Source organism: Phalacrocorax aristotelis, chromosome 3 (assembly GCF_949628215.1).
Source record: "Phalacrocorax aristotelis chromosome 3, bGulAri2.1, whole genome shotgun sequence".
NCBI classification, from domain to species: Eukaryota; Metazoa; Chordata; class Aves; order Suliformes; family Phalacrocoracidae; genus Phalacrocorax; species Phalacrocorax aristotelis.
In genome coordinates, this window is record NC_134278.1 from 26061529 (window position 1) to 26278197 (window position 216669).

The 216669-nt window shown below is 38.3% G+C and overlaps 2 protein-coding genes across 9 annotated transcripts; one reads left to right on the plus strand and one right to left on the minus strand.

The window, feature by feature from the left end:
- The first annotated feature begins 46262 nt into the window (after positions 1 to 46262).
- MCPH1 (microcephalin 1) lies at positions 46263 to 192841 on the plus strand. Of its 5 annotated transcripts, none has more exons than XM_075086940.1 (15): positions 46263 to 46391; positions 48617 to 48708; positions 51095 to 51213; positions 56777 to 56861; positions 57475 to 57595; positions 57920 to 58057; positions 59301 to 59396; positions 61619 to 62635; positions 68923 to 69038; positions 83769 to 83806; positions 86992 to 87154; positions 100472 to 100549; positions 183928 to 184165; positions 186453 to 186534; positions 192823 to 192841. In XM_075086940.1, exons 1-14 carry the CDS (start codon positions 46373 to 46375, stop codon positions 186506 to 186508), a joined length of 2376 nt encoding a protein of 791 aa, XP_074943041.1. In that variant the 5' UTR covers positions 46263 to 46372; the 3' UTR covers positions 186509 to 186534; positions 192823 to 192841. The 5 variants fall into 5 exon arrangements, with proteins under 5 accessions (XP_074943041.1, XP_074943040.1, XP_074943039.1 ...); XM_075086939.1 differs by lacking the exon at positions 192823 to 192841 and adding an exon at positions 187208 to 187257; XM_075086938.1 differs by lacking the exon at positions 192823 to 192841 and having other exon boundaries at positions 186453 to 186734.
- ANGPT2 (angiopoietin 2) lies at positions 103638 to 151834 on the minus strand. 4 transcript variants are annotated; one of them, XM_075086945.1, is made up of 9 exons: positions 151163 to 151801; positions 125666 to 125821; positions 123666 to 123787; positions 121732 to 121964; positions 119287 to 119414; positions 111078 to 111179; positions 110408 to 110574; positions 106365 to 106495; positions 103638 to 104931 (listed from the first exon to the last, which is right to left on the minus strand). In XM_075086945.1, exons 1-9 carry the CDS (start codon positions 151445 to 151447, stop codon positions 104771 to 104773), a joined length of 1485 nt encoding a protein of 494 aa, XP_074943046.1. In that variant the 5' UTR covers positions 151448 to 151801; the 3' UTR covers positions 103638 to 104770. The 4 variants fall into 4 exon arrangements, with proteins under 4 accessions (XP_074943046.1, XP_074943044.1, XP_074943048.1 ...); XM_075086943.1 differs by having other exon boundaries at positions 119287 to 119417; XM_075086947.1 differs by lacking the exon at positions 125666 to 125821 and having other exon boundaries at positions 119287 to 119417; positions 151163 to 151834.
- Positions 192842 to 216669: the final 23828 nt, after the last annotated feature.

The following is a 216669-nucleotide window of genomic DNA, read 5'->3' on the forward strand; positions in this document are numbered from 1 at the left end:
GCAATAGACAAACAGAGCTGCTGACACTTAATGTCATTTCTGTATTTCCTGAATTTATTAACATTACGTAAAATGCAGCATCAACCATTCAATGCATAAAATTTTTAAATTTTGGACAGTCAGGAGAAAAAATTAATAAAGGATACAAAGCTTCTGGATGTATGCATATGTACATAGTCTTTTAAACTATCGTTTGCACAGCAGCCATCATTAATTTTAGAAGACATTCAGCCATATTCTCCCACAAAGCTTTGAGACTGTAAGAGTAAGCTCACAGGTACATGAGAATGACAAATGTATTCCTCTGCCTCACAGGTATTATTTATATTCACCAGTGCAGTGCCCATCATTTTTATGTAATGCAATGCATTGTAATGACTTCTAAGTAAATAAATGCTTTAAAATAAAATAAATCAGAGAACTTCAAGCAAGAGCTTGTTGGAATTTTTCAGTGAAACTTTTATTGCTTGGGAGAGCCCATTTATCAAAGATTTTTGTGTGATTAGCATGAATGACACTTACTGGGAAAGGCTTCTGATATCTAATATGGACATGCTAGAAATACAGATAGAAATGCAGGCAACTTAAGCACTTGCAATTGCAGGAGGTCTTTCTATGTACCAGACTCTTAGAAGCCCTTCTTTCTCATGATACTTTCTTTCTGTGGGTGGTACATTTCTTATATCTGCAATTAACTAGTTAGTCCAGGGAGAAAGAAAGGCTATCACACATATACTAGAGCAGTGATTGCGCACACTTTCAGTAAAAAAATTTCTGAATAGATATACCCAATATATGCTTGTTTATTTATACATTATATAAATTTACTCCTGTACTAATATATTACATACATTATAAAACACACACAAAAATAGACATTTAAAAGGATAAGATAAAGATAAAGTAAACATTATTTTGAAATTTATTTTATTATATTTATTAGTGGTACAAAAAATATTTTCTTCCACTGAGGTATGCACACACCCTACTTTGGAGATCACTGAGCCAGAGTACCCACCTTGAAGACATGATTCCAACTCCCTCATCTGAATCAAAAAAAGCAGGGACTTGGTTTCCCACAGAAACTTCCTTCAGGGATTCTTGACTTTGCTAAGACAGTTAAGATGGTAGTACTACATTCCTTTTGTCCAAATTCTTCTCTCACACCACTAGAAGGAACATGCATTGTCATTCCCCAGGGCTCAGTTTTGGGGCCAGTTCTGTTTAATATCTTTATCAATGATCTGGATGAGGGGCTCGAGTGCACCCTCAATAACTTTGCAGATGACACCAAGTTGGGCAGAAATGTTGATCTGCTTAGGGATAGGAAGGCTCTGCAGAGGAACCTGGACAGGCTGGATCGATGGGCCAAGGTCAATTGTATGAGGTTGAACAAGGCCAAGTGCCGGGTCCTGCACTTGCGTCACAACAACCCCATGCAACACTACAGGCTTGGGGAAGGGTGGCTGGAGAGCTGCCCAGTGGAACAGGACCTGCAGGTTGACAGCCTGCTGAACATGAGCCAGCAGTGTGCCCAAGTGGCCAAGAAGGCCAACAGCACCCTGGCTTGTATCAGAAATAGTGTGGCCAGCAAGGGTAGGGAAGTGATCGTGTCCCTGTACTCTGCACTGGTGAGGCTGCATGTGGAATCCTGTGTTCAGTTTTGTGCCTCTCACTGCAAGAAGGACATTGAGTTGCTGTAGCGTGTCCAGAGAAGGGCAATGAAACTGGTGAAGGGTCTGGAGAGCAGGTCTTATGAGGAGAGGTTCAGGCAACTGGAGAAGAGGAGGCTGAGGCCTTACTGCTCTCTACAACTCCCTGAAAGGAGGTTGTAGTGAGGTGGGTGTTGGTCTCTTCTCCCTAGTTACTAGTGATATGACAAGACGAAATGGCCTCAAGTTGTGCCAGGATAGGTTTAGATTGAATATTAGGAAAAATTTCTTCACTGACAGGGTTGTCAAGCATTGGAAGAGGCTGCTGAGGGACGTAGTTGTGTCATCATCCCTGGAGGTATTTAAAAGACATGTAGATGTGGTGCTTAGGGACATGATTCAGTCAGTGGTGGACTCAACAGTGTTACATTTATGGTTAGACTTTATCTTAAATGTCTTTTCCAACCTAAACAATTCTATGATTCTATAGTCTTCTAATTTCAGCTCACATTTTTGAAGAGCTGAGTAGATGGTGATTAACAATTCTCTCTCTTTTCTGTGATAATAGTTTATCACTATAGTGAAAGTATAGACATCGCATAGTAGAAGTTACATAAATGTGTACACATTTCAAAAAGCAAGTAGCTGCTTCACCAAGTTTTCAGTTTTTGTTCGAAAATGTCTCCCATGAGATCCTGTCAAGCAGATGCCTGACAAGCTGAAATTTGCTCTCTTTAGGTGATTGTACTCTTTGTCTTGTTTACTTTTCTCAGAATTTTGAATTCCATGATCTTAAGGTTACTGCAGCCAAGGCTGCCCTTGACCTTCACATACTTGGCCAGTTCTTAATTATGTGAGTATAATAAGTCCAGCAGAACATCTCACTAGTCAGTTGACCCCCTTCATCAGGAGGAACTCAACTTCTTGTCAACACACCCCAGAAATCTCCCAGATTGTTTGCACCCAGCTGTATGTCCTCCCAGCAGATAGCAGAGTAGCTGAAGTCCCCATGTGTACAAGGGCACGTGAAAGTGTTGTGTCTAAAGAAATTTTCATCTTCTTGTATTCCTAATCAAGTGGTATGTAACAGATACATAGCACAGTGTCACCCATGTTGGTCTGTCCCCTGATGTAAAAAAATCAGACAAAAAGCCATTGCAGCACTTAATCCTGTGAGCTGTCTCACCACGTTTCTCTATCCCAGTGATATCACTTCTTTACAGATATGCAAGAACTTGGAATTCCTCTTGACATCTCCCACACTCCATCCATTTGTGTAGAGGCACTTGATACAGCCTTCCACTCATGCTGCACTTAGTGGCAGAATGCAAGATCCTCCTCCTTCATGTTTTTCTCTGGACACATCCTCATCTTCCCCTTGGCCTTCACTTCTTTTCAGGTTATAGTAACTCTAGTTACGTATTTAGTCATGGACCAGAAGGGGAAAATGTTCTTTAGACTAAAGCAGTAAAGAGAATTAAAATAGCGCATTCGTGCTTTCATGCAGTAAAGAAAGCATATGGGCCCTGATGCAGCAACAATTACATAAGCACACATACTCCTGTAAAGAGTTTGACTGTATGGTGCAGAATATCTAAAGATACTTAAAACATTGGAAAATCCATAGTACGGAATAAAATCTCTGCTTTGGAGAGGGATTTGTAAACTGTGCTATCATCGTTCATGTCACCACACACAAAGATATGTATCTATCCTTGGAAAAGTCCAAGGTTTTGAGTAAGGCGATAGCTGATGAGGGATTTATCCCTTTCAAAGTATTAAATTCAGAAAATATGTACAGTTCAGGATTAAGCCTCTAAATTGTGAGAAGTACTTGGATCAATGCTTGATATACCAGGTGCTACAAATGCTCTTTCAATTCGTTGTTTATTTGTGACATGTCTCCTGGCATGATATTATTTCCTGCCCGTCTTTGAAAGCTGTTACTGCACTTGTATTCTGTGTGGAAGAACTAGAGTAACTGTGCTTTTAGAGTAGACCTCAGGAGAGGATATGCACCAAATGTGTGACTCAATCCCACCTCATCTATCAAAACAGGTTCTAAATGAGCATAAAGGTCAGACAGGGGTTATTTTTTTGACTTCTTTGTGCAGGGGTTGTTTTCATTCTGTGCACTTTTAAAGGTAAATTGCTGAGTCTTCTGTGTATCTGGTGTGTCTCCGTGTAACCTTCTTTTTTATTTACATCAACGGGGGAAAAAAAAAAGGCTGCTTTGTTTTACAGACCTCAGTTTAAAATGCTAGACCAGTTCTCACTTATCTCACTCCTGTCCAGATCAGCGAGTCAGACACAGGACTCATGCATTATAATTCTAAAGCCAGATTCCTGTTTGGTATGAAACCATTAACGCTGCAGAGAAAAAATGTGACCTAAGGACCTCAACCTTTCTGTTCCATAAAGTCAAAATACCCTTCTCCAAGCACCTGTCCCAGCTGCCCTCATAGGAATAGAAGAGCATGGAAGAGGCGAGGGTAGGCTCTGGCAGATTTTTGGCTGCCATGACATTTGGCAGAAGCCAGAATAAATCACTCAATCGCTGATCAGGAGAAATTAAGTTAGCTTAGGAAAAGTACAGCAGAAAACAGAAAGGCCATTCCATCTTCAGCTGAACAAAGTACAAATTCACAATATCCTTCCCCTTTTTCTCAGCATTACAAACAAAAGTAGGATTTTTTTTTTTTTCCAATATAGCATATGGGGAGGGATTGTCTTCCACAAGCTCACTGCACTTGGCTGTGCGCACCATGGGAGAAAAAGGTTTGTCAACACGGGTTAGTGCTCAAATAATTCTCCAGTTTCAGTTTCATCTCTTCAAGTCTATTTTCTTTCTTTCCCGGGTTTTCCTCAGGCATGTGTTTCTCTGTTTATGTACAGTGACTTCTGTCCTCTTCCCTACTCTGCCTACATAACAGCATTTTTCCTCTTATGTTTTGTGCTTTGACCTCTCAAGCTCCTCGCCTCCTCCAAATGTGTTGTTTCTGCATCAAGAGAGAGGAGCACAACCACTGGGAAAAAAAGGCAGTTAGTTCTTCAAAGAACTAGACTGCAGCCTCAGTCCCAAACCTGGGTACATATTTCTGGATATGAAAGAAAAGCAGATGAAAGGCTGGTGAGGTTTTTTGGGCTGTTATTAAGGCAGAAAACTCAGAGGAAAAAGAGAGGAGCTACTAAGGAAGTACCAGGCATAGCCTGAACCAGTCTTGGAAATGTGTTCCTGAGAAAAGCAGCTTTTGGGACTAAGAATTCAAGGGCAGAGCTGAAATCTGAGACTTATTTCTTTCTGTGTTCAAAGAAAAATTATTTTGTATTTTTTTAATGTAGATGTAAATAAACAAGACTGCATTATCAGTGTCTCCTCACGTAAACATCCTGCCAGCCCCAACGTTTGGCTAACTGCTTAGGTCAAAAAATGGTAACTATGTATTTATGTAGAGTGAATAATACATTAATCCCTTGCTCTCCAAGTGTGATATTGTGTTCTTTAGAATGTCATTCATTAATCTATATGGCACAAACAGTGGGAGCAGGTCAATAAGGTTAAAGATAATTAAGAATTGATTAGCATCTGAGAAGCCAAATGAAAAGACACATTTTCCCCCAATGACTGGAATGGCTGAATTAATTGATAAACCCAAGAATCTTTCTTTGAGTTCAAATTCTGATGCTCCTCACAATTACTGAGATTTATTTCTTTCTATAAATTAATGTTGGCATGTGTCAGTTGCATTGCACAGTGCCTTAGGTCCCTTAGCCTTTGTAGTGCTAAGGGCCTTCTCTTTCCATTTCCATTGCCTGCTTTTTGCTTGCAGCTCTGCAAACTTTCAACCAAGTTGCTGGGCACCTCCTAGGGGAGGACACTTGCCTGAGAACTCCCATGACTTCTCTTCCTAGTTGGCTACTGGGGATTCTTCCCTTCCCCTTTCTCTTTCTCTCTCCTTCCCCCCACCCCCTTTTGTTTTCATTTTTCCCCAGAAGTAACTTTTGCTGTTAAGTTTGCTATATGCCTTTGACGCAGACCCGGCTAATCTTTGTGCATGTGAACCTGTGAGAAAAAAACCCCAAACATTAACTTCAGAAAAAGAAACAAAAATAATCTTTTATTTACCTGTTATAAAGCATTTAATTGAGGAGAAATTTTCAGGAGAAACATAAATATATGTTTTTACAGTGTCTTAAAGTTTTTTAATCCATTCCAACACTAGCTCTAGGCACATACACTTTTTTTTGTGGAGTATTAATTTTTGATATAAAGTATTCCTTGAACATGAGTCCTGAAGACCTCTAACCAGCAGCAAGTACTTTCCACAACTAGTTCTAGCTTCCTAGAGTGACTTTGCAAAATAACTGTTCATGTCACATTTGTTTCCAAATGTTGTCTTTGTAAGTACAGTGTCAATGACTGGCCTAAGGATTTTTGAAAGAAGATTAATAAGCCAGTCCTTTGTGTTAAGTGTGTCTGTCACCCCGCTCAAGAGTAGATCCCATCACAATCCATTGCATTTTTTCTAAATAACTTGTATGAATATCTATCCCACATCTGGCATGAGTCATGTAATCTATGTAATTCTTTGCATCATATAACAAACATGATGGGGTGCACCAAACACTGTAACCAGCCAGTCAAAAGAGGTGATTACCCTGCTGCATTCAGCATTGGTGGGGCCTCACCTTAAGTACTGGGTGCAGTTCTGGGCCGCACGATTTAAGAAGGTCCCTGAATGCACCCAGAGGAGGGCAACAAGGCTGGTGAGAGGGCTGAAAGGAATGTCCTATGAGGAGCAACTAAGGACTTCGGGCTTGTCTAGTTTGGAGAAAAGGAGTGAGCTAATTGCTCTCTACAGCTTCCTAAGGAGGGGGAGTGGAGATGGAGGTGCTGAGCTCTTCTCCCTGGTACACAGTGACAGGGTACATGGGAATGGTTCAAAGCTCCACCAAGGGGAGGTTTAGACTGGACGTTAGGAAGCATTTCTTTACCAAGAGAGTGGTCAGACACTGGAACAGGCTTCCTAGAGAGGTGGTCGATGCCCCAAGCATGTCAGTGTTTAATAGACATTTCAACAATGCCCTTAATAACATGCTTTACCTTGGTCAGCCCTGAAGTGGTCAGGCAGTTGGACTAGATGTTTATCGTAAGTCCCTTCCAACTGAAATAATCTGTTCTGTTCTGTTCTATTCTAAAGATTGCTACCAATAGTAATTATGTACTTCATTTGCACTTCAGATGTTTCCACTGGCTTTTCTTTTAAGGTCTAAACACATACTTTCATAAATCTTCCATACACCACAGATGATGATGTGGTTGTAACATCCATCTGATACCTCTTTCTTCTGTTACTCCACTTTGCCCACAAAGTTCTGCTGGGATTTCTTTTAACATTCTAAGCTACTGATTAGTTTCAAGATGCACTTTCTCTTTTGAAAAGCAGGGGAAAAAATAACTTGCCAGAGAAACATTTCATTTTTTCTGCTTCCACCACAAATGCTGAATTTCTTTCAATATGGCCCGAAGCCCAGGACAGGCAATATTCTGTAATGTACCAGTGACAGGATTAAGATCCAGTATTTTGTGATCCATCAGTGTGGAAATGGGAGCTGTATACCATCGGCAGGGCAGACCATTGGAAAGGAAATGGAATGTGTGCAGTACTTTCTATCAGTCAAGTCATTGCTGAAATATCAGACCTTGCACTTGTCATATTATGTGTGAAAAAGCAATTTATATTTAATTATTACATTTCTACAATGTGTTAGTGATCGTTTCACTCTTCCTTAGATGTCTGCACAGTTATATTTCTGATATTAGAGGATTTGTGTTACTGCTGGAGAAAGATGAAAGTGACACTAATAATATTTCTTAAATAGAAAAAATATTTGCATTGTCTTTTTCGGTAAAGTCTAAGAAATACAGAGAATCCCTGACAGATGATAGAGAGATTATTTTTTCATTTGTTTGGCATGCATAAATTTAAGGCCAAAATTGCTAGATCATCAGGTTACTCATAACTGGTCATTTCATTTCACATTGTTTTTCTAAGGCACATCTTCTGAAAATAGATCAAATCTGTAATTGAAGCTTTTTACCAGTAATGGAAAACTCGATGGTTACACGTTTTCATCACTGAAATTTTGTGCCTTAGCTTTCACATGAATTTCTGTGGATTCAACTTCAAGCCACTAGTTCATGCTTTGCTCTCTCCTGCTAGATTAAATAGCCTTAGCACCTGGTGTTTTCTCCCTGCAAATGTACTTATATTCTGCAACCATCTCATAGTTTCATCTTTTTGATAAAACTGGATGGATCTGATTTGTCCCTCAGTGAAAGGCATTTTCTACAACCATCAAATAATTCTGTATTCTCTTCTATATTGATGAATTTTCAACAACTTTTTCTATACATTACTTTTAGACCTAGATGCAATCTCCTTGGGTTACTCTCACCAGCACAGTGATAGCAATGCACCAGGAGTTTATGTTTAGTTGCTAGTCTACTATGCTTCCTAGATGCTTTTTAGTAACTGCTTTTCATTATACAGTCTGTCATACCTGTAGGTTTTACCTCTATTCTTGGTTTCTAGAAATACAACTTTGCATTTTGCATTACTAAATTGTAGCTGCTTAAAGCGATGCCAAACTTAGCAAGGAGACATTGTTCTGCGTGATTCCTTTTCCTTGTCGTTACTTATCTCTCCACTAACTGTATGGTCGTGTGTAATAACTTTTAACTAGCTCACTGATGAAAATGTTGAATAGCATCAGGCTTTGAGCCAGATCCTACAGGACTGCCTGAAAAACACTCCCAGTCAAAGGAAAATTTTCAGTGACAACAGTTCTTGAAGGTATTTCAGGAAGGTAACATCTTATACAGCATCTTAACCAGATTTCCCTTGCATCCATGTTCTCAGCCTTCCTTGTCTGACAGTCTTTTAGCTTGATCACAGGGATGGTCCAGCCCCACTTCAGAGACTCTCTTGAATTTCCAGGATGAATCTGACTTGGCTTGCTTAATAAGTTCACACATTTTCAAAAAGTGTTTCAAGCTCACTGGAGTATGCAAGATTTGAGTATTAAAAGTTTCCAAATAACAATGGTTTCTGACATTGTCGCACCCTACTTTATCTCTCTCATTCCACTCCATGAAATATTTAAACAAAATAAATAAATAAATAAATAAAAGCTTCGCCATAACCTGGGTGGCTTTGCTGCAGGGTACAATGTATAATACAGACCAGAGAGGGCAGTGCACATCCTTTGGGGTGACTCCAAGGTCAGCCTAAGATTGTAAGATTCAGTATATACTATCCATGGTATCTTTTAATCTATTTACCATGTACTTTATTGATATTGTATGACACTCATTTATTAATCACAGTATAATGCAGTGCATCAAGTGCTTTCCAAGTCTATATCTTGTGTATATAATTCCATTCATCAGTCTTATCAAAGGAGGAAATCACTTTTGTTTGATGAGATCTGTTTTCCATAAAATCAAAATTCCTGACATTAATTGTATTCGTATCTTAAGTTTTTGGAGAAATCCTTTATCAGCATTTCTGGGTTTCTACACAATTTTGCTTGGTTTTGATAGCAACCTAGTTATTCAGATGTCTAAACCATTTATTTTTTAAAGATATTACCTGAGCTGATCGCATATTTATTCTTCTGAAATTTCCCTACTCTCCTAGTGTTTCTTATATGAATATAAATCATACTAGGTTTGCCAACTAACCAGTTTAAGACTCCTGACTATGAGCCATGCCAAAGTAAAGCTCTTTATCACTCTTAGATGATTTAGAAAGTAATGGAAATTCAATACATTCTGTCTGATCTTCATCTGAGCATTCAGTACACCACCGTTTGGGAAGATATTAGTTAAAATGAAAAATAGTGAAAATGCATAGAAATACAGGAGCTGAGATGAGAACTGGCTAAAGACAGTATGACAACACATTGGTTGACAAAAGAATTGTGATGGAAAGAGATTGCCTGTAGACTTCCTCAAGGATTGGTTTTGGAGTTTGATCTCATATACTAGTTTAATTAATGATCTTGGCAGAAACAGTAGGAATGTGGTAATGAAATTTGCTGATGACAAAATTTGGGAAGTATTATCAATACAAAGAAGTTGGATGACCTCAAGGACTGCAGTAATAGAATAGTATTACTTTTAATAATGAAAAGTGCCAGGTCATGCATTTAGGGACTAATAACAAGAATTTCTTCCAGAAGCTGGGAGCTAATCAGTTGGAAATGACAACAAAGGAGAATGATCTGGGTCAGCCAGGGTATGACAATAGGGTAAGTCTGTGAAAAGGGCAGGTAACCCAAGGATGTATCTGGTAAAGTATTTCCACTAGGAAAAGGTGAGTATTAGTGCCATTTACAGTGCACTGGTGAGACCCTCCACCGGAATTCTTTTAAACAGCTAAAACCAAGATGCTTATACAAAATATTTTTATTTGACTGAAGCAGCATTTCTTGACAAAATCCTTGCTTCAGATTCAGAATTTTTCACATGAAGCTTCTGCACGACTGGGCTTTCGGTTTAAAAGGAGGGAGGAAACTAACATGGTGTCAGGCTTTCTGACATCATCATATTTCAAAGAAAGGTTGCCATGCAGTTTTGAACTGTCATTACATATCCAATAAAGAGTGATGAGACACTGATGAAATGTTGCAACACAACATGGGCATTTTGCTTTATGTGATAAAACTCCACAGGTAGCAATCACAACCCTATTCACATTGTTCCAGAGGGAGGAAAAAAACCCTCCTACATGCCTTTACAGCTGAGCTGGCAGGTAGCTTTATCACTTTCTCACAGCTGTATATTGGGTTTTTTAGCCATGGGATTTACTCCATCATTGGCCTAGAATACGTGGGGGTTTTTGTGTGTGATTGTGCATGGGAGGATGGATTGAGCAGTATATCTTTAGAAAGAACAAAATAAAGTACTAGCAAGGGCTGTATGGTCCGATTTCTGACACCCATTCAAATGCTTCACAACTCCAGCTGAAGTTTTTAATTTTCTGCTTTCAGAAATAATGTTTCAGATGCAGTAATTCTAACGCTTATCACTGAGTTCCTGGCTCTCCACGCCTAACATGAGCCAAAGAGAAATAGATACGCCAGATATATGCCTTTGTCTGCTCCCTAAAACATCTTTCCCTGTAAATTCATGAAGTACAGGGAAATGAAGGGCAAATGAAAGCAATAGCTAATGCAATTTTTGTGTAAATGGTCACAACAGATATTTGATTCACGATAGTGAAAGGGTCTCACAGGAAAAGGGGCGAGGAAAGAGAGACGCTGGTAATTCTGAACTAAAATATCTTTGCAATATTTAAAACTCCACAGAGTGATTTTAGTTAGCAGCTACAGATGTAAATCAGTGATGAGAAGTGATCCAAAAGAGGAAGCAATACTTTCACAAGAGGTTTAAGAAAACTGTTCACAAAATTCTTTGACATTGATAGGATAGTTGAGGAATATGCATTGCAAGAGAAACATCAGTTAACAAACTGATGTATTCACTGAGTATTCAGGTTGTATTCAGCCTGCCTTCAGCTTGCATTCACCAAGCAGCTTATAGAGGAAGCATAGCTTTGATTCATCCAACAGGTTAACTTAGCCACTGCTGTCCACACAGTTCTTAGAGGCTTTTTTTCAACTTCATTGCCTGGATAATTTTTTCAAAGCATGCAACTATAAGTGGTCCAACCATTCTGCCTCTCTTTATCCATGTGCAAAGGGGAAGCCATCAGAGATGGCTTTCTGGGTGAGAAGAGGGTTCTACTGTGCCTGCATCTGCCTTCTCCCCCTGCCTTGGACCATGGCACCTAAGTGAGCACAGCGGATAGATATTGGAGATACTGTCAACTAAACCTAAAGAATTCAGTTTGGGAGAGATATATTCTTTAGCTTATTCATAAGGCAGAAACTTGCCTTTCTGGAACCCCAGAGAAGTACCTTGCTAAGAAGCGCTGCTACCACACCTTCACTTGGGTTTCACACTAGGAAGAAAGGTGTGTGACCGAAACTCCCATTTGTTAGTAGAATGAGGCCAGTAGAGGGTATGTTGCAACCTTTTTGCTGATTCCTTGGGAGCCATCCCAGCTGATGTTGGGAATGTATCAGTAAGTGTCATTGCAAGCTCCAGAGGAAAAGTCTTGACCAAAACACCCATATCGGTACCTTAACCTTCTGTATGTCCAATCAGTCCCACAGAGTGTTAAGAAAGTGATTTGTCTTGAATACTGGGTATCAGAACTAATCACACTATTAGCACTCGCTTTCTTATTCAATTATTCTCCCGTCTTGCTTAAACTGTCTGCTACAAATTTGCAAATTAACTTGTCTGACCAGCAAAAGAAAAATGAGAAACACCTTTGGAAAAGTTTAAAACAACTCTCATTGGCATCTGCAATAGTATGCTATTCAAAAAGCTGCTGGCTAGGAAGGGAAAAGGATAGGTGCCAACATAAGGTGACAAGGGAGACCAGCAGCAAGAAAGAAAGACTTGCTGTTTGCAGACTTGACTGGTTGATTTGACCAGAAAAATAACTACCGATCTCCTAACCTTTAAGGAGACAGAATTGTAGCATCATGCATCACAAACACTACTTTCGAAATCAATATCTCAGAGGCAATAACACGTGACTATTGGAACTTCCATGATTTTGAAGTAGTCTTGCATTCTCCTTTTATCTATGATACTTTTCACGACAATTACTTTGATCTTTCCCCTCTAATTAGTGAGTAGGCAAGTGGACAGACTGTCCTGATCATAACTCTGTTATCATGGTCATTAAAATTATGTATAGTGTCAGAAGTTCAGGTTTATAGTTTTGCCCTATCACACACAAGAGGGGAACTTACGCGTGGTTTACTATGTTGAGCATGTGAATAAAATGATAAACATGCCACAAATTTAGTGTGGATATTTACATCTATATGGTGGTTCTTCTGATGCAGGTTATGACCACTGCAGAAGATTATGGTTTCAGTGTTTTGCTCTGCCAAATTCCAGAAAGCAACTATTTTATTGGTGGCAAGTTATTTACTGAAGTTAATGTCAGTTCCTCTTTGTGGCCAGACTGAAAATAATATTTATACAGACAAGAAAAAGAAGACATTTGGTACATAAGATAGAGCAGTATTTGCCATCAGAGTATTGTGAGCATGAAGAAAACTTCAACAAAATTGATTAACTTTTATTGAGTGGTAATTAAAATAATTTTTTTGCATGCTTTCTGAGATAGTTAAGCAGGGAATCTTGTTTTCCTGGAGTCATTCGGGCATAGAGTAAGCAAAGCTCCAAGGAGATGAAACATCTCATTTTGGCAGATGTTTTAGCAAACAGCATTCCTGATGAAACTTCTGGAGGACTTTTTCAGTCTAACACAGTGACTAACTTACTTCATGTGTTTACGTTTTTATTTTCTTAAATATTTCTGCCATCACACAAACCCCAGGCTTAGCTGTATTTAACAAGTTTGATGTCTGTAGACAATAATATTTTGAGGTTGGTGTCAGGCCATTATTTTTTCAATATTTTTGCTGTATCATCACAAAGTTAAAGGTCCACCACAGCTGGAATTTCCTGTAATATCATGTCCCAAATAAATAGTGTTGATGTACCCACATTTTGAACATATCAGAGATTTTCAAGATTTTCATGACTTTTAATATTGAAAAATTGTTCAGGTTGAGTACAGGACCAAAACTACATGCTTTCTTGATGTTCTGTCCCAATTTTAGGAAACAAACTTCTTTCATCTTCATCTTGTTGTGCAAAAAGTATTATGAATTACCTAAGAGAGCTGCTTTTATCTAAACCTTTTGGAAGTGCTTGTACATATAAGCAGACCTTTCCTATTATAGCTTGAAAAAAGAAAAAATATGTACTTGACTACAAAGCGCGTCTGTGCTTTGCATTCTGAGCAGAGTACAAAGCTCAGTATACCTATGTGTTATAAAATCAAAATCAAGTCACGATGAAGTTGGGTGATAGGATCAGCAATGTTTTCTTCTCTTTTTTTAATATTCTTGCACAGTTCCAAGCACAATGGTTTTCCGGTCCAACTGTGGGGTCCCCAAATGCTACCATAATAAATAAAAGAGCAAAACTGTTATTCTTCCCATTGATCATTCCTCTCTAATGCTGCCCTCAAATATTATTTTAACTTTATGCTTTCTGTAAAGAATGCTTGATATTTAGTGTGTTCCATTTAGTAAAAAACAAACAAACAAACAATGAATCTATTCTATTATTTCTGTAGAACAATCTGTACAACATACAGGCAAACTAGGACTCATGGGAAGTAAGCATTGTGGCACATGCTGCTTCTTGTTATCTACCACCATATGTCTGATATACATTTGTGTTACAAAATATATTGCTCTGATAAGCTCCATAGTCATTTAATTATAGTATTTTCTTCAGTGCAAACTGAGACAGGTAAATATTGTATGGAAATAGTCCTGCACATCATTTTTTTGCACCTTTTTCCCCCCAATTTATACCCAATTTTCTTTTATGCAGGTGTGGCACTGTTTTCAGGGAAGAATATTTGGCATGAATCTCAGCAAGTGAGCTTATACAGCGAGTTCATGAATTTTTAAACAATGTAAACAACAATGACTGTATTAAATGGGCTTTTTATGTTCCAAGTCATTCGATATGAATGTGGAATAACCATTGTGGAAAAATTCAGATTCTTATGGTGTAGCTCTATGTTAGATAAGCAAAAGAATTCTTTTTAAAAAACACTCTTCACTACTTTGTTTCTTTTGCCTTGCTCTCTTGAACTTTTTTCCCCCTCATATTATGTAGGTTTGCCTGACTTAAGTCAAATGATTACTGTAAAGACTCGTAGATGCTTTTAATGACTCATCTGTATTACCAGCTTTGTGGATGGCATTCTTCTTTCTGGTAGAGACTGATCAAAAGCCTCAGTGGGGCATTATGAAGTACTGCTCTTCTCCTATGAATGCCTCTCTTCTTGATATTCCTCACAAAAATTACTATTTTTTATCATACATTATCCTCCTATCTGCACATAGGAATGGTAGTCATAAACTGTGTTTCAGATAGTATACAAACCTAGAACAAAAAGACAGTTCCTGCCTGGCAGAGAAGGACTTCAGGACATGGTTTAGGAGGCAAGGTAGTGTTGGGTTGACATTTGGACTTGATGATCCTAGAGGTCTTTTCCAGCTGTAATGATTCTATGATTCTATGATTTCAGCTATCATGAGTCTTGATCATTTGCAGGACAACTCACTAGATTTTCAGTAATTTCAGTAGTAATGACATGTCTATATTCAGTAAAACTGCCATTGTCTAACAGAATGAGTCAAAAAGAGTTATTTGTCTGTACTTCTGTACATCCGAGTTACTCTCAGATTACTCTTATTACCCAGTCATCTCTTATACATACTCAAATAACTCTCAAACATAGATAATTGTTCTTGACACAAGAGAGCTTATTCAGTCTTGTTTAAGCTCAGACATAATTGCTTAATACCTATTTGGAAGTCCCCAAAAGCATACCAGTCTGTCTTTACTGGCTGGCTGTCTCTGCTTGCCTGATTTCCTAGCTGTCCCATTCAAGTCACTAATACACGTGCAGAGTCCCTTTTCCACAGAGATATGCACTTCTTTTCTCTCGCGGGCCATTGCTAACAAGGTTTAGCACTCAGCAACCCAACATCTACCCGTGCTATGGGAAGTCCGAAAAATTAGTTGCAGTCAGCAATACAACTAATTTCATCTGCTGGGATGGTAGGTTGTACACAATTTGTATAATGACTAGATGTTAGAGGACTCACCTAATAGAAAATAGAGGAGCCTCAGCTCGTCCCAGGAGATGTGGGATTAACCATCTGGCTTTCAGCCATTGTAAGGTGGAAGATCTGCCATCTGCCTTCAAAACTGATCTGCTGAAAACAGAAAATAGTCAGAAGATGGGCCAGGCTAGGCCCACCTCTAATGGCTACACAATTTATGGAACAAAGGCATTTAAAGCTCTGAATATGGTCTGGAGCCATGACTCAGACGTCTCTTTTTTAATAACAAGTATTCTCGCTGCTACAACCAGACTTACCCTGTTGGGTCTTCGTCTGGTCCTGTGATACTTTTCACCATGTAAGGGTTCAAGATGCAAGAGAAGGCATGGGAGGTCCATTTATTCATATTGGAAAAGAAATTAAGTGAATAAATTTTAAGTGATGTAATACATGAACATGAAAAACTACTGATGAAACCATAACTATAGCTACCTTTTTCATACATAATTGTCAAATCACAAATATGATGCAAAGTCATAATTTAATCACGGCAGTAATAACATTACCTTTGGTAATCAATTAAGACTATGAATTTTACATTGCTGATATAAAATCATTAATATATCTTGTCATTCCAGTGCATCAGCAAGTAGTCCACTTTGCTATAGAGTCATCTTACTGCACCAGCTAAGACGGACCTTGCTCCAGGGCTGTATTGTTCATACAGGGTTCTTGCTCCCACTGGAGAGACTGGTTCCAGGCAGGTACTGAGCACTCTGCCTCCCTCTTAGGTATGTAAAATTCTAGAGTTTTAGCTTGAAATACAGAAAAATGGTGGTATTTAGAAATTAAATTCTGTTTCATATACATTCACATTTCTTTTACAACTGCCTTTTCTGAACTTTTGGGTAAGCAAACTTTCATCTATATATATATGCCCACAGACAGCCATTTCTGCATCCATAAAATCCATGTATTTTAGTTTGGTGCCAAAACAATTATTGTGGATACTGGTTATATGCTTCAGAGTGAATCAGAAACAGTAAGATAGGGTTTGGCTGACCAGTCATAGCTGGCACATGGTTCTAGTCCTAAACAGACTGATACGATCACATGCTCTTTGACCACTCTGAAATGTGAAGAATTATGCTAAAAACCATTGTCATGTACAATGGATAAGTCATGAACAGGTGAACTGTACCTTGTTTGCCCTCCCAGCACTCCCAATAATAAATAATCCAGAATTCATTTTCTGCCACAGAATCTTGTCTAGAATATTATCATGCAGAAAACCCTGAAGTATTTTTAGAAAAAGGATGACTTTGGATTTCATTTCTCCCATACCTGACTTCCTGAGGCCCCATGAAAGTACGAGGAGAGATGGCCAATGGCCAATTGTATCACAAAGCTCTTCCTACCCAAAAGTACTTTATAAACATGAATTAATCACTTCAGACACCATCCAAGTGTAGCAGTATACAGGCCAAATTTGGCGAAAACATTTAAGTGTTTGTATATTGTCTACCTACAGTACTGCAATTAACCTCAGTATATTCTTATATATGGATACTTACATGAATTTGCATATGAAGCACTTGCTTATCCTGCCTTCATTCATTTTATGTATTTATTCAATGTAACTCATTCATCATTCACTGAACACTCAGTTTCAATACATAAAAGCTTTCTTCCACTGACACAATATGTATCTGTATTTTCTTGCCACAACTGCCTTCAATCTCTCCCATCCACATGCCCCTTGAAGCTAGTCTCTGTCTCTGATCTTCCTCATGCCCGTCTCTGATCTTCCTTAAGTAACGGAAGTTCTGATTCCTTCCTGCCCAAGGGCTATGGGGCAGGCAATGAACATGGGATTGACAAATGTTGGAGGCAGGGAGGAGTGGCAAGAAGCAAATCAAAAACATGCAAAGGATTCAGAATATAATGGAAAGAAAGAGAGTGCATCAGGTGAACCAAGGACAGTGAATCAAGGACAATCAGTTTATTTTCTGACTCTACAATTTTTCAGATATAAAAAGTTATGTATTAGTTGCTTTCAGAGTAGATCTCAGACTATTTTCAAAATACATATACATATGCATTCCTTTCTTCAGGGCAGGAAGCATATTTGCTTCACATTCTGTGAAGCTCAAAGACATCCCCAGTGCTGAGAAAACAAAAGTACCTATTGACACAATTGTGTCCAGTTGATCTCTAGGCTTGGTCTCACTGACTGCAGTAGCAGCCTTTATTGAAGAACTGCTAAGAATTCTAAATGTAATGAACATGGAGGGAACAGGGGAAAACAAACAGAACAGGCACAAGCAGCAGACACTGCTTTAGCACTCTCCTGAGCACTCAGAAAGACAGCTAATAACCTTGCCAGTACACCTCAAGCCTAGACCTGAAAGCATCCATAGCTTGTGTATTATGTCGGTGCAGATACTGGTGACAAATTTGTGAACCTGTTCAGGGATATGTCTCCTAATATGGTCTCCTCAAACTTTCATGGTTAAAATGTCTCATAATACTAAAGTCATAATATGTTACATGTTATATCTATTTGTAATGTCAAAGTTAGACAGTAAAACAAAATTATATTTTTCTGTTTTAAAGTATTTCTTCAGTAGCAAGCCACAGATCTGCAACAGTAACTGGCACTGTGACCTTTTTTTTTAGATCCATTTGCAGAAAATTAAATATGTGTTTTATACCCACTTTTATGCTTATCATAACAGCAGCTACATCAAAAAGTTAGCAGAGCTCTGGTCCAAGCTTTCATATATTATTGTCCAGGTGACTGAACCAAGTCCCATAGAAATGTTTTCAAATAAATATAAACATTCATTAAAATAGTTACTCACAGGACAGGGTTTCTTTTGCCAGGAATATTACCTGCAGTCTCTTTCTGGAAGCAACATCTTCACTTTAAGTGGTTTCTGTAGTGTTTGCAAACTCTTTAGACATGCAGTCCATGGAGAATACAACTGAAACTGCATGTTGTCTTACACTACACCAGTTTGTAGCATTGCCTACAAACAAAAGTAAAAGCCAGGCCAGTTATGGCTTGAACAGCACCAGTGTCACACTGATAACTGACTACCTTCTTCGTTCTTGTATTTTTCTAACATCTCAAGCATAGGCTCTGCTTCCCTTTCAAGTTCCAGCCCATTTCTGACCTCACAGCTCTCATTCTGTTTGGAAATGAGAGCTCTCACCTCCATTTGTTCCATGAGGTCAGTCTCCACTGTCCACTTACTCAATTTTCAAACAACATTTTCAATTTGTCCCATGCCAAATTCATGTAGAAATTTTACTAAGCACTTGCAAAAATTTTCTTTCTTTCATGTCACTTGCTGAAACTTTAATTTACTGCTGAAATCACTGTCAATCACGCTAATGAATATCTCATTGTGTCTTTATGCTTACCCATCTTAAGCATCCTTTCTCCTGCAGAGACTGTAACGGCTTAGGAATCATAGAATAATAGAATCATTAAGGTTGGAAAAGACCTCTAGGATCATCAAGTCCAACTGTCAACCCAACACCACCATGTCCCAAAGTGCCACGTCTACACATTTTTTTAACACCTCCGGGGATGGTGACTCCACCACCCCTCTGGGCAGCCTCTTCCAATGCCTGACCACTCTTTCAGTGAAGAAATTTTTCCTAATATCCAATATAAACCTCCCCTGACGCACCTAGAAGCTGTTTCTTCTCATTCTATTGTTAGTTACCTGGGAGAAGAGACCAACACCCACCTCACTACAACCTCCTTTCAGGGAGTTGTAGAGAGCAATAAGGCCTCCACTCAGCCTCCTCTTCTCCAGGCTAAACAACCCCAGCTCCCTCAGCCTCTCCTCATAAGACCTGCTCTCCAGACCCTTCACCAGCTTTATTGCCATTCTCTGGACACGCTACAGCAACTCAATGTTCCTCTTGTAGTGAGAGGCACAAAACTGAACACAGTATTCAAGGTGCGGCCTCACCAGTGCAGAGTACAGGGACACGATCACTTCCCTACCCTTGCTGGCCACACTATTCCTGATACAAGCCAGGACGCTGTTGGTCTTCTTGGCCACCTGAGCACACTGCTGGCTCATGTTCAGCAGGCTGTCAACCAACACCCGCAGGTCCTGTTCCACTGGGCAGCTTTCTAGCCACTCTTCCCCAAGCTTGTAGTGTTGCATGGGGTTGTTGTGACGCAAGTGCAGGACCCGGCACTTGGCCTTGTTCAACCTCATACAACTGACCTTGGCCCATCGATCCAGCCTGTCCAGGTTCCTCTGCAGACCCTTCCTATCCTCAAGCATTTCTGCCCAACTTGGTGTCATCTGCAAAGTTACTGAGGGTGCACTCGAGCCCCTCATCCAGATCATTGATAGATATTAAACAGAACTGGCCCCAACACTGAGCCCTGGGGAAACACCACTTGTGACTGGCCACCAACTGGATTTATCTCCATTCACCACAACTGGGTCCAGCCATCCAGCCAGTTTTTTACCCAACAAAGAGTACACTTGTCCAAGCCATGAGCAGCTGGTTTCTCCAGGAGAATGCTGTGGGAAATGGTGGCAAAGGCTTTACTAAAGTCTAGGTAGACAGCATCCACAGCCTTTTTCTCATCCACCAAGCAGGTCACCTTGTCATAGAAGGAGATCAGGTTGGTCAAGCAGGACCTGCTAGAGTCTAAATATGAAGACTAAGCGGTGCTTAACATTTGCATAAGATATGTAATATAGATAATATTGATTACATAATGTATATACTTACTATAATGAATATCTAATATCTATAGATGTCCATTTTTTTTTAAATCCATGTGTCATAGCTGAGCCCTAAATATATATACAAACATGCAAAGGCTGTTAAGAAGATACAATACCTGTTCATTCAAGTGAATTTTGGGCTGTCAAGAGTTTTTTAAAGTCTGGCCCTTGTTAATGTATAGATTAGGAAACCTACCCTCAAATCAGCAAGTATGGACAGAGGGTGGGGCAGTCTATACAGGAGTCACAATACTTTAACCAAGGAATGTTACTTCTCTAGGCTTGTTGTATACAGTAGAGGGAGGACATTTTCTCTAGAAGGCACCTCAAAGCAAACTAAACTAGGCTGCTACTCTGAAATATTTCATAAACGGACCTCTACCAAATGCTGAGGAATCCTAGAGAAATTAGCGTCCTGTGTCTGAAGTTAGTCATTGTAAATACCCCCCAATGTCCTGCTTTTTACTATGTCTTTATTTAAAAGTAGATCAAATAATTGGACTGTCATAAAAACCTGGCAAAGGTACTTGTGCAGATAAGGAAGGCTTCTTTGATGTAAATTTGAATTTTGAACTTTAGGAGATGCATAATGATATTAAACTAAATCAGAAAGAATCCCTGTAGTTAGGAAGACAAAGATAAAAGCAGGGTATGGATTTATTCTGTCTCCATTTCTCTCCCTAGTTGGAATTAGTTTAGTTGGAATCCTAAACTAATGAGTAAAGGAAAAAACAATGTTAATATTTAAATATTAACATTTTCTTGCTTTTAAAAAGTAGAGTAATTTTTTCTTACCTTTATTTACCATTTAATTATTCAGTTTGTGTAGGGACCATTTAGACCCTCGTTCTAGGACACTTATGAAGACAAGAAATACACATTTAAAATTTGCTTGGGTACAAATTGCAGGATTGGATTCTTTGTAAGTCAGAACTTAAAGCAGAAAAAAAAATCTGCTAGAATGTAAGACAAGTTAGCCAAATGTCTAATGAAATGTGTTTACACAGCCTTATAACGAAAATATAGATATTATGTATGTGGATCCTAAGAATGTCACATCACCAGTCTAGAACATTTTATATCACCCTGAAGGTCCTTTAGACAACAGTTTGAAGCCAATTTTTTGCTTACTCTGGGTTTTTTTCCCCCCTACTTACATGCCTTGAATATGTACAAGGTTAACTTTGAAAGAGGTGATGCATTCCCTCTGTGCTTTCCATATTGGGAAAGACATTTTGGATATGTATCTGTTTTATCTTTATTTGGAAGGATTTCACAAATAGATTGTTTTATACTTCATGATCAAAAGAGAAAAAGACCTGGATAAGCCATGATCAAAAGAAATTTAAAAACAATCCCATAATAATTCGAGCATAAATGAATAAAGAAATGCGAGTCAGATAAGGCTGAACAGAAAGATAGCAAATAAAAATCATAAATAAATAACAATAAACTTATGACTCTGCATAAGACCTTTCATGCAGCACAAAAGGTCTGCAAAGGCAAAATCAGTAGTAAATAGTGGTTTTGCTCTTTCTACGTAAAATAAAATTTTCTGTTTAGAATTGAGATCTTTATTAAAGATATTTTGCTTCTGCAACTTTTCATGGACTATTGCATACCTATTATAGCCTGATATGCAGAATTACTTTTACAAAGGAAAACCAGAACAACTAGTATCCATGTGATAGGAATGTCCTTTAATTAAAAAAAAAAAAAGGCAAAACAAAAATGTTGAAATGCCAGTATCCTTAGTGCAATATTTGGTACGAAAACATTGAAGTGAAAATATTGGTAAGTGTTTAAGCTCAGCAAATGATTCAGTATTGAATACTGTTTCAAAGGCTGTGGCTTTGTCTTTAGAAGTATTACAGTGCAGTAGATTTCAAGCCTGTAAAGATTTAGGGATACCTTTTTAGTGAGTAATTGTACTGAATTAATGGAATTTTCAAGATAGAAAAGTTTATTTTGCTTATTATGCATGCCCTAAGGCATCTACAAGGCTGTAAATATTCAGTAATTGATCACTGGGGCAGACCAATAATTAAGTCTGTCAACATAGGTAACAAACTCATTGTCCAGTATTTACTTATTATTTTAAATAATCTCTAATATGCCCTAGACAATCATCATATTATGACATGGAATTCACTCAACATCAAATAGGAGATGACTTACTCATATAGGAGGTGAATTTAAAAGCTTTGTGAGAAAAATCTCTATGGACTCTTTCTAAGATCAATGAAGAAAATAAAGTTCTCAAGTGAAAAAACAGAGCTGTTTAATTAGGGTCCAATTCTGAACCATACATAGAGGGAGCCTTTCAGTTAGCTATAAAGAAAGCCTAAGGAAAGATAGATGTTATGAACACCCCTCCTCTGTCAGTACAAAATTGGAACTGTGGCTGCTGAATGGTTATTACAGCTTAGGGTGAAAAACCTTAAATTAATTATCACTAGGTCTGAAAAAGAGAGGGAAAAAAACCCCTAGGGTTATGTCCAAATGGATTAAAGTAGAATGGACAATAAATGGTTACTCACACCTTCCATTCCTGAACTTCAAAATAATGACTAGGGAATGCATTTTCTGGGATATGCCAAGTGATTTACAAATTTATCATTCTTCTCCAATATTAGTATTACCACTGAGCCCTGAGGCCACTGTCAGACTGTTCAACAGATAATGTTCAACATCTTCAACAGTTTAAGCACAAGAAAACAAGTAACATTAGAGTGGAGAACAGAAGCCTAAAGTCATATACATGTATGCTAAATTACTTATCTACATCTGGCAATTTCTTCCATTTTTATAGATAAGATTGGTGGGACTGAGTGTTATGCAGGTTGGCTGACATTTCCCACTATAGTATTCTGCACTTAGGTGCATATAATCTTGTAAAATTTTATCAGTTTCAACTGAAACTTTTTAATTCAGAGGCCAAACTCTTTGGGAAAAATCTTTGTCCAGCTGATTCAGTTCCTCCTCTGTAAATATAGAGTAAGTTATATTGTAAACTCAAGGAAAAAGTATTCTGAGGGCTCTATTTGCCCTATAAACATCTGGTACTCAAATGCTTTGACTTTGGCATATTTCTAAAATGTGCCTTATCTAACTTCAGGCAAATATATCCGAAATTGTCCAGGCTGGAAAACTCAGGATGTTGCCATTTACATATGCCTTGTAAAAACTTTCGATCTTAACATCTTTGCCTTGGTGTAGATGCTTTCTTTGCTGGGTGGGCCTGCTTCAACCGGTGCAGAGTAATTCCTCCTACACAGCTGCTAGTTTGGATGGCTGTGGGCCATAAGGAGTCCAGGAGCAAATTCTGTACATCTGTACATAGAGCAGGAGTGCGCTCCTCTGCGTTCACTGAGCACTGAGGAACATTGGACATTCAAAACTGGAAAAGAAACAAGCTTAGCCTAAACAGGTATGAAAGAGTGAATTAGGGCCAAAAAAAAATCCACCCGAGGGAAGGCCGTACAAAATTGGAATTAGGTGTGCTGTGGGTAACTACAACCACACAACAGTAGAAACTAGAAAGTGAAACCACAACTGGGTTGGCAAAGACACAGCAAGACAGAGAGAAAAACAAGAGCCAGGGGAACAGGATGCGGGTAGGTACAAGGAAAGAACCAGAGGGGTTAGTGAGCAAAATTAGCTGGCAAGGCACTGGGGCTGAGATTGGGAAGGGAACGGGAAAGGGCATGTGGGAGGTGGTGGGACAGACCTCGGGAAGAGCTGAGGTACTGGTTGGAACCAGGACAAGGCACGTACCATGCTGTGGCGGCAGGAATGCAGGCACAGGAACAGGAAGACTAGTTAAGAAGCAAAGAAAGACAGATCTGGGACTAACCAAAGGAACTGGGGAAAAGATAGGGTCTGACTGGACCACAAGATTAAAAATGGGGTAGAGAGTACAGCAGAAGTCTGGAGTGAGGTGAGCAGTTGCCCCGCTGCATCCTGTCACCACGGAAAAGGCGGAAGAAGAGTTCTGGGTAAAGCCTACGTGGTCAGTTGAACAGTCTTCTAGTTATTCAATAAATTACTTAATAAAGAAGTCATTTGATCACCAGGTAATGTAGTCAAGTGGCCAGAGAAGTAATGCCTGTTCTTTATGTGCTTATTTCAAAGCTCTAAGCATAATATCTCAGATTCTCAATTTTTAAAAAAATGCTGGACCCCAGTGTCAAGATAGGGGTCTATAAGATTAAAATTCACTTTATTCTCCACATATGGCAGTGACAAATCACCAGTATGGCTAGAAAAACTCAATGTACTACCTAATCACAAATTACTATAAACCATTACTGTGGGGTCACTACGGAAAAGATGATATAAGTTTGAGTTTTATCAGTTTATGGACATGATTATTTGACATGGTTGTTGGTTAAAACAGGAAGCCGCCTTAGTAACAGCTTGAAAAATTCTATCTTCTGCTTTTAGTAAAATTATACAGAGCTACACTTTTCCTTTGGAAAATAATACACTTCTCAAGCACGTACAGCAATACAGTAGCATTTTCTCATTTTTCTGCTTTATACTGGGGATGTATTTATCTTTCAGTATGACAAATAACAAATTCTGTACAACTCTGCACATTAAACGATGTCAGAGCATAAAAGTGTCAATGCTGCTTCATATTACAAGAATATAAATAGCTAAAATGTATGATACTTCAAAGTATTTTCAGGACCTTTGAATTTTATTATTGATATGTTAATAAGTGGTAAAGCATGACAAAGATAAGGCATTTTTCAGTGCTATAAAATTTATACAGACTGAATTATTTTCAGATATATGTGAGTGAGAGGAAGAGGCAATGCCTCACAGATCAAACACATTACCATAATTTCCTACATGACCTAAGATACCTACACTGACACAGTAACTTTCATTCAGTTGTTCAAAACATTTCAGCTTTCTGACAAAACAGCTGAGAAATGCATTCCAAATTTCTCTTTAAGATTTCCCTTCTAACCCTCCAAAAGACTTTCTTGTCTTTCTACTGTGTAAAAACACAGGCTCTGTGTATTACTACGACAATAACACGAACTTCCGTCCCTTTCTACTGCCTTCCATTAGTCTGTATATCCCTGCCTATAGGTTTTCATCTTGGCTGTTAATGTTGCCACTAAATATCATACCTAGTAAAATCCGAGAAACCTCCCAAGTCATAACATAAATTTCATATAACCTATAATCAGGAGCACATAGTAAATGATCAGAACACAGGAAAAAAAATCTGTTCTCTCATCTTACAATGGCCTGGCACTTTAGGAGATACTTGGAATTACATAATTTTAAATTGCAGTTGTGATTGTCAGGTTGATGGCATCTTTTTGAATTTGCTATTTCACTTAAATATAGCTTAAGTTTTGGGCTTCATTCAGATATTGTTACTGTTGAAAGATTTTCCCCCTCTTTATGGCTGTCGTTGCAACAAGGATTGCTTTTAAAAAAGTCACATAATTAGTTTGCTAAAACCTATTAGAGTGAACCTTTTAAAAAATGTTTCAAAAGTATTTTTAAAAGGAACACCACAAAGTATTATGCTTATGTTACAATATATATATGTGGGGATAATTACCCTGCTAAGCACTCAGTTTACAATAAGAAAAGGCTGTAATGTTTTGCAAAACAATTGTTCTTCCCTTGTTAAACTACAACCTTAATTGTAACTCAGCAAATGTTTCTAGGCACCTGTAACAAGCATTATGAACAGGACAATTCTGATTACAGTTTTTTTCTTGAGATTATATCTTCCTTCTCTAGTTCACCTGTCTTGCAGCCCTGACAAATTCCAAAGCAGAGGAGCACCATCTAGTTGTTTCTATACCAAAGCTGCTGCCCTTTTCTTTAAAAGTATGCACTGGTTTTGGCAGTATTCTTTTCAGACATTGTTATTAACAATAAGATGTTAAACTATCATAATTGCTTTAGGTATATTTAAGTATGAACTCCCTTTGTACTGTTTAATATTTATATCTACATGAATTCAAGAAGATATTCAAACAAGGAAGAACTTGTGTGGCTTTATTGTGTGTGTTTGCAAGTAGGATTTGGTGGCTAGACAGAGGACACCTCAGCATCATGCACTGGCAGGAATGATCTCAGGAATTCCTTTGTCCTGTTCTCAGAAATGTGAGCGAGACCTGCTAGCACAGTCAGCCTCTGTCAAAGTCCTCAGCAAAGGGGAAAGTAGCAGATGTATGACATACAGCTTGCTAATGTGGGGTACCCCTCCATGGCTCTTCAGCCTTTCCTAAAGCAAACACCTATCGCTCAGGTGGGTTTAGCTTTTCTACTTTTAAATTTAAGTGGAATTTTTTTTGCAGTGTTCGGAGCAAAACAATCAAGATTTTTAGTCCTAATTTTAGCAGCATCCTCTTTATTGAATACAACATAGGTATTTTATGCAGACTGCAGAAAAGTGCAGAGTCGGGATCTTTGCTCTAATCAGCTCAGCCACAGACGAATACTGCAGATTATCCACTAAAAAATTAAAACGGGGAATTTCACCTGTGAATTCTATAGTCTGTCAGCATGCTTCCATGCAGTATATGAATTAGTACCAGAAGAAAAGAAGTACTTGGCAAAAACATAATACCTAAAGAGACCTATGTAAGTCTGCCTATAAAAGAGTCTGGCAGGAGAACTAAGAAGGTCATTGTATCATTTTTACAGTTTATATCTTCACCCTGGAAAACTTCCTAAGGCTGCACATCTGAAGGCACCTGGAGACCTACACTATATTCTAGACATTAATTTAAGAAATCCAAAAAGACTGTAATACACAGAAGAAAAACTATCTTCTCATAGGCATATTTCTTTGCCCTTGGCTGTTAAAAAAACCCCACCATCTCCAAGTTACAAACTAAACAGGCTCGGTCATTGGACTGGGATGAATAAAATCAGCTACCTGTTCTCAGAAACCACAGAATACAAGTAAACCAAAGGTGGAGAATTGTGCAAAGGTCTACAGAGTTAATGAGGGAGTTGCTATGGGACAGCAAGGAGAAGCACAAAGCACATTTATATATGTCTTCAGTGTTATGGTAGAGCTTGTAAAGAACTATTAACTGACTGAAGGAGAAAAAGAGACTAAAGAGCTTGAGAAACAACACTCTAAGTCATTCAAGGTAAAAGTTTGTTTTAACCTCTTACATAATTCACTTTATAAAAGTTGGTACTCCTGGAAACAGAGGGATGCTACAAATTCAGTTCTTTGAAAGAACCATTAGAAGCAGCTTTCCATGACTCCTAATGAGGTCAGGGCTTAATATGAAATGAGCTAAAGCATTCTAATATTGGAAAAGAACATTTAAAGTTAAAATGCCAAAATGAATTTTCATGAATTCGTGCTAATGGTAGGAATGTTGCCCTTCTTCAGCTTTGCTTCTCTAGGAACCACTAAGCTAGAGAGAACTGCATAGACTGAAAGAATAAAAATCCTTTAAAACAGCAAATGCCACCTCATTTTCTATTCAGATCTTGGAACCTGCTGACCTTTCATAATTTGGATCCTGAAAATCACCCTGACCTGTCAGATAAATGCAAATAAAAATAAATAAACAAAACCAGTAATAATAAACACAAATATAGAAGAGCTGGCAATTTCACATTTAGGAAAGTTAAAATACTCAGTGTATTTTATAGAACTGTATTAGGATGATTGTGCCAACACCTACTATGCTTCTTAAGTCAAAGCCTGGTAACCCTGAACTTTTTTTTTAAAAAGAGCCACAAAAATAAACAGAGGAAATACTTCAATATCTATATCAGTCAGCTACCCCCACTGGAAGTGGAACAGTGTGTCAGAATATTAAAACAAAGTCACTGGCAAATCTCCAAGATAACAGCTGTACCATACCCAGCAAAGTCATACATCATAACAAACAATCTCTGTAGGAACAGAGACCATCTAAATAAAACAAAAAATGGTTCTAATTCTTTTCTTCTTGGGAAGATCTAGCCAACACTATGCTAAGTTGCTCCTGATGATCAGCGCAGCCTGGTGCCCCAGATCACTATGTGCTTTCTGTATCCATGCAGCAAGTCCTTTGAACACCTGACTTAAACCCTAAGGAGTGGGGTACCCTTGTACAAGAAAACTCTTCCACAGATACCTGTAAGATGTAGCAAGGCCTTCCTATTGCTTTGTCAACCCCTTTTTGGCTATACTACACAAATTAGTTGATTCACCTCACTGTCTCAGATGCTGCTGCCTTTCACCAACCACACTGATCACATTGTGTCAGTATGTGAAAAAAAGAGGTCATTTGTGAGACTGGGGAAAGTCTAGAAGAAGTCTGAGCCCCAAGAGAGCTCTCTCTAGAGAGAAGGAAAATCCAGCATGGTAATGTCCCATTTTATCCCACTCCCAGTCTTTATTCACAGTGAAAGGTAAGAATTGTCCCAGGCATCTCCAATGGGGCGTTAATTCCACATCTGTTGCTGAGCTGAGGAACGGGTATCAACCTTGTGGCAGGTAAGTAGAAGACTACTGTACAGACATCTCAAACACTCAGAAATGCCACATATACTACAAAACCATTCTGTGGGCAGCAGATTCATACCGTGGGACCAGGGTTATATTTGTTCTGAAGAGGAGCTATCACTCCAGAAGAACTATGCGAGAGCAGACAGAGCCTAGCATTGAGCTGGGCCTAGGGCTCCAATTTTCTACCCAAGCTATGGGTACACTTACCACAAGTGTCTTACTTTTTGTTCACATGACATGGACTGCTGCAAGCTGCTCTTTACTCTTGGGTCCACAGAAGCAGCCCAGGAAAGGAGAATGAATACTCTAGAACTGACCTCCTCCCTCCCACACCTTCCTCTTCCAATGTCCCAGTGTGCTGCTGGCCAAGAACCAAGAGGCAGGAATCTGCAGAGGAACTGGCATTGCTGCAGCTGCTGTTCCTGGACCAAAATTAAGTTTCTGGGCTTTTTTTTTTTTTTTTTTTCCGTTTGTTTTTCAAGAGGGAAAAGGCAGGACAATGACAAGGTCAAAAGAGCAGCAAGGGAGGTGCTATGACAGTGTGTCAAAGGAAAGTACGCTCAGCATTCTGGCAATGGGGGATAGTCAGCTCTACTCTGTCAGAGAGTAGCACTAAAATTTGTGGTTGATTTTGGGTTTGGGTGGACATTTTTTATGGTCTGTACAAATTCTCTGTTAGCTTGGCTTACTGCTACAATGTTTGTTTAAGGAAAGATTCAGTTCAAACATAGAGTAGCTGCTACAGTATGCAGAGACTGACCTCTTTCAGGTGAGAGAGAGAGAGAGGTGGTGTTGCTGGTGGGCAGGAAGCATCAAGGACATCATTGGTGGTGCCAGACAATATTAGCCCATGCAATTTAACACTTCATTTCTGGTACTGAGGAAAGTCCTTTTTTTCTCTCCTTTGTGTAATAGGAATTTAGATGAGAACTCATGCAGTCAGTAAGTCGTGGTTTGCTTCGTGAATGCAGTTGGCCAATTTGGTAAGTGTACTATATAGCTGACGATGCTAGTAACGTATTTTTTCCCCCTGAAGATTTTTCTTTTTTTTAATGTTTGTGAACAAGTGTAGTAGCCAACAGTCACTGCCAAAGACTTGCTTCAGTACTAGCAATCTTACCTGGACCTCAGCCATGTTCCTTCCCTGCTACTCTCTAATTTTTCTGAAACCATCTTTCTCTCTCTGCTTCCTCTTTCTCTGTTGCAAATACTTTTGATGGGACAGGGAAGCACTCTCTCCTTAAAGAATATGTACAACTCCATCCTGTTTATTCCACGTTCAAACTGACCTCCTGGTCAAAACAGCAGAGCTGCACCATTTTATCACAATAAATTACAGCCTCTTGAAACAATGAAACTTCAGCTGAAATGTTTCTGCTGAGTATAACAGGACATAAAGGCACCTAGAAGAAAAGCAGCAAACAAACATTAACTAATTCTTACAGCATTCCTATGCTACAGGGAAGTAGGAATGATTAAATCAGACTGAGAAAACAGATGCATCTCCTGGTATCTTGAAAATATATCATTGCAGGTTTCTCACATTAAAAAGTAAAAATGTTTACATAAAATCCCCCCACACTACCTTGCTGGTTCCTGTTTTTATTCAGAAATGAAACCCTTTGGTCATTATCTATGAATCACTTTGGTTACCCTTGAATTTAGTAAATAATGTCGTTATCTCTGTCGGTCAGATAGCCTACTTTCAGAGCAGGAGAGCAAGAGCAATGTTGCTATGATGTAAAATAAAGCTATCGCAAAAATTGCTAGCTGTGTTTCCTTTTTAGTTTCTAGGTGACTTCTGGAACTCAGTGAGATTGAAAAGTTATGTAAGAATAGTTTTAAAAACTGAAGAAACTGATTTCCCTGTAGCATTTCAGATTAACAATGGTCCTGATTTTCTCTTTGTAACCAGAAGCACTGATCAGCTTTGATACATGTAAAGATCATCTTCTGGTGTGTTTTTTTCTTGTGATGTGATGGATATAATCTAATTTTCTAAAACTCAATATGCTTGCTTTACTAGCAGAATTTTTTTTCTTGATTCTTGCTTCCCCCCACCAACTATGTACATTTCCTGTCTTCATCCATCAAACCTAACTTTAGCAGCAGTATCCTGGCTTCACAGTCTGGGTGTAGCGATCGTGATCCTGATGTTATGATCACAGGCAGGTCTTGGCCAAGTACATGATTTTCATTTTTCTCTCTGAAGCCAGGTATGAATAAAGTCCTGAATTATTTTCTCATACAACATAGGGTCAGAGTCTGGAAAAAGCAAGGATCACCACTGAACAATGCAAAGAAGAGAGGCCATGTATAACACATCTGTCAAAAAAGAGGCTGTAGTTCATAATATGCTGCCTTTAACAATGAAGCACGTTTAAGGAGTTTCTCATCCTCAAGAGCTCTTTCTGGCCCCTCCTACTTGCTGTGAATCAGATCACTAAAATGAAGTAACATGTTTCAAAAAAATGGATCTTGGAGGAGAATACATTACCTTTAACCTGAACACAGCCAACAATGCATCATGAACCTCTAACAGCTTACTGTCACTAAGAGGGGGCATCAAACAACAATGGTATTACCATGTGTGTATGGAAGGGATAATTTCTTAAGCCTGTTTCTCCTTCAGAGATATTTTATCATTGATGTACTGCATGAAAATTCTGTGCCCAACTACTTAGGATCTCCGCATTTAAAAGAAGAGGAGCCAAATGTTATCCTTGGAGGTGTCGTGAAATTCAAAATGCCCCTGACATTTACCATACTGAGAATTACAATGAGCCTAATTTATAGTAGACTTGTTAAACTGTGGGAAAGCATACATCATCCCAGTAATATTTTCTCCATGCTTCTAAGAAGACAGACACATACTGGATCCGAAGTTCTCCCCTTATAGGGACAGAAAAAGACATAGACCTCACTCACCCTATTGTTTCTCCTGAGCTTTGCTGCTCCTGAAGTTTCTCTCTGTAAGAACACTTTGTCTCTTCCTAAGCCTCAAGAGACATTCAAATCCTTTTTATAACCCAATATATTGACAGTAAAAACTCCTTGTTCCAACAGGAAGGCAAAGCAGATGAATCCCACATCACTGAGTATATTTCTAGAGCGTGAAACCTTTTACAATCCCATTTGAGACTTTATATACTACTTTTTATTCGAGCAAGTATAGTGATGCAACTTTTTTCCTAGTAACATATTGACTTCTTTTCTGTCTGACACAATCCTGCTGCTCTCTGCAAGTCTTACATGAGAGTGCAATTAACTATTTATTTGTCCCAGTGTTCTGCCGTTTTTGAGAATGTTAGGTTTAGGCCTAATTTTTTGAAACCAATTAACAGTTATAAATGCTTGATCTAATCTTCTCTACATATCTTGTTTTGGAGGAAGGCAGATGATATTTTCTAAGACTATCAGCAACTTACCAAGATAAATGAAGTTAACATAGGCCACGAACATACAATGAATTTGTCATACCACTGTAACAATTCATGTACACACCTTGCCTCTCGTGAACATTTTCTCACTAGTCAGTGAGAAAGGGTAATCTATCACTCACTTGCTTCTAGGTAAGAGCAATTTTTCGGCAGTTATCAGACAAGCTGTTGTGCTGTAAATTAACAGATGAATTCCATAGTGACTCCTCTATAGGCCTGTACCTTAACAACAAAATGTTCTATACAGTAGGCACACTGAAACTTAGACACCCAAAATTATCATAAAAAGTCTAATCACAGCTCTGGAGCCCACTTCTCATGCCCAAACAGCTTTTACTACAAGCCATATCCTCATGAGTCTCAGGCCTTCATTTCTAGCCAACAAAAAATGATGTGAAAACTTCAACTACACGAACAGAAAACAGTTTCAGAAATGTTACATAGTGCTGCATGAAAGAGTAACTTCCTAACTTTACCAACAGGCATACGAAAATGTAACATACATGTGTGGCAAAGTAACATGATGCAGCAAGAACAGGGCAATCTTTTAGTTCTCATGGTGTCTAGCTTTGTGTTACACAATGTATCAGAACAGCATTATGAGAAAGAATACAGAAACTAACATAGCTAGACAACCACCTCAAAATAATCTCATTCTTGGACTTAGTCCAAAACAATCTTTGCTCTAAAGCTTTGTGATGCCTTATAAAAGTCAAATAAGAGTCCTGTTATCAGCCAGCAGCTTTCAGTATCTTCCAGTCTGTGGATCTCTACAGCTTTTCCAGTAGATCTATATGTCACTTTCAATTTTCACATCCATTTTATTATTGCATAGCAAATACTGATCATAGGCAACTCCCTAACAAGTGATCTATGTATCTGTAGCTCACAGGGTAGAAACACTGTCATAATAAATATAATTCATGTAAGTGTTCTGCAAGCATTATATAATGACACTGATCACTATTAACCGGAGAGCACCCTTTTACCTTGTTTCCTTATATTTTGAACAATCTGACAAAGTTGCTTGCTCTTCTGATAGGTTTTGTTTTATTCTGATGATCCAAACATATTCTGTCTCTTCCTTGCTGAAAAATAAATTTGAATCTAACTTCAAAAAGCTGAAAAGCAAATGGGTTAATCTTTACTGCTCCCAAGTCTCCCATCTGCCATTTACCTTCCTCCTTATAATCCATTTCTGAATTTTATTCCATTTAATATTAGATGGGCCATATTCATTACTGGCTTCACTAGAATTGCATAAAAGATTAGTTTGATCCCTAATGACTAAAAACATATGATGAGCAACAGAAACAACCAAAGTGGGTTTGCCCTACTTGAACAAAAGTGGATGTTTATCTAACATTTGTCATTTGTTCTTTTGCTGCTTGTCTATAGCCTGCTTGCACATGTAACAGTACTGAGAGTTATACTTAGTTCTGTTGTGCTTCTTCCATCCAATTACTGTGATAACAGAGTAACTAAGCAGAGCTAGAGGCATGCAAAAAACTTTTCACAGATCTTATTCTAGATACTTTTAAAGCATGTTTGAAGAGGAGGGGGGAAATGGACAAGCAGAATTAAAAAAAAAAAAAACCCACACAAAAAAAAACCAACCCCCCAAAACTTTCAAGATCAATAATTTTATTAGGATATACAGCACAAAAAGGCATTAGATAATGAGAACTCCAGCTGATGCTATTAATAGTTTTTATAAAGGTGTTCTAAAAACTAAGTGCTCCATAACATCCTGGAAGACAGCATTCCCAATGTTGATAGAATCATAGACTAAATTGGAACGGACCCATATGGATCATCAAGCCCAACTCCCTGCTTCTCATGGGACTACCTAAAACTGAACCATATGACTAAGAGCATTGTCCAGACACTCCTTGAACTGACAGGCTTGGTGCTGTGACCACTTCCCTCGGAAGCCTGTTCCAGTGCCCAAAAACCCTCTCAGTGAAGAACCTTTCCTAATGTCTAGTCTGAACCTCCCTGATGGACCTTCATTCCATTTCCTCGTGCCCTGTCACTGGTCACTAAAGAGAGATCTGCACCTCCCCATCTGCCGCCCACCTTGAGGAAGTTGTAGACTGCAATGAGGTGACCCCTCATCCTTCTCTTTGCCAAGCTGAACAAACCAAGTGACCTCAGCCGCTCCTTGTAAGTCTTGCCCTCGACACCCTTCACCATCTTGGTCTCCCTCTTCTGGACACACTCTAATAATTTTATGTACTTCTTATATTGAGGCACCCAAAACTGCACATTGTACTCGAGGTGGGGACACACTGTGGTGTAGGGCAGGACAATCACCAACATCGACCGCTAGCTATGCTGTGCTTGATACACCCCAGGACACAGTCGGCACTTTTGGCTGCCAGGGCACACTGTTGACTCATATTCAACTTGCCATCAACCCAAATCCCCAGATCTCTCTCCATGGGGCTGCACTCTAGCCTCTCATCCCCCAGTTTGTATGTATAACCAGGATTACCCCATCCCAGAGGCAGAATCTGGCACTTGCTCTTGTTGGGGTCTCCACCCCTGGAGGTATTTAAAAGAAGGGTAGATGTGGTGCTTGAGGATATGGTTTAGTGGTGGACTTGGCAGCGATAGGTTAGTGGTTGGACTCGATGATCTTAAGGGTCTTTTCCATCTTTAACAATTCTGTGATTCTATGATTCATACGGCTGGTGATTGCCCCACTCTCTAGCCTATCCAGATCATTCTGTAATGACTCTCTACCCTCGAGGGAATCCACAGCTCCTTCTAGCTTAGTATCATAAGAAAACTTACTTAATGTACATTCAATTCCTGCATCCAGATCAATTATAAAAACATTAAAGAGCACTGGCCCTGGGGAACCTCACTGGTGACTGGCCACCTGACCTGTCAGCCAATTGCTCACCCAACATGTTATGGACTTGTCTAGGTGTGTGCTGGACAGTTTATCCAGAAGGATACTGTGAGGGACAGCATCAAAAACTTTGCTAAAATCCAAAACCACCTCATCAAACTTCTCTTGATCAACTAGATGGGTGACCTTGTCATAAAAGGAAATTAAGTTGGTTAAGAAGGACTTTCCCCTTGTGAACCTGTGCTGGCTACGAGCAATGACTGCATTGTGTCTCAAGTGTTTTCAATAACCCCCAGAATAACTTTCTCCATAGTTTTATCAGGCACTGAAGTGAGACTGGCAAGTCTGTAATTACCAGGTTCTTCTTTATTTCCCTTTTCGAAAACTGGGACAACATTTGCCAACTTCCAGTCGACTGGGACCTCTCCAGACTCCCAAAAGCATTGAAAAATAATAGAGTTCCTGCAATGACATCGGCCAGCTCTTTCAGTACCCTGGGATGAACCCCATTGAGCCCCATAGATTTATGCGCATCCAGCTGGAGCAGCAAGTCTCAAACAAGTTCAGGGTTGGCTGGGAGTTTATCATCCCCCCCCAGTCACAGTCTTTCAACACAGGGCTCTGGGGGTCTCAGGGCTCATCATCGGTGTCGAAGACAGAGGCAAAGAAGGCATTAAACATCTCCATGTCCCTGTTTGTGAGGTAATGGACCCCATCAAGCAACAGACCAATGTTCTCTCTGATTCTCCTTTTGCTATAATATATTTTAAGAAGCCCTTTTTGTGGCCTTTTACAGTGCTGGACAGCTTGAACTCTAATCAAGCTTTGGCAACACAAATTTTCTTCCTACAGAGTCAAACAGCATCTCTGCAGTCCTCCCATGTCACCTGTCCTTGCTTCCAATCTCCGTACACTTTTCTTTTCTGCCTAAGTTCTAGAACTGAACTTAGAAAGTTCAAGCAGGATCTTCCCTGCTCAGACAAGCTGGCCTTCTGCACCACACCTTGGAATTGCCTGCTCCTGCACTCTTAAGAGATGGCTCTTAAAAAGTGGCCAGCATTCATAGACCCCAGTATCTTCAAAAGCAGATTCCTGGGTGACCTTACTAATCAACTCTTTCAGCAGCCCGAAGTCTGTTCTCCCCATATCCAGGGTCAAAGTTTTGCAGGCAGTTTTTCTCCTATCACCAATGATTTGAAACTTAGCTACTTCATGGTCACTGTGACCAAGACAGCCACCAATCACCACTTCACCCACAACGGCCTCTCTCTTTACAAACAAATCTAGGGCACCTTTCCTAGTCAGCTCCCGTAGTACCTGCACTAAGAAGTTACCTTCAATATGCTTCAGAAGTTTCCTGGACCTGTTTGTGTCTGCTGTATGATATTCCCATTTGATGTCTGGGAAGTTAAAATCACCCATAAGGACAAGGGCAGTTGATCTAGACATACCCCTTAATTCCTTGTAGAATAATTCATCAGTGTCATCATCCTGGCTGAGTGGTCGATACTAGGCTCCCATGAAAACATCCACTTTATTTGCTTTTACCTTCATTCTTACCCAGAGGATCTCAACTGTGTTGTCACCAACTGTAAGTTGCCATACAATGCAAGCCCTCCCTTATAAACAGTGTCAGCCCCCTGCCTCACCTGCCCTGCCCATCCCTCCTAAAGAGCCTATAACCATCCATCATGGCACCCCAGTCACAGGACTCATCCCACCAGGATGATGTCATAGCACTGGGACTGGGCCAAACCTTCTAGCTCCTCTTGCTTATTCCTCATGCTACCCACATTAGTAAAAAGACATTTCAAATACACTCCAGTGTACTGAGCACTTAGTGGGCCTCGCTAGCATATGCTCCCTCAAACATTGGTGTTCTGTCCCCAGGCTTATCTCTGGCAAGCCCGGTTTTATCCCTTTCCCCCTTCAAATCTAGTTTAAAGACCTTTCAATGAGCCCTGTTAACTCCTGTGCAAAGATTCTTTTCCCCATTATCAATAATGGATAATAATCTGAAGGCCATACCAGGGTAGGGAGATTTCTTGTCACATCTTTAACCTGGGCCCCAGAGTGGCAGCAGACCTGTTTTCCTCTAAAAGATCAGGTTGCAGGTGGTTTTGTTCCACCTTTGAACACTGGCCTGATCCACAACACAAAGTGAAAGATATCTTGGACTACTGTGAGGGTGCAGTTCCACAGCAGCTTACACTGGTCCAAGTCAGATGTGCTTCAGCCCCTCCCTCAGTCATGTGGCCCTGTCCCCTGCTTTGGAAATGCACTGTTGCTCAGAAGTCAGGGAGGTGATCTAGCTGAAAGTTCATAGAATTAAAGAATAAATCTGGTTGGAAGGGATCCTGGGAATTCGTCTAGTCAGGTGCAACACTGAACTGAGACAACGTTTGCCAGGGCCTTTTTGCACTCGGCTCTCGAAAACCTCCAAGAACTGATATTCCACAACCTCTCTGGGCAACCTGCTCCATTGCTTGGCCACCCAGCTCCCTCAGTCCCTCCTCAAAGGACACAAGCTCCAGCTGTCCTGATGGCCCTTCACTGAACTTGCTCCAGTTTACCCATGTCTTCCTTGTACAGGAAGAACCCAAACAGGACTGTATTACTTCCAGAGGTCCTTCCTGCCCAGGTGTAGGACTCTGGAAATATCCTTACTGAATTTAATGAGGTTCCCATCGACCCATTCAGGTCGCTCTGAATGCCAGTCTTACACTCAGGAATACTGACCCCACCCCCCAGCTGGAGTCATTCACAGACCTGATGGATTCCTTCCTTACATCATCAAGGCTCTCACAAATTGGAACTTAAGAACCATAAAAACATGTATTCTGTGTCAGAGTTTACCTAACCCAGTAACCTGTCTCAGATAGAGTCTCGATCTATTTATGGCTTCAGGATTTCCTGAACTAGGCACAGTTGTGATATATGTAGCAGCCCCCAGTGTATTTTCCTTCCAGCCTCCATCTGAATTCTGTGACCACTTTTGTCATCCACAACACTTGGCTGCCAGGAGTTCTACCTTTTAAGTTCCTCTAGTGTGGAAAAACCACACTTTTTCTTGTTTGTTCTGAATCTGCCTTTTGCTAATTTCTTTTGCTGCCCCCACTTCTTTATTGGGAACAGCGACTGAACAGCCACTCCCCAATTGCCCGCTCCAGGCCACTCATTATTGTATTCTATTATATTCCTCCCCCGCCCCCCCAGCTGACTGTTTCCCAGTCCATTTCAAGGCCCATTTAATCATACAGATTCTATTCTATACCTTTGATCATGACAGTCACACTTCTCTGAACCTGAACTCTGCTATACCCTACTTAATTTGGGAGACAAGATCTGCTGACAGGATGTGGGTAAACTATAGTTGCATGTGCAGTAACATTCCTAGGTTTGCTGTCTATTGCTGAAGAGGCAGAACCAGAAGGCTCCTTTCCTGTATGTACCACTACATCCATAAGACATGTCAGAAGCTCTAGTTGGCAAGTAAAGCACTTCAGAGGCCTTCAAATGAGCTTTGGTCATTCACGTCAGGGAGATACAAGAAGTTCACTCTTACAATTGTTTTCTTTGCTATGTGCACTGCTTCAGGAGCTCTCAGCTGCAGCAAATGTGCATCAGCACGTTTCCTGCCTCAGTTCACAGCCTGAGCTCCAAACTTAGCCTACCATCGCTTTTCCTGAGACTCACATAAACTGTGTGCTCACAGCAGGAGATGGAAACCTCTTAAATTGCTCTCACATGTATCAATAAGACATGCCTGAACACTCGCAGCAGGACAGTGTTTTTAAACGGCATCTTTTGGGCTGCTTTTGGATACCCTTTCTTAATGCTGTTTTCCATAGTCCGGATCTGCATCTCCACAAATAATTGTATGAAAAGCAAGCAGCCTGTGGTCAATAGTCCAGTTCTGCATTGCTTGGGAAAATCACAAACCTTCAGCACAGAAATTTAGTAAACTGGCTTTCCTACCCCTTCACAGCTCCATTCACAGCCTGAACTGCAGGCAGTGAAAACCATTCAGAGGGCAGATGCATAAGCCTTCCGTACCAGCATGAACAACACAGACACCTGCTTATTTGCATGTTGTTGAGTCATGCTCTCAATTACAAGATGAGCTGTTATTTTTCAGCATGGTGCTGTGTTTTCCTTCAGTGATAGGCCTTTGGGGTCACAGCATGTCAAAGACATTGTCTTACTGGGTGAGTTAAAACTTACAAGGGCAGGTATCTATCCTATTATCAGTGTTTCACAAACTGAGAATAAAGCTAGTGCTGTGTCAGCAGATTAGCTGTGGATCTGAAAGGGGTGATTTCTTAAAGTACAGGTTAGAAAGAGAAAATAAAATTGGTGTCACTACCTCAGTTCAAAGAAAAAAAAAATTAACTGCATTTTCCTCTCCTGAAGAAGGCCTCATAGTTAGTACATGTCATTTTCTTGATCATGAATATCAGCATTAGAAAATGAGCAGTCATCTCAATTATGAGAACATTCAACAATTTTGTAAGACTACATGATCCATAATCTTGCACTTTCTCAGTGACTGTCATGGTTTTAGCTGGGATAGAGTTAATTTTCTTCACTGTAGCTGGTGTAGTGCTGTGTTTTGGACTTAGTATGAGAATAATCTTGATAACACAGATGTTTTAGTTATTGCTAAGTAGTGCTTGTACTAGTCAAGGACTTTTCCAGCGTCTCATGCTCTGCCAGGGGCACAGCCAAGAGAGCTGATCCAAACTGACCAAAGGGATATTCCATATCATAGAACATCATGCCTGGTATATTAACTGGGGGAGTTGGCTAGCAGAAGCAGCAATCGCGGCTCGGGGATGGGCAGCGTTTGTCAGCAGGTGGTGAACAGTTGCAACACTTGTTGTTTGGGTTTTTTCTCTCCTCCCAAGGTTCCACATCTCTTTCTCTCATTATTTTCCTTTTCATTATATTATTATTACTATTACTGTTTTATTTTAATTATTAAACTGTTCTTATCTCAACTCACGAGTTTTCTTACTTTGGCCCTTCCGATTCTCTCCATCCCACAGGGGTGGGCGGAGTGAGCGAGCGTCTGTGTGGTGCTTAGTGGCTGACTGGGGCTAAACCACAGCAGTGACAAGAAACAAATGTCCCTCGTAATTTTTTCCACATTCCATCAAACACAAATAAGGAGTGAGACTATCAGTAAAGGTTTTTGACAATGATAAATACACATCCATCTGACAAGTTAATGCAACTTTTTTTACCAATATTGCTCACAAAGATCCTTTGGCTATTTAAAAAAACCCTATATTTTTTGTGTGCTTGTTTTACTAATATATACTAAAACTCCACATAATATATACTGAAAGAAACAGGGAAAATATGAGAGAATAATTTCCCCCTGCCTAGACTGAATTACTCTGCAAAAGAGAAAAGCCATCATTGTTCTGTGGAACAGAGTGGAAAGCTAAAACATGCCTTTTTAAGCATCAGTTAAAAGAGAAAAACAGGAAAACAAACAAGCCACCGTTGGCAGTCTCAGGGGGCACTCTGCTTGTGAGGAAGCAATGAGACTAGAATGCCTCTGAGACTACTGAGGCATGACTTGTATATCTTATTTACAGCAGTTCAACACAAACTACTGCCAGCATGTGCGTCAAATTACTATGTGGTACGAAAAATGTCAGCGTCAGAGATTCCTTTCGCTAGTATGGCCCCGATTTTGAGCTATATTACCACCACTTTCAGCTGGTTTCCTGGCCTGAAATTCTACTGTGTGTCATCAAAATTCAGTTCTAAGCAGCTGGAAGTGTCCACTCCTGGGCTCAAAGATGTCTTCCCAGTGCTAACTGGTCAGGAACAATTTTGCTGACTTTTATAGCCACTAGGCCAGGAGAAAGGAAAAGGCATTTAGTGGCAACGTACAGCATAGGGAAGGGATAAAAAATGTCAACTGCATAAATTGGGATTCCTGAGATCATGCTACAAAATACCTCTTTTTCAGAAGAATATTGTTTTCTAGACAAAGGTAACAAAGATCAAATCTATGTTGCTTTAATAAACCATTTGATGTATGTTATTACTGTGTATGAAGAAGAAGGGGGTGTGTTCAAGAAGTCCCAAGTGGGGAAGGTTAGATAGGGATAAGACAGGTTACAGCAGAGGGACAACTAAAGAAGATTCTAATGGAGATCCTGAATGAGCAGTGAAGACTCAGTCGTAGCTCCAGTTAAGTCTTAGACCCAGTTAAGATCCCATCTTACTATTTTAATTATGAGCTTGGAAATAAAGAAAGTGTGTGCTAATCAAATTTGCAGACAGCCTGAACACAGGCTTTATTAAAACAGAGGCAGACCAATATATAGAAAGAATTGGATGAGCTTGCATATTAGAATGCAATGAACTTAGAAACTAAAAAACAAGCAGCTACAATGTCAGAGCTCATCAGCTGGAAATATTAGTCTATTGCAGAATAATTATGTGGCCCTGAGAAAAGGCACATACAATGCTAGGGTGGATTATGCGAAGTATATCCAGAAGTCCAGTATTAACATCATGGTACAGGACAGCTGAAACACTGTACAATTTTGTATGCTACTTAAGAAAGCAACATTCAAACTCAAACAGGTGCAGACAAGAACTGTTAGGGTTACTGACAAAATGAGGAGTCTACTTTGTCAGAGGAGGCTACGATAGTTGATGTGGACAATCAGAGATGCTTTCTGGGGCTTCCTCATGAAAGCAACATGCAAGTTTGTACCTCTTCCAAGCATTTCTTCCCATCTCTGCATCTGTAATGGTCAAGTAGCACTGTAGAGAAGATAACTCCAAATATGTTTTGGTATACAAGCATTCAGGTCTTAAATACACAGATTGTCTGACTGGCATTTATGACTTAAGGGGATGTAACGCACCCCAACCTTTTAAGTTTATCTTGGACTTGTCACTCACACTTGGAAATCTAAGAATTAAGAAAAATACAAAGGGTTAAAACTGTTGTCTGTCCAAAATGGAATCAGGCCATAAAGCCAATCAACCAACAAAACAAACAAACACCTCCCAACAATAAAGACACAAAACCAGACTATACTTAATAATAACAAACCTTCTTAATTGTCCTAGGTATCTTTCACATGCTTAATGTCGAGTCTTAGTAATTCATAGCCCACCATCTGAACTCTGTTTCTGAGAAACTAACCTTGTCTCTGTGCTACAGCCATACAAAACACCATCCCAAAGATCCCTTGCAATTTATATCAATCAGTTAAGGACTGGCTGAGAGGGAATCGTTTGAATTATCAGAGAAATACTTGAGAATACAGCCTCTTTTATATTTTAGTTAATTTTGGAAAACTACCGCATTGTAACTTTTCTTCAGTTTTTCAAGATTGATTGGATGCCTGGGAAATGTTCAGGTGTTGATAGGACTATTACTTCTTTGTGACTGTTACTTCTTTTTGATTGGTAAGTCAAGTGAAATGTAACTTTCACTGGTGCTTCCTTTTTCAATATAACCTGTAAAATCCTTTCTTCCCAGCGCAGCATTCTATAACCTAGGACATACTAGTAAGTACTGACTGTACAGAAACCATGTCAATCTTACAGTTTATGCTATATTCCTGGCTTTATAGACACCGTGAAATTGTGTATCATCACACCAAACAAGCCTATTAAGAGGGTACTTATGTTGTTTACTTCCACCCCCATTTGTTGTAATTTTCTGGAGTTCATTATGTCACGAAAGCTAAAACAGCCTAATGTTTTCAAACTGCTAAAATAGCAGCTGCAAAAATATACTGCTGCTTGCTGTAAGTATTACAGGATGGTAAATGGTAAGGAGGAACTGACAAGACAATTCTGGCTCAAGAACAGACAGCTATTAAATATAAGTGGAACTCTGAAGTTTTGTCACTATCCAAGAATGAAGTTCTTGTAAAGCTTGAAGTAACTGTGAGGTCAAAATTTCAACAGTTTAAGACAAAAATGTAAATTCATGAGACACTTTTGGCATTGTATGTATCCGTCTGTGTAATAAAAAAGGTGGATATCCCAAGTCCAGTGTTTCCGCGAGTAGTCCCAGTCTGCTCTGATAATGAGCTGTACCAGCTTCTTGTAGCCACTACTCTTCATTGTCTCTACCAGCGTAGAATCAGAGCGTGCACGTATAATTGTACATTTCAGCATAGTTCCCTTTAGTCTATAAAACCTGCTACTACTTTTCAGCTATAGGCTCAAACACAGCCTGTGCTTTCTTTTACTGAAGGTCTTCAGTCTTGTATCCTAGATTAAGTATAATGCCTGAACACATATGTACAGATTGATGGATTTTAATTATGCTGAAAATTCCCTCTCTCCAGATTTTACTTTTGTTAGAACCACTGGCTGTAGGATCCTGTTGTTTGTGTCAGCCTTGATCATGTGGACTGAGTTGAATTATCCCACTGACACAGCTGGAAACTATTCACAAAAACATGTAGTTTTCATGGATATGGTGAGGATAGTACCACCGTTTTCTTACGGTGGTACTATCACAGCCGTCCCACATTAGACAGTTTTCTATCCCATACGAATCCAACAGGACACAATCGGTGTGTCCAATTTGGAACTAATATTATTTACACATGCTTAACAGAATTAGAACTGCTTGCTAATTTCCTGAACACCCCGGTTTCATTATGTGTGTTTCCAAACTCCAACTGAAAGCTCACAGCTACATATTCTACCCATAATTACTAATTTAGAAATGGTTCTGAATCTAAGGAAGCACCATTTCAGTGACAAGACTCCCATTAACTTCAGTGGGGCCAGAGTTTCAGAGATTAAATGCTGCCTCTTCAGTGTTACCATTTCTATATCCACATACATGACAGAGCTCTCACCAAGCAGGTTATCTCCAACTGCATTGAGAATTGAATCTCTCTGACAGTGTAGATTTAAATTTCCCCTACCTCTGCTTCTGGAATTGCCTTCAGACCAACGGTGTCCACAGACACAGCATTAAGATTAGACTCCCTTTTCCTTGAGCCACAGTTGAGAACCTTTGTAAAAATACTTCATTATTGCCTAGGAAAGAGCCATGTAACATACTGACAGAAGGACAAAGGATAACAATACATACAAACATATATGCATAGATTGATTGGTCACTTTATTCACACAGTGAATACATAGGTGAAAGGAAGTCTGTCACAGGTTCAGAAGACAGAGCACCGAAGAGCTCAACACATGCCATAGATCTAGGGTCATATTAATGCCCTGGAAATCAAATAAATTGTAACACTTTGCTTCTGTGGCTTGCCAGCACTCTGAACACACTTCCACAGCCTGATGAGGTGCAATGTGGAAACATCTCTTACAAGAAGACCCCATCTGCTAATTTCATTTGGTGCCCACTAGTTCTCCTTGGGAACGCACCACTCCACGTTCACCTTGTCCACACGCTCATGATTTCAGAGACCTGTAGCACATCTGCCTTCCACCATTCCTTTTCCAGGCTGCCAATCTTTGCCTACAGAGCTACTTCTCATACGGAAATCATGCAGTATCCTTGTTTTGCATCTCTATTGTTTTTCTATTTCTGCTGCATTATTTTTCAGATGAAGAAACAAGGATTGCACATTAAAGGTTTCAGAACAGCACTGATTTATAGAACCAGAGAGCAATGCTTGTGCTTCTGAGCTGTGTGAATTGCATAATAAAGCTGTGCAGCATAATTTTCCTTTAAAAAGATGTGCTCCTTCTTCCTCATTGTGAATCTCCTTATACTCACCAGTTCCATTATTTTCTTATAAATTTGATCAGCTTTTCCTGGGGAAGACACCAGATTTTCCCTCTCATACTTCCCTCTAGTATCACATTTGCTAGATTCCATCCTTCTAGCACCAGAGCCACTTCACGTAAGGGTGAGTTTACTATAGTTAATACTACAGTTGCCCTCAAGTAATTTTGGATGGTTCAGTAAATACCGCTTGGCTGTGCCCCGTTTGCTGACCTCAATGTTGTTGGCTTTCTCTATTGTTTTTTTTTCACTTCAGACACCACAGTTTGAGCCACCAGAGTTCAAAGGATGCTGGTTCTCTAATTCACTTTCCTACAAAGAAAAATTCTTCAGAGAAGCCTCCTGAGGACTCCTCACTGTGAACGTAGACACAGAAAATTCACTTATTGTTTTTCAAAACAGTTTTCAGCAGCATTCATACAATCATAGAATCGTTTGGGTTGGAAGGGACCTTTAGAGGTCAGCTAGTCCAACCCCCCAGCAGTGAGCCGGGACATCTTCAACTAGATCAGGTTGCTCAGAGCCCCGTCCAACCTGGTCTTGAATGTCTCTAAAGATGAGGCCTCCACAACCTCTCTGGGCAACCTGTTCCAGTGTTTCACCACCCTCACTGAAAAAATTTTTTCCTTATATCCAGTCTAAATCTACCCTCCTTTAGTTTAAAACCATTACCCACTGTCCTGTCACAACAGGCCTTGCTAAAGAGGTTGCCCCCATGTTTCCTATAGTGCCCCTTTAAGTACTGGAAGGCTGCAATAAGGTCTCCCCACAGCCTTCTCTTCTCCAGGCTGAACAGCCCCAGCTCTCTCAGCCTGTCCTCGCAGGAGAGGTGCTCCAGCCCTCGGATCATTTTTGTGGCCTTCCTCTGGGCCCACTCCAACAGGTCCATGTCCTCCTTGTACTGAGGGCCCCAGAGCTGGACGCAGCGCTGCAGGTGGGGTCTCACCAGAGCGGAGCGGAGGGGCAGCATCACCTCCCTGGACCTGCTGGCCACACTTCTTTTGATGTAGCCCAGAATACGGTTGGCCTTCTGGGCTGCAAGCGCACATTGCTGGCTCATGTCCCGCTTTTCACCCACCAGTACCCCCAAAGTCCTTCTTCTCAGGGCTGCTCTCGATCCCTTCGTCCCGCATCCCTTCATCCATTCGGCTGCCCCGAGGCTCCCCCAGCATCATGCCCGGCTGGAGCCGGCTGGACAGAGCACACCTATTTCTGAAAAGGACTTCAGGAATTCCTTTGCATCCCCCACTCCCGCAGCCACCACAGGGCCGCCGCCCCTCACGCTCCCAGGCAGGCCCTGCCCGCAGGCTCCCTCACCCGCCGCGGCCGCCCCGCCGCCGCAGGGCAGGGCAGGGCAGGGCAGGGCAGGGCAGGGCAGGGCAGGGCAGGACCGCTCCCGCCTCACCGCCGAGGCCGGCCGGGCGCCCCTCCCGGCACCTCCCTCGGCGGCGGGGCCGCATGGCGCAGGCGCGGCGGGGCCGGGCGCCGCACGCAGCGCGCAGGCCCGGCGGTGCGTGCGTGGAGGCGGGTTTGAACGGTGGCGGGTAGCGGAGACTCTCGGTCTTGCGCCGCGCCGCTAATGGAGCCCATCCTGAAAGGTACCGGCTTGTCCACTAGGCCGCGGCTGGGCCGGCGGCCGGTCCGTACTGCGCTTCCCCCGGAGCGGCTGGGGGAACTCGCCGGGCTGGAGCGGGGCCGTTTTAAAGCGCTGGCCTGGTACCTCCTTCCTCGCCCGGGATCTGTCCCGGGGGCCGAGTCCGGGATAGGGGCCCAGCCCTCGGGGTGGCTCAGTCTTCCTCACAACGCAGGAGGGAGAGGGCTTTGCTGCGGAGCTGCTGTGGCTAATCGCGAATCCTCCCGGAACCGGCGGCGGGGCCGGTTCTGCTGGGACCGGCCGGAGGCCCGGCGGGGCTGGGAGCGAGGAGGGCCTCTCGGGCAGGGGAGGGAGCGGGTGCCCCTTGGGGTGGCTGCCGGTACGGCACCGACCGGCGCTGCCGCCCCCTCCTCCCCCCCCCTTCCCCCACCGCCGCCCCCCCCCCTTCCCCCCCCCGCCCCTTCCCCCACCGCCGCCCATCGGTGTCTGCCTCCCTCTTCCTGTCCCGGTCAGCCGAGGCGTGATCCTGTCTGGTTTCTGCTACGCCTTTCTAAGCATCTGCCTCGCTCAGTTGCCCTCTGATGTTTGTTTTCCCCACGGTCACGGCCTCTCTGTGATGCTGTAGCACAAGCTGCCCTTTACAAGAACCGATCTCTACTCAGCTCTTCTGGTTCGAAAAAGCTCCAAACCCCTCCTCATTTTCCTTTCCATCTGCTGTACAAGAACTACAAAGTGCCTTTTGTTGGAGTACACTTGATTAGATAAAATTGGCTAATTATTGTAAAATATACCTTTGGTTCTCCTGCAGGTGCATGCAGCTTTGAAGTAATGTTCCTTTAAGTTCCTAGTTTGACCTTTGCTGAAATGCTAGGAGAATGAAAACTAGGAAGGTTCTCAAATATTTGATGTAAGAGGAAGGTATTGTTTCTTCAAATGTGACTGCAATATTTTTCACAAAAGAGCAATCGAGAGAAAAAAGCACCTCTGGCAAAGCTGCCCTGGTCCAATAGTAGAACAAGCACAATAAAAAGTGCATTGGAGTAGACTTGTCTTAAGTTCCTGTGTATATCTGAAGTTATAGTACTGACTGTAAGATTTTTCCCTGTGGTTTGGCTAAGGAAGTGCTTTATGTTCCATGTTTCTCTTATGTGTTAAAAGTATTTCTAGCAATTATAAAAGTATGTTAGTCTTTATAAAAGCTCATCTACTGTTGGAGCGTTATTCTGGTTTTCGTTGAGAAAGAAGACAGATGACACTACATAACAGTCAGAAGGACATATGTAGTAACTAAGAGCGTTAAGCAACATTTGCCGAGGATGACCCTTTTAAATGAGCACTTTCAATTTTATTCTTGAGTTCTGAGAGTTGTCTGGCATGCAGTTTGCATAAAGTTGGTTTTGGTGAACTGGCATTCCTCCAGTTTTGCGGAACTTTCCTGATTCATTGTTCAAAATGGGAAATTGGCATGGCCAATGGAGCTGTAGGTTACTTTAGTGCCTGTCCTAAGTAAAATTAACAAAGGTATTGTTATGAGTTTCACTTGCTTATCCCTCCATGTCAATACATCTTGGTTGGTTTGTTTGTTTAAAGACCACCTCAACCAAGGCTGACCTCATTCCTTTAAGAGATTTTTAACCTGGTTGATAAAGGAAGCTACTTAAATGCAATATACCTAAAGTTCGATAAAGCAGCTGACGTGAAAGTGGTTAGCCCCTGTGATATGTACTTAAGTTGGGGTGATTCAGTATAAATAAGGTGGAATTTTAAGTCTATTGGAAATTGTTAAATAATACTTCTGCAGAGTTTTCTGGGGCTTGGGGGAAGGAATAATTCCATTATATTTATTTTGTTATGTTCTGTAATTTGTGTTACATCAACTTGTCGTAAAATTTTTGATTACCCTGAAGATTAGCAGTGATTAATCATAAGGGTAAGCAGTCACATGGAGATACTGCATTGCTTGTTAAGCTGGTAGTGTGTTTTAAATAGACAAAGTGAAAAGCTGTGTAACTAAGTGTTAGACTTCTAAGTTTGTTGCATTACAACTAACTTAAGGGACATAAGTACTCTAAAAAGAATATTCTGCTACTAACATCTGATACTCAGATTAATAAAAGTTATACATGCTATTGAATGCAATATGTATAAAGGTAAAATTTTGTTGCAAAGGCAGTTTTACCACAGTATATACTTCCTTAGCTGTTTGTTGTTTTCTCTCTCCTGGTCCAGGTATATGCTCATTTGTCGAAGTTTGGTCATCTAAAAGAACAGAAAATTACTCGAAAACCTTTGAGCAGCAACTTCTTGATATGGGAGCAAAAGTAAGGAAATTATTTTGAAATAAATAGAATAGGAAAACTCTTAATTACAAACCAGCTTGCTTGTTCTGCTTGTCATGTATATTTCTTTGTAATATGAGTTTTTAAAGTACAGAAAGGAGGATAATCACAGACCTGAGAATAGACGAGCATGATGTAAAAGACTTATTAGTGACAGATGGGAAATGCATTTAAAGCCTCCCTACAGCTATAAACCTCTTTGTATATTAATATGATAGCATGCATTTGTTGTGAAATATTGGGCTTGCCCCATACTGTGGGCAAACCAAATCTAAGTGTTGAAAACCTGTGGTTTACAAATATCTACCTGATGTTGTGTTGTTTTGTTTAACTTGTAGTCAGCTTCTCTGGTGTTACTACAGTATTTTCTAACCCAAGTACCATGACATTTTATTCTTCCATTCACTCACCTACAAATGTGGTTCAACTCCAGAAAGCACTAGTAAAACTATATCTAAGAGTCTTTGTATATGTCTCAGTGATTTTTTTTCCACATCAAGTATAGTTGACTTGTAGGTGCAAAATATGTATAATTGCCAGCTGTAAAATTTCAATCAAAGACCAAAGTCAAACTGGCATCTTCCCTTCTTGCACATTGTCACTGGTTAATGGAGATTTTTGCAGCCCGCATTGTGCTCTAAATGCTAACGCTTCCATGAGCTCCCTGTGCTTTTTAAGTGGGCGTGTGTAGGTGTATCTTACTGTAATTTAAGTTTTGCTAATCTCCCTAAAGCCTCTTTCTGTATGAATTTAGCTGAGATAGTGTGACAGAACAGTAGAATAACTGTTTTTATTATAAAAGCAAATACAACTCTCAATAAATAATTTGAGTAAGAAATATTTTTTTCTTTTGTGCTGTCTTTCAGATCTATGGAATTCTGATGGTGTTACATTTTTATCACAAAATATGGCAAAATGTAAGGCTTCAGAATTCCTCAAGTTGATCAAAAAGTAGCTGGATATGGTGAAAGGTATAGGCAGAGGATACAGATGAGCCTATTTAGCAGATCCTTAGGAGTGAACAGGGGTGGTCGTGTCCCTTCACTATTCCAGGGGCTTCCTTCCTTTTTAGCGGGAAGGATAGTACATGATAGTAAACTGACTTGGCTCACTCTGTCAGGAAAGAAAACTCTAAATTATTTTTCTTACTAGGTTGTTGATTCAGACATCTCAGGCTAGGGTCAGGTGAGTAGCAGAGGACGTCCTAGAGAAGGGAGGACACAGAAGAGGAAAGAGGGAGGTGAAAGGTGGTGCTCCTCCATAATTTGGAGGCAAAACTATATCAAGACTCTGTCTCCGTGAGACACGGGCTGTGAGCTGGATACTAGCATAAGCGAGTAAGCAATTGTATCTGGAGTCATAACTTATTCTGAAAGAGAGTTATTGGTCCTGTGTACCTAGGTACTTAAATATCATAGGTTTTTGTCTTCTGGGAAACAATAAATCAGCTTGCCACCAGAAATTTTTGGAAAAGCTGGATAGTTTTCTTAAAGCCAAATATAGATCCAATGTGTTGGGAGCCAAATACAGTGATGCAATTGAGAGCACAACAACAGGCCTATTTTTATTTGACTGTGCAGAGAAGAAGCTGCTGTAAAATATGACTTATACTGATCTCACCATGTCAATAATCACAACAACTGATCAAACAGTTTTATGTGTAAGATGTTTAGTCTCCACAAAAGGAAGCTTTGGTTGTGAAGAATGGAGCATCTAGAACTAAAAAAGTTATCCCTTAACAATAGAGGCTGATAACTGAAGATTTGATCAGTTGTAGAACACAATGAAAATGTCAGGTATGATAATAGCTGTACTGACTTAGGTTTTCTGTATTTCTCACTTTTTAAAGTGTTCCCATATAATTTTTTTCTTTGTAGTAGCTTCAGCCTTCCCTCAAAACTAAAAGTGATTTTCCTTGATAAGAATTAGTTTAAAGGATGAGGTTAGCTGTACTGTTTAAGTCTGAGTTCTTTGCTAAATAAATATGTAATTTGGCATTTCTTTGGATAGTGGCAACTACTTTCTGTACTGGCTGTTGCATAAGAAATTATGTTGGGCTACATAAATAAAAATGTAATATTAGTGATACAGCTAGAGTAGGGAGATGAAAATGGTAATCTGGAGAAAAGTTTGAAAACAAAAGGCAACTTGAGCCCTCTAGCATGCATTGCATTGGCTTGACTAATGAGACTTGAGTTTTGATTGCTTGAGGCTTCTTGCGAAGATGAGAAAGATCAAGAGTCCTTGACATAATGTTTAGAATAAGTTTTTACGCTAATGGTTTATACATTAGAACAACTACGCTAGCTAGTTTCATTAGCATTTTCTGATTATCAGACTTAAAGATGAGCTCTCTGTACTTCTGCAGGTTTCAAAAACTTTAAACAAGCATGTGACCCATGTAGTCTTCAAAGACGGACGTTTGGCTACATGGAGGAAAGCACAGAAGATGGGTGTAAAAATGGTTTCTGTGCTCTGGGTGGAGAAGTGAGTATTTGTGAATATAATGAATGTGACCCATTCCAGAGATAATTGATTCTAGTATTGTTTTATTTAAAAACGTAAGTACAGTACATGTTTGAAATAGTGACAGTACTTGAAATAGTGATAAATCTATGAGTAAATGATTAATTTGCTATGACATTATTCCTTGTTACTTGCATAAAAAGGAAAATGTTAACTCTTGAAAAATGAATGTATTGAAGTAGTTCCATGGTATATTTGGTAACCACGCAGTGTTCTACTCCTTTGCTCTCAGATGACATGCATAGGCAGTGGAGACCAGATGTTTATGTTGAATAGCATTCTTCAATTTTCATATGAAAAAGCATATTTTGTCATTGTATTCTTTCTCTGCTTAACTCCTGTAGACAGAACATCTAGAAAGGAAGAAAAAGATCCATACATAGTCTGGCTTTTAAAAACACTTGGCAGGTTCAAAACAGCACTGCTTGCAGATTCTCAGCTACCATAAGAAAGTTAAAATAAAAAAATTACATTTCAGCTGTGCAGCCAGTCCATGAGAATTTACTAGTCCATAGCTGCTTCTCTGAGTTTATAAAGTGGTTGTGAGGCCTTAGATTTCAGATGAAGTTTAAAAACACAGTTTACAGTAACTATGTGTTAATGAGAAATGTGTGTTATACTCAAACACTCCAATCGGTAAATGCTATGATGAAACCAGAATATAAGTCAAGTAAAGAGGCCATTTCCTAAACCAATTGTAATATGCATGGAGAGATAAAAGTCTAAGTGCAAAAGCTTAAAAAAAAAAAAAAAAAAAGGGGGGCGGGGGTGGGGGGGTGGAACTGAGCTCTGCAGCCGCTTCAATGTAGGCCAGTACAAACAAGGTTTGTTGTTTGTTGTTTTTTTTTTTAAGAATATCAGATATAGAAGTTACAGCTGCACAACCCAGCCAGCTTTAACACTGAGGAAGAAATACCTCAAGTTCTCAAAAATGAGTGCTGCAAAATTTTATTTATGTGAATATATCTTTCTGTGACCTAGTGTTATCTGAGTACATGAGAATAATGGTCATTTCAGTAGGAATCTTTGGTTATAAAATTAAATATGCTTTTCAGATGGCTAAGTGTATAAATACAGAATTTGAAACCTTAGTCACAGGAACTATAAACTATTTGAGGTTTTGAATCTACTATAAAAAAAAAGATCCCAGAAAAGTCTAGGAGAGTAGCATCTGAAATGGAAGAAGAATCAGAGCGCCTAACAGGGGAGAGTCTAGGATGTGTCATACAGAAATGATGTCTCCGTAATAGCGTTTCCACCCCGAGAGTCTCCTGTGCAATACTGGAAGGTATTGAACACTGTAGAATGCTCAGACCTAGAGACAGGTGGATATGTGACGGGACAGCATGGAGCTTTGAGATCCAGGTGTAAAAGCCTCAAGAAACTTTAACTGTTTCTGGACAGCAGCAACAAAGGAAGAGACAGGAGAAAGGATCTGGAGGGAAAACTTAAGCTGTTTGGTAGGAAAGAGAAGGCTAGCATCTTCCTGGTATTTTTTGAAGTGTTACTAGTATCATGCTCGTGACAAGGCAAGGTCTTGTTATATGGCTTAGAAGTTGAGGCTCGTCATCTGAAACAGCGAGATGTTGCAGAGAGTTTTGTACAAATTAGAGAGCTGGGCAATCACCAACTGTATGAAGTTTAACAAGGGCAAGTGCCAGATTTTGCACCTGGGGCATGGCAACCTTGTATGTATGTACAGGCTGAGGAATGAGAAGCTAGAGAGCAGCCACATGGAGAGGGACCTGGGAGTTCTGGTCGATGGCAAGCTGAACATGAGCCAACAGTGTGCCCTGGCATCCAAGAGGGCCAACCGTGTCCTGGGGTGCATCAAGCCCTGCATTGCAGCCGGTCGAGGGAGGTGATTGTCCCGCTCTGCTCTGCTGCGGCCTCACCTCGAGTGCTGTGTGCAGTTTTGGGCACCACAACACATTAAGGATATAAAGCTACTAGAGAGTGTCCAGAGGAGGGCCGCGAAGTTGGTGAAGGGTTAGAGGGGAAGCCATACAAGGAGTGGCTAAAGTCTCTTGGTTTATTCAGCACGGAGAAGAGGAGACTGAGGGGAGACCTCATCACTGTCTACAGCTTCCTCACAAGGGCAGGAGGGGGGGGCAGGTGCTGGTCTCTTCTCTCTGGTGACCAGTGGCAGCACCTGAGGGAATGGCAGGAAGATGTGCCAGGGGAGGTTTAGGTTGGATATTAGGAAAAGGTTCTTCCCCCAGAGGGTGGTGGAGCCCTGGAACAGGCTCCCCAGGGAGGCAGTCATGGCACTGAGCCAACGACCTTCAAGAAACACTAGGACAACAGCCTTAGAGACATGGTGTGAATTTGGGGTTGTCCTGTGCAGGGACAGGAGTTGGACTAGATGATCCTTGTGGTTCCCTTCCAACTCAGGACATTCTATGATTTTATGTATTTTATTGTGGGAGGGAAGGGGATACCCAAGCTGTGACTTACGATTAAACTTTTCTGTAATCTTTTTCTTCTGCCTTTTAGTTTAGAGTTAATGCCGAAAGGTACACAAGAACATACAACTTAGATCGATGCATATTCTGGCAGAATTTGTAGGAATATCGTATCCTTGAGTTAAGTAGGGGTCAGGAGCAGTAGAAGCTTACATAAGAGATGGTAATGAATAGTCTCACTAGTCATAGGCTTATTTAAATGAAGGATAGACAATAAAAAATTTAAATAAGTCTGTGCTAGCATACATGCTCAAACTTTTTGTAATAAGATGCGGGAACTGAAGTGGCTGACTTTAAATTATATGCCTAATATATCAATATCTCAAACGTTTGGTAGGCAGAAGAGCATAAAACCTCATGTAGTAGGATGACAGCATTATATTACGGAATGGTGCGAGAAGATGGCAATGAGCATGACTGAAGTTAGAAAATATTTTTCTCACAAGGTGTGATTGAAGAGGCAAGAATTTTTCAGCCTCGAAAAGAAGTGGAAATGGAGGGGAAGAGACTCCTGTGAACACAAAGGTTCATATGGAGAGACTGAATAAGGAATGCGTGTATGTTTTCCTTTCCAGTAGAAGAATTAGAAAGTAATCTGTCTAGAGGCAAGAAAACAGTAAATGATCGTTTTCAGCAAAATACGGTTAGGCTGTAGACCTTGTTGCAGAATCATAGTCAGCAAAGATTTACATGGATGTAAAAAAATGCTGAAGCAATTATCAAAAACCAAATACAGTACTGTATCTGAACATCTCTAGACCAGAAATCTAGGGAACATAGAAAAGTAAACTGGGAATGTTTGGCTGTGTTTTCATGTTTTTACAAGCTCTTGGGAATCTTGATGTTAGAAACAGGATGCTGCAGTATATGGTATTTAATCTGGATGCTACTTTTTGATGTTTAAGGTCTGAAAACACCAGACAAGGAAGCAAATAATAAGTAATTACTCCAGCATTTCCTGATTCTTCTGCTTTTTGCCAAATACTTGCCCACTTAACAGCTAGTGAACCCCTACTTTCAAACTTATGTATGTATACTAGTGTTATCTTCCCCTGAGCAGTGCTTGAGCCTCTCAGAGGAACACGTCCTATGATTTGAGAAGTATTATAATACTCACTTTTCTCCATAAAACCAGCAAAAATATTTAGAATACAAGGGTTTGTGCAATATTTAGTGAACATTGCCTTGTTGAACTCTTACTGGATTTCCAGCGCGCTCTCCAATGATTTGCCTCAAGCTTGTGTTGGAAGATTCTACTTTATAGTATGAGCATCCATTTACTCTAAAATGGATGTTGTTCTACATTTTAACAGGAAATAATTTGATTAGGAAGAAGATTCTTTAAAATAAGATGACAATTGAAATTAAAAAAAATTCATATCTCCAGAGAAAATGTATTTTTAAGTAAAAAAAAGTATTTTGTTTCCTTTTTTTTGTTGTTTTCTAAGTATGGTATATATGTCTAACTTCAAAAATAGTGCACAAAATTATGGACTGGCTATAAGATTCATGCAAATAAATTGTAAGTTTAATGCAAAAATGAGTGACAGTTTTGGGATCATGGGAAAAAAAAAAATTAGTGCTGCTTCAACTCAAATACCTCAATCAGCAGTCTAAAAAAATTCAAACCCCAACAACAAAAAGAACCCTCATAAGATAGAACTGCTACAATCTGTGTCCAAATCAAAACATTGAATGCTTCCAAATCAAACCTATAATTGGGAAACTCTGCCTGTGCATTTTTACTACAGTAACTCACTCATGTCACAAATAAGATAGGTAAATCATTTACATTGAGATTTGTCTGCAAAATTAAAAAATCTTTTAAGATATTTAATGGTCAAATTTTCTTCTGTTTATCTTCTCTGAATCAATGAAATATCTGAATTAATGTAGATTATAATATAGTCTACATCTATGCTGATTATTATCTAAAATTTATTAATAGCCACTGAAGTCCAGCATGTTGAATATCATCTGTATTTAATGCTCCAGACAACTCTAAACTCAGTCAGTTTGACAAATATGTGTAGTGGTTTGGCTCATCTTCATTCAAAACTGAGTAACTAAGCATTAGAATTATAATTTACAGATACTAACTTTATAGCAGTTAGATCACTAGGTGTCACTAGAATCACAGTTTTGAATGACTTGTGGGGGAATCCTAGTGTAGTCTATTAAGGTTTCATACTCTTTTGCTTAATCGATTTTATTATTTACTGTTTGAGAATAAAATTGTATTTACCTCTTTTGATCTTGTCTCAGTATCATTTTTAGTGTTCACAAATACAGTAGATTGTATCATATTCCAGGATAACACTACTCCTACTGGTCTCAAGTCAGTCTTTGAATACAAAAAGACAGGAGAAACTAGGGGTATGGTATCAGCTGGAGTTTTGGTTTTGTAATTAAAAAAGAAGTTTGCATATATATAGCTTGCTTCTCGGTAAGGGGCTGTTTTTAGCATTGCATGTACAAAGAGGAGGCAGAAAACCGGCTAATGGGTAAAATGTAAAAGCCAGGATCAGATGAAGTCTCCTTTGTCATTTGCCTAAATAGAAAAATTTCCTGCCTCCCCTGCCATGACATTCTGTAGACTGTAGTTGGGAGTTTACTGTCATCACAGTGACCAAGTTAAGGTTAAGTTTGCTTGCTAGTGAACAATGAAAGCCTACAGTCCTTACAAAGGTCGGGGCAAGATTTGAGGTTTGTGAGGATCTGGCCAGAAAGACTTAATACAGTGGTTTTTTTAATGTGCAGAAAATAACATATGAGTAGGAATCTTTGAGTTTCAGAACAGCAATTTAAAGGGCATCATTAGGACAAAAAATTGTATCATGTCCTATATTTGATGTGTAATAGGTTTATTTTTTTTAACATTACAGTACTTACACTAAAAATACACACTTAGAAAGGGTTGGTGTTTCCTTATTACTGGGCTCAGACAACTCTTCTTGCAGTAAAGGTTCTCATTCTTAAAAAAACAAAACAACAAAAAAAACCAAAACTAAAAACAAAACCCCAAACGTACCCCAAACCTGCTCTAATTTATTATACAGGTGTCGAGAAACTGGAGTACATGTTGATGAATCCTTATTTCCTGCAGTAGACGTTAATGAAGAATTCCCATTACTGATCAAAAAAGTGAGTATGTGGGGTTTTTTTTCTTTTTTAAATAGCCCCAGAGTAGTAAACCTTAAAGTTTGAACTTGACTTCCTGACCTCAGGCATTTGAACTGTTTATTTTCAGAACATTCTGTAAACTTTACCTATCCATCTGAGTAGGTATTTAAAGGTAGGCTATGGCTGTGATGACGTGACATGTTACCTGAAGAAAGGAAAATGAAAGTAGAATTCTTATATTGGTGAATAAAGAAATGAAGATTTAAATTATAATGACATGATTAATCAAAAAAATATGACTGTAATGTGGCTTATGTTTCACTGATCTTGGTATTTAAAAATAATATTTCAAGCCTTAGCTTTGCTACAAGCAAAAAAAGAAAAAATGGTCACTTCGTCTCCTTTTTGCTAAAATCTAACCTAAAGTATCTGATACGTTCTTTCTTATTTAATATTAAAGTTCACTTCAGAAAACGTTAACTTCTAAAATTATCTGTGACTCAAGGAGGTGATAATGAGTAGCATAGATTTAAACACTGATAATAAATACTGTGATAAAGTGGTAGGCAAACAAGAAGTGTAGTTACTTCTGGCAGTTTTATACCATATAATTAATAGTTTTGGTGTCTTGTAGCACAAATGTATGCAACCAAAAGACTTTGTTGAAAAAACTCCAGGAAATGATAGAAAGCTGCAGAGAAGACTGGAGCAGATGACTAAAGAATTAGCTGTACAAAAAACAGCGATTAACGCTGGTAAGAACTACTTTGGAATCAGATTCAGATATCATAAGATATTTCTTTAAAGCACTTGATGGGTTTGTGGTTTTGGGTTTGTGGTTTTTTTTGTTGTTGTTTGTTTTGGTTTTTTTTTCTTTTATGCATCTCACCATGAGAAATAACATTGACTTACTTTTTACAGAGTGCTTTGCAAGTTTGTGGTATTAAGGCATCTGTAGTGATGTTAGGTATAAGGAACCTAAGATTTTCAAGTGTTTTGGAAAAAAAAAAAAAAGAAACTTCACCTGAAGCTGTTATAGCATGTAAATGTTAATGTACAAATGCAATTTCTTTGTGTAGAAACTGATGTACCAGTTTTACTATTTGAAGACAATGGTTCGCTTGTATACAGCCCTATTAATAAGGTAAAACATCAGTGCAGTGCAATGGAAAGAGTAAAGGAGATGAAGGAAAAAAGAGAAAATATGTCTCCTGCTGGTAAGAAGTTACATTTTACCTATCCATGAACATGCACAAATGGCTACCATCTTTATTGCTGAGTTTCTGGCACACTTGTCTTTCTCTGGCCTTCAGAATTTTTTTTCATACCTTACTTGATTGCATGTCCTCCCTTCTTCCCAAGTTTTCAGTAGATGTGAATGTTTTAGCTTTTAGATTCTTTCTGTCAAAGGGCACAAGAAGTCATGAAAGACAATGATTGCAAAAAGGAATTTCTTAATCACTAGACTGCTCAAGAGGCTAATGTTTAAGCTAGACTTTCTATACTTGTAAACTGCTATTATCACAACTTGGTTAAACTTTACAGCAAGACTCCAAATCTTATTTCCTGTTAAATTTTAATGTGAATGCTGTACTTGACAAAGAATGTAATGTTATTACTCCCAGGCCAACAGTTTAAAAAGGAGTCCAAAATTTCTAAGGCATCTGTCCAGGTACTAAAGAAGAGGATTTTAAAAAATAAATTAATTTAAATGACCTAAATGAATAAATCTAGTTGACTTCAAAATGCACGTCCTGGTGAATTAAACCTTGATTGTGGTTTTCAAATAATTTTTTAGTGTTTGCATTACCTTACTGTGAAACTATTGAGGTCTAAGTCATTAGGTTTTGTCAGTTATTATAAAAACTGTTGAAATGTGGAACATCTGGGGGGGCAGGAATCTGTAGTATTTGAAGTTTTAAGACATCTATGTCAACTAGACTCTCAGTTTATAATTTCAAAAAAATAATTGTGGGAGGAAAATAAAGAACTAATGATACATGGATGAAAATTAAATCTAATTTATTTTAGCATGGTTTGTATTTGTTTTCTCTTTGAATTTTAAGGTAATACCTTCAAATGTTTTGAAAAGCATTTCTGCTGTATCAAGGCTTTGCTGCTAATTGCAGAATTTTAAGATTCTTTGGTAAAATGCCTCAACTGGCTTAGAAATGTCTATATTTTCTAAATGGTTTGCCATCATTCTTTAGTTTCAGAAAAATGTGCTGAGTTACTTACAAAAAAATTGCTTAAAATTGTAGAATATCTATTAGATTTTTTTGTTAGTATGTACATTTGAGATACTGTTGAGTAGTCTGTAATTATTTACATGGTTATAGTTAGTTGGCAAAGCAGTGAGTTGTCTCTTATCATTGAGCCGTTTTGAAACAAGAATAGGTGGTGTGGAAACCTCTATGTTTGCAAATAAGGCTAACTAGTTTATTTTTCACAAATTCCTAGCTTATCAAATGTCTCAAATACCTCCAAATAGTTCAGCAGAAGACTGCCTGCTGTCTACTTCTGTCTTAAGTAATTCAGAAGATGCATTGTTATCAGGTAACTAACACAACTTTATATATTACAAAAATTAAAAACAATGCATAGCCTATATATCTTATTTTGTAAAGTACAGTATACTGAAATAGGAACTGTATATATTTGCTCTATCACTTATATTTAAAGCTGAATTATTTTAGTTTTTCTTAAGTGGCAAAGTATGCAGTAGTAAGAATTCAAGGAAAATGGAGCATGAGGAATCACACTGGGTAAATGCTCTGCCTTACAGCTGTCTTGCTTGCCTCACTTCCTCTCTTTTCCTCACACCATTCCCTGTAAATGACTTCTTGTGCTGGCATGGTGTCATTCTTCTTTGCTCTTACAGTGATCTTGTGTAGAATACAGAGTGCACTCTAAACAGCATGATGTGGGAAGTAAAAGAGGGAAATGAATGAGAGAGAAATCTAAGGGAACTGAAATGTCTTCCAAATTTTCAGTCAAAAACCTTGAATTTAAAAGGAAACCTAATATGTTTTCCAGCCTGAGTATTCAGGGATCAAAGAAATAACAGGAGTAAAAATAAATCAGCTTTTAAAATGTTTTATGATTGCAGACAAATTCAAGTAATTTCTTATCAAGCTTCTTATTCTCATAAAGTTAGGGGTTTATTCCTGTGTTTTGGCATAGTAGCAGGACATAAGGGAGAAGATTATTGTGAAGGCTGTTGAGCTACGTTGGTGGGCATCTTAACAGCATTAATCATATATGCAATGGGTATGTACTTCAGACCTCATGTCTTCTGTCAGTCACATGAGCAAAAATCAGAAGTCATGCTGGTGATAGGTCTCAGCAGAAAAGTAAGGATAGAGTCTTTAGCATTCATGAGGACCACTTGAGTGATCTGTGTACTCTCCAATCTAGTCCGACAGTAAGCTATACCTGATGCTGTTTTCAGGTGCTGAATTTTTTTGACATCATACAGGAATTCTGTCGTGCTGGCTTGCATGAGAACAGGGGCAGGATCTTGTAACCAGAGGCAGCTTGGTATGTCCTCATGCACTGCTAGGGAGAAGTAATAGCTTAATACTGGAAGTAGCATAGCTGTGCCAACAAATTATTTTGGTAAATTAGTTGTGTGCTGATGAGGTTGAACATTGTGATTTGAGGGCTTTACCTTGAGTATGTCCCTCCAACATTACAACTGCACAATGTAATTTTACATTAAGAACAGGCCTCCACATCCCATGACAATATTCAGTGTGGCTTCCACCTCTGATGCCCTGTGACAGTGACCATTTTGTTTGTGCTTGAGATACATAAGACTGCATTGGTTAATAATGGTTAAAAATGTTCAAGAATCCAGTTTAATTTGAGGATTGAAGTTAAGACTTTTTCAATTGTCAATATAGGAGTCTGATCATGTTGTGAAATTTCTCTTTGCATCTCCATATATTTAATTTCTCTGAATTTAGCTAGCTATACTATATGTTTAAAAATATTTCTTATATTTAGTAAGCAAATAACATCAAGACTTCCCCTAAAACCTACAGGAGCACTTACAGAAGGGGTATTGCTGAAACTTTGCACTCAAGCTGTACTTAAACAAAAACATCTATTGTAATAATCAGTTTGTAGAACCATTGGATTTAAAAAAATGTGTTCTGAATAATCAAAGATACTAGCCTGTTTCAGAGGAATTAATTGTGAAGAGGTATGAATAGATTCTGTGTATCACCTCCCCCAAAATCATTTCATAAGAATAGCTACAGGAAATTATATATTTTTCCACACTCTAATTTTAATACATCGTGTTGATGTATATGGTATAATGCTATGATGTTGTATTTAATTTCATCTTAACTGCAAATACTACAAGGTAGTGGTTATGCTGTGGTAGTGAAAATATTTACTAAGTTTCCAGTATTACTTGCTTATAGCTAGCTTTATCAGTGTAAAATCTTGGTGTTTTTCTCCACAAACACTAGAGTGGAAGGGAGTTCCTCTGTTGCATTGTTTCAAAAAAGCAAACAGAACTTATGGATACTTCTTATCACATAAGAAGGTAGGATAGCTAAAGCTACTGTAGCTTCTTGTCAGTGTAGAATGTGGTTTGTTTCTGATCCATTTTCTGTTTAGTTTTTTATGACTTGCTATATAGTATACAGAGAAGTGGCTACAGCCTTGTTTTCTTCTTTCAGTAATTTCATATGTATTTTACCAAAAAATTTGGTACTCTCTGTTTTGTTAAATACATCTGTATTGCCACTTTTCATATCTTGCAGGAGAAGAAATGGAAGACTGCTTGAATGCAAGTTATGGTTATCTTTGGGGAACTGATAAATTAAAGAGACAGAAAACAGAGGTAGTAAAACATGCCTGTGATACTTGGACTGATATTCCTGTATCCATGAGCGCATCAGTGAATTCTCCCTCACAGAGCTATGAGCAGAAGAGCTTAACACCAAAACAACGTAGCAGAAGAAGCTTAAGAAAGAAACAGATTGTGCAGCACACTTTGTATGATAAATTGTCCTTAGGAAAAAAAGATCTAAAGAAGTTTCCAAAGAAAAATCAGAAGGATGAAAATAGCAGAACTACTTCAGTTGCAAATGAAAGGTCTCTTCTCCAAATCAAGGGTTTGGGACATATTACTCCTTCCAAAAAAATAGTCAAGTTAAATACTGTTCCTGCTTTGATTGACAGTCCGTCTAATTCACCTATGAACAGTGAAGACTTAGATACATCTTCATTGGATAGAAGCTTCCCTGTTGACAGAAATTATTGTATTCTTGAGGACAAAAAAAGGAAGAAACTACAAACACTATCTAGTTTGAAACTGGCTACCTCAGAACTGGGTGAATCAGAGTCTGAAGAGTTCTTGCAAGCAGATACTACATGTAGCAACTCTTCTTGCGCTGAAGAGGCTTCTTATGAAGACTTCTTTTCATCATGTAATGAAAATGAAGTACAGGTACGAGTACGAAGAGTATCACATAGTTCTCAGGAAGTTTGTTGCAGTGACTCTTTTACAAGCATGGACTCACTCGATATGAGTTTCTGTGAGCCACATACTAGTTCCAAGAAAAGTAGGAAAAAGTCTATTCCAGCAAATGATGTTTCAGTAGAGAAAAACTTCAAACCAGCTGAACATCCTGGAAGTGTGCCATTAAATTATATGTCAGATGGTGAAAAAACTGATGCTGCAGAAGCTTTAGATTCTGATGACGTGAATAGGTTGCTTCGGCATGCTTGTGAAAAATCCTACAGAACCAGTGTGAATTACTCTACTTACACTACTGGTAAGTCGCTACATAAAGCTGAAAAATGAAAAGATATCATACTGCACTAGATAATACTCATGCAACTAAATTGCAAAATGAACTGCCATTCCCAAGGGAAAAGAATTTCAGAATTACACAAAAAGAAGAAAATGCTGCAGACCTGACTTTATTTTTGAATAAAATAAATGAGTGCATAGGATCCAAAAGAACACCCTTCCCCCGCCCCCTGTACATTACAAAGACAAAGAAGTCCCCAAGAGATAAGGAAACTGCTCACAAAATGCAAGAGATTTTTCCCTAATGCTTGGTGTTCTGTAAACTTTCTGCTGCTGTGCAAAATATGTTTAAGAAATCAAGGTCCTCCTATTTTATATGTTATGGTGCTTTTGTAAACTGTTTATAAGTAGCTCCTCACCATAGGATCCCTTGTTCAAATTAGTTTTATTTCACAAGTTAAAATTGCTACTTCAGGTTAATTGCAGTTAAGGGCATAAAATTTCTAGTGGGGAAAAAAAATTGAGTTAGCAATTTCTGTCTTGTGCTATGATGAAGATTGAATAAGACATTTGAGAGCATGTGCAAGAGTTGCAATGTAGCACTTTTTCAACCATGGCTTTGTTATACGGAACTGATCTTAGTTTTTAATACTAATTTTAAGAGTATTTTTTATATTTGAGCATTTTCAAGTTGGTGTAGCCTAAGTCATTCGAATGTGAGTTTATACTAGAGTATTGAATCTTAGGAACTTCCCTGAAAAATGCTCCTAACTTCCACTGGGGTAATCACTTTCAGATTTTCATATTTTGACCTCTGTTTATCAAGCTTTCAATAGGGTTAAATATTTGTAATTATAATTGCATATATTAGTAATTCATTTTCCCTAGAAAATTCTGCAGGAGTGCATCAATGAATTATATACAATTATTAACTTGAAGGGCTCAGCAAACTTGGTATCAGACTTATGAAACCATCCAGTGGAAATGTTGAACGGTGACTGTGCTTATATTTGTGGATAAGAAGTTGCTGAACTGTGAGCTGCTATACTGCGTTCATGACATCTGTATTTTAACACCTGGAGTGCATCATTATAACACAGTTTAAAAAAAAGTTGATGCAGGTGTATGTTATACAAGTATAAATGTACAGCCATAAATGTATGAACCCATTGTATGGGTTTTTTTGCCATGTGGCAATGTAGTAGAAAATGATCCTTAAATATGTAATGTCAAAGAACAGTCTGTTTTTCATTAAACAATCATGAAAACAAATGGGAAAGGAGAAAATGTTTACTACTTTTAAACTTAGGTATGCCAGTTAATTTTAGAGGTAATTCTAACTTTCAAATTCTAGTGACTAAGTTATGATCAGTGTTCTGGCATGTTATGCTTTTATTTTCTCACTGGACAACTTGTTTAAGGTAACAGATTTTGGAGAAGAGGAAAAAGGAACAGTATTCAGCAAACAAAAGTTACCCAATGTTTATACTTTTTGTCCTTTTTGTTAGGAACTTCTGTAAATATCAATTTATGTTTCTAGTGATTTTAATAAGTTTGTGCTTTATCAGTGATGGCCATTTTCCCAAATATAATGTATTCAGCTTCATCCATCTGTTGTGTAGTCAAGTACAACCTCAAGTTTGACACCTCAAACAAGCTCACTTAAAAATTGAAGGAATCAATAATGAAAGATTAGTTGTATTTTCCTTAAAGCAAGTTCTGTGGAAGAAGATTAAAATCTTGTTTTAAACTTACTACTGTGGCACTGTATGATGGAATAATTGATTTTTATTAAATATAGTTTTAATATTTCCTTTTTTTCTTGAATGTCATTTCTTGTCACTGTTAATTAGTAAATAAATAGTAAATTGCTTTGTTTTTCTGCATTTTGTGTGTAACTTGAAAACTGGTAAATACAGTGTATTATTTTCAAAAGCTAAAGAATTCTTTCATCTTATATATACAGGTAATCAAATATATATATATACAGGAGTAATCAAATATCCATATAAAATTTAATTATATCTGTATATATTTTAAATATCAAACATTTTTCTTGCCCGTTTTTCCCTTATGTATATAGGTCAGTGGGATTCTTACCCAGTGTCTTTAATGACAGGAAGTAAGATTTGACAAGTTTTCTTTCCGCAGACTGATTGGAACATTTGCTTTTAAAGTAGAAGTGTAATATGCAGGCTAATCTGAAACTAACTTTTCAAGTCCTAATGGTTATATTGTAGCAAACTGTAGGTTCCTTTGTAGGGTAGACTCAAGGCTGCCGGTTCTGCTGAACAGCACACGCGTATACATGGCTATTTATTTTCATCTTACTCCAAGCCATAAAGCAAGTAGAGAACTGTCACAGATACAAAAGTTAAAATTAATTAGGCAGTATAAGAATATAAAAATATGTTTTCCTATTCAGATTCACTTTTTGTTTCTCAGCGTTGCTTCTGGAGATGAAATAAATTTTCTATCCTTCTGATTAAACCAGCCATATCTGATAAATTTCAGTGCTCTGTAACCAGTAAGTGCTCTGTAACTGGGGTTTGTGTGTCAGTGCCTAAATTTTTAGCAGTTATAAGGTGAGGAAAATAGTGGCTGTTCTTTGCCATGAATATGAGTTTGTGGAAACACAATAATAATATGTTTTGTGAAAGTTAATGATCTGTGTTACTAGGAGAGTCTAAGAACTTCTTTGTCATTCATGTTGTAAATTGCTTTACTTTGAAATCCAGTCCATCTGCTTATAACTTTTTTAGTAGGGCTGATGGTAGGGTGAGTTGGCACTTGAACCACATGGTTTAGAATACCGATACTTGCTCAGATTTGATGAATTCTTATGACTTTTCTTCTGAAAGCTACAACAATAAATAATATTGGGTAAAGAATGCAAGAGTACTCTTTTAAGCTTTTATCATCCTAAATTCATTTAGAAATTTGAACTGGGACTTAGCATTATTTCCAGTCTTAAAAATAAACTTAAGGCTTAGCTGAGTGAATTTTAGATGGTTATGATGAATGTGGGAAGCAAATATTCTCTCAGTTGGTGGCCAAAAGACACAAACTTAGACTCATCATGCTGTAATTAATGTAGTTCAATGTTAAGATAGGGAATCTGGAATATCATTCTATTATTTGGTGCAAAAAATGAGTTTTAATTTAGATGAATGCGTTTTACCTGAGGTTCTAGATGCTTAATGCTGCTAAAATACTGTTCATGTCTTTAAAAACTCACACGTGAAAACTTCCTTAGATTTGTTGTGCCTTTTCTTCTTCAGTTTTGGAAGAAGAAAAGCTCACTAAAAATATTTTATGTTGTCCTCTCTTGACATTTTATTATGTCCTTTTAAAAAACTAGTGAGGGATGAAGAAGAAAACCATTTCTTGCTTGATTCCTTGTTTTGTTTATCTTCACAAAAAGTTTAATTGTAACTAATAAAGCAAAAAAGGATTAATACTTCTGAATAGAGGAACAGGTTAAGGATTATTTTGATGTAGTCAAATTTGCAAAGCCTGATGACGTTTGTCCTAAAGCACATAACAAACTAGATAAAATTGTTTTAAACCATTAACAGGTTCTCTTTCAGAACCTCATGGGCACATAAGCTTTCAGAAGACTTGAAGAAATTGTATTCTGAATAGCAAAGACTTGGTATTTGCTCATGTTTGAACAATAGCTACAATAATAACACAAGTTATTAAATATTCTGTGCATATGTACCTGAAGGATTACTAATGATGACAAATTCAGAGTTATCTTCTTCAGAGTTGGGGTAAATAGCTCTGGATAAATACAAATTAGTAGATATGATATAGCTTAATTTCAACGACGCTTGTTATGGTATTCTTAAAGTAGAACACTGTACTATAGATAAATTTTTTATTAGATAGACATGATTGATTTGATTGAACAAAAAATCTCATTGTGCCTAATCATTGCTTTGCTTTTTAACTTGAAGGAAATATCAAATTGAATTTTGAAGATAATATTCTGATTCAAAACTTCTCACTAGTAAGAAATGATCATGAATGAGCAGAAGCGTAAATTGCAGCCTAAAGTCACTTGAATTTGTTATAATGCTTCAGAGGGCTATCAGAGTTGTTGATTTTTATACCAGTCGTTGAACAATGTTTTAGAAGTGAATTTAGGGGATCTAATGGACTACAGTGGCACGAATTAGCCGTGTATTTGAACTAAATGTAGGGATAACAGTGGATGGAATTGCTTCTAAAAGTTGTGTTGACCTTATCTGAAATACCCTAGGAAGAGCTGCTAAATATGAAAACTCCTTACTTGTGACTGAGCAACTGCTTTAAAAAGAAGCAGTCAGGGAAGACAGACAATAGACAGTGAAGCTTGAGACCTACAGGATGGAAAAGCTGGAAAGTGCTTCAAGTCCTGATAGTCAGGAGAGAAGTAGGCACTGGATTGCAAATAATAGTCCTTATTTATGGAATGCATAAGATCCCCAAGCTGATGAGCAGAGGACGTGATGGACCTCGTCCCCTTTTCCTGCTTTCCTGTAAATGTGAAGAACCAGTGAGAGTGAACCATAACTGGAAAGAGGTCCAAGCATACAGGTATTGAGACTTTAATCCCAGTGGGACAGGAGCTGCAGAGCTCAAGCATTCAGGCAGAGTGGCAAAACGAATATTACACCACTTCCTGCTCCCTGCCCCGTAACCCAACCCTCCAAAAAAACCCAAACACTGGATTGTCCTTACACAGTGTCTGAAATAACTTACTGGAAATAAACAGAAACATACCTTGCTTTACCCCATCTGCTTGGGGTAAAGTAATGGAGAAGATGATCTCCTGACATCCTTTGCAGTCCTGTGGTGGAGTTCTTTAAAGATTCAAAATACCTGTGGAAAACAGAATTCTTAAACATTAAAGGTGTTAAAGTTAAGTTTCTTAGCTTTTTTTATTGTGTGGCAAGATCTTTTCTCCTCTTCCACTTGCCAACAGTCTTCCTTGGTGATTGAAGATGGTGGGCCTCAGTGCAATATTAAATAAAAATAATGTAGTTAAGTAATTCGTTCTCCCTTTGTTAAATGACACTTCGTATTTAAATATTGAGCTTAAATTAACGATTTTACCTGAAACCTAGGTTTACTTGTATTACACAAAAATTACTGTAATGCTGTGTAAATTCCTGTGAAACTTGTAACTTCAGTGTGAGGAAGTGATTAAATTTTGACTAGTTTAAAGGTTATAATTTTAAAGTGATCAGTAGTGGAAAACGTTATTTTTTGTGTTGTAATTTGTTATTGTTCTGTCATCTCAAGGATTAAGAGTTTAAGTAGCTGACTGAGGAAAAACAAATTATTCTTATTTATATATGCAGTAAGACTAGTAAATACGGATACTACCCTTCAGTACTTTCCAGAAATAATCAGAAGCAGCTTATTTGGGAGGAGCTGAATTTAGGCCACTTTAATCACTAATTATTAAACTTTTTTAACTGGTCTCATGCATTTCTTTGAAATAAAAAATTAACAGATGTCCTAAAGTAGACTCCATTGAATTAAATTTGGGAAAAATAATCTACTTAAATCTTCAGGAATTGAAACTTCATTGATCAAAAGGTAGAAGAGTTTTTCATCTTTTGCAATCAAGCTAATTTCTCAAATTATTCAAAAGTTCATTATTTAGTGCTTTTAAAAGTCATACTGACAGTGCTGAAGAATTATATATATGTTAATTCACAAAATAAGTGATGAAAGATACTGCTTTTTGGCAGCCACATTAGAGTACGTGCTTATGGATGGTGCCTTTTTATAACTAATAGGGCTGATTAGCTTGCATGCGCACGCAATCCTTGCCTGCTAACAGCTTGCTAGACTTGCTTGCAAAGTGTTTGAAAACGTGTTTCAGACCCACAGGTCATACTGGATAAACAGAGTGTGTACTGAAAGCGTTGACATTTCCGTAAGAAAGTAAAAATCTAGCTACTGTGGCTTCAGACTTTTAAATAACTCTGTATTCAGAGAAATTGTAAACTTTGTAATAAACAGAAAGCAATTTAGCTGATTCTCTACTTGTAGTTTATAGCTTCAAAATATTGGAAATTGGGAGTTTTACAGCTAGTTTGTTTACAAGATAAGGTACTGAAAGATGAAGTCAGATGCTTGAGTGTCATTCTTTTTTCCGTTACTGAAATAAAATGGAAAAATAACTGTTATAAATTATTAACTTGGGTATATTAATTGTACATAGATCTATGTGCTATGGTAAAGTAATTGGTGGCAGTTTCATTTCACAAGATGCGTTTTTCATTTCAAGTTTTGAAATTTGGTTTCTAGGTGATGAAAAAGAAGTTTCAGAGTGTCATGTTACTGACGACTCTTGCAAATGCATTTTTAATGAACAAAAGAATAAGCACAATGAGGGGTTAAGAAAAACTAGAAGACTCCAAAAGGTCAGTTTAACTGGACATATTGTTTAAGATTTTTCTTTTTCTTGGAGAATCACTGAGTGCACTTTGTATGTACAAAAAGGAAATACATTCTCAATTTAAATGTATGAATGTACAAAAAGGATGTGCATTATCAATTTAAAGACTTTTCCGAATCTCACTTTCCTCGAAATGTTATACCCTCAAAGACAATATGTATAACTATGGAACTCAGCTTTCTGGTAACTTGTGGTGGCAGAGCCTGTGCCAAGTTGATGCTGGAGGTTGGTAAGCCAGCTCAAACTTTCAGCTGAAAACCTCGTGAAGTAACCTGAAAAGATGCCTACACTTCTTGGAGGAGTTACTAAATGGGGGGTAGGGGTTTTTGGTTTATAGTGGATCATCCCCAGTGGATGCTTCTGCAGGATAAAGACTTGGTAAGCCAGCTCAAACTTTCGGCTGAAAAGCTAGTGAAGTAACCTGAAAAGATGCCTACACTTCTTGGAGGGGTTACTAAATGGGGTAGGGGTTTTTGGTTTATAGTGGATCATCCCCAGTGGATGCTTCTGCAGGATAAAGACTTATGCAGTATTTTCTTCTAGGCTCAGGTAAAGCTAAATTTCTTAACTGATCTTGGTTTGGATGTAAAAAAAAAGTGAGAGGATTGGGTCAGCGCTGAATCTTTTCCAGGTGTTTTTCCCTTGTAAAAGGGAAGTAGCAAGTCATACAGTTAAAATGAGCAATGGATTGTTTTGAGAGTTGGAAGTCCTAAAGCACTAAAAGATGTCTGAGGTAATTATATGAAATAAATTGCGTGGGTTTTTCATTGGTAGCTCTTGGTGGAGTTTCAAAGTGATTGATCACAGATTTTGATCCTCTTTTCTGTAAAAGTCCTGAAGAGGTACAATTACTAGGCTGTTCAACCTTTTAAACATCCTGAAGGTGGGATATTAATCTCCATGGACCAATGATCTCTGGGTTAAAATTATAATTTTACTTCTTGCCTGCACCTTACTGCTTGTTACTTTTCTTAAGTATTTGTTCACTTTCTTTTCCTAAATACATACATATATATTATTTGTATAGCTAAGTATTATGGAGAATGTATAAGTGAACTTCACTCTAGATCCATGTCCTATTGAAATGGTACACTTTTTAGGCTGAAACTGATCTATCCAGATCAATTTACTGCCACATAAATCTGGCTAAAGCTGCTAAACATATATTCACAAACCACAGTCAATGGCTCATCCTAAGGCCACCTGCAGAAATGGTGCTTGGAGACGTATCAGATTTGTTGGTACTGATTCCTTCTGTGTAATTAAACTACAAGAGCATTACACAGTACTACTAGTTTTGATTAATTTCTCTTAAGGAAAGATCCCAACGTAATTATTACATACTGAAGAGACAGAAAAAGCAATATGAAGTTCTTTTTTATTGTTCCTCTTTTTTCAAAACTGGCCTTGCAGTCAAAGGTGGTATCTTTGAACGGTTCTGCTTGGTGTCTGCTTGCAAAGCATGCTCTGTGAGGTGTTTAACAGTAGCAAAAGCTAAGCAGTAGCTGGATAAAATTCCTCTCCGGTGTTTTGAGATGGCTTCTTTCGTCCATCCATTTCAGCTGGGTGATAATACAATTTGACTCAAATATCACTAAAATAGCAGCATATGCACTCATGACATGAAACAAAGTTTGGGGTTTAATAATTTTAAAGGTTTCCAGTTGCAGTTTGTGCAAAACTATATCGAGACAATGTTGGGGATTTTTTTTTGTTTGACTGAAAAGTAAAAAGAACTTCACAAAAAGGTTTTATGTGGTTTAACCAGACAGTCGGGCAGCCAGACTGTTGCACTGAAAATTTTCACTTTGTATTTTCCTCAATCAGTTAATATGTATTGAATGTTTATTAATATCTCTGTCTAAGAGCTATTTTCCATTGTTTGTATGCATACCTACATGCAAAATTAATAAAGCCAATGTTAGAGATCCCTAGGAAATTCTTAGTGAAGCAATTTTAAGAGGATAATGTTTTGAACAAAATTAGGCCGTATCTAAATTTTTTAAAAGATTGAAGTTGCAAAGCTTCTCTAGTCCCAGTCAAAACCTGTTCTTGAGGCTTTCTAAAAGCAACCAAACATCACACAAATTCTTAATAAACACTTTTTTTCAGTGGCTGCAGCTTAAACATTGCAACATGTTGCTAATGTTTGACGTGAAAATGAAGTAATGTTAGAAGATTTTAGTTTGTTAACTTTGCCCGAGACAAAAAGTGAGAGAAATAGCACAAATATTTTAAGATATGATTTTATTGAATCATGAAGATTCATGAAGAATTTTCTAATGTTTTTTTAAGTCTTAAAGTTTACGTTAAAAATACAAGTGCAAAAAAAAGCCATTTCCCAGCTATTTTAATGGACTAACATTTCCAGAAATGTGGCTATGTGAATCTCCAGACCTTTTATATCTAAAAAGAAAGAAAAAAAAACCCTTGAAATTATAGTCATTGTAGAGTATGTGCAGTTTTGTACTGAATAGTTCCAAAATGAGGCTTCAGATTATATTGCTGGTGTTTTGAGAATCTGTTGTAAGTGTAATCTGTTAAATTCATTACTTAATTTTAAATCTTTTAATTTGGAAAGCAGTATAAATTGCAGTTAGTTTTTTCATAAAAGTTTGAAATCTAATACCTCTTTAATAACATTTTGAATGTTTGCTGTATGTAATTCCCAGACAATGTCTGAACTGAAACTTTTTAGAGTACTTTAGTTATAACTCATTCACTAGAGTGTTTACTACGTTGAACACTGCAGTTATGATTAACTCACTACAGTAAATGCATTTCAGTAGGCAATTGGAGTTCACTATGTGATAGTAAATATTTAAAAAGCCATACAAAAATATCTTTGGAAATATGACTGGGCGTAAGCATTAACCTTATTTACTTCCATCGTTATTTCCATTTGTCGTTTGTAGTTTCTTTAACATAAATCAAGCTGTAGATTCTATATTTCTCTGCTGTGTTATCGTATTATGCATTTGTTTACTTCAAAACCTCGCGCACATTGAGTCTCTTGCATTTTGTCTTAGCTGAAGTTAAAATCAAGAATCACTTTGTTCAGGTAGTTTTAGGTCACAAGTTTAGATTACAAGTACTCGTATTTTCTTTCTTTATACTATTTATATAGGCATGCTTATTGTACTTGTAACATGGAAGACTTCTATCAAAGTTATCTAGAATTGTAGTGTCAGCTAACAAAAACCGTGAAGACAGAGCAGTTTATAATGGCAGCTAGCTGCAGGCATGTTGGGGGAGGATAAGTAAGATTTTCATGAATCTTTAATGGCTTCAGAAACAAGCTTTTTGGATTTAAAATGACATCACCACCCCAAAAAACCCAGGAGTTTTGGTGTGTTGTACCTATTCAAATGCAGCACATAAAGATAGATTCATAAAGCTGTCCTGGAGTTTTGTACTTCTTAGTTTTGAGACAAAACAACTAATAACTGAGGATAGTTCCAGATTCTTCTCATACAGAGTTGGTAGGATAAACACTTTGGATTAATGCCTATGAATGTCAGCAGGTGGCTTCCCTGGTCTAGATATCGAGGTTGATGACACTAGATTGCAGGGATAAAATAAACCCTTTATGCATTGTGATGCATTTTTTTAATTATTACATGAAATTGAATACATAGTTCTTTGTTGCTTTGCATAGGGAGGACAAAGTGAAATAATCAAAAATCATAAAACAAAAAATGTATTCAAACAAGTTAGTGACAGTGGTGCTAATCTGTTGGTATGAGAGTTGAGTGCTCACTTCATTACTTAACGTTATATTTATTGCAACACCTGTTGCATGTCACAAATGTAAGCATTTTGTGTTTTAAACAGGTCAGAGAAAGATTCATTATGAATAACCAGTTAACTGCCATTTTTGTTCAAATAAAAAGTTGTTCCATTTTTTAGAGTGATATGAGAGGTGGTGGATATCTTTTAAAGGACCTAATGGTATCACATCACTAGAAATGCAACTGGAATCAATTTTACACTCAAAAAAACCCTTAAAATACTGTTTTCTGAGTGAATAGAAGAAAGTCTTCAGCCATGAGAAAAAAAAAGCAGTTAAGAATCATAAGGGACAATTAAAACCATATTTTCACAGAGAAGACAGTATGGACTTAACTGAAATTCCTTCAGTTTTGTTTTTAAACAGATTCATCTTGGCTTGTATTTCTCTAGCTCTTGGATTTGGGTGAAAGCAAAGTTATGAACCTAAGAACTTATGAACTTAAGATATTTTTGAGAGAAGAGAAAATTATTACAAATAATCTAATCTCATGCTGTGGATCAATTAGTGTGAAGCAGGCCATTGATAGATCCTGTTATCAAAATACTTCTTTTTGAAAATATTTTATTCATGGCAAAACAAATTTTAATATCCTGAAAAATCTGTTGTTATAAAATATGAAGCATCTTGCCAGACATTCAGGGAAGTAACTTTATGTCTGTGTTTGATATGTGCATTTGTAGACTGTCTTAAACAGATTGTATCACTTTAGGGGACAACATCTTTTAATGTTTTCCTTCTAATTTAGATTTTGTAGTTCCTTTGAATAGGTGCATATTTTAAACACTGACACTTGAAATGTTACTTACTTTGAGCTGCAAATTAATATTAAACTAGTGCGAATTAGACAAGGTGGAAGCACGTGAGCTCACTTACAGTTAACAGTGAAGAAACTGGAACTACCTCCATGTTTGTGGTCTGGGGAACATACTTGAAGTAATGGGGGTGGTGGACAAATGGTCACTGAAAATTATTCAAATTGTTTGCGTCTGGGTGTAGCGATGAGTGACTGAAGCCACAAATTATAAGAGTGTTTGCATGGTACCGTTGAGAAACTTTTATTGTATTGACCAAATGTCTGGTGGTATGGTTTTTATTCATATCTGACTTGATCCTAGAATGTTTCTTGTTTAAAAGATGTCTCATCTCACATGAAGTAATCCTGAAAGTGTCTGACCAACCCTAGCTGATGACAACTGAACAATTGTTGTTTAACTGTAGTTATCTAGCTGACTAAACATAAAGTTGAAGAAACAAGTTGTTGGGAAACAAGCTTTTGAGCAGACTACATTGTGGGACAAAACTTTGAAATGGCATTGATAAAAGGATCTAATTTATGCATCACTGCAGAAAATTTGCTTCCTTGGAATGTCTGAAACCAGTGAATGGGACACTGAAATCCAACAAGAAAGTTTATTTTTACTGGCAAGACACAGCTTATGCTATTACTATATCCAAAATATAGCTGTGGTCATTTGTTTGTTCCAAATGTCCACATTTTGTAATAATACTAGAATTTGAGAACAAAATGTCATATCAATAAGGAGTGTTAGTATTTGTTTCATATAAATGGAATATGCAGATACTTATTTGATAAAATTCTAATTCTCTTTCTTTTGGTATTAAGTAATGAAAAAAAAAATCTAAGAACCTCATATTGGCCTAATGGATTTAAAAATACTGAATGCTATAAGAGTGACGTAAAGGGAAAACTACAATTAGTATCATCAAGGTTAATGTGAGATGGTTAAAATCACTGAAAGATATGCTTATTAAATATTTGAAAAGCAGAGTCTCAGAATACTGCCTGTGGCTTAGTACTTACTGGCCATGCTCAAGCTTTTCAGAGGATAGCACTGTAAATGTTGCTGAGGTATCCCATGGTTTGAGACAGTTTTATAAGTCCTGCTGTGTGTTTAATCTCATGAGTATTTTCACTCAACCTTCACAAGGCAGTTCTGGTTCTGGACTTTGTCCAGCTAGTGAATTTGTCCCCCACACTTGTCCCACATCTAGCTGAGGGCTTCCAGAACAGAAGTCATACTCCAGACATCTGTTGCTCCACCTTACAGTGCATGCTTTGGACTATGTCCTAATGGCAACAGCTTTGTTATCAACACTTAGGGATGCTACCATTCCTGCTAGGAAGATCTCCTGTAGACCTAGTGGGCTGATTCATGGCCTTGGATCTCCAGAAATCATTCTCTTTATGACAGGTTTTATGCTAGCTATTCTGGACTACCTACTGAAGTGCTATGGTCTTTCTTAACTTGATAAAAGTGTCTTTTCAAGTCAGTACCTTTCTATAGCAAAAGGCACAACCTCCTCTCAACTCAAGTTTAGGGTGTTCCCTGTTGTCCCAGGGACACAGGTGTTCATGCTCTTGTATGGGTTGCTGTTTGGAAGACTGGAAAGATGTGCCATCACAGTGATATAGGAGGTGGTTGACTTTGCAGTTTGTCATCTTAGCAGGCAGGGTAGTTAAGATCCAGGAGTTGAATTCACCCAAGTTTTTATATAAAATTGTCACTAAATATCTATTCAGTCAACAGATGAATAAGGTTCTGAAGAAGATCCAATATGTTAAAGAAATAGTGGCTTAAGTATATGGAGAATTTTGATTTTTGTCTGCATTGAATTAAGAAATAAAACTCCACTGTGTCGTTTGGTTTTTTTTTTTCCCTTCTCTGTCCCATGAGATTGGTAGGTATGGTGATTTTTGGTCCAGAGACTATTTATGAGGTTTTACATAAAGTCAGAACATGGTTTTTATTATTACTTTTATGTAAGTAGGAAATTGCTTGAGAGCTCTCCATGGTGAACAGTAGGTAGGGATACGTACCAAGAATAAAATCCTAGAATCCCAAGTTATTTGAAGTACGTCTATACCATCTCCATCCTTTTATTTAAAAGTCTGTGGCATACTTGGATTTGATGGTGGAAGGGAGGCTTAGGTGCTAGAAACGGAACTCTTTCTGGCTCAGAGCATGAGGGGAACAGTGTATAAATATTGTGTAAAAAGTGAGACCATACAGTCCATGCTTGAGACAAACATACCTTACTGCTGAAGATATGTATGTATGCTATAACTTTAGTTGCTGGTAAAATACAATTCTTTTCTAGTTTTGGGGTACACTGTTATATTTAACACTGAGGTCATAACTATCATGCCAGAAAACCAATCAGTCACCTGGACTGCAGCTAGTTTGGTAAAGAATCAGTGTAAAACTGAAACTGTTTTCCCTCTTCACATCAGAAACTACCAAGAGGAAAAGCCACTGCTGGTTAGATCCTCTTGTTTTGGGGAAATTTAGATCTTGGGAAAATGAACACCCTACATAAACCTACTGGTATCTGGCATGACTCTATAGGCCAGAAATCCTTTAGTTGATAGAACTGCTTTCTAAATGATAGTTTACAGCTCTTGAAAATTGTTGAAAATCAATCTGAACAAAAGACTTCCTAAACTCCATTTCATCAGCATTTGATGTCATTAACCATTTTTAATAATTTAACAAATACCACCATTCTTTTCTACACTGAAATTAACCATTTTATGTATTAGAGTTGTGGTCTTTGTAGAATTGAATTATGAGCTCACAAAGAAGTCTGCATGGAACAGGAATATAAATACGCGATCAGTTAAACAGAAAAAAATCTTGCACCACACTACTCCTTAACAGATGTACTACTTCCTACTAGTATAAAGTATCAGAAATGGTAAAAACAGTGGCTGTTGATCATAAGTACTCACTACAAAAGATCTTTTCTGAAAGAATTATGTGCATGTATGATAAACTCATAATCCTTCAAGATCCTAAAAATAAAAAAAAAGTGGTTGGGTTTTTTTTTTTTCATTATTATTCTACCCTTCATAATATTGCTGTTGCACCTCAAAACCTGAAATAAGTATTGTTCGGTTGTTTACCATATTGTCTAGAGGGCAGTAAAGCTTTAACTCAGGTTATTGACTATCATCAAGTGGGTTACAATCTTGTCAGCAGCGTATTTACTGAAGTTTACAGTCTTGTGTCTTAACACTAAACCTAGCATAAATCCAGGCTTGAGTTTTGTTTTGGGGCTGCAAATGCGCTCAGGAGTATCTTCACCTGAAATTCCACTCATTCCTGCATAGTTGGCAATCTCCAGAAGACTTCAACTATCCAAATTAACCTCATGGTGTTAATAATTGTGCAAATCCAGTATCTAACAGGGTGATGCAAAGTGGTTCTTTCCCTCTTAAAATGGTTTCATCCCTACGACCTGTGGAGTGGAAAGTCTCTCTGTGCCTCAGTTGCTTCTGCCCAGTGTATGACCCATGTGAGCAGTATTAACTGAGCCACTGATGTCTGCAATAAAGTAGCTGAGGCAAACATAATTTCTAATGAACCTTCCATGACGGGTGGCAACCGCCATTACCAAAAATGGAATGGATGGCTGATAAGGGCTTAAAATCAAACCATTAATTTCACTGAAGCTACTCTACTGTTGCCCACTACCCTTGAGGCTTGGTTTTTATCTCACAGTTAGGGCATAGGGTATTTCAGCTGAAGCTTTATGAAGTGCTTTTACTTGGTAATTAGTCAGCTGTCAAGAGGAATTGTTCACTTCATTGGATCATTATAAAAGCATAAACAGTTTTTAATGTCTGAACAGATGAAACAGATTCACTCCTCCATCATTCCTAATTTTTTGTTGAAATTATTTGCAGAAGGGTACAAACTATTTTTGTTAACTTTGGTGGAGCTGGGGGTTGGGGGGAAGTAGTTCACGTTGCTTAAAATTTCAGCAGAAAAAATTAACTATGCCTGACTTTCTCACAGATCATTTGGGAAGGTGAGTTTACACTGGGCTTTATTTGGTGCTAATGATGTAATTAATTTATGCCTTAGTGTGGTCTTCAAAATGTTTCTGCTTGCATGTATGAGTTTTCTCCACAACATAATGTTGTCCTATGATGTTGTTCCTCTTTCTCCTGTCTTGTGACTTTTTTGGGGTGAGGGAATGTCCTTCCTTCACCCAAGCTTTTGTTTTCTATTAGAATCTAAACTATAAAGTAGCTTTCTCCTCCCCTTAGCATTCTACTTCTTGAGTTTCACTTCTGTCACACTGGCAGTCTCCCCCTCTGTGTCTCCTCATGTTTCACATTATATGGTCAAGAGGTGAAACCTTCCTAGTAAAATACAGTTGAGAACCGGGCTGCTTCTTTTCCTGAGCAATGCTGACCAGGAAGCCAGCCCCTAATTTGTACCTGTTGGAAATGCTTGGGCTTCCCATCAGAATAGGAATTACTGCTATCTGTGCTTGCAGAAATGATAATCATGCTTGTTGGCTTTTTTCATGTCATGTTGATCGACTTAGAAATTTTTGGTCGCAGTCAAAGGGGTGGGAAGGAGCATCTGCTCTCCCCTTTGTCTGTCCTACCAGAAAAAGTCAGTCTCTAGTTTTGCTAATGATCACAGACAGGTAAACCTGTCCTTTGAAGTTGCAGAATGCTGTGAAAGCTGTCCCTTGCTACAGAGTTTTGTAACCACCGTAGTAGATTTATATATATATATATATAAAAAATATAGTTGTTAGCTATTATGATTATGTGTGGAAAACCGCAAGTGTCAGTAAGTTGTAAACTGTGACGCTGCTAGTCTGAAAAGTTTGAAGCTATTCTTCATCCTTAATCTTGCCAACAGAAGATGTCAGGGTTCCTATGTCCGTGATTATAGGATTTGTCTTTTTTTCTCATCTTTGGCAGTGAAGGAAAGCTGTTGCCCAGACACCTGCTATGTCATCTTATTTTTCTGTCTTCTTATAGCCTGCTTTATTTTTTCATCTTTCCCCATGGTAGTATTGATTTAGTTAGGATGGGTGCATTTTTCACATCTTTCTAGGACCAAAACAGAGGTGCTATATTTGGTCAGGAAATTACAGTGGAAATTGAGTTTGCAGCCAGAAGAAACTGGAAAAATATCAGTATTAAAGGACTGATAAGAGGAGAAAGGCCAGCCAGAAAGTAAATTACAACTTTGAATAATTGCTGTTTAAAACTACTGAATAGTAATAATTCATTACAATTACCAATTATTTTCAGCTATGAACCACAATTACTTAAATAGAATAAATTAATGTAGCACAATTTATAGATTGTTTCTAAAAACAGCCTTAAAGTTTTGGATCCTCATTACAGCCTTCCTAGATAAAAGCAGAGTGAAATTAACCTGAACTTTGACTATTCCCATGCTACACATGGCTCTGGTTTTTGGTTCATGTGCTAGTAGGACTGAAGATTGTTAGTTCTGAAATAGAGCTGTAAAGATCAAAAGTGAGTACATGAGTTCTGAACCAATTTCAGAACCATCTGATGGACCTAGAGAAAAAAGGGGATTGGAAGAGTACAAAACAGCATAATAATCTTGTACTCACACTTTGTTTGCACATGCATGCATTGCTTTCCCCTGCTTCCCTCCCACCCCACCAGAAGTCCTTTACCCTGGTATATTGGCACATATATATACTCACATAGGGTAACTGTCTTTTTGAGTCCTGAAGGTGAATGTCTTTTTTTAACCCTATCACAGCATACGTCTGAGTTTCAGAGTATACTGAAGCTTATTTCTTTCAGAACTTCAGTCAACTTTAAGGCATAAGAGGAGCATTTGGACTAAGTAATATAAAATTCAAAAGTGGTATTTATTGGTTGAAATCCTTTCTTGAAAAATGCCTGAGACCCAGGTTCTTGACCCAAAGACAAAATGAGATCTAATATACTTAGACTGGAATTTAATCAGTCACAAATGTAAAACTATTCCTATCAAGTCCATTCTTAGCATGAATGCACTTTATTCTTGAGCACTGACCTGGCAAAACATATTTTATGGTCACATTTTAATTCATTTGTCACTTATGAAAAACAACTCATTACTTTCTTAAGGAAACAAAATTTGAGTACACTTTCTTGAAAAGCAGGTTGTACAAAACAAGACTCTTCTCTTACTGTTCCTTTAGCTCCAAGAAACACCGGCTCAAACTTAGAAGTGAAAAATACATTTTGAGGTCGGATGCCTCTTCTGTGGTGTAGGTCAGTTAGCATATAGGAAGTATCACGTCTTTTAAGTACTGGGAAGATTTACAAATACTGTTTCCTTTGAGCTACTGAAATGCATGTTTTATATTTCAGATGACTTAGGAAAATCTTGTTGTTGGCAGACTCTAAAGAAATACTTAATGCAACTGTGCTCCTAAGAAATACATAAAGGAAAGCTGAAGCATGTCATTTATAACACAGCCTGTATTCCAGACCTAAAAAGTAGTTCAGAAAGAAGTGTGTTCTCATTTAGAGTACAGATATGCAACTCTTCAGGGTTCAGAGATTAATGATAAATAAAAGGACCAGTTAACTTAATACCACCTTCTCCAGTGTTTTATTAATAATAATCCTACTACAAATGTGCATTAGAACTCATAATGATGCTCACCAGATGTCTTTTTGCTGGTCAGAAAAGAAAATGCTAGCTCAAAAAAATTTTTTGCAATAAAAGCAACATGTAAAATAAAACAGACACGGAAATCATAGAAGAAAAATTGCATAGCAAGGGGGGAAGCAATTAACTTGAAAAATGTACAACTGAAAATCAAAAACATGTTTGGCTAAGTTTTCTGCTTGGTAACTGTAATTAAAGAGGACTGCTTGTCTTACTGAAGCAATAAAACAAAATGTTGTCTGCTTAGCAAATGACCTCTAACTTGCAAAAATATGCAGTTCTGAATTAAAATGAAATAATAGTTTGGAAGAAATTAAATTTATTCCAATTTCTAGCTTTTGTATGCATCCTTCTGCATTCTTGAGTCTTTGAATCACTTTGAAGCACACTGACAGAACATTTGCCCAGCATACGCATGGCACCACCTTTTATCCTATATGTTGTAGCATAAAAGCTACAATCGAAAGCTGACTTTGCAGGCTAATGTCAGGGCAGGCTCCAGCTTTCACAATTTGTGAGGATCCAGTATTTTCACTTCCTATAGATAAGGTATTAAGGAACTGTTAACAAACATTTCTGCTCGGAAGCTGAAGAAGCAGCTGTAGGATCTCAAGCTGCTCTGGCCTTGTTTTACAGTAACGGGTGGGTTTTTTAACCCAAGTTTGGCAAAAGTAGTGGTCTGATTAGTAATACTTCCATGACATTTCATTTATAAAAAGTTGTGAGGAAGGGTATTTTTCTGCACGTTCTGAACAGGCACATCAGGATCTGGCTTTGGAGCTAGTAAGGGCCCCAAGAACCTAGTGCAATTCTTTTGTGTGGATGTAACTCCAGACACCTAGCCAAAGAGCTTCATTCGGATGGCAGTGAGGCTTGGCGTCAGATGCTGAAAGAGAACATCATCATGATGCTGAAGCATAGATATTCAACAGATGCGGTTTTCAGCCCAGACAGATTGGACAGAGAAGAGTAAAACCTTACTTTTAAGCACTGTTTTGTCCCTTCCTAGGTTGTCATACCCCAGGGTCCTTTAATATTCAGGAGTTTATGCAAATCCAACAACATCTATTAAGATAGTATGAGGTATGTCCTCACTATTGTATAATGTAGCCCCATGTCCAATTTCAATCATCTGACCTAACGTGTGCAGTAGAGTGCCTAATATTGCAATCCTTCTGACACAAGAACCCTCATTCAGTCTCTTACTAGATTTTTTTTTTAGTGTACACTCAAATTTTGAGTTTATATTCATGTTATGATAGATATATTTAATATATATTGTTGCATTGTTACAATTTTTGTTCAAACTCTGTGTATAAAACTCAAATGAGGAACTGAAGCTGTAAAGTTCTTGGGACTTGCAAGAGCAATTAAATGTGACTGCTTTTTTTGGAGTTGAAACTAATGCAGTAGAAAGTCTTTTGGCTAAGAATACAACAACTTTTGATTACAGGTAAGTGCATGTTATCTTCAATTGTCAGGCTAGCAGTAGGCTTAAGGCATCATCCGTAAGTGTTGCTGGCAATAAGTTAGAATTTAGAAACTTACATTTCCAAAAATACTGCATAGAATTTCTCTAAAAGAAATATTTCAATATAAACATTTCATCCTTGCCTCCTTTGAAGTTTTGTTCCATTCTATTGCTGATTGTTTTTACATTTTCACTTTATGTGTATTTTCGGTTCTGAAGTATTGTATAGCTTACATAATGTTGTCTGAGTACTTATTTATCATAAATTTTAAAAATTATTGAATATGCTACATTATGTTGCTTCTGAAGACATATATAGTATCTGGGTTTTATGTTTTTCAGATTTACTCAGCCACAGAATGAAATTACCATGTGTATGTTGAAAAGACTACCTTTTGTGTTATCTTTAATTATCTAGCTTGTCAATGGTATCTAAATTGTGTTTTATTTATGCAAAGATTGTTCATATAATGAACAGTCGTGGTGAACACTATTAGCCTACAGTCTATTAGTCTGGGAGAGAATTCCAAGGAACTCCATTCTTAAATGTGACACATTGCTTGAACACTTAATGGAGAACAGTTTTGTACTGATAAGAGAGGATGGGTGGAGTTGCATCAGACTATGTTCTATCTTCTGTTCTGTGATTCATTGCTGGTTAAAATGAGTTCCCCTCAAGTCTTTTTTGGCCTGTGCTACCAGCTCTAATCCAAATCAAAATATTTTTGTGGTCTCAGCTCACTACGTTACTCAAAGGAAACTGAATTTTACCAAAGACTTCGGGAACTTACTGCTTGTGGTTGTAATATGTTGGTGGGGCAGAAATGGGAATGATTATTTCTTATGGAGCAGTAGTTATCTAGAGAAATAATTTGAGAATCATATTGATTTTGAAAATTAGTTATTTGAAAATCATTGTATGAAAGTCAGTCGATCTACTTTTTCTACAAACTTAAAATGTTTACGTATATGTACTTGTGCATGTTCCTGTAGCTACAAGCAATTCTTAGCTAAGATTTACAAAGCATCTAACATATATTTTTTGATGACGATGTTGTCTTTAGTTATGCATTTCTCTGATACGGCTAAAAGTCATGTTTTGTTCTACCTTTGTGCGTGCTGGAGGCTTCATAGTCATTGCTGATGACCAAAAGATACTTCTTCCTCTGTAATACTAATTCTTAAAAAGCTTATTTAAAGTCTGTGTGGGGCAAACACTCCTACTTTGCACATAAGCTATGGAGGGTATTGCAGGGGAAAAGGGGCCTGCTTTTTTAAGGTGCATGAGAATTGCTGGTTTAAGGATTGCTGTACTCTGAGTATACCTTGTACATTATATTGCTTTGACAGCTTTTATTCACTAGACTAGATTTAAGAGTGAAAGAATGCTTACTTAAAAACCTGGACTTAAAATACTGAAGTTGTGCCAAAAAAAGCAAAGAAAAGCTACACTATCAAAATAAAAATAAAGTATAATTTTAATAATTTTACAATAAATATACTCTTGTTTCTGCAGCATTTCAGGTAGTTTCTGCCTTTCTTTTGGAAATAACTGAAATAATTTGAAAATACAGGTTTTCTTTGTGGGAGGTAGGCTGCCTTTTCCTTTCAACCTGATCAGAAGGAAAAGACAGAAGACAAATACTATCCTTTTTTCTGTGGCATCCCAGTCTAGAAATCCTTTCCTTTTTGTTTTTACTAATGAAAGCTTATATTCCTGTGTTCTGCTGTATTTGATGCTTTGATACCAGATGCGATTAAGGGGTTTCCTTCCTTCCTTGTACTCAAAATTTAATATTTCTAGTACAGGTGTTAATTAGTACAGCCTTTTCCCTAAGTGATACTGTAAGTATGAAGTAGTTTAGTCCTTTTAATGGAACAGTTTCTAATTTAAGGTTTCTTTCAAAGGGGAAAACTTTTCAGATTTTTGATGTTTTCTTGTCTCTTTCATATCTCTAGCCAACAAGGACACTAGTTATGACGAGTATGTCTTCCGAGTAAGTATTAAACATTTTGATTCTTTAGTAAGCACACCGTTTAAACTTAATTGTTTATAATCTTTTTATGCCTATACAAAATGAAATATATCTTTGGGCCATATGTTAAAATACTTTTATTGCATTCTGTATTCCGGCTAGAAACATGTACATACATGTATATGTTGTTGCTATCCGCAGTGTGTATGTATGTTTGTCTTGCTGTGGTGCAGACTGAAGTAGTTGTTCCATAGGTGAACTCAACAGGGCTTCAGAGCAATGAAACTAAAATCTTAAGCAAGTTTTGAATTTTTCTGAAGGAGGCATAAGAAGGAATTTTATGTAGTAAATGGTTCATGCTTGCAGCCCAAGACTTAGCTTTTTCCCCATACATTTTCATTATTTCTATTTAAAAAGTCATAATCTGAAACACCAGTTCAAAATATTTTTTTTCATATAAATAGTTGCTGAAGAAATACCAGTTGTAGGCTTTTTGGCCACTTAGCTTCAAAACATTAGAGGCAGCTGCCACTGCATATTTTGGGGGAGAGTTAATAATTTTCTGGCATGCTCTTATCATTCTCTTAAAAGTCTTACAGCATAAAGAACATCCAACAAAAGCACAGTTCCATATTTTATACTACACTTGCTTACAGTTTTTTTTAATTCTTTTTCAAAACTGAAGATATTTCTACTACCCACAAATCTGTTTCAGGTTTGAAGTAATTAAATCTTGACAGTTACATAGATACAAAGTACTCAGAAACAGCACTTGGTGGCTATCCTTTTAGAAGTTCTTTGTAAATGGTTGTCAGTAGCTATTAACAGGTATACTAACATATGTCAGAAATATAAAATTGAATTAATACTTTTCTTGTATTTAATGTGACTGGATGTTGGTAACACCAAGACTGTAAAATGCACTTTGCAAGTCAGGCAATACAGGATCACTGTGGGGGAGGTAGAGATAATAGCTACAAGTGCAGATAGGAGTAGTGGAAAACAGAGGAGAGGAGAACAAATCCTGGAAGAGCTGGGGAAGAAGTTCTTTTGTTGAAAGAGGTCATTAATATATTATTTCTTTTATGTTGCTTCTATGATGATTTTTCCCACTAGCCAATTACTATTTTATTAAATAAAAAAGTCTGGTGACAACAATTGCTTTTCTTCAGAACTTCATCAAGATCATGCTTTTGACTGTCTACAGTTGTAGGCATTCATCAACCTGTAAATGGATGAAGGGAAAGGGACTGCTTCTGAAAGAACTAAAGAACAGAAAACAGTCCTCCAAAGTGTACAACTCACTGGCCAAAAGCCAATTCTGCTACCCAGTAGCTACAGCCTCAAAAGTGGTTCATTAGAATGTAAATTTAAAGATCATGACGTCAGTGGGTTTATGGCATTGGGTTTTGAGATTCTATTAAGTGTTGCTCTCTGATTCACTGCCAGCAGCTACCTGTTTTTCTGAATCACTAATTCAGTGAAATTTTGCTGTAAATTTGCATCCAGCAGTTTTTGCAGCTGACTGAAGTATAAACTAGTGAGTTTTCACTGTGATTTATAAGATATCTTCGATTCAGTTCTTGGACAATAGGACTTACTCCTCTCATTGTAAGGAATTTTGTGCAGACACAGGAAAGAAGATAAGCTTCAGGTAGAACATGGAAATGCATCCCCTGAGCATGCAGCGTAGGCAGGGCCAGCCCCTATGGGTTGCAGTGTTGCAAAAACATTCCCTTTTAGGCTATGTCAAGTTAAAACTCATCAAATGAATAGTAAATATGCCAGTAACATTCAAGGCAATATAGCCAAGGCCAGATTTCCCATTAATCAGTGTCTGGAGTGAAGCGGTTAACAGTTAAGTCAGTGGTTTGATTTTTTTGTTGTTGTTTAATTTTTTTGGTGTGTCTCCACATACAATATCACTTTTTGTCTTAATATGTGAAGTTAATTTGCTACACTGTTTGCTTTTACTATTCATTTATCTTTTTGAAGCTTCTTAAAAATATAGATCATTGCATTCTCCATGAAGAATTTTTTGCAGGTTTTGTTTTAGTTCCTCAAAGGTAGTGTCTGCTTTAGCTTGTGTATTTGGGGAGACTTAATTGAGTTACTTTCTGTGAAATGAAATGTAGTGAGAATGAAAGTAACCCCAGAGGCTTCTGGAGATGTTCTGAGTGTGCTCGCATTATGTCAGTGATTAACTTAAATGTTTTACCTGAGAGGGTCACCATCGTGATAGATGTGACTGTGTTCAATTTCGTGCTTAATTATTTTATGTTGTAGTAGTATGCCACGGACATTTCCAAGTCAACTGAAAGGACCAGAGAGAGTACTGGAACTGGGCTTTCATTTACAAATCTTTAATGAACATTTGTAATAATGATTTATAATAATAATTAAGAACAGTAAATTGTTCTCATGAAACAGCTTTTCTCTAATGATACCAAGATGTCACTGTTTTCATGATTATATATTTGTGTGCCTCAGTGTAGCTATGTAGAGAAGTCAAAGTAGAATTCCAGCTATAGGTGCCCATTCTGGATTTTGTGTTTAATTATAATTGTATTTAAGGATAAGTGAATTTTTAAATGAAACCATTGGTTCGGATGTATAGGTAGCAAGCCAGAACTTTAAGACTTCTCTCTAAATTTAGACACAGCATTTTATTCAGATGCTGAAACTCTGGTGCTTCTAATGAAAACCTCATAAGATTGCTGTGTCTAAATGTTTGCATTTCCTGGTAATACTTTTTTGAGTAAGTTTTAGTCAACATGAGTAACATGAGTACGTGTTTTTAATGTATAAACCATTAGCGTAAAAATTTAGTTTACTTGTACTGCTTACTACAAAAGCAAACAAGAATTAGGCTCTGTTGTACTAGGCTTTGTACACAAACAAAATGTTAGATAATTCCTGACTCAAAAGCTTCTATTTAAACAGACAAGATAGATATGGGGGACAAAGGAGCTTTGATGTGCAAGTAGATATGATTGTGTGGTGAGAGAAAAGGGTCTGTTTGGACTCTGTGGGAGGGCTGATGAATTTAGAGCTAGCAAATGGGTAAAGGCTCAGTGAGAGAGGATAAGAAATAATTAGGAAAGAAATGAGGACAGTTTGAGTTAATTTTTGTTGTGTGTATATGCTTTTATAATTCTGCATATCTGTCAACATTTTATGGGTTTTTTTCCTTTTCTTCTTTTCAGGGAACAAAATACAGTAATTCAGGTGGTGAATAAACTTGGAGACTTTTTATTCTCAGATGATGTAGGTGAAACAACAAGTCATGTAGTTGCAGGGAGTCCTCGTCGTACCTTGAATGTTTTGCTGGGAATTGCTCGTGGCTGTTGGATTGTTTCTTATGAATGGGTAAGAAATACTTTTAAATTTTGTTACAGAATATATTAAACTTATTTTGTGTAGCTGAATATAACAATGTTTGTGTCCATGCTGTGTACAGTTGTGCGATGTTCAGATATTCAGGCTTACCTAGAGTTAGCTCAATTAGAGGAAATTGAAGCTCTGTTACCATGACTTAGTCTTTCAGTACTTCATCTAACTAAAGTATTCCTATGTTCTATCTCAATATGTATTTTAGAAATGCCTGAAGTATTATCTCATGGATGAGAAACTTATGTCACATGAATTATCACTGGACAGATTAAAGCCTAAACAAACCATTTCTGCTCAACATTAGCAAAGTCACATTATTCAGATTAAATTTTTCTGAAATATGTATTGTGTTCAGCAATGGTAAAAATAAAGGGGAATTGTTAGATATTTTGCTGCATAGTGGGAAAACTGTAAAATAGAAAAAAAAATTAAGGAAAGCTATTTGTAGATGAGTAGTTTGGAGACTTTGTAATTTACAGAAATGGTTCCCAGACATCCAGATCAAATAATCACTGTATATACTCAAAATTTATTGTTGACTACCACATAAAGTTACCAGACTGTTACTGTAAAGACAAGATAATAATGAACTGCTGTACTGGATCCAGCTGGAATGGAGTTAATTTTCTTCATCATAGGCTGTATGGTCCTTTGTTTTAGACTGGTGACCAAAACGGTGGTGATAACTCAGCAGTGTTTTAGCTATTGTTCAACAGTGCTCACACAGCGTCAAGGTGTTCTCTGTTTTTTGGTCAGTGACCTCCAGCAAGTAGGCTGGGGTTGCACAAGAAGATGGGAGGGGACTTAGCTGGGACAGCTGACCCCAAGGTATCAAAGAGATTTTCCATATCGTATGACATCATGATCAGTTATAAAACTGGGAGGGAATTTTCCAAAGCAGCCATTGCTTGGAGACTGGCCGGGTATCAATCTGTGGGTGGGAATGATTACTTTTACATCATTTGGAGGTGTTTTAACTTTTTTTCCTTTCACTTACTACTGTCTTTATCTTAACCCACAAAGTGGGTTTTTTCCTCACTTTCATCCTTCCAGTTCTCTTCCCCATCCTGCCAGGGTGGGGAGTGAGTAGTGACCAGGTGAGAAGCTTACCTGTCAGCCCAGGGTTAAGCCACCACAATTGTTCACCATGATAATAGTGATTAACCACTTAATTTGACGTTGCAGGTGAGAGTTTTTCAGCTTTCCTTATGTTTCTAGAGCTATAAAACATATCTGTTGGAAATAGCTCTTCATATTATATAGAAAAGGGTTGTAGAATAACTTTAAATTTCTTGGTTTCCTTTTCCTTACAAATACTTTAAAATTTAATTGTTGGGCTGGAAACAAAATAAACTCCTGTTGCCTTTTTTTTTTTCAAGATGTCTGGCACTTACCAGTGTGAAGCTTGTTCTACATGATAAACATGTAGTCATCTGAAGAAGCTGTTATGTTATACTTTGGAGTTTTCAGAAGTTCTTGGTGATTAATTTTCCTTGGAATAAAGGGGTTTGCATCTTTGGTCACCTTAATGATCCAGTAATGTGCCTTTGTAGCAAAAAAGACAATAGCATCCTTGGCTGCATTAAAAGGAACATATTTGGGTATGGGTTTGGACAAGACAATCTCGATGGCTCCATTCCAGCCCCAACTGTTATAGGATTCTATGCACCTATGAATGAAATACATTGAAATATCTGTCCCACATGTAGCTTTGTATGGAGTTTTACGCCAGTAACAATATATTTTCTATAAGTTACTTTCTCATAACAGGGTAGTCAAATATGGAAGCTGTAGATTTCCTTGATAAAAGCTTCAAATAACTACTGAGATAGCTAAAGCTGTACATAACTACTAAAAAATCCAGTAAAATAGTTTTCTATCTTTCTAATACTGTAAATAAGGCAGTATTTGGATAATCAGTATTCTGGCAATGCTCTACTGGAATTTCATTTCCCATCTTATGCAGTGCACTTCTATGAACAATCCATGGTGAAAACATCAACACGTGCTCTTCATAGACCAATATTGACTAGAGGCAGTGCCAGTTTTTCTCCTGCTGTCTTACAGTCTACCTTTTAGACTCATCACAGGATCATCTATATCCCTCATATAATACCAATAACTTAAATTGAATTGTTCTAAGCATTAGTTTGTTCCTGTAAGTATTATTGGATCAAATGCTGGAACTGTCTTCACTCATTTTATTGAACTGCTATTTAGAAAAAGTTCTGAAGTCACTAGGAGAGCCACATGAGAAGGAACTAGAGAAAAACTTCAGAATTCAGTTCTCCAAATCACGGGTTTGTTCAATCATATAGTATGTGCTTATCTGTGAATATTACTAATTTTGTTTTTCTTAGAACTGTGCTTAAATCTTTCACTGAGGCTGGGTACAACTTTGTCCATAAATTTCTAATCCCTCAAGTAATTAAGTAATCTATTTCACTGAAAGAAAATATTGCTTTAAACTTTTTAAAAAAATATTTCTTAACCTGGTTAAATCTGTGCATCTTATCACGTAAGAACATGATTTTCTAATTCTTTAATTGTGTCACTGGCATAATTTTGCCATCTTTTTACCCAAATTCATTAACTGAATACTTCAACTAGAGAAGAGAAAGCTGAAGCCTTACTTAACCATCCTGAGGAATTCTGGAGAGAATTAATGAGGAGAATTTCATTTACGCAAAATAATCTTTTCCTTTTATTAATGCTACAATACTGGATCCTTTAAAAGCCTTTCTATACTCTAGCCAGTCCTACTATAAGTGCTTTCATTGGTAAAATACTTCAGATTGGATAATTAAAATAGTCAGTCAGTCTGGAGAAAATTCAGAGTACCTTTTAAACAAGGTATTAATTTTGAGCAGTGATGATTCTCTTCTGGAAGTTGTTTCTCAACATTTTAAGAAGCTGAAATGTTATTTACATCTGCCTTTTGACTTGTAACATGGAGAGATAATTTAGGCTGCCATATTTTTTTCTTCTTCTGAGAAAAAATTAAAATGTTCTTTTTAAAGATGAATGTTGGACAAATATCAAATTTACTATTAGACATTTAATCTTCATAGCATTCTGTTTACATATTTCAAGATGAGTCATTCAATTACAAATACCATATGATCTTTCAGTGAGCTAGATGGATAGGTAAGAGGTCTTAAATAATGACAAGTCAAACAGTGGGTTTTCAGACCCCTGAGAACTGGATGTTTGAAAGAAATTTACCTATATAGTGTGAATAAACATGGATGTTATGCATATGCAAATGAAAACTTTGCACCAAGGCAGGACACTTGTTGGAGCTCCATGCCATACAGGTTGCCTGCTACTGAATTAGTAAAAGAGTCCATACATGAGGACAGAGTAATAGAAGATTGATCAACTTGATCCTAGTCCAAAGCCAAAGGAGAACGTTCTTTAAGGTTGTAGGAGGTCCACAGAAAAACTATGCTCTTCCCACTCTCCTCTTCCCTCCCTATATCTTCCTCTCTTGGGTCTTCCATGACCAGGAAGACTTCATTCTACTAGAATCTGATACATTCTTAATATCTCAATGTTATCAGCTGTATTTCCCTAGCTTCTGATATTCCTATATCCAGCATTCATTCTTGATCCATACTGTACTGCTTTATCATTATATTTTAAGCTAAATGATAGAATGGTTTGGGTTGGAAGAAGATCATCTAGTCCAACCCCCCTGCTGTGGGCAGGGACACCTCCAGCCCTCTGATCATCTTTGTGCTCCTCCTCTGGACCTGCTCCAACAGCTACATGTCCTTCTCCTGTTGAGGCCCCAGAGCTGAACATGGTACTCCAGGTGGGGTCTCAAAAGAGCAATGTTCAGGGGGAGAATCACTTCCCTGGACCTGCTGGCTACGCATCTTTTGATGCAGCACAGGGTACGGTTGGCTTTCTGGGCTGTGAGCGCATGTTTCTGGGTCATGTTGAACTTCTCATCAACCAAGACCCCCAAGTCCTTTTCCTCAGGGCTGCTTTCAATCCCTTCTACACCCAGCCTGTACTTGTGCTTGGGATTGCCCCAACCCAGATGCAGAACTTGGCACTTGGCCTTGCTGAACCTCATACAATTGACCTCGGCCCATCTCTCCAGCCTGTCCATATGCCTCTGCAAAGCCTTCCTACGCTCAAGCAGATCAATGCTCCCGTCTAGCTTGGCATCATCTGCAAACTTATGGAGGGTGCACTCGATCCCCTCATCCAGATCATTGATAAAAATCACAGAATTGTAGGGGTTGGAAGGGACCTCTGGAGATCATCTCGTCCAACCTCCCTGCTTGAGCAGGGACACCCAGAGCAGGGGACACAGAAACGCATCCAGGTGGGTTTTGACTGTCTCCAGGCAAGGAGAATCCACAACCTCCCTGGGCAGCCTGTTCCACTGCTCTGTCACCCTCACAGTAAACAGGTTTTTTCTCATGTTTCGCTGGAACTTCCTGTGTTCCAGTTTGTGCCCATTGCCCGTTGTCCTGACACTGGGCACCACTGAAAAGGGTCCGGTCCCATCATCCTGACACCCTCCCTTTAGATATTTATAGGTATTGATGAAATCCCCCCTCAGTCTTCTCCAGGCTAAACAAACCCAAGCCTCTCAGCCTTTCCTAATTAAGGGAGGCACTGCAGTGCCCTGATGATCTTGATAGCTCTGTGCTGGACTTGCTCAAGCAGTTCCGCGTCCTTCTTAAACCGGGGGGCCCAAAACTGGACGCACTACTCCAAATGTGGTCTCAGTAGGGCAGAGTAGAGGGGGAGGATAACGTCCCTCAACCTGCTGGCCACACTCCTTTTTATGCACCCCAGGATACCATTGGCCTTCTTGGCCACAAGGGCACATGGCTGCCTCATGATCACCTTGCTGTCCACCAGCACTCCCAGGTCCTTCTCAACAGAGCCGCTTTCCAGTAGTTCAGCCCCCAGCCTGTACCAGTGCATGGGGTTGTTTCTCCCCAGGTGCAGGACCTTGCACTTGTTCTTGTTGAATTTCATCAGGTTCCCCTCGGCCCAGCTCTCCAGCCTGTCCAGGTCTCGTTAGATGGCAGCACAGCCTTCTGGTGTATCAGCCACTCCTCCCAGCTTGGTATCATCAGCAAACTTACTGAGGTTACACTCTACCCCATCATCCAGGTCATTGATGAATAAGCTGAACAGGACTGGACCCAGAACAGACCCCTGGGGAGCACTACTAGTGACAGGCCTCCATCCAGACTCTGCTCTATTGATCACAACCCTCTGAGATCTGTTGTTGAGCCAGTTCTCTATCCACCTCACTGTCCACTCATCCAACCCACACTTCCTTAGCTTGCCTGTGAGGAGGCTATGGGAGACAGTGTCAAAAGCCTTGCTGAAGTCAAGATAGACAACATCCACTGCTCTCCCTTCGTCGACCCAGCCAGTCACGCCATCATAGAAGGCTATCAAGTTGGTCAAGCATGATATTCCCTTGGTGAATCAACTTTGACTGTTTCTGATAACCTTCTTGTCCTCAACATGCCTGGAGATGACCTCCAGGATGAACTGCTCCATCACCTTTCCAGGAATGGAGGTGAGGCTGACTGGCTTCTAGTTCCCCAGGTCCTCCTTTTTGCCCTTTTGGAAGATTGGAGTGACATTTGCTTTCCTCCAGCCCTCGGGCACCTCTCCTGTCCTCCATGACCTTTCAAAGATGATGAAGAGTGGCTCATCAAGAACATCCACCAGCTCCCTCAGCGCTCATGGGTGAATCCCATCAGGGCCCATGGATTTGTGAGGATCCAGTTTGCATAGGTGATCTCTGACCCAATCCTTCTCAAGCGGTGGTAGGTCTTCCTTTCTCCAGATTTGTCCTCTCTTCTCTGGAGGCTGGGATGCCTGAGGGCCAGCCTTAGCAGTAAAGACCAAGGCAAAGAAGGCACTCAGTAACTCCGCCTTCTCTGTGTCTTGTGCCACCAGGGCCCCTTCCTTGTTCAGCAGTGGGCCCACTGTATCCCCAGTCTTCCTTTTACTGGAGATGTATTTAAAGAAGCCCTTCTTGTTATCTTTGACATCCCTCAACAGGTTCTGTTCCAGGTGGGCCTTGGCCTTCCTCATTGCATCTCTGCATACACTGACAACATTCCTATATTCCTCCCAAGTGGCCAGTCCCTTTTTCCACATACTGTGAACCTCCCTCTTCCATTTGAGTTTCTCTAGAAGCTCTTTGCTCATCCATGTGGGTCTCCTGGCTCCTCTGCCTGACTTCTTCCTCCTGGGGATGCACCGATCTTGAGCTTGGAGGAGGTGGTCCTTGAATACTGTCCAGCTCTCTTGGACCCCCCTGCCTTCCAGAGCCCTATCCCATGGGATTCCTCCAAAGCAGGTCTTTGAAGAGGCCAAAGATGGCTCTCTTGAAGTCTAAGCTTGTAATTGGACTCGTTGCCCTGCTTCTACCTCGCAGTATCCTACACTTGACCATCTCATGGTCGCTGCAGCCAAGGCTACCCCCAACTCTGACATCCTCAACCAGCCCTTCCTTGTTTGTTTAGGTAAGGTTGAGCAGCACATCTTGCCTCGTTGGCTTCTCTACCACCTGCATCAAAATATTGTCCCTGATGCTCTGCAGGAACCTTCTGGATTGTGCATGGCTTGCTGTGTTGCTTTTCCAGCAAATATGTGGGTGGTTGAAGTCCCCCATGAGGACCAGGGCTTGCGATTGTGAGGCTACTTCCAGCTGTCTGTAGAAGGTTTTATCAACTTCCTCTTCTTGATCAGGTGGCCTGTAGCAAACGCCCATAACTGTGTCACCCATATTTGGCTGTCCCTTAATGTTTACCCACAAGGTCTCAACTTGTTCTCCTTCCATTCCAAGGCAAAGCTCAATACATTCCAGTTGCTCCCTCACATAAAGAGCAACTCCCCCACCTCGCCTTGCTGGTCTGTCTTTCCTGAAAAGCCTGTAGCCATCCATGACCACATTCCAGTCATGTGAGCCATCCCACCATGTCTCTGTGACTGCAATGAGATCATGGCCCTGTGACCGTACACAGACCTCTAGTTCCTCCTGTTTATTCCCCATGCTGTGTGCATTCGTGTACAGGCATTTCAGAAAGGTGCTTGAGCACACAGATTTCCCCGGGGGGGTGTACGAGGACCTACAGCTATGAAACCCTTGAGGTGGTTGGTCTCCTGGTTGCATTCGCATGAGGCCACCATGGCACCTTTATCACTGCTCAGGTTGTCCTGTCTTATTCCCCCATTTTGTGTGATGGCATTAGCATTGCCAGTTTGTCCCCCTCCCCCAGGTTCCTCAGTTTAAAATATTAAAGAAGACTGAGCCCTGGGGAACACCGCTCATGACTGGCCGCAAACTCGATTTAGCTCCATTCACCACAACTGTCTCGGATCGGCCATCCAGTCAGTTTTTTACCCAGTGAACAGCACACCTGCCAGCTTCTCTAGGAGGATGCTGTGGGAGACAGTGTCAAAGTCTTTCCTAAAGTCCAGGCAGACAACATCCACTGCCTTTCCCTCATCCATTAGGCAGGTCACATGGTTAGGTAGATCAGGAAGAACCTACCTTTCATGAATCCATGCTGGCTGGGCCTGATCCCCTGGTTGTCCTGCACGTGCCTGGTGAGCTCACTCAAGATGAACTGCTCCGTAATCATCCCCTTTACCAAGGTCAGGCTGACTGTCCTGTAGTTCCCCAGATCATCCTTCTGGCCTTTCTTGTAGATGGGCGTCACATCAGCAAGCCTCCAGTCATCTGGGACCTTCCCTGTTAACCAGTACTGTTGGTAAATGATGAAGAATGGCTTGGCAAGCTCCTCTGCCAGCTCCCTCAGTACTCTTGGGTGGATCCCACCCGGCCCCATAGACTTGTGAGTGTCCAGGTGGAGCAGCAGGTCGTAAACTGCTCCCTCCTGGATTATGGGGTTTTATTTTTCTCCCTGTCCCTGTCTTCCAGCTTAGGGGGCTGAATACACCTGGGATAACTGGTCTGACTGTTAAAGTCTGATGCAAAGGAGGCGTTTAATACCTCAGCCTTCTCCTCATCCATTGTGGAGATGTTCCACTTCACATCTAGTAGAGGATGGAGATTCTCCTTGGCTCTCTTTTTGTTGTTAATGTGTTTGTAAAAACATTTTTGTTATGTCTTACAGCAGTGGCCAGATTGAGTTCTAGCTGGACTTTTGCCTTTCTAATTTTCTCTGCAAGACCTAACAAGATCTCTGTACTCTTCTAGAGTTGCCTGCCCCTTCTTCCAAAAGTGCTCAACTCTTTTTTTTAGCCCGAGTCCCCGCAAAAGCTCGCTGTTCAGCCAGACCGGTCGTCTTCCCTGCCAGTTTGTCTTGTGGCACGTGGGGACAGCCTGCTCCTGTGCCTTTAAGACTTCCTTCTTGAAGAAAGCCCAGCCTTCCTGGACTCCTTTGCTTTTCAGGACTGCCTCCCAAGGGACTGTCCCAGCCAGTGCCTGAACAGGCCATAGTCTGCCCTCCTGAAGTCCATGGCAGCAGTTTTGCTGACCCCCCTCCTCACTTCGCCAAGAATCGAGAACTCTATCATATCATGGTTGCTAAGCCCAAGACGACCTCCAATCACCACATCTCCCACCAGTCCTTCTCTGTTCGTGAACAGGTCAAGCGAGGCACCTCCCCTGGGAGGCTCACTTACCACCCGTGTGAGGAAGTTATCTTCCACACACTCCAGGAACCTCCTAGATTGTTTCCTCTCTGCTGTGTTGTATTTCCAGCAGATATCTGGTAAGTTGAAGTCCCCCATGAGAAAAAGGGAAACCGATTGTGAGATTTCTGCCAGCTGCTTGTAGAATGCTTCATGTACCTCTTCATCCTACTTGGGTGGTCTATAACAGACCCCCAGCAGGATATCTGCCTTTTTGGCCTTCCCCCTCATCCTTACCCATAAGCACTTGACCTTATTGTCACAATCGCTCTATACAATCAAAACACTATCATAAAGGGCCTCTCCTTCATTGCCTATCGCTTCTGAAGAGCTTACAGCCATCCATTGCAGCACTCCAGTTGTAAGAGTCATCCCTCCATGTCTCTGTGATGGCAACTAAGTCACAGCTATCCTGCTGCACAGTGGTTTCCAGCTCCCCTTGTTGGTTGCCCATGCTGCATGCATTGATATAGATACACTTGAGCTGGGCTGTCAATTTCACCCCCATCCTCAGCATGCCATCTATGTGCTCCTCTCTCGTGAGCCTGGCTATATCCCTTTCCCCCTTCAAACTTAAAGACCTCTTGATGAGTCCCACCAACTGATGAGCAAGAATCCCTTTCCCGCTTTGAGATAGGTGAACCCCAGCTGCTGCCAGCAGGCCCGGTGCTGTGTAAAACTCCCCATGATCAAAAAAACAACTTCATGAGGTTCACATGGGCCCACCTCTCAAGCTTGTCAAGGTCTTCCTGGATGGCATCACTTCTCTCCAGCATGTCCACCACACCACACAGTTGGTGTCATCAGCAAACTTGCTGAGGGTGCTCTCAACCTCACTGTCCATGTCACTGACAAAGATGTTAAACAGCGCTGGTCCCAATACCGACCCCTGAGGAACGCCACTTGTCACTGGTCTCCACTTGACATCGAGCCATTGACCGCAACTCTTTGAGAGCGACCATCCAGCCAATTCCTTATCCACCGAGTGGTCCATCCGTCAAATCCATGTCTTTCCAATTCAGAGACAAGGATGTTGTGCAGGATAGTGTCAAATGCTTTGTACAAGTCCACTTACAAATCTTCTACAACTGCACATTTGAAAAATTCTAGATAGCTCTTCCTTCTCAATATAAACATTTCTATGTTCTGAAGTATTTCAGCTTTTCTTAGACCTTTTACACATTCTAAGGAACTGTTGAATATGGAGATGTTACTGACTTAGCAAGAAAAAGTAGTTTACTCAAGAATAATATTGCAAATCGTAACTTGTTTTTGTCCTACATGAATTTGACGCATTTTTTTAGTGTTGCTCTGAAAATATACTGGTTGAAAATTTGTCTCTGCCGGTCAGAGGCAAACTTGCAGTGACTTAGAATGGAGAGCTCTTGCCTTTGTGTTCATGGAAACTAAATGTTTTAGTGAGTGGTGACCTAATTATTTACTGCAGGACCTGTTCATGAACTCTGTATCTAATTTTCCTTTTATCTAGGAAAGTAGATATGATGCCTTTGTACTTAATTCCAGAATCATGATAGACAAGCATTAATCCGTCTTTTGTTGAGATAAACAAAACTAATTTCTAAACAAAATTCTGTAAATACTGCAAGGATTGACATAGGTTGTTACTGTAAAATTGGCCTGGAAAATGAAATGGGATTACTTAATCATAACGAATCTTTTGGGTTTATGTTTTAATCCATTTGGGTTGTTTGCAAGTTATTCTTGGTACAAACATCACTTTGGTACGATCAGGATGTGATGTACGCATTATACAGCATGGTACATCTGTTCCTGCTCAAGATTATTTACAAAGAAATTTTTTTCATGCAGCACATCTTTAAGAATTGTAATGGAAGTTACAATTTTCATGGTTCAGTTAAATTTGATTTATACTGTCATTAAAAGAGAAATGGCTTGGATTAACAAGTTTCTTTTATTTGCAATAAATATATACAGCTGTAAGTATAAAGCCAACACATTTCAATACTCTAATTGTAAATTGTAAAAAGTAATGATGAAATATATGCAGGTACCACCTTAAAATTTATCACTTAAAATCCTAAGTTACAGTCTTAACTGTATGTTTTTAAGAAGTTCCTATAATTTTCTTGGCTAAACACAGCAATGCATTATTACATTTTGAATATTTCTTTAAAGGTCATTGGTTTATTCATGTGCTTAACTCGTATTTTAGGTTTTGTATGATATTTCGTATGACTATAGAAATTATTTTCTCTTTTTGTACAGATGTTGCATTTTCAAATATTTGGTTATGTGTTTTCTAAAAGTAAGCATAATATTCTTTGGATTGTTGTAATAACATTCAACAATAAGTTTGAAGTTGTGCAGCTTTTCATTATCAACAAAAAATCACTGTTCATTTCCAATAGCCTGCAAAATTGGACCCCTCCCCTCACAAGTAAAACACCACTTGCCACAACACACAAAGCACCAGCTTTTGTAGCAGTTCATATATGAGGTTGCTGGTTCCTCTGAAAGTCATCAGACATAGCCACTTTGGACTAAAGATTACTGAACTTGTTTTTGGTAATAAAATTAGTTTTTAAATTCGTTTGCAGTTTACCTCTTGTAGCAGCAGACTTGGGGCAAGAGAGCCCTTTACAGAAAGCTATTCTCCTACGCACAATTAGGCCATTTCATAAGATACATATTGCTAGTTTATAATCAGTCTGTTCAGCTTAGAATCTTGTTTAGTTAGTGAGCTGTAACGTTGTAAAGGATAACTTTATCATGCTTGATAAATAATAATATGCCAGTTTTTTTCTAAGGGGAGCACCTCATAGCACTGCTTCCCAAATTTTACAAGGTAAAGTTTTATAATTTAAATTAAAACTAATAATACATGAATTTTCATGGCATCTTCCAAAAGAATAAAAAAACCCAGAATATTTCAGTTGTGAATCCAGCCTGAGAATAATTTCATGCACTGATGAAATTCAGCTTGTTCTAAGGTGAATAATGATAACAGTTTAATGGTGCATGGCTGTGCTAATGGTAAGGAACAGACATCATCTATTTGAAATGGCTAGAGAACTATTTAGGGAAATTGCGACTGCCAGAGGTAGAACTATCCTAAACATGGGGATTTACTTTCTAATAAATTCCATATATCCCATTTTGGGGGTATATGTACACTTATAGTTCGCTTAATGTTACCTGTTGCTGTAGGGGCAGCAGGCTGTTGGGGGGTTGCTGTGGCGTTTAAGGTTGCATGTATGAATCATGCTGTCTCTCGCTAGTGGGCAACAATGTGGTTTTTTGACTCTTATTTAAGGTGTGCCAAATGCCAGCTACAGGAAGGATTTTGCAAAGCTCAAATACCTGTAGAAAGGGAAAGTTGTTGAACTGTGTGACAGTGGACAAACTTGGCAAAGAACTTTTACCTATATAAGAAGGTTTATAGCTCAGCTCACAGTGGTAAAGCCAATGAGGAAAATGAAATGCTCTTCCATCAAAGAGTGCTTCAGAGTTTAGACTATCCAGAAATTAGTAGGAAAATACCCTTTATACAACTCAAAGGCAGAGCCGTGATAGGAACTTCAGTCTTTTTCCATTTTCCCATAAAGACTTTTACCACTTGAAGGATAGTCTCTGAATGCTGTTTGTGAGGCTTTTAATATTATAGTCTACCAGCTGCAACTTATAATGATAAATCATAGTGAAAAATGGTTTAGGAAATCAACCAAGGGAAAAATGCTGGATGGAGTAGTTTTCGGAAAGTTTAGGAAAAAAAAATTGTATTTGAGAAACTGAAAATATAACTCTCTCAAGTAGTTTTTCACCTGTTACCCATGCTGTGATGGCCTTGATGGGAACAAAGTCTGAAAGTAGTCCCAAGTGTTAGGATTGCTAGTCTCCAAGGATCATATTGATCCAGCATTTCAGAGCTCAGTTCAACACAAATGATCATGTATTTTCCAGACAGTCAGTACTTTGTGCTGTTAGCAACCTTTCGTTATGCTCTAGAATGTGATGTTGACAGAGTACTGAAGAGAATGGAATTGAGCTTTTCTCCTTTGCAGGCTCATTTCTATAAGTAATGTGGATTATATACAAGAGTTGCATAATCCCAGTTGGTAGTAGGGGTTGATACTTGTCCAGAACTGTTTAACATCTTCATTTGTAATCTGGATGATGGGGAAGAGTGCACTGTCAGCAAGTTTGCAGATGTTACAAAACTGTGAGGAGTGTTTAATACACTAGATGGGTGTTCCCTCTGAGAAGGACCTTGACAGGCTGGAGAAATGGGCCAACCGGAAGCTCATGAAGGTCAATGATTAACTGAACCAAGAGAACAGAACTGTTACAGCATGACTTCCCTTTTTGAATATTTAATTTTATGTATCATGATGCAAAAAGTTGACTTTTCTAATATCTTCACAAGGTTTGAAAATTTAACGTAGCTATGCATAGAAATATGACTTTGGTATTTTAATGGTTTTAGTTGTAAAAGTTGTGTCTTTCTGATTGCTTGATTTTTTCAGAGAATCATTTGGTTTGGGTAAATGAAATATCAAATCAGCTATTGCAACTGCACTGTTACTTCTAATAACACATTCAAAGAGTTTGCTACTTTAGAAATTATAAGAGTTCTACTTAACATTTAATTTATTTTAGGTTCTGAGGTCTTTGGAATTGGGCCATTGGGTCTCAGAGGAACCATATGAGCTTTCATCCAGCTTCCCTGCAGCTCCTGTAAGTTTAACTGCCTTTTAAGCTTGTGAACTTTCTTTTGTTTATCTAGAAAATGATTGGCCCTCTAAACAGTTTTTGTGAACAAGAAGACCTACTAGAAAAAAATATTTTTTTAAAGCAAATACTGTAAGGAGTTATTTTCTCCTTCGTCCCCTACTTTTTGAAGTGTGTGCAAAAAATTCGGTATGCATGGAAAATGCAAAAAAATGTATTCACCAATTAACGTCTGGATAAAATAGCTGCTTCTTGAAGTAAAAATGTACTTTATTTGTGGCATATTTTATTTCTGTCTGTGCTTGTATATAAACCGGAGAGGTGTGTTATCGCCTAACAGAAAGATTATTCAGGTCATGAACTCAATATTTTCAGTCGAGAAATTACTTTGGCAATGGAAAATTACTGTGGTCTTCTAAAACTACTAAATAGATGAAATCAAGCATTTTTTCCTGCCTTTAGTGATCATTCTCAAGTACTGAATTGTGAATTAGTGCAAAAGTGTGTATGCAGGAGCACAGTGTATCTGCACTCCATGTGTTGTAATTGATTAAATGGTAATTTTATTCTGGTTTTAAAACAAGTAGAATTCTAGCAGGTCACTAATCAATCACTCCAGTAGTTTTGCCAAAAAAGGTTTCACAATTTCTCTTACATTGTAGCAGCTAGTTAAATATATTTTCATCTGCTACTTGTTTCTCAAAGTTTCATAGGGGCTTTGAAGAAACAGCATTTAATTGAGTTTCAACTTTATTTTTACTATAATTTTATTAACTATTAAGGACTTATTTTTAACATTCTAAATCTGTAATTTATGTAAATTTGCATTTTTGAGATGAAGGCTTAATTTCATAAGTTGTGTGTTCTCAAAGTGTAGGGAAACTCTAACAGTTAAATACTCCCAAAGAAATTAATAAACCATTATAATGTAGTATTTTTTCTAAAAGGAAAAAGTAGATATTTTTTATATAGCAAACACATGAAGAATGGTAAAAGTGTGAAAAAAAAATAAGCAGCATGTTTTTTCCCCCTTTTCTGTATTTGTATGAAAAAAACCCCACAGGACTTCAGATGAAGCTGTTTTGAGTTTTCTGGTTCCTCTCAGGCTACCATGTTTAATAACCAAGTATGCTATCAGTAACAAGTCACATAGCATTCCTTGGAGGTGGTTCCTGCTGGGGTTGCTTTTTAGATTGTGTTTACAGTTTTTATTCCTAAAGCAGAAGTAAGAACAGCTTGAGAGATGGTGAGGAGATAAGAGGGAGGTTATGGTTGTGCTGAGAACCTGAATCACTTCTGTTTGCAGTGTGCTCCTCTTGCAGAGGAACAAAGTCAGTCTCCAAGGTGATATTTCCCTCACCTTTCCAGTCATTCACTTCTTGAGTCTTTCTGGTTTCTTACTGTAACAGATATCTTATTTTTAAAGACACTGTTATTTGAGCATGAATGGTGTTTATATTGCCTTTCTTTTCTTGTAATTTCTTTTCGGTTTCCTAAGGAGTACTTAGAGAAAATGGAAGTGCATTTTAGGTTTATATACCATCTATTTGATTACAGAAGGGAATTAAAATATGGGGTTATCTTGCTGTTATGTTTTAATTGTTTGTACTGAGTCTAAAGCATTTTCGCCCAAAAATGAAAGTCTTATTAAACAATTGATCCGTTCAATGTCTACATCAATATCTTTGATCACCTTTCCAGAATAGGTATCAAAAAGCGTTATCAAAAAGCCTTAAGCTTTATAAAGACTTTTTTTCCAGCAAATTGAAACTAGCCATGCAATTTTTTTTTTTCTTGTCATATAGTGTTTTCTTACTAAAATAATGAAGGTTAATGTCAACCAGAAGTTAGCATTATTTACCTTTGCCAGGTTGAGCATTCATACTGTGCTGGATTCCATCATGGTTTTTGAGAAGTTTGGGGTTTTTGGGGTTTTTTTAGATTATTAAGCTGGATATGCTTACTATTTCAGATATGGGGAGTATTTTCTTTAGTTGTCTGATTAAATGCAGTGAAGCAGGAAATACAGTAATCTAAACTCAGCATTTCTATTAAATTTCATAGAATCATAAAATATTATAGATTAGAAGGGACCTCTGAAGGTTATCTAGTTCAATGCTCTGCTTCAAGGGACTTGTCCAGTCCACCCTCATAGTAATAAATGAAGAAATTAAAAAGAAAATCCAATTTCCAAAATTCCAGCTTGTGTTTACTGCCTCTTGTCCCATTGCAGTGCACCTCCAAGAAGGGTCTCCTCTGTGTCGTCAATCCAGCAGTTGTAGACAGCAGTAAGGTCTATCCCTCCCCTTCTCTCTCCAGTCTGAAAAAGGCCAGCTCGCTTGGCCTCTCTTGGTTGTCGGCTTCTTGGTATGTCTAGCTCCTTTAGTGGCTTGGGGGCCCCCTGCTAGACTTGCTCTTGAAGACATTTCTCAGAAATTCATGAAAGCAATTTAGTGAAGTATTTTTTTGGTTTGGGATATGTTTATCCTTACAAGTTTGCTAGGAGAAACAATAAAATACTTAAACAGGAATCTTAAATACATTCAGATTATTTTATGCAACTCTTCAGATGATGACTGTTAATTTACATTCATTCGGTTTATTTAAAATCAGATCATGAAGTAATGTAAGTATTTTTTGTATCTGCTACTCTTTAGTAACGCTGACGCATTTTCAGTGAAGAATGGTGGTAGTGTGAGTGGTGGGGTACTCTGACAGCAGCTTTAATGACTGCAGTGTGTTTTCTTCCATCTTCTTCAAAATCATTTAATGTTTTTAAGATACAATACCTTTTGTTAAGTAAGTCTCCAGAAATGTTGTGTCTGGCATTTTTGTTTTGTTCCGGTATGAGATATGTTGTTGTCTTGTAACTAATTCAGTCATCTGCTGAAATTAAAAATTTATGAAATTATCACTTTAAGGCAAAGACTAAGCATAAGAATTAAAACCTAAAGTTAATTTGGGGAAAAATCTGCACAAAATTATTTTTTGTCATTTATGAAGAAATATATTCTCAATATGAACTGCAGTCCACTGTAGTACACAATTTTAAAGCATACAGTAATAATAAAAAAAAAAATGTAAAAAGCAAAAATCACCCAGTAGAGTAATTTATTCACATTGTATCATACATTGAGGGCCTACCTACAGAGAATTTCTAACCTTACTTAAAACACCCAACAGTATGACCTTAGATAGCTTCCTTTTTTTTTTCATGTTTTTAAAATGTAGTAATTTGTATCTTAACTCATGAGCATAAATTTAATTGTATCAAATAACATGCATATGTTTTTCAGTTAGGTTATTTTTACAAAACGTATAGATGTACTACAGCACCAGGTGATAACTGATTGTCATAGACAATCGGACATTTGGTGTTAATGCCGTTGTCTCGGTTTATAAAATACTGATAATTTATTTTACAGGTAAATGACAAGGAAAGGAAAAAAGTGCAATCTTCACAGAAATATAAAGAAACACATACTATTTTGTAATTTGCAGGGGTTTTTGTAACTTAAAGATAGTGACTGTAATAAGTACAAACTGAAAGAAATGGTGATTTTTGTACACGGTTTCCCAAGAATAAATGCCAAGTACTTAAATGCTGCTTTTCCTCTGTTAAATAAAGTAATACAGGCTATTGGAAAAAAAACCCTGAATATGTGTAAGCAGTTGTTTAGGAGACTATGAGGGGAAAGAATGTATTCTCTAGCTACAGTATTGAGCTAATTACAGGACAAGATTTTTTTATGTACATAAAAGGCAAACATGACACAGAGAGATAAATAGTTCTAGATCGAGTTAAGTGTTTTATATTAGAGTAAAGTTTAAAGTTCAGTGATGAGGCAAAATGCATATTTCTAAAACTATTTTAGGTATTTTTCACAGTTCCAGTTATTTACTAACACATACATAACATAAAAGATCAGTAAAACAGAGTCCTTAAGTTGTCTGACAGTTTCTTGGATGTTCTTTTTATTCAGTCGTTTGGCCAAATCACTGTTATACCAGGTTGATGCTTTAGACTTTGTGTCTGGTTGAATAATATGAGCTTTAGCTGATCAATGCTATTGCAGTTCAGGAATTGTATTGAACTGATCCCTTCAGAACGCTAGCGCATATTTTCTGGGCTTGAAAATGAGACAAGTTGCAGATGTGTGTTTATATGCTCAGCAAATGAAGTCTTTGAAGACTATACAATACATAATTCACATAATGCAAAAGCATTTAGAAATCTGCTGGTCGAATCATCATAGTCGTGGCTTTGAGAGAGTATCCCGAGCCTTTCCAGTAGTACCACTTGATACCATTGAACTTGTTGTTGTTCTGTCGTAATGGATAATACATTCCATTGAGGTTAGAAGGACCACATGCATCAAACCACCATCCTGCAAGACAGAAAAAAAAAGAAAAACGTCAGCAAGTGAAAATGTCAGCACAAGTAATTTTCATAATAGCATATAAGGACACTTTGTTGTCCTGAAGTGAAAAAGGAATCTAAAATCAGGTTTCATTCTTATATTTGGAAGTGTTGGTATAAAATACATCCCTCAAACTCAGCAAGGAAATGCATTTATGCATTCACTACATATTCTTGAAGCTTATGTAATACATAGTAGTTGCAAATTGAGAAGGGGTCTTCAATCAAACTTAATTTATTATTGATATCAAACATTATTGTTGACAGTCTCAGGGTAGAACTTGACTTGAACTATAATGATACTGAGTCTTCTTTGGTTTTTTTATCTTCTCTTTGGTAAATTCCTTTTTTTCCCATATTTAAACTCCATTCTTAATTGTTTTTAGAGGATTAATTCAGTTAACTGATTCAGTTCTCTGTGCAGATTAGTTCAAAACCTCTGTGCTGAAACTTGGTAAGAAGGAAAAGGAGAGAAATGCAGCCCAAACTTATCTGTATCCTTGTGGTCCTGACCTGTTAGTGGGTCATAAGGAAAATTTATTTTTGTTAATAAGATAATATTTTTATACTTCTGTTACAATGGCGATAATGTGTGTGTTCTGTTTTGCAGGGCAGTAATCCAATTATCCTTTTGGATAAACTGAAGCTGTCTTTTGTCTTGCAACTTATGCTATAGGGAAACAAACCATTCCTTAAGAGATAACTGGAAGAGAAGACAAATTTACAAAGCAGTTGTTTACATTTCAGAATGTGGAATTCTAGACTGACAAATTATAGAATGGCTTGTGTGGTTCAAGACAAAAAAATCACCTAAAACTCCAGTAACTAGTGAACAATCATTAGAAAAATGTAGATATCTCATATATGTGGTGTATCTTAAATTTATGTATTGCCATTTCATAATTATATTGAAATATGAGATTAAATATTTGTAGCCCTCTGTGGCATGTACAGTATACAGCAGCCTTTGGGGTTTTCTTCTCTGGATAGTTAGGGAACAGGTTTGTGCCTAAAGAATCAGGAAACATTTCACTGACCAACTGAATCTCTAAAACAAGTTTTTTGTCGGGGGTTAAGTGTTTTGATCTCTGGGACTATGTTATCTCATTCCTTGGAAGAATCTGCTGTTGCTCTGGTTAGTTCCACAATTACAGAATTTCTTGTACCCCAACTTTACAGACTGTTTTCTTCTCCAGTTTTAACTTCCCTTGTTCTACTTTAACTAACTTTTGTCCAATCACAAAATACTTCATTTGGAGTCACCATACTACTGTTTCTATCTGTGAGTTTTGGACTTCTTCAATAGTCAAAATTTACTGTCAAAATTATCACTATGTATCTCACAGACAATTTCAGTGCCAATAAAAATAGGAAGACCGAGAAACAAAAAAACATTCCTACCTCCTGTTAGCATTTGTGAACATTTGCAAATACATTTGTCATTGTCTGCATCCTTTGTGCTAAAATCATTTCCTGGTTGGCTTATACTACTTATTTTGCCCGCTGTCCCGGTAAGTCCTTTAAGGTAGATCCTGTAGAAGTGAGGAATGGAAAAACAATTATTACATGGAAGTTAATGGTAGCTGATCTGCAAAATAATGACGGAATAGTTTGCAATAAATATCCTGTTCAAATAATTCAGTTCTCTTCTGACCAATGTACTGTTGTAAGCTGTTTTGCAGCATGTTTTCGTATAAGAGGCGACGGTCAGCACGGTATTCTAAGGAACAGCCTCCACATTTGTAGAGGTGACTGTTTTGTTTATGTCATATTAGAAGAAAATGAGACCAGGTAGATAATAACTCCTGTGATTTTTCATACATATAATGCATTTCTTAATACTCTAAGTACATTGTGTGCAATTATTTTTTTAATAGAATTCAAAAGTTTAAATCAAAACTTAATTTTTATTCCTTATTTTGCTGTTAGCACAACATAGCAATGTAGCATTATAGCTTGGCACCTAGAAGAGATAATAGCAATACCTGGACTACTAATTACCAATTTGTAACTGATATTACACAAGTTTCCAAATATTTCCCTTTCCACTTTCCTAACTCCTCTTCCTTTTCACATCCTTCATAGATTTATTAGAGTTAAACCATAGAATCATTTCAGTTGGAAAAGACCCTTAAGAGCATCAAGTCCAACTGTAAACCTAACACTGCCAGATCACCACTAAATCATGTCCCTAAGCACCACATCCAAACATCTTTTAAAAACCTCCCAGGATGGTGACTCAACCACCTCCCTGGGCAGCCTCTTCCAATGCCTGACCACTCTTTCAGTGAAGAAATTTTTCCTAATATCCAATCTAAACCTCCCCTGATGCAGCTTGAGGCCATTTCCTCTCATTCTATCACTAGTGACCTGGGAGAAGAGACCTCAGTTCAGGGAGTTGTAGAGAGTGATAAGGTCTCCCCTCAGCCTTCTCTTCTCCAGGCTAAACACACCCAGCTCCCTCAGCCACTCATCATTTGACCTGCTCTCCAGACTCTCACCAGTGCCGAGTACAGGGGCACGATCACCTCCCTGCTCCTGCTGGCCACACTATTCCTGATACAAGCCAGGATGCTGTTGGCCTTCTTGGCCACCTGGGCACACTGCTGCCTCATGTTCAGCCGGCTGCCAGCCAACACCCCCAGGCCCTTTTCCACTGGGCAGCTCTCCAGCCACCCTTCCCCAAGCCTGTAGCGTTGCATGGGGTTGTTGTGACCCAAGTGCAGGACCCGGCACTTGGCCTTGTTCAACCCCATACAATTGGCCTCGGCCCATTGATCCAGCCTGTCCAGGTCCCTCTGCAGAGCCTTCCTACCCTCTAGCAGATCGACATTCCTGCCCAACGTGGTGTCACCTGCAAACTTACGGAGGATGCACTCGATCCCCTCATCCAGATCATTGATAAAGACATTAAGCAAAACAGAGGTATTTGTTTGCTTCAATTCCCTGGCAAAGTAAGCTTTCGGTAAGGCTGCTACTGTTTAGATCTGCTTACACAGGTGCAGATACAGTCTCAGTGGGGAGAGACACATGGCACCGAACTGGGGAGATGATTACACAGCTAATACTGTGTTATGCTGAATTGGAAGGCCTTGAACCCTCTGCTCTTTGTATAGAGCAAAGAGATACCACAGTATCTCTTTGTTGACTGTATTTCTTTGTCAAATAGCTCATCCTTCTCTTAGGTTTTCTGTTTTTTTAAGGATGAGGTCTGACTCTGAGGAAAACTAACTTGTCCCTGGATCAGTCTTCATCTTGCATGTAATTCTCTGCTTATGACAGAAGTTGTCTTTGGTAGTTTAACAGATTATTTTAACCCATTTTATATTAATTATTTGAAAATATTAAGAATGAATGAATTTTTGTTCCTTTAGGTTTCAAAAGATCAGATCATTGCAGATTTTCTCAAAAACCTTTTTCAAAAAGTTAAATATTCTGGTTTTTTCTTAAGGTGGGTTGAAAATTCTGTAAGCGACTTTCTAACATAAATGGTATTAAAGGTTCCAAGTATAATGTATGAGCCTAGGCTTGATTTTCAAATATCATTTGAAGTGTCATGTAAGCAGAGTATTATTCATTTATTATTATTATTCAATTTTTAAAAGTAAGGCTTAGTATAACAGAAGAGAGGCAGTGGATGTAAATTGAAATGAGAGGTTCTGGCTGGATATCAGGAAAACCTTTTTCACCATGAGGACAGACAAGCAATTGAACAGGTTGTGCAGTTTCCACCTTTGGAGGTTATCAAGACCCAACTGGATAAAGCCCTGAGCAACCTGGCCCAACCTTATAGCTTTAGATCGGGATGGTTGACTCAAAAGAAGTAAATTCTGATCTCAGTTCTTCTGTGAATCTATGAAATTTCTGTTTTATAACCCAACTCATAATCTTTCCATCATTCAGAATGTATTGTTGTTCATGGAATAAAAGTTGCTCTTAGTCAAATACTTTCTTAGGGTTTTTTTTCTTTATCATAATGTTAAATATGGCCTTTATTTAGCTGCATTCTATGATGCGTTCCATGCTTGGTTGCATTTTAAAATCAAGTATTTATTTACAGACAATCATTTTAGTTTTCAGTAATTATTTTTTAATATTGTAAGTGGACAAGGGTAATGACCCATTTTGCAAAGGTTGCCTTTATAAGTATTTTAAAGCATTACTTCAAAAAAATCTCTGCTGTAGGTTCTGACTATTTCCAGATGAAAAAATATTTGCTTTGGAGTTGAGACAACTGTATACTACTAAGGCATTAAGATCTAACATTTTGGGGAAGGGAGACGCTGATAGTCTTGGATTGCTTTGCATATAAGACTTGAGTTGAAGTAACAGCATCAGTTCTCTTGAGTATCAGTTCTCTTGAGTGTCAGACTGCCTTTGTTTACAACAAATAGTTGCTAGAAATCTTGGAGAAATTAATCTAAATTTAGGCAATTTTTCTGTCCACTCACCTAAAGCTCCATGAATCTGTAAGGTTCTTAGAAAGAAACATTTCCTGGACCATGTAGTAGGAAAGAATCTGTTACACTGTAGAGTCTCTAATTTCTTCTATAACCAAACAATATCTACTGCATTTACAGAGAGCCTGGAGAATGAAGTGTGAACTGCCCATATATTTCAGCTGTGGCTGACACTGTTTCAAAATGTATTACACAGTGATACTACTTAAAATGCATGATACTATGATGCTTATTTATATGTGAAGCATTGATTTAAAATGTATGTTATTTCCTGTTTTAACCAAATATGTAAGAAGAAATTGTGAAGCTTTACATTTTACAGAATGATGGGAGCATAAGTAATAGTCCATTAAAATCTGGTGTTTAAATTAACAAGTTTGTAGGGGGTGAAACTGGACATTTGCTATTAGCTTCATTTTTCAGTAGGAGTGTCATTCTTTGAGAATCCAAGCCAGTGGGTGATGGAAGGAGAAGGTAGCATTACCTCAGTGTGCTCTTCATGATGAGAGAACAGCCCCTACTAGCCACTTAGCTAAGTGGAAAAATATCCTTGTGATAGTGTTCATCTTAGTCATCTACCTTACAGAAATGTGTTTGTTGCCTGGATCAGGATTTGATAGCAACTGCAGAGAGGTTGCTATTGCCCTGACTATTGCGCACTGCCATCTGCTGTGCTGGTGAGTGTATACCGTACCGTACCGTACCACACTGTACCATACCACATCATACCACACGATACCATTTTGTCATCATTGTGCATTTTGTGTTACACTCACGCAGTGTCCACTAGTAAAATATACATTGTGTCCATTGGGAAAAAAAATTAAGACTGTTTTAAGCAATAGGTGAAAAATGGAGGAAACATTACTTTCTGAGTGAATTGAAAAAACGTCATAATTTGCATGAAATAAGGTCATGCATCTACACAGTCTAGAATGATTATTATCAGATCTTTTTTAATTCAGATTTGATTTTTCTGCTCACCTGTATTTTAGTTCTTCACTTGCTAGAGAGAAGTGGTCATACAATGAATATGCCTCATTTCCTTCCCAGTCTTTCAGGTGTATTTTAAGAACATAACGCTTCTGATTAGTCAGTTGAGAAACAAACTCATTTCCCAGCCAGTACTCCCCAGCAGGATCACCAAATCCCTGTAATTCAAGTTGTATATTTAAATAGCTTTGTTTGAGTTTGAAATGATCACTTTATGAGTTTTTAAGTTTAATAATTTTCAGTCTGTCAACTAAGAATTTCACTGTGTCTGTAAAGGTTACAGATCTGTAATATTTCAAAAAGTTAATTTCAGCAAAGACAAACTCAGGAATCTGAAATAGTGAATCAATATTACTTAGTAGATTTGGAGCAGTTTCTACTGTTGCCATTGGAAACACAAATACAAATAACTCCAAAAATATGGACATATCATGGAACACTTGATTAAAGGGAAAGTGAGGTTTCTCTTTGAAAACAAACATCACACTTGCAAGTCTGCTTAGGCAAACTTATACTACTCTGACATTTCCTAAATGAGCATCTAAGGACAAAGACAACTTCTAAAACCTGCTTACAGTCTCGGGATGCTGTCAATATAACTTTATGGTATAGCTTTCAGATAATAATAACTAATATTAAGGCTTCAGAAAACATTGTTTACCATCTTGTACTCTTTCCATGTCCGGTGAAAGTCCACGCTGCCATCTTCACGTCTCTGAATAACGGTCCAACCTCCTCCACCAGTTTCCATGTCACAGTAAGCCTGCAACAGTAAGATTGTCACAGCATAAGTGCATGCAGTCATGGGAAAACAAAAATACAAAGCATGTACTTTGCATAATTCCATACAGTGGCATGTTTTAAAGTGTGCAAGTGCAAAATGTGTATTAACCTAAAAATGCTGGTTTTCATAGCTTTCATACAAATTAGTTGTGGTTGTCCACAAATAACTGTGATTCCTCAGTATGTATCGAGCTTAAGAGAATACAAATGACACCTGAAAAATAGCTGATAGCTGGCGTTAAAGGAAGAAATTAATGAATGTAGCTTCTGATTCTATACTTCCTTCTTGCGCTGATATTTTTGTGAGTTTCCTGATGAAATATTTCTCCTGAAAGATGTTTTCACTTCTCCAGCTTTTTTGTGAGAGATCCATACATATTTCCCATGGTTTGTCAGAGTTAAATTCAGGCAGTGAGCAATCTAAAATATGTTTTTATTTCCACCGTCATTGTCCAATACCTTTGCAGATGGTCTGACCCCAAAATTAACTCTAGGCGTAGAACTATTATTATCTGAAAATTAAATCTTGAAGCCATGTTGTTATATATACAGACTGCAATGAATACCTTGTATTCTAGAACAAAAATGTAATGACTATAAGATGTTGCCAAATATTCATAAATCATCTTTGATTTTACCAAGTTATAGCTAAACATTTGAAAGGATTGACATGTAATAGGTAGTTCACTGAACTCAGTTTTAGAATACCTAGTAAATGCATCCTGGTGCAGTAAAATTCAAGTTTATAGGTGACTTGTTCAGTCAATCTTCTAGATTAAAATAGAAAGTGACTGGGCTAAATAGAATTCTGGTGTATGTTCACTGGAGTGTCAGAGGTAAAAGGTATTACTGGGGGTGCCAATATATGGGAGAGATGCTGATGGAAAAAAATATTTTGAAAATTTAGAGGGGATTTTTGGACCAATGTTTGTGAGACATAGGGGATAAATTAACAAGAAAATTTTGTGAATACGTGAATATTTAGGACCATTTTTCTTGAGAAAGGATTTAAAATGGTTGCCTCTAATTCTGCTTTTCTGAAACTAGCAGAACTTAAATGTCCATGTGTGAAGTCAGTGGAGCTAAGTGCCAAGTAAAACAGTATAATGAAAATAAAACTGAAATCAGTATCTATTTAAATTGTATGTTAGCACTGATACAAACTTTAAGAAAAGTCTTAAATTTCTTATACAGATATTCCTGTTTGGACAGTTCACAGTTAATGCTCTAGGCTCTCTCAGTTGCAAGTTTAAATTTTTTTACCACTTTCTGCCAAATTACTGAAGTTCTGAGTCTCCTTCAGAATTACTTCACATCTTTGTGAAGTTATAGTTTGAGTATTAAACTACATTAACTTTTAATCTGTGTTCTAGATCTTTCATCAATTGAGTGAAGTTGCATCTTCCTATTTACAGTGGTGGAGCCAAGATTTGGCTTCTTACACTTTGACAGGATATTTCATCTGTACAGATTAATAAAAAAAAAAAAACACACCACCAAAAAAACCCCACAAACCAAAACCCCTAGACCTGAGTGTTCCATTGTGAATTTGGATGCTTCCTTCTTTGTTTAAAAAAATCTCTTAGTGGTCTTCCTTCTTAGCTAACTTATTACTGCTGCTTGTCACAATGTGCCTATAAATGCCCCAAATCATGACTGAATGACACTGAAGCTGTATGTCTTTTTCATCCTCTTCTACAGGAGTTTGTCTTATCAGTGTTTGCAGTTAGCAGATTTGAGTTCTTTGAACTGTTAGACATCCTCAAACTTATTTGAAAAAGCATGACTTCAGAGAAGCCAGAGTTTCCTTCTGTCCTATGGCAGTGTTTTGTGTCATTTTAGGAAGTAAGTGTGCTCACTACTAAGTGTTCAATATAGTTGGCTCTTTCAGGGTATGCATGTGTTTCTGTGTATGGGTACTGTACCTATGTTAACAGACACACACATATGTTTATATGAATCAAGCAGGGTGTTTATAAAGCAAGCAGCGGCATGTATACATCAGACTTTTGAAGGGAAAGCAAGGCCTTAGAGCTGCAGATATTAAACACGTTTGTGTTTCAATACGCTGTAACACATTGGAAATCCAATGCAGACTGTATTTTAAGGTTGTATCTAGTCTTCGTTCAATATCAGAGAATTGTGAGAAGTTCAACTGGCGACTTTTAGGAAAGATAGAAGAAAAAGACTTGGATTAGGGATTACTTGTTAAAGTATGCCATGTGAATGGAATTTAATTGAAAGAAGCAGCTTTAATTTGTACTGCTGTATGCAATTCCTTGCACCTCAAAGCCTGTTTTTTGTTCGTTTTTACTAACTTCTGTATTTAATGACTGGTAAGGATATGGTAATAGTATATAAATTAAATTTAGTCAAACCAATTTTTTTATTTTTATAAATAAAGGCTGAAGATAAGGTATTGTAAAAGGTGATCTATCTGTTTTAGAAAGCTAACTTGTGATTTAACACGTGTAATGCATTTCTGAAAATTAATTTCTGTGAAGAGGTATACTAGGGATAGGCTAAAGCAGATGCAGATACTTTTATTAAGCATCTCTGTGAGTTAAAATGCTGATTTATCAGTGGTCAGGTATTACTGTTTGTAGAGAAAGTTGTTGACTCTGAAGTTTCACCCCACCGAAAGGACAGTATAAGCAGCCAAACTGAGAACAGAACTGTTTCATCCTTCTCTGAAACATGTAGTTTTTAACTACTTAGAGAGAGAGGTTGGGTATTAATTTCCATGGACCATTGGTCCAGTCTAATATTGCTGTTGTAGACGTTAATTGATGTTTTTGAATGTTGCATACCTTGGGGTCTATCGTCTACATTTCAGTTCAGCTGCAGTTATTACTTTGGATATATAAATGCCTTAAAATAGGACTTTATTTAGTTCTAATGAGATTAAAATACTCAGTGAATGACTGTGAATGTCTTACATAAAATGTTCCTGTTATAGTCAGTATCCATTTTGTATTTGAATGGCAAGACAACTAGCTTTTACAGACATTATAGACACTATAGCCTCTTTGGGATGAATGCTGCGGTACTGAAAATTTGTTCCCAAAGGAAGAAGCAATTTAGTAGGAACTGAAACACATAATAAGAAATTGAAGAAGTCCATAAAAATCTTATGTAGATTTTTCTTATCAGTAACAACTTTATAAATTTTATATAAAATTGGGAGTATAATTTTTCCAAACCAAAAAATGTCATGTCAGTCATCTGTAAATGCTTCTAAAAGTTGCTAGTTTATGGCCTTGGAAAAGGAAATCATCTTCTTTCTTGGGTGGAAAGCATGGCACAGGCAGAAGGAATGTACTGGTTAAATCATCTCCTTTTAGACTCATAGTAACTATTTTAAAAGATGAAAAGATTATTGTCTGAGATTTCAGTGTATAGTTTCTAACTGGTGTACTTCATGGTTGCATACTTGCTCCCTTGTACTAGCTAAAAAGTGAAAATTCCTTTACCACCTATTAAGTAAGCATCATGCAGTGAAATGTTTTGTTTTCAGGCTTGACTGGCAATCCAGGACCCTACCTTTCAAGCCCTCAAATGTGCAGCTTTGCTCATAAAATCATTCCTTTGCTTTCCAGATCATTTCCATAGAAATCAATTCTCTGACTAAATAAGATGAAAATACTTACTGTAAAACTATGAACTACACACACACTGGATTTTTAATTTGGGAAAGAATAAAGTCAATGAAGAAAAATGGCAGTAAGATTACAGAAAGAAAATAACTTGATCTATTTTTATTACTTTTTACTAAAAAACCTTAAGTGAATGATGTCCATTCACAAGTAATTTTAAGGATGGAGATAGGCTATCCAGTAAAATGAAGATTAAGGAAAGGATTTACTTAGTTTAAAATAAACACAATAAATTGCTGTGTCAGTCTGCAGAGGGAACAATTTCTTTGTGATACATGTGAAAGATGAGGGGAGAAGAAGCATTTATTTGGACTACAACTTCTTTTTAAAAAAATCTTTCTCCAGTAAAATGATATGCATATGAGGCTTTCTCTAACAGTCGTTACTAGAACAGAGCTCTTGTGACCTTTCAGCCTAGACTGGGTTTTATATTCAAAAGGAAAGAAATTTAACATTTCATAAAACTAGTAAAAATAGATAGGAAGATTAGGCAGGCAGCAGGAGTCTTCAAACAGATGCCAAAAGGAATAAAGAGATTAGCCTCTCAAATTACAACAAATTGGCAGGGGGAATATTTGATTTATTTTGTGAACTGCTTCAGTACTTACAGTTCTAGCAGCTGTAGCACTGTGAGAGCTAAGGTCAGCTGTTTATATTTTTCACCTTCAGCTAAAGATCAGTGCTGTATTTTTGAAAATGTTGTAAGGTATATGCAAGCAGAAGTAGTCCCTTTTCCAAAGATTATAAACATGTAAGCTGTGAGCAGTCGATCTGATGTCTTCACTGCCTAGGAAGTTGACTTTCAGAGCAAGTAATTTTTCTTTCCTTGTTTTTCTTTGTTTTGTTTTGGGTTTTTTGTTTGTTTGTTTTTATACATTAGGATATTTGGGGAGTAAGTGTTTTCAGACCTACTTTCAGAGTTATGAGGAAGAAGATCCACTACAGTTTTTATACCAAAGCAAGTGTGGTTGCCAGATATGTGCAGTTTCCCTTTGCATTGCTTTTGGCTATTTTCTGAACACTTTTGAGTCATGATGCTCAATTATTTTGTATTCTGCTATCTCTAGCTCCTAGGGATGTGACTAGATAAGAATTGCAGTCTTAGTTTCCTTGTTCTGGAAAAAATAACTACACACATGGTTTATAATGTAATTTAACCTAAATACCAGTTACCAGTGAAAAAGACAGATGATGAGACTTCTACAATTCACCAAAAAAAGCCCTTATCTGACCTCTTACTGTATCAGAGAAGCTACACATACACTCTTTTCTAATGCTTGGGGTTGGAAACCGTTTGTATATGTGTATTTTAGACATAAGGTCCATGGCATGGGCTCCTTTTGAAATGACTAGCGAGTTTTCTGGATCATGACTTTTTAGGAAAGTTATGCAAAACCATTTTTGTTGGTAAATTCAAACTTGCCCAAATCACTTTCTGAAAGAAAGCTTTGGTTAAAAAGGCCTCGGCTTGGAATGTGTGTTGGTTCTGGGATGAAAATTCAGCTCAGCAGGGGTAGAAATGGGTAAGACCTTAGCCACTGCTTCAGCCACTATTTTAAGATTGGGGGTAATATGTTGATAATAGTTGTAACAGTTGAGCTAATATATTAGGGTCATACAGACTCAACTATTCTGCCTGGTTAAGACCAGGAGGTAAATTGGTTCAGGTAACCGCTGTAAACATGAAGCTATTGACTTTTCATGGGTTTGTCTCTGCCATTTTTCCTTGTGTCAGCAGTCTTTTGCTGGTTTTCCTCAGTGTTTTTAAAAGGACTTAGCCTTTGTCCTGGTGCAGGACAGGAAAGCTTGAAAATATTAATGGAATAAAATAATTGTTTTCCTCTCAGCTCTCGTATGCAATTCTTTAGTTTTGAATTATGATGGGAGACAAATTAGTAAAGTGGGATCAGTTAGAGATTACACAGAAGTTGTTTATAAGCCTGTTGGGAGGTCAGAAGGTGTTACAAGAGGAAAAGACAAAAACATAAACAGCAGTGCAGCACTTTTGGCAAATGAAAAAGGTCATTCTGTTTCCTGGTCTGAGTGGCCATCCACATCATAAACAGTTGAAAATGGTGTAACGTGTTGATTATTCCTAAACCTTCACTTCCCTTGACAGCTCCTCATGTGCATTTGTATTTGTATAAAAAATCTGCATCACATTTAAGCTTTTTAGTCTCTTATTTTTCATGTCATATAGTAAGCAAAACCTTCACTGTCTTTTTAAGTCTCTTTTTCATTCTATCTGAAGTGGGCAGAATAAGATTAGAATTCTTTAATATTATTAAATGAGTTACTAATTTAATTAAATTATCATATTTGAACTACTTTTTCTAACCTAGTCAGTTACCAAAATGGGCATTTCTGTTAAGTGTTTTAAGCCTCCATGTTCAAATGAAAAGCATTTAATATTTTATAGTCTAGAAATTTGCGGTTGTACTTTTGTTTCAGAGGTAGAATATTTTGGTAGGTTTTAGTTTTGTAGAAATATGTGTTGCTCTGGCTTCTCAGATCATATAAATTGCCTAAACATTTATGGCTTTGAAAATGCAGTTTTTTAGAGTTTATGACAGAAATTTTCATTCTGTAATATGGCATGCACCTGTGTCTGCTTTTAGAAAATATGTATGCTCTGTGTTTATATTTGATAGCAAAATTAAAACCAAAGGTAAAGCTTGAGACAAGCAATATTAAGATATTCAAGGAATGTAACCCTTCTGGAGATGTCTAACAAACACTGCTGCAATCTATTACTCTAGAGATGCAGTAGCTTGCATCTCCTTTAACATTCAAAATTGTGACTGTAGATTATCTATGCTATTTAAATAACATTTTGCTTCATGTGCAAAAAAATACTTTATTGCATCTTATGTAACTAATTTTCTTGTGAAACAGATGTATTGAATATAGACTAGACTATTCCAAAGGTAAATCAGCCTTTTTTTGTTTTTTTCCCAAGAGAAGCAGACTGCAGATATCATTTTTCTAGATGATATCTTCAAAGATTGCAGGTTTTATGTATTGTATTTTATAGACTGTAGCCAAACAAATTGCTTATTTCCTTTAGTTGAGAGCTTTGTAAGGGTAAAGATCACAAAGTCTAGCTTGGGCTACATGAAGTTCTGGCACTTCGAAGACTAGTCACTGCTGAAGTTAATTTCTAAACCTCTGTTATCAAAATTGGGAAAAAATGCTTCCTCTGTCAGAGTTTTACCAATTGCTCTTCCACATGTGCCCTCATTTTTCTCTGCTTTTGTACATTTTCTGTTAGGTTTTTTTCCCCAAGTATTTTTGATAGAATAAAGTAGAGCCTTAGGAGTTCCATACAGTACTTCCTTTTTTTGTAAGGAAATGTCTTCAATACAAAATTATAAAACAAAAACATTAGCAACTTATTTAGTGCTTGTCTAAGAAATACATTAAGCATTTTTGTTTATATTCACATGTCCCTTAGCCTCCACAGTCTACTGTTTCTGAAAAGTTGGAAACAAACGTTCATCATTTGAGCCCCACCCCTCAGAATGCCCACCGCAGTTTTTGGTTCTTTATCCTCACAACCCACCTGGGACTTTTCTCCCTTTCAGATTTTATTGATTGTTTCAACTATCTGAAGCTTTATCATTTTCTTTATGTCAGTAGATGGAGCATCTCTGTCAGACATCCAGTGTTTCATCCACTGAGTGCCCTTTTTAGCTCAAGGTCTCTTCTATAGAGGTGTGGTATATTGCTTTAACTTAAATTGACATTGAAGTTCATTTCAGTTAAACACATAGAGGAAAAAATATCCATAGAGGAATTTAAACTGATCTAGTGAAACCACTCCAAACTCTCACCATTTATTTAAATCAGAGTAGTATTTTCCAGGGAAGTCCTCTCTGTTACGCAGTGTCAGTTGTGCCGCTCTAATTGCTAATCTAAGTGTTACACAAATGCCCTTAAAATTCTGCATATCAAAGAACTGGAACCCATACATGAGTCCAGTACTAGTAAATTGCTTACATAAGTACACATGCATGAGTACTCTTCCGTGCCCGTTTTTACCTCCTTTTGCCACCTGAAGGGACTTGGGCCTATGAAGGAACTAAGAAATTAGAGGGGACAGGAGACTGCTGATCATGCAGAGCTGATCTCTGCATGATCTGACATGTAACTCTTGTTCGAGTTACAGATTTTATAAAGAAATTACAGTATTACATTGCTTGAATTGTGTTAATTGTGTGGAAACAAAGAATGAAATTCTGGCGTGCTGCAGTGAACAACAAAATGCTCATTGATCTGAGATATTCAGATCTAGAAGTGATTAAATGCTCATAAAAAAACACGGTAAGTAATAAACTTCACTATTAACTAGCTTTCAAAATAGCATATTTACCAGATCAAATAACTTTTAAACACACACTATGCCTAGGTAGCACTTTATAGCCATCCTACCTTCTTTTCTTGTGCAGTGTTTGGAACTGTTAAAGTATAGATTCCACTTGTTGTCAGTCCAGATTTGAAAGCTTCGGCACAGTCTTTGAAGCTGATTTGCTCCTCTTTAGCTATGAAGTTGTTCTTAGCTGCTAAAAATACAATAGAAATTGAAGGCATTAAGAGGAGATGAAAAAAAGTTACTAAGAAGCCATTAATGATGTAATCGGCTTAAAGCTTTGCAGTTCTGAAAAATATGCCTGGTCCTGAAAGAAACTGCAGATCACGGTATCAATTATGTGTGTTGTTACTTTATATTATTTAGAGACGTTATTCTTGTAAGAGCATGGTTGCTTGATAGATTGAAAAGTGATGACACGTTAATACGTTGAATAAGAAAACTTAGGATGTACCATCTCATTCAGTTGAACAGTTTCTGCTTCCATTCATTGCCTTTGCTGGACTCTTACATGCATTACAAGCTCTGCATGCATTAACTACTACTGAAGACATATCTAACTAGCAGCTGATGTGGTACTAACACTGACCTTTGGCCAGTACTCTAAAATTGTGAAATCTAAAATAAGAGTTATGAAATCTTTTCTAATACCACTGACTGCAGTAACTACTCTTACAAAGTTTCAGCTACGTTTTTTGCCCCTGTGCTGAGCAGGAACAACTTCGTATGTACCAAGCTGAAGCTTGGTAGCTCAGCCCAACCCACTAAGGAAACATCCCTTCTGGAATTCATTTGTGTAAAAAAAATACATTTTAATATGCCTAAGCCTTCTTGTTTTACAGAACAATCTAAGGCTCATCTTTTTGTTCAGTTCTTTATTAGCTATGGAGGTTGGAATTTCCTGGCATTTTGCCTGCTGACTGATATTTCATATTTGACCCTTTTGGAGTTGGTTCTGTGTATTTTCCCTTTTAATTTAATCTAACAAGAACAGCCAGTTAGTACAAAGTTTTAGGTGCCATATAAATATATGCTTATATTACAGTTACTTATTATGTTCTTTTTAGCTTGCGTACTCATTATTTACCAGTTTACATGCTTTGCCTTAAATATAAAAATAACACGTTCAGTGTTTTAATTGCTTTTCCACACTCTATTGTTTGTATACTGTCTTAGAAGCTTTCCCTGCTAATTTTGTCTTTTTGGCAAACATTCATTATTTTTTCCACTCTGGGTTTAACAGAGTTGTAGCCAACATGACTTTGACTTGTTTACTTATTTGTGCACTAGCATAGCAGATAACATCAGCAGGAACCTGTACAGCCTTGGTATTGGTATTTAAGGGGATAGAGTCAGTTATTAAGACAAAAAAATTTGGGATTTACTTTGTTGAGGAAAACCTACAACATCATTATTATTTAGGACGCTAGGGAAAGCGAGGACTTCCAAACACCCTTTTCCTTCTTTGTGATCAAACTTACAGTAGTGTAGCATAGTCCATCCATCCTGTCTTTAAAGTTGCAATGACAACTATTTTAAAATTTTCCTAATATTTAATTTTAAATCCTTTTTTTAGAGGTTCTATATGCTTGTGTATTTCCAGCCCTGAGAACTTTACAGGCAAACATGCCAGATTCTTTAGTATATAGAACAGCTATACCTTCTTAATTTGTCAAAATTCTGTATCAGACGTGAAATTCAAGGGAAAGAATTTGTTCATTCGTTGAAATCCTGTTTAGCCATAACCTTCAGCTTATGGTTTGTTTGGGTTTTTTATGGAGCATGTGAATCTGCATAGATTTGGAAGCTATGCTTGGTGGCTATGATTTGTTGCAGGGCTGTCAGGCATTTAGGGGTGAGGTTATTGCCTATAAAATTTGCTAGGCTGAGGGATTTTTAGGATGAATAGGGAAGCTTCGGTGAAAGACTGGAGGATTTTGGGGAGTACCTGCTGCCCTGGGCTGGTGCTTTCTGTTGTTTGAGGCATACATAGGTGCTAAAAACTGGGCCAATGCTGATTCATTTGCCTTTAATAGCCACTATAATTTGTCCTTTCTTTGTTCTACTCTATCTGCATAGAGCAATGAGAGGTGGCAGAAGCAACCTTTGTGAGTCAAGAAGAAAAGCTACAGGCCTACATCATGCAGTCTAACCTAGATATATGGTCAAGGGAGTGTGTATTGCCAGATGAATGAATGCCATGTGAGATTAATGATACTTGGCACCTCTGTATTTTGTTGAACCAATGGAGAAGTGGGCAGGCAAACCAATATAATCCACCGAAGATCAGGAAAATGTTGAAAAGAAACCACATAAATGTTGTGGTTGTTCCCCCCTCTCTCCAGCCCCTAAAAATAGGTTAGTTAACTCAGATGCAGAATTTAAGGGAAAAAATCTTTTTGAGATGCAGAAGTAGGGGGGAACTGGTTTTAAGACTTTATAGGTAATAATGTACACATATTAGGGAATGTCACTCAAATGATACAAGCATGTCTGCTTTTACTTACAGTTTGGTGTAGATATCATAGTAAGCAAGTTATGCACAGTCTCCATCAGATCATGTTGCTGTTTTTGCAGAACTGAGTTGTTTACTGTAGCTGTAACTAACTGTTTTTCTAGTTCTTCTATAATAGATGTCTGTCTGGATACTAGGACTTGAAGCTGATCTTTTTCATCTTTTATTGACTTCAGCTGAAGTGTGTGCTTGTCTTCCATCTCAAGAACTCTTTTTTCTAGAAAGCTAAATAAAAGATTACAATTAGGCTCCTCGGAAACAATTTTGAGTTGACGTCAAGAGAATCAAGCCTGTTTCTTTCTTCATAAGTACTCAATTGCATTCTTTGATGCCAGGCATGCAGTAGAAAGCTAAATGAAAACTGAGTTTAGTCTGATACGCTTTAATATATTATATGACTAATTAGTACACTAATAAACAACATTATAAAGTATAGTCTGTATTGCAGGCTTTTAAATTGTAACAATCGGTTGTCTGATAATACAACATTATGAAAGGAGAGATATAGTTTGGTCCTGAAAAAAGGATAGTAGTACTAGAATTACATGGGGTACACACAAAGTAACCATTATTTATGAGTGTGAAGTGTCTTGAATACCATTCTCTCTGAGTTTTGGCACAATAGTGAAGGATTTCATGGTCTTATCCTATTAAAAGATGAAACTGATTCAAAACTGATCCTAGGAACTTTTCAAATGTCCTGTATCATAATAAAATATATTCTTAACAGAAATGAATGTTACAGTGTTAAGACAGGGGAACCTGCAAATTGTTACTTGAAGATCAAAAATTATTTCATTGGTAATAGTTCTGATGCAGACTCTAAGAAAGCTGATGTTAAAAGATGCTTGCCGAGAAGGGAGAAGTTCACCTAAATTCCATTACTGTTATTGAAAAAAATCCTGAACCTTATAATAATGTTTCGAGCAGATTAACTCAATGTCAGATCGTCTTTTGTTAGGTGAGGAACAATACTTTTGTGTTTACGTGGATTTTACAAGGGTAGCCTAAAGTCTGCTGAGTTCAGCACAAAAAATTTGACATTTTAAAATTCAATATTTGCTTTGCTTTCCATTTGATAAGGATGCTTGTTTTTATTAAGGTGGTAGATAAAACCTTTAGGGAGCACATATAAATGTAGCAGAGTAGTGAACAAAAAAGTCAAAACATATCTCCTGGGTTTTTTAAGCTAATTCTTTTAAAATAAAACACACTTTGCACACATGGTTCTCATTGAAAAACACGGCTTTGAAGGAGAAAACTTACTGTTATTGCTGCTTTTAGATTTCTCTGTAAACTATTTATTGCCAAAAGTAAAATAAGACCCTGGTGGTATGAAAATGAAACTATCTAAAAAAAGGTATGAGTCTTTGGACCACATTTGAGTACAGAAATGGACAGGGTAATAGATGGTTATCAGTCCGAATTTCAAAAGATTGACTAGTAAGGAACATTGAATATAGTAGTATTTGACTGTTCTGACCGGGTTAGAAAAAAATTGTGGCAATGACCTGATGGTGTATTAGGATAACTGTGTACTACATGGAAATATAATTTCAGAGATGTGGTTGCACTGGGTTAGTTTGAATCAGGCTACATAATCCATAACTTCACTGGATAATTCTAAAGAAGAATATGAGTTGGCTACAACTGAAGTACTGAGAAGTAGTTCAGTGTTAACCTTAAGTTCTTCATATAAAGGAGAACTTTAGATAGTGAATAATGATCTATAAACAGAACACAAGAAGAATAAACCTGCATGATTCTCTAGGCCTTAAATAATATATGACCTTTGTAATGAGCATAGTTGGGTATGGGGAGCTTCTGTACAAGGTCTTATATTCCTACTTGAGTACATTTGTTTCTAAAACCATTAGAAGGGCACTTCAGGGAACAGCATTTTATTGGGCAGATTGGCAAACTTACCTGTTTTTTTCTTGTAATTTAGTTATCTCATTGGTCTGATCCGAAATCTGTCTTTCTAGTTTGTTTGTTGAAAGGGAGTGCTCCAAAAGCTGAAGTTCAAGTCTGGTTGTCTGGTTTAATACCTAAATAAAATTTATAAAAATATTTGAAAATCAATATTCTTATAAATAGACTGTAATTTCTTTATGTTGTGAAATCATGCAAATCTCTACTTAATCCTATAATTAGAAAATATTTTTGAACATAATTTGGACACAAATGCTCCTAGAATTAGAATGAAGAAGAATACACAGAGTTGCGCTAATTTTGTTGTTACACTACCACATATCATTGGGAATATTTCAGTAGTATGCTACATTTCTGATCAATGGTTGAGAGTTACTGTGTACTTTAGTTTTGCTGTCATACCTTCCACTCTGTTATGATTTTCTTGTTTCATTACTGGAACTATTTTGGTGGTTGTTCAGAGAATAATTGGAGTTGTCTTCTCCATCTGATATAGAAAGAAAGTATTTTGCATGTATCTCACTGGTTGAAATCTTGGCCCAGTCCTGAAATCACTAGGTAGTTCCCTTTTAGCTATTTTCCTTAATCCCAAATTATATTTTAAAGTGTTTAACATGTGACCACACTTCTGCCGACTCATTCCTTGCATTTTAATGTTACCTTTTCTATATGTATTGTTTACTGTCTAAATTTATTTGCTTCTTTAAATGAAGAAATGTAGATATTAGGAAACATGGAAGATACTTTTTGGTTTGTATCAGATTGCATTACTTGAGGCATGTTTTCTAGAAATATTTTCTCATTACTTTAGAACAGCTTTTTTTAATTCAGCAGAATTTGGCTTTCATTGGCAGGAAGAATTGATTACTCATGTCCTTCATGTTAAACAGTCATTCAGGACATGATTTCACACTTAAGTGTAATTGAAAACCATTGCCAAAAGTAAGTGTCCTTGAGAGACCAATTGTTTGGTTAATTTCCTTATGTTGTTAATTAAGCCCTTAACCCAGTCACCAGTAATTTCAAGCAGAGAAGGAAAGTTACAGTGATGATTTTCTTCCCCTAAGCAGAAAATAAGTGAATAATTTCCACAAAGACGTTACTCTGAATGAATAAATACATTCTCTCAACATGTGCAAAATACTGGGCTCCCGAATAATACAACTAGAAAGTTGAATTCAGTGTGCCTATAAGTTACGAACGATCAGTTTATCAAAGAGTTCGCAAAGGCTTGTTTTAGGTTAAAGAAATGTAATTGAATCATGGAGTGGATTATACAGAGTATAAGGATTTTAGGTTTTGCATGCTACTTACATTATATAAAATGTGATATGCTACATACTATATTTACTCTTTCTTTTGGAAGTTATATATCTGAATTTTTCTACCATGCTAGCAAATCTCTGGTTTGTTTACCCTTCAGATAAATACAATACTATAGAGCATTGGGCTGGAAATGAGCTGTTATCCCAATTCTAGTATCTGTGAAAACATTCATTAAAAAGATGCATTTTTACTGATAAAACATTTTTAAGAACACCAAAAAATTAAATGTAAAAAAGCAAATAGCCTGGTAAGTGGAACAAAGGCGAAGTTTGAAGGAACTCTCCTTTAGCTAAGATTTGGTGGCGAGAGGTGAATAATCAACAGAGGTATATAACAAGGGTTGTATAAAAGCATACAAGTATCCAACTGATGCTTGGATATACTCTAGGATTTTTAAGTACATTGTCTTTAAAGATGTATGTAACAATTGTCTTGCTGGAAATACTTCAAATCCTGCTGTAAGGGAAGTCTTTCAAGTGACAACAGTGAGCTTGAGATAGAGCTATGTATTACCAAATACTAATGTTTCCTTAAACTGGGTAGAGCTGTTGATTATAACGATTTTCTTCTAATTGTTGAACTGAGTAGTTTAGCACTAAATGTGTTAAGTCTGTAGTTGTAGGTGTTTGGGACGCAGAAGCATTTTTAGGTTGAAATTCATTACTTACTTGTGCTTCAACATCTGTTAATTTGCGGGTCTGTTCAGCTGTTTGATTTAGTAAGTTTGTGCCTATTTCAATCATTACTGCAGTCTGGTTCTGCACTGCAGTTTGCTGGATCTCTACCATTTCTTTCTTCATACTGTCCTGGATGTAATTCTCAAGCTACATGGGAAAGGAAAGAGAGAAGATAGTTGCATTCTTTCAGTGTTGGAAGTGGGGGTAGTACAGTAAGCCTGCTGGCTGCCTTGCTAAAGAAATTTGTTCCTTGTCCTTGTCTGTTATGCTTTTATGTGAAGCTTCCCAATGGTAAGATCTGGGAGAGGAAGGGCAAATATGGCAAGGAATGTGTGGCCACCCATTTTCTAAAGGCAGGAACAGAGATTTGGAGGGGGTAGGTAGTAGGCACGACGGTGAGAATACTTGCAGGCACTTGGAAGCTTTTCTGCCTTAGTGCTCCCACCGTTGTATTGGAGGAGCTTCACCAGCTTTGGCAGCGATGGGAAGTTTTTTAGAAGACAAAAGCTTAAGAGTTTAGTCATCTTCCTGTATCTAGATTTAAATATTTTCAAAAGCATTTTTCATCAGATGGGTAGAAGTCAGAGAAGAGGTTAGATGTCATTTAACACTGTTATGTGCACATTTTTATCAGAGAGAATTTCAAATAAAGACATGAAGCAAAAGGAAAACCTATAAATACTTTAAACACTTAATATTTAGGAATGCAAAAACTGGTTTAATTATTTGATTCCAAAGTCATTTCTATGTCTAAATTAACAGGGCTTTTTATTTTGTAGTCATTTTATAGGAGAGTACACTGCTTTCAAGGAAAGCAACAAGAAAATTAACAAAAAGGAGAAAATTCAGCTAATCTTTCATGAAGTCTTTCTTTCCACATGTCTGTATTACCCAAAAGAAGTCTGATTTTTCTCCATGCTTCAATATAATTTTCTAAATAATTTTGCAAATATTTCATATTTCTCTCATGGGTCATTGCTTATGCTTGAACACTCTGTTAAAAATCCCGGCTATGTGATTTTTTTGTTTGTTTGTTTACTGGGGAAAATTCTAGAAATTTCTAGAATCAAACTTCTACTTCACTCCAACATTGTTCCAGCAAGAGAACCATAATAATTTTTGAGCTTCATGCTATACCTACAAAGAGGATACTAGCTAGTATCAAAAAGCTAGTGTCATTAATCACAAATTATAAAACACCACCAATTCCAAATCTAAGGAAAATGGTAAAACTGGTTGATATCTTGATATTTTAAAAAGTTTTTTTTGAGAATACTATCCTGATATGAATAATGGCTTGTAGTGAGGAGGAGCTTTGAACATTATTATAGGGCTATTTTCCTTAGCCATGAGGAAAAAGCAGCTTATGATTTAATATTCTACCAAATCACTGGCAGATATAGCCATTCCACTTCTGACCAGCTACAAATCAATTGCCAGATCTATCAGCTTGAAGTCCTTCCCCCTTAAATATTACTTGAGCGAGGACTGGATTTTTTATTTCTGCCTTCACAGTTGTTTTGTAAAAATGACAAATGAAGAAAATAAGGTGTAGTAAGAAGTTAAAACCTATAAAACCGAAGTATATTCCTAGTTTGAATTAGGATCATAGAATCATTAAGATTGGAAAAGACCTGTAGGATCATCAATTCCAACCATCAACCCAACACTACCGTGTCTCCTAAACCATGCCCTGAAGTGCTACATCTACATATCTTTTAAATACCTCCAGGGATGGTGACTCCACCACTTCCCTGGGAAGCCTGTTCCAATCCCTATTTTGGTAAAGAAGTTTTTCCTAATATCCAATCTAAACCTCCCCTGATGCAGCTTGAAGACATTTCCTCCCATTCTATTGCTAGTGACCTGGGAGAAGAGACCAACACCCACCTCGCTACAACCTCAGTTCAGGGAGTTGTAGAGAGCAATAAGGTCTCCCTTCAGCCTCCTCTTCTCCAGGCTAAACAGCCCCAGTTCCCGCATGTGCTTCTCATAAGACTTGTTCTCTAGACCCTTCACCAACTTCATTGCTCTTCTCTGGACACACTACAGCAACTCAAGGTCCCTCTTGCACTGAGGGGCCCAAAACTGAACATAGTATTCGAGGTGCGGCCTCACCAATGCAGAGTACAGGGGCCCGATCACTTCCCTACTCCTGCTGGCCACACCATTCCTGATACAAGCCAGGATGCTGTTGGCCTTCTTGGCCACCTCGGCACACTGCTGGCTCATGTTCAGCCAGCTGTCAACCAACACCCCCAGGTCCTGTTCTGCTGGGCAGCTCTCCAGCCACTCTTCCCCAAGCCTGTAGCGTTGCATGGGGTTGTTGTGACCCAAGTGCAGGACCCGGCACTTGACCTTGTTAAACCAATTAGGCGTTATTTCTTTTTGCCCAGTGTCAGCAAATTTTCAAAGCAGTATTTGTGTGTTCACTCCATTCTCCCCATGCCCCTGATGAACTGCAATGCACAACAGAGATTTCAGCTATGGCACAAGCTTTGACCCACATCTGCTATACTGCTGCATAAGCATGCTTACTTCCCAGGTGTACCACAAGGATTTAACAGTAGCCTTTAGACAGCCTTTAGGTGCTCTTTGTGTAATGACCTCTTTGAATACTAAAAGCGACCATACAATCAGCTCGGTTTTGGCATGATAATTTAACATGTGTGTCTTCAGTTGCCATCATGCTGTGGCAATTAGAGTTCTTCCCTATTCACAAGATCAGTTCTTAAGCGTTATCTTTTGCTCCTAGATATTCCTCATTTTCAAAAGCTTCCCCACCCGGAGACAAATCTAATTTGACCAAACAAGTTGGAAATTTTTAGAACTTTAATGACATCTTTTAGGCCAGCTGCTTCTTTTCTGTTGAAGTAAGGTCAGTGGTTTTTAACAGTGTAGTAATGGTAAGTTATATTTGGTCCTTGTTCATTAGGCTATGAGATGTCAGAGCATAGTGATCATTTAATTTAAAAAGTAGTGCAAGGTGATATTTAAGGTGCCATTGTCCAAGGAGAATTGCAAAACTCTGAATGCTTTTACATATTTTTTAATATATATAAATAATTTAAATTTTTCTATAAATATATAAAAAATAAGTAATTTTTCGGTAAAGTTAGATGCTGTTCATCAGAACAATGAATATGTGTCCCTCTGAAAAGGCTAGACATCTGGGGATTAAACAATTTATATGACTCCAAATTAACTTTAGCAACTGAAGCTGGAGATGGACATCATTATAGACAACTTAGAAAAAACCTTTTCTCAAATGCACCTCCATTAAAAGAAAATGAAGGGCAATCTCCAGCATTTTATTTGCCTCAATACCACAGCCAAGTATTGTAATGCCTTTATAAAGATCTAAGGTATGGCCTCGCCTGGCAAACTCAATGTACAACTGCAGTTAGAAGGGACGTTGTTAAAAAAAAAGAACATACAGAAAAATAAATGAGTGAGACATCTCAGGTATCAGAGAGCTAGCATACGAGAAAGCATTGAAAATATTGCATCTTTTATAATTAAGAAAAAAAGGCCCACACAAAAAAAAGAAGGCAATAAGCACATGAACAAAGAAAGATTGATCAAGAGTTTTGCTTCATTCATAAAATAACTGTAGATATTAAACCTCATTCTTCAAGGCTGGTTCCTTGTTCACTAGAGAGAGATCAGAATGAGAATCTGAGCAAAGCCATCTCTGCAAATAGGATTACAGAACGGCATGACTTCTTTGAAAATGTTATCATTGAGCTATTCCAAAACACACTACTAGAAAATGAGTTAATTCTGGGCTTAAAGGTAAGGTAAACATTTTACGGTAGGCTTAGGCAGTTGACCAGTTAAAACACACAGCTGTAAGGTTGCTCTGATTACAGTACATAAAACCTGTGATTACAATTTAAGGCATCTGGTGGTTCTGGTTGCTAGATTTTCATACCCCTTGTCACTGTGCTTGCAACCTTAGAAAGCAGTTATAAGTAATTTAGGGAATATGGTATTTGTGCTTACTTGAAAGCATGAAATATGAACAGCAATAGGGATTTATTTTAAGATTTAAAGCCAGTTTCATGATCTGACTCATTTATTCCTGCTTAGAGCAACATGAAACATCAAAATGATATTGACCTATTAAGTGGATTTAGAGCTTGTGGGTTTTTTCCCCTAAAAATCCTACAAAGCATGATTACAAAACCCCTTCTGTTCTTCCCTTCATATGCACTAATCTTCTCCCACCTTTATGCATTCTCTGCATGTACACATCATAAAATCTCTTCTGACCTGAACCAAGACATGCACTCATCCCTCTTTGCTTATATTCCCCTCTCTCTTCATCATACAATGCAAAACTGTAGAAAGTAGGACTTTTTACAAATACACAATTTTTTTTTTAAGTGGCAGGTGCTTACTTCATCTTTCTTCAAAGATGAATAAAATACTTACTTTCATCCATAATGCCCATCATCCCCCACTGACCTTAGCGAAAGCAAAATATATTCCCATTGCATACTCTCAGAAAGCAAGGCTCTTGGGTTTCTCTGAGAGGTGGAGTTGGAAGATCTTTTCCAGTGCAGGCTCCAGTTAAGGCAGCCAAGGCTGAACTTCCATTGACAACAATGAGGATTAGCAGCCATTTTGCAAGACTGCAGTTCTCTGTGGCACACTTTTTTGCAGAGTACTATTCATCGGCTCCTGCCAAGGAACCTCCTTCCTTTAGTAGCAGTAGCACACTCAGAATTTCTGAAGGGGGGGGAATGGTTTGGGGCATTTACAATAGGGAAGGGCACAGGGATCAAATGTTTCAGTCCCCATCCATGAGTTCAGAGGCTTGGCAGCTTGGTTGTAGAGCATGTCTGTCTTCTCCAGTATTTTGCTCAAATTTGGAAGGTGCAGCAGGGATTATTCGCCAGATTTCCCCCTTTGCCACATGACTATATATGGGAAGATAATTTTTAATATCTTTTTATTCAATAGCTGGTGTATAAGACTTGTGTTGATATACATTAACCTTGATTACATGATGGTTATCTTGGGCAAAGTAATTGCCACAACCTAACAGCTGACTATTAGTGATGCATCTTGTTTCAGAAATTCTGTTTTTGAGGGAGTAAGTCAATCAATGGATCTTATCTTAAGGAAGTTGCAGGGGAGACAGAAAGAGGTATTAGTACATTCAGATTTGAAAGAAGGAATAGTTAGTTGATAGCATTTCACTGATTCTTCGTGGGATTTTTTCATTAAACATTCTAAATTTTGTGTAAGACTTTGGCTGGCATGTATTCTTGAAGAAAGTATATATATAAATGAAAGCAGAGATGGGAAAAAGCATGTCTCTCAAAGTAGGCTTAAATTTCAAAAAGAGCTGGGAAAATTGAAAAACATAATTTCACAATTAAAGTCTGTAATATGGTTATGGTGATGCATTTTTCGAGAGGCAGAATTCTCTAAGGTCATCGGTTTGGGGCTGTCATGCTTTGTTACTTCAAATCATATAAAATCATAAAATTTGATGAAAACATTTTAGCTCAGTTGCCAAAAGAACAAGGACAGATCAATCACTGGAGCACATTCCAAAACATTGCTTTCATAGCCAAGATTGACTGTTTTTAAGCAAGCTTTAAATTGGCAAGAAAGAAAAAACAACATGCAGAGTATGCATTAAAAGAAATTTGTTTTCTAACCATTGGCAGAGACAGTATCAATCCTTTATGAAGGGTTCCCTTCATAGGTACTTATCAAACATACTTATTTAAATTAAGAGCCCTCCTGATTGCTATTTTATAGTTTGTGTCCATATTACAGAAAAAAATTTCCAAACTATCAATAACTTATTTGTGCATTTTGTAGACACTTTAACTTACCATTTTTTCATTTAAAGTTATAAATGAGGTCTTGCTTTTGTTCTCTGCTGCCAAATGGTTAGTCTGTACTAATTGAACAGTCATGTTCCTGGCAGCATTTATAGCTATATGAATACAAACAACCCTTCTTTGCCAAATGCTACCCCATATAAATGGTACAAATAGTACTGGCTGCTACTTTCATTTTATAGAATTTGTCAGTTATTGGCGTAGTCTTTCCACATGAAGTGGTGATTTTCTTAATGACTGTAATCTGATCCTATCAACTGTAACACTTCTTTTCAGAGAGAGGGGTCATGTTAATCATGAGTTTCTACATAGTGTTGTGTCCCCTAGAAGAAGGAGGCAAATGGCTGGAAGTGCACAATCCTTTGCATCCACCCCTAAGATCATCACAGTCTATCAAGATCTTTTTTCCTTGAATCAAATATGGATTACTAGACTAAACAATTTACCACTATCAGGGAATTAATCTGTAAGTGTGAGAAAATTCTAAAAGCATTGTTTTTAGGCTTTCTCACAGCTTGTCTACTGAAATCTGAAGATAATCTTTATTCTTACAGTAAAGCTTCCATTCTAAAACTGTACCTGCTAGGAGAAACAGCAAAGAGGTCAAACTTTATCTGCAGTCATGTCTCTATAGCCCTGTATTTAGATCAGGAGATTCACTGCATGAAAAATGACATTAGCTCCATAAACTCAGCAACTGCTATGCGTGATATACTGTATGAAGCTCAGCTGCATTTGGGTTGTTCATTCCATCTAACAGCTGATTGCTGGCCAACTGAGAGGTCATACATCTCCACACCCCAGCCACATGTTCCTGCTCCCTTCCTTGCACTGCTCTCACATTTTTTGTTGGACTTTTGACTAAGCCTGGAGGCACTAACCTAAAAGAAAACAAGGGACAATTTCCCATCAAGTTTATGGACTGTGGATCTCTCCTAGATGTCAAAACTAAGATAACAGTGGCTGTTGATAGTTTAGAAGAGTTATTTTAAGAAGTAACACGATTTAAAATTATATGCTGGAGTTTGAAATACAGACTTTGCATAATATTCTCCTAAGGATATCAGTGCATATGAGGATCATTATCTTCCTCTGATTGCAGTGACAAGTGATTGTTCTCCTGCTATTGATCCGAAGTTTTAGATCCTTCATATTCTTGGCAGTGGTGGTCTCCTAAATATGAAATAATTTAAAGAAAAGTAGCTTTCTTCATATTTTCAAAGAGGAAAACCAAAGTATATGCATGAGGTTTCCATGAGAAAATTCAGACATTGATTGTGCTTAGTAATTAATTTACAAAATACCCCAAAAGAACTTGCAGAAATATTGAAGAGGTGGTATTATAACACATATTGCATGCTTAGTCATCTACTGTCGACACAGAGAAAACTGCAGGAATAATGACAGAATCATAGATTCGTTTAGGTTGGAAAAGACCTTTAAGATCATCAGTTCCAACCATAATCCTAACACTGTCAAGTCCACCACTAAATCATGTCCCTAAGCACCGCATCTACATGTCTTTTAAATACCGCCAGGGATGGTGACTCCACCACTTCCCTGGGAAGCCTGTTCCAATCCCTATTTTGGTAAAGAAGTTTTTCCTAATATCCAATCTAAACCTCCCCTGATGCAGCTTGAAGACATTTCCTCCCATTCTATTGCTAGGGACCTGGGAGAAGAGACCAACACCCACCTCGCTACAACCTCAGTTCAGGGAGCTGTAGAGAGCAATAAGGTCTCCCCTCAGCCTCCTCTTCTCCAGGCTAAACAACCCCAGTTCCCACAGGTGCTTCTCATAAGACTTGTTCTCTAGGCCCTTCACCAGCTCCATTGCTCTTCTCTGGACATGCTACAGCAACTCAAGGTCCCTCTTGTAGTGAGGGGCCCAAAACTGAACATAGTATTCGAGGTGCGGCCTCACCAATGCAGAGTACAGGGGCCCGATCACTTCCCTACCCCTGCTGGCCACACTATTCCTGACACAAGCCAGGATGCTGTTGGCCTTCTTGGCCACCTCGGCACACTGCTGGCTCATGTTCAGCTGCCTGTCAACCAACACCCCCAGGCCCTTCGCTGCCAGGCAGCTCTCCAGCCACTCTTCCCCAAGCCTGTAGCGTTGCATGGGGTTGTTGTGACCCAAGTGCAGGACCCGGCACTTGGCCTTTTTGAACCCCATACAATTGACCTTGGGCAATCGATCCAGCCTGTCCAGGTCCCTCCATAGAGCTTTCCTACCCTCAAGCAGGCCAACACTCCCACCTACCTTGGTGTCATCTGCAAAATTACAGAGGGTGCACTCAATACCCTCATCCAGATTGTTGATAAAGATATTAAAAAGAACTGGCCCCAACACTGAGCCTTGGGAAACACCACTTGTGACTGGCCACCAACTGGATTTATCTCCATTCACCACAACTTTTTGGGTCCAGCCATCCAGCCATTTTTTTAGCAAGGGAAGAGTACACTTGTCCAAGCCATGAGCAGCTGGTTTCTCCAGGAGAATGCTGCGGGAAATGGTGTGAAAGGCTTTACTAAACTCTAGGTAGACAACATGCACAGCCTTTCCCTCATCCACTGAGTAGGTCACCTTGTCGTAGAAGGAGATCAGGTTGGTCAGGCAGGACCACTCCCTACTTAGTGAGGCCAGCCTTCTTCCCTGCCATTTCATCTTTCGGCACATAGGGTCAGCCTGCTCCTGTGCCTCTTCCTTCTTGAAGAACATCCAGCCTTCCTGGACCTCTTTGCCCTTCAGGACTACCTCCTAAGGACTCTGGACAGTCTCCTAAACAGGCCAAAGTCTGCCTCTCTGAAGTCCAAGGTGGCAGTTCTGCTGACCCCCCTCCTTATTACTACAAGAATCAAAATTTCTATCATATCACGATTGCTATGCCCGAAATGGCCTCCAACCATCACATCACCCACCAGTCCCTCTCTGTTTGCAAGAAACAGGTCCAGCAGGACACCTTCCCTAGTTGCTCATTCACCAGCTGTGTCAGGAAGTTCTCTCTCACCCACTCCAGGAACCTCCTAGACTGTTTCCTCTCTGCAGTGTTGTATTTCCAGCAGATGTCTGGTAAGTTGAAGTCCTCCACGAGAACAAGGGCAACCGATTGTAATACTTCTCTCAGCTGCTTATATAATATTTTGTCTACCTGTTCATCCTGGTTGGGTGGTCTATAACAGACTCCCACCATGATATCTGCCTTGTTGGCCTTCCCCCTGATTTTTACTCATAAACACTCAACACTGTCATCGCCATCGTTATGCTCTAGACAGTCAAAATGCTCCCTAACATACAGGGCTACCCCACCGCCTGTCCTGCCTTGTCTATCCCTTCTGAAGAGCTTACAGCCATCCATTGCAGCACTCCAGTCATAAGAGTCATCCCTCCATGTTTCCATGATGGCAACTATTTCATAGTTTTCCTGCTGCACAATGTGTTCCAGCTCCTCCTGTTTGTTGCCCGTGCTGCGTGCACTGGTTAGATGCACTCAGCTGGGCTATTGATCCTGCCATCTCTATTGGGGGAGAAGCCCTAACTCCTAAGTGACCATTCTCAGGCGCTTCCATGTTTTCTGATACATCAATAACCCTTGCATCTTCACTGCCACATGCATCTTCACTGCCACATGCATCTTCATCCCCCACGTCCACTGAGATGGCAGATTGATGGACCTCACTAGCACACACTCCCTCAAACATTGGCATGCCACGTCCAGGCTTATCTCTAGCGAGCCTGTTTTTATCCCTTTCACGCTTCAAATCTAGTTTAAAGCTCTTTCAATGAGCCCTGCTAGCTCCTGTGCAAAGATCATTATCCCACTTTGAGACAGGTGTACTCCATCTGTTACCAGCAGGTCTGGTGTCATGTGGACTGACCCACGATCAAAAAACCCAAAATCCTGCTGGTGACACCAGGCTTGGAGCCAGGTATTGATCTGCTAGCTCTTTGTGTTTCTTCCCTCGTCATTCCCTGCAACTGGAAGGATAGAGGAGAGCACTACTTGTGCTGTCTGTAGTGACATATCTGTATTGCTTTCCTCTAATTTTTGCTTTGAATTTCCAAAAGGGGAGTAGATCCAGTAGAAGGCCTAGCAACAGAAAATACAACATTTATAGCTAGGCATTTTTTTAAAGATGCATTGAAGCTACAGTGTTTGACATATAATAAGCTGTTAAATGCTTTCTGAGTTCTTGTTCTCGCATCCCTACTGAAAAAGTCCTGTGCTTTATTCAAAACTTATCTCTGTGAATTTAAACCAAAGGAACTTAATCAGCCCTCCCAATACCAGTGGTCATCATCCTGACATATTATTCCCTAAGATGTTTAGTTTATACACAAAAGTGAGCAAAATGGAAAATGAACTTAAGCATCCATAATCAATTTTGCTTAGTTCTAGAGACTAAGAAAATCTCTGATGAGTCTCATCAGTTCCTTTTCTGAATACTTTTTCAGACTACAGATGAGACCTTCCTACTTCTCATACTCCAGATGTCTTGAGTTACCTTTAACCCAGTAATGTTTGGTCTTAGTTGCCTGCCCTTGTTTCAGAGTGGCAGTGTTCTTTGGATCGTGGCCACGTCTGGTTTCTTCATGAGTCATCTGAAGTAGAATTTAGTCCATAATTTGAACCTTTTTTTTCAAACTCTGTGCCAATGTGCAACTATCACATTGTTGAAGGTCATCTATATATGCCACAGAATCCTTAAATTTCTGATTCACAGATACATTTTGGTATATAAAGACAGAAAATACAGTTTGTCAAAGACTATTTTAACAGACTTCACTTTCAATTAAAATACTAAATATGTAAATTTTTTATCTGTGGTGTAACTGAAGTCTGGAAACTAGGAAAGTTTTCTTGGGATGAGACTGTCTTCTTGGATCCTATGCAACATGGATAACAGTGAAATATAATGTTTTCTTCTTTATAAAAAGAAGAAAACAGTGTCATTAAATAGGGGAACACAACAATTTCATCACAGCAGTTCATATAGGCAATATGAAGCCTTTTATCTACATATATATGCCACACATGCTGCTGAATGTGCATGTATGTAATGAATGGAGCACAATATTGCCAGGCTCTCCATGCGTGCTTATATTTATGTTTCTGCATCACTGCAATGTATAGGTGTTATGAAGACAAAATACTGTAAAAATTTCAATTTTGCAGACAGTTTTGTTCTCTTGAAAATAGCTTTTCACAATCTATCCATGTTGCCACTGCTTAATGTTAGAATGAAAATGGAAGAATCACTATCCCTTCCAAGATCCATTTATCTTGACAGACCTAAGGGAAGACGTTCTTAAGGTCATTGCATCAATTCCCATCAGTCAGACCTTAAGCTATTTTAAATTAGCTTTTAATATGTTTTCTATGTTTTGTGAAAGTCAATTATCAATTTTAGTGGTGTGTAACCTTTGGAAAAAATTAGTACACTGCAGAAGAAAAAAGCAATCATGTCTGGAAAAAAGACTCTTTAAATTGCCTTTTTTTTCCTTTTTTTTTTTTTCCTTTCCTTTTCCTGGGGCAGGAAGTCCCTATGGACTATGTGTTGTTTCTCAAGGAGGGAGAAAAATCTTTTGGGAATGTATATGGGAATGCTTGAGATGTCTCTATGCTATTAGCTTCTTACATGCCTCATCGAGCATGTCTGCCTGTCCAGACCTCCAGCTAAGATTTTTCTCTTATCTCATTTTCCTGTCAGCAGACAAAAGGTGAAACATCCTAAATGAATACTAGCTGAAAGTGAGCTGTGATTTATAGGAAAATATTCAAGCTAAAATTGTGTAATAAAGTACTAAAGGTTTAAATGCTAACTCTTAAAATAGTAAATACAGACTTTAAAGTAAATTAGATGCAGGAGATGGTTCAGTTAATGCCACTTGTGCACCAAATGAAAGCTTACCAGCTTATTCTCATGTATGATTATATCTCATTTAGAGGAAGCTGTTTGTTAAGCTTTTATAATTTATACTTTCTAGCAGAAGGGAAAAAATTCTCCCCTTCATTGGGAATAACCTACTTGAATAAAAAGCAAGTATTTCATTAATATAACATCTAATTCAATTCATGAAATGCCTAATAGTCTGTGCAAATATTTAGGAAGAATGATTTTCACTGTGTTCTTGTCTGGAAGTATTTTGTTCTTAATATTAAAAGGTATTACAGCATGATCATACTTTCTACTGTATATTTTGAACTAACTACAAAAGTTACAATCAAAATAATGACCTAGAAAAACTAAAAGAGTGCATATGAAAAGGGAGGAGACTTTGAGAGCTGAAACTATCCCAAAGGCTATCTTAGAGTTGAGCTCCCACGATTCCAGACACTGAGCTTGCTTTGTACATGTCATATGGCACTACTGCTTTCCTAACTGTGCATGCATTTTCACATGGTTTGTCACTTGGAGGATGACATAGGTTCTTTATACTGCGTATGATGCATATACTTTATATGGTGCAGAGATGTGCATTTTTTAGGAGATGTGAATAAAATTGCAAATGAAAAATATTATTGAGTTTAAACAAAAAAGGGTTACAAGAAACTAAATAGTAGCCTTGACAAATCTTTTGATAGTCTGAGTTTCTATTTGGGTAAGGAAATAATTTAAAAGCAAAATTTAACAACAGTATCTTCAGAACTAAAACCCATTATATGGTGGTTACCATTCTCATTAAGAGTTAAGGATATTCATTAAGGCAGTAATCTAAGATTCTGAATCACTGTTTTTCAGGATCACAGCTAAGTGGTATTTCTCTTAGAAATCAGGGAAGGAATTCTTAAAGTTCCCATTAGTCTAAAAATAAAGAATAAATAAATAAATAGTCTGAGTCATGAATGGCATTTTGCCGAAGTTCAGTAGCACTGAAGCCAGGAAGACAAGAAGCCAATGATGCTTCTGCCATTCACTGAAATGAATGTAAATATTCCTCATTGTGTGTAACAAGTCACCAACATTCAAAATTAGGATTTCTTATGTATGAACAGTGTAAGATATACTGCTAATTGACACTAGATTTTTAAATAGTAGGTTATAGCATTGAGCTATGATTTCACAAATTGAATATTCAAACTTTTTGGAGACAAGCCTGCATGTTTTCTGTCATATTTTGTATTTGTATGCTACCATCAGTGAATCAGGGCTTTACCAGACCGGTAAAAAAGCCCCCACTAGAGTAAACATGTGCTAAGATCCCAGATCAAAAGTAATCTTTTCCCATTTGCATATTTTTTTCCATTGCACTAAGCAACAGACACCTGAAATGAAAGCTGATGGTAGGGGTAATTAAGACATTTTTCACAAAGGACATTGGCTATGTAACCTTATAAACTTTATGAAATTTTTAGCAGATTTGTATCTGGTACAGATTTTTCTTAAGAAAAAAATTTATCTTTTTTCTCTCAATTTACAATATCAAGTTAATTTCATTACGAATTCGTCTTTCAGCAGAACAGCCTATTTTACAGAATATCTCATGACGTGGCAGAGCAAATCATAGTGTAATTTTGGGAGGAAATATTAAGCAAATGCCTCTTTTCAAAATATGTTATTGGGGAGGTGAAAACGAGCTGGACATTCACAGTCCATTCTCAGCATTGCTTTCTAGGGAAGCAGTCATCTTGCATTCCACTTCCAGCCAGAAGGAAGAATGATTCGGAGTTCAAGGATCAAACTAGTTAGGAAGCTGTGGAACACAATTAGTCCATTTTGTAAGCCATAAAACTGGGTGTCTCCTGTTTCAAAGCTGTGTTCAGAGAGCATCTTTCAGCATGAAAAACCATTAAATTTTTTTTAACTTCACAGATAAAGGAAACTGAAAGCATTTCAAGTAGTTCTTAAACTTTGCAACATATTGGCTTCTAAATATAGTTTATGGAGCTTTTATAAGATTTTTTTTTTTATTGAAGAAGAACCCTCAATGATGATGCTACCGAGAGAGAACCAGTCACTTGAGCTAAAGGCCTGCCAATTTTTGAATGCTCAAGACTTTGAGACAGTACAAGTACACATCAGCTGTTGATTTCAGTTTTGAAGGACTTAATTTCTCTACTAAGAACTCACACACTGATTTCCTGTACATTTGCAACAAAAAAAAAAATTAAAAAAGGTAATTTCCTCTCTTAGAGTGCTGTAGTTCTTTTTTTAAGACATGCTGCATCTTTCTCTCCACTGCTTCCATTGGTAATAAGCTAGATGGACAGGGGAGTTGGTGTGTCTGAAAAGCTGATAGATTTTCATCACCAGACTGAAAATTCCTCGCTTGCCAGACAGACCTGTCAGAGAACTTCCCTGATGTTTCCAAAACACTGAGCGGGGGAAGCAGAACCCCCACCCAAAATGGACGTGACTGTGACTACAGAAAGCACTAAGTGTTGCCTTACGTAAGGGAAGCTCTGGTGGTCACCTCTGCTTAGTTAAAAAACTGAGTGCCTTGATATGTTCTTGTCAAAAGCCACTTATTTATTTCCCTTTGCTGTTCCATTAGCAGAGTTAAGTCTTTAAGGCAAAAGCTTCTGAGGAATTCCATGCTTGAAAGATAAACCAGGGAGCTACTATGTTAAGAGTGGACAAACACAAATATTTGGAAATAAGATCAGCACATATAGGCAGCACATTGCAGAAACAAAATGTAGCGATGCAGAAAAAAAAAAATTATGTAGTCCTCATGAAAAATACATTTTTTGCCTCAATAGCTAGGATTATCCATCTAAAAGTGGGCAGTTTAGTTTGCTGGAACACAACCAAGAAGAAAAGTCTTTCCATCCATTGCTTCCAAAAGTTCCTCTTTGTCTCTGGTGCCCCACAGAGCGCTCAGGCAGCAATGGAAAGTCACCTCTCAAGCTGAGTTCCAGTCAGTGCTCCTGAAAGCCTGAAGCCAGGCAGCTGCCAGTTGGTGCCCTTCTATGAAGACCAGAAACTGGAGCCAGATCCTCTCAAAACAAACGAAGCTATTGGCATTGGTTATAATAGAAGAGGAGGAAAGCTCAGCAAAAAAATGGCTGAGAACCAAAGCTATGCTCTACAGGATGGGTATTTTATAGGAGGAAACTGCCCCCATCTGTCAAGATCTGATGGGGTGGGCCACTGAAGAGGGAGACTTTTACATGCATTTTCTAGATACTCCCTTGGATGCAAGACTCTGCTCTCAAGATGAGTAACTACAGCTAGCAATGGAGAAAGTACAGTGTTATTGATACTGCATGCAGCTAGCCAGAAAAAGAAGCTGTCTTAATACCAAGGAGAGTATGCATGTAGGTGGGGGTTAAGAAGGAATTTAATAATGAGGACAAAACAATCCAGAACTGAGAGTCCTGAATGACAAAGTACATAGAGAAAAGGGAGTTCAGACTGGACAGCCAGGAAGCTGAATGGTCTTAACAAAGGGAAAGAAGAAGGGAAAAAAAAAAAAAAAAAGAATCTTTGCGAGCGGAATTTTAAAAATGGATGTGTCAGGGATAGGAATTCATAAAGGCAGTGGGCTGCAAAAGGGGGCTGGAAGACTGATCTTAAAGACAGCTGAGGGAAGGAATTGTCTGGCTGGCTTGAAAGTTAAAAAACATTGTGAAGTTGGAAGGAAATTCACTGAGGAAAATGGTGAGTGCGAAGGATGACTGGATGAGACTCTTGGGAAATGTTACTCCCACATGGACTCCAGAGGGACAAGAAAAGGAAAACGTTTTCCTTGTGATTAAAATTATCGCTCTTTTTTTTCTATTCCAATAGCGGCCTTACTAGTTAGAGGTAGTTCACATGAACTAAGCCTTAAAGCACCTGTCTGATTTACTGGTTTAATCTATTATCAACTTCAAATAGTTTAAAAAAAAAGTTTCACCTTTTGAGTCAAATGACTGTTTAGATACATCAGATGAAATCTCAGTTTCACTAAGAAGTCAGTGGGAATTTTTCTGCTTGCTTAGAGTGGAGCTAGGTTTTTGTATACTGTCCTCAGAGCCTTTTTAAAATAATAAAGTTTACCGTAACAAAGAAGCTGAACTCAAGACATGGATTAGTCTTCTCTAGATGCAAGTCAAATAAACTTACGTGTCAGGGGAAAATATTAGGGTATTATTAACTATATTTAAACTTTCTTCCGTAGCTGGTAAACTGTAGTTGTCAGAATCCTTGCTTGTACATGGTAAGATTTCAGCAGGGCCAGACTGTTTATATTTGTTGTAGTTTATACTCTAAGGGTTAGGTTATTAGTCTTGGGGTTTACCTTCTAGTTATATGAACTTTGTTTCACCATGTCAGAGTAGTTTTCAGAAAACATTCCCAGTAAAGTTCCAGTAGCAGTTACAACAGGTTTTTTTAATTTACTATTACTTTACAGGCAATCATTATATCTGACAGAAAATCTGGCATCAGGATGGAAGTTTGACATAAGTGAAAAACACAGGGATAGTTAATATGGTCAAAGTTCAGACCTCACGCAAGGAAGTTTAGTTTTATTTAAGTCAGTTCCTTAGAAGCAGAAAAATACAAGATTTTGTCTGGTTTTACTCATTCACTTAAGCTGTCTTTTGCCTACTTTAGCCATTTTTCTTGAAGTTGTATTAAGAAACTGGAAGTTGGTGTTCCCTTTGAATAGTTGAATTCCCTATTTATAGAAAAGCTTTCTGAAAAGAAAAGCAAAAACATGAAAATTGCTTCATTAAGTCTTCACCAGAGAATTTTCTTAAATACTGAATTATCTGAATGGCCAGGATATTTGTTAATGCATTAGGAAAGTATGGCAAGTGTGTTTCCTATTGCTACATGTATTTCAGTCTTGATGTGCAGCTTTTTGATTTTGAATGTTGACTTTTTGCATAGCTGATGTGACAGTTGACAGCTGATACTGTGGAAAAATAAGGCTACTGGTTCTTGACCGACTGGCACATTCTCCTTTCAGGGATGGTTTATATTTCACTTTAAAACCGTGGGTTTGAACTACTACTTTGCAGGTGTTTACACCTTGCAAATGGAAACTGGGGAGAAAGTTGCTGTACAGAAGCAGCTGTCCAGAACATAATGTTGTAGTTCAAAGGAAAGGACCTAAAGAAAGTATGTGAAGTGTCTTAGTAGATCACTACAAGTTCTTTGGAGGAAGAGAAAATGATTTTTAGGTGCCGTCTATCAAAATTAAACCTCTCAGCCTATTCAAATACCTCAGTGTAAGGCTATGCATCAGGTCATATGGTCAAAGGCAGGCTTCCGGTACACTGACGTCATATCATATGTAGGGGAGCTGCTGGTGGGGTAAGGGCTACGGCTATTGCCCAGGAAATGTCCTTTCCACTGAGCTGGGTGTCTCCCCATTCCCACACCCTGACGGAATGGAACAAAAGAGGCTTTTTCCTTCCAGAATCACGCACGTCAGGTGTAGGCCTGACCCAAAAAGCAAGCATAGAGATGAAGCTGATATCGTGGGTACGTGAGGTGAATGACTCTTAAAGCTTGCAGCGTGAGAACGAACAGGTCTGCAAAGCTGTTGTTTGAACAGGGTTTAATACACTGCTCAGTCATTTTTATACTAGAGATTTGGAGAAGATCCTACCATTTTTAAATGGATACAATTTTTCTTTCTCCAAAGATGAGCACTTTTAGTTTTCTCCCTGTCAAAAAGTTCTATTAAGCTCAGTGATAATTAAAGAACAAACATTTGCCTGGTGCGTTTTCATGTGCTTTTGACAAACACTTTATTCAAAGAGCATACTAAAACATTGCTTCTGAAGTAGCTCAAATGACGACAGTTGTGTGATTCTGTAACACACCAGATGCTCTAATATACTAGTTTTGACTTTATACTGATTTACTCTGGTCTTCATGTACGCTTTTGCACAGCTTTTGAAATGCATATAGCTATTTTCAATTTCTTGGTAATTACATTATTAAAAGGTACTACAGAGTCTAAAAATTGAATGCCTCTTAAAGAATTTCAGTTGCTAACATTGAGAGAGCTGTAATGTATGAAGCAAGGCTTTTTTTCCCCCCTTCCAGAAATGGAAATAATAAGATGTCATAGCAAGCTAGTCAATAAAAGTCTGCTAAGATCTCAGCTGTGTTACCACAATACACTGATTTTAATCCCTAACCAAAATCAATGACAGAAAGTTGATACGTTGTTCCCCAGAGGATAAAGGTGCACTATATAGTTTCTTTTTTTTTTTAAGCTCTGTCATGATGCTTGAGCCCCAAGTACAAATACAAAACTGAAAAGATTATTTTTTCCCTATAGTATTAAAGGGAGTTTGAGCAAAGTTAGGACACTATACGCTGCTTGGGTTTAACAGGAATCTGTAGAGGCAGCTGAATTAGAAAGTAAGTTGCTGTCGTCTAAGAATCCTGAGGTATCCGCTCATCTAGAGAGGGAAATATTTCACTCCTTACAGCTTTTGTGAGTAATGCAACTCTGAAGAATACTAGGTTTCCATCCATACTTTTACTAACCGAGAGAGACATTTACAGTGAGAAGGTTGCATATTCTATCAGCCTTCTCTTTTTAGCGGTGAGACCTTGTAATGACCTCAGTAGGCTCCTGGAAGATTATTAGATAAACTGATAAAGCTTTGTATGAGCAGTATAAAGACAGCAGAAAAGTTCCTGTAGCTTCCCTCTCTCTGTCCGGACTAAGCCATAACGTGCTGGAAGTTGGAATGAGAACAGATACTTTCTAATCATGTGATTCTGTGATATATTTGCTGAGCTTTGTGAACAACATCTTAATTTTAGGACTAACCTGTTCCACAAACAGATAAAAACTAATATGATTTTCAGTAATTATTTGGAACATAGTAAGCATTTTTTTATAAAAGGCATTTAAGGAGTAGTAATGTATCTTCCTAGGCAGCTTGAAAACTGACACAGTGAGTGTTTGCAGAACTACTGAGGTGTGGGATTTTTTTTTATACAAAACATGGATCTGGATTTTGTAATCTGAAGAATTTTCCTCTGAGCTCGGTTTACTTAGAATAGACTTCAGGTTCACCAAACAGTATTTAATTTATTCTCACTAGAGAATAAATACAATTCTTTCTTCCTCTGCCCCATTTTCTAGAGATATGTCCATTAAAGGAAATGAGATGATCACAGTATTTCCAGTTGTAAAGCACTTTTTAACTTTTTGTGTGTGCGTGAGGTTCTTTGGTTCAATTTGTTCCACTGTGGAATGTGCCATATCTCTAAGGCATTTCTAAGTATTAAATTACTGTGCCATACCCTTTTTTTCCATAGAGGCTTAGCCCTATGAAATTATCTGACGCTCCTGTTAATTTTTTCACCTGTAATTTATATTTGGCTAGCCTGAGAAATTCAAAGAATAAAATGGCAGATAAAATTGTGCCTATTTCTGAAACGTCTTATTCAGTGCCATAGAAACTCTCAGTTTCTTGACGGTTATATTGATAGTTATGGTCTACTGTCAAATTCTTTTTTCAGTGGTTTAGCTGTGAGAGGTTTCCTAGTGAGAACATTTGGACTACCAAAATATTTTCTCTGGGTGACATCCTTGTTTCATATACTAGTACATATACAAAATATTTTTTTGTTCCAGAGACATCTTCTCCCATTTTCCCTTCTGCAGTTCTTACAGGTATCCTTAAAACTCCCGTCAGAATCTTATTGCTAACTAGATGCCAGAACCTTTTTTCTCTGAAGTACAACTTGCATCTTCTCCTCCAGTAAGAATTTTTTTATTATAAGGGTGATGAGACACTGGAAAAGGTTGCCCAGAGAAGTTGTGTATGCCCCATCACTGGACGTGTTCAAGGCCAGATTGGATGGGGCGTTGAGGAACCTGATCTCGTGGAAAATGTCCCTGCCCATGGCAGGGGGACTGGACTTGATTATCTTTGAATGCCCCTTCCAACCCAAACCATTCTGTGATTCTATGATTCTGCCAGGATGTGGCAATGGGGAGACACCAAACTCTATGGAAAGGCCACCAGTCCCGAGTTGACTCTTGTGCCTAAGCTGTTTTAAAAAGTGGGAAGCATAATGTTTGTCTATATATTCATGTCACATTTGCAGCCTAATCCACATTTCTACTTTCTACCTATTGTCTTTTGATTCTGAGGCTTACAAACTTTAGTGCCAAAGTAGTATTCCAGGATGAGGGCCGTGCAGCATGCTAGTTTTTGCAACTTCTTCAGAAATGCTGATAAATCTGCCTCTTCAAGGGGGATTTCTTTTAAGTTTTCCATTCCTCTATTTCTCTTTCTTCCAGGCTGAAGAGACAGGCTGAACTTTACTCTAGGGAGCTAATTAAGAGTTGTCTGATGAAACTCTGGGTTTGCTAAGCTCCAGAGAAGGATCTGAGAGTAGCACCCCTCTGTTGTAGACCTAACCTAAGGTATGAAACTATGTCTTCTAAATCAGTTGGCAGCATTTTGCACGTCTAGCCTTATAATAATGGTGAAGGTGGAAGAGGACAGTCTTACTTTTTCCCCATCCTGGCTTTCAGCCAAAGCTATGTAAAATCCCATGAAATAATGGATGCAACAGGAGGTTCTTGCATTAAAGTATGTAAAATTTTGTTAAATAAATAATGGTTACTAAGCTGCCTTGGTTTACTGTAAGAAGTATTGTAAATCAAGTAATGTATAATATGGTATATTTTCAGAAACACAAATACTTTAGTATGAGAAGGACAGGATAATACAGTCACTGAAGATACTAGGTGTTGTATTTTGAAGGTTAGAAATGGGTATCTGTGTCTTCTGGGCAAAATTCTGTTCTAAGCAATACATACACGATAGCTTCTTTCTTGTGCTTAAGAATCAAGCAAATGATATCAGTTGTTTCCCTTGGTAAATTATGTGGAGATGCACATTATTGAATTTGTTCATACTTAACAACAAAAAAAGAGCAGTAACAAGATAAATGTCCGTAAAAGAAACACCATTCTGACCTCAGCCTCTATGCAAAAGCTTCTAAGATACTCTAAAGGTTATGCTGTTACGTTTTGTATGTTAAGTGGGTATGCAAACAAAAAGGATTGGCAACTGTCAACTCAAGCATCTCCAGGCTCATTTCCTATATGTGCACATGAAGAAAGAGAAAAAAGAAGAAAAATAAAGGACTTGATGTCAGTAATTAATGGAGAAAGTCTCCCAGTTTGCTGTTTGGACCAGGCAAAGATTATAAGTTTACAATCATTTTAGTAACAAAGAAAGTACATGAAAATGTATCTTGAATGCTAGTAAGAGACTGGTTCAGTAAAACAACCCTCTTTATCACATTTTTTACTGGTAATATCCTGGAGATGGCAAGCTCTCAACTTCAGTTTTGTCTTGTAGGTCTGAACAAGAAAATTTCTCGTCCTCTTTGTTGATTTTCTACAATTTCATACCTGTATCACCAATTTGGCATTTGTGGAACGATGCAGAAATAGTCTTTACAACATAGTTTTTAAACACATGCAAAAGTGCCATTTCAAATCCTTTCGCAGAATTTTACCTACAGGAGATATAACAATAAACTTCATAGATCATTTAAAGTAGTGTGGAAAGTTCATCCGATAACATGGACTAATCTGAAAGTAAAAAAGCATTTTCTCTTGGGTCCTGCCAGTACTCTTTTGCTTAGCAAATACATAGCTGATAGACAGAAACAAGCACTTTTCACAATAAGTGAAAACAGATGCATTACTTAAGAAAGGAATGCAGCTCTTGATTCAGAGTCAGAATCATCTCTCGCGTACTTCAAAATCCAGCACTGTACAATATATTTGTCCTTATCCATTGTGTACAGATGGTTTTGGGTAACGGCATGTCAGAATATCTTTTTGTATTTGAGATATGAATACGACAAGAATTATAACCTTTCATTGGCAATTACTCATGAAAAATTATAAGCATTCATTCCCATACATCTTAAAACGTCTGGTTTTGTTGTGCTTAGAGAATATATATATATATTTTAAATTGACAAAGGGTTTTTAGCTTCCAGGATAATATGACAAGGAAAAACAAATCTCAGTTCAGAGTATCCATCCAAAGATGCTGCATCTCTATCAGCAGTGTCCCCCTCCCAGTCTGCTGGGATGGTTCAGGATGAAGTTCTGGTCTTAGGTTAAAAATTGACTCCTGGCACAGACTTCTATTTTCTAGTCTTTTGATCTGCTGATAAACTACAAATGAATTACCTCTATTCCATATGCTGTAATCAATTTGATCTTACATTGTTTTCAAATGTTTATAACAGGGAAGACTAAGAAAGTATCCTTTTACACTGTTGCTTTGAACAGTCATAACTCCTGAGTCATGGGATCTAGTTGTAAATTAAAATTAGCATTTAGTTATTTCAATGTCTTAATACCTGAAAAAAAAAAAATTCCGTTCCTTGAGTAGAAATGCTGTGAACCAAATGGTAAAGCTGCCATTAGTTCAGGTAGAAATTGGTTTAATTGTGGAACTTACAGGAACTGCCTGTCTTCTAGGAATATCTGAAAACCTGATGTTTTTATATTAAAAAAACTCCAAAGTATAATAGCCAACATACATGTCTACATTTAAAATTTCCAGTCTTGTATCTCAGCTGTTTACCAATCTGCTATCCTCTCTAATTAACTGAATTAAATTAACTCTCTTATTACTGAGAGGTTTTTTTTTTCTCCCTGCCCACAAACACATCAAAAAAACAAAAAAAAACCTTACACTTCAATATACAAATTGATCCCAAGGTAGAGAAAGTCAAAGAAGAAAGTTCATTATGGGTATATTGCTGCACAGTTGATCTAGGGTTTTGGCCTTTGTTCTACAGCATCACTTACTGGCTTACTGCTAACCACTGGATTAGGTGGAATAGTCATTTATTCTAGTATGTCATCTGAACGCTTAAACATAATCTACTTTTGAAAAGACATTCCAGTTTTATGTATGGTATGTGCAGTAGTGGCATAAGGCATTAATAACAGTTCAGATTAAAAAAAATGTGTTTTCATGAAGCTGCAATCTCTAGCAATTGTAGCACAGTCTCTTCTGCTCCCTATGCAGGAGCAGATCAGAAAAGAACCTACGTAATTCATGTTCTTCCCATTGTGTTTGTCCATTAACGAGATGAAGCACACACTTCCCATGCTATTCCATTCATACAGCCTAGCGTTCATTCAGAAACAGAACGTTTCCTTTAGTTGATGGATTAAAGGCAGGAGGGGGGGAGGAGTGTAAAAACGTTTTGGGATGTGCAGTACTTCAAGAACAACATTTAAAGGTTAACCCACACTAAAACCTTGTAAAGTGTACACAACCTCAAAACAAAACAGGTGCTGCTTCTTAAATGAGCAAAACTAACTTTTAAAAAAGCAAGAGCTAAAGCAGCTTTTTGTGTAATTGCTGAGAAGTTAATGTGAGATTATTTTTTAAAATCAGTTTCATTACTTTCATTATGGTATAAAAACTAAGTTAGCAACTTTTTTTTTTTTTTGCTTGCCTTGATTAATCTGGTATTATACTTCCATAAGTTGAAATACAAACCTAGGAATGTGTATTAGTGACCTTAAAAAAACAGCAAGTAAACTCTGTAAGCAGCTTTAAAGGTTATTGTTTGCTTTTCATCTTCACTTGCAAACCAGGTGTCTCTAGCAAAGCAAATCTGAGGAAAAGCTACTTTTGTTGGAGTCTCTTCGTGAACAAAACAGATGACATAAAGAGCAGGTGTTAAAATAGTGAAAAAGGCAAACAGCAGATACTTTACAGGATGTTTAGCTGTGGAACAGCTAGGAAAAGATCAGGCTATTCTAAAGCATCTTACTCAGAAATCTTCGCTCAAATAAAAGAAACATTCCTCTGTCTTGTAAAACAGAAAAACTGCCTTTTGATCCCCCAAAGAATGGGTTAGATCTGCTTATCCTATTCCTCTTGTAGCTGATTTCCCAGGGACTGACAGGAAAAAGCATAGTTTTTACTAAATAAGGATGCTGGAATTTGCTTACTGGTTTCTGTTTACCTGATGCCACTTAGGATACTGTGTTTGCCTACTTAAGTGGCATTTAGCACTGGAGTCCTGTGTGTGATTTTACTATTTATGTTAGGAAATTGCTTAGCAGCTGAGTAGATTAGACTGTTTTACTTTGTGTGTTTTTCATCCTGCACTGCACATCTGTTAATGTTGGTCTTAACGTTACAATAGTGAGCATTGTAAATTAATAAGTAGAAAGGTAAGTATGTGGAGGGAAGCATGTTTGCCTGCGAGATTAAAAAAACCAAAAAGCTACTGAACTGACAATATTTGAGTGTCTAAATTAAGCATGCTAAACCCATAAAGACAGATTTGGAGGCCCACACTGCAGCCTTCAAGCATAAGCACTTTGGATTTAGCCTTCAAGGTTCATTTTCAGGTAGATTAAAACACTGTGCTTTCTGCTTTGAAGTGTGACTTCTGTTTTCCACACACAAAAATTCTGTAGCCGATTCTGTTGGTTATATGATGCTAGTTCTGTAACTCCGTAACTGATGAGAGAAGTGAACCCTAATGCAAAATTATTTTATAGTCACGTAAGCTTAGAATAAAGAATCGGCCGCTCATTGTAGACAATTGTGAATTCTCTCCATTTGCAACAAATATTTCATTCTCTATAAAAAAAAACCCTGTGACATCATTTGCACACTTATTTGGAGATAGCATGTCAACTGCTCGGTTAAGTCCTCAAAATATTTATTGCTTAGAAGATAGGCATCTTGGTACGAGACACAAACACTCATAAATTTACTATGCAATTAAACTATACTATCACACTTTTTAAGGTACCAGTGAAGTAAAGGTTTATTAAATCAAAATCTGTTGAACTGTACAGCATTTAACTCAAATGAGCTTCTATAAGAATGTGGAATAGCGATCAGGTTTATTCTCCAGTAGTACTAAGAGCCTATGCAGTACACATTTTTTTTTCTGTTGTTTCAGGTATAATTTTACAAATCTTGCCACTGTGGCAATAAACGTGTCCTTTTCCCTGAGTTACAATGGAGTTGCATTAAAGGAGCTATGGGGCATCTGCAACACCTTTTCCAGAATATTTTTCCCTTGAATATTGTATATTTGCGTGGAAATGTCACAGGATGTGAAGGATATCCGCTAATGAGCTTTCTTGAAATTCTATCACTTCACTAGGCTAATTTCTCAGCAAGTCAGACTTGCAGTCCTTGCTGAGAATTACGGTTCTTTATCAGTGGGCCTTAATGTTAATTTCTACATGCAAGTTTGGAAATCACATTTCAAACAGCATTTTTCAAACATGCCTCAGATAAAGGTACTTTCTATATTCTTTAAATAGAGATACAACAGCCCTTGTCAGTTAATTTTAAGTAAGTAGCCGATTCTTTCAGAAATTTCAGGCACGCTCGCACGCCGCCTGCGTATGCGGTTACTGTTTGTCCAAGTGACTCAAATGTAAGGACAAACTTTAAAGCATGAGCTCTGCAGAAACAGTGCAGTTCTCTGTTCCTTTCTGGTCAGTAAAATTATGTTCTCGGACTTCAAAACAACTTTTTGACTGAAAGGTAATTCCAAAATTTAGTTTGGATAATGCACTTTGTGAATTTAGAAACCATTAGGAGAAAAAAAAAACCTGCAATGAAATAGATAAGAGGATGCTGCGAGCAAGATTTTCAGAGCAGAAATGGTATTATCCTACCTTCATTAGCCACTGAGTGTTGTTTTCCATGATGTTTTCAAGTAGTTGCAGTCTTTGAACTGAATCATCATAATCTAAAGGTGCATCCCTTTGCACTGCGTTGGACACGTAAGAAGTAGAAGATCGGCAGTTGTCCGTCTCGGGCAGAAGGAAGGTATAGCTGCATGACCCGTGCTGAACCTGGTACTGCTTCTTGCCTATCGCCTCCATGCTCTTACTAAAGGAGTTGTATCCTGAAGCTAAGAAAACACTGCAGCCCCAAAAGAAGTAAACAGTCAGCTGCATTTTAATTCCTGCCGTAACCCCGCAAACCTAGAGTGCTTTAGTGCGCGAGCGGGAGCCCAGACCTAGCTAACCTGCGCTGAAACCGAGTGCTCCGCTGCCATGTGCCGCCTGAAGGAGGGCTGGGCTTTTCGCTGCGCTCCTCGCGAGCTGGAAGCGTGCCCTCCTCTCCCCAGCCGCCGTGCCCGGAGCTGTCAGATGCGGAAAGCGAGGAGCCGTGCCCTTGGCGGGGCGGGATCCGGCCCACGAGCCGCGCGGGGGCCGCTCCTCCTCGCCCGTGCCGGGACCGCCCGGCCGCGGTGCCCGAATCAATCCCTGCCCGCCCCTATGTCAGCAGTTGATAAGAGCGGGCAGCACATGTGGAGCGGGGCCGCTCCGCCTCCCGCCTCCGCCGCTGCCCGCCTGCAGGGGAGGGGACCGCGACGGGGACCGGGAGAGGCATTTGCGAAGCGCGCTGGCGGGAGCGCGGGCGCGGGGCGGCGCGGGGCGGCGCGGGAGGGCGCGGGGCGGCGAGAGGAAACCCCGGGGAGGAGCCGGCAGCGAGGGGACCCCTGCGAATTCCTGCAGCGCGGCTCTAATTAAGAAGTTCCTAGACAGAGCAGCCGGTTCCGATAGCCTCCAACTATGCTTGTAAATTATTTGTGGCGGTAATCATTTTTAAACACCGACCAAAATAATTAAAAAAAAAAAAAAAAAGTTCCTGGGCTTGCTTGTTCTTCTTAAAGAATTTTCTTTTTTAAGTGTGCTGAACCAAGATGTAATTTCGTTTGTGCTTAACGCATTCCGTAATTACAGAGACAGACACTGTCCCAAGCATACAAAAGCAGGCTTGGGCACGTCCTGGCAAAGAGAACAAGAGAGGGGGGTTTAATTAGAAGTTTTCAGTTGAACACAGACTTTGTACTTGACTGAATCCCTGAGATGAACGCTTGGGTTTAGGCATGTCTTTCAAGAGTTAAGCGTTTTCAAGCTTTTTACTTTTAAGGCTTTTTTGTCCGTATTAAATGGCTAACTTTGGAAGTGCTAACATTAGCAAATGACAAGTCAGCTGGAAGAGGGAACAGCTGTCCAGACGCGGTGGCAGCAAGGCATGCCTCAGGAAGGGGCACGGCTGAAGAGCAGATACCCGATCGGCTCGCGCAAGCCTAATTCCGTGCCCTTGAAAATACCTGTAAAAGGTGAGGGAAAAACCTAATAAAGTAAGTATTTGCAATGTATAGGAAAGATTAAAAAGGAGCTTCCCCCTACTTCCCACTCCTGTGTTCTCTGCAATGACCAGTGACGTTGAAGAAGCGGAAAATTACTAACCAACTTACCAAACCCTGGGAAAGACTTGATTCCACTGAAATTCTGGAAAAGCTTACTTCTCTATTTTAGAAAATGTCTTCTTGAAACCAGCATGATAGGATACTGATTCCTGAAGACAAACTGCCTGAGAGTTTTGCTAGGTCTGGATCTGGAAGCTATAGATTTTTCTTAATTAAAATAAACAAAGAGAATGCCATGCTAGTCAAACTAACATGATTCACAGACCAAACTTTCCTTATACAAGGAAAATCCCAACGTGCCTTGGGATCTCTTACGACAGGCTTTCTTACGCAACTTGCTATGTTTCATATAGTGTATTAATGTGGCTTTACTTTCTAAATCATGGAAGTTGTGTTCAGGGGTTGTCAAAAATAGCTGTAGCAGCTAAAATGCATGCCTTGCATTGTTGGAAGCTGTTGGGATTTCTTTGCATACTACACAGTTACCTCTGGAAAGGAAAATCTCTAGAATTCAATTCTGGAGACTTCCAGAAAGGTTCTCATTACACTTGGACTGTGACCTGTGGAACCAATTTGTCAGATTTTTTTCCCGCGGAGTATTCATCTGCCATTGTTCATCCTTCCAGCCAGAGGAAATGGAGGAATATGTTTGGAACTTGGGATACAGTCAAGATTATTTTCCACAAAATGTACATCTTTGGAGGGTTTGGCATATAAATTATGCATTCTCCATCCCTTCAGCTTCGTATTGCAATAGCAAAGCAAATTAATGTGACAGCTACCTGCATTGTCAATGACATTTCAAAAGCCTTTTGTATACTGATTTCTACTTCTCAATGTACTGAAGTCTTTGAAAGAATGTTTAATTCCATGTGAATAAAAGTCTCTTGCAGGGTAGTAGAGAAACTTAGTACTATCCAGTGAAGACAGCATGTAGGATTAGATTTATACACTAGACTGTGAGAAGCATTTCTAGGCATCTAACCAGACATCCAATTTTTTCTGTTATTTGAATATTTTTTATTAGTTTGCCAAGTTAAATGAGAATTTCCTATTATGAGTTGTACTCGTCCTTAAATTGGTCTGTTCCCTGCTCTTTTCCTCACACAGCTAGCCCCAAAAATATAGGACCTTCAATAGAGTAGTGCTGAAAATAAGATTGCTCCAGCCCTGAAAGTATCTGTCTCCTCACGAGGAAGAATTGTAGGAAAATCTTGATTTTTCTGGTTATATTTTCGTGGATTTTTTTAATCCTTTAGTAAGATGTTGAAGGTAAAGATGAGACTGACCGGTGTAGTCTTTAGGAAGTTTTCTTTTTAATTATTAGACCTCTACTCAAGGGACTGTACATATATAAAAGACAAGATTTAAGGGATGCTGAGAATTCATTAGACAGGATCTCCATGAGAGGCTTGATTAAATCAACAGTTTTTGAATTGCTATGAAGCTTCCCATCTGTGTGCCACACTATCGAGTCAGATCACCAACATAATCTGGCAGCTCAGTTTTGAGGAGAGAGCAGAGGGTCTCCAAAGGTTTGAGCTGGAGTCTGTTTTCCGTTAGAAAAGGCTGATGCATGACCCAGGGAGGTCCTTGAGCCCTAATGGGGCCAAGAACAAAACTGAACTTGGAGGCTGCCTAACAAGGCTTGCTGTATCTTGGACCTCCACTAGGGAGAACTGTGGTTGTATGAATACTGGAAAGAGAAACTAGTTCACCTTTTAGTGTTTTTTTGGCTGGGTTTGGTTTTTTGTGGGGTTTGGGTTTGTTTTTTTTTTTAATGAATGAATGAATGAATGGCCAGTTGCTATGGCAGCTGCCAGCAGTTCAGGGAAAAGGTATGGGAAGTGCAGGTTTTATTCTGAGAAGTGACAACAAATTACTAATGGAAGACCCTTAGCAGCACAGCAGGCACTACCAGTTAGCTACTCTGCTGTGCTTCTCATCTAGCTCTTGGAGTAACACCCTGAGGTTCACCATAGTAATGTATTCCCCAGCTTTTCCTTGATACTTCCAGGCTGTAGGGGCAATAACTGGAATACAACCCCCAACACACACACATAACCGAGGGAGGATTTTGCTGTTTTTCCATCTGGGTCCAATGGACTCATATTGCTTTAATGAAGTGTTCTTTCCCACTGCCCAGGAAAGTCAGTGAGCGTTCACCTTGCCAACAAAATAAATATACATCCCATTAACCCTTCGCTACAGGATAGTGCGTATTTGGTGCATCTTTTGGAGCATTTGATTGTGATCCTTCACCCTTTCTATCCCCCTGGGAGCAGCTTTCCCAGCTGTGGAGGAGGAAGTGGTCTTCTCTGCCTCCCCAGGGAGTCAAAGACAGTCAGAGTTCAGGGGGAAAGAAAGTAATAACAGCTAAATTTAGAAAACTGGTGTGAAAAGTAAGGCAAGTTAAATACATTTTTGTCCTTGAAAACTGAGGAGGAGGAAGGAAGATGCCTGAATACAGCCTTTTTACTGAGCCTCAGAGGCATAATAACAAGTCTGCTTGCAGGGCAGGGCTTATTCCAGAAAAGCTGAATGACAGAGAAGATCTGTCTCCCGTCAATTATGAGAAAGAACATCTCATTGCTAGGCAAGTTGAAGTAGGAAGGAATTTAAATCATTTGGCATGGAATCTCATATATGCCAGTATGAAACCAAGTAAAAAGTTACAACTCGGACTAGTTGCTTCCTCTCAGTGTTTTTTTCATGTTCATTATTCTCATCTTTTATTTCTGCTGTCGATATGGAGTGGCATGTTTGCATTCATGATACATTTGTGCTGCAAACTGAAATATAGCTGCTCAGCCTGTGATTTCCTGCTTGCTTTATGGCTGAGAGTGTATAGTATTTGACATAAAATAGCAAATAGTGGCTTGGTATATTTAAAGTACAAATTAGATCTTTCCCTTTTTAGAAAGAAGATACCCACTCCACAGAACTCACCTTACAGGAAGAGCTGAAATGTATATTTTGCCAAAACTAAAGATTTAGAACGTTTGCCAGATGTGTTGCAGGCAATTTCCTTTCCTGGGAAACAGTAAATTCCCTTACTCAGCCAATCCTGTTTTTATTCCATACAGCATATGACTAAGCTGCTTTGAGAGAGATGCCTGAATACCACTAACATTATCTTTCCAATTATCATTTTACTTACAGCTGCACAGCTTCTGTTTGACAGGCAAATACAGACATCTTGTGAGATCTCTGATAGAAAAGGAAGCGTAAAAGTTTTTGAGGTAATGTAGGAAAATGTTGACTTGGCTTTAGTCTGCTATCCGCAGACTTTGCCACCTAAAACTTTCAAGATGTTGATTTAGTAGATAAGCAAGTTCTCATTTCAACAGCTTTCTTGTTTTAGCAAGGGAAAAATACGTCATGAAATATGTTCAAAATAAAGGCAGAACAATGTAAACGAGTAGTTTTGGTGCTGCATTCTCATAGGGATACTTGTTCTACATACATAAATGAAAATACTGTAGTGTAAGAATATGGAACTTCACAATCAAATCTGAGATGAAAAGTTATCTGAAAATTTGAATAAATTAATGAAGTATTTCATATATTCCTGGTATTTACATTCCTCACGTTTTGAGACTCAGTGTTAAGTTCCCACCTTTGGTTCCTGGTACTTTAATACTGGGTTATGGTAGTTTCATTTGCTGGCTTCAAAATATTTTCTTTCACTGGGAGTATTTTAGCATGTTTCTCAGAAACAAATGTCAACAAGGACAAGACTCATGAACTCGTAACTTAAAAAACAGGGAACAGGATCTTGGAGCCTACTAGATTTTTAGTCTGCTGAAAAGCTTATCTGTTTTGAGATCTTACACTCTCTTTGAAAGAGTAGAGTGCCAGATTATTATGTTTTCCGATAAGCCAAAACAAATTGTTTTCATTAAGACCCATAGTTCAGTTCTTTAGCACTTCTAAAATTAGTGGTAGTATCTTACGAATCATTCCTCCTTCCCCCACCATTTGCCTAGTATCCTTTTTATTTAGTCTGAACTTCTCTACTGGTGTCTCATGATTTCCTTAACAAAATCTCAGGATTCTACTCACTTTCTTAGCTGTTGCTTATTTCTAATCACTCAGAACATCTGGTGTAATGTCTTGTGAATTCATAGTCATCTTTATGTTCCATCTCTGACGTTCCCTCACGTCTCCTTTGAGTGCCCTTCCTTTCAAGGGAGGACATTTACCCAGTAATTCTCATATTGTACTTTTGCTGAAGGGACAAGAGGTCAATAATCTGATCCACTGAAGATTTCAGTTACCACTCTGTCTTGGTGACTCAGTCTGCTTGTTCCCATCTTGCCTTGTAGCATCCAATCCATCATTTCAGTAACACGGTATTTTTCCTAGATGTCATGCCATTAGTGGAAGCATAATGCAGCCAAAACCAGACTTTGTGTCTTCCCTTGGTAATGCTTGCATGTTAGCCCTTTTTTCTCTTTCACAGTTAATACTGCCTCCATACTTCAATGCATTTAAATCTATAATCTGCAAGTTATTATTATGTCCCTTTGTCTCTTTGGTATTTTATTCTTTCCCTTCTTTGATACTATGCTTTCATCAATGTCTCTAAAATTCCTGTAGTGATCCTCATCATCAATACATTGAATTTTGTAATATATTCTGTCTGGCTCCTCCACAACATATGAACTGTGACTTACTTATGAAGCTTATTATATTCGTTCTGCATTTCTTAGTAAATTACATTCAACTTTATTTTCATAAGAATTGTTAGATGACTGTCAGAGCTTCACACAAATAGACTATCTACTTAATTGCTTCTAATTTGTTTTCAGTTGTGGAAGCTCTACATCCAGCACCACTCCTACCAAATATGTCAGCTTCATTGCTTACTTTGTAGGCAATGACTGGATTGGCTTTCTTGGACTGTCTTGGACAAACTGGGATGTTTTTTCTCCGTTCATCTGACATTTAACGTGACCATATTTTCCACTTATAAACTTTATTTTGATATCCCACTTTTGTTATATAACATCCGCTCAAGGTTTCTTGACTGAGATTATATTAACATCAAAATAAATTATATATTAATATACATACATACTTATATCTGTATATATGATAATGGTTGGTATGTTGTCGATGCTACTGTACCTAAAATATACTTGGTCATGTTAATTTAGATTGGGACTTTATGATATCACATCTTGAGCAAAAATGATAGCATGAATGAATTTTTTGAAATTCCTGTCATCATCACTTCCACATTCCAAAACCTTTTAAATGCAAAATTCTTCTTAGTTTTAATTGTTTCATTACTTCTATAGTGATTTCCTTTATCAATCAAAATTTTCAAGGGATATCTAAAGTAGAACATACAAATACCTAAAAAACTGTACTCTGTACAAACAATGTATGCAGATATCTAAGAAGATTCTCACAGTGTATTAGTGACGTTCCTATTTGTAGAACAGATGGTACTTTCTTTCACTGTGTGCATTTTTTAATAATGAGTGTTATTTTAATCTTTGAAAGATGAATCATCCACGTACAGAAGTAGGAAGTGAGTCCCAGGATTATGAAGAATAGTTGCTGTATGTCCTTCCTCCTTAACATTTTTATATCGTTTGGCTATAGTGCCCAAAGGCTCATTCTCTTCAGAGTTACATGATGACAGCAAACTTTAGCTGGTAACAAGTGTAATTACATCTTAAACTCAAATAGCATGAGTTCAAAATTAACATGGAAATTACAGCTAATGTTAAGGATCTTACAGTTGGACTGCCGAATATCTCTGACAGTGTCAAGTGCTGTGCCCTGTCTGTCTCTCATACGGGGCAAAACATAATACGGCATTTGTTTAAACAGGTTACCATCAGTTTGAACCTGAATGAAATAACTTGCCAGCTAATGTGTAGCAACTAGCTCTAGTAAGGCCTTTAAAGCCTGTTTGTAAAAATTGTTTCCGTATCGTGCATATTTACTCTTCATTATTGAATTATATGTGAAAAAATTGATACTCTTGCTTTATATGCTCACATACTGTTTATATGCTTTTTGAAAAATGCCTTTTTAATTACAGTTTTGTACATTTGGACAATTTAAACCTAAAATCTTTACGTAAGGGTTTGACTTTTATTGTATTATGTGAATGTCATATTATGTTGACAAGAAAAGGCAGCAGACTGAAAGAATCCAGAAGGCCTTTGGAAAATGAGAAATCTGCCTTACTGACATCTTAAAGAAAAATGCATTTGCCATTTGTTTAAAGGAATGTATTTTTCAAATGTCTAAGCAGTTGACAGTAAGCTAGCCTAACAAATCACCCCAGTCCCTGTGATTTAAACCCTTCCTCTTGTAAGCAGTCATTCAGGTTAGCGGAAGGTTCTCTCATCTGGTAATAGCACACTTATTTGATAATAACAGCATGTCATACTTCCGAAGAGCATGTTCAAGTTAAGAATCTGAACTCAAAGATAAACTGATGTCAAAGAGAGAATGAAAAGGAAGTGAGAAACTGTGTAAGAGGAATAAACAAAGCTTTCAGAGAGAGAGAGGACATTTATGGCAACAGTAAGGCACCTAGTTCCTGACATCTGTTTCCCTCAAGAAAAAAATACAGTACATATGCTAACCTTTTTATGGAGAGTGCAAGAAAAATATTTGCAGCATATTTTCATATATTCATATTTGTTGAACTGTATTATGGATGTGTAATTTGAAGAGGACAGAGCCACGGCAAACTCTTTTTGCACTCCATGAAGATAAATCTTTGCTTTTTCCAATACTAATAAACATAGTTCAGTAATAGTTCTTAAAAACAGTGCCCACCCTCTTGCTGTTTCTGCCACAAAATCGGGGTATTGTTTTCATCATTGGTCTTACTGCTGTACAGGCAAAGGAAGGAACTAAACTATTTTTTTTCCCTGCTTAGTGAGGCATCAGAATCTGTGATGGGACGGTACAAGGATTACCTGCATACTGTTACTAAGATTAGGGCTCCTTTGAGCTTGGACTCCCTGCCTCCATACAACCATCTAGCAAAACATCTATTGCCGTGTAAATATTAACATAAGTACCTCACTGGATGAGTAACAGTCTGTTCTTTATCTCTCCAAATAAATCGTTTGCTGGAAAGATAATCCTCCATCTCCAGTGGAATGTGTACAGAAGATCAAATCTCTTATGAGTATCCTATCATTAAAATGGTATATTTTCTTCCCAACACAAACCAATTAGAAAGTCCTCTTACTGGTCTTTCACTGAATTATTACTTGAGTCGTTTCACTACACAGAGAAAATTCAAATCTTTGAAAAATCTTTATTTTGTCCCACTAAAAATACATGTGAATGAAATTTGGAGACTGTCATTGGTGATGTCTATATTGTTTGAATGTGAATCCGCATTCAGGCTAGCCACAGCCAAACTGACTTACATTTACAAATCCTATCAAATAGTTCAATCTTAGCTTACTAGCTTCATTTTAAACTGGATTATAGAAGGTCTTGCTTGTAGTTTTATGTTCTCACTTGATTTTTAAGTCAGTATCTTCAGTCAAATATCTGAAATCTGTGATCAAATCATATTTTAAATAATTAATAAGGCTTCACCTTAGTGTTAAATGATATATTATCAGTTGTTACTGCTTTGGCTGTGGCCTGTGGGATGCTATTAAAAGTAATGTCCAGTGAACAGCATTTTTCTTTAACATAAACAACTTTTTATCTAATTCATCAAATTAATAACCAGCTGATGTTATTCTACTGACTTCTGCCTTCCTTTGCCTGTTTGCCCACTCAAGTATAATTTTTAAGAACAACAATGCATACATTAAGATTAAAATATTTACTAGATGGTGCCATGACAATTTGAATAGTATCTCCTAACTTGGCCAGTTTAGACTATTTTCCTCTTCTATTAATGAAGATTGTATCCTTGCACAGGGTGTCATGGTGGCCTTCTTTGATTAAATACAAAGATCAGGTCACCCAAGGCTTCCTTGTAGAGTCAGAGAGATTTCTCTCTGTTGATCCGAAGGGGACTCTTGAGTCACAAGCTCAGGCGAAAGCACCTGAAGTTAGGTGAAATGAATGTCATGAAATTCACTAGACAGTACAAATGCTGGCTTCATGCTTATAAAAATCTTGTTGCTGTAAACTGCATGGGAAGGACAGGAGCCTTTTCCAAACCACTCTTCTGCAGAAGGAGATGAGAACTGAGGGTAAATCCACCTGATTTCTTGTCTTTTGCTAAGAGTCGTAGTTTGACTCACTGAAAGAAGTGATGGTTATTCCAGATTTCAGATGTGTTCCACTGACTCAACTTAAACTGCTGTTAGTATATTACCAGTATTTTTTCAGTTTATTACAATTTTTGGACTATTGTATGCCAACTTTAGTGCTGTGACTCTCATCTTTTTCAGTAATGGATTCACTTGGACTATGAATTGATTAAAAAAAAAAGTCCGCCAAGAAATTGGGTCTCAATAGATTATTCACCCTGGAAAGATAATTCCTTTACACTGGAGGCACATATTCTAATGTTAAGAGCACTAAATAAATGTCAGTTGAAATGTTTAAGCAGTGCCTGTTCTGGAACCCCGTTGCAGCCCCCCCTTTTAGATGGCTGAGGAAGGACAGGCTAGTGGGGGGCTGAGTTTTCAGCCAGCTGTGAAGTATTCCAGGCAGGACTACAGCAGGCAGGGAAACGATTAGAAGTCATGGCCTAAACTTTGTTTTAATTTTATACCAAGTATAAAGAAATATTTTTTGAGGCCAAGATCTATGAGGCTGTAGAAAAGCCTCTCACGAGAAGCAGTGGAATATCTGTTGCATGAGGAATTTAATATAGATGGGCAAAACACTGAAATATGTGAAGAAAAATCCTGTACTGGCAGAAGTAAGAATTAAATGACCTAATAAGCTTTTTCATCTCTTAATTTCTCTCATTAAACCTCATCACTTTGCTAAAGAAATAAAAATGTTTATCTTGGACCTCCATGTGAAAAGTGCTTATAGAAAAAATATCCCTCTTCAGATGATGAAAATATAATTAATATATTTGAAATTATTCTTGAATTTTCTCACAGCCATGAAATGAAACCTGTCAGCCACAAGCTAATATTAGTGCCTGAAGACTGCTAAATACAATTATTGCAATATGATGCAGCAATATTTTAATATTGGAAATTATTATGGTTTTAGATTTCATTGCAATATTGGAACAACTTCGTTTTATATTATTAATTCTACCAGTGGCATGCAAAAGAATGTAGTTCATCCTACTATTACTAAAAGCATCAGAGTGAGACTGTGCTTCATAGACTGTTATTGCCCACATGTGAACCTGCTTGGCTAACTGAGAAGTTTACAACCAGACAAATTATTCTCAACTATTAATAGCTTAATTGCTACTTTTGGTTTCAGGTTTTTTTAAGAAATAATGCTTATTTAAACATATTTACAATTAACAATTTTTAGAAATGCACTTCATAGACATCATCAACATAACGAGCCATAAAGTTTACATCAAAATCGGACTGCTCTTGCGTTCTGTTAACTTGAGACGCATCATTTCTGACTTTTAAAACCTCTATTTTGGAACATTTATTCTATGTGAAGCAGGCTCCTTTGTATTCATATATTTTACCTCGCTGGTTCCGCAACAGGGTGGAGAAAATCTGCAGTCACCTACCCCTTACCTAACTCTGCTGGCCTACAATTTTAGACTGCAGCACACCCAATAAAGAAAAGTAACGCATACTTTTAAGATAGCGATTTCAATAAACTGAAAGCCTGGAGGACTAAGAAAAAAGGGATGCTTTAGGGGCATACTGTGGGCCTCTCATTTAGAAGGTTTTTCTAGTGTCAGAACCTTTTTCTGACATGCACAATGGTCAGAAGCTGCTGAAGTAAACAAAATGTGGGTCTGTTCTCCATTATTATAATTTGCAGATACCCTGCGTCTGCTCACAGAGGATGGCCCAAGGCTTTTAAAGCTGTTAATGACATGAACAGTGGCCAAGAACTGTCTTTATTTGAAATACAAATGTATTTTAAAAGTAAACCAGAACGTGTGAATCCTCAACCAGTTGCCATTCACATTAACTTTACACAGTGAGGATTTTTTATAAAGACATCGGCTTCTCACCAAACATTCACTGGACTATTTAAACAATTGGAAGTACTTCCAAGAGGTGTCACCACTAGTTAAAATATTGGCTTTCGTGGCTGGTCCAAACAAGAATCAGGCTTTATAATAAGTGAAACTTGGTTCTCTCTCATTGTTTCTCAATGTTCGTAAATTCATTAAACATTCCTTCATCAAATTCCATCTCTTTGCTGGCTCTTCCATGTCAGAATGAGGCATCTGTTTCCAAAAAATGAAGTGACAGATGGCTGAGTAAGTATTGCCCCATATTACAGCTGGGCGAATGAAGTAATCTTAATGAACTGAAGACAAACAAAAACAAAGGTATTCAGGATTAGAAATAAAGGAGAGAGGGTTTCTTATCTTGTCTTCTTTTTTGTTTTTCTAGTTAGTCTTCTTTTATTAAAGTAGAGTTGTGAGCCCTAAATACGAAATGTTGAAATTCAGGACAGTTTGGGACTGTGTAACAGTTCTGCACACAGACATCAAACACACAGTAGTTAGTACTGCCTCTGCTGTAAATGCAGGTTTTATCCACATATGCACTGTGTCATTTTTCCAATATAGGCGTCTGAAAAACAGCCTGGTTTCTATAAAAATATGTGAAAAGCCATGCCCCATATGCTTTTCATATGAGACACAAGACTTGACTGTGTGCTACAGGACATCCCCTGTTATGTGGGACAGCTGCCAAGCTCAGCAGAAAGAAAAGATACAGGCAAGACAACAAAACCAAAGGAATAAATGATTACTAAATCCTCATTCTGTTTTTAATGTTTATATTCTGCTCTGGTCTCAGCTGTTACAGTCTACTTTTAACAACATCTCTGAGCTGGAATAGCCATATATTCTGTACTTGCTAGTCTATTGAATGCTTTATGGTATAAAACTTTTAAAAGTTTAATGTTCGTAAGTGAATGACAGTCAGACTTTCAAAGGTAATATGTGATACAGGCTTTGAGTCTTCCAAAAATCCTAGCGTACCTTTGCATCTTCAGGTAACAATGTATCTCTGATCCATAAACATGGATAAGCATAATAGCTTTTTAATACTTACGGGCCCGAGTACTTTAGGTTTTATTTGAAAGCTGAACTGCAGCTATTATAAATTTTCCTAATGGTTTTGGGGTAAAAAACAAATGTTACCTTGTTTTGGGGCATTCCAGTGTTGCCCGGGCTTATGTTACTCAGCGTTTTGGTCTCTTACAACCTGGACTGTGAACTAATTAGATTAGATTAAGGAAAAATGATAGTTTAAATTTAGGGAAAATATTTCTTTTCATCATGGTTACAGAAGCATGAAAATGTTACCCTGCAAAATGGCAATAGAAGGTGGTAAATAAATAAAAAACATTATTTTCTTCTTAGCATGATTTTGGAGTCCAGAATCTTGATTTCTGGGTAGTTCAGTTAGCAGTCCTGAACACATAAATCCCACCAAAAGTCTGATTGTAAGACCTTTCTTTCACATTTCCAAAGTTGGTCATGTAAAAACTGATAATATTCTACAGATTTGACTTTGGTTTTGAGACTTTTTTCTTCTATCTATTTATATATCTAATACTGTTGAACCCCTCTTTATTGGCATGTATGTGTTTATTATACCTAATGAGAAGCAAGTCCTCTCAGTACCTCTGATACTGCTGAAAACTTCAAATTATATTGGAACTGGGCGTCCTCCCTACAGGAGCACAATAAAATCCACAGTTGCATACAGGTTTCACTTACTAAAATTTACTGTGGTGGCTGCAGATAGAAATTTTATAATGTGCAAGCTGGTTGATATGGAGTTTTTTTCTAAGCACGTCAACTCCCAGTCTCACAGAAGGAATCCTGAGAAATATTTGCCTTCATTTATCATGTTTTCAATGTTAACTATGTTACTAGAGATGGCAGAAACCACGTACTTGGCATCATCTCACTTCGAATACTAGGTCAAAGAATGGGCTGCCAGGCCATCACTTTCTGCAAGTCATATGCTGCTTCTCCATATAATATTCTGCTGCGGTTAGTTTGTCTGTGTTACATCTGTGAAACTCGGAATAATCCCTATATTCATTTGATACATTGCTACAGACAAGAAAGAAATTTTTATATATTCAGGATGGGAATGCAAATCACTATTTTTATTTAATAAAGACAGATTGTTGAGCCTGGCACTAATTTTATCCTTTATTACCAGTGAAGACATGAGAACTTGTAGTACATCCTGCTTCCATACCAGGGAAATTGGCTCAAACTGGAAGAAGGAAGACATAACGTAGTTTTTTGTGGACTGTGTCCTTTAAATGTTAGTTTACAAAGGCATCATGAGTCAAAAGGCCAATTTTATCCAAAAGATGTTTTTTAAGACATACGTAGCATATTCAAACACAACAGCAAAGACTAAACAGTTTCAGAAACCTGTTGGACTTTATGGATGCACCTGATTATTGCTCAGGAGCCCGTTCTGGGAAGGACACCCACCTACCTGTGTGGCTTCTGGCTGATTTATGCACTTGAGCACATGATCATGTCCTGTAAGGGTTTACAAAGAGCACATGACACCCCAACTAACTGCTAAAAAGACCTCTGTTTTAGCTACATAGCTAGTTCTCCAGGATAAAAATCAGTGTCTGTAATTCCTTTTTACCACTTTGTGGTCCCTGCTTACAGCATGATGGACTTGTAGATCGCACTAATAGGATCCCAATGCCTTGCAACACTTGGGTCACAAGAACTTTTCATCGGCTACTTTGCTAGTAACTTTAGTATATGCCACCAGTTTCCTCTCTCCACTCAGCTGGTTTGGACTAACATGGAAATGAAAAATGAGTGAATGTAAATTTTTTTGCTAAATGAAGGCGTTAAGTGTTGACAGGATGTCTGATTCCAGCCCAGAGTTTTCTCTGCATATAAACATAGAATACATTTCATAAACCAAAACTGCAGTTTTTGTTTGTTTGCGTTTGGGTTTGGTTCCAAGTTTCTTGAGAGGAGATCATCCTTAACTGAGAAGAAATACTAGGATGTGTTTCCATAAGCTTATATGGGCAATATTGTGATTACAAGGCGCCAGAAGAGCAAGCAAAACCTGGAGTAAGGAAGCTGAAATTAATGTATAGATATTAATAAAAAGAACAGAGCTGGGCCCAGTCTTCTTTGCAGCCAATATTCATTGCGAGGAAGAAATAGAGGTTTATATTGTTCTCTTGATATTGTTTTGGTAGATTTCTGGCTTGTTGTAATTGTAACACATTCTACTTTTAGATTATTGTCTGAACTGTAACCTCACACTTCTAGAAAATCAGTATTTGGGGAAGTTGTGTTATCATATTAAAACACAATTGAAGTTATATTTTGGTCTTTTTTCCACAGTAGCAAAAATCTGGTAAAGTTTATGTGCCTTTGTCTTTTTTTTTTTCTCTGCTGGTGATGTTACACTGTGATTGTGTTTGCCTGTATGATTCATTACAAGCTTGCTGGCAGATGGTCACGTACACTTTGCAAGAGTGCTTGATGCTAATAATAATCAGCTTTTAGCTTTTATATTTTTTTTTTCCTAGGGTAAGTAATGTATTTTATCCTAATGCCTAGAAAATCATGGTTGTTTTCAGTCACTGTCAGCTAAATACTTTTATCCTTCAGTAAAAAAGGTTTCTCTGTACATGCTCAACATTTCATGAGTGAAAGTTAAATTGCATGTGTAGATGGTAGCGACAGAAGAATTAGTGTTCCGTCTTTCTTATATGAACAAGCTGGAAGAACAAGTGTTTCATGGGACCACTATGTGCTAGAAAACCTCCTGGCTCCTGCATATGAATGATTTTTTGTTGGTTAAGCCATTGGAGCCCCACAGGGGCTATATAGCTAAAGCTTCAGAAATCCTGCTTTGTCTCACTTGACCCCCACACTTGTTATGGTAGAAGGAAATTGTTTATGTATATTTTGTTGCATAACAGTAAATCAAGTTTGTATGCAGTGTTTACCTGTAACGCTTAAAATGCTGTCAGTCCAAAATACATTCTATTTATTTAAATGGTGACATTTTAAAGAACTATTTCTATGTAGTGCAGTAAAATGCATATATCAAGTAACATTGTTTTATAAGAGGAAAAATGTGTTGAATTATGTGCTCTTATCATTATAGTATGACACAGACATATTTCATGTTTTTTTTAATACCAAGACTAACCTGTATTTAACAGTAGTTCCAAATGGAACACCTGAAGAAGCCACAATATGGTGGAACTTCATGGTGACTGTTTATAGTTATCTTCATGTTGGAAAAGGAAGATTTCTAGTCTAGTGGTTTTAGTGGAGACAGCTGTTGAGATGCTCTTGTTGGCTTTTGTTTCTCATAATTGTAGTACACTATATCCAGGCAATAAAGTTAGTTATAAATCTGACTCCCTCAAAACACAGTGTCATGCATAGTTCCCGCAAAAGTGAATCTTAGTCATTTAATTAAAGTTCCCTTACTTTAACAGATTCCTTGCTCTGTTTCTTCATTTAGTCATAAGCAAAAGGATGTATTGCAACTCATCTTCTTGCAACAGCATATGACACTAAGTCTATGACAAGGTCTCTACAGTGTAGGATCATGGTCTACATACCTGATAAGATATTTTTCTGAATGTAATTCTCAGTTACAGAGTCTTACTCATCTCCAGAGAGCATTAGAAAGTATATTTTAGCTGATACAGCTCCTCTTCTCAGACTTTCATAAGTGTGTCTAAGGTATGGTCTTAACTGCTGCATTCTGTCCTCCAATATCGAGGCTGAATTAATTCACAGCTAATACGAAGAAAATACTCCATGAACCTGTGCCAAATTCTGTCCTGCTAGTCTTAAGTTTCACTGATACAAAAGTTGTAATTAAGGCTCCTTTGATTCCTAACTCCCATACCTTTGCTCCAACCAAACAAGAAAAAATAATCAATTTTAAAATGTATTCGTAAGATAGTTGCGGAACCAAATTCCAACTTCAGCTGATTTATTTTGCATTGTTTTTGATTTATTGTGCTTGTGAATATATGTATATATGGACATACTTCTGTTATTGTTCTTACTATTTTGTGATTTATTATGAGTTGATGAGATTCTGTTGTAGACCTTGGACGCTTTTTCAAAGACAAGAAGTTCCATTGTCATGTTTTTCTTACAATGATTTATGTCTTGTGTATTGAAGTTATTTATCAGAACTATTCAAAAGATCATCTAAAGTCATAATTTTTGAAAACACTGTTATTTAATATTTGCCTAAAGTTGGTTCCAGAGGCTGCAATCAAAAAAGGGCCTCAGTTCACTAGTCAGTATATTACTATTATAATGGCAGTATTCTTCATTATTTTCCATGTAAAACCAGACCTTGCATCTTAATGCATTGTACAAATCCAAAACAAAAGATAGTGTCTTCCCCAGGGACCTTTTGATGTACAGAAGAATATTTCCATCCTTTTTTTTTTTCCTAATCTGGCTGAAAGGTCACACTTTACACATATTCCATTTTAGCAAATTTATTTGTGGCCTGGAGGCTTTGTCAACTTCCTTTCAAGCAGAAGACACTGGCGATAGTTGACATGAGGGTCTTTTACCTGTGGAGCTGATTCCAGGCAGCCTGATTCTACTGACCTTCAATAGTCTTTACTGCATGGCATGACTACTTTTGAAGCTGTTGTAGAGAGAGAGGTTTAATGGGTATGTTTGCCTGAGGGAGGGGAGTTTTATGGGTAGTGAATGGGGTGTAATTGTGTTGGTTGTTTTTACAGTAACTGTTAATTAGTATCTTTTAAATGAATGCATTTTGGACAATCCAGGAAAAAGTGTAAAAATTCTGTTTAATACTAACTTCCTAGAATCAAAGGAACAAACATGTAAGAACCAACTTAAAACATTCATTGCTAGCATGTTAAAACTGAATAACTTGTCTTAAAGCTTTAGAGGTCTGTCAGAAGTTTTGCCTAGCCTTAGAGATTCTTACCTGAATTGAGTTAAGTTTTAGGTGCCTGAAAGAGCTGCAGATTCAACACAAAGCAAGGTCAAACTTTATAGGTTTTATTGAGTATTATTATTGAACTTCTGGGTTTAGTCTTATGTGAAAGAGATAAGCAACATTGTGTATTTTGATTAAGAAGTTTTGCACAAAACTTTGTCATTTGAAATTATGTATTTCATTGTAGCTTAGAAGAAAAACTATAAAATAAGAATGACATAAATCATGGAAAGCTCTGTTTGTCCCATCCCATTTAGTTGTCAGCGTGGCTCAGCACATGCCTATAAAACAAACGATGTGCCCTCTTGAAGCAGTAGCATAGTGTGATCCTGTCATATTCTCCATGCTGTGTGGACTGGGCTGCTTGCTGCTTACTTATGTAGGAGATGCCTGAAGGAGATACATTGGCTCATCTGACATGCAATTAGACAATGTTTTTTCTTGGGTTTTTCTGTTTTTTCTGGAGGTTGATGAGATCATTTCTCAAATTTAGGATTTTTTTTTTCAGGACTAACAGGACTATTTCTATTTTAGTGCTGTCTTTGGAGGATGTTGCAGACGTGGTAGTGGCTATTTCTGTGGTCAGAAGTCTTCAGCATCCTCTGCTGGCTTCAACCATTTACAGTGCATGTTTCTTCTACTGCATTCCAGATTTGTCTAGAACACATCCCTGAGTAGCTGACTGGGGTTTTAACTGCGTTTGCCTGACAACTTGCCTTTGGTTTATAAGCAAAGGAAGCAGTGCTGTCCACAAAGATATGATGTGCATGTGGACACCTTTTAGTAATAGTCAATCTTCTTATCCAAAATGGCATTCGCCTGATTAATTATAACTCCTGTTATAATGTCATTTTAAGTTTGAACTTCTGCCTTCGTGAATCAGCACTTCCAATTCCATAGTTAAATAAATTTATGAAAGAAACCACATATATTGTAATATATAGGCTGTATTGTACTTAAACAATTACGTTATGTTGCATTTGCAGGTCTGGTGTTTAACTTTTTTGTGGGAAGTTGTCTTTCTCATGGCAATTGCAAATAAAGAAGACAGAGGTCTCTCATCTGTCATCTAAACATTAGCAAAAACTGTAAAAATGAAGGAAAGAGCATTGTAAAGGATTCTTATTACTCTGATCTTATAGATCATGCTGAGGACAACACAGGACCATTTCTGTTTAAAAAAGAAAATATTTTCAAATTATGTTAAAGTATCTAGCAATTTATAATAGTAGGTGATTTTTGCTGCAAAACAGTATATTTCAAATATTCTGGTGTTCTAAAAATGTTTTTGAATCCCTTCTCACAGATGGCATTATGTTTGTATGGCATTAGGGGAATTGATTATTACCTTTCATGAGACACTATTAGTGAAAACCCTGTTACCTGTGTTTCATCTCAGAGAACTGCATGCCATAATGAAGTGCACTTCAAAAGCCAAATTAAACTGAATGAACGAAGTAACTAGTAAGGATGTTCTCTTGAGCATTCATTCTTACCATGATGAATGATGCTTGTTTTTCTCTTCTCTTTAATTAGAATGTTTCTACATTTGCCAAAGAAAATGTTGGAATGCAGACAAAAACTGAAATTATAGGAACAGGGCTTGATGTAATAGCTTATTTGTAAAGGAAACACAACTTGTTTGGTATTTTATTGAAACAGGAAGTTCAGAACCTCAGTACACACAAGCACAACAAATTCTCAGGTGCTAGTTGAGTCATCTGTTGTTGGAAGTAGTCTCATAGAAGGCTTCCCCTTGATTTAGTTTTAATCTTCAATTAACAAAGGGAAGGAAATTACATACAGATTTAGGTTTAGATTATGTGCAGAGCTCTCTGTTGCTCTTTAGCTGTCACACTCATGTGCATGCTTTGTGAGTATATCACGTTGGCACAACCAGAGTGTGTCCGAGTGAATATATTCAGCTTTTAATTAGCAATAGAAGCCTGATGTATTACATTTGTGAAAACATGTAAGGCTTGCATAATCAAAATACTCTGCTTTTTTCGTCCTTCTAGTCTTCTCATATCTGATTTCAGCTTTACTGCACGCCACAGAAGTAAACATCTGGATAAGTTGATAATTGATAAAACTACTGTTTTAAGTTTAGTATGGGATTATTTATTTTTTAATTGTCATATTTGTTTGTAATAATAGGTCTGTTATACAGCAGAGCATGACAATACCATGCAGTTTTGTTCAGCTGTGGTATCTTTAAAAGGCACTTGGGAGTTTGCATGTGTATCTTCTGTGTAGAAGACTTAGCCTTTCCTATCCTTCAAAGGTCTGTATGACGCTGGCCTTCTTTGAATGAGAAGGATTTTACTAAATTCCCTCCAAATGCCATCATTACTGTTCCTCTGTTTAACCCCAGGAGTATTCCAGTGTTGTGCAGTGAGTCTCCTTTCCTCCACCGACGGTCTGAGCAATGATGGCTGTGTAGCTCTCCCAGCACTGGCCCATAGCATAAGGATAAGTGCATTAGTGCTTTAATCAATAATGTAATTTTAAGAAAACATTCCATGGGTAGCATTAGAACTATCATGTCAGCTCCTGAATTCTAAAGTTAATATCATTTCAAAATTAAAATAGACACTTGGTCCAGTGAGCATGCAGGACATTTTTAAACCATTGCCCTTATGCAGGACTAGCTAGATTAGATTCTTTTTCCCCATCCTCTGAGTAATGTATATACTTTAGTATAGTACGTATCAATACAAACAGTACCTTCTGTTGCATCATGGTAGTTTGCATTGTTATAGGGCTAAAGCTGTATTCCTGATATACCCACCGTACTCCCATTGATTTTCATGGGAATTCTGGACTGGGACAGAGCCAGATATGGTAAATATTTACAGACTTTTACTAGAAAACTAGTGTGTAGGAGAGGAGTTATGGAGCATTTGTATTTTATCTATGCTATCCAGTTGTTTGACTAGAAAAGAACTAGTAATTTTGCTTGAAGACCACAACTGCTCCTGTACTTCAGAGTATTTATCCTGCGTCTAAGCGCAAATACCCAGCTGCTTATACTTTATATGCAGTCCTTGCTGAGTATCCTTTGGTTTTCGAATTGCAGCTGCTTGCTTAGGAAATGACAGCCTCAGGAAAAGGCTTTCTGCTCTCACTAAAGCACTTCAGATAAAATCCAGATAAACTGAAAAGTAGTAGCGTCTCTGCCCTGCGTCATTCTTAGATGAAGAGCAGTAGGAATATAGGAAAGGAACTCGGAAAGGAGGACAGGGTCAGCGGTTTGACCCTACAAACTTTGCCCAGCTAGCATGAGAAGTCACTGAAAGTCCACTACCATAATAAGTCTGCCTTGTTCTCTGTTTTTAACCATGTCATAGCTGGTGATCATAAAACAAAACCAAATTCCATGTGGTATTTATAACAATACTTATTTTTTCTACAGAAGTTTTTAACAAGATCATCATTACATTTGCAGTAAACAGAAGTGAACTTTTCTGTGAATCAGTGATTCACTTTTCAGTGAATCTTCCTGCTACTTTAGATTTGCACTTCAATAGCTTCACCTGTAGAGTCACACATTTATTTTATTTTCATTAAGATAGTTCCTACAAGACCAAATGCAAATATCAGATAAGTCAAATGAATATTTCTCTGTTATCTTTGTAACTAAAATAAATTTAAACTAGGAAGAAGCGATAGAAAAGAAAAAAGGTGGAAAAGTTATCACATTTTCAAATCCTAAATGCATTTGAAATCCTAATCAGGAGTAAGGTTATGAGACTTATGTTCTAAAATGGCATCTCCTTACTTGCAGCAACAACTGAGATCTAATGCTAGACTTGTTTTCCTCCAGCATTTGGTAAGGTTACTGACACAGTGTTTACTTTGCCTCCTCTAGACTCTTGAGAAGAAAGCAGTGAGGTAATATTCTGTAAATGTGGTGTATCAGCTCACCAGCTGATAAGCATCAACTCAAATATCAAAACAGGTATTGGAATAAGCTATTTTTAGAGGGGCATCATTTGGTACCATGCACAACTTATCATTGTGGTTTGTGAATTATTTTTTCACTTTGTTAAAATAAACCCCTTTCAAAGGCTTGCCATTCACTTGAAAAATTCCCTGGTTTAAAAAAAAAAAAAGCAGAGAGAAAATTTGGTGTCAGGTACTGTACCTTTGCCCTACCAACTTTCATAGCTTTAAAATTACTCTGTATTCATATCATAAATTGTTCTCCCTCAGCTATACAGAAAACCATCCCAGCTTGCTGTTGCTGTATAGCCAAAGTTCTTTCTTCTGTAATCTTATATTATTGTCATGCTAGAAAGTACAAGAGTTCATGAAAAAAATCTTCATATAGAAAATGTTAATCATGTGCTTTGTTTCACACCTATGAAGAAAGCAGTGCTCTCAAAGAAAGTTTTCTTGAGTAACTGTCATTTAAAAACATGATTGACAAAAAGCACCTGGTCAAATAATTAAACACTTTTTTTTGCTGTGTGTGCTGGCAGCTTCACTTGCTGCTCTCAGTGCTGGAGAATTAAATGTCTTTGCTTTCCATATGTCCTATGGAATCTTTTCTTCCAATTTGTGACATAGATTAAGTGAAGAGATGTTATTACACATAAAGAAGTATTTATGCCAAGCAGTACTAATCGGGGAAATTGTAGACCAGAGGCGATTGTGGTCGTAGCTCTATCCAGAATTTCTGAGAGCAACCTGAACCTGGTCTCGTTTTGCAGCTGGCAGCATTCTACAGCAGTGGCGTCCAGTTGTGTGATGCCAGGTAATCTCTTTCAGTGGGTTTATTTCAGTAGTTCTCAGATAATGGTAAGGATTTTTCTCTGTTGAATATTGATGTAATTTCAACTGACACTTTAGTTTGTATTTTAAAAACCAAGCGTTCCCTGCTACTTATTGTTGTAGTGCATGTGTTTCAATGTAAGTACAGAGGATTACATGTAACTTCTGAATGCAATTCTCCAGGTTTCTGCTGTACTCAGTCACTACCATGCATCTTTTTTAAACAATTTGAGAAGAAAAACAGCTTTTAATTAATCATCACTTTTTTGTTAATATGTGGTCTGTTGTGTTGTAATACATTAGGTGCTGAACAGAAGCATTTATTAGTTTTGTTGATGTGGCAATACTTCAGGCTGCCCTACTTAGAGGGTACTTTTTTCCTCTGTTGATACTAAAAAAAAAATTACAAGAACAAAGCAACTTTTTTAAAAGTAATTTGCTGATGCCTGTTTTTTAAAGCCAAGTCCATTTTATTTGTCTCGCTGCAGCATATCAAAAAAAGATTGAGAAAAGTCAGTCCTAAGAAGTTTGAAGGAAAACGGACTCACTGTGTTCAAGCTTTGACATATTTCATAAAGCTGTTGAAAACCAAACCATGAAAGCCAGATTTATAAGCTTTTTTTAAAGTTATTTGTAGATTCCCAAGACGATTGTGTTCCCATCACTTACTGTAGCCTTTAAAACTCAAATGACGCTTAAAAATATTCATGTTTGGCACACACTGAGTTACTGCTGGGCGTTGCAATGGCATTCAGCTAAAACTAAAGAGGAGAGAGAGAAGAACGTACTCTGCCTTCGCTTAAATCATTTCAGTCTGTTGAGCTAGAGCAAAAGGATTCACATATTCATATTTTAAAGATAAAACTAGGAATTATTTTTAATGTTAAGATTAGTTTTATTGTGGGTTAATGCAGCTGTTCGGGGAAAGAGCCTTTTGGGAGCATCTGTGTAACCCTTCACATTTGCCAGGCTTTTCCTTTCAACAAAACCACTCATTTTGTTATTACTGGAATAGAAAACTCTTTTATTTATCAAAGCATTATTCATCTGCACTTTGCCAGGTATAGCAAATCTGTTGACAGCCCTGGATTTATCATTTACTGTTAAAGGAGAATGGAAGGATTCCCCACGTCCCTAAGCCAGCAAAACAAATGTCATTATTGACGCTCACTGCACAATATCCTGTGTTGATTAAAAAAGAAAGTTGGACTACTGTCCAAAATGATTCGGTATCTGAGATGTCTAAGGTAGTTTAACTAAGGTTATAATTTGTAATGTATTTTATGCAAATACTGGGCTTCCACGGCTTGTATCTTCATTATATATAGTATTTAACCATGGGGAATATCAAGTTATTTCCACATTATTAGCTAGTGGAATTTGTGTTTCAGTGCAGCCTTTTGCCAGTGGAATATACTTAGCTAGGTATGTATTATTTCAGTCTCTGTAAATGCAGATATGTTTACTCCCATATCATTAAACATTGCAATTTACTTCATTAATACATCATTCCTTAGATTAATGGCCTATTCACAGATTAGGTACTGGTCTCATGCTGTAGGTACTAGTCTGTTTAAAAGAAAAAAAAACAAACAAGTGGCCTTACATGAGTTGGGAGAGTTCAGTTGAGGATACTATATACAAAATATGGGTAAATGGTTGCAATATGAGGGGATAAATGCCAAGATGCAACTAATGTTCCTCCTTCCTGCTTCCATGCAAGAATGAACTATGAGATAATAATAAGGGCAAGTTGCAATTGTTATAATTTTAAAAATAGGCTAAATTCAGTAGAGGTCATTATTTTTGTGCAGGTAATAATTCAGTTTGAAAGAAGCATCCCATACCTATATAGCTACCCCATTACATCTGCCAGAAGTGACTTCGTGCTCACTTGTGCCTGCATCTATAAGCCAGCAATGCAGATGAATGGGAAGGCATCTGAAGAGTGCATGAGCTAGTGCCAAGACCACCTTGTACACAACACATGCTACAGAGCTCTGGGCTTGCTCCAGTCTGCTCCACTGAACTAAGCACATCTTCTGACTGTATTTCATCCAAAAGGAGTACACTCTGAGCCCTTGATGGCTGCTCCACACTGGGAACCAAAAGTACACTCAATAGGAATGACTAAGAGATTGGTTTCAAAAGCGCACTCCCGGCTTGAACAAAAACAGTAAGAATGTAAGTATCTTTTCTACCGATGGTCTTGTAAGGATTTACCCAGCAAGAATAGACCTTTGTCAGCTGTGAGGAAAAACATGTCCATGTACATATTGTGTACCTTTTAAAGTCATGGATAGCTGTCTAAAGCAAATTATTTGGAGGCTGAGATTTGGATCTGAGATCATACATCAGAAATAGGTATGATGGAGTTCAGTAAGGAGGAGTGCAAAGTAGGGAGAAATAAACATCACCTGCAGAAAGACAAGATGAGATTGACAATGCAATATTTCTGCCAAAAGAGCAACTGAGTATTTTAGAGGATCCAAAACGTCACCTATGTCATACTCCGATAAAAGAAGCAGGTGTACAAGGATGTGTTAACAGAAACGCTAAATGTAAGAGACATGAATTGTTTACAGTGTGCAGAGCAGTGGTGGGGCCTGAGCTGGACTACTGTGTCTAGCTTTGGGCACTGAACTTCAGGAAAGATGTGGATCCGTTGGAGAGAATCCAGGGGAGAATAAGAAAATGATCAGAGGTCTACAAAATATGACCCATGAGCAAAGACTGGAAGAACTGTGTTTGTTTAGTCTAGCGAAGAGAAGATTGAGGGGACACATGATAAGAGTCTTTGAATATATAAAAGGTTGTTGCAAATAGGAAGAGAATAAATTGTTTTCCATGTCCCTTGGCACTAGGACAAGAAGTAACGGGTTCAAAATGCAGCAGAGGCAACTTAGGTTATATTATTGAGAAAAGCTTTATAACTGCAGGAGAAGATAAGCATTGGACTAGATTGTGTATGGAGGTGGAGAATTTCTGTCTTTGAATTCTACTGGGATTCCTGGGGGCTTGTCACATGTAGTACATGTACCCCTCGTGGTACGCCCGTGATGCAGGGCAGACAGTTGTATGTGCCACACTCATATACTGCTTCAGAGAGATGCATGGTACAGTGCTGCTTTATTGATATTTAGGTGAGGAAGACACCTCCCAGTTATTAGTAGCAATTATTTACAGAATTTTGACATAAATTTGCACTTGCAATTTGCAGTCTTATCACTGCCTGCTAGTCACTCAAGTTTAACTCTCTTGAAATAAGACAAAAAAAAAGGATGGACAAGCTCTTGAGGTATTTCTGAAGCAAGGTTTAAATTTCTAAACCTGAAAAAAACCTTTCTTTTTTAGTTAATCTGTAATGAAAGGATTTTTTTAATTTCAAAAAGAATTGGTCTGCGTTGAAATGAAATGCAGATATATTTGATTCAGAATCTTTTTGAGAGTTATAAACAAATAGTTATAGTAAAGTAACCACATCTTACAATCCTAGCAGAGTGTTTTTAATGATGTATATTGGAAATCCAGCTCCTTGATTTAGGAGTCATGCTTATCCTCAAAAGGGAAAAGACTTATTGTTTTACCCTAATTTGTTTTTTATTAATCTATAGTTGATAATGTTGATATTACATAGCATTTAAAAATAGTTCTACCTCTGGAAAACAAGGAAATTAAACTAAAAATAAATGAATTTGTTATCTTTTTTCCTGCAAAAATTTGCTATGCCGGAAAAAATGGTTCAAATATCTTCCAGTATAATTTTGAATATCTGCCAAACAGTAGATTTATTTGCCAAACATTTTCATACAGTATTCCCACTGGGACACAGTATTTCAGAGAATAAATTGGTGAAATTAACTTTTCTTATCAGTCTATGGGATTTGAGAGAAGCAAGGTTGTCTGCCAACATGCAGTGGAAAGAAACAATATCAGCTATGTTGTCTGTATTCAAGCATTCTTCCCTTCACTCATCTTGGCCAGGAAACACTTACATTAAGGACTATACGGAGGAGGGGAAGAAACTGTGTTTTGAAGAATTTTCCAGATAATACAGTCTTGACTCTATGCCATTTCTCCTTTTACTTTCCTTTTTATTTTTCAGGACTAGACATTGAAGGTTTCTTTTTTCTGGACCAAATTTTCCACTCTATCTCCCTCAACTTCTGGCTCCTGGCTCAGTACACCATTTGTCTTCTACCAGACAAATGTATACCAAGTTTGCCTGTATGTAATCTCTGCTTGTGTGCGTGTGCTGGGGTGCTGATGTAGCCTTATCAGGCATTCAAAACGAACGTTCTCACTTCTGTCTGTCTGAAGGCTTAAGCTTCTCTAATTTGACAGGCAGGGAGCTTCTATTTTAGCCAAATAATATTAATAACCAATGGGAAAGCGATGTTTCAATAAATATTCAGAAATAAGGATGCAATATTTGTAAATAATTTACATGAATGTTGCAAGTTGAGTTTTGCTCTGAGAATTAAAAACATCACTAGCAATACAAATGCATTTCATGCCAGAAAGTGGAATAAGGTTCTGGGTGCTATTGAGATAATAGTATGGCGTATGGCTTGAACCAGTTGGGGTCCTGTATCCATGTGATGTACCATTAACTTAGCAAAGATTCTCCAAAGCTAAGGATCTATTTCTTTGTGAAACAACTTGCTGAAGGAAGTTGTTTCCAGTTCTTAACTTGCTCTTTTATATTGGAGAACACCAATTTATTTATCTAGTACAGAATTTCAATGTAATTTTTAAAGCTTTTAGTGAATACTATTTCAGTTTTAGCATTCTCAATGTGTTAAAAAATACCATCAAAATGCTAAATTAAATTATAAGAAATCAAACTAAAATGAAGAGTTTTTACTTAAGTAGGAAATATATGTCACACATTGTTCCTACAAAACCAGAGTTACTGTTTGGTTAGTTGCTTGTATTCTCCCATTAAACCTGATTTTTAAAAAGGTGAAAAAGAGAGCATTTATTTTTGTCCTGCAGGAGCACTGCATTGTTAACACAAACTTCCTTGATCGCTGTAGGGTCCTGCAGATTCTGCAAATTCCTCACTGCAGGATAACAGTGCTTCCAGAAGTCCGCACGCTGCAATACGCTCCTCTTTATCAGAAGCAGACTGATGCTCCTCTTGTGTGGATGTGTGTGAGCCCTTGATCTTTACATGTACATGGGGTTCCACATATGTGTTTTTCTTTTAAATTTTTACTAAATGACACACTGTCCGAAAACGCATATAACCATGCAAGCGTAATGTTTCCTAACAGTGTTGGAGCTCTGAGCACTTTCTTCACAAGGTCTTTGTACAGAATTACAGTAACTGAAAATGTAAACATTACATGGCCAGTATATTTATCCATACTGAAATCATATGAATATTAGAGCTTAATATTTTCCCAGCAACATCACCCAACTATATTAAAGGGATATGCTATTTCATGTGTCTCTTTTTGTTAAATTTGTACGTTATCAAACCATAAAATCTTTTTTTTTTGTTTTATCAATTGTATGGTTTTCTGTCATTTACTAGTTACAGTGGTGAGCTAATCCATAAGACTTCAACAGTGAGATCCTTCTCTTTTTGGTCAAAATGAGCAATTTCTCATCGACTGCAAATGAAATATTTGGCCTATGGATAGGTATAAAACATAAAATATACAGTCTTCTCTCTTCAAACTTATATCTGCAATTTTATCTTCTATTGTTTGCATTTAATAAAATGTATTTGTTATTTTTGCAAGTAACAGTAGCCAAGATATAATTACAGCTTTCCATAAGTTCAGTAAATACTTCATTAAAAATAGCCTTTTCAAATAGGTGTTGGTAATGTTTCCAATCCTATATTAGATGCTCAAATACTAATGATAAAATAAATCATAAGATTATTTTTGTAGATTTATTTATCTCTGGTGAATAATTGAAATTAAGAACAAGTATTTACCATAATGCATACACTGATTGTGTAATATATACATGAATTTTCAGAGATGTACAATTATTAGATGGCCACATTGTACATATTTTTGAAGCTAGAACTTCACGTTTTCAATTCTAGCCTACAAATACAATTTCTATTAACTGTAATAAATCATAACCATATTCTCCATTCAGTTTTTATGAAGTATTATTATTCTAATAGCATTTTAGACTGGAAATTTTTTGATGTGCTGTTTTCTGGGAGTGCACTGAAAATTGTGCGTGGTATATAAGGCATCAGCAGTTTCAATGCTGAAAAATGTCCAAGAACATCCAGAAGAATTTTTTTTCACATTTTTTATTGCATGAATTCAGGTATCCATTCAGAGATAATACCTTTGAAGGACATGATGGTTATCGCCTGAGCCTCGTGAAAAGATCACACCCTTGGACTTTTATGGGGTTTTGTGTGTGTTCCTGCACCCCACCCAGCAGGAGCTATTTTCATAAAGTTCTAGGCAAAGCTCCAAAGTTTGGGGTTTTTTATAATATATGCTCTTTTGGCTTGTGGGGATTGAAGGGTGGACAAAAGTTGGTGAAATGTTTTTCTGTGGGGTTTTTTATAATGAAGAAAGGCTCTTTTTCGTTATCAGACATTCCCCTTAAGTTTTACTTCTGTCAAGACTTTTTTTTTTTTTTCCTTTCAAAACTTAGGTTCAAACAAGCATCTAAATCAATGGCACATTTATGAGAAATGCATACATATAAGAGCTATCTTCCTGCCGTTCATCCAGCTAGTGAAAGAATGAGGTTAACACTTAGGATCTTACCAAAAAGAGTAAATAGATGCTCTTATTACTTTTTGTTTTTTCTGTCCATCTGCTAACAAATACAATTAGAAAGGAAAAATGGTGCTGTCTGCTATAATAGGGACTGACACAATTGTAACTGTAACTACTGACTGATACATACACAATTCATGGAAATAGTCACTTTTGGGGTCTGATATTTTCCCAGGCTTGGTCTCTGCTGAGGAGTTATTCATTTATTTGTAAAAGCTTACACAAAATGTGTATCATTTCAAAGGGCTGGGAGCACCCCTGGAGTGCTGCAAAGGCTTTGATGTTGCAAAGGCAGCTGAGTCAATTCAGGGGTAAGAGCTAGATTGTGCCCTCTCATCCCACCGCCAGAGCCTGTGTGGTCAGCTAGCTGCTTTTCAGCAACTGGCTAGTGGTGTTTCTTTCAGGTTAGTGGTCCAGAAAGCAAAGTTAACCTTTCAGACTTTTCTCTGAGCTCTGACCATCAATGCATATGATTTTCCTAGCTCTAAGACCCATGCGTGGACCCTGTGCACTCGAGCAAATCCAAGCATAGCCTGTCAGGAAAGCTGTGGTGGTGGTGATCCAGACAAAGGAAGTGTAAAGATGACATTCCATGCGGAAGCTTTCCTTTGACGATGCCACCGAGATGTACTGTGTTCTTACCATGTCATCCTCTCAAATGCACTGATAATACACACAGCTGGCATTTTAAAGGCAGTTTAAGAAAATCCTCTCTATAGCATGTCAGCATTTCACTTTCCTGGGTTCCTTTAATATAGACTAAATGTATAGAATAAAGCATGCTATTTGCAGACATCAGGCAAGGAGAGTGCTCAAAATTTTGATTTCCTGATTTGATGGTTAACTGTGTACACATTTGCTTTTAATATGAATTTAATCCAACAGTTCTTTCTATATGAAGATGTATCAAATGAATGAGTTTTTATTACAGTGGCAGCAAATAAATCCTTTCAGGGGAAATGTTTGAGTAAGTGGGAATACAATTAGCCCTTTTAAATCATATTCCCTAAAATGTGTGAAATTGCGGATTGCAACAATTTATATTTGCTGTCTCCTATCCAACACAAGTCCTATTGCATTTTTAAGATAACAGCTTCTCAATCCTAATAATTTTCATCTTTAAAATCTTAAAGAGTTCCAGGTTGATGGAAACAGTGTAACTTTTGCCTTTTTGAGTTAAATCTGATTTATTTTTGATAAACTAGCATTAAAGTCTCTTGGTAATTGTCTTTATTCTATTGGTTGCAGCTGATTTGGCCCAATAAACAATTCCAGAGAGCTCTGTGTCAGATCAACTAAGATGGCATTGCCTCCGTCGTGAGGCTGTTCTGAGGCTGATGTGAAGGGATTGTTGTTTTTCATTATAGTGCATTCTTTAATTTGTTGACCTTGCTGACCACAAGCGCTTTTGTAGTTTCATAATTGCGTAGTTTTCTAATTCATTAAAATGTATGATTGCAGTCCTAGTAATACCAAAATCATGACACTGCTCTGTCCATCAGAGATTGCAGTGTTTCGCGTTCTTGAGCTAGTTCCATTTTAAGACACTGATCATGGCCTCAGAGCCTCACAAGGTCCACCAGCAAGTGATACTCTCAGCAAATTCCGAATCAAATACCATATATTAACACTGTACAATGATTAGTTTCCTATATTTCATGACATCAAGATGCCCAGCAGAAAGACATTCATAGAAGAGCATTCACCTCAGATGGAGGTAGGCAGTACCCTACCAAGTCCAAAACCAGATCTTCTGCACATGTGTAAAGAATCGGGTGCCAGCTTATGTACAGGTAGGGCCATCAGATATGTTCACCAAGTCCTCCAAAATCTGCAATATAACTCTGCCCTGATACTGTGATCAACAAAATTATTTAGCAGCTGTTTGACTTTCATGAGACAGGATTAAGTGCCATGTCATTCATAAACCTAAATTCACAGAATAGAAAATAAAGAGTATTTCTTGGATGGTGCTTGAATCTTTTTGGCCTGCTTCATCTATACCAGTCACTGTCTTTATAACTCACTGAATTCAGAACACAAAGAATCAATTTTATTCTCAGGAGAGCAGCCAAGGAATTAACAATCACAGAAAGTTGAATGAATTATTGAAGGAGGAGATGTCAAAATTCAGATTGGGATTGACTTGTCCAAGAATAGCAGAGGACAGTGGCACGGATCCACTGAGCTATGAAGTCTCATGTTAGCATGGGCTTCATGCTTTGTGGGTGCTTCATCTAACTGATTGATCAGAATTGCTAAGGGAATTCACTTTGACTTTTATCTAGGGATGTGTGGACATGCCATGGAACTGTTTGGCTTCATAAACCCCTGTCAACCAGGTGAAGACTCTTACTTTGGCTGCACATCTGCCAAGCACATTTATTATTGCATTAAATTCTTAAGTGCCTATGGTTTCACAGCAGGTTTGTGCGAAGACTGGAGGAAAGAATCCACTCAACAAGTAATTTCTTCCACTCTTCCAGATACATCTCCCCACTGCTACAGTTTCACATTCAGCCACCTCATATAAGCCAGATATATACAGAGCGACATTTCCTCTATGTATTGTGCTCGTGTTGATTATCTGTATGAAAAATTCCAAGCATCACATAATGCAAAGCATTTATTTTTATTCTCATCTTACTATTAACTCCAGTTTCATGATAAATTTTCCAAACTTTGACAAGAGATACAGAATCAGACGTTACATACATTAATTTGGCAGGTCAATGGCAATCTCGCTCTAAATATAAGGGTTTGGGGTTTTTTTACTATGAAAACCTTATATTGCGTACCATGGTGTGTACGCTTGTATGCACTGCTTTTATGCACATCATAGCTAAAGGAGACAGCTTTAATTGATGAACCACTGTCCTGCCTGGTTTATACAGAGAAGCAAATTTGCCCCATATAGACCAAGCAGGTTTTTCTTACAATGATCAAATGTTACAGACTGCACAGCATTCACAAGGGGCTTCTTTTTTGTTTTTGTAGAGACAAAAGAGTTTACATGAAACGGTTTGCTCTGAGTTCTGGTACATTTGTGTCACTTCATACATCTGAGACAAAATGCAGTTTGTGTCTGTGGAGCACAGGAGGGGAAAAGAGATCCTAAAGTAGTTTAAACTCTGAATTAGGTATGTTCATAAAGCTCCCTGATACAAACTGATGAGCACTATATATGGTAAAGGCTTTCATAGTTTGTCTTTGTGCTGCAAGACTATAATTATTTATGATATCCTTTAATACTTCTGTCTGATGGACAATGTTACAAATGTAGGAATAAAAGATTATGGTGAAGAATAATACTGTCAAGTGCTTTAAGAATCTTTATAGGTAAGCCATCTGATCTATAACAAAATAGTCTCAACTCTGGTTTGGGAACTGTATTTATCAAATACAGCAAATTCTTTGTATAGTTTACCCAAGAGTTTCTGATGCACCTGAGAAAGTAAAGTTCATACTCATATAATTATTTTTTTCTGAATTAACAAAGATTAGTTTTACTTTGAGTGGAAATGCAACGCCTTGGTTAATTCATTTCCTTGTTTCCTCAAATACAGATCTGCAGACTTCAACGTCACCTATCAACAGGAAAATTCCAGCAGAATCTCTTTTCAAACCTGCCTGCCATGTTTGTTTCTCCGACCAGTCAGCCACCCTGCAAAAAGCTAACAGAACTTATACAGCTGTCAGGAGGCAAAATATGTAAAGCCTTACGTCAGGCAAAAATCTGTATAGGAAAAAAACCAGGAAAGAAGTACGAGGACATAAAAAGTTTATCCGAAAAATGGGTATTAGGTAGGACACTAAATTTCAACTCATCTAATATATTGTGGAATATGTATTCAAAAATTGACTGTAAATGGTTCACTAAACTGAGGTTATGGAGGGAAGAAAATGGAACGGACTACTACAGTTAGGTTTTCAGGAAGGTTGTATCCATGGTGAAGGCTTTCTCTTACAACTAAGACTGCTTTGTGATGGTCCTGCCACTCACCATTGTGATTTTACCAGGAACAAATTTACTCCAAAGATTTACAAATTTATCTTTTGTATGATTGTTTCTTTTAGAGCAAACTAAATTATGGGGAAATCCCCATAGGATAATTGTTTTTTAAAATGGCATGTACTTAAATTTTATATGTAGTAAGAAAGATTTTTAACTGGTATAAACTGGGGTACCACTGCTGAAATATGGTAACTGGCACCCTCCGATAATCTGTCCTGAATTTCATATTGTACATCTGAAAGACAATTTCCTGCAGTTTCTATTTCACTTGCAAAAAGTTTTTCAAATCTGCTGTTACATTTCTAAGAGTTGTTAGTCCATCACTTTTCCATTAAGGACACCACAGTTCTAACAGTTATCTGTTTGCAGGGAATCAGATGTAAAATTGCAATATCCTCACCCTCAAAGAAAAGCTTTAGATAATCTGTGTAGGATTCACAGCTTCCAGCCTGCCACTCTTCCTTCCTCAGCCAAGATAAGGGTATTTTCCAAGAAGGGACCTTTTGCATACTAGAAAAAATAAGATTAAATTTTTGTCATACACTATGTCAGACTTCTCTAGATGGAGCCTCACTCGGACACTAGCAATAAATGTGCTACATAAATTGATGTTATATGAGACTAGCCAAGCAAGTCCTAATCTCTTGACCATTAACACTATCAGAATATAATGACTTAAAACCTGAAAGAAAACACCACTAAAGAAGAAAGGAAAAGTAAGTGATAAGGCAAAAATGCTCATCTAAATGAAAAAGTTGTTTGATACTTGCTTGAAGTATGAGATAAAAATTGTGATGATTTGGGAGAGGCATGAGAAGAAGGCATTGTTTATTGTGCCTTTCTCCGGCTTCAGACTGACCAGATGAGGAAATCAGAGGCTTGTGCAAGACTAAAAATATGATGTAGTAATGTATACACAAAAGTTTCACATAGTAGTACTTCAGTCATAAATTCCAAATGAACAAAGATAATGATCTAAACTGGCATGCAACTCCTGTGGCATGTCCCTCTCTTCTGCTGGTCTCATGGAGTTCTGCCTCACCCCAGCTGCAGTATCTCATGAGTTTACTGCAGCTGGACAGGCCACGCTCAGCCCATCAATGGGCTGAAGGAATTGCGTGTCCAGCTGCTAATGAAGAAGGACTCTGAATTCTTTGTCCCCTTTACAAATTTCTCAGTTCTCTTTTGCAGTCTGATGGTACCTTTTCTAATTGTTATGTCCTGCTCACGAGGCACAGTTATGCAAGCTCTGGCTAATGGATTTTAAATGATGAGTCATCAAAACATGGAAAAAAAGTACTTCTATGTGATACTTTAAAGGAAGGATACATGCCTTAGAAGCTCAGTCCCTTTGTCAGCAACTGTTTACATAATATTATGGACAGGGTCACCTATAAATTGCCATCTTAATCAAATAAATCAAATCAGATCTGAAATTTTGACTAATCTTTGACACTTCACTGTTGCAATCCAGTTGGTTTGTGCCTATGTACTTTCTTCTGTTGAAACCAACTGCCAATTAATTCGTTCAAGGCTGACCACAATAAAAAGCATATAGGTAGCTAATGCAGCACCTGTTTTTAAATTTAAATAAATGATAAGAACATGACTAGGATGAAAGGAAATGGCCTCAAGTTGTGCCAGGGGAGGTTTAGATTGGATGTTGGGAAAAATTTCTTTACTGAAAGAGTGCTCAGGCATTGGAAGTAGCTGCCTGGTGAGGTGGTGGAGTCGCCATCCCTGGAGGTATTTAGAAGACATGTAGATGTGGCACTTAAGGGCATGGTTTAGGAGACATGGTGGTGTTGGGTTGATGGTTGGACAGTCGGACTTGATGATCTTAGAGGTCTTTTCCAACCTAAATGATTCTATGACTTCTATAAGTTCTTGCAGTATTATCATTTGACTGCTTCTTTTTTTTAGGGTCCTTCTCTCTCTAGGTCCTCAGCTCCACCAAACTGTTTTATATCAGAAATTGTTCTGAAGTACATTGTTGCTTTTCTTGTTTTCTTGTTTTCTTGTTGCTGTTTCTTGTGCATTTTATCTTAAATAATTCTGGATTTTTATTTCTTTTAGATTCAATCACTCAGTATACAATATGTCCCATGGAAAACTACATTTTTCAGCTGTGAGCTAACTCAAGAGCTTCCATATGGTTGTAAGTAAACAAGCCTAGTTTGGATTTAACAGAAAAAAAGAAAAAGCTGTGAACAGAATTTCTAAGAAAACACAAGGTACATATTTACAAATGCAGAGAAATGTTTTCTACATTTTTATTGCTTGTGTAAGAGTTCATCTTGTGAAACCTTTAGTTTTTTATAATACAGTACTTCCCTAATAAAAGTCATCTTGCTTTTATTATTTGTTGAAGACCTTTGGACCCAAATGTTGAATGAATTGTTATGTATTGGGAGGATGTGGAAAGATATTTTCTAATCTCTAAGCGAAGTTGATCATGTTACAGTGCAATTAAAAGATGTGCATGCAGCATGGGTGAGTGTGCCTGAGCTAGCTCTGGTATAAGTCAGCAGGAGCTGTGCTACGAATGCAGATGCATGGATTCTGTAGTCTCCTCTGTTCCGAGTGCCTCCGTGGACAGCTGAAGGCCCACGTTGCCACACCTTCATGACCACTGCTAATTACATTTCTTTGGTAAAAGGATAAGGTTGCCCATCATGCTCAGCTCACACCTGCTGGTGTAACCTTGCACTTCTAAAGTGAGTTTTCAAGAGTAATTGAAACTCAGTAATTACGCTCAAATGCATAGTTAAGATATTAGTTTATTTCAGTACCTTTAATTGAATTTCGAACTGTGTCTACCTTACATCTAGGCTGAAACCATAAACAGTTACCGATCCTGAGTCAAATGAATTAAGACAACACATCATTCAAATGCTAAAATCTATTGAAAATGGAACATATCATTAAATCCTCTAGGTATGCTTGAAAAATGTATGCAAATACCTTAAACGTTAAATTCCTCTTCAACCTGTCGTTTCGTTTTTAGCAGGTGCAAAGTAAGATTTGTATGTAAAGTACGTTGTGTAACATTTGTTTATCTATAAATGTACAACCTCCTTTAAATATTTGCAAGGTCCATCAGAATGATAAATCATCATCGTAGAAAATAATGTTGTAGAAAATAATTGTTGTAATAACAAGTAACTTAATGGCAGCTTATAACTTACACCTTCCAAACTCAGTGCTCCACTCAGAGTACTGTCAGTGTAAGGCAATGGAAACCCTGTATGAAAAATAATTATTTCAAGTTAATATTATGGAACAGTCAAGGTACCACGGTTTGTAAATGTTCCCATTCTGTTGCACTGTTCTAGCTTCCTGGGCATTTTAAAGGACTTGGATATATGATTTCTGTAAACTTGAGAATTATGCAAATTTTTACTTCAAGTTCAGCAGTATCTGGGTGGAAGATTGCTTCAGGCACAAACTGCACTAGTGTAGTTGCTCTGTAAAATGTTAAACATACTTCTTAATGGAAAAGTTCCAAGTTATGATTATTTTATGGAAATTAAACTGACTTTATTTTCAGAAATACTGAGCACCTGTAACTCAAAAAGTTAAGATCTCATTTTCAAGTGTCTAAGTGCTATATAGCTAGTTTTAGATAATAAACCAGAAAATATAATTTATTGAGGTCTCTTCCTTGCTTAGTTTTCTGACACACGTTTTTAACAGCATCTTAAAATTGGTATGTTTGATACAAAAATTTGGTAATCAGGTCTCTCTACTAATTGCACTGTTTACAATCAAAACTATTTCCCCATTCACTAGAGAGCACTGGTAACATGGTATCACTCTTCATCCTTGACCTTATATGCCCCTTTATTAAGAAACTAGTTGCCAAGTACTATAGACTAAAATATAAATAACTAATTTGTGACATGTGAACATATGGTTCCCAGTAAATAACAGAATAATTTATTTGAATTATATTGCCTAACTTTGAATATTACAACCTCCTAGTTTATTTTGTTGTCATTTCCTAAGTGTACTATCCATAAAAATCTGTCACTATTAATTTATATAATATACCATTCCAAATCAGTTTTCTCAAAAATTTTAAGATTATTCTCAGCTATTTAAGTTGTAAATTCTTGGATCAACTTGTCGGTCATGCGCGTAACAGACTTGACAATGAAAAGTCTAATATAATTTTTTTCTAAATTAAAATGTCTCAGATAAAACAATCTGTCAATTTATTTTGTCTTAAATTATATGGTCTGATAGAAATCCCTTCCTATTGGCTGTTCTTGCAAAATTTGTAGCACACAGGTAAATATAGCCAGCAGGAAATCGAATGCCTAGTTTTGGTCTCACATTACGGGCAACAGGAGTGCTGTCCATCCATCCTGACTACTGCTTTGTAACAGTACATAGTGAATACAGGAGGGGTTAGAAGACCAGCATGTTGTACAGGCAGTAAAAAAGAAATACTCTTTCATGTTTATAGCCGGGAGTCTTTCACACAAACAGCTTCTGACCTATGTACCCTAGTGTGCATTCCCAACCACCTCAGTGCTGGAAGGAATTTCTACCTAAGACCTCATCAGGAAAAGACACTGACTCTGGTCATCCCCTCAGTAAACCAACATGAGGGGGTGAATGATGAAAACTTGTCAAATGATTCATTTGTCAGAATATATCCACCAACCGAAAAAACACTTGTACTTCATACCAAGGTCCTAAGGATGGTAACACACAGAAGAAAAGGCACAAAACCCAGCAATGCGAAGCATCATTGATCCAGGGGTAGTTTTGAGTTGATCAGTGCTAAGATCTTTGCAACATACAGTGCTTAACTGACACTCTGCCATAGTACAGCACAGCCATGCTGCCTCCTCTACAAAGCGGTATCGTGCTCACCTTATCAGGAATCTACTTTTTTTTTTTTTTTTTCATTTTTTTGCTCTCAATCTTTTTTTTTTTTTGTGGAGGAGAGGTTGTCTTAATCTTATGTTTTTTATCCAGCATGAGTATTTTTGCTGTTCATTTGTGAAAACGACTTAGGTCAGCTGCTGTCTCTCCTTCTCAGAGAGCTCCTGCACCCCTGATAGACGCTGTCTCTAACAAAATCATATCAGCATGAATAAAGATCTTTCTAAGTTAGCTTAATTTGCTGAGGAATCTGTTTAAGCCAAAATAAATTGAAAATCCAAAATAGGTATTATTCCATCCTGAGATTCACATTGGCTGAGTTAATTTTTAAAAGTAGTTTAACTCCCAGCACAGGTCCTATTTTAACTCATTCCATTTGCATCAGGTGATATTGCTCACACGCACAGACCACCAACACCCCTTCCCTCCTTCGTCTGCCAGACCTAAGAAGAGGTTTTACCACACTGCCTAATTTACTGGGGACTCACATTGGCAAATGTAGAAATATTTGAGGATAAACCCAGGCATGATCTTGAAGAATGTGTTGCTTAAGTTGCCAGAATGGCAGCAGAATCGGTGTCCTCTTCAAACAGTATATCCGTAAAAATAAACTAGGATCTAAACCGATTTCTTTATAGCTAGAGTGACTCATAATGTGAGATTGGCCAAGGATGTGTTTGAAAGCAAGACTGCCAGAAACTCGTAAGATGGGTGGGTTATACATCTCTTTTTTTTCCCCCTTTCTCTGTTTTTGTAATCAGTTTTAGATTGCAACTGCATTTGGAGTGTGTAAAAAAAATGTAAATATTCACAGTGATCCTAGTGTATGAGCCATCTGCTATTGACTTATTAAACTACAGATTTGTTGAGTTGGTTTTATGTTTCTTGATATCTTCCTGACTCAACTATAGGCAACTTCTTGGAGATGGTTACTTTTAAAATAAAAATAACTAGTAAAAACTATTGCATCACTTGATTTTCTGTTTATAGCTCCGCTATAATAAACTTCTGTTATCTTAATTGATCTGAAGAATGCAATTTAGGCATGACTGCATTATATGGTAAAGTGTTATCAGCACATTCGGCACTAGGAAGCTGCTAGCACAGACATGCAGTTTTTAGTTAAACCTATAATCAGCTTAGGGACTGTAAGGCAAAGGTGCTTTTAATTAGTATTTCTGAGCAGGAACTGTGGCTTTGTGGAGCTGTGTTTCTAACACTTCTAGAGCATAAAATGAAGGTATCCCAGAAACAACATCTAGAAAGCTGATTAAACTAATTCTTTTCCTCAAGAGGAACACACCGCGGTGGAAAAAAAATGGAGTATTCGCTCCATGTGCTGAAAACTGGCAAACATGAAAAAGTCTGTGTCTGTGCCAGCAGTCTGACTTCTTTAATGACTGATCTAATAACATAAAACCAAATGGCTCTAGTCCTACTGCATTATGCAGAGTTTTATTTCTGATCTCCTTTTATTGCTGCATTTCAGAATGAGCTCTTCGCACGATATGATGAAATGGCGCGCTCTGGAAGAGTATCACCCTTACTACTGCATCATGCAGCCACTGACAATAAGGTGGTTTCAAACTGCTAATAGTAAATAAATAACAGCTGGTGTTTAGGTTATCAGCGCAGGTGTCTGTTAACAGCTTTTGCTGGAAGCTGGCAAAGCAGAGTTTTTCTTCAGTTGATACAGATGTGAAACAACCCTCCAAACATCCAGGAGCGGCTCAAACTCCTGTGCAGGGCTGAGGTGTTGATAGGTAGCAGCCAGGTGTACTGTAGGACTGCAAGTTCCTTTGAACTGCCGGAGTCAGCTTCCTTCAGAGGGATTGGCAGTGATTTGTGGCCTAATGCTGGAGGCGCAGCCCTCCCAGCCTGCCGACAGGTCCACACCTTCCTCGCCTCTGGGAATGCCACGGTCACGCTAGCTGAACCTTCATGCCTTCTTGAATGCTAGCTTGTGTTGTTTGCCAAGTAGCTTCTGTTGTCTGTAAAGCACCTGAACTATTGCTAGAGACAGAACCACCCTGTGGTGTTAATTTCCCAAGGAGATTTATCAATGCCCAGAATGTCTTTCATGTCGTTTTTGGACACGTATAAAAAATCTGCAGTTGCATGTGAGGTGGCGAAAGGATTGGTACTGCCTGTCCAGACAGGTTTGGTGTTTGCTTTTTCCTTCTTCACGACAGGTTTTGTGGAACCATACAGTGAGGACTTCCATGAGAGAGAACAACTAGGTCTTTAGGGAGGAGTGTGCAGAGGTAGGTGGTTTCACAACATTGTTGCTGTGACATGATCTTTTAATAACAGGAAAAGCAGCTGAAGCTGAAACTTGGAAACTCTGCTATAAGTAGTTACTTTCTGCAGGGTCTCTCTTAAGACCCTGCTTTTTCAGAACTTTGGATAATTAAAGAAATACACTTTCAAAATTGCGGAAGGAAATACCTTTACAATTAGGAACTGTTACAGAGCTGGTCTCACATCTAAATTACACCGCAGGATATTTACACACAAAAGTCAAAAGAATGCAGCCTGGAGCACAGTGTAAGTAAGGATGAAATAGCCTTGTCAAAGATGGGAAAACTTCCTTGATAAGGATATCACAGACCTTGCCACTAGGCAGTGAAGTACTCTGTGCAGAGGAACAGAATCAAGCAAATCCTTTCACTCAAATCAAGAAGAGGCACAATTTTTATATTATACAGTGACTGAGCATGATCATCTTTTCCTCCATCATGTTCTTCCAAAATAACTATTTCCTGTATATTGCCTACAGATTCCATAGCCCTGTGTCAATCAAGTTCATAAAACATAGCCTGTCTGACCTGACCCTCATCTCTAAAGTGTAAATGTTTTCCTCAGCCAGGCACCATGGTTTTAATGGAAACTTCAAGATGTATCCCTCCCTTTCTGCCAGAACTGCTGTCCAAGCCCAGAATTACAGTTTTCTTCTTGACTGCTGTTATCTTTCCCTCAGTCAACAATTTTAATATCAGTTCCTTTTGTCCACCAAACTCCTGTTTATAAGACTATTTGTGCAGTTCTTTGCCATCTTCACTATTTTAGTCACTACTTGTTTCATTCTTCCAGTTCATCGAACAAAACTTCCTTTCTTTTCTAAGCTCTCATCACTGTAGTCTCACCCTCCCCATCAGATCTGACATCCGTGTACTTTTTGACTCTCACTTTTGTTTCATTACAGGATACCAACCTTAATCATTGAATCTTGTGGGGAGAGAATGGGATGGGATGGTTAATAACCATTTTCACGCTTCTCCTTTCGGACTTCCCTTTTACAAGTTACTGTAGAAATCCATTGTGCAGTTCTCCATTCTCTCCATGTCCTACTCCAAAGCCCACCACTTCTTTACCACTCGTAGTATACTGCAACTACCTGGTTAGGGCTAGACAGGTAGAAAGTTATACTCTGAGCTTCTGATGGACCAAGAACCATATATTTGCTGTTGTGCTTAGATGATGTTACGCTGGTCCATCTGTTCTAGCCCAGATGCACCAGAGTTCATCTGCCTCCTTCACATGTCCCCAGATGAAGCTCTCCAGCACATTGATGTGTTTATGAGTGGAAAAGTCCCTGGGACCATTAGACTCTACCTTGCCATAAAAACGGAAGAAGAGTCATAACAGAAGAGATTCCTGTTGTATTAAGGTAAGACACAGGATATGTACTTTGTACAACCCTGTGCCTACTTTCAACAAACAGTAAATACTCTAATATGTTATCCCAGAAAGGCTGTGTAGACTCAGATTGCATGCAACACAAATGATATGCTTGAGCCTTAAATTACTTTCCAGAATTTCTTTCAACTCAGGTAAGGCTGTTTTTTCTTTAGATCATTTTTAGTTGTTGACTTGGTTACAGGTATGGGGAAAGGTAAAGGAAAAGGACTTTCCAGATTTTCTGCTCTGGAGTGAAACATTCCAGCTTATTCACTCATGAACCAGAAGTTCAGTCAGGGGAAGTTTTGCTAAGTAGTTAGTCCCTGGGATCCAGAGATAAGCCGAAAGCCAAGATGAATTGTGTATATGCAGTACAGAGCTAGCATGACTTTAAATGTTCTGTGCAATGTACGTGGGTAAAAGTGTTTCAGCAGTGTGCCTAACTAAACCAACATCCGAAATTCTGCATTGTACTCTTTAAATGTTAAGTGGAGCAAACCCAGGGTTTTTTATTTTAACAGCTCTGGGGAGGGGTAAAGGTTTTAGTTCAAGAAATGAACAAACACAGACCTACTGTGATTATAGACTAATGTGTCAATTCAGATGAATATCAAGACACTTGGAAGCAGTGCTACAAGCTTGCAGATACTTGACCTCTGTGAAGAGCCTGACTGGTCACTTTGCCACTTTTAACGTGCACTTAAAGAAATCTGGTGCTCTTCCACCCCCCACTGATGACTGAATATTTCTGAATAACTTGAAATTCACACCCACTTGAAATGCTGACTTGGGAATACGCTTTTTTGGACACATGCTTCATCATATTTCAGCTGTACACAAAGATAAGCATTTTAGAAGTTTGGAGGCAGAGCATTTCCTCCTACAGAAGAGAATTTATATTTTCCCTGACATTGCCCAGGCAACACAGGCTTGAATAAAAAATTGACGCTAAAAGCAGAGTTCTCTAGTCTGGGAATCAACACTGTTATTTTATTCCCAGATACATTCAGTATCCTACTTGACGAAGAGAAGAATGTCCTTCATAAGTGCAGGGATGTTGAACATATTTTGATGACCCATATAAAAGTTATTAGAGGGCATAAAGATCCAAATAAAAGAATCTGGAGTTATAAAATGATCCAACTTGAGATTCACTTTCCCCTGACTTTATCCAGCCTTTTCTCATTCTGTACTTTTTTGTCTTTTTTTTTTGTTTTTTCCCTCCCTCTGTTATTAACAGTGGTATTTCATGTCTATTATATTAAAAAAAAAAAAAAGTTGTATGAGAGACTGAAACCCATATTCTCTAAACAGTACTCTCCTGAACAGTAGCATAGCCACTGAGCTACAGAATCAGATCTCCTCTTCGGCTTTCCCATTTAGAATCTTTTGTATACCTACAACAGCAGTGGTGAGCCACACACAAACTAGGAAGCTATAGAAATCTGATGGGAGATATGAGCTTGAATCTGCCAAGGCTAACAAGGGCTTTGTACCCAAGTCTTCAGTTCTCTAGATACATTTAACGAAGGTTACTGATAGCATCTACTTTGCTATCTGACATGCAATTTAGAGCATCTACGTTAGAAGCCTAGGTGAACATGAAGACAGCAGAAGCAGGGAGACTCCTGATAAAAGTTGTCTGAATATCCAGCTGAACTTTTCCAGGAGATTATATCATTAATGAAGAGAGGCATGTACCTCTGAAAGCTTCCTCTCATGCATAAATCAGATAGCAGAAGGTACAAGTAACTCAAAATGTGTCTGCACATTGAATTCAAGAAAGGTTTCTTACCTCCTGCCCAATTATCAACATTCTTCCTCTATTTCCAAGCATGCAGGTATGCAGTTCTGATCTTCCCATATCTAAACAGATACAGTACATGTTGAAAAGGTAGCAAACTCAAACCTACAAAGTGATCTCCATATGAGAAGTGATTACATAGACTGGGATTCTCCTGCCTGGAAAAGAGATGGCTGAGAGGGCAATGTTGCTCTTCACACAAACTATAATCAAGCTATGGAACTTAGTGGATGTTAAAAGTTTATATGAATTTAAAAACAACTGGACACATTCAAATTGGAATAATCTGGCTCAGGAGGTTCCTGAGCTAGGAATTGCAGGAGGCTGGACAACTCTACTGAATGGCACAGTGGCTCCCTCAATCTTGATGGGACCAATTCCAGGTTCTTTCTGTCCTTCTTGCTGCCAGGCAACAGTTATACAAGATATTATGCACCTTGCAAAACTAGTTAGAAGTGATGGGTGTAATGATCAACAATGGTTTGCAACACTGCAGAGAGACAACATCCTTCCTGATGATGGTCACATTTGGTCAGGGCAGCAGATCCGACGTGTGTTGCATCAGTGGATATGGCACAGTTCAAGGAAGCTAATGACAGCCAAGTCTGCTATGGCTTTGGTTGTGACTGTCACCCTGAACTAGTGTGGGTTCAATCTTATGAGTACCGTACTGCCTAACCATCATCTTTCCAACCCTGGAGGTGGAAGTCAGTGTCGGAATAATCTTAGCAATCTTACATTTGTGGTCCCATCATTACTGCACCAAGTAAGAGGTGACTTCCCTTTCCTGAAGTTCTTCCTACACTGCTGAAAGGCCATGCCTTCCCATAGAAGCAGCACAAACCTGTCACTCTTCATGGACCAGAGACTACAAAATGGGTATATAACCATAAGAAATTACTAGAAAAGTAGTCAGCTCTGCATGCTTTAACTCTTCTGGCACAGACGCCATGAGCTGTTCTTTGTGGCATGCAGTGAATAGGAAAGCTTGCTCACTTCACAAGGATTCTTATACAGTTGCCAACCATCTCCGTGTCTGTAAGTCAGAAACGGATCTGTGCAGCTGCTGCAACTACAACAGTCCCAAGGAAAGCTGAAAACGGCATATTGCTCTCACCACGCTGAGATGCAAACAGCAGCCTGGCTCAGCAGTGATGTGCCATGGCACCTTCTGCAATGCCGTTCCTTGGGGTGGCTGATTGGAGAAACACCTTTTCACAGGAGCTGCCCAAACCTACCCACAGTGTAAGCCATTCCACGACATACAGGGTCGGGCAGCGGTAGGCAGGGTGCTGTGCAGGCCTGCAATACAACCAGGAAGCATCTGGCTGAGAAATCACTATTGGGTCCTTTTTTATTTTGCTGCTGTTCACTGGGAATGTGTTCCTTATAGCTGCGCCTCTACTGCCAAGTAGTCAGATTCAGTGCTCCAGATTATGAAATCACAACCCTAATGAATCAGCTTTGGAAGGAATAGTTTTCCTGTCTGCATCGCTTCTTAGTTATTCACACATACACCTTCCTAGTAGTGGCTAGGAGTCATTCAGTACTTGAAGTAATTATATTGTACTTCTTTTTTCCCCCCCCGGAGCCATTTTCTTAGTAGCTAACAGTAGCTACTGACTAATACTACTCCTTATATCTGAAATAATACAATAATTCTTTTCAATTAATTAAAGAATAGTGTTCCACATATCTTTAGGAAGTAAAAATGTTTGCAATTATCAATAAATAACTGAAGCCACCCATGATCTCACCTTGATAACTTTTTGCCTTTGTATTTTTGGCAGAATTAGCTTTAGTTACTGAGGTAAGAAAACCTTTGCTTTTCGCCAGTCAGGAACAAGTGCTCTGCTCTGCCATAACTAATACAATTTACTCACAGCAGTGTTCTTATCTTTTCTCCAGTTCTCTTAGTAGCTGGACTCTGTAAAACCAGCAATTCACTAGGATGGTTACTGCTTTACTCCATAGCAAGACAGAATTCTTAAGGCAACTTCCAAATGCATACTTTCAACTTCTAATGCAGAGAAAAAAATTTGTACAAATGTACAGTCCCAAGTTATACAAGGAAAGTACAAATACAGGGGTCTCTCAGGAAAACTGGATGGTGCAAATCGAGTGTGGGAAAATGTTAAGAGCTTCAGGTCATGGATGACATTTAAACTCAACACCTCTGCTTCTGCGTTGCTATTACTGGTAGTGAGTGACGTAAAACACTGCTTTGCTGTGGGTATGATATTGAGATAATTTGTATAATGAGCTACTGAATACAGCTACATTTACAGACTTAATAAACTCTTTCTGCAGAATATCAATATGGGTACCTAGAAGCAACACTCCCTTTTAACTGGCAGAGTTGTGCTTTTTTGTATGACCTGCACAAGGACAGTATTGATATCTGCCTCTTTACAAGTGTTTTCTATCCCATTAGTTTTGTCCATGATTCAGGTAACTGAATACCTGAAAACTGATAGCTGAATTTTGCAAGTTAGAAAATTCCAAAAGAAACTAGGGAGGTGATTTCCCTCCACATTTGGTTTCTGCTACACCAGAGAGGGTCAAAGGTGCTTCATCCTTGGTGATTGCCTGTGGTCTCTTCCTTAATAAGTGGAAAGACCGACATTTGAACTGGAATCAGCACAGGCTCTCTCAGTCCACCACTCCTGCAAAACAGTCTGGTGGCCTGGTTTACGGGCAAATTATGCTATTTATTTTCCATACTGTTTTTTACATATGTTGCTGTAAAATATTTTTCTGTCTTTTAGAGAAAGAAAATGAGCTCAACTCTTGATGAATTTGAGGTTTGGAAAAAAGGGGGCTGAGATGCAAACAGAGAAGAAAAATAAGTTTGAAAATATCCTTTTAAAACACCCAGCATTGTCTTAGGGAATACTTGAGTAATATACATATGGCTGCTAATAAGGCTGTAAATGGCTGCATTACTGCCAATAAAAGATGCCATCTGGTAGGTCTGCCTATTAAAACACAAGTTTGTCTGCACCCTTTTAAGTCTGTTTTTTCTTGCTGCGGGAGGTTGCTGAATCATTAAGAGACTCATGGCAGTGTTAATAAAATGATTTATGAAGTTATCAAAATGCCAGTTGTCATAAATTAGACCCTAAACGCAAACCACTCCTAAATTGGGCTTTGACTTTGTCAAACCAACTTTACCCCAGCTTTGGTCATCAGCCCTTCATACCGTGAAGGGTAGTAACCGCACGAGTGCATCAAGTCAAGCTGTGATGGCTTTCTTCTTTCAACAGTGAAGGCTGAGGTCTGACCTGGGGAAGTTATTCTGCATATACATCAGCATGGGACTGCAATGTCATCTGTGAAACCTGCTATACCTGAAAGGGGGGAAGGGGGGAAGGATACCTTACTTCAAAGGGCATTTTTTTACCCCAAGAAACGTCTTCATCCACTCCACGTGGGTCACTACAGAAATACAGCCAAGTTGGGGGAAGTAGGGTAAGATAATGGAAGAACAGGCAGGTAGTTTGTACATGCACATATCCACCCCATGTTTCTATTCACAGAGATTGCAAGCAGAAGGTAAGACAGTCTAGACCCCCAATGCAAACATGCTTGTCCCAAGGGCTAGGCCAACCAACAAAAGCACTAGCAAGCAAAAATCCATTTTAAGTAAGAGGTTATTGCCTACCTGATTAGTGGCATCACCGCACAGCAACTCTTTGATGGCCCTAAAACCATGGCAAACTACGAATGATACAAAGTTTACAGACACTTGCAGTAATTTCAGCATTAGGCAGGACCAAGAAACTTGGCTTAGAGCAAAAATAATAGACAAGTCTCATTTGAAATGAGACATTTAAATCCACTATTCAAGGAACAAAAAGTGGGTTCTTCTGAAGATAGTAAAAGATGCCGCTTTCAATACTTGAAATAATCCATTTATCAGTGATACTAATTGAAAGTTATTCTAGTCAGGCAGAGTAAAAAGTGTTGGAAGATAGGAGAGATTTTTTTAATAATAATAGTAACACTATGAAGTTTGGGTTTGGGGATTTTTAAAGAGACAGAGTTGATTTTGCACACCGACTTCATCAATGAAGCACTGCAGTGGAAAAGCATGCACCACTGGGTTTTCGTGTTTGACATTATGCAGGGTACAGTAGGAAAAGCTTCCCCTTAAATGTTTAGTTACATTAACAGCGTTACTTTATATGATATTTTTGTACCAGTGAGCTGAATTTCAATGACTTTCTCAGGTTGTACAGGACAGTTATGTTTAGATGTCAGTTTGCATCTGCTGATTGTGTTCAACTTGGTAAAGAGATGTTCCTACCAAGATCTATGGCAAATTCAGGCTTGCTCCAGACAATTTTGTCAAAAGCAAAAAAAGCTTTAGAGATTATTTATTTTTGAAATGTAGTCAGTTACCAATGTGCTGTGAGGATGGGGTGCCCCGACCTGTCAGAGGAACGATCCCTGCAGCCCAGCCCACCACCTTCCACATGCAGGCAATCACAGCTGGTGGAGCTTCAGAGGGCAGCCCACCACTAAGCACCACAGGAAGATGCAAAATAATGCACCCAGTGATACCCAGCTCCTGCTGATGCCTAGGGGAGCTCACTGAAGAAAGGACTCAGGCACAGACTTCCAAGGATTTCAGGCATAAAGATATTTGATACACCAAGACAGGTAAAGACAGGAGCAGCTGGCATGGGTTTCCTCTAACAGCCAGTACGAATAAGCCTCTGGCAGTGGAATACGCTAACTTGCTGTCAAGAGCCACAGCTAAAGAGCACGTGTGCAAGTCCCGACCACCCTTCGGCACCAGGCGAAGGCAGCAGGTGCTCAGGGGCAGCCTCGGCCGCCACAGGGCCCTGCGCAGGAGCCCTTTCCTGTTTTCACAACATCGTGTGTGCATTTTGCCAAATTAGTGGCTTTACCTCATCTTTGGTTTCTCCTAGTTTTCATCAGTCGCCGCTAGCCCCATCCCATGCTCAAAAGTCCCATTTAATGTAACTGGTGGATAAAAAGCATATGCAACTTTTTCAACAAGATTTCTGACTTCACCCTTTTAACCCAAAGAATAACTATAAATAGTTTATAATGTCTGGGATTTCCACAGCCTAAGTGCCGCTATAAATAGTTCTAAACATTTTCCCACTTCATGCTTTTGAAAAGAACATTCTCCACTTCCTTTCTTGGAGAACCCCTGGGAATAATGCTAGATCACAGCTCAGAAAATATGTATATTAGGAGAGTTTAGCAAAACAGAGCTAACAAAGTTGCTAACAGCAGCTCTCAAACTAATTTCGCATAAGGAAAAGGGTCAGGCAACCTTTGCGACAAGTTCGCAGTCATAATTTGCCCCAGGACGCTGAAGCCAGCCATTTGTGGTATGTCTCTATCCACTCAGCCCATCAGGGTATTTTGGGGGGTTGTTTGTTTTTGCAAGGAATTCGCTGTTCTCCAAGCCTCACAGGCAATGGCAGGGTTTATTTGTATTTACTTGAAGTACGTGTGCATGTTCAGCGTTTGGTATTTCAAACACTAAAGCAGGACACGTCCTTTCGACTGATTTTTACGCATGACTTCAGCAGCCTCCCGGAGGCGCCCGTCTGCGCTGAACCGCCGAGCCCGAGCCCGAGCCCGGCCGGGGCGGGAAGGGACCCTACAAGAAGGTCTTGCGGGCCCTGCCGGCCCTGCCCGCGCTTCCCGCCCTGCTCGCGCTGCCGGCCCTGCGCGCGCCTCCCGCGCTGCTCGCGCTTCCCGCCCTGCCCGCGCTGCGCGGCGGCGCCCCCTGCCGGCGCCCTGCTGGCAGAGCCGCTGCCCCCCGCACCCTGCGAGGCGGGCGCGCCGAGACACAGCGAAAACGAGCGGGAAATCCCTCTTTTGCGAAGAGTGTGGTGGTTTTGAACCGAGCTATGAGGAGGAAAGCGGGTCAGCCTGCAGCTCGGGAGCGGATCTCTCCGAAGGAGAAGAAAAAGGGGGGTGGGGGGGTGAGGGTGGGGAGCCTGACCTGGTGGGAAATTATGTCCTTCTGCCATTCTGTCCTTAATTTCCTCCATGTTGCCTGTTTTATCTTCCCTCACATCCCCACAGTTCTTTCACTTAAAAAGCTCTGAAGCCTCTGATAACTATTTTACCCTTGTGAAGATATTTGAAGTTGATGATCAGAAAAGACTGGAATGCATCACTACAAAGGATGATAAACTATTTTCTCAGTGACAGCAGATCATGTAGCACCTAATGAACAGGTATTTGCAGGGGATGGCTTCATACAAAAAAAATTTAGGAAGCGCAGACCCACAGAACAGCTCAGTTTAGAGACCCAGACCATTTATTCTGAGTGGCCCAGAAAAATGTTTGTGTGAAAACCGAAAATCCCATTGTGCCATTATATGTTTTCAAATTGTAGAGCAGTTGGCTGAGGCCATTTTATGCCTGGCTTACACATATACAAAAAACCTAGATGAGCAGTCACGAAAGATCAGATTCAAAATAAACATTTTTAAATTGGGCCTAGGAACTGGCAGGGATGTTGAGTTCCTAATATTAGATGGCAATGACTTCTGTAAACAAGGAGCATGAGAAGAGAAACTCCTAACCCCATAGGACTCAGGCAACGCAGAGAACCTCCATAGCGTAAGGTGTAAAGTGTGTGATGGCTAATACTAAGAGCATAGTGAAATTGTTTAGCATAGATAAAATGAAGCTGAGATGCCTCCAGGAATTCAAACCGGCTTTCTTCTGATGCTTTAAATCAAGAGAGTTTTAAACTAATTTAATGATTTTATGATATTACATTTTTATATAATATACAAGAATATAAAATATATATAATAAATAATATCAAATTAGTTTGCAGGGGCAAAGTCGTATGCAAAATGAATGCAAATTGCCTGTGATGTAAGCAAAACCAAGACGCTGATTGCTTAAAAAGACACAGAGCTTCCACAAGTATTACTACCACAGCCTGTTTGCTGATTTGTTACGTGGTATGCAAACTCTGCACCCACTTCAATGCTCAAGCACTGAATGAAGTAAGGCCTACTTCAAGTATACCTCCTTTTTTCATTGACTCAATTTTTGTTGGTCCACATTAAACAGTTGTCAAGATAATGGAAAATTTCTCATAACAGAGAAGATCTGACTGTGCATGGGAACAGAGAGCTGTCTGCACAGCCACCTCTCACAACATTGTTGAAGGCTTTGGTAGTTGCATGTTGTGGAGGGGACTGGATTTTTTTTTTCTTGAATCCATTGCAGACAGAATGTGGGAACACGACAAACCTTTGTATCACAGCTGATCAGCCAAAAAGAAATCATCCAATCAGTGAGTGCCCTGCAGTCCACTTAAAAACACTCTACTCATCACAGATTACCTCTGTATTAAGCTAATTGTGAGAGAAGAGAAGCAATGGCTCCATGGCTAATGATGAAAGACAAGCCTGATCCCTTGATCAGCGAGAGTAGGTAGCGGCCAGCGCCTACTCTCATTCATGGTATTTTTGAATCAGAATTGAGATGCCTATACCAGCAGACCAGTAAAATGAATCTGCTGTTATGAAAGTAGGAACATAAGCCCCAAACAAAGCCAGAGAAATAACCACAACTTCGATACCTCCCTCCTTGGAAAGAGCACTGAGAATGCACCAAGCAGTATGTTGCACTTGCAGTTACGTGGGATAATCCCAGAAATTTCTGTTAAGTCAACAAAAAGAAAAAAAAAATGTTATATCTTCTGTCTTATTGTCACAAAGTAATCTGTAAGCACTCGTGCTCCTTGGCCCAGTTTCTTTTCCTTCCATTCTTGTTTTTCAAGTGGAACTCCTTTACCAGTAAGCATTCATTTAAATAGCCATAGTATGAGCCATGGCCTCTGAACTGGCAACTTCATTCATCTCCCTTCTGTGCAGCATTTTCCTTTTGCATGTCCCTACCTCTGTAGGGTATAATGCAATTCACTCTAATGGATTCAACGTGGAATGCTGCTCCCCTTTGGCATGGAGCAAGTTCTTACAGAACCCAAAAGCCAAACACGTGTTTTCCAAGCAAGTAATATGCTGAGAGGGCTTGGTTCAAGGTTCAAGCCTTAACACTATTCTAGGTAAGCTCTACTATGCAGCTGAATGTGGAAGTAAGCTGAGCTAAGAAAGAGTTAAATGATCGAGCTGAAATGTTATTTAAATATCATGAATTAAAAGCTCCAGCCTAGCTGCAAAGAATGAAAAAGGGCACAAGTTTGGCAATGTTCCTAAGGCAGTAAAAGCAATGTTTAGAGAGAAAGAAATCTTTGTCTGAATGCAAAAAGGAAACTCAAATTGGCAAAATGGAGCAAGGAAAATGTATCTGGGTGATAGCAAACTGACAGAATACAAATTCCCCTTAATACAGGGAGAATCTCCATGAATTTCAGCACAGCCACTGTTAAAGATCCCATAATATAGTCAAGGTGAAACCCCAGCAATTTCATAGTCTATTTTTAAAAGTGCATTTAATTTGTAATTGTTTCTTTCACATCACATTCTGTTTCCCATTACGAGGGAGGAAGGTCAGTCCCTTCTTCCTCACTTATCTATGTTATAAGAAATGCTGTCTGAGAACTCAAATTCTCTCCCATTGGCACCAATGGGGCTTTTGCTGATGAATCCAGTTAAATGGGAACATAGACACCAGCCTCCCTGGAAAGTCTGCAGCAAGTGGAAAGGAACATAAACCTATTGCCTCTTCAAAGGAAACCATCTGCCAGTGGAGTGAGATTACACTAATTTGATGTCATTGCTGACAGACACCGAAAAGAGTGGTCCCACCACCTCCTCTGCAGGGAACCCAGTCCAGCACGGGCACAGTGAGATGGATAGTTTGCTGATTTGGGGGAATGACTACCCTTTGTTTCTTGTTTTGATGGGTTAGTTTTCTGTGTAGTCACCTGCTTGATCAGGTTCAACAGGACCTCTAAATCCCACCTCAGGGAAGCAGGGTGTGAGCCCAGGGCTGCAGGGTGTGGGCCCACTCCATCAAGTTGGGTATACTATGAAATTGCCTCATGAGAAAAGTATAATCAGAATCCATATTGCTAGGCCCTGAAGGACTAGGATGAGAGTTTCTACAGGGTGCAATTAATGAGACTGCTGAGCATCCCTTTTCCTAAACAGCAAGCCTGCCATTGAAAACTGGGTGGGGAAAATGAATTCAATTTCTTGGAGGCTTATATTGCTTCACAGTGCATTCCTCCTCCCACCTCACCCTGGCAGTGAGAAAGTCTCCACACAAGACTCTGGAGGAGGGATGTGTGCTGCCCTGGAGCTGCAAAGCCTTTAAACCTGCTAGACTGGGTGGACCTGGCAGGGAGATGAGGTGAGCCCTGTCTGTCAGTGTGGCGGCTGACATGATGATCTACCCAAACCCACAAACCCCATAGGAAGGTTTCTCTACCTGTGTTTTTTTCAGTGGGTTTGCTCTGCCCACCATGTCCTTGCCACCCAACTCACAGAGTCACTTGCAGAGGAGGATCAGTGAGTCCACATTTGCCCTAGTGAGACCACATTTGGAGTGCTGTGTCCAGTTTTGGGCCCCCCAGTTCAAGAAGGACAAGGAACTGCTTGAGCAAGTGCAGCGGAGAGCTACGAAGGTGATCAGGGGACTGGAGCATCTCCCTTATGAGGAAAGGCTAAAAGACTTGGGTTTGTTCTGCCTGGAGAAGAGAAGACTGAGGGGGGATCTTATCAATGCTTATAAATATCTAAAGGGTGGGTGTCAGGACAATGGGACCGGACTCTTTTCCGTGGTGCCCAATGACAGGCCGAGGGGCAATGGACACAAGTCAGAACACAGGAAGTTCCACCTGAATATGAGGAAAAACTTCTTTCCTGTGAGGGTGACAGAGCAGTGGAACAGGCTGCCCAGAGAGGGTGTGGAGTCTCCTTCCCTGGAGACATTCAAAACCCGCCCGGACACAGTCCCGTGCCCCCTGCTCTGGGTGTCCCTGCTCAAGCAGGGGGGTTGGACGAGATGATCTCCAGAGGTCCCTTCCAACCTCTACCATTCTGTGATTGTGTGATTCTGTGACTAGTAATAACTGAGCTACAGCAAATCTTGTCACTTCCCACAGCCCCTTCCCCTCTGAGCCGGGCACTGAGAACTTCAAACAAATGAGGTGAAAAGAGACATACCTCACCCAATGTGAATACAGTCTAAACATGTCATGGTACTTCTGATTAAATCCTCCTTAAAAGGATTGCCTCTGTAGAACTCTCTGTAAGGAAAAAACCCAGAATAACTCAGCGAACATCTAGTTCAATTCACCATTGTTGTCTGTGAGCAATGCCAAACACATCCGAGAAAAGGCCATCACTAACATAAATTCCTGCAATCATATGAACAAGTAGAAATGCCTTCCTGACCATACCTGGGATTTGGCCAATGATACATTAATAGCCTTTGTAATTTTCTCGTAGGTAGTGTAATCACAGAGGCTCTCTACACTGAAATAACTAGGACTTTGGAGATTCCCTAAACAAGTTCCCATGAGAAAAGGGTTTCTGGGTAAGGTTTCAGGACTCTGGTAAATTGCTTAGGCTGGAATATGATGACATTCTTTGCAGTGACAGAAAGCAAGAAATCACAAGATAATACTGGAAATTGATCCCTTCAGCTGGAAATGGGATATTGCATGATCTGCTAATACTTGTTTCTTTCTATTTTCAAAGCAAAGTTGGATGAATGCTAGCTATCTGCTGTGCTGGTACTGACTGATGAAAGATTTTGGAAATTATTTGCTCATATACCTATATGCTTATTAGAAAAGAAGGATGGAAATATAACTGTATTCAGCACTTCTATAGCCAGTTTTTTTCTTATGAATCTAACTTTAGTTTTACAGAACTGGTTCTGTGAAACTAAGGCGTACGCTTGTGCTGTTGCATGGGAAATGTCTTGTTTTTAATGAGTTGCCAACTCAATGACCTGTGGGATTTCAAAGTTCCTTTTTGGTTTTAGAGGAAATGATTAATATATATTCTGTCTTTAATTATCGTGCTATAATTGCGTGAAAGGAATTCCATTCATTCTTTTCTTCATTTAAATTTTCTACATTTGTGAATGTTAGACAATGTATTCTCCTAAAAGGTCTGTCTGTAAAAGAGATGTATAATATGACTCTCTTTCAAACTGGAAAGTAATGAGAATAATGGTACCCTCAGTTTTGGGGCAGAATATTTTGATTCCCACTTTAAAAGCATACGCAAGTTGGTTAAATGATTACTTGACTAAAATAAGGTGGATTTATATGGGAATAAACGCCTGGCTTGAAATATCTATTAATGTAATACTGTCCCTTGTTTTTAACAACAAAAAATATTTTATAAAACAGGAAATGTCATGTGTATATTTTTGTTGATACTGTAATTGGCTACTAAAGCCCACTAGCAAATGTCCTAGGATAAATTTGGATAAGTGGTAGTTATACTTCAGAAAGCAAGTCTTAATCCTACTGTTCTGCCTGCATAATCTAAGGATTTTCTAGTTCTGAAAATTATTCGTGACTTCGTTCCCTGTTCTTGCCCCAAGTAATTAGAAGATTAAGTTTCTGGGTTTTTAAGAGCTTATATATGCGCCAAATACAAATCCCATCCCTGTGACTCAGACATTTTGATCTCTTGGTTATCAGCCAGACATTTTTCAACAAATTGTGAATCTCTGGAAATAAATTATTTGATCTGACTATCCCTTATACATAAGGAGAGCTTGATATTTGAAAAACTTGATTTAGAAAAACCTTTTAGTGTGCACAACACAGCCCCACACAGACGCAGAACACTCTTCTCCCACTACCTACTCCACTTTCCTGTAGCCAGCACCACACGAGGTGCTCATCACCAGGGATCCCTAATTTGCTTTCCCAGATAGCTTGGCCAAGGGACAAAGACCCACTCCTTGACATGGGTCACAAGGACAACATACTTAACTTATGGGACTGGAAGCCTTTTCTTTTGCATACGTCTGAGAACTTTGTTTCTTTGGGGTTTTGAGTAGTCCCCAGTCCTACAGAAAAAACATGTGAAACCTGTATTCACTAGTGTAATTCACAGCTTCTTGTACGCACCTCTCCATCCTACCAGAGACAGCTGGCTCTCCCCTCAGCAGCAGCACCACCGAAAAAGGAACACAGACTAGGAAAGGACTACCTGGGTTACCAAATCCCAGTTGTCTGGTACCTCAGGACCATGTCATATAATCAACTTATAAAGTTATCAAGCTCAGTCTTAAAACTACTTAGGCTTTGTTGCCTCTTTACACCTGTTGGGAAGCTCTCATTTCCAAGAGACCCGCTTCTATCATCAAACAGTAATACCTAGTATTAATCCTTCTGTGCATTGACTTGCATTTTGCAGAATTACATTTAATCCTACTTTCATTTCTGCAGTTCTCACCTACCCTGTTAACCTTCAGTGTTTTGCCTTTACAGAGCTGCATCACGAATGATTTAAGAAGTTTTTTTGATACACAAGAACTGCATTATCATTCTGCTGATAAACAGAAAATGCTCTACTATCCTAGCAAGGTTAGTGTGACCTTGCTTGTTAGTTCAGAAAGGAAAATATGCACTCTCGTTCCATTAACTGAGTGCGCCGGCATCTTCTGCTAGAAGTGAAGCGCAAAGTTAAAATGCAATAATACATCATAGCATTATGAAAGGAGTGTTGAGGTAATTTTCACAAATGTAATTCCACTATATTAACCAATATAATTATAACCTAATATATTAACATAAGAATCAGTATTGTTATGAAATACTTAGAAAAAGAACTGCCAAAGCAGATAAGAGATAAAAACATAAGTAAGGCTAATTTTCTGCAGCTTTCCCTCAGCCTTGTTTCTGGAAACTCTGCCTCTAGCTTAACTGTCAGACAAGTCAAAATGAACAAGATAAGTAACTTAGAAAAACAGGACTGCTAACTCGATTTATTTTTAAGTGGGCCCATAGCTTTGATGATAATGTCGGTGTGTCCACATGAGAACCAGCACACCCCAGGCACTAGTCTGATGGGCCATCGCCATTATGGGCAGATGTTCCTACCTCCTCTGTCCTCACCCAGCTACTCAGCTTCATGATGTTAGGAAATAACAAGAGCATAGACCTACTTTTTTGTGGCAAAGTCATTACAGAAAACATTTATCAGTATCAGGCTCAAGACCAGTCTTTGCAGAAGTCTGCTTTCACCCTAGTTCTCTTTTCTCTTTAGCCAATTCCTTACCTTGCCTACAGTTCTAACACTAACCTATAGGTTCTCCACCTTAATAATTTTCCATTTGGCACTGTAACAGGTCCTCTGCACAAGCTGATAGCTTTACTGCATTTTTTCAGTCACCTTATTAAAGAAAGATACCAAGTTTGTCTGCCCAATGCAATTTACATTTTATCCTATTTTACAGCAACTTTAGCCTCTAATAATTTTTTCCATCAAAAATAGGTTTTGAAGTCCTGTGAAGTCAGACTGACAAGCTATCAAGAATTCCTTTCCTAAATATAGCACCATGTATTGACATAATTGAAACCTTGCAAGCTGCAGAATTAATGTTCTATGTTTCCTTCATGCACGCAGCACATTCTGCCTACCCTCAGTAGACCATGAAAGCACTGTTCGTAGATGAGCAGTAATTTTAAAAGTCAATAAATTCCTCCATCAGGCATTTCAAGTAGGTTAATGAGAAATTAATAAATTTTATATTGCCCAAAGCAGAATTAGGTAACTTATTTGCATTTACTCTGGATTATATTACCAATCATTGTACCAGTGTAGCAGCTCCTGCAGGCCCCTGTGGAGTGAGACATAATATCTGCAGTCTGCGATGGTGATTCCCAGGTATGTTTCTAAGTGCTCTTCTCCAGAACTTTGAAATTATTTTTTCTGAGAGGAGGAGCTAGGCGTATCTCACAAAGAGTAGGTCTACAGCATATTATGTCCTCGGTTTTACAGTACATAGTGTGTGTGGGAGATTGTCCTTCCTTATTGTACTGCAGCCACCTTTGAGAAGACAGCACTGCCCTTCTGCTCTTCTGCTCTTCCTTTCCTTTTTTTTTTTTTTTTTTTTTGTTACGTACTGTTCCTTTCAGAATGTCTTCTCAGGTAGAATGCCAGTGGTCCTGGGTGTTCACATATGGTTTACCACTTTTATTCCAGTGGTCTTGGATGTTCACACATGGTTTATCATTTTGTTTGTCCCTTTCTGGCTGCTTGGTTCTGATGTCTCCAAGAAAAAGCATTTGTAAAACATGAAATAATTATTCTGTTCTGTTTTGTTCTGTTTGGGGAGATTTTCAAACTTGGGCTTTAAGAAGAAGTTAACAAAATGGAGACCAAGAAAAAAATAAGTAATATAAGAAGAGATTTAGAAATTGTAGCATAGAAATAAAAGATTGAAGAAATTAGATTTGTTTGCTCCAGGATAAAGAAGACTGAAGACACTTCAGTGAAGAAGTCTGGTAATAACCTTTGTAAAAGGTGTAAAAGACTGACTAGGTATGTTTGAGCATTTCTTAATGCAAGGGGCCTGAAGTTAACAATTTCTTGAGGTGTGTCAGTTTTGTATTTCTATGCTTTTCTCTCAAGACAGAAAGTCATTAACAATGTCACCAACAGACATTTTGGGCCTGGCGATTTCACCATCATGCCTTTGAGCATTGAGGTGGTTATTTTCATGCCTATATCTGTATATAAAGCATTTTATCTTTCTCTTCTTGAGTAGTTCTTTGCAGGATACAGAGTTAAAGACGGCTTATAGCAAAAGCGGGGGAAAGCCTCCACCCTGTTACATCTGTTCGTTCACAAATTACAGGTGAACATACATAGAATTGTGACTTTGCGTGTGGGCATCTTCTATGAAGTCTTTGACTGCTGTATAATTCCCTCAGAGAGGAACAGAAGTTAGTTTTGCCAACACCAGACATATTAGTAAAACATTATGTATATTACCCTTTTTCTTGGGTGTTACAATGTCAGGTAAGGACACCACCTTCCCTTTACCAGGTAAGGGTATCACCTGCCCTTTACAAGAAGAGGGAGTAGGTAGAGTGAAGGTCAGCCAGCTGCTTCCAGCTCTGTTCTTACACTAGGGTCCCATCCACAGCCAAATGGCTTGAGTAATGTGTCTAGTGTTCTGAGACCGGAAACTGTGATGAAAGTACTGTGGGAGGAAGTGAAAGGACTAACTGTAACTTCCACGTTGGTCATCTTTCTTCATGGTTTATTGCTTCTTAAACAGAGGGCTTTATTTCTCCTTGTCTTACGTAACATACCAGTGTTAAAGCAAAAGACAGTACTGCTCTGAAAAGCTGAATAGAGAAGGGTAACTTTGCTTTGCAGAAGATTGTGTTATTTCAGAATATGGTTTACTTCTGTTGGGAAAAATCCCCTATTTACAAAAAAAGGCGTGAAACTGTGGCTCCAGGGAACTGGAGGTGGACTGCCCCAGAGCCATGAGCAATGGGAGTCCCCACGCAGCAGGCTGCCCCACAGCTGTGGACACTGAGAGCTCCAGCTATCAAGGAAGAATGAGCCTGGAAGCCCTGAGAGCCACGGCTCCCAGCACTTCCCAGATCTCTGCCAAGGAACCAGGTCAGCAAGCTGTCAGGAAGCTGGGTACGGTTCTCATTGAAACACTATATTTTGATGAGTCAGCAAATGGTCAATTAAAAACATGTCCGATATATTTCCAACCAGCTCTACTTACAATCTAAACAAATAAAGGGTGTGGGGAGGAAATACTGTCCTTATTTTACACCAGAGGGACTGAAGCACAGAGATATGAAGTAACTTATGCCAGGTGCTGCAGAAGGTCTGCAGTCAGGAGGCAAACTTAGAATCCATGCCGTCCCTTAATCACAAGAGTATCCTTCCTTTAAACTTAATTAATTTGCCATTACAATGACCTTGTGAAATAAGTATTACTTTCATTTTATAAATGGGAAACCAAAATAACTTGTACAACAGCAGAAGCTTGTATCTGAGCCAGGACTTGAACCCACTGTTCCTAAAGCTGCTAAGCTTTAGTAGCAAGCCTACCTGCTTCTTTCATGGACAAGGTACACAGACTATATACAGTCAGTCTTGGATAACCTTACTTACCTAACATGCTAACTGCAGCAATGGTATAGATTTCTACAGCAAACTACTTCTGTGCTACAGTCCTGTTATAGTGAAGCCATACTGTCCACACAAAAATGCTGTTTCGCTATGAATGAAGTCCTTGTATGTGTTTGTGGGTAGTACAGAACTAAAAGTTCAGCTATAAGGAGGTAACTAATGCTTCCCTAAACACTCATATATACAGCTCAGCTGCCTTTCCTGGTTCTGCTAAACATAAGCAGCTATATCTATACCTAGGCACACGACATAAGCTCTTTTTCCAAGTCTTTTATGATCCCAGGATTCTTAGGCTTCTATATGTAAATATTAACTCATCCTTCAGCTGGATTTCCACTTTGAACACAGCCCTAATTGTAGGCAAGAACAGTAGCATCGCCTGATATTAAAGTCAGTTCAGTTTTTATGAATAGACTTGGATTTCCAATGTCAGGGCTTTTCTTTATTGTCTTATCTTTGCCTATTTCAAAATTAGGGATTGAAATTTCTTAAACTGTATTCTTTTAGGGAACACAGCTATGGAAAATATTCTATTTTGCTGGCGTAAGTATCCTTGTAACCTTTTTCTTTTCTACTACTTTTGGCTTTTGAAGAGGAATTTGAAATTTGATAAGGTAGAGAGTAGCATTTAAGCCATGGACATGTCTTCTGCTGCTACTGTGAAAATCTGCTCAAATTTGGCAAAATCACAGGCCTTTGATAAATCTGTTTGCAAGTGCGTAATAGAGACCTCAGAGTTTACCAACTAAAATGCACAAATCCTGTTGTCACTGAACAGGCTGTGTAGATGCTGTCCTTTCTGAGAGATGGCATGCTCTGTCTCCTTTGGGCTGTCCAAGGACCAGCTGGAGGGCCATGGTACCTTATTTCTGCCATTCTCTCAGTGCTCTCCCTGCCAGCACCTGAGTGCCACAGAAGAGGCCACCCAAGTTACATAGAAAGAGAATGAGAGCTTGACCAAAAAGGGGGGGGAAAGGCAAAACTGAAACTGCTGGTTGAGGGTGAAGCCGTGGCTGAGAATTGTTGAGGAAAGACTGGACTGTGACCAAGTAGGCAGGAAGTAAAAATTAGAATCACTCGAGCAAGGAGACTTTGACATACAGAAGAGGGGATAACAGGATTAGGAGCTCTCAAGGGAAATTAAGAGCAAACTAGGATTCACTAGGAAAAAGAGACTAACATTGTGTGAGAAAAGTGAATGGGATGAACAGGAGTCATGGGAGTAGAATTAGCTAGGTTTGCCTGGGAAGGAGATTGGAAAAAAGCGTGTAGAGACAGAGCAGAGCTCAGAACAAAGAATGCATTTTGGAAGGGAGACTGAGAGTTTGATGGGTGAAGGCTGGAAACGGGGTAAAGACTCTAATAAGAGGAAGGAGCAAACTCGGAGGCAGATGGAAGGTGATAGGGATCCAGCTTGATGCAAAAGTCTGTATTCATTAAAACACTCTTTCCGCCATGATCTGTAAAGAGTCTTGAGAATCACCATTTCTCTAGAGTCATCAAATATGTTTTAGGACCATTGGCAAAGTGTGGTTCTCCTCCTTTATTAGTTTGGTTTATTAAATGGTGACATATTATACTAGACCTGTAGCAGAGAATCTGAAAGTTGTTTTTATGTGGTGTTTAGTTGTTTTATTACTTGCAAAGTGAAACCTTAAAAGTTAGCAAATGCCATAGATAATGCTGGCTATGCTTGCAAGATAGAAGTTAATAAAACAACTTTCATATGGGGCACAACTGAGTAAAAGTCAGCCTGGAAAACAGACAGCCTACAGGGGTCTGGTATAGAGATCTGTAAAAATCATGAGTGGCACAAATAAGAGAGTGGAAAGGGATTTTCTGTCTCCTTCAATACTAGCTCCAAGGTACATAAAATGAAACTACAACAAGGCAGGCTCAAAACAAAAGGATATGATTCTACTGCTTGCCAAAGATTGTTGTGGAAGCTAAAAACCAATACAGGTAAAGGGAAGAATGGATAGGTATATGTAGGATAAATCTGTGATTACTGCTTTATATATAGAAGTCGTATCTGTCTCTAGACCTTGAACCACAAATGGGAGGCTTGAAGAGGGCTGGGAGAGCATGGGAGATGTTTGCCCCATCCTTACTTCTTCTGTATCTGCCTTTCTTATTGACTTGTAGGGAGGGAAAGTATAGACAGATCCTCAACAACAGATTTCATAGGAGGAAGAGAAGGACTGAAACCTGACTCAACATACAGCTGAACTTGAGTTTCTCTTTCATTGCAAGGGTCTGATGCAGAAGACTCTTTAAATCACACCATGAACACAACCACGCCCACTCCCACCTGGGGATATAAGATAGAAAATCCTCTTGTGAGCCATGGAATTACCTCAGAACACAAGCTGGCCCACTGGGCTTTTTTGCCATTTTCTGGTGGTAAAAGACATAGTGTCTGGGTAGGACATGAGGGTGAGGAATGGAACCAAAAAAGCACAGGCATGTAGACATGTTTCTGAGGTGGACCAGCTAGATATTTTACAGACTTACAATGTTCTGTGTGAGGGGCAACCAAGGAGTCCCCTGGGACAGAGGACTGTCCCAGAAGTAGCCCTGCAAGGCCAGAGTCAGAGATGGAGAGGAACTACTACAAGTCTCACCTGAGACTGGAGGGGATTGCAGGATTCAATGAAGCCTTCATGTCCTAGCACAAACACAGAGAGATGCAGAAGGTTATGGCCACTGTTACAGGAAAGGCACACATCCAGAGAACCTGTAATCTAAACTACTATACTTGTCTAAACTAGTCTAACTGTAATGTAAACTAGTCTACCAGTAATCTAATCTAATTTTTTTTATATGTTACATTAAACAATTGCTAAGTAAATGCATCTTCAACATGAGAGATGCTCATTATTCCTACTCTGCAAGTCACCCTCCTTGGTAATGGGACGTATGAGTTTGATACCTTCAACAAACTGAATCCATGTCTAATCCATTTCTCTGTCCATGCGGGTGGAAATAGGAGGTGGTGTTGGTACCTACTCTGGCCACATTTTAAAAAGTGTGTTACCAAACTCTTTGAGAGAGATTGGTGGGTTGTGGAACTCAAGTTGACAGAGATGTTTCTGAAATCCAGAATGAGGCCACAACGCGATCCTCAGAATGCCCTTTAACCTTTACACAAATACTTTTCACAAATACACATTGAGCCTGATAATTTTACTGAACTTCCTGCTTGGACTGATGATTGCTGTGGATCCTATTCTGTGCTGCTCAGCTCTCTTCATGACACGTTCTGCATAGAAAGGCCAGGTACCCACTCAGAGTCCTGGACTCCAGGAACTCAGGTGCTTAAATCCTTATTTGGATCTAGTCCCAGGATATTGTTGAAGATAAGACCATCTGTAAAGGTTTAAATTCTAAACCTCAAGGCAGTTTGATTTGTATCTAATGTTATCTGGCTTTGCTTAGTCTAGTCGATAATTGCAGTGAGTGGGTGATGCAATTGTGAAACACCATCATGTGACTAGCTTTATAAGAAAATCCCTTAATGTTCAGAGTTGGTGCTTAGCGACAATTTATGGTTCCTTCTAGAGGCACAGCCACTAGTATTTTTTGCTATGAGATGAAAGTCTGGTATTCTTCCAGAGTTTGGTGAGTTTGGCCACTTCAGAGGTGACAACTACTGACAGAAGAACCTAACACTAGTTTGGTTCACACCAAATAATTAGGCTCACACCGAACAGACTCAGCTCCTTGGGCATGGCAGACTGATGGTTTGGTTTTTTTTCCAAAATTGCAGGCTTGTTTAGCCTTTTAAATTTCACGGTTGTTCTACAGAAGAAAATAATACCTTAAGAGGGTTGAAGTCTTAATTTCCTAAATGGAGTCCTAATCACCCTGAACAGCGTGATTTTGCTTCTTCCGGCTGCAAGTAAAATGACTAGGAATTAATTCTGCTGATAGACTGGCATTTTGGTTAAAGGAGCTGTAATTAGGGCCTATGCTTTCACAGCACTAGAAATTACAAATTGTAGCAAGGATCAGAACATTTTTTTTTTGCCTCTGCAGTCTAGAACGTGAAAGACAAATAATCAAATTCCTGCAGCACAATTCAGAATGATCTAGGATAAAAAGTGCCTATGAATCAAGTGAAGCAAGGACTGAACAGCAGCGTTCCAGATCTAATCATTGTGGCATACTCATTTCTTGAATTGAAAAGTTTGGGTTTCATTCAGTTGCAGACATTGCAACAGCATATAACCATATCATATGATGTAATTATACTAGGGAATTAAACAAGCCCTAAGCCTTAGTACAAGAAACTGCACTTTTTGTGTGACTAACAAATGACACAGTTCTTCAAAAGTATGAGTGAGGTTACAGTCCTGTAAGGAAAGATACAATTTTACATATATGCAATCAGAGGCCCCAAGTTCATTCCTTGATATGAAGATTATTTTTATTCCTTTCACATTTTCACTGCAACTCATCTCATCAGGCTGTTCACTGAGTCTTTAACCCCATCTCACAAGCTCTGCCTTAAGCCCAGCTAGCTGAATTTCCCTGTATTTTCCCAATCCTCCACCACTTCCCAGTCACTTCCCAGTCCCAGTTCACTGTTTATTTTACAGACTGCTAATCTACATTTTCCACTCCTGATTGCAGACTCATTAGCCAAACACACCTATTTGCTCTGAATCCTGGTCTTTCTCTGCAGTTGCCTTTGTGAAGCAGCAGGTCTGGATCCACTCTCCAACCCATCCTGCCCTTCCAGCCACACCAGAGTGCTCATTCCTGCACACCTGGCTCTGCTCTGCTGGCATCAGCTTTACCTCCTCTGCTTTGTGCTGGATTACTCCTTTCTATATCATGGAAAATTACTTTCTCTTCCACATGGCCATGTCATAGGCATCACAGAACAGAAGCGTTCTCCTCAATTTTCTGTCCCATCTCGGTTTGCTTGTTTAGTGCAGAGGAATTCCCTGCCAAAAGAGGCTGTGAAGGTGAAAGTGCCTCTGTTCTGGTAGTCCTGAGCCCAGGGTAGCATATGCAGTTACTCCGTGAGGACAGAAATGTACACACTGATTAGGGTAGGGGGCCCTGACAGAAAAGCTGCCATGACCCCTCCAGCCCCCCCTTTCTGGAGGAGGGAAGGAAATAAAGACCGTTTAGGCTCATTAGGGACACAGAAGCTACGATGCATGTCAAATATGAGTTCTCACTGCAGAGCTCTGGACCCCTGAGGCAGTCCAAAGAGAACATTGCCACAGTACTTCAACCTCGTATTGTTCCCCCAGTCTTACTTTACTGAACTACTCAGGATGGCATTTTCAACACACTTTAAAAACCAGCTAGCATGAGGTAAACAGCAAAGGACAAAGCTTGTCCCAGTTAAAGCCTGGCACAGGAAACAGAATCTCAGCAGAAGGTATTGACCATCCACTTCTTTTGAAACTATGAGAGATCTTCACAAGCTTCAAGATAAAATGCACTTTTAAAAAAACAAGGAATAAATACTTCATTACTTATTATTGAGAACTATGGGTTTATTAAGAAACTCCCACTCTGGGAAGATCATTACACTGTTGTTTTTTACAGGACTTATTGCATTTTCTCCAAAAGCAGCCGGTGCATCTGGCTGCTGCTGCACCAGGTTATCGGGGGCCAGAGAGGGGAGGCGGGAAGCCGCCTGACTTTGTGAGAACCTGGGGGGGTCAAAACGCGAGCTGGTAAGGATGACAGGCGTACCCTCCCGGCCATCACTGCGGTTGTAGCTGGCAACAGCAACAAGCACAGTGTTCTCAGTGCTCCGCTTTGGACT

Excerpts from the sequence above, each read along its gene's own strand:
- MCPH1 (XM_075086940.1), top strand. Across the intron at positions 69,039-83,768 it reads AAACTAGAAGACTCCAAAAG|CCAACAAGGACACTAGTTAT; the intron begins GTCAGTTTAACT and ends TCATATCTCTAG. Across the intron at positions 87,155-100,471 it reads GGATTGTTTCTTATGAATGG|GTTCTGAGGTCTTTGGAATT; the intron begins GTAAGAAATACT and ends AATTTATTTTAG.
- ANGPT2 (XM_075086943.1), bottom strand. The coding sequence starts at position 151,447 with ATGCAGCTGACTGTTTACTTCTTTTGGGGCTGCAGTGTTTTCTTAGCT. Across the intron at positions 123,788-125,665 it reads TAACAGATGTTGAAGCACAA|GTATTAAACCAGACAACCAG; the intron begins GTAAGTAATGAA and ends AATTTTATTTAG. Across the intron at positions 119,418-121,731 it reads TATGATATCTACACCAAACT|CAGCTAAGAACAACTTCATA; the intron begins GTAAGTAAAAGC and ends TTGTATTTTTAG.